The 271,567-nt window shown below is 35.4% G+C and overlaps 1 protein-coding gene across 1 annotated transcript; it reads right to left on the bottom strand.

Moving 5' to 3' along the window:
• Positions 1 to 29,211: 29,211 nt before the first annotated feature.
• Positions 29,212 to 222,873, bottom strand: SEMA3C (semaphorin 3C). The gene is made up of 18 exons (XM_059934052.1): positions 222,538 to 222,873; positions 220,370 to 220,510; positions 121,180 to 121,340; positions 119,876 to 119,938; positions 112,107 to 112,226; positions 105,313 to 105,403; positions 101,345 to 101,464; positions 99,800 to 99,942; positions 98,379 to 98,493; positions 96,298 to 96,367; positions 94,395 to 94,539; positions 85,958 to 86,180; positions 57,869 to 57,957; positions 54,826 to 54,867; positions 51,386 to 51,543; positions 37,830 to 37,897; positions 35,574 to 35,704; positions 29,212 to 32,059 (listed from the first exon to the last, which is right to left on the bottom strand). The coding sequence occupies exons 2-18, from the start codon at positions 220,470 to 220,472 to the stop codon at positions 31,646 to 31,648; spliced, it is 2,256 nt and encodes a 751-aa protein (XP_059790035.1). The 5' UTR covers positions 220,473 to 220,510; positions 222,538 to 222,873; the 3' UTR covers positions 29,212 to 31,645.
• Between the last annotated feature and the right edge of the window lie 48,694 nt (positions 222,874 to 271,567).

Genomic DNA, 271,567 nt, shown 5'->3' with positions numbered 1-271,567 from the left:
CCCAAGTATAAAAGGATGGTTCAACATACGCAGATCAATCAATGTGATACACAACATCAACAAAAGAAAAGACAAAAACCACACGATCATCTCAATAGAGGCAAAAAAATCGTTTGATAAAATTCAACATCTATTCATGATAACAACCCTTATGGAAGTGGGTACAGAGGGAACATACCTCAAAATAGTAAAAGCTATTTATGACAGACAGTCAATATAATACTCAATGGTGAAAAGCTGAAAGCCTTCCCACTAAAATCTGGAACAGTACAAGGATGCCCACTTTTACCACTTCTAGTCAACATAGTATTGGAAGTTCTAGCCACAGTAATAAGACAGGAAAAAGAAATAAAAAGTATCCAAACTGGAAGGGAAGACGTAAAATTGTCATTATATGCAGCTGACATGATTCTACATATAGAAAACCCTAAAGACTCCACACAAAAATTACTATAACTGATAAATGAGTTCAGCAAGGTAGCAGGATACAAGATTAACATACAGAAATCAGTTGTATTTCTTTACACAAACAATGAAATATCAGAAAGGGAATGTAAAAAAGCAATACCTTTTAAAATCACAACTCAAAAAATAAAATACTTAGGAATACAGCTCACGAAGGATGTGGAGGACATATGCTGAGAACTATAAAATATTAATAAAGGAAACTGAAGATGATTCAAAGAAATGGAAAGATATCCCATGCTCTTGGATTGGAAGAATTAATATTGTTAAAATATCCATACTACCCAAAGCAATCCTCAGAATTAATGTGATCCCTATCAAATTACCCATGACGTTTTTCACAGAACTAGAACAAAGAATCCTAAAATTTATATGGAAACATAAAAGATCCAGAATTGCCAAAGCAATCCTGAGGAAAAAGAACAAAACAGGAGGCATAACCCTCCCAAATTCAAATAATATTACAAAGCTACAGTAATCAAAACAGTGTGGTACTGGCATAAAAACAGACATATGGATCAATGGAACAGAACAGAGAGCCCAGAAATAAGCCCACACACCTACAGTCAATTAATCTTTGACAAAGGAGGGGAGAATATGCAATGGGAAAAGACAGTCTCTTCAGCAAGTGGTGTTGGGAAAGGTGGACAACCACATGCACATCAATGAAGTTAGAACACTTCCTCACACCATACACAAAAATAAACTCAAAATGGCTTAAAGACTTAAAGATATGACACCATAAAACTCCTAGAAGAGAACATAGGCAAAACATTCTATGACATAAATCATACCAATGTTTTCTTAGGTCAGTCTCCCAAGGCAATAGAAATAAAAGGAAAAATAAACAAATGGGACCTAATCAAACTTACATGCTTTTACACAAAATGAAAAGACAACCTACAGACTGGGAGAAAATATCTGCAAATGATGTGACTGACAAGGGCTTAATTTCCAAAATATACAACCATCTCATACAATTCAATAAAAAAAAAAAATCCAATCAAAAAATGGGCAGAAGACCTAAATAGACATTTCTCCAAAGAAGACATATAGATGGCCAACAGGCATGAAAAGATGCTCATCACTGCTAATTATTAGAGAAATGCAAATTGAAACTACAATGACGTAGCACCTCACACCAGTCAGAATGGCCATCATTAAAAATTCTACAAATAATAAATGCTGGAAAGGGTGTGGAGAAAAGGGAACACTTTTACACTGTTGGTGGGAATGTAAATTGGTGCAGCCGCTATGGAAAACAGTATGGAGGTTCCTCAAAAAACTAAAAATAGAGTTGCCATATGATCTAGCAATCCCACTCCTGAGCATATACTCAGATAAAACTATAATTCAAAAAGATACATGCACCCCTATGTTCGTAGCAGCACTATTTACAATAGCCAAGACACGGAAACAACCTAAATGTCTGTTGACAGATGAAGGGATAAAGAAAATGTGTTTTATATATACAATGGCGTATTACTCAATCATAAAAAATAACAAAATAATGTCATTTACAGCAACATGTATGGACCTAGAGATTATACTGAAAGAAGTCAGTCAGAAAGAGAAAGACAAATACCATATGATATCCCTTATATGTGGAATCTAAAATACAACACAAATGAACATATCTATGAAACTGAAACAGACTCACAGACATAGAGAACAGACTTGTGGTTGCCCTTGGTGGGGGGAGGGGCAGGGGAGGGAAGTACTGGGAGTTTGGGATTAGTAGATGCAAACTATTATATAGAGAACAGATAAACAACAAGGCCCTACAGTATAGCACAGGGAACTATAATCAATATCCTGTGATAAACCATAATGGAAAAGAATATGAAAAAGAATGTAAATATGTGTATAACTGAATCACTTTGCTGTACAGCAGAAATTAACACAGTATTGTAAATCAAGTATACTTCAATAAAATTTTTTTAAAAAGATAACACTGACTACAATGTGGAGAATAGATTGGAAAGGGATAAGTTGAAGAGCAAGAAAATCAGTAGTAAAGTCTGTTTAATAATCCAAGGGGTAGTGGGCTGATTTTTAAATTGAATGTAAAACTTTCCAGAATGGGAGCATGTCATATCTAAGCTATTCTGGCAGCTGGTCCACACCCTGTTTGGCTCTGTGTACTTCAGCCAATGGGATAATGAGGAAAAGCAGGGAAGCGGGATCAACAGAAAAGGACAACAGGAACAACCACAGTTTAGTCTGTGCTGAACACGCAGCAAGTGGTTGACCTACAACAGTGTCTCTCCATCCTGCTGCTCATCAGAACCACCAGAGAACTTTTAAAATGCTGATGCTAAGGCAGAGATTCTGATTTCATTGACCTGAGTTGGCATCTTAAAAACATCCCCAAGAGGGATCAGTAGGCAGGACTGAGATCCAACGAGAACCAATGAATCTACCCAGAAATTCAGGCCTGTCTATTCCAGCTTTATTAATTTATGTTCCAGAATCTAAGGCGGTTGTTCTCAAACTTTAGTAGGCATCAGAATTCATATGGGGAGCTTGTCGAAACTCTGATGGGCCCCCCTGTCAGAGTTTCTGATTTCGTAGGTTTGTGTGGGACCTGAGAACTTACATTCATAACAAGTACTAAGGCTCTGCTTCTGCTGCTGGTGCAGAAACCAGGCTTCAAGAACCACTAGTCTAAGGCCATCATTTTGGAAATGAGAATTTTACCAAGTGGGCGTGGGAGGGTGGGATGAATTGGGAGATTGGGATTGACACATATACACTAATATGTATAAAATAGATAACTAATAAGAACCTGTTGTATAGCACAGGGAACTCTACTTCACTTCTCTGTACCGTAGAAACTAACACAACATTGTAAAACAACTATACCCTCCCCCCCCAAAATTTTTTTAATTAAAACAATAAATTATTAGAGAATTTAGTCTTACAAAATAAAGTCATATTAGTTTTCATTGTAAAAAATAAAAATAAAAAAATTATTTATTTTTTGCTGGAGGAACTAACTTTTCTTATTCTTTTATTCATTTAAATATGTAGAGTCTTTTTAGTTTCACACCTTGTGTGCTAGAAAAACACCAAAATGGAAACAAAGATGGAGAAACTATGGTAGGATTTTACTACAGACGTGACAAGTAAATAGAGCCTTAAAGAGTTTCCTCAAAATACAATCTGTGCTGATTCTTCTGCTTTTTAAAAATTTTAGAATGAGGCATATACAATGAGAAAATATATAATAATCTGATGGTTCACTATTCTTCATGATTTAGAAAAAGCTTGTCCACCATAATCATGACTGACTTTTGTTTCTATCTAAAATAAGTCTGCAACTTATGACAACCCAGTACCTGGGGCTGGTTGGCTATCTCGTAACTCTGATCATGCTGATTCATTATTATTGATGTGACATCATTGTTCTTTCAATTCTTTAGGAACCTTGGTTAGTTTACAAAAGACGCTTTTTCTTCCAGAAAAATATTACCAAAGAAATTTTGATTTTATAGTCAAGCCTGATGTGTTTCTCAAGTGTACACAAATCATTTCAAAGTTCTTATTAAAAGTAAAATCTAAACAAAAATAATACTACGAATAAAAGTAAAATCTACTTTTACTTTAACTGTATGGTTTAATAACAACAAATGTAACTTAGGTCAGGAATTTAATGGCTTTTTATATAAAATACCTTCCCTTATTTAAAAAAATGACTTCCACAATGTCAAAATTCTTAATAATATTTTTCTGCTTAGCACATTAACATTTCTTATGCCAACTGGTGAGTAAAATCTTATGGATAGCAAGGAATTTTCTTAATGAATAATTTACAATAATTACATGTTTTAAAATGTTTCGCATGTTTTGTACAAACTATACACCGGTATTTTTTTTAATTTTATTTTACACAGCAGGTTCTTATTAGTTATCTATTTTATACATATTAGTGCATATATGTCAATCCCAATCTCCCAATTCATCCCACCACCACCACCCCTGCCACTTTCCCCCCTTGGTGTCCGTACATTTGTTCTCTAAATCTGTGTCGCTATTTCTGCCTTGCAAACTGGTTCATCTGTACCATTTTTCTAGATTCCACATATATGCATTAATATACGATATTTGTTTTTCTCTTTCTTACTTCACTCTGTATGGCAGTCTCTAGGCCTATCCATATCTCTACAAATGACCCAATTTCATTCCTCTTTATGGCTGAGTAATATTCCATTGTATATATGTACCACATCTTCCTTATCCATTCATCTGTCAATGGGCATTTAGGTTGCTTCCGTGACCTGGCTATTGTAAATAGTGCTTCAGTGAACAGTGGGGTGCATGTATTTTTTTAATTATGGTTTTCTCTGGGTATATACTCAGTAGTGGGATTGCTGGGTCATATGGTAGTTCTATTTTTAGTTTTTTAAGGAACCTCCACACTGTTTTCCATAGTGGCTGTATCACTTTACATTCCCACCAACAGTGCAAGAGGGTTCCCTTTTCTCCACACCCTCTCCAGCATTTGTTGTTTGTAGATTTTCTAATGATGCCCATTCTGATTGGTGTGAGGTGATACCTCATTGTAGTTTTGATTTGCATTTCTCTAATAATTAGTGATACTGAGCAGCTTTCCATGTGCCTCTTGGCCATCTGTAAGTCTTCTTTGGAGAAATGTCTATTAAGGTCTTCTGCCCAATTTTGGATTGGGTTGTTTTTTTTTTTTAATATTGAGCTGCATGAGCTGTTTATATATTTTGGAGATTAATCCTTTGTCCGTTGATTCATTTGCAAATATTTTCTCCCATTCTGAGGGTTCTCTTTTCGAAAGTCTTGTTTGTAGTTTCCTTTGCTTTGAAAAAGCTTTTAAGTTTCATTAGGTCCCATTCATTTATTTTTGTTTTTATTTCCATTACTCTAGGAGGTGGATCAAAAAATATCTTGCTGTGATTTATGTCAAAGAGTGTTCTTCCTATGTTTTCCTCTAAGAGTTTTATAGTGTCCGGTCTTACATTTAGGTCTTTAATCCATTTTGAGTTTATTTTTGTGTATGGTGTTAGGGAGTGTTCTAATTGCATTCTTTTACATGTAGCTATCCAGTTTTCCCAGCACCACTTATTGAAGAGACTGTCTTTTCTCCAGTGTATATCCTTGCCTCCTTTGTCATAGATTACTTGACCATAGCTGCATGGGTTTATCTCTGGTCTTTGTATCCTGTTCCATTGATCTGTATTTCTGTTTTTGTGCCAGTACCATATTGTCTTGATTATTGTAGCTTTATAGTATAGTCTGAAGTCAGGGAGTATGATTTCTCCAGCTCCGTTCTTTTCCCTCAAGACTGCTTTGGCTATTTGGGGTCTTTTGTGTCTCTGTACAAATTTTAAGATTCTTTGTTCTAGTTCTGTAAAAAAAATGCCACTGGTAATTTGATAGGGATTGCACTGAATCTGTAGATTGCTTTGGGTAGTATAGTCATTTTCACAAAGTTATTCTTCCAATCCAAGAACATGGTATATCTGTCCATCTGTTTGTGTCATCTTTGATTTCTTTCATCAGTGTCTTATAGTTTTCTGAGTACAGGTCTTTTACCTCCTGAGGTAGGTTTATACCTAGGTATTTTATTCTTTTTGTTGCAATGAGGAATGGGATTGTTTCCTTAATTTCTCTTTCTGATCTTTCGTTGTTAGCGTATAGGAATGCAAGAGATTTCTGCGCATTAATTTTATATCCTACAACTTTACCAAATTCACTGACTAGCTCTAGTAGTTTTCTGGTGGCATCTTTAGGATTCTCTATGTATAGTATCATGTCATCTGCAAACAGTGACGGTTTTTCTTCTTTTCCTATTTGTATTCCTTTTATTTCTTTTTCTTCTCTGATTGCCATGGCTAGGACTTCCAAAACTACGTTGAATAATAGTGGCAAGACTGGACATCCTTGTCTTGTTCCTGAACTTAGAGGAAATGCTTTCAATTTTTCACCATTGAGAATGATGTTTGCTGTGGGTTTGTCATATATGGCCTTTATTATGTTGAGGTAGGTTCCCTCTATGCCCACTTTTTGGAGAGTTTTTATCACAAATGTTGTTGAATTTTGCCAAAAGCTTTTTCTGCATTTATTGAGATGATCATATGGTTTTTATTTTTCAGTTTGTTAATATGTACACCAGTATTATTTTTAACAGTAACAAAATGAAACCTACTCAAAGGCCAAAAACATACTAATCACCGTAGACTTTTATTTCTAAAAATGTACCAGTATCAAATATCACCAAAACTATGGATATAAAAATAAACCCATCAAAATAAAATGAATTGATGCAATTTTGCAATTAAGGAACTGGCTGACTTTTTCTCAATTAGGAAAAAAAAATCTGGCTAAACGGATGGATTCTGAACTGAGCCCTGAAGGAGAATAGACTTGGCTTTACTCTACTTGGCTTTACTGAGCCGCAAGCCATGGGTCTGGACTGTCCTTGTCCTTAACTCAGAACACTTTACCAGAGTGGAATATTCCAGAAATAACTGACTATTAAATTGGCTTTGGGGAGCATTTTAAAAACTGACAGGAAAAGCCAACAAACACTTTCTATTTACTTATCATTTTAGATTAAGTCACCAAACAACAGGAGAACTTTTAATCAATTTTGGATGGTTGCTGGATTTTATCCAAATATTTCCTGATACATCTGTATTCAATAAGATGGTCCCTGCACACACCAAAATTCCATTACAAAAGAAACAACGTGGTTTCTGCTGCAATCTCACTTTTGTCACTTCTATGCCCGTGGGAACTCTTAATTAATCCAGAGCAATTTCAGCATTTCAGGGCAATGGGAAATTATTTTAAGATACATTACAATTGTAGACAAAAAGACCTGAAGCATCTGTAAGCCCATAGATGGATTTACTCTTTATTGTTCAAATCATGCAAAGGCATTTTTAAAAATCATTGTTTGTGTCAGAAATAATTTGTGGAGTAATTCATCACCATTCAAGAAACATTTACTAAATGCCAATGCAAGACATGGTGCTAATGCTTCTCAACACAGGTTTAGTTTCTCTTCAAGCGTATAGATTGCTTATCATCACTTATTCATAGCCTAAAAAGACACATTTAGCTAAAAACAATCATAAAAAGCCTGAATGGTTAAACATGTAGTCCCATAAGCCATTAAAAGAATATTAATATAGACTGTATTTTTACAATAAAGAATACTTGACTAAAATTAGACACTGAGATAAAATGGAATGTTTTGGATATTATTGACTTTTTGGTGTTTTAAGTATTTAATATTTTCATTTGGAAGTAAAATCTAATTCAGTTATCTTGTAAGATTGTCCAAGAGTATGATCATTTTGAGTTTTTGGGTAAAAAAATTTGGAAGAAATGGATCAAGATGTGAAGAAAATATTTACAGCATTTGTCTCTTTCCCCTTTGTTATGCACCAACAGGCGTGATAAAGTTGAAATATTTGCCTCTAGCCAATGCAGTAATTAATGTGGTCAAGCAGGAAGCCCAAGGAAAACCATATAACATTATTTATGGTTCTTGGAAGTGGCTATGGGTACTGGTTGATAAATACACAATTTAGCACTTTAGATCAAGGAAGAGGAATTAGAGGTAATCTATTCTGACACTCTCATCTACCCATGAAGAAACTGAAGCCCAGAGCTAATAGCAGGACTCTTTGTAGGTATCCTTTTCTCATATTTGCTTGTAGTATACATAGCACATCTGGTGATACTTCCTCCTGTGGTCTAGTATAAACTAGGGAAAACTTGCTTAGTGGCTCTCAAATTTTCATGTGCTGGTGTGTTTGTTGGGCAGGCCCCATGCCCTGAGATCAAGTTCAATATGTCTAAATGGAGCCCAGGTATCTGCAATTTTGTGATTGTGATGAGATCACTATGACTGTGATGAAGTCATCCTGAATTAGTACTGAGAAAAACAAAACTGCAGAATGCAAAAGTTTTAAAAAGGGATATTATGCTGAGTGAGCACAGTTTTCCAAACAAGTCACAGCTTTTTCATTAAACTGTAATTGCTTTTCCTTACCTTTGCAACTATAAGGAAAAGGGACTGCTGTTTAAACAAGAAACTGGGGAGACCACAGAGCAATACTTGATCAAATTCTTACACTTGACAATCAGAATCACCTGGGATACTTGTGAGACTACAGATTCATGGGACCTTTTCCTGGAGAGTGTTATTTACAGGGAGATACTAATGGGACCCAGGAATCTGTAGTTTTCAGAATCATTCCTGGTAATTCTGAAAACCGACCCACTTTGAAAACTACACCATGATCTGTTGTATTAAAACAGGCTTCAGCGGTTCTCAACTCTGGTTTATAGAATCAAGCAGGGGACTCAGGAAAACACTTACCTCCAGAGCTTCTGAGTGGGTAGGTCTGGAGTAAGTCCAAGAATTTGCACTGTTTCAAGCTCCCGGGTGACGTTGACACATTGCAAACCGCTGGGCTAGACTGTGCTGTGCGAACTGAGGCAGAAGAGTCACGGGAAAACGGCCAGAGGCTGCGGCAATTTCTCTGCTGAAACCCGTACCTCCGCCTCCCGCTGCCCGAAGAACAAGACAATGGCGTCCGCGGCTTTTTCAAACCTCAAGCAGGTGCTTCTGATTAGTGGAACCTAAACTGGAACCTCCTGGGAGAGAATCTGGCCCAGGTAGCTCCCAGGCGTCTAGCTGTTACACTGGGCGGGGACAGCCCGGGGCGGCCGTGGAGAGGGGTTAGGGGTGGGAAGTAGACCAGGGGAAATCGTGCTAACTCCCAACACGTAAGGTAGCGCAAATGTCACGTAAGTTTTAGTAGTAGTTTGTCCCAAACTACATAACTCAGTTAATCCTTGATCATATTCAAACCATATCGCAAAAATGTCCTCGTCCTTCATGGAAGTTGTGTAGTGAATTCTGTAACGTGCCACCCAGATCCCCCTTCAGGACAGGTACACTTACTTCCTCGCTGCTGGTGAGGGTGCCGGGAGCGCTGCCTGGGCGACAGCCCTCAGCGCTCAGCTCTCTTCGGGAACTGCATCATTTGATGTGAGTCACCTGGCCTAAGCCCCTGCCCCCTTCAGGAACAGCCAGCATCCAGTGACTGGACATCCGGGGTCCCTGCCAAAACTCTGAAGGATCTTGTAGGCTTTAGAGCTCCATGTGGGTTGCAAAGGAATATTTTGATTGCATAACAACCCACCTTCTTTATTATCTGCCCAATCTCGGTTCCTTCTCTTCCCTCACCCTTCAAGGGCACGACCCCCAAATCTTCCTGCAGTCAAATGTCCATCTCAGAGAACCATATAGCAGGTTCTAGCTAACAAGAAGAACAAAATAGAAATTAGATATAAATTGTTAAAAAGGTAAAAACCCTAAAGAAAATGAAAAATTTCAAAAACTCATAAAAATTCCATAAGGGGATCAATAAAAGAGCAATACACAAAAATCTATTAAAATCTCGAAGAGCAATACAATAAAATCTAAGGCCCTTCACATCTCAACTAACAAAAAATTGAAAATGTAATGGAAAAATTCTACAACAGTACGGGTGGAAAACACAAATTCCCTGCAAGTGGATCGCTGGGAGTGGATGTAATAAGAGCCACTCCTACTTCAACAATTTGGTTCCCAAGCCTCCGAATTCTCCCTACTATGCACACAGCTCCATGCAATACTAGTTGATTTAGGCTGTACGTGACACCCTGGAAGGTGGCACCATCCTCTCAGGGTGTCCTCCGCAAGCTGGCACCTCAGCTATGCTTTTAAGAGGCCAGTCCATCTCCATCAGCCTGCTTGGTTCTGAGGGGTGCAGTAACGTGCAAGGCCAGGTTAATGTGAGGCAATGAGGCACGAAGGCTCAGCATTCAGGAGGCACTAATCTCTGGCCAAATCTCGTTCCGTATAAGTTGACGGACAAGGCCCACCAACAAGAGTTCTGCCCATCAGGAGGATTCTTCCTCACTGATGTCTTTCGAGGCCAGCCCTGAAAACTCCTCAGAATACACAAGGGTTTATAGTGAAAAGTAATCAGCTCCCCTCAGTCTCCATTTTACTTCCCCTGAAAGGTAAACATAATTATAGGTAACATATATGTCTCTAGATAATCTATGCACATACAAGCATGTACACATATACTATACACTCATGTCCATTTTATCTACAGATTTTTAAATACTTTTTTCTTAACCTTATGTTTTAAAATTTCTCATATCTTGCAAATGGTGTCATAGATTATATAGAGCCATCATTGTATAGCTATAATTTATTGATGGACATTTAGGTTGTTTTCAATTTTTTGTTATTAAAAATAGCATTGTAATGGATCAGATACAATTTAAATTTTGATAGATAAATTAAAATCTATATATTATGGTATTTCAATTTTTGAGTGAGGGTGAGCATCTTTTCATATTTAAATGACATTTATATTTCCTTCTTTGGTAAATGATTGGTTAATATCATTTGCTTATTTTATGATTAGTTCATAGATTTTTTTCCCTGTTAATTTTAGAGGCTCTTTTAATTATTTTTATAATCATTTGTGTTATAATTTTTTTTAATACTCCATTAGAGTTTATTACAAGGTAATGGCTATAATTCCCTGTGCTATACAGTATATTCTTTTTTTTTTGAATTTTATTTTATTTTTTTAATACAGCAGGTTCGTATTAGTTATCTATTTTATACATATTAGTGTATATATGTCAATCCCAATCTCCTAGTTCATCCCACACACCCCCTTTCCCCCTTGGTATCCATACATTTGTTCTCTATGTCTTTTCCTCTATTTCTGCTTTGCAAATAAGATCATCTTTACCATTTTTCTAGATTCCACATATATGTGTTAATATACAATATTTGTTTTTCTTTTTCTGACTTACTTCATTCTGTATGACAGTCTCTAGGTCCATCCATGTCTCTGCAAATGACACGATTTCATTTCTTTTTATGGCTGAGTAATGTTCCACTGTATATATATATATACCACATCTTCTTTATCCATTCCTCCATTGATGGACATTTAGGTTGCTTCCATGTCCTGGCTATTGTAAATCCATTCACTATAACTTTATGTATGAATGATCGCATTGGATGACCACTCCATACTACATTTGTTTTTCAAATTTTTTTCTAGGATACACACAATGACTTAATATGCAAAAGTTACTGAAACAATTTACTGTCTCTGCTGTTGCAACTAGTTAAAAAGGTACAGGTGATATTTGTTTTCCTGTTCCTCTGTCATCAGTTTTACACTTTCCTCACCATTAGCTAAAATTTCACTCTAGATGGCTTACTGCTTAAGGGTTTGGAGCTTTCATTTGCTTCAATATTGCCTAAGGGTTTACTGCAGTTGACTGTTAGACTCCTCAGTTGGCATGAAAACACCAAGAGATGCTCCAGGGAACCGCAGGGATCTATAAGTACTCCCATCTTCCCACACTTTGTTGCAGCAGGCCCTGCTTATGGTATTCAGGACCACGTCTAGTGATAATGGTAACTCCTTTCTTTGCCTACTTGCCATCCAAAAAGAAAGAAAAAAGAAAAAAACAAACTCACAGAAAAAAAGATCACATCTGTCTGTGGTTATGAGAGGCAGATGTGTGGAGAGGGGGAATTGGATGCGGGTGGTGAAAGGTAACAATTTCTAGTTATAAGTAAGTACTGGAGATGTAATGTACAACATGACTACTATACATACACTGCTGTGTTTTACACATATATGTAAGTTTGGAGTAAATCTTGAGTTCTCATCACAAGGGAAAAAAAACAGTATTTCTCCTTTTTCTGTCTTTCTTTTTTTTGTATCTATACGAGATGATGATGTTAACCAAATTTACTTTGGTAATCATTTCACATTATACGTAGGTCAAACCATTATGCTGTATATACACCTTAAATTTATACAGAGCTATAGATCAATTAAGTCTCAATAAAACTGGGAAATAGTAAATTAATAAAAATATAAACGTTAAACATACTTTTAAATGCAATTATTTAGGAAACAAAGTTAATTTACATAGTTAATTAACATAATATGAAGAGCGTGTAATGAATCGTAAAGAACCAATTTTCCTAAGGCAATTTTGATTTTCAATCAAGCTACACAAATCTCCGCGGGAGCGAGGGAGTACTGTGCCCGGTCACTTGCTTTGGAGTATAAGGGCAGATAAGACGAGAACAAACACCCTGAGAGCAAAATAAAGTGAGAGCAAAATAAAGTATCTCCATAATCTATCCTGCCATAGTTGAACACACACACAGACAGACACACACACACTCCTTTAACAGTTCACTTCTGGCACCTGTGTAGTTATATAGCACAAACTACTATGGTTTGCCACTCATTGACATTCTCATCCCTGTGACCCACATTAGTCATCAGTGATGACTGACACAGGCCCACTCGCTCCCTTGCGTGGTCTTTCAGGCGTTCCCCCTTCATGAGCCATCGCACCTCGTGCCAGTGCGCTCTGCGCCCCTTTCCCCAGGGGCTCGGCTTCATTCTCGCATCTTCGGTCTGCTCCGGGCCACCGTTCCTTCTGTGAGTCAACCTTGCACTTCTCGTGCCACACTTCCCCGCCTCTGTCTTATTGTAAAAGTTTTCTATTGTTCTTTCACAAGGACTTTTCTCTGTCCTGGGTTACTCTCATTTCCTTAATTCATAGACTCCGTTATGTTTAATGATCAGGATTATGACATATTTCTGTAATTCTAGCACAGTATTTCCAACACTCATTTTGTTGTGGTTATTGCACAAATTCTGGACATATAGCACTAAAGATTAGGTTAATGAAATTTTATGATTAAAATGAACTTATTTCTTTTGTACATTTGCACTCCAGCTGTAGTGGTATAGGGGTGCGTGTGTAGTAGAAACAAAGATTTAATGAAAGTTTTGAAACAACTTCTCATTAGTGTAGGGAAGTTAAATCTCTAAAACCTTATAATGCCTCAGTTAAATACCAGGATTATCTGAGGCCACTATGAAATGGAGCATTCAAATTCCAGTCCCATTCAAGATACATAGGTAAATCTGCATTTTAGAAGTGTTTCCTCCCCGCTAAACTAGTTGTAAGCAACCATCTGATTGATTAGACACATTTTGTAAATCAAAGCCATTGATCTAAAAGATCCAGATAGAAAATCACCCTCTTTGAATAATCAGATAGTCTAGCTCTGTATTAGGTCCTGGGAAGAATTCAAAATACTTTGAGGTCTTTGCTTTTGCATATATACTTAAAAAATAAAATTAAATATATAACAAGCAAGCCCCAAATGTCATAAGCAGTACATTTTTCAGACAAATGCTATAGACAATAAACACTCTCAGGTGAAACTTGAGAGAAGTTGGAAATCATGTGAGCAATTATTCAGTAGGCATTTTTTGTTTTGTTTTGTTTGTTTTGCTTCAGAAGGCTATTCTTATTGATACTATAATTAAAACTTAGAGCTAGAATTGGGAGATGCTTTTAAAAAGAGAGATGGCAAAAAAAGGAGTGGGAGAGTAGGAGTAATGTGGGGGAAAGCAAGAAAAAGCAGCAGAAGTGAAAAGGAGAGAGGTGAATATAAAAGCAAGAGAGGGACTTCCATGGTGGCACAGTGGTTAAGAATCCACCTGCCAATGCAGGGGACACGGGTTTGAGCCCTGGTCCAGGAAGATCCCACATGCTGTGGAGCAACTAAGCCCATGCGCCACAACTACTGAGCCTGCACTCTAGAGCCTGCGAGCCACAACTACTGAAGCCTGAGAGCCACAACTTCTGAAGCCCACATGCCTAGAGCCTGTGCTCTGCAACAAGAGAAGCCACCGCAGTGAGAAGCCCGCGCACCACAACGAAGAGTAGCCCCCACTCACTGCAACCAGAGAAAGCCCACGTGCAGCAACAAAGACCCAACGCAGCCAAAATAAATAAATAAAACATAAATTTATAAATTTATAAAAAATATAAATAAAAGCAAGAGAGAGAGAATGTCACCAATAAGTGCCATTCTGCTAAGGTGCACCCATGCCATAGAACCTATGTGCTCTGGGATGGGACAGAATGTGGAGGCTTGGATGGAAAACAAGTTCATGAGAGTGAATTACTTAATTTACCTTAGTCCCATTTTTCTTGTCTGTAAAGCAACAGTTTGACCCCGATGATCACCAAGATTCCTTTTTTGCTTTAAAATACAAAAATGATATGAAAGGTCACGCTCTAAGCCAGGTGGCAGCTGGGCAATTCAAGTACGTGTTTACATTCCAAACATATTCCAAAAGCACCCTGTAGAGTTTGAAAAGGCCCCTGAATTTGTCCATCAAAAATTCTTAAATATGAGCTGCTCTTTGGACTTTGTCAAAGTGTTCCTTTCTTCTTTTGTAAGAGACCTCTGTCTGAAAAAGCCACCTGGGAAATAATCTCCTCAAGTTTTCTCATAGGGTGGAAACACTGTCGCTTGCTGACCGCCTAGAATGAATACAAATCCACCCAGTGGTCACTAACTGCCATCAAAACCCTAAATCACTTTCAGCTTGGAGAAGATATGTGTGTTGGGATGGGTCCCATCCAATTAGTCTGTTTCAGCTGAACTCTAGAGTGAATCAGGGCTTAAGCCAATTCTTAACAAACACACCAGATTTTACCATCTGGAAGGAACCTGATCCAAAACAAATTATATGATCCATATAGTGTGTAGCTCTGGTGTGGTCATCTGATTCCTAAGCAGTGACCATATTCTGGATGAGTATGACGAACTCTTAACCAAACAAATGACAGTTTAGCAAACAATAGCTGCTCAACCCTTTCACTAGTAGACCTATAAAAATTTGCGTAAAATAAATTTTGTTTACAGTAGTATTAGCACTTCAAAAATGGCTTTTTCTTTTTTTTTTTGTCTGCAGAAAATAAGAGAGCTTGCAGCAATCCCAGGGTTCAGCTCTTCTTTAGGAGATAAACCATGCCTTAGAAAAGCAGATAAGATTAATGTCTTTTCTTCTTCTACTCAACTGGCTATTTGATTTTATCTTGAGCTCTGTTTTGAGTCTTTGCTAAGGCAAAGCAGAATCTGTCTTGGATGATTTTGTTAACAATGTGGGTTATACTATGTTTTATGACTAATTAAAATGGACTGAAAACTGCATAATGGTGTCTCAAATCAATGCACCCTCATTTGGACCCCCCAGGGCTTGTCTCAGCAGGTTTCGCCCTAATCCTGTAGCTCTAGGCACTTTCAGGTGGTTATTGATTGAATCCACAGATTCACTTACAGCAAATGACACTATGTGGTCTGTCTCTTAATTACTTAATGCAGTCTCTGTGGGTCATGACAATATGCACATTAAAACAGGTGGTGTAAATTTAGCTGGAATGAGCCTGGTTGAGGCAATTTTTATAAAAGCTGCTCTACCCAAATGGGAGGATCTCAAATTCAGTTAGGCAAAGTGTTTCAGTGAAAATGATGCATTATCCTAAAAGCCATTTGGATGATGTTATCTGTTATGTATAAAGTGACCAAGTGAAAAAATTAAATTGATAAGGAAAGCGTGAATGTCTGTATATTGGGGGTCTGGATGGGCAGGGTAGTATTTTGCCTCGCAGGGAGCTTCTTTTTAAACTAGGATAAATAGGGGAAATGATGATGTCTAATTATTAAGTAGAGTTCCGTGGGTTCTTACTAAGGACTCTCATCTTGTCCTAAACATCTCTGAGGCACATCTACATGCTAGATATGAACCTTGAGTAATCCACAAGGCAGGGAATCACTTTAACTGCATCATCGGTCAGTTTTCTTGTAGTTTTAATACTTTATTATTCTATGAAATTATTCACTTTTTAATTCATTTTTGGTTGGCTGTTTGGTCCAAAAACATTGCAAGGAAGAAGCCAATGATGAAGATTTAGTAAAAACTCCTGAGCTCAGGCAGTCAGTGTGTAGGAAAGATCTTTAAGAGATTTTCTTCAAGATTGTTAAACATCCCATGAGTAATTGAAGGTTAGGTGTATTTTCTTATTTATTCATCATGTTGGGTTACTTGGATGTTGATGTGTTTCCATTAGGTCCTTAGCCTATCAGTCTTGGGTCTTGTATTTTTTGAATGATAGAGATTCAGAGCCCAGAATCAAAATGCTGTGCTATACATCACTCAATATCCTATCCAGTCCTGGTTTTTCATATTAAAAAAAAAAAAAGTGCCACTGAAACTACAGAAACAGATCCAGATTGTTTTATCAAAGGTTAATTATTTCCAGAATATAATTGCTTTCATAGCCTTATTATTCTAGCACTTAGAAAGTGTAATACACTCTATTATCAAAGTTATATTTCATATTGATTCTGTGGTATGCGAGGGAGGGAAAAGAAACGGATGTGTCTACTAGAAGAGTAAGGTTATTACTCTCACTAACCAGGTTTGTGAATAAGAAAGAAGAAAAATATCACAGGAACTAGTTTTTGGTCCAGAAGTTATCCACAATAAAGATACAGCCAGCAAGACTTATCAGACCTTGGCTGTTAAGTCAAAGACAAGTTTTGAAATGTCTAGTCTATTGCTAAACTCCAACAGCTAGGCTTTCTTGTCCACTTATTCATCAACCTCATGCACTCTGAGATCATGAGACTATAGCATTTCTTTAAAAATAAAGGAACTTGGACAATTCTCTTGTGGCATATGCAAACCACAGCTCTTGTGTCAGTTGAACTACACTGTTGAGTGGCTTCATCTTCAATAGCAATGACAGACAAGTTCCTCTTCACTGACCCCACTGCCATCTGTCATCCTGGATTCCACCTACAGTGCATTATCTGAGCTACACTGAACAGGTTTCACCCTGGTCAAGGTCACTGCCCAGCCAATCAGAACTGACGGGGTCACTGCAAATATCCAAATTACTTCCAAATGGAGGTGCTGACAGACACTGTTAATGAGGACTGTTTTGTCAGACTTGTTGATGACCTTTGACAACATCGCTCTTGCAGACTTCCAAGAGTCGTCTAGTTTTTCTCCCTCTGACATTTATGTGGTATCCGATACTTAAATGCACATTTGAGGGTAATCCGAATACAGTGTCCAAAGATAAATTTGCACAAGTGATAAAATTGAGAGCATCGTTATCCATTCATTAGCTAAGAAAATATTTTAGCCACTTATCTCAAGAAAGATCTAAGCCTGCACCTCTGGGTAACTGTTATTGGAGAAGCAGATGTTAGATACGCAAATCTATATAATTGTAAGTATAGCGCAATGATGATAGCAGTGCAAATAATTCTGCTTCTAAAAAATGTCATGTACCTATTTTTCCACTTGTATCCTGTGCTGACCAGTGAGGTGCAGAATATGAGAGAGAATAGATCGTTCAAAACTACAGTTTACATTCTAAAATAATGACATCTGCATATGCTTAGATGTTGTGATAAAACAAGCAGGGATATTATCCAATAGACTCTTTAATCATAACCTTGACCTCAACATTAGATAACATTAGATAACATTTCCAGTTATCCTCTGTGATAAATCAGCCAAATCTCAACATTCTCAAGAAGCCACTTAAAATGAAGAGGATTAGAGTGTGTGTGTGTGTATGTGTATGTGTCTGTGCAGGTAGGAAACTCATATATAGGTAGATCATTGACAAGTCTACAGTTCAATAAAACATCCAGCTTAGAAAAATTTAATATATAATTTTGTTGTTTAATTTAAAATTGTTCTACCCAGCAGCTTTCTATTTATACTCCATATTTTCAGGTATGCATATCTCTGAGTTATACTTAAATGCCACTTTGTTTAATACTTCTTCACAGTCACTTGATTCTTTGTTTTAATTGTCTGTGAACTTAAATTATGTGAAGAGAAATCCTTGTATAACTCTATTCCTTAGCTCCAAATGCAGGCTCCATTGTCTCTCTGTTCTCTGCTTCCTCAACTAGATTTAATCTCTGTTCATAAGCAGACAATTACTACCTGTTGCCTCTCTCAGGATTCTATGGTTCACCTTTCTTCCAACTTAAATCTGGAAGGCTGCTTCACACCTGTGTCACAACTTTAGATGAAATTAGTCTCAGAAATATAGAAATTTCCTTAGAATAGCCATAATTTAGGAAATATTGTCTGTTCTTAAAAATCACAGATGATCACCATAGAGATTTACTCTATCAATCCTCTTATTTTTTCAGTAAAAATTGTACCTGTAAACTCAGTCTTTTTTTGCTTCAAAAATAATCTAATGGAGTCAACTTTATGTTCCCCTCCTTTTGCAATTCAACATATATTTTTAAAAACCATTTACTATAAATATAAAGGACCAAAGACATTTAGAACACTGACTTATGATCCAATGTCTGGGGAACGAATCCAAAATTAACTATGAGACAAAGATAAATGTAATAGAAGACAGTATAAATACAAAGTTCTACAGAAAATGACTGTCAACATTCTTTTTCCTTTGTAATTTTCCTTGAGTGATGCCATCCTTCCTTGTAGCTTCAACTCTGTTTGTGGAGAGCCCCTCAGTGATTCCTGCACCAGCTCTGAAGGCTCTTATACGAATCTCTTCCCGGTTTTGTATCCTGTGATCTCATATTGGTAACCATGGTGGTGGCATTTATGTCATGGAAATGGGTATAATTTCTTTGGTTTTTCTTCTGGAGACCTAGTTAAAATGCTGACCAGAGCATCACTGATCTTAATCCTATCCTAATTCAGGTTAAGACTTGGTGAAAATAATTGTACTTTTCCCCCTTTGTTTTTAAAATAAACATAGAAAAATCACATTAATTTAATGAGCTATGGCTATGAAAAATAAGCAAAGTTAAGTTTTTTGGAGAAATGTTCTCCATATATTACTACAAAAGAGACAAGTAACTGCATGCAAAGATAAATTGTATATTTTCAAGTCTGTGTCAGCTGTCCCAAGGAAGATTGTTTCTAATTGTTTGCAGAGAAATGAAACAATTGTTTCACTGTGAAGGATGGGAGAAAAGGAGAAAGAAATTGTCTTTTCTCTTCCTCCAAAATCTACCTTCATCCTCTCGACCATCAATTACAAAAGTAGACATAGAACCTTACCACTCATAGTGTGATCTGCAGACCAGCAGCATGGACACCTCCTAGGAGCTTATTAGAAATGCCGACCCTCCAGAGCAATCTTATTGAATGAAAAATCTACCTCTTAGCAAGGTACAGGTAATTCATACACATATTAATGCTTGAGAAGCATTGGAATCGAAGAGACAGAAGCATGGGAGAAGTAGGGAAAGGAAGGGGCTTGGATGGAGGGTAAGGGGATGCGGGGTTAGGCCAGAGGCACATCTATTCGGTTGTCAGGCCATAGTACGCTGGCTTCTCTACAAAGGACAGGCACAACAGAGGACAAACATGGGCTTTTTTAACGACATTTTTTTCAGATGACTTTTCTATCCCCTACACCTGTGGTTGCTTGTCCCCCCTCCCGGCACCTGTTAAAAAAGACAGTGATGCTGACAAGATAATTCTCAACTACTGCTGAGAAAATTGGAGAAAGTTGTTGTTGTGACCCTGAGGGCGAAGCTCTTCATTTTTTCACCAGGCAGAAAATGTGGATTAAGGAAAAGCATATTCTTTCACTTTGGCCCTGTTTTATACAGAGGCCACGTGTAGCTGAGCAAAGCCAAATGAGACTGACCCAAAAAATCTGGTCTAGTGAGACAGCACAATTGAACAGCATCCAGGCAATAATATGGAATCCCAGAAACTCAAGCTTTTACTTATTTGATGCCAACAGCCAAAAAGAATCATGTTTTTGTTCTTGTGTGAACTTTTCTGCACTAGATAGCCATATCTCTAGGTCACTTATATATATGGAAAAAGCACTACATTGAGAAATAAATGTAGTTCTTAGTAACAAAATATGTGACCTCTTTATGGCTCTCAGTTTCATCATCTGTAAAATGGTTGTGTATGACAACTCTTGGGACCACCCTTGTCTTCCCACCTGCCTTATACGCTTCACCCCCGAGTATTCTCATCTGGAAGAGCCATTTACTAAGAACATTTGTCCTCTGGCTCTAGCTGTTTCAGTGTGTCCTGACAGCGTGTTCCCCTTGCCTTAGATTTTTTGGATTCTTGAGCCTTACATTTGTTAAATTTGTCAGAAAAATCTTCTCAACTAAATTGTGCACAAGTATTGTGTATAATTCTACATGTGGGTGTTATTTTAACCTAATCTTAATCACTGATTTTTCTTGGGATAAAGTGATGTCCTGAGACACTACAATTGTTGTTGGTACAGTTGGTGGTTACTAGAAATTCTGATATGCTGAAACCATGTTATCTACAGAGACAAATATCTATAAATAGGAAGACAAAGCTGGAAGTCCTCATTTATAGATATTACTCTAATATTTCCTACCAAAATTTGTCACCAACGTTACAGATCACTTGAGTCTCATAGAGCACCTATGAATGACTCATTATAATATAACAGGGCACCAGAGATTAGAATACTCTACTTACTAACTCTCTTATTAATGTTAAATTTCTTAATAGTTGTGTGCCTTGGTTTCATCATCTGTAAGAAGGTAAATAATAGTAGTGTATATTTCCTGGGTTTGCAGATGAGAATTAAACAAGAAAATGCATATAAGCAACACTACCTGGCAATTAGTAAGCGTCCCATTGATGTTAACTATATTGTCATTATAAGTAGCAGTAGTAGTAGTATTTCTCTTATATAAAAACATAAATAAACCACAAGGTGGGTAATATTCTAATCCATTCAACAAGTATTCAATATTTAACTCACATCTAAATATCAAGGGCCTTCTTAGTTTTGACACATACATGCATTACAAACCTAGCCTCAGTGTGCCCACTGAGTTGAGAAATGATAAGCGTTCATTACTCTTCTACCACGTTAACCTTATTGACCCCTAATAGTATCTTCTTACTTCAGATTCCTTTGAGAAGCAGCCAGGGCACCCATCAATCAATTAAAGTAAATGTTTGCCCCTCATTTCTCCCTTCTTAAATATATCCTCAAAAACAAAGAGCAAACCATGTTTATTTCATTATTTACTGCATTCACTTGCACTCACATCTAACTTTAACTTTGCTCTTCCATAACTTCAACTCTCAAAATCAATCAGCAGGTTCCTTTTTGCATACCCATTATGTCTCCCACCTCTGAAGCTCCAGAAATGTCCTTCTTCCTCCACACTAACCAATGTGAATTCTATTCTCCACAGTCCATTTCAAGATCTTTCTGCAGCAAGGAACCTTCCCCGATTACTATAGTAAAGTCTCTGTTCTCTCAACTCTTACTCCTTGGGCGGTATGGGCCGAAAAGTAAACGTGCTTTTCAGTCTCAGCCCAGTAACGTGCTAGCCATGGTGGGAACGTCTGGGCTTGTTTTTCCATCTGTAAAATTCATATAACAATGCCTACCAAATCATTTTTGCTGTGGGAATTAGATGAACTACTGAATACATCGGACTTACAGTTAATAGAACACTCATAGAACGAAGTAGATATTTTAATCATGTTCTCTTGTTGCCCTTGTAATATGAATTATTTGATTGTTGTTTATCATCTTTTACTAACAGATATTTTAAATTTGTCTTAGCTTTCTCTTGTACAATTGAGATGGGGTTATTCATTTCTCACACGGAGGTAGATGGTATATTAATATTTTAAATTGTTGGTTGATGATAAGTTTGAGTATTCTAGTTACCATAATGGATTTTCAAACCAATAACTGTTCACGTTCTGAAATCTGTATTACAGTATACAGTATCAATTCCCTATTCATTAGATATTAGAGTTTAAAAGGATTTACTATATACTATCTAAAAGGGAAGATGCCGTGTGTTTATTAAGCACCTACTATATAGTCAGCAATGTCCTAGATACTAAGAATAAAAAATGATTAAAATGAAAAACACACTGTAGCTGGCAAGAGACAAAAATAAGAGATTAAATGTTAATAAACAGGGCTAATGCTATGACACATGTGGACAAGCCATATGGAACAGCAAGGAGGAATAAACCAACCTGGGAAAGTGGAAGAAAGCCTCACAGAGCTGCAATTTTTTTCCTGAAAAAAAGTGTTCCAAGGAAGTGTGCAAAAAGGTTTTTATGATTTCTCTTGATGAATTAAAAAAAAAAAAAGAAAAAAAAAATTGTGGTAATCTCAGAAAATGTTAAGCACTTCCCCTGCTGTTCTCTGGCTGTAAATATTTTTTTCTTGACCCAGCTAGTGGTTTTGGTGGTGGTAGTGGTAGGGGTGGTACAGGCTAATGCTCTTTATTCAGAAATGAATTGGTCTCTTATTCCTTCTTTCCCTTCCTCAAATTCATCTTCCATAGATATTTTTATCCACAAATGTCCATAATTACTCTGTTCCTGAGAAGACACTTGGATTTCCCTCTGTTTTCAAAGCCTCAATGACAGCTTCTGATGAAGCCTTCTCAAGGGAGTCAGTCCAGAAACCATCTTTCCTAGCAACGCTTAGTTTCCCTTTTTAACATGGCAGAGGAAACAGTCATCTGGGGTGGAGAAGGGTCCATTATGAAGAGCTATAAGAGCTCCAGAATCACTGCTTCAATGCTGACCCCAGTGCCTTAATTAAAGATTTGAGTTCCTATATAAACTGCATTGTAATTTCACCCTTCTGAAAAAGGATATTTTACCACACACTCCATTCTCTAAGTAGTTCTCACTCACTTGACAGCTTGTTTCTAAATGCAGGATGAAACTGCATCACTTGCCCAGTAAATAAAATCAGGATTAATTAACTGGATTATTAAGGCAGCTGGTCTTTACAAATTGTTGGTCTCTTAATCATGTCGCACTACACATTCAGTGAGGTTATTTACTGTGGACTCTCAACCATAAAGGCTGTTTGCATCGTCAGTTATTTACAGCCCCTGGCCATGTGACCCCAGCCTGTCTTAAAAGCATTCACACAACACTGTCATTAATGGCTCTTGGATTTTTATCCATGACTGATTTAGTTCTCAGTATTGAAACCTAAACCACTTCCTCCTCTGGCTATTACTGCATAATAAATCCCTCTTTCTGACAGTTTCTGCATATTCTAGCTCCAGGACCACCCCTAGGGCTCTCTACAAGCCACCTTTGACCTCTTTTGGTGTCCCTTTTTCCCTTCTGGAGCAGGCTACTCCAACAATTTTCCTCAACTTCAGGGGATGAGTACTCTCATATCACCCCTGCCTTTTATTTCAAAAGTACACTCCAGGAGGAACTAATACCAGTTGTTTATACCTCTTTGTGAGTGAAAGTCAATACTTAAATCTACCAGCTACGTGTTCTTTTAAAAATATGTCTTTGGCTCCTAGTTGGTCTTTCTGTTTTCTTTGTTTGCATTCCTTGCTCTCAAAAGTCCTCTGAAATACAGCCAGAGATATTTTGTATGGAATGTAAATCACTAATGTGATGTCGTTGCCTCCATGGCTTTTGTATTCCTTAGAATCAAATCTAAACATCTCCCCGTGGTCATCAGGACCCACGTGACTTTGTTTCTCTGCCTTTGGGATACAGTCTCGTCCTTGCCTTCTCTTCTTTCACTGAGATCAAGCCACTCAGGTTTTCTTTTCTTTTCCTCAAATCTGCCAGAATTATTTTTGCCCCAGAGCGTTTACTAGCTTGTCGCTCTGCCTGAAATGCTCTTTTCCCCTGATCTTTGCAAGATTTTTTCACCTTTCTTTAATTTCCTTCAGAGAACTTATCTCAGCCTAACTTTTTTTTTTTTTTTTCTTTTATCGGGGAATATAGTTGCTTTACAATGTTGTGTTAGTTTCTGTCGTTAGTTACAACGAAGCGAATCAGCTATATTTATACCTATATCCACTCCCTCTTGGACCTCCCCCCTCCCATCCCCCCTTCCCACCCATCTAGGTCACCACAGAGCACGGAGCTGAGCTCCCTGCATTATACAGCAGGTACCCACTAGCTATCTGTTTTACACATAGTAGTGTATATAAGCCAATCCCAATCTCCCAGTTCATCCCACCCCCGCTTCCCCACTCCCTGTGTCCACATGTCCATTCTCTATGTCTGCATCTCTATTCCTGCCCTGCAAATAGGTTCATCTGTACCATTCTTCTAGATTCCACATATATGCATTAATATACAATATTTGTTTTTCTCTTTCTGACTTACTTCACTCTGTATGACAGACTCTAGGTCCATCCAAGCCTCTACAAATGACCCAATATCGTTGCTTTTTATGGCTGAGTAATATTCCATTGTATATATGTACCATATCTTCTTTATCCATTCATCTATCAATGGACATTTAGATTGCATCCATGTCCTGGCTATTGAAAATAGTACTGCAGTGAACATTGGGGTGCATGTGTATTTTTGAATTATGGTTTTCTCAGGGTATATAACCAGTAGTGGGATTGCTGGGTCATATGGTAGTTCTATTTTTAGTTTTTTAAGGAATCTGCATACTGTTCTCCATAGTGGCTGTATCAATTTACATTCCCACCAACAGTGCAAGAGGGTTCCCTTTTCTCCACCATCAGCCTGACCTTTACATAGCTATTTGTGTGTTTGTTTTAACTTTTCCATCCAGGAAGTAAATTTTACAACAGCAAGGATGTTGCTTTGTTACCTGCTATACCCTCAATGCCTAAAATACTGCCAGGCACATAGTAAGTGCTCAATAAATATTTGATGAAAGAATTAATAAATGGTATTTCCAGTAGCAAAGACATAGTGATAAAATAGTTAATACTACCTGATATTCATTTTACATCAGGTAAGTTTTGAGCACTTTACATGAATTATCATGATCTTCATTTTCTCATGAGATTGATATTATCATAGTGATGTGAGACCTGTAAAGTTAGGTAGTAGTAACCTAGAAAATTGAGTCTAGGCATTCTGACTCCATGGCCTGGGCTAGATGTTACCCAGAGTCCTATAAATTATATTATGAAGGCTGCTGTGTATGAAAGTTTTTGTAGTGAAAAGCCTTCTTGGTGAGACTCTAAGTAATGAAGTATAGAAGATGCTTAAAGTTTGGAGCTAGACTCTTTGTATTTCATACTTTGGGGCCTTTAGAAAGTTATTTAACTCAGGGCAAGTATCTAAATGCATTAGACTCTCAGTTTTTCCATTTACAAAACAGACTAATACCTTCAGAAGATCTTACGAAGAAAGCAGATAACTATGTATAGTGTGCACCTTTACATAGGAATGCTCACAGAAAATGCTCAGTAAATGGTTATTTGTAAGAGGGTGATAATTGTGGTAGTTTTCTGGTGCTATAGCTGTTGACTGTTATGAGTTGCCTAGCACATAGTTTACCTTCTTTACCAATATGAATTCAGCCATGATTTACCATGCCTGGAGGGTTGCCAGAAGAGATCTGACGGGAGGCTATAGAATGGGAATACCGAGGACCCTTATGATAAAGGTCAAGTTTGTAACACTGTAGATGACAGCTAACATCCAGGGTGAGTAAGTCTAAGCTCCAGGAGAGCCAGCTTCTCCCAGCAACTCAAGGTTACAAGGTGAATGGAGAAGAAATTCAACTTGGGGAAAGAATGAGTCAAGACCCTACTCTTGAATTGGGAAAATAAAAGTTCAGGGTCAAAAATGAAGACCCACAGGTGCATAACATGATAATGATCATCAGAATGTCTGCTGGCCAGTGGCAGGGGGCTAAGAAAATAGGAGCAACAATAAAGATAACGAATCCTCACTGGAGCTTCTGAATGAAGTGGAGGGGTCTTATAACAGCACGTAACAAGAGCATTAATTAAACTAATAATAATATATAATCATGTGGCAGGAATATTATAAACACTTTATGTATAAATATGATTCTAACGTTCACAACAACCCTGTGAGTTGCTATCATTTTTATCCTCATTTTTCAGATGAGGCACCCAAGGTACAAAGAGGTTAAGTAACTTTCCCAAGGCCACTCAGTAAGCAACTGGCTGCTGGGAGTGTGCATTACAGATGATTATCCTGGAAAATCCATGGATATGGGTCCACTGAGCCACACAACCCATCAAGGCATGATTGGAACTATAGGTACAAGTATTGAGAAGAAGGATGGTTTCCAAACATTTTAAAAAATAAAATTGCAAGAGAACCTAATGTAATTGTCAGTTTTTAACTAAAATAAACTTTAATAATAATTATGTGACATATTCTTCAGAAGATACTTACATATTTGAATAGCAGCACTATAATGAAACTTCTTCTAACTCCAATTATGTAAGTACTTTTCCTCACACTTTCATATCTAAAAACAAAAATTAGAAATAGCATTTTGGTTCAATCTTGTTTCATCCAAGGTAATTTAATTAATGAAAGAAAGAGATGCTACATCCATCTCATATACATCTTCATTTAAGATTTTTTTTTGTTTAGTGATTTTTATGTTATTGAGCTTTTACTATGCGTCAGGTACTATAAGAATTTCACATGTATTAACTCATTTAATTCTCACAACTACTACATGTGAAAGATATTATTATAATTCCAATTTTAGAGAAAGCAACATCTCATCAAGAGGGACATAACATTCCCAGGCTGTATCATTTTTAAGTGGAGAAGTTGGAATGGGAACTTGAAACAGAAACTGAGATTCATTTTGAAATAATAAAAAAATTGAATATAGCTGGTTTGTGGATCTTGATGTGCATGATCTGTGGATACAACACACATACATCTGCATCCATGAAAATATCACTGGGAATCCAGTGAATGTGCCAGGCAGATGTGGCTTGGGTAGTACCTCCTCAGTTTTTTTTGTTTCCCATGGTTGCTTTTCCTATTCACAGCTTACAACTGTGGGTCCTCATCAACTCAAAAGATACTTTGAAGGTCCAAGCTCTCTGTTTGATGAGCCATGATGCAGCAGAGAAGGGAAGTTGATTACTAATCATACCCTCTCCACCCCCGACCCACACAAATCAGTAAAAGGGAAAAAATTAAACAAGATATTGAAAAAAATCCAGAGAAACAATAGGAATGGCTTTGATTTTTATAATAATTCCATCATATATCCATTTGGCCATGCAGAAATCATTATGTTTTTTATCTCATAAAGTGTTTGGATGGCATGTTTATAATTCAGAGGAATAACTCAGAGGAAAAAACACTTAAGGAACATAATTCACCCCACTTTTGTACTTGGGGGTTGAGAGATAACCTTACAAAGGATAAATAGTTTTAATGTGTTTGTTATAATGGCATTCTTTAATAGCACTTTATGTAAGTAACACTCAAGCATGGCAACATAATAGCCCTGAGAAATATACAATTCAACCTGTATGGAAAGTATTATTTTATGAGGTACATAGACAAATACATTAGTCACTAGAGTGAAGATGGCATTTTCTTATCTTGGAGGTAGTTCTTCCAATTCTCAATACCTGTGAACTATGAAAGTAAAGTTGTTATGAAATCATAAAAATTGAAATATATACCAGAGGCCCCTTAGGAAAAACAATGCATTGACAGTGAAGTTCACTGAACAGCACATACACAGAATTCGTTGCAATTGGTTTTGATTTTGCAGAGGGGCTTGTATTCTTGTGCAAAAGGTGATTGGATAAAGTGATGGTGGGATAACTCTTACGAAAAAAAAAAAATTTTTCACAATAGTCTTCCACAACTTTGTCACCATGCATAAAATTCAAAGAAATTCTCAATGCCACTGGTTAAGTAACCATTTTACTTAGTCTGCTTATTTCTTTGTCTAGAGTGAAGTTTTCAATGGACTTGACTGTGCTGCAAAACAAAGCTGCGGTGTCTCTCTTGACTTTACCCAGAGAGTAAATATAGGAAACTGTGATCCTTTCCTTAAAAAAATTTTTCACTTAGGTAGGAGGCACAAAGCATCAGAAATGCATTAAAATGGTAAGAAATGCATTTAAAAAATTTTAAACTAAGGTTAAGTTCAAATAGAAGCAAGGGAGATACTGAGAAATGAAACAATTAGGGAGTAGTGCAGAATCATCAGGTTGGAAGATTTGTTGAGATTACTTTTATTTTTTGTTGTTTCTTTTCCTGTGGCTTCCTTTCCCTCACTTTTATAAAGGCTCATTTATCTTGGTAAGGTGTTATCTGATCCACTGACCGCAGGCTCCCCAGCCTAGACCATTGGCATTTAACTTGTCAAAGGACACAACTTAAATATTCCTTCCTGTTCTAGCAATATGTCACTTTCTAAATAAACAAATATTAAGATATTTATTGATTACTTATTATATGATATGTTCTGCCCTAACACTTTACTGGGATGAACTTGGGCAGAGAACTGAGGCAGAGAGAGATTCGATAACTTTCCCATGATAAGACAGTAGGCTTAGATTCAAATCCTAGCAGTCTGGTTCCAAAGCCCAAGCATTTATAAACTATACTTTTTTTTTTTTCCCACTGTGGACAAAAGTCTGAATAACTGTCCACAGACGTGAGTGGATGTACCATGCCTCTTAAAGAGAAAACAAATATGAATTTGCTTGCTGTTTATAAAATATCATAGAAATACACACAGAAACTGAGAACATTGGATGTTTCTGGGGTAGGACTTGCCTAAAGGAGAGATAGTAGTGCAAGGAGAGATTTCCAAGTATATCTTTCTGGAAGTTTTGAATTTTGAAATCCAGATGCATTACTTTCACAAAAAAAAGGATAAATAAATAAAGCAGGGAAAAAAAGAACAATTACAAGAGTCAGTAGATTCTACCATGCCAACAAGAAATTGTAAGCCCAACATTAAAAAGGAAAATTAAAGACATCCTTGGGGAATTCAACATGTTTTATTTTGCCAGGCACATGATTTCTTCAATGTCCAATTAAATAATACTGTGCTAACTACATTTTCTAACACAGAGTGAACATTCACTGTAATGACAGTTTCATCATGCTAGAATCTATTCACAAACCTACACTGTGAAAAAAAGTGCATTTCTAGGAAATTTTATGTACAAATGGAAAACATATCAAGTCATCGAACTGTCAAACTACACAAAATAAAACCAACCAATCAACCACCAACATTCAGTATATGTTAACAATAATTTTAAGCAAGAAAATTTTCTTTACATTTGGCAGTTTTGTTCAAAAGGGGCTCTATAATTTTAAAAGTAAAGTAATAAAAGTATATACAATTTAATAATGTTCAAAGTAGAAGATATTAAATAGCACAAATAATGTTACAACACTAAACACCCTATTGTCTATCAGTTTGGGTTTACATGAAGCAAGGGGACCTGTATAGTTTACCCTATCCTCTGAGTCTAAAACAATTTTACTTTCAACTCTGTACATAGAATAGATTGGCCATAAATACAGAAGATGGTTTTGGCTTTATGCACATTTCTATTTGTGCATGTAGAGTAGAAATAATGACCTACTTGCAAAACAAACTGCTTTAGAGACTACTTTAGAATCATATACATTTGGAACAATAGCTTTTATTTAATAGCTTTTTTTTGAATAAACATTATTTATGTTGCGTTTGTTAACTGCTATTTTTGCCCCATTGAGGCTTCCTCTTATAATATCATAATTTACCACCATTTAAATAATAAATCTTATTCCTAGATTCTGATCAGTGATTACGTTCATTTTGACGATGATTTTAGTTCTTGACGCTTTATATTGTAGTGCTTAGGAAGGTAATATATCTACCTTGATTACCTTCTTCATGGCTTGTTAACTACAAATAAAACTTTTGTATTAGATTTTGATTGGGTATATGATATAAGTTCTGTTTGCACCTAGAAACATGAAAATGTCTTTAAAAGTAAGTAAAATGAAAGAGCAAAAGTTGTGTTTTTAAAAGAAATATGAGGATATGAAGAAAATTTTCATACTTCTCCCATCTAGTTGTTATTTGGAGTAAAAAAAAAAAATCACTATTAAATTACTCTAATAAAAGGATCCAAACATACAATTAGAAGATAGTTATTTTATTCATCACAAACTTACCACATTTGTATTTATATACCAGTGAACATAATGTACCAACATTCTTTTAAAATAAAGTATGTCTATTTTTGTTCAAATTAGAATTTTTCTCACTTCTCCACAAAATGAGCGTCTCTCCAGCACACATGAAAGAGTATTAAAAAAAAAAAAAAGAATCGGTGACTTAAAAGTCAGTATGATATCTGAGGTTGGTAAACAAAAAAAAGTGAGTTAATCATTGAAATTAATTATTGAAGTTAAAAATTAGTAACATTTTTTAATAAACTTCTGTCAATAAAATTGCATTTTCTACCTTGTTTTTTCTTTTTTTTCCATTTTGATTGTTTCGGCCCTCATATACAAGTTTGATATTTCAAAAGAAATTTCTTCTTATATTTTTTAAAATGCCATACAAACTAGAAAATTAGAATAAACACATTTATCAATTAAACTGTGTAAGATTATATTCTCTGAGTCTAGAATAACTTAAATAACTTCCAAAAAAGAAAGTGCTTTTGTTTGGAAGATGATTACATAACAATATAAACTTAAATGCTTCACTGATATAATTCCAATATTAAAGATATTAATGGTTAGTGGTCCTTTTATCTTCCTGAAACAAGGGAACAGAGATCAATGACAGATATCAACAACTGATAATTTTTGCAATCTTAAAAGTAACTAATACTATATTTCACTGGAAGCACATAAACTCCATGTTATCTTTTTATGAAAATCGCTTGTGTTTTATACAACTTTTAGATTCCCTCTTCCTTGTCTCTTTTCTATTCTACGTTTCTTTTGACAACTACTCTGTCACATGCATTTATATAACTTTTACTATGTAAAAATTGTGAACTTGGCATTTGGTTTTGTATACAAATGATTGACAGAACTCTAAACCCTTAAAGCAAGGATCGAAGATCACAGGTTACGGCCCTAGTTCAATTAAGGGATGTAAGAATTCTAGTTTTATAGTCGCCATATTGGTTTTGAAGAAAAGGTAAATAAAGATATAAATAAAATCTAGGTTAAGTTAAATATTTCTATGCACCATGAGGACCATGACATGTCTAGTGCTAGTCAATATCATACAAGAAAATGCATACTCATTTCAGTTCACGTAACGTTCACCTTTAGGAGTGAGTAACCACCTTTCTCAGGAATTTCCCATGGGTAAAGCACAAGATTCTTTGCTCAGAAGTTGATCACTGAAGACAGATCATTTACTGATGGAAGCATAAGCCTCATTTAAGAAAACATTATGACTCTGGCAGCTGATTCCTCCTATTTCTACTTTTCCGGCTATTGATGAGAGCCTTTAACTTGCCATAGTCCCCTCTCATCTTCTGGGATTCTTCTCCCTGTTGATGTTGCTGCCGAGTATCTTTGCAGTACTGATTAATCATCTGCATTTCTGAGTGGCTGAACGCCCCCATGATGTCCTTCGGGTGGAAGGGTAAAGCCCTCACAGAGCTGGCCCAGGTCCATGGAGACCATTTGTCTGTAACAATAGCCACCATTTCGGAATCTAAAACTTTAAAGTTGATCTTGGCTATGGTCTGCTTGAAGCTGTTTTCTGTTGCGATGCAGTGATACAGTCCTTGGTCAGAATCCTGAACAGAGCGGATCAGGAGTCCTTGTGAAGTGGCTATGATTCGCTCATTCAGCTTGACCTAAAAGAGAGATATCAAAGATCTGAATACCTAACTCTATATCTTCTAAAAAGATATGACCAACAATACAGAGTGTTAACTTCCTTCTTGGTGGACACAGATTTTTGGTAAGTTCCATTGTCTTTTTTTTCTTTTTTTTTGCTCAGGAAATCTAGTCTCAGCAGTACTGAATCTATTAAAGAGAGGGTGAAGTTATCACTCATATTGCCCAAAATAGCTTAAAGTGCGTTCCCTTTGGATAGAAGTAGTTTCTCCACATATAAGCCAGAGTTTTGGATGTTTCTGGAATGTAAATCACAGTCAACATATAAAAATGAAATTCACAGATAGTTTAAAATGTCTATTTTATCCTGTAGTTCTTGCCTTTTATTGTAACAAAAATACTCACTTATTGAGTAATAACATGAAGCCACAATTAAAGGGTTGAATTTTACCTTTTTTTCAATGAATGAATGAATATTCCCTTAACTAAAAATTTTATAAGCAGAGGCAGCGTTTTGAACATTATCAAGGGCTTTTTCCTATTATCTAACACAAAGAATGACTGAAAATAAGCTGGAACTCATTATCTTATAAGTACTCCAAGTGGTTTTACTTTCCAAGGAAAAGTAATAAGAAGCTATGAGGTGAATATTTAATTACTTGACAGGCTTATACTGGAAAAAATATCATTTTCTAGATATAAACTAAATGCTGAAATCCATTTCCTTACAGTTCCCGCTATAGTGTTGTCAATGAACACATAAAAACCTACGTGGTAAGTAGTTCCTTCACATGTATACTCAGGAATGCTCTTTCATTGAGGGAAGAAAGAAATTTGACCCAAAGAAAAATAAGGGAAGGCACAATATAGTATTGAAATACAAAAAATAGAACAGAACTAGAAAAGAGAGATTAGGAAAAAGTAAGGACAGAAATACATAAAGCAAATTTTTTTATGTTCATTTAATTTTTAAAGTTTAAATGTGCCTTGAAAACAGTTTTAAATAATGTAGGAATGCATTCAGAAATAAAAGAAAAGAAAGCCTTTTCCATTTGTGTGAAATTGGGAAAAATTTTGGAGGCCAATTTGATAATATCTATTAGCATGTATATAATATTCAGTGCAGACATTTTATTTCTAGGAATTTATATAGAAGATATACTCTTACAAGTATGCAGATATTCATTTACATGATGTTTTTGATAAGAGGAAAAACAAGAAATAATGTAACCAGTAGATAGCTTTAGAAAACTTCAGGTATGTTCCTACAGTGGAATACTATGCAGCCAAGAAAAATAAGGTAGCTCCACATGTACTGATATGATGTGTGTGTGTGTCTGTGTGTGTGTCTGTGTGTGTGTGTCTGTGTGTATGTATCAGAGAGAGAGAGACAGACAAAGAGAGAGCGGAAAATAGGAAGATTATGGAGACTATTTGGAGGAATATATAATTCTTAGCAGCCTTATACTCTGAGAAGTGGGAATAAGTATTGAAGTGGAGAAGAGGATGGCTTTTAGTTTTCACTTATGCTATTCAATATGAACTATTTGCATTTTTCTCTGCAAGCTTTTTTTTACCATTTGTCTTACTTTTCAAAAATAAAAGTTCAAGATTTACACACTATTAATATGAGAAATATGTGTATGTTTGCCTAAGCTACTAAGGAAGAATTAAAATAAATTTAATTAAATATTAATAGTTTATTCAGCTAAAGTGAGACTGAGTGGAATTGTGATCTGCTTGAATTCTGGACAGAACAGATTTTCGTAATTACATTAGAGTTAATTTTTTCATAGTCTTAAACTATGGCATTCTTCTGTTTTTTGAGATTGGAAGAAAAATCAAGATAGTCATATCTGAGTCTCCACATTCTTGAACCTTCTGAAATAGAACATTAGAAATATCATAAAAGTGATAAAATTCATGATACCATTCCTTTTTAAATTTCATTTGGTAATTCCTGTGACATGTATTCAAGACTGTATATATTCATTTATTTCAATTTTACATAATAGAAATTACATTCACTCATTACATATTATTCCACTGAACTTTCTACTGAATAAAAGAAAAGCATTTTATCTACGTTAGGTAAGCCCCCGTTTGAGTTTTGGATTTCCAATTCACATACACACACTCAGAATTTCTCTGGAAGGATGGTTCATGTCCACATGTCATGTTCTAGCCTAAGAATTCCATTTCTGTATGATAATCATCATAGTATATTATGAATTTTACCCCCGATTATTTTGCAAGGCAATTATTCTTATGCTCCATATCCATTCAAAATAATTTAAAATTAATTAGACTGCAGACAATTCAAGACTAATTTGATGATAGATTTGATAGCAAAGAAAATAGGTCTCAAACAATAATTTTTTTTAATGAAAAAACTAAAAAAAAAAAATTTAATATCATGGAAATCTGGGGCAAGAAGGGGCCCTGAAGTCCATTGAGCTCATCTTTGACAGTTATATCTCATCTTATGCAAGTGGTCATCAGCCTATGGTTTAATATTCCAGTGACAGGGGACACAAAATTTCCTAAACAACTCATAACATCTTTGGATAGGCAGGTCTGAGAATTGGGAAGTATTTTCTCATAAAGAGCCAACATCTGTTTCAGTAATTTTGATGCAATGCCTGTGTTCTACAGCTTGGGATTGTATCCATTCTACATAGCCCTCATTAACCTAATATGTAGTACGGAAACTGCCTACAATAGAACACACACAAATGCAGAAGGCTCTATTTTCTCTTTGCTGCATCAGACTTTATGATGTACTGTTAGTACCATTGCAGTCTAGGCTACTTTGATGGTTTATATATCCATATATATTTTTCTTCTTATCCTCTCATTTGTCAGGACAACGTGACATCAATATCATAGAATTCATTATTTATAATATTTCACTCTATGCTGTTTTACAATGTTTTCCTTTTAAAGCAGCTCTTTACAATCAGTGAAAGGTTAATATAAGTGTCCTTTTATTTGAAAATCGAGGTTTTTTTTACATATCAGTAAATAAAGGCAATGGTCCCATACACAATGATTCCACATATTACCTAACAAACCCCCAGGAGTTATGAATAATAAAGCAATGGAAACAGATTACCACACAGCAGAAAAATGCTCTTTGCCATTTCTTGCTGAGGAAAATTGAACTTTTTTAAAAGCCCCTTTTATCTTGTGAATCACACAAAGGTGCTGTTGTGTGAGAACTTAGCTTCTGGATTTGCACACATCTTGTTTCTTCTACAAATGCTTCCTCACATCAATATCCCCATCTGAGTGCGCAAGCTCTTGTTTTAATCACTGTGTTATCAAGGTGAGCAGGAAGAGAGGATTTCTAATTAATCCGTCAACTCTATGGACAAAGGATTTTAAAGAAGGTGGCACTTGTCATCCCAGAGACATTAAAGGATGTTCATATGTCTTTCCTTTTTCATTTGATCTGAACCTCCCTGAGGGATGGTGATTTAATGCTCTTTCCAAAGCCCTGACTGATTGCTGCTCTGCTGAGTTACTCACCTCTTTCCTCCTGTCCTCGTCTTTCTGTAACAACCACTTGATAGATGCCTGTGGAGACTTGGGGGCACACTCAAGGAAAGTGGTGTTATTTTTTACTCCATACTGAACAATTTCAGCTGCATTTCTATATGCTGAAGAGCAAAAATAAAAGGAGAGAGGATGACAATGGAATTTGGAACATATTCTATTATATGAATGTTTGTTTCTCTATAAAATTGTGAGCAACTATGGCAAACCCCAAAGGCAGTCTTAATCATTTAACAAGCAGACTATTATATATTGTTTGCCTGGTTTGTTTAACCTAAAGGGAAGGAGAGAAAGATATAAGGGAACGAATGTTTATTCAAGAATTACTTTACACGAAGGAATGCACTTAATATCATCTTGAACATTTAATTATTATAACATCTTTGTGAATTAAATTTTCTCAGCTTTTCATAGCTGAACAAATTGAGGCTGTGAGTTATGAGGAAACATATCTTAGTTAAAGAATTAGTAAGTGCCAGGCAATACTGAAGCCAAGTTCATCCCACCCCTAAACTCCATACTCAGTGTGGTATAGATTAAATTCGGAAACATTGGGAAAAGGCAGAAAGCAAGGTGTGGCCACAGTGGGATGTAATGGTTGAGAAAATGATCTTTGAAATCAGATTTTGCCTGAGGTAAAATCTTGACTTCATCACTACTGGCTGTGTAACCTTAGAGAAGTTATTTAATATCTCTGTGCTTCAGTTTTACTTGGTTCTAAAACAGACATTTTCAGACATTCTTTACTGAAAGTCTTAAATTAGGAAGAGTATTTAGTATAATCATGTGGTAGCTTAGACATGGGCAGAATCCTCATTCATAAAGTGGGAATAGGAATAGACCTTACTTAAGAATAATTTCTTGAGCACTGAAATAATCCATAAAAAAGCACTTAGCTCAGGTTTTGACACAAAATCAACACTGGTGTTTGTTCATCATTACCTCTGCTGCAAATACTCTTACCACTATGACTGACACTCAGATTTATAAAATACTCAGCAAACAGAGAAACAGTAACCTGGCTTTATTCCCTCAATTAGATGTATGGAACAATTAAGCAAAATGTGTCTCAATTTTCTTCTTGTAGTTAGTGTAGTTAGTGACAAGAATTTCATTATTTAAATAAAACCAAAAATGCCCAGACTCAAAAAGATTAGCAACAGGAATCTCAGTGTTAACAGTTAACAACAGTACCTCTGTAGCACCTTGGTGAGCCTGGAGGAAGGTCCCTCTGTTGGTGGGGTGGAGGTGGAGGGAGGGGGTCAGTGGGAAAAGTATAATAACATAATATCTCCATGTCAGGATGGGAAGAAAGGAATTAGATTAATTGTAAGATACAAGGCAGGACTGCCAGAAGTAAATGGAATGGTTGTAAACTGTAAAACCAAGGCACTAAAGTACACCCATGTTCAGAGCAGGATAATTCATAATAGCCAACATTTGGAAGCAGTGCAAGTGTTCATTGATGGATGAGTGGGTAAACAAAATGCGATATATATTATACATACAATGGATTATGTTTTCACCTTAAACAGGAAAAAAAATATTCTGACACATGTTACAACATGAATGAACCCTGAAGAAGACATTAGGCTAAGTGAAATAAGCCATTTACAAAAGGACAAATATTGTATGATTTCACCTATATGAGATATCTAGAGTATTCAGATTCATAGAGACAGAAATTAGAACAGTGGTTTCCAGAAGCTGGGGAAGGGGGAATAGGGAGTTAGTGTTTAATGGGCATGGAGTTTAACTTAGGGATGATGAAAAAATTGTGGTGCCGGTTGCACAACACTGTGAATGTACTTAATGCCACAGAACTGTACACTGTAAAATGGTTAAAATAGTAAATTTTGTATGTAATTTAACACAGTAAAAAACAAACAAACAAGATGTTATTTTTTCTTCAGTGGTAAACAAAAAAATAAGTAAATTTTTTTCTTCAGAAAGAAAATAATGTCTAGGAAAATCTATAATTACTATCTTTGTGAAAGACTTACCTACTAACATACCCAAGGTATCTGTGTTCCCAGACTTTTGTTTTACAAAATTCTTAGTATACATACAAATAACATTTAATTTTTAATTACCATATATGAATACCACTAATTTTTATAGTGAATCTTTCTTTAAAATGACATACTTTAATCTATTATGAGGTTTCCCTTACTGAAATATGATATTGAGCACTGCTACTCTTTACCAAGTTTGACCACTTTTAATTACCTTTTAGATTAAATCCTCTGCATTGAGTCAATGGATTTCCATGTCTCACATCTTGTCTTCGGCTCCTCCTATAAAGCACAGAAGTATATACAAGTGACTTAGAATTAACATTGCCAATTATACCACATTTAAAAGACTTCAGTTTAAATTTTGCAATCTTCTGATTGCCTAAGCTTTCATAAAGAAAAAGTGGTCTGATTATCTGCATTTTTTTGTTCAATGCTTCAAATATAGTGTGGGTACTTAACCATGTTTTCAATATGAATTAATTCAAACTCTCCCCATCTACCACTTGTGATAGATGAACCTCCTATTATGCGTACGTCCTGGCTAAATGCTAGATGCCAAGTTAATAGTGTAAATTTTTATTTTAGAGACATTCATAGAAAATTTTCTAAGATGATAACTCCAAAGTATAAACTCACTAGCATCTTCCTCCTTATAATTTTTTCTTAAATAAGTATAATTCTCTCACAAAAGTCAATGTTTTCAAACCATTTCCAGATATACTAAAAAGTTTTCAGAACAAGAGATACAGAGAGCATGGATTTTTAGTATAAAGTTAAGCAAAATTTTTCATTTACTAGAATAAGAATTTTCCTTCACGCTTTTATTTTGAAAAATGTCAAGACTACAGAAAAGTGGATATATGAATACAATGAATGATGGTATACCTAGACTCATAAATCGTGTTTTGCCATATTTATTTTTTCTCTCATATGCAAGTATATGTCATGTATATACTGTGTATGCACATATATGAAAATCTTTAGAAAATAAGTTGCAGACATGGTAATTTTACACCCTTAAATGTATGTGTCTTCTAAGAATAAGTAATTTCCCTACATAAGAACAATATCATTATTATACTAAAGATATCAATATTTATTTAATAATACCATATAATACACATTTTATATTAAAATTTCACTACTTGTCCCCAAAATATCCCTTATGAATTTTTTAAAGTTTATTTAGGATCCAATCAAGGTTCACTCAGGGCATTTACTTGTTACATATCACCAACTTAAGCATTTCAAAAATTTAGTTACATCCTTTGTAAGTTGGTCATTATTTAAATAAAAGTTTAAAGTTACTTGCAAACTATTTAATTTCTTGTCTTAGATTCACTTACATATTAGCTTCAATTGTATTACATAGTGCAACAAATCAAAATAGACCAACTGAAATTCTCTTAGCAATGAATCGTGGGCATGAACATTGTTATAAGAGAGAAGAAAGGGAACGCTCTTCAAATATTGGGAGTACAGGGGTAGATCGGTTGTTTATTATCAATGCTGAAAAGTATATATGGATAAGCGTATAACTTAATTGGGTTAGTTAAGTCTCTCTTAATATTTTTAACCTTAATGATAAATTAAAATATTCAGTAAGAAGAAGGGAAATATTAAAATCACACTGGGATTATAAAATTTGCAAAGCAAAACGAACCTCAAAGTCAATGATAATGAAAACAATTATTTTAAGGTTACAGCAAATAGTTAGTAGTTTAAATAATCAAGGGATTATATACATCTATTTACGAAAATATGAGTACAATTTTTGTGTCATTTAAGTACTGTTTCTCCCAAAAAGCCACATGATGCTTATTCAATTGTATATTTCTTTACAACACACACACACAAACTAGTGGAAGTCACTCTTGTCTCAGAAATTATGATTAATACTGTACTTTAGAATAGCTCCTATGTCAGGTTTTTACTGCATTGTATTTGCTATATTTTGAAGTCACAGCATTATTTACTACCAGCTAACTTGTGAGCGTATATTATATGAGAACCATATGACAGTTCTTATGGCTGAACTGGTCATTTTCAGCCATCTAGACAAGCAATATTACTCACAATGGTTAAATTTATTGTCCTGTGGTCAGCACTATGTTACAGTTTACTCAAGTACATGAACCTCCAAGCTGGGTGATCTGAATTTGCAGTATCACATAGCTTCCAGACATTCAAATACCATTCAAATACCATTGTTATGGCTTGGCTTAAATGATGAAAACAACAAGGCAGCCATCTGAGCTTTCTGTATGTGTAGATTCCCTTTCAGGCATTTGTATAGCATTGTGAAAGCATGAGGGTAGACAGTCATATTATATTGCATGTAGGATTGGGGATTTGGCTCAAGTTGCCAATGTTTCTGCCATTATAGTCTATTCTTTTGGATAAACAATGAAATCATCTACTTCTTGTGTAAAAAGCAGATATTTACTTTAAGGGTGAACCGATTATCTTGTCTTAAAGTTTCCAACTTCATGTCTGAATCCAGAATAAATAACATTTGAGATTAAATTGTAATATTTGATACAGATGCACAAATAAAGGTAGTTGAGGGTGAAGAGGAAAAATGTTTATGTTGTTTACTATGATAAAACTTTTTTAAAAAAAGAGAAACTACTGAGCCAATGATACTTAACAACTCTATTATGTCAAAATATAACCTCCATTGATTTCCAAGTGTAACTGTACTTCTTTGTTTCCATACAAAGGACATGTTTTTGTTTTTCATTCCTATGAATTCCTCTACATGATCCTTGTGTTCCAGTTAGATAGTGCAATCGAAATAAAACCAGGTAAGTTAACACTATTAAAGAAAATGAAAATTACTCCAAATGATCATTTTCATTATTACTATTTAATCTCTAAAGAAAACAAATACTACATATGGGAATTTAGGAAATAATTCATGCAGCAAACATGTTTTGAATTCACTATAACTGTATGCTTAAAAAAGTTTGGGAATAATTTGGAGAATTTAAATAGTATAGATAGTTTTAATGAAACTCCCAGTATGCTAGCCAAAGACAGGTAAGCGTAGGCCAAGGAATACCTTATATATGTGTGTATATGTACACACACACACACACACAAATACACACAAGTCAAAACCACAATGAGATATCACCTCACACCTACTAGAATGGAGATATATATATATATATATATATATATATATATATATATATATATACAGTATTTTTTTTGGATCTCTGTGATAGAATTAAGACACTGCTAGAGGTATCAAGATAGCTCTTTAAATCGTTAGTTTATTTTTCAGCCCATGATACATGTTTTATTTCCTATCTGTACTTAAAAAACTGTGGTATAATTGACATATAACATTATATTAGTTTCAGGTGTACAGTTTCATATTTATATATATTGCAAAATGATCACCACAGTAAGTCTAGTTAACATCTGTCACCTTACGTAGTCAATTAAAAAAGTTTTTTTTTTTTCCTGTGATGAGGACTTTTAAGATCTACTCTCCTAGCAACTTTCAAATATGCGCTACAGTATTATTAAGCAGTCACCATGCTTTACCTTACATACCCACGACTTAATTATTTTGTAACTGGAAGTCTGTACCTCCTGACCCCCTTTTGTCCATTTTTCCCACCACCACCGCCCCTACCTCTGGCAACCACAAATCTGTTCTCTGTATCTATGAGCTTGCTTTTGTTGTTGTTGTTTTTAAAATTCCACATAAAAGTGAGATCATACAGTATTTGTCTTTCTCTGTCTGACTTATTTTCCTTAGCATAATGCCCTCAAGGTCCAACCATGTTGTCACAAATGGCAAGATTCCATCATTTTTTATGGCTGAAGAGTATTCCATTGTGTGTGTGTGTATGTATGTATGTATGTATGTATGTATGTATCTATCTATCTATCTATCTATCTATCATCTATCTATCTATCTACCATATCTTCTTTATTCATTCATCCACTGATGGACACTTGGGTTGTTTTCATGTGTTTGCTATTGAAAATAATGTTGCAATAAGCATGTGGGAGCATATATCTTTTTGAATTAGTGTTTTTGTTTTCTTTGGGTAAGTATCCACAAGTGGAATTGCTGGATTGCATGGTAGTTCTATTTTTAATTTTTTCGGGAACCTATACACTTTGCCATAGTGGGTGCACCAATTTACATTCACATCAACAGTTCACAAGGGTTCCCTTTCTTCCACATCCATGGTAACACTCGTTATTTTTTGACTTTTTGATAATAGCCATTCTAACAGGTATGAGGTGATACCTCATTGTGGTTTTTGATTTGCATTTCTCTAATGATTAGTGATGCTTAGCATCTTTTCATGTGCCCCTTGTTTATCTGTATGTCTCCTTGGAAAATGTCTATTCAGATCTTCTGACCATTTTTTATCAAATTATTTGTATTTTTGCTATTGAGTGGTATGAATTCTTTATACTTTTTTTAAAATAGATCTTTATTGGAGTATAATTGCTTCACAATACTGTGTTAGTTTCTGTTGCACAACAAAGCGAATCACCCATATGCATATACATGTCCCCATATCCCCTTCCTCTTGAGCCTCCCTCCCCTCTTCCCTATCCCACCCCTCTAGGTCATTGCAAAGCACTGAGCCGATCTCCCTGTGCTATGCTGCTGCTTCCCATCAGCCAACTATTTTACATTTGGTAGCGTATGTAGGTCCATGCTACTCTCCCTTCGCCCCAGCTTCGCTCTCCGACCCCATGTCCTCAAGTCCATTTTCTATGTCTACCTCTTTATTCCTGCCCTGCAACTAGGTTGATCAGTACTATTTTTTTTTTTTTTTTTTTAGATTCCATATATATACGTTAACATACGGTATTTGTTTTTCTCTTTCTGACTTGCTTCACTCTACATGACAGACTCTAGGTCCATCCACCTCACTACAAATAATTCAATTCCCTTTCTTTTTATGGCTGAGTAATATTCCATTGTATATATGTGCCACATCTTCTTTATCCATTCATCTATCAATGGACATTTAGGTTGCATCCATGTCCTGGCTATTGTAAATAGTGCTGCAATGAACATTGTGGTACATGTCTCTTTTTGAATTATGGTTTTCTCGGGGTGTATGTCCAGTAGTGGGATTGCTGGGTCATATGGTGGTTCTATTTTTAGTATTTTAAGGAACCCCCATACTGTTCTCCATAGTGGCTGTATCAATTTACATTCCTACCAGCAGTGCAGGAGGATTCCCTTTTCTCCACACCTTCTCCAGCATTTGTTGTTTGTAGATTTTCTGATGATGCCCATTCTAACTGGTGTGAGGTGATACCTCATTGTAGTTTTGATTTGCACTTCTCTAATAATTAGTGATGTTGAGCATCTTTCCATGTGCCTCTTGGCCATCTGTATGTCTTCCTTGGAGAAATGTCTATTTAGGTCTTCTGCCCATTTTTTAACTGGATTGTTTGTTTTTTGATATTGAGCTCCATGAGCTGTTTGTATATTTTGGAGATTAATCCTTTGTCTGTTGTTTCATTTGCAAATATTTTCTCCCATTCTGCGGGTTCTCTTTTTGTCTTGTTTATGGTTTCCTTTGCTGTGCAAAAGCTTTTAAGTTTAATTAAGTCCCATTTGTTTATTTTTGTTTTTATTTCCGTTACTCTAGGAGGTGGGTCAAAAAAGATCTTGCTGTGGTTTATGTCAAAGAGTGTTTTTCCTATGTTTTCCTCTAAGAGTTTCATAGTATCTGGTCTTACATTTAAGTCTTTAATCCATTTTGAGTTTATTTTTGTGTATGGTGTTTGGGAGTGTTCTAATTTCATTCTTTTACGTGTAGCTGTCCAGTTTTCTCAACACCACTTATTGAAGAGGCTGTCTTTTCTCCATTGTATGTTCTTGGGCATTCTATCCTGTACCATTGATCTATATTTCTGTTTTTGTGAGAGTACCATACTGTCTTGATTACTGTAGCTTCGTGGTATAGTTTGAAGTCAGGGAGCCTGATTCCTCCAACTCCTTTTTTCTTTCTCAAGATTGCTTTGGCTATTCAGGGTCTTTTCTGTTTCCATACAAATTGTGAAATTTTTTGCTCTAATTCTGTGAAGAATGCCATTGGTAATTTGACAGGGATTGCATTGAATCTGTAGATTGCTTTGGATACTATGGTCATTTTCATAATATTGATTCTTCCAATCCAAGAACATGGTATATTTCTCCATCTGTTTATGTCATCTTTGATTTCTTTCATCAGTGTTTTACAGTTTTCTGAGTACAAGTCTTTTGCCTCCTTAGGCAGGTTTATTCCTAGGTATTTTATTCTTTTTGTTGCAATGGTACATGGAAGTGTTTCCTTAATTTCTCTTTCTGATTTTTCATTGTTGGTGTATAACATTGCCAGAGATTTCTGTGCATTAATTTTGTATCCTGCAACCTTAGCAGATTCATTGATGAGTTCTAGTAGTTTTCTGGTGGCATCTTTAGGATTTTCTATGTATAGTATCATGTCATCAGCAAACAGTGATAGTTTTACTTCTTCTTTTCCAATTTGTATTCCTTTTATTTCTTTTTCTTCTCTTATTGCTGTGGCTGGGACTTCCAAAACTATGTTGAATAAGAGTGGTGAGAGTGGACATCCTTGTCTAGTTCCTGATCTTAGTGGAAATGCTTTCAGTTTTTCACCATTGAGTATGATGCTTGCTGTGGGTTTGTCATATATGGCCTTTATTATGTTGAGGTGGGTTCCCTCTATGCCCATTTTCTGGAGAGCTTTTATCATAAATGATGTTGAATTTTGTCAAAAGCTTTTTCTGCATCTATTGAGATGATCATATGGTTTTTATTCCTTAATTTGTTAATGTGGTGTATCACATTGATTGATTTGCATATATTGAAGAATCCTTGCATCCCTGGGATAAATCCCAGTTGATCATGGTGTATGATCCATTTAATGTGCTGTTGGATTCTGTGTGCTAGTATTTTGTCCAGGATTTTTGCATCTATGTTCATCAGTGATATTGGTCTATAATTTTCTTTTTTTGTGATATCTTTTTTCTGGTTTTGTATCAGGGTGATGGTGGCTTTGTAGAATGAATTTGGGAGTGTTTCTCCCTCTGCAATTTTTGGAAGAGTTTGAGAAGGATAGGTGTTAGCTCTTCTCTAAATGTTTGATAGAATTCTCCTGTGAAGCCATCTGGTCCTGGACTTTTGTTTGTTGGAAGATTTTTTTTTTTTTTAATTTTTTTTTTTTATTTATTTATGGCTGTGTTGGGTCTTCGTTTCTGTGCGAGGGCTTTCTCTAGTTGTGGCAAGCGGGGGCCACTCTTCATCGCGGTGCGCGGGCCTCTCACTATCGCGGCCTCTCTTGTTGCGGAGCACAGGCTCCAGACGCGCAGGCTCAGTAATTGTGGCTCACGGGCCCAGTTGCTCTGCGGCAATGTGGGATCTTCTCAGACCAGGGCTCGAACCCATGTCCCCTGCATTGGCAGGCAGATTCTCAACCACTGCGCCACCAGGGAAGCCCCTGTTGGAAGATTTTTAATTACAGTTTCAATTTCATTACTTGTAATAGTTTTGTTTATATTTTCTTATTCTTCCTGGTTCAGTCTTGGAAAATTGTACCTTTCCAAGAATTCGTCCATTTCTTTGTGGTTGTCCATTTTATTGGCATATAATTGTTTGTAGTAGTCTCTATAATCCTTTGTATTTCTGCAGTGTCAGTTGTGATTTCTCCCTTTTCATTTCTATTTTTATTGATTTGCATCCTCTCCATTTTTTTCTTGATGAGTCTGGCTAAGGGTTTATCAATTTTGCTTATCTTCTCAAAGAACCAGCTTTTAGTTGTATTGATCTTTGCTATTGTTTTCTTCATTTCTATTTCATTTATTTCTGATCTGATCTTTATGATTTCTTTCCTTTTACTGACTTTAGGTTTTCTTTGTTCTTCTTTCTCTAGTTGTTTTAAGTGTAAGGTTAGATGGTTTATTTGAGATTTTTCTTGTTTCTTGAGGTGAGATTGTATTGCTATAAACTTCCCTCTTAGAACTGCTTTTGCTGTGGCCCATAGGTTTTGGGTTGTCATGTTTTCATTATCATTTGTTTCTATGTATTTTTTAATTTCTTCTTTGATTTCTTCAGTGATCTCTTGGTTATTTAGTAGCACACTGTTTAGCCTCCATGTATTTGTGTTTTTTACATTTTTTTTCCCTGTAATTGACTTCCAATCTCATAGCATTGTGGTCAGAAAAGATGCTTGATATGATTTCAATTTTCTTAAATTTTCCGAGTCTTGATTTGAGACCCCAAGATGTGATCTATCCTGGACAATGTTCTATGTGCACTTGAGAAGAAAGTGTATTCTGTCACTTTTGGGAGCAATGTTCTATAAATATCAGCTAGATCTGTCTGGTCTATTGTGTCATTTAAAGCTTGTATTTCCTTATTTATTTTCTGTTTGGATGATCTGTCCATTGGTGTAAGTGGGGTGTTAAAGTCCCCTACTATTATTGTGTTACTATTGATTTCTCCTTTCATGGTTGTTAAGCATTTGTCTTATGTATTGAGGTGCTCCTATGTTGGGTGCATAAACATTTATAATTGTTATATCTTCTGCTTGGATTGATCCTTTGATCATTATGTAGTGTCCCTCCTTATCTCTTGTAACAGTCTTTATTTTAAAGTCTATTTTATTTGATACGAGTATTGCTACTCCAGCTTTCTTTTGATTTCCATTTTCATGGAATATCTTTTTCCATCTCTTCGCTTTCAGTGTGTATATGTCCCTAGGTCTGAAGTGGGTCTCTTGTAGACAGCATATATATAGGTCATGTGTTTGTATCCTTTCAGCCAGTCTGTGTCTTTTGGTTGGAGCATTTAATCCATTTACATTCAAGGTTATTATCAATACGTATGTTCCTATGACCATTTTCTTAATTTTGGGGGGTTTGTTTTTCTGCATCTTTTTCTTCTCTTGTGTTTCCTGCTTAGAGAAGTTTCTTTAGCATTTGTTGTAAAGCTGGTTTGGTGGTGCTGAATTCTCTTAGCTTTTGCTTTTCTGAAAAGCTTTTCACTTCTCCATTGAATCTGAAGGAGATCCTTGCTGGGTAGAGTAATCTTGGTTGTAGGTTTTTCTCTTTCATCACTTTAAGTATACCCTGCCACTCCCTTCTGACCTGCAGTGTTTCCGCTGAAAAATCAGCTGATAACCTTATGGGGATTCCTTTGTATGTTGTTTTTTGTTTTTTCCTTGCTGCTTTTAATATTTTTTCTTTGAATTTAATTTTTGTTAGTTTGATTAATATGTGTCTTAGTGTGTTTTTCCTAGGGTTTATCCTGTATGGGAGTCTCTGTGCTTCCTGGACTTGGGTGACTACTACCTTTCCCATGTTAGGGAAGTTTTCAACTATAATCTCTTCAAATATTTTCTCAAACCCTTTCTTTTTATTTTCTTCTTCTGGGACCCCTATAATTCGAATGTTGGTGTGTTCAGTGTTGTCCCGGAGGTCTCTGAGATTGTCTTCAATTCTTTTCATTCTTTTTTCTTTATTCTGCTCCTTGGAAGTTATTTCCACCATTTTGTCTTTCAGCTCACTTATTCGTTCTTCTGCCTCAGTTATTCCATTATTGATTCCTTCTAGTGCATTTTTCAATTGAGTTATTGTGTTGTTCGTCTCTGTTTGTTTGTTCTTTAGTTCTTCTAGATCTTTGTTAAACATCACTTGTATTTTCTCAATCCATGCCTCCATTCTATTTCCAAGATTCTGGATCATCTTTACTATAATTACTCTGAAATCTTTTTCAGGTAGATTGCCTATTTCCTCTTCATTTATTTGGTCTTGTAGGTTTTTACCTTGCTCCTTCATTTGTGACATATTTTTTGCCATGTCCTTTTTTTTTTTTTTTATGAGTGGGATTGTGTTCCTGTCTTACTGGTTGTTTGGCCTGAGGCTTTCAACACTGGAGTTTGTAGGCTATTGGGTAGAGCTGGGTCTTGGTGCTGAGACAAGGAACTCTGTGAGACCTCACTCTGATGAATATTCCCTGGGGTCTGAGGTTCTCTGTTAGTCCAGTTGTTCGGACTCAGAGCTCCCACTGCAGGAGCTTTGGCCCAACCCTGGGTTTGTGAACCAAGATCCTGCAAGCCACCTGGGGTGGCAAAAAAAAAAAAAGAATAATAGCAAAGTAAAAAAATAAAATTAGACTAGGAAAATAACAGATATGTGAGGAAGAATATAAAAGTAAAAACATAGATGAATCAACAACTGGAAGGTACATTAGTACCACAATAGTAAAAAAGAGGAGGAGGGAAAAGAAAAGAAAAGGGGGGGGGGACGACATTGGCTGTGGAAGGCAGGGCTTAAGCAAGGGCGAGGTTTGGGCTGGGGATGGGGCCAATGTTCAGAACCCACAGGGCTGGAAAAGGCCCTATGGGCTGTGGGGGGTGGGGCTTAGGCTCAATGGAACAGAAGGGGCCCAGGTGTGCCCCCCACACCTGGTCTCAGAGGGCGGGGGACCTCACCTGGGATCCCAACAGGCTTCCTGGGCATGAGTGGACGGGGAAATGCCCTCCTCTCCTCTCCTGCTCCTCTGGTCTGGGAGGGCCCCTCCCGCCTGCCTCTCCTGATCTCCCTGGCCTCCCTCTTATGCCCCCAAGGACCTACATGCCCTGGAGGGGGCTTTGGAGGGCAGGGGATTAGCCTGAGAGCTCAGCAGGCTTCCTGGGCCCAAGTGGGCGGGGCACTCATCCTCCGCTCCTTTCCTGCTCCTCCCGGAGGGCCCTTTCTGCCTGCCTCTCCTGATCTCCCTGGCCTCAGGGGCGCAGATCCTGTCCGGCTTCCACTTCTCCTCTCCCCTCAGTCCACTTACGTCCTGCTCGTTCACTTTGGGGCTCCTCCCGTCTCCTTGGGCATCAGAGTCCCCCACCAGTGGCCAGCAGGTGCCCTAGTTGTGGGGAGACACTAACTCCGCATCTTCCCACACGGCCATCTTGACTCCGCCTCCTCTTTATACATTTTAGATAATAACCCCTTATAGGATATATGTTTTACAAATATTTTCTCCCATTCAGAAGGTTGCCTTTTCATTTTGTTGATGGATTTCTTCGCTGTGCAGAAGCTTTTTAGTTTGATATAGTCCTACTTGTTTATTCTTGCTTTCGTTATTTTTGCTTTTGGAGTCAGATCCAAAAACTAATCACCAAGACATATCAAGGAGCTTACTACCTACATTTTCTTTCAGGAGTTTTGTGGTTTCACGTCTTATGTTCAAGTCTTCAGTTCATTTTGAGTAAATATTTGGGTGTGGTGTACGACGGTAGTCTTGCTTCATTCTTTTGCATGTGGCTGTCCAGTTTTCTCAATACTATTTACTGAAGAGCCTGTCCATTCCACGTTGTATATTTTTGGATCCTTGGTTGTAAATTAATTGAGCGTATATGCCTGGGTTTGTTTCTGGGCTCTCTCATCTCTTCTATTGATCTATGTGCCAGTTTTTATGCCAATGCCATACTGTTTGGATTACTATAGCTTTGTAGTATAGTCTGAAGTCAGGGAGCATGATTCAACCAGCTCTTTCTGCTTTCTCAAGATTCCTGTGGATATTCAGGGTCTTTTGTGGTTCCATACAAATTTTAGGATTGTGTGTTCTATTTCTGTGAAACATGTCACTGTAATTTTGATAGGGGTTACCTTGAATCTGTAGACTTTGAAATTATCCAGGCCACTTTTCCCTGCTCCAGATTCATATTTCTAACTGCCTACACAACATCTCCACTTGAATATCTCATAGGCAGCATTAACTTAACATTATCTTTCTCCCCACAAACCTGCTCCTCCCACAGTCTTCTCTTTCTCAGGAAATGACATGTACATACTTCCAATGCTCAGTTCTGAAAACTTGCTCATTTTTGAGTCCTCTATTTCTCTAACATCCCTACATGTAATATGTCAGCAGATTCTGTGAAGTGTATCCAGAATCAGACCACTTTTGGCCACCTCCACTTCTATCATCCCTTTGCAAGCCAACATTGTATCTCACTTGGATCATTAGTTAGTAGCCTAACTGTCTTGCAGCTTCTATTTCCTCTTTCCCACGTCCTCTTCCCATCCCAAGACCTCAATCACAGCCAAACCCAACCAGATGATCTTTTTAAACCAAAAGTCAAATAATATCACTCCTGAGCTCAAAAACTCTCAGCAGTTTTCCATTTAACTCTAAATAAAAGTCCTTCAATGATTTACTAAGCCCTATGTCATCTGGCATTCTGATCCCTTGTCTTCCTACCCTTTTTTTCTCATTCCAGTATTGCCCCATTAGTCTTGGTGTTGTTTTTTGGACAATCCTGGCACACTTAAGCTTTAAGGATTTCTGGTCCCTCTCTCTGAAATGCTATTCTCCCAAATAATGGTGGTATCACCTCATGGTATCATTCCTCATCACATTCAAGCCTTTGTTCAAATATACCTTCAGTAAGGCCTCCCCTGACCACCCATTTAACAATGCAGTCCCCTGCTTCCACATGCCCTATCTCCTTTCCCTGCTCTTTTAAAAGTCATAGGCCTTATCATTATTTGATATACTGGAGGGTTTCTTTCTTTATTTGTTAATTGTCTGTTTTCCCCCTCTAGAACTTATTACCCCTCAAGGCAGGGATTTTTGTCCCTTTGTTGCTATTTTTTTTCATGTTATATGCCTAGCTCTAGAATACTGCCTGGCAAATAATTGTCTCATGATATAAATTTATTGAAGTAATAGATAAAAGGATCAGAATAATCTTGATAGGCAGAAGTGCTAGGGTTGTTTTAATCTGTCAAGTCCTTAAAGGCCTATATCTTTAACAGAGAATAAAGGAGCTATAAAAAAAACACCATCACCCCAGTGATTTTACTTGAAATATCACTGGTGCTCAAGGCTGGTCCTATTTGCTCTCTCCTGATGACCTGTGTTTTATAGGTTTTCCTCCTGTCACCCATCATGACCCATATCAAACTTTGACTGAAAATAGCTGTGACCTTGGTTAAACCTGAATTCTGCTTTTTCTTTGTTTTGTAATTTCACTACTGGTGTTTCCTTCCAACTTGGTGCAAGTTGGTTCAGAGTTTCCTGACTAAGTCTTCTCTTGGATAAAAGGCACTATGCCTCAGACTGCCTTAACCTCTTAATCTAACCAGCAATCATGCACTCACCATTCTAAGGGGTAAAGAATGGTCATCAAGGTTTTGAAAGTGTTCATGGTACCCATTCTGGAGCGATGCTCCTGTTGCCTGAAGTAGGACAAGCATTTGATTACAGGGGAATTAAGCGGCCAGGGAAATCCTAGGAAAGTTAGATTTAAGGATATCTGAAGCATATAAAACAAAAAAGATAAAAATTAGGTAATGTGAAAGTTAAATGCTGCTTGAAATATTTGAGGTGGAGATTGTGTTGCAGAGGAACGTTAAAAGGAGAAAGGAATTTTTCCAAAGTACTGCATTCTAATATGTCCGTGAGAATCTCAAGTTATAAAGCAGGGCCATTTTCTGTTTTGTTGTTGCTGTTTTTTTTAATATGTTAATCCCAAACTCCTAATTTATCTCCTCCCAAACCCCACCCCTCTGTCTCCCTTAGTAACCATAAGTTTGTTTTCTATGAATGGCCATTTTCTTTATTCAAAGACTACATATGGTGCTAAACTTAGCTACTACTTTTAGTATCATTTTACAGAGTACTGCAATAGAACTGATTCTAATAATGTGAGCATTGCTTAATTGTCTGATGATGTCAATTTTGATTTTCAGCTGAATAGTAATACTCACCGTTTCCCGGTTGGGTAGAACCTAGAGCAAGCATGGCCATCCCAGGCGCAGTAAGGGTCTCTTGCCAGGCAGCAGTCAGCACAGGCTGTACCGTAGATGTGGCAGCGATGCAGAGACACTTGGGAAAGTCCTTCATTGGAGCTCACATACAACTGTTGCTATTAGAAGAATGATGGTGATTTATTTCAGATGTGGAAGTTAAAAGTGGACTTTCAGCAGGAACACAATATAATATATGCCCACAAACCCTTGGATTCATTTTGAAATAGACTAAAAACAAGAAGCAAAGTACAGAAGGGTATAAAGCCAAAATAAATAGAATTTTCCTACGTTAATATGCCTATAACATTACCACTTTCCTGTTTAAAAAAAAAAGTTCAGAGCACCATGTAGAATGGTAATGTATTTTAGACATTGGGAGTCATTGTTCTCTCAGATTTGAGCTAATGTATTACAGATTTAAATTATGATGTTTGTCTTTTTTCTTTGAATGCTGTCTCTTGGCAAAGCACAAGGCAGCTTTCTTATTCTTCAAGTCTGGCAAACCATCACCTTGTAAATTTGAAAAAGTCGAGTCTAAAATAAAGGACACTTTTATGTTTAGAAAAAATAGATGGTAAGTATTAGATAAAATTTTTTTTTAAATTTCACATGCCTTTGAAAGTGACTGATTACTCAGAGCAATTTTAAAATTATTTAGAAGACTGTAAGTATTTATATTTAGACATGTTTTAAACTTTCTGTATGATCCTGAGATCTTCAGCAGCCTAAGTCATAAATAAAGATTTCATCCTCCTTCATATGTGCAGTGTCAAGAGCTTATTATGACATTTCTCCAACTCTTTTAGCTGTGCATAAAGCAGTTCTCAGGAGTTGAAGGGATGTTTCTAATTCACAGTGCTTATTTTACAAAGGACTGATAATATGTAATTCAAGTTAACATAGAATTTCTAAGCTGGAACTTGAATACATTCACATGTGCACACATATGTGTGTGTATGTGTGTGTGTCTGTATGTATATATGTATATAAATTTAGAAATTATATATAAATTTAAAAATTATATGTAGATTTAAAATTAAATCAGTGAGGGCACCATTGGTCTATCAGGTTCTGGAGGCATATCTCTGAGATTCAGATCCCAGCTACAACAAATTTGCTGGTTAACTTTTCTGAATCTCAGCTTCCTCTTTGGTAAGACTGGGACAATATAGCACTTACTCCATAGATTTTATGTAAGAACTAAATATAAGGGCTAACTCCACATAAAATGCTTAGAATAGTTTCTGGCACCTAAGTGCTTAATGAATATTAAGCAATAGTATTAGTAAACTACCAATGAACAAGTTAGCAATTTATACGTTTTCAATTCTAATTAATCATTTGAATCACATCTCAGCCTAGCACGTCTAATATAAATTAATTATTTTATTCAGATCAGTGAATTTTTCAGAAAATAGGCTGAAAATTACTGATCCCCATTTGAGACATTCAAGCTATAAGAAAACAACTGCATGTTTTGACAATAATCATTTCTCTAGAAATATTTGAAATAAATGTTCATTGAGTACATTAATAAATAATATAGTGAATGCATCAGCTTCATTAAAATATTTCAAGGAAACTTGTTTATTTGAGGAAAGGATATAGGTAATTCCATTCTAGAAATTATCTTTTTTATTCATCTATTTTCTGCTATATGGAATGCAAGGATAAATTAGAGAATAAAGGAGCATAAAATGAAAAGTAAAATTTTTAGTTTGAGCATTAGAAAAGGTACTAAATTCGTGGAATTTAAAAATATATAAAATACCATTGGCAATTTGTAGTTCTTTCACACTGAAAAAATAATGCAATACGTAGTTGTGTAAATGAATTCTCCCCCAAATCAAACAATTACCTTGCCCTGAATCTAATTGCTTTAATTAAACATTTTAAATTATCTACAATATAAGATGTTGAAACAAATTTAATACTCAGTTTTTCCAGTGTATGTTTGTGCTGTACACTGCAATTTAATGGAATACATTGTGTATTACAAGTTCACCAGTTGAATTATGAGCTGAAACCTATAATTGTATACTGTACTACTATGCCACACCAATGGCTTTGTGTCCATTTTGAATCTTGCTCTGATACTTTCTCCTTCCATTAAACTACTGTAAACAAAGGGATTCCATGCTGACTTCAAAGACAATTCTGACTTGGGATCAGCTCCCTAGGACATTGGGGAAAATGACAAATGGCTTCTTGTTACTTGGGAAAATGTTTGTTATGCACCATACAAACATTTTTACAGATGAGATCTTTAGCTCCCTTGTACCCTATTTATTTTTCTTCATAAAATTTAGTCAAGTGAAAAGAGTACAGGACTGACTATGGAATACTTCTTTATCTGTAACAGACCAAATATGGTGAAGAACACTAAAGCTATATCATCAGTTATGCCAACACATAAAACCTTTATTCCATATTCCAAGAAAAATAAGTCTTAGGCTCTTACAAATAGCAGTTACCGAAGACCCACTTTATTTTAGGCAATTTATATAAGTTAACTCATTTGTGAGAAAGCATTACCTTGCAGAGGCAGAAACTTAGGTCAGTGAAGTAAAATAATTTGTTTATAATTTAAGGTCACGTTGGGTTCAAATGCATATCAGTCCCATTCTGAAGCCTACCCCATTTTTGATTATACTGCTCTGCCCCTTAGAACTTTTGTTTTAGAGATAGCAACTTTGACGTCTGGAGAGGTGCATGTTTTGCACATGTAGAGATTAGAATTGGGCTTTTCCTCTCCATGATCATTGTGTATTTGCACGTGAAGGCACAAATTAGAAGATCAAACATTTCTGATAATCATAGTAAAACATTTATTCCCCAGATCCTGAACCCTGATATGGCTTAGATTTGAGACATTCAGATTTTTTAAATGACATGTAAACCCTATAAAATAGCACTTCCTTAGAAATAAGCATAAAAGAATGCACTGCATATTTCAAACATGTGACAGCAACAGGAACTCAAAAGAGGATTGATTACTCATTCCAAGTCCCTGAGACGGTTCGTGATGCTACAGTAGCCCAAACATTATGCTAAATTCTTCCTTCAGAAAGATTATTTTTATTTTGGTTGGCTTCATACACTGTAATATTTGAGAATAGAGGATATACAAATGTTGGAATATCTTACTGCATATATATATATATATATATATATATATATATATATATTCTACTCTGATGAACTTCTGTACAAAACTAAGCCTATTTTGTCTTCCACTAAAGCTAAATTCCATATCAAAATTAAGTATGTGGTATACTATTAACAGTATTAATTATTTTGCTAATAGTGAAATTAAATTTTCGGAAATTATAAAATACATTCTTCCACAATAGCAAAATTTTTACATACAAAGAAAATAAAAATGGGGCTGTTTTTACCTTTTTGGATGAAATTTTCATTGTTGTTATAGGAGCGTGATTCTAAAAAAATTAGAAAAACATTGTTAGTTGCTCAAATAATCCTTAAAACAGATTTTACATTCAAAAACTTTTCTTGTTTCTGTTAAAATTCAAGAAATCATCATTTCTCTTTATATGCACATAGAGTTTCAAAGTTTAGCAATAATTGTCTATAAAGTACATTTCCTCTGTTTGGAATAAGGACAGATTTGTTACACAAATATATGCCTAAACTAAAAAAAGTGGCAATTATAACACATCTATCAATATAGTCATTAGAAAAAAATGAAAATTTGAGAAATTGCAGAGAATTGAAAAAACTGTATCTTGGAATATTGAACACAGCGCATAACTCAGGATTGGATCTGGGTACTTGGGCTGGGGGGCTGTGGAATGGTACCCCTCCTCAACACAGCACTTTGCATAAGACACTATTGTTCACCTGCCAAATGTTGCTATGCCAAGAAGTATTTGCCTGAGCCATACTTATTCTCTTTGTTGAATACAAAGAAATATTGTTAGGTAAGGTCCTCTTTTGATAAATGTGAATTAGTGAAAGAACCTAAGAATTATCTGAAATAGTCATCCTTTCTGAAAGTTCCTCTATTCTTAACTTTACTTCTTGAGCATTATTAGTTCCTTTTAAAGATTAAAAATTAGACTCGTGATAACCTGATAATGATGTGTGAAGTTTTATTTGAATAAGTCTAGTGGCAACATGCTCTCAAAGTCAACTGTGCCCTTAATTTTTTCACTTTCTGGAGTTGTGTGTTCCTACAAACATTTTAAAGAGAAAATGGTGATATCTTTAAATACTCAGTTGCAACAGATCATGACATTCATTCAAAATACACACACATACAAAACAAGTTTTGCAATTTATATCCCCCTAGGCAACTACTAATAGTTGTACCTCCAATTCAAATTAAGTTTAGGGAAGTTGTACATATTTTCAGAAAATATTCTGAACAGAGGATTAAAAGATATGTTATGGTTCTGCGCTCTTTAAAAACAAAGTGCCTGGTTTTTACATTGAGTTTCCTGCAATGTATCAGTGTAACACTTAGCTAAGGAATTTATTTCAATTTAAATGTATTATTTCCTCAAGTCCCCATCACAGTATATCATACACACCCAATTATTTTCACCTCACCTCAGAAAATGTGGCACAAACACCATGCTGAAGAGAGTAACTGTATTTGGTAACTGTGTCTCTCAATTTAGCCATATCAATCACTGGCACACGCATCCGAAAGGAAGCTCAAACTTCTTTAGTCTCTCTTGGGTTGATGTCCCCCAATATGCATTTTGACTGACTCTGTTTTTCCACTGAGAGTTTATTCTTTATGATTTAACACCAGCATAACTCATATAACAGACCATAAGTAGTTAGCACATGATCAGAATAACCACATTTCTAAGACCTTTCCACAGAACATATGTAAAACTCACTTAATTAATGTTTCCTTATTATCAAACTCACTTAATTAATGTTTGTGTCAAACTCAATTAATGTTTCCTTATTATCAAAAAAGATATTTCAGAATTAAAAATGAAGTCCTGCAAAACGGCCTTTTTGCTATTTTCAAGAAAACTACTGAATAATGTACTTTATATTATTTTGGCCATCCAAGTTGTCCCTATTGAATTGAATGAGAAGAAATATATTATATATATATATTATATGTAAAATGCAGTTTTGGTTAATCCAATGAAACAATTTCTTTACAAAGCAAGGCATAGAAAAGGCACTTGAATGCACATAGTTAATATTTTATGAGCACAATTTTAATGCACTAACCACAAGGAACCTTATGCCAAAGTTAGTCTAGCATTAAAAATTGTAACTTTAATAACATATTGGGAAATTGCTAGAATTCCTCAGTTTCTCTATTTGATTTGATTTTTAAAATAGTTCTTCATATTTAAAATGTATTAGTAAAATCTAATATCATTGTATCTTGATCACTTATGTGCTTATAAATCCAATATTTTTAGTGACTGGGGGAATATATATTAAGTTAATACATTCTGAGTCCACTCAACAAAGCAAGGCAACTTACTGGACTAGCAATAGTCTGCTCCCAGGGGCTTTGAAGTGCTATTTTTACTCCAGTATAGGCTGACTCTGGTTTTTTGGTGTCCTTGGCCATTGTTTCTTAATTGGTTTAGTTGGAAATAGAAGTTTGCAGTAGGATTGATTCCATACCAAAGTTTCTTTGAAATTCTCTGGCTGTGCTTTACCCATCTTTCCAAATCAGGTAAGAGGGACCACTTAAACTGCAATAACCTATATTTTAAGGAGAGAAGGGTTTGCAGGACATAATGTACCTGCTCTCCAGGCTCACAGACACATAAAGAATTGGCACTCTGCCCTCAGTAGGCTACATCTTACAGGATTGAATTTTCCTCTATGTGCCTGTTTTTTGTTGTGTTTTCTTTTTCTTTTTTCTTTTTATCCCAAATTCAAGGACAAAGAGAGTAATACAATGCAATCTCAGTTTCAGACAGAACATGGAGTTTTAAGAGACAACATTTGTTTTATTTAACTAGAGTGACATTTGAGTTGAAATCAATAAAATAAGAGAAAACAGAGCAGTTTTTCTTGAAGTTCCTGGCTAAAAAAATATGAGAAAGTTTATCTAACAATCAATAATGTGGAAGAATTTGGGTCTCGGTGGCTTGTGAAGCAAACGATAAAAGCCCTTTCATGGCAAATCTTCTAGACCTTGACCACAAGAACTCATTTTTTAAAAATAATGATGACCAAAATTCTTCAAGTAGTGATGATAGCTAAAAAACTAATTATTTTATGCTAAGATAACTTAAAATATAAAAAATTACTTCAGAAAAATACTTTTTCTTTATTTCTCATTTTATCTGGTGTTTCCTACCCTCAAAAATTTATAACATTCATTTATTTGATCTTTTATCAAATTTTTTTCCCTCCCCAAGTGGTTGTAAGATTAAAGAATTGCATTTATCATGCGTGTGCTGAGGCTTATAGAATAGATGTTCAAACCTTAAAGACTTTCAACTCCTCCAGAATGAGCTCACCGCTGGCAGAGCTGTTAGAAGGAAGAACAACCACCTTCTGCACAGTACCTCGATCTAAATCAGAGAAAGAAACAATGAGATGTAGGAAACAAAGATATTTAGACATAAGGCTACTACTGGCTTAGAATTTAGAATATTGTTTATGTAATTACTTAGTCATCAAAAAAGAGATTATATACATTGAGCTATTATCATTTGCAGTATTCTGATTTCATTATAAATCTCATATGTTTAAATTGAGATTATGTAAAATTCAAAAGGAATTAATAGGAACATCTTATATTTTGCACATATTTGGTACAGTCATAATTATGAGAGAAGAAAGGAATGTCCAAATGTCTTATGAAGTCAAAAGTTCTGTTTCTGAACCAAGTGTGTATTCTTGAAATAGTAATACATAACTTTAAGTTTGGCCCTTAAGAATATTACTCCTCCTAACCAACATTATAAAGTGACACTCTCATATTTTTGTTAAAATTGACACATAATGATTTGATTATTGGAGAAAAAAATTACTATGAATGAGTTTTTATAATAATTTTATAATAAATCACTAGTACTAGAAATTGACATTTGATCTGTAGCGGTGAGAGATTTTAGACTTGGTAAAATGTTTTACTCACAATTCAAAATAATTTTCAAAGCAGAAACATAGCTATGGCTTTATTTCAGATGTGGACACCTATTCATAGAATAATTCTATGATTTTCACAATTATCTTTATCAGTTGGGAATGTTTCTTTGGGTATTTTTAAAATATAGGGAAAATTTCAAAATTAGATGGGTCGAATAAACTTAAGCAAATAAAAAACATACTTGTATTTCTCAATTACAGATTGCCAAAAACAGAGATGCCCAAATAAATGTACTATATACAGAAAACGTTACTTATGTCAAGATTTTTAATTAAGATTGTTTCATATGTAACATAAGCATTTTCTAAACATATAATTATGCCACTCGACCAATCACTTAAATTTGAGGTTTAAAAGAAACTAGTTGAAATTTAGCAATGTGGGGTTAAAGTAAATTTGTGAGTGATCTGAGAAAGTAAAAATATATTTCCTCACCAAAATATTTTTCTATTAAAATAATTAATGAGCTGCTTCATGAATATCAAGTCATCACTCTGTTAAAGTATAAGAATGTAACTGTGAATTTATAATTTGGACAGGTATATTATCATCAACAGATACTAAAACATCTTCTAATTCTGTTGAGAAATGTCACTAAGAAGAGGTAACTTGAACTGAGCTGTACAGGACTTCACAACTAGGAATCATTTAGTGATGAATACCAATACCACAAATCTCAAATCTCACATCTCAAGCTGGGCGACCACACAGGCAAGCATTACTCTAACATATAAGATCCTATTTATTGTTTATAGTTTCTATTTTATGAACCTAACTGGAAGATAAAATAATTCTTAATAAAAAATAAACTCTACTTTAAAATTGTACCAACAAACTAAAAAATTAAGACGTACTAAATAATAATAAAAATCTTTATACAGAAAAATGACAGAGATTTTGCCAGAACAACCCTTGAATCTTGTGAGATTGCAAAGTTCAAGTACCTGATCTTTGAAGTTTCAAACTACGCTCTGTAATTTAAAATTCTCTCCTTAAGCCATACTCAAAAATAAACAAAAATCCTAAAGATTTCCAGGCTCTAGGTGTACTTAAGAAACTTGGAAGTTTCTCTGTTTCACCGTTCAGCTTCCTAAGAATTAGCTCTGTACCAATCTGTACTATTTTCTTGGAAGATAATTAATGCAGGTATAAATTGGAAGTGAAAAAAATTGGGGGATATGGTGCAGAGACACATCACAAGTGAAAATGGATAAATGTGATTGGAGGTGTTCCCCATTTTCTATGAACAATTCATCACAAAGAACAGTGTAAACTTCTACAGGAATAGAATATACCAAAAACCCTAAAATTAAAGCCTTGACATTATAACAGCTAGGGCAGGATTTGTGTGGTATTGTGTGTGTGTGTGTGTGTGTGTGTGTGGTGTGTCTGTGTGAGTGGGTGGGCGAAAGATGAGGATGTAAAACTATCTTTGTTTTAGGTCATGTTATCATAACGATCACACTCTTTTTTTAAGTCACAACAGCGTTTTACGGTTCCCTGCTGAAGCTTGCAAGGATCACTGCCATTCTACATGACAGCAATGACCACTGCTTGAGTAGAGACTGAGCAGAAGCAGTGTATAACCGTAGTCCCAAATAAAGCTGCACGAGAGGAAATCTTGATTTCAGGAGTTCCCAAAGATAAAACTATCAGCTTTGAAAATAATTTTAAGTATTCTCAAATGAGAGAACTGGCTACTTTTTTACCTAATGTTTTAACTAACTATGAGAACATTATTCTACATAAATCATCATTTCTTCTGAAAAAGCCCACAACAAACATATTTTATTCATGCCATTTATAAAATATTACACAAAAAGCAGCTATAAAAATGGGCTAATAAAGAGACAATGCAAAACTTGGTTTTGACTCATTTGCAATGAAAGATAAAACACCACTTTTATTTATTGTTTGCCTTCCTATTTTAGTCATTTTTTGTTTTGTTGGTAATGATGAGTAATTTCCCTTTAAAAAGTAAAAAAAAAAAATTAAAAGGTTAAAAAAATATATTTTTCTACCTAGTAAAACGTCAACTTATCTGAAATTCTTACAGAAATATAAGTAAATTTAAATATTGGTAATGTTTCTACCTCAAAATCAAGTTTAAAAAAAATCATAGAAATGCAAGATCCCCACAGTGAAACAAATATTTATTGGATGCCTACTATGTGCCTGGATCTATGATAAAAACATATTATTTCAAGAACGTAAATATGCATTTTAATTCCTTTACTTTTCCACATTTAGACTTGGTACTTTATAAGGTAGCATATCTGCAGAGTTCTTCATTACACTGGTTCAATTTTCATCAGTGTGTCACAAATGAACATATTTGTTCTCATTCTACATATTAAAGCTTTTTATACATAAATTAGAAGTCTTTCAAATTTGTGGATTCAGTATGAATGGAATAGCTTTAGATCCTTGTGAGAATCATCACTATTAAAAGTTGTTAATTCGGATTTTATGAGACCTTGAACTTTTATAATTTGGGGGGGGGTCTTCTTTAAGTAAAATAATACATAAACACAAAAACAGAGTTGTTTGGACCTTTCCCAAACAATTACAAATGAGGAACTCTAAAGTTTCTGGTAAGTCCACCTCCGACAATTAGCCGAGTTTTCTAAAAAAAAGAAAGTTTCTATAAAACTGGACAATGATACTTTCTTTAAATTGAAGAATCTCTAATTATCCAATGAAATCTCATCTACAATATCTTATCACTACAATTTTATTATCCAAGATCAGTTATTCACAAGTTAGCAAAAGGCTGGAAAATTCTTCTTTAGTTGAATGCAAATAGCTCTACCTCCCTGTTTATTTTATTCATTGGCCTTTCTTCTACAGCTGCCAAGAATATATAGTACTCAATCTCTTTTTCACATCTCTCCAAGTATATCTTTATACCCTCCATACTCTGTTTCTCTGGTCTAAGCATGATCACTCTGTTCAAGTATATCTTATTCAAATTCAAAATCAGATACTTTTACCTGCCTTTCTCTGAACACCTTGCAGTTTGGGATTATCCTACTTAAAATGTGGTGCTCAGAATTATACATGACTGTGCAGTTGTTTTACCACAATGTAGACCTCACTGAGATGGGACTATTTAAAAGCAGGAGTTCTAGTTGATCAACAACTTAGGTGATTGGTCAGGATCTCTAGCACTTGGAACCTCATAAACAGAGATCCCAACTGTAGTGTACACATTTACAAGGCTCCACTCTAGATGTCTTTATATTTCTGCTCCTCTTACAAACTGCCAGACTCCCACAATCTCCAGTTCAGATTCTCAAGAGGCAGATTTAATTTGGTGCAATTTAGTCTTGATGAAGGCACACTGTAAACTGTTGCTTGGTGGATAGATCAGTTGTCAAGTGCCAATGTGTCATTTCAATCAGTTATGGCACCAGGAAGGAGCCAATATATATGATATCACCCATGGCTGCTCCTTAAGTTGGCCCATGTTAATGGGAAAATTTCTCTCAAAATGCAGTCACGGTAGACACCTTCGGTTTCTTTTCAAAACATACTCACAAAACCTCAGTTCCATGTATAGAAAACACTTTTGAGGTATCCTTGGGCTGAATCATTCACTATTAAGTAAATAAAAGGACTTGGGTTGTCTTCCACCCATTTTTACTCATTGGTTCAACAAGAAATTACTGAGTATCTTCAGTATGTCAGGCACTATCACCAGTATGAATGCAAAGATAAATGGGCATGGCACTCAAGAGCTCACAGTCTAGAATTTACAGTTTTATGTTTTTTTTTATGGTTTTTTGAATAGTGTGTCCCCACTAAATGTTAGTCATTGAAAAATATGCATTCCGGAATGTCCATAAAATTCCCAATTACTTATGTCTACATAAAGCCATCTCTGAACCCTTTAGCTTGAAGAGGATAATATAGTTATCGAATGTCTTCCTTCTGGCGGTAGTGAGAATGGCATTTCTTGAATATATGCAGCATAAATTCTTTTTGCTTTTGTTCTGCAGAATTGGGATATAGCTTATGTTTCCTTGGGAAAAGCACCTTGCCTACAATATAGTTACAGTTTGCTTGTGTGTAAATGTAAATAATCATCTTAACTTTTGTAATGGATATCTGTTACTAAGGTCTACCTAGAATCACTTCCCCTTTCTTGGTAATAACACCCTGAGACATCTTTTGGAAACAACACCTCTCTCATTCTCAGTCTACATGGTTAAGGAGTGGAGTATCTCTCTTTCAGCCCCAGGGAGATGCCATGACTTAGGCCTGTGCAATTAGAACATCTCTTTGCCCCTATGATTCATGCAGGAGTGGGCATAGAAACAAGTCAGGGCCTAGCCTTCCTTGGGAATTAGATAGGTGGGAGCCTCTTTCTTTCTGAGATCAGGACTGTTAAAGACTTGTAAATTTGGAGGTGCTGAGGCCATACCTGCTATCACATGCACGGACTCCATTTGAGAATAAACAAAGTGGAAGGCAGAGCTGAAAGTTGGTAAGATAAATTCTGAAAACATCCCATTAGCACAAATTCAGCTATATCTGAGGCTGCCTCCTGCATTTCCCAGTTGAACACACAAAAAAAATTATTATTCTTTAACTAGTTTAAGTAAAGCTTATGGTCACTTTCAGTTGAAAGAGTTCTGACTAATAAATCTAAATGAATAATACTTGGAAATTGCTTAGTATGATGTCTAGTACATAGTATACCCTCAATAAGTGCAAATTATTTTTTATTTGTAGCTCGACCACTTACTAAACTTTTGACATTATTGGAGTCATTATTTTTTCTGAACCCCAATTTTCTTATCTATGAGATATACATAATAGGCATGCCTTGAATACATTAAAGCATTGTGACATGAATCAAGCAAGACACATCTTACAAGTGATTTGCATAATGTAAATTTATATACAATGATAGCATAGTAGACTCACCAACCCATATTAGTGCTCTTAATTTTCTTCTACTTCATTGAATCTTTAAAGAAAATTACCCAGACAAACTTCTTTCCTGTATTATATATTTTATAACATCTAGGTGTTCTTTTTCTTTCTAGTACAACAGATCATAGCAATACTATCCTTAAACCTTACCACTGTCTCCAGATGAGAGAACAGCTTGCATTTATAGCACAGTATAAACAAGTGATCAAACATAACTCATTACGTTCAGGTTATTTGAACAGTGTATGTGTATCTGTGTACTGAGTCTCCCCTAAACTAGTCCTTGGAGGTTTCCCTAGAGACTGCTCTGCCAAGCTGTCTGCTTGCCCCTGGGCTTCTGGCTGCCCGGGGATTTGGGAGAACATTGCCTCCTTAATCAGATTTAGTCAGTCCCTTACCCCTGGTTGTTATTCTGTAAAAATATTCCAGTCAGGGTTGGCTTCATGGATGTTAGACTTGTTCAGTCACACATATTTCTGTGGTCAGAAGGGTTCATATTTAGTTTAATGCTCTGTTGTCACCTCCTTGAAATTCTTAATAATTTTAAACAAGAAGCCATGAATTTTCATTTTGTAGAAGGCCCTGCAAATTACGTAGCCAATCTTATTCTAGGTGTTGGTAATTAAAGCTAACAATTTGTACCAGCTAAGGAGGGACGTCATTCAATTTAGTAAAGACAAACATACAAATTCCAAAGTCATATACTTAACTGTTTCCTCCTTTTTCTCAATCTTCACTATAGTGTCTCTAAATGTCAACCTAAGCAGTCCTATGCATGACTTCAGAGGTTAATTATTGCAGGAAAATCAGTTCTAGTGTTTATTAATTAAAATTAGTATTATCTAAGATAAAATCACTATATTTGTTAAATAACAATACTTTTTTAATTATAGTTTTCTGCACCAATTTGTTTATTAAAATTAAGAAATATATTTTAAAGCCAAAAAAGAACTGCAAAAGCTCTGTTTGGCAAATGAAAGCTTTATAGATAATATAGGGAAGAATGAAATGACTAGATACCTTACATTGTTAGTTTCTATAATTAGACCTTACCAATTGGCTGCTTTAGTTCATGTTAGTTAAAATATGTATTCATAATAGATTTCTTTATCCTGTTAGTTTATCAAACTGCTGCTACATTCTTTTAATAATATTTTTTAAAATTTGAGAATAAAACTGAATCATAAGTTTATAAAATCTTTATTAGTAGTTTACTGAATACACCTTTAAGAGGTGGCAATTCTATTCATGTATGATCCCCTTTACTATATATATATATATATATATATATATATATATATATATATATGTGTGTGTATATATATATATGTATATATATTTCTAAACTAGGTCATTTAGCACAATTTCTCACACTTAGCGGAGCTTTTCACACTCAGTAGGTTATCTAAATGCTGTGATGTTGACACCTGCAGCTTCAGCCCTTGGGCAGTTAGAGCCCTAGTTGGTCATCAAAGGCATCTCAAGTATCTCTATTTGAAGGGAGGTCCTTGGAAAGACAGTATCAACAAATGCTATCTATTCAGCCTCTCCCTGAGTGTGATAATGTTAAAAAGTTTGTAGGGTTATATAAATTTGGATAGTACTAGATTAACCTAAGTTAAATAGGTTTCTTTGCTCTTTACTGCAGAACCTTTCAGAACTGTTAAAATACTTTTCCACATTGTGAGGAAAATACAGTATTCAGTGACTTTCAAGTTTATTTGCTGATACCATTAATTTCATTTGACTCCGAAGCACCTACCACCCATGCTCTTTTAGATACCATGTTCTATTATACAAATAGTTTCTCAAAGTGTGGTGTTCAATCCACCTCACTCAAAAAATTAGGGGGTTTCCAAAAAATTTTGATGTTGATTCCCATGTCAGATCACAGATTTATAATTTTTAAAAGTGCTAATTTTAAATAAGCTTTACAAAATAACTATATATCTGCTCAAACATTTGAAAATCACAAAAGATGAACATGTACTTCTTTCTAAGCTATTTCATTTCTTGGTAGTTGTCTGTATTTGTCAAAGAAGAAGCTACTAAATTCATTTTAAAATATCTATTGATTTTTTATTTTTTTCTGCCTAAGTTCAGCTAAAATAACATATTTTCTATGAATATATAAAATTAATGACTTATTTGGAATGTACTAAAATACTCTGGGAGAGTCCCCAAGCAAAATGATAATAAAAAGTTTCAGGTATTTTGAAAATCATAGTGTATATGATTTGTATGTAAAAGTGTACATGTATGAAAAAAGTATATATATCTAAAAAGTGTATATATATGAAATTACAAAAATACCCACTTAATCTCCAAACATTAAAATACTGTTAAACCTAGAGCTGGTATGGATATAAAGAAATAGGTATTTTCATATACTTTTGGTAGAAATGCATTCTGAAAAATCTTTCTGGAGGGCAATATGGCAGTTGGTCATGATGCAGTAACTGATACTAGAATATCCTTTTTGCAAGAAACAACTGTAAAACTGGATGAGTTATATGAGACAATTCTTTCTAGGTGATGGATAACAGACAGTACAAGACTAAAAGAAGAAAAACTTCACAAGGTGGTCTTCATGATTACCCCACTTTCTGCCTGGGAACAATTTCTCAACAGAGGTGCAGAGAGCAGGTGTCCAAGTAGTGCAGAGTAGTCCCACTGAGATGAGAAGGCAGGTATGAGAATTTAGGGCAGCAGAAGCAAATTAATTCTGTGGCACATGGTATCAGAGAAAGGGAGGTGTCCAGAAAAGGGGTTCTAGAAGGCCATGTGAAAATCCCCTGTGGGTCTATGGCTGATTCCTGGGCTATACATTTGCAGGATGACACTCCCAAGGCTTAACAGATTGCAACTCCTATTGGGAGTAGGGAACAGACAAATTATGAGTGCAGCAGCTCTGGAGAAGAGCAATCCTGGTTTAAATTGGAGTTCTGGCTCTATTAGAGTAGACAGATTGCATTAATACCTTGTTAAAAATCCTGGCATCCAGCTGACACAAGAAGGCTGACCCTATAAGAGTAAGTGCCACATTCTAGAGTTAAGAACTACTTTAGGTCTGCCCTAACACAACTTGTAACCAAGATCTGACAAGAGATACAAGGGAGAGAGTTTGGAGTTTGAGTCCTGCTAAATTAGAGTGCTTGAGCACAAGAATTTTAACAGAGAGTAAAGCAAGTCTAAACAAATTCAAGGTGATCAACTATTAATTGACTGCTTGAACCTAAAGGCAAGGTATTATCTACAATGTCCAGTATCAACAGCAACAAAAATTATTGTATGTGGAGAGAGAGAGAGAGAGAGGGAGAGAAGAGGAATGAATCCATGAGTGGTTAGTCTTCGGGAAGAAAAAGAAGTTAAAATTATCCAAGATGTTGAACTTAGCAAGCAGCAACTTTAAAGCAGCTATTATAGCTATTATAACTATGTTCAAAAAATTAAAAGGGAATCAGAAATGAAAAGAAGTTATGGTCTTAATGAATGAACAGACAAGAAAAATTCAGCAAAGAAATAAAAACTATAAAAAGTCAAATGGATATTTTAGAACTAAACTATAATAACTAAGATAAAATATCACTTTTACAGACAATAGCAGATTGGGGTTGAAAGAAGAAAGTCAGTGAACTTGAAGCCAGATCAATAGAAATTATCCAGTTGTGAGAACATAGAGAAAAAAATTGAAGAAGATAAACAGAGTCTTTTGGGCATGCCTGACATTACTGAATGGTCTAATATATGTGTAATTAGAGTTCTGAAAGGAGAGTAAGGAGAGACTGGGGAAGAAAAAACTATATGAAGAAATAATGGCCGAAAATTTCCCAAATTTAGTGAAAAATAATATGTTGTAGATCTAGGAATTCTGTGAGAGCCTAGCTAAATAGATATAAAAAGAGCCATGCCTAGGCACATTATATTTAAATCGCTGAAAACAAAACTTATAGAAAGAAAACTTTGAAAGCAGCCAGAGGAAAAAGAGACATTATGTCATGAGAGCAAGGAATATAATTATTGCTGACTTTTTATTACAAACAATGGAGGCAGAAGATAACGGAGTGACCTTTTTTTAAATACTGAAAGAAAAAAAGAGTTAACCCAAAATTTAATACCCATTGAAAATATTCTTTAAATAGTAAGATGAAATCAATCATTTTTTAGATAAATAAAAGCTGGGAAATTTTGTTGCCTGCAGACCCCCTTCATTTGAAGAAATGCTAAAGGATGTCTTTTAGTCAATGGAAATAATACAAAATAGAAACAGGTTTATAGGAAGAATAAAGAGAATCAGATATGACCTCTTTCCATTAGGGCTGATTGGTCTGTAGATATGTTTTGGAACTTCTGCAGCCATTTGCAAACATGAGAAAAGTTAACCTAAGAACAAAGCTGATCTCTGCTCCCTGCTAAGGAGGACAGAGCCAAAAACTCCAAAGAAAGAAGCTGGGGTCCTGGTCAAACAACATGTAAAACCATTCTACAATTGTGTTTCTCAGTTTTGTGAACCAATAAATCTGTAACAAAATGTAAGTAATAATATTTATGAGAATCTTACGTGACAGTAAAATAAAATATCCCTCTCTTCTCTCCCAAATATGCCAAGCAGAGCTATTTGTGATATCTTACAGAGTAAAAAAATAATTAGTATATATAGTATAATCCCTCTGTATAAGTAGCGGGTTACACTAAATTTTTAATATGGGTTTATAATCTTTTTTCTGCAACTCTAAATTTCAAAAGTTTTTGTTTTTTTTTTTCTTTAAGTGCTTTGGTGGTTAAAATCTGCCCTGACTTGAACTCTTTTGGTCACAAAATTTGACCTGCACTTACTTAAGGCTATTTATGGTCTTTATTTATTACACTTGGTTTGAAGATTTCTATGTTTCACTGTAGAAATAGTACTGTGCATTTCACTGTGATGCAAGGTTCTATAAGCCATTTTATCTAATATATATGTACACATTACCTTGTCCTATTCACATACTCCTTAATGCTGAAATACATTTGGTTTCAAATTAGGGAATACAAACTAGGATTGCTTTTTTTTTCTTTTTCTTTTTTTGTTCATCCATTTTCTTGATTAAAAAATATTTAGCTCAAGCAATAAAAAAATAATAACTTAAGAGATATAATTAAGTAAAGCTATAGATCGAAATAATGTTCTGGTTATTACTAAAAAGATAAAGTAGAATGTAAGTATTCAGAAGTAAACTAAAGCTATTGTATAATTCAGGACACTGCTATTGAGTCTGCCTAACATCAGTTACATTAGAAGGAATACAACCAATTAGTACTGTTTCACCATATGCTGAACGCTGAGTACACATGTAACTGCGCTCTATGATGGTTCTCTCTTTGCAGTTAGCTCTCAGGAGTAGATAAGCGTTGCTTATTAACAGCCCAGTGAATGGCAGTTCCCACACCACTACTGAAAAAAAATACACCTATTTCCCCAAACCTACAATAGTGTCCTCTATTCTTATCCATTCTGGTTTTATACTTGAAAATGGTGTAAACTTGAGCAAATCTGCCTCCTGTAAGCCTTTTTATTTCTCTATAAAATGTGGATATAGTATTTGCTTTACGTACCCGACAAGGCTGTTCAAGATCAAAGGCAAAAGTCTACGTGAACCTTCTTTGTAAACACTACAGAGAGTATAATTTTTCTCTTAGTGTTCTGAATTGTCATTCCTTATTGTCACTCTTTACCTGTTACATAAATTACTTACTGTTCTTATATACCAGCGCTTTACTTTTATCTATAATTTCCAAACAAAACAAATGCCTCTCATTTATTACAGGCAAATTCATCTATGGTCTGTCATTAAAGGTTTTGTTTCCTTTCTGCTTTTCCTGATACAGTGTACTCAAATTTAAGTAATGCTGTAAAATAATTATGCACATATTATTAATTGCCTGTTTCCTCCCACAAGAATATGAACTTTATAAAAAGAGAGACACTTGTGTATTTTTTTCACTGCTTATTTTTGGTGATTAGAATAGTATCAGGATTTGCAATAGAAATTCAAAAGTATTTATGTATGCACAAATATACTTATATATATGCATATTTATATTCATACATATGTATGATTGATGTCAATGAATATATATCTACTGTATAGATATATGTGTATATGTACCTGTTGAATGCTTACTAATTTCTAGGCAGTACATTCAAGGTTTTATACACATCATCTCATTTAATCTTTAAAATACATCCATAAAGTAGGTATAATTAAGAAAACCAGGCTTAGAGATGTTATATAATTTGCTCCAGGTCATATAACTGGTAGATGATACAGAGCAGAATTTAAACATATGTCTTTTGAAGTTAAAGCATGTTCCCTAACCCTTAGCCTAGAATTTATCCAAGAATAACTTATTACAACTATTCTAACAAGTTATTCTGTTTTTAACAAGGTTTTGGAGAAATCCCAAACAAAATTAGAATTGATCATTATGAGAATATCTCTGGAAATTTTAATTTCCCATTTCACACTGCCATATGTAGGACCTAGGATTTTACAGGTAAGCACACACACGCTTGTATCCATTACTGCTGTAGAAAGTTTTGGAGTTACATATCTAGATAAGCTAATCGAGAAGTAGACTTCTGGGGCAAACTTTTAAGGCCAACAATCTTAGTAAACTGGCAATTTTATAAGGAGTGACTAAATTATAAGCTTTGACTTAGTTGGGGCTTACCAAAAAATCAGAATACAGCAAAATGTGCCATTTTAAAAAGTTGACTTATTTATTCAACTAAGGTTTCTGTCCTCATGAAAAATATCTAATGTATCAAAATGTGTTTAATTAAGTTACAATATAATATGTTCTGGTTCTAGAAGCTAATTTTCCCTGTAATGATTTTGAAAAATATCTAACAGTATTAGACCAAGGGATAATCCATCAACATATGGATTACTGTAGCTATTTCCTGGTGATACAGCTAAAAATAATACTCAAATAGGGTCTCAGGAATCACTAAAATTAATGTTTTAGGATTTTGTAAATTACCAAAAGGTACATATCATGTTTCATTATCCTCCATTGCATTATATCATGAATGTTTTATTTACATCTCAATTTAAAACAAACAGACTTACATGCAGGTGCATGTCCTATATAAAGTTTTACTGATTCTACACAGGATGAAATAACTAAATTTCCAAAGATGCAAAATTGGAGCTAACTCTTTCTACTTAATCCTTTATCATTTGGGGAAAGAATTGCTCATCTGAGATTAATGAATTTTATGGTCATTAATTAATTTATTTTCTGCACCATTTTTACCATAAGATAGGCTGTTCTGCATTAATTTGCAAAAATTAAAGCACATACAGAAGCTGACTTGGAACATTTACCTATGTTTCTGGGTGCTTGGGTAAAGAGGAGCTTTCCCCTCTTCATTTAGTCATCTCTCAATCCACCATGGACTTGCTCATGCTAACGCCTTCTTACTGTTCACAACTCATTCTTTCCACTGGAATGGTTGTTCTCCTCTCAAACTTCACTGGTCTTCAAGAAGACAGGCTAATGAGGAAAGGAACGTATTGCAAGGGCAGTCAGACATAACTGCTACATCTGATGATCTCGACCACGGCTTCTTTCCTGCCTGCTATTCTCTTCTCTCCAGGTCACCATGATATTATTTCCTCTTATTCTCCTGTTACTTTCATGGTCACTTTTTCTCCATTTTCTTAGTAAATACTCTGTATTTTCCTACCGTTTAAATGAGCTCCCCAGAGTTAAATCCTTATCTGTATAGTTCCTAGACTGACCTCAAGAATTGTCATGGATTCAGCTAACACCTACATTGCTAATGACTCCTGTATCTACATCTCTAGCACAGCCCTCTCTGCTGAAGTGTATCTACAACAACACCCTCTTTGACTTATCCATCTGAATGGTCCACAAAATCTTTAACTCAGTGTGAGACAGATCTGGGTTGGAACTTAATTACTGTTTCTAATAGCTTCACGAACATAAGCTCAGTTTACACAGTTGTAAAATGGGGATAATGATTCTACCTCATTGGGATGCTATGAGGTTTTAACGAGATAGTGTATTTTAGGTGGTAAATTCAGCTTCTAATCATAACAGGTCATAGGAAAAGACAGGTGTGCTCTTCAGAAGGAATTCATTACTTCCCAAATCTGCTTGCTGATTCTATATTCCCTTGATCAGTGAATGGTACTTCTTTTCACCCCTTTGCCAGACCATAAATCTACAAAACAATTTAGACACTTTTCTTCATCTGCCTACCCTTCCCTCATCAATTTGTTATCATCAGGTCCTTTCCTCTTCCTAAATACCTCTTGATAATCTCTCTCAATCTCTGACTTCTAATACCTGTTTTAATTTAGGCTCTCATCAGTTCTTGTCTATAAAAAACAAAAGTCTCCTAACTGGCCTTCTTTCCTCAGTCTGTAATGTATCCTCCCCACCAATGCCAAAGAGATCTATTTAACTGTATCTGGGCAGTGACTGACCTATTCTAAGGTGAACCCTACTAAGTCATGCCCTTGTATAACTTCTCCCCTTGAGTGCAAGTGGATGTGTGATTTGCTTCTAGGCCAAAGAATAAAGCTAAATTGATGGTATGTCAATCCCATGATTATGCTCCATTGTATGAGACCCCGTGTTAGCAGAATGAAGGAGCAAACAATCATGTTTTGAATGGCCAATGGCAGGGAACTGCAGGGCCTCATTCTTGCATCAGGAAGGAGCTTAACTTTTCCCAAAACCATGTGAGTTTGGAAGAGAATTTAAACTCCAGAAAGGAATGCAGTCTGGTTTACACTTTGACTGCAGCTTTGTGGGACCCTGAGCAGAGAGACCATGATCCAGGGATTAGGACTTTGGGGGGCTCTTATTCTTCTGACCACATTAGTGAAAGAGAAAAATAAGCATAAAACTAAGTAAAACATTTATGACTCTAAACTAAGTAAAACATTTATGACTTACCTCAGAAAATCCAGTTTCAAATCTTTTTGGTTCAATTCACACTACACTTCATATTCTACAATGAAACCTTTCTTTCCATTTTTGACAATTTGAACTTTTCTCAGTTCCATAAAACTGTTTTAAAAAACTGGCTTCCCACAAAGACCACCCTCACAACTGACACCTGGCTATGCACCTCCTTTGGGCAGTCACATAGAGAGGGCCTGGTCTGGCTGGGTAGTGGGCTGTGAGATTTTCTCCTGGGGACAAAGGCTGCCAAGTCCGCTTCAGGGAAGCTTGGCAGCACATCAAGAACAAGAACAGAGTGTGGTTATTTCTTCTTAAGATGCAGACAGAAGACTTCATAAATTAATGTCTTTAGGCTAGAAAATTTTCTTACATTCATATAAGAGTAAGGGGTTAAATGAAGGCAACATACGGATTAGGTTTGACTGTAGTTGTTTTATATTAGTGATTAAATAGTAAAAGAACTAGTGATAAAGAGCATATCGTTGCCATCTCTCCTGCTGAGAGGCACTATCTCCTTGTGTGATATTCTGAAATCCTCCATATCTATCTACTGAATATGCAAAATCTATTTTAAGTAAATAGAAACCTGCAAATTAGATATATGTGTTTTGGTGAGTGCATAAGACATTTTGGACACAGATATAAGCCCCAGTTCAAAACAAGTTTTATAACGCACAAAGATTTAGTGATATATCAAAAAATAAGATGAAGTACTATTCCATTTCTGTACTCTACTCTCCCCCCAAAGTATTACCTCCTTCACTCCTAAATATATGGTAACTGACATAAAAAGATATCAGAATCACAGGTTAATTGGTTAATTCACATACAAATCCAGTCTGTTCCAAGTCTTTTGTGTCACCTTGTAAGATGTATCTCGTTCACATGTAAGACGTGGTGACAGCATGTGGATGGGCAAAAGTGAGTGATGTCATTCAAACAAAGCAATGCTGATGCTAATGTTGAATGTCAACGCATCAGCAATATCTTCTTGACATATGTGGATGAAACATTTAATGCATAGTAAAATGAGACAATATAAATTAAATTACCTTAACTTCATAAAAGGAAAATACGTAAAGTGGTGATGGTAGAGGAGGTAATTAACTTGAAGAGGGTAAATGCTCAGGATGTGAAATCAGACAGCAAGAGGTGATATTCTGGTTGTATCATACACTCAATATCTATGTGATCTTCACTTATCTGAGCTTCTGTCAAACACGATGGAGGATAAGTGCAACTCATTCACTCATTCATTCAAATAATATCTACTGAGTGACAACTTTGAGTGATGCGCTATTCTAGGTACTGAGGATATACCAATGAATAAATCAGACAAATATCCTTGCTCTCTATGGAGTCTACAGTCTCACAATTCTTCATCGGGTAGCTATAAGGGCTGGAGGTGATTCAATAACATATCTGGCAAAAGATAAGCACTGTAAATAACTTTAATTAGCATCACTATAATAGTAATAAAATATTTCAGAAACTTGAAAAAGTATACTTATTTGTATAATAAGTAACATACTAAATAAGTAAATGGGTAATTCAGGCAAACTAGCAACACTAAAATTTGTATAATAATTATGTGAGATTTTATGCTAGCTTTAAAAGAATGTATCTCTGAAGAGTAGTTAAAGGAAAAGAATTATGCTTAAAAAACTTTTTTTCAGCAATTATCCATATATTTATCTTTAACAAATTGTCTTTTTAAAGTAAAATTTAAATGAGAACATTTGTCTCTGGATTAACAATCACTATATGGGCTCTCTTACATTTTTTTCTCTTCACATATCCCTTTTGCTACTCTTCTACATGATCAAGCAGTCATCACACCATGATTTATCATCTTTCTCCTGTCAATTCAGCCATCACTCCACTCTGTTCTATTAGTATTTCCTGCTGTGAAAAATCCCTGTAGAATCCTTGGTAAACTCTCAGAAGTTTCCAGATTCTGCTTTGGAAAGCAGTGAACCACAATGTTATTAAAAACCAGTGACTTATAAGGGGATTTGTTCCTTACTCCTAAGCAAAGGAGTGACACTCATGCACAGCTTCCAACTAACAGTATAGTCTTTTCTGAAGTCAAATGTACTGTTCCAGCTATCAAATTTTACATCTTGAGTAATTTAGGGAGTTCTTTAAAAATCAAAATGCCTGGCTCTGCAGTTTATTAAGTGTGCCATTCCAAGAGCTGTGACTGCCAGAACTTGTTAGTTACTATGAAGGCAGTTATCCTGTAATGCTGCAAGGCAAACATATTAAGGTTTGAGTCACATATGTGGGCACATACTTCAAAACTCCACACTTTCAAAGGACTTACTGGAGTCCACAGTCCAACTTAGTACTCGTCCAGTTAAACAGACGTTAAGAAGAGCATGAAACACTACACACTATATAAGAATTTTCGCAGAGTAGCACATGTATTGAGCTTACATTAAAAAATCATAATGGCATTAAATCATCCTAAACCTCTAACAAACATTCACAAGAATACTCTCACTCTTTCATCAGAAAGCACATGGCATTCTGATTCATATTTCGTGCTAAAAATGTAAATTTGACAAAACGTGTCTGAAATTGACCTAGACACAAATATTTTCATAACTCCAGAGGCAAAAGGAAAACGGGCAAAAATCTCTTCACTGTGCATTATAGTTGGCTTTGAACAAATAGCCTGGACATAAGCAGTAGGTGGCAAAGTTAAAATAGAAATGTTAATCCTATGAGAACACTTGCCTGCTGTTTTATAGCCCTTCCTAAAATTAAAAAAAAAAAAAAAAAAGAAGAATAAGGAACATAAAAATACCCATCGCCCTAAATACTAAAAACTAAAAAACAAAAAAATGAAAAACCCAAAATGCTACAGAATATCAACAAATAACACCAAATTTTAGAAAGCACTGATTTTAAATTACATTTTTTTCAACCTGTGTTCCTTTTTAGGGGGTGTAGAAGCAGGAATGAATGGGAAAATAATTAAGTAAACTTGGTTTCTAGTTTAAGTTTTAATAGAATAGCAAGACATTTTTTACTCAAGATTAAAAAAGATGTATTTATATGAAGCAACATTACAAATTCTTGTATTATAGCTACATATTAGAAAACAGCTTCTTTCAGAAGTCTTAATTTTTCTAAAATTATATAATTATTAAATAAAAAGGAGTCAACAAATTTTTTCTGTAAAAGGCCAGATAATAAATAATTTAGGCTCTTTGGGCTAAGCAGTCTCGGTGGCAACTACTCAACTCTGCTGTAGTAGCACAAAAGCAGGCACAGACAAAATGTAAATGAATGAACGTGGCTGTGGTCTAATAAAACTTTATTTGTGGGCACTAAAATATAAAAATCTTATGATTTTCACTGCTCATGTAACATTCTTCTTGTTATTTTTTATTCAGTAGTTAAAAACTGCAAAACATTCTTAGCTTACAGACCATACTTGCAGTGGGCAGTGGGCTAGATCTGGCCCATCTTGTAGTTTTCTGATCCCTAGACTAGACATTGATAACGCAAACTAAGAAAGAAAAGATGACAGGACAAAGCTTACTTTTCTTTCTCCCCTCCCTCCCTCCCTCCCTTCCTTCCTTCTATTTATTTACTTATAAATGTACATATGTACATAGTATGTATGTATGTATTTATTTGTTTGTTTATTTTGTCAGCTGACAGCACACAAAAACTAATGAGGCAGTCCTAGAAGGGTGGAAAGCCAGATTACCAGCCTCTCAAGCTCAGCCAGAGTAGTACACTGTAATGGACTAACTGTAACAGTTATTGGGCATTGAGCCCACACAACTACCATGGAGATTCTGTGAACTACAAATCATTCATAATAGTCAAAGTGGATACAGTTACAAGATACGTATTTGCATTCCAATGACCTGTCACATAAGTTTTTCCTATGGCAACTTTTTTGACAACCAATGTCTTCATCAAATTTCCTTGAATTCTCCATGAAGGTACAGAGAAAAGGGAAGCCATGAGAGAAGCTTGCTTCATTGTGGGAATAACTGAAGCATCATTATTTATTTATAACAACTAAAGAGCTATTTGGTACTTGGGGATTTGACAACACCCAAGACATATTATATCCTTCCTAAGACATTTAGATACACAAAGCTAAGAAATCTTGGGAACAGTGACCTGTGTTTCTCCTAAGTTCTATTTCAGAAAAGGCTATTTTATTCACTTTTAGCAGCAAACAAGCACAGAGAACTCTCTTCTGAAGAAATTTCACCAGAAATCCAAGATCTACTTAGGCAGAAAATATTTCATCACGATATACTGTTTTCTAGAGTTTCACGAAAGTTGAAATCACTTTTAAAAATTACAATGTGGTCTGATATAACCATGAGGATAAGGTTCAATGGTTAAGTGAGTTACCATCTATTCAGAAAGGTGCTGTTGGCAGAGGCATTATCATAACATGCACTTTCCCATCAGGATACAGCCTTCAAGAGACTTATGTGGCTTTGTAAGCAATCATTAGTGAAGCTTCCCACTACAATTAAAAACAGATGCCTAAATACTGTTTTTGAAAATAATACAAGTTTTTCTTTTCTTTTTTTTTTTTTAACATCTTTATTGGAGTATAAATGCTTTACAATGGTGTGTTAGTTTCTGCTGTATAACAAAGTGAACCAGCTATACATATACATATGTTCCCATATCTCTTCCCTCTTGCGTCTCCCTCCCTCCCACCCTCCCTATCCCACCCCTCTAGGTGGTCACAAAGCACCGAGCTGATCTCCCTGTGCTATGCAGCTGCTTCCCACTAGCTATCTATTTTACATTTTGTAGTATATATAAGTGCATGCCACCCTCTCACTTCGTCCCAGCTTACCCTTCCCCCTCCTCATGTCCTCAATTCCATTCTCTATGTCTGTGTCTTTATTCCTGTACTGCCCCTAGGTTCTTCATAACCGTTTTTCATTTTTTTTTTTTTTTAGATTCCATATATATGTGTTAGCATATGGTATTTGTTTTTCTCTTTCTGACTTACTTCACACTCTATGACAGACTTTAGGTCCATCCACCTCACTACAAATAACTCAATCTCGTTTCTTGTTACGGCTGAGTAATATTCCATTGTATATATGTGTCACGTCTTCTTTATCCATTCATCTGTCAATGGACACTTACATTGCTTACATTACATTGTTTATTCTTGTTTTTATTTCCGTTACTCTAGGAGGTGGGTCAAAAAAGATCTTGCTGTGGTTTATGTCAAAGAGTGTTTTTCCTATGTTTTCCTCTAAGAGTTTTATAGTATCTGGTCTTACATTTAAGTCTTTAATCCATTTTGAGTTTATTTTTGTGTATGGTGTTAGGCAGTGTTCTAATTTCATTCTTTTACATGTAGCTGTCCAGTTTTCCCAGCACCACTTATTGAAGAAGCTGTCTTTTCTCCATGGTATTTTCTTGCCTCCTTTATCAAAAATAAGGTGACCATATGTGCGTGGGTTTATCTCTGGGCTTTCTGTCCTGTTCCATTGATCTATATTTCTGTTTTTGTGCCAGTACCATACTGTCTTGATTACTGTAGCTTTGCAGTATAGTCTGAAGTCAGGGAGTCTGATTCCTCCAGCTCCGTTTTTCTTTCTCAAGATCGCTTTGGTATTCGGGGTCTTTTGTGTTTCCATACAAATTGTGAAATTTTTTGTTCTAGTTCTGTGAAAAATGCCATTGGTACTTTGATAGGGATTGCATTGAATCTGTAGATTGCTTTGGGTAGTAGAGTCATTTTCACAATGTTGATTCTTCCAATCCAAGAACATGGTATATCTCTCCATCTGTTTGCATCATCTTTAATTTCTTTCATCAGCGTCTTATAGTTTTCTGCATACAGGTCTTTTGTCTCCTTAGGTAGGTTTATTCCTAGGTATTTTATTCTTTTTGTTGCAATGGTAAATGGGAGTGTTTCCTTAATTTCTTTCAGATTGTTCATCATTAGTGTATAGGAATGCAAGAGATTTCTGTGCATTAATTTTGTATCCTGCTACTTTACCAAATTCATTGATTAGCTCTAGTAGTTTTCTGGTAGAGTCTTTAGGATTCTCTATGTATAGTATCATGTCATCTGCAAACAGCAACAGTTTTACTTCTTTTCTGATTTGGATTCTTTTTTTTTCTTTTTCTTCTGATTGCTGTGGCTAAAACTTCCAAAACTATGTTGAATAATAGTGGTGAGAGTGGGCAACCTTGTCTTGTTCCTTATCTTAGTGGAAATGGTTTCAGTTTTTCACCATTGAGGACGATGTTGGCTGTGGGTTTGTCATATATGGCCTTTATTATGTTGAGGTAAGTTCCTTCTATGCCTACTTTCTGGAGGGTTTTTATCATAAATGGGTGTTCAATTTTGTTGAAAGCTTTCTCTGCATCTATTGAGATGACCATATGGTTTGTATCCTTCAATTTGTTAATATGGTATATCACATTGATTGATTTGCATATATTGAAGAATCCTTGCTTTCCTGGGATAAACCCCACTTGATCATGGTGTATGATCCTTTTAATGTACTGCTGAATTCTGTTTGCCATTATTTTGCTGAGGATTTTTGCATCTATGTTCATCAGTGATATTGGCCTGTAGTTTTCTTTCTTTGTGACATCTTTGTCTGGTTTTGGTATCAGGGTGATGGTGGTCTTGTAGAATGAGTTTGCGAGTGTTCCTCCCTCTGCTATATTTTGGTAGAGTTTGGGAAGGATAGGTGTTAGCTCTTCTCTAAATGTTTGATAGAATTCACCTGTGAAGCCATCTGGTCCTGGGTTTTTGTTTGTTGGAAAATTTTTAATCACAGTCTCAATTTCAGTGCTTGTGATTGGTCTGTTTATATTTTCTCTTTCTTCCTGGTTCAGTCTCGGAAGGTAGTACTTTTCTAAGAATTTGTCCATTTCTTCCAGGTTATCCATTTTATTGGCATATAGTTGCTTGTAGTAATCTCTCATGATTCCTTGTATTTCTGCAGTGTCAGTAGTTACTTCACCTTTTTCATTTCTAATTCTATTGATTTGAGTCTTCTCCCTCTTTTTCTTGATGAGTCTAGCTAATGGTTTATCAATTTTGTTTATCTTCTCAAACCAGCTTTTAGTTTTATTGATCTTTGCTATTGTTTCCTTCATTTCTTTTTCACTTATTTCTGATCTGACCTTTATGATTTCTTTCCTTCTGCTAACTTTGGGTTTCTTTTTTCTTCTTCTTTCTCTAATTGCTTTGGGTGTAATATGAGGTTGTTTATTTGAGATTTTTCTTGTTTCTTGAGGTAGGATTGTATTGCTATAAACTTCCCTCTTAGAACTGCTTTTGCTGCATCCCATGGGTTTTGGGTCATCGTGTTTTTATTGTCATTTTTTTCTAGGTATTTTTTGATTTCCTCTTTGATTTCTTCAGTGATCTCTTGGTTATTCAGTAGTGTATTGTTTAGCCTCCATGTGTTTGTATTTTTTACAGATTTATTCCTGTAATTGATGTCTAGTCTCATAGCGTTGTGGTCGGAAAAGATACTTGATATGATTTCAATTTTCTTAAATTTACCAAGGCTTGATTTGTGATTCAGGATATGATCTATCCTGGAGAATGTTCCATGAGCACTTGAGAAGAAAGTGTATTCTGTTGTTTTTGGATGGAATGTCCGATAAATATCAATTAAGTCCACCTTGTTTAATGTATCATGTAACGCTTGTGTTTCCTCATTTATTTTTATTTTGGATGATCTGTCCGTTTGTGAAAGTGGGGTGTTAAAGTCCCCTACTATGATTGTGTTACTGTTGATTTCCCCTTTTATGGCTGTTAGCATTTCCCTTAAGTATTGAGGTGCTCTTATGTTGGGTGCATAAATATTTACAATTGTTATATCTTCTTCTTGGATTGATCCCTTCCAAAGAAGAGTCCTTCTTTGTCTCTTGTAATAGTGTTTATTTTAAAGTCTATTTTGTCTGATATGAGAATTGCTACTCCAGTTTTCTTTTGATTTCCATTTGCATGGAATATCTTTTTCCATCCCCTCACTTTCAGCCTGTACATATCCCTAGGTCTGAAGTGGGTCTCTTGTAGACAGCATATATATGGGTCTTGTTTTTGTATCCATTCAGCCAGTCTATGTCTTTTGGTTGGAGCATTTAATCCATTTACATTTAAGGTAATTATTGATATGTATGTTCCTATTACCATATTCTTAGTTGTTTTGGGTTTGTTATTGTAGGTCTTTTCCTTCTCTTGTGTTTCCTGCCTAGAGAAGTTCCTTTAGCATTTGTTGTAAAGCTGGTTTGGTGGTGCTGAATTCTCTTAGCTTTTGCTTGTCTGTAAAGGTTTTAATTCCTCCATCGAATCTGAATGAGATCTTTGTTGGGTAGAGGAATCTTGGTTGTAGGTTTTTCCCTTTCATTACTTTAAATATGTCCTGCCACTCACTTCTGGTTTGCAGAGTTTCTGCTGAATGATCAGCTGATAACCTTATGGGGATTCCCTTGTATGTTATTTGTTGTTTTTCCCTTGCTGCCTTTAATATTGTTTTCTGTATTTAATTTTTGATAGTTTGATTAATATTTGTCTTGGCGTGTTTCTCCTTGGATTTATCCTGTATGGGACTCTGTGCTTCCTGGACTTGATTAACTATTTCCTTTCCCATATTAGGCAAGTTTTCAACTATAATCTCTTCAAATATTTTCTCAGTCCCTTTCTTTTTCTCTTCCTCTTCTGGGACCCCTATAATTCGAATGTTGGTGCATTTAATGTTGTCCCAGAGGTCTCTGTGACTGTCCTCAATTCTTTTCATTCTTTTTTCTTTATTCTGCTCTGCGGTAGTTATTTCCACTATTTTATCTTCCAGGTCACTTTCTGTTCTTCTGCCTGCATTATTCTACTATTGATTCCTTCTAGAGAATTTTTAATTTCATTTATTGTGTTGTTCATCATTGTTTGTTTGCCCTTTAGTTCTTCTAGGTCCTTGTTAAACGTTTCTTGTACTTTCTCCATTCTATTTCCAAGATCTTGGATCATCTTTACTATCATTACTCTGAATTCTTTTTCAGGTAGACTGCCCATTTCCTCTTCATTTTTTTGGCCTAGTGGGTTTTTATGTTGCTCCTTCATCTGTGTGTTTCTCTGTCTTCTCATTTTGCTTAACTTACTGTGTTTGGGGTCTCCTTTTCACAGGCTGCAGGTTCATAGTTCCCATTGTTTTTGGTGTCTTCCCCCAGTGGCTAAGGTTGGTTCAGTGGGTTGTGTAGTCTTCCTGGTGCCGGGGACTAGTGCCTTTGTTCTGGTGGATGAGGCTGGATCTTGTCTTTCTGGTGGGCAGGACCACGTCCGGTGGTGTGTTTTAGGGTGTCTGTGACCTTATTATGATTTTAGGCAGCCTCTCTGCTAATGTGTGGGGTTGTGTTCCTTTCTTGCTAGTTGTCTGGCATAGGGTGTCCAGCACTGTAGCTTGCTGGTCGTTGAGTGGAGCTGGGTCTTAGCGTTGAGATGGAGATCTCTGGAAGAGCTTCTGCCATTTGATATCACGTGGAGCCGGGAGGTCTCTGGTGGACCAATGTCCTGAACTTGGTTCTCCCATCTCAGAGGCACAGGCCTGACACCCAGCCAGACCACAAAGACACTGTCAGCCACACGGCTCAGAAGAAAAGGGAGAAAAAAAGAAAGAAAGAAAGAAAAAAATAATATAAAATAAAATAAAGTTATTAAAATAAAAAATTAAAAATTATTAAAAAGAAAAGAATTAAAAAGGAAAAAAAAGAAAGAAGAGAGCAATGAAACCAAAAAACAAATCCATCAATGATAACAAGCGCTAAAAACTATACTTAAAAAAAAAAAAGAAAAAAAATTGGACAGAGAGAACCCTAGGACAAATGGTAAAAGCAATGCTATACAGACAAAATCACACTAGGAAGCATACATACACACACTCACAAAAAGAGAAATAGCAAAAAAATACATATATTGTTGCTCCCAAAGTCCACCGCCTCAATTTTGGGGTGACTCGTTGTTTATTCAGGTATTCCACAGTTGCAGGGCTCATCAAGTTGATTATGGAGATTTAATCCTCTGCTCCTGAGGCTGCTGGGAGAGATTTCCCTTTCTCTTCTTTGTTCACGCAGCTCCTGGGGTTCAGCTTTGCATTTGGCCCTGCCTCTGCATGTAGGTCACCTGAGGGCATCTGTTCCCCGCTCAGACAGCACAGGGTTAAAGTAGCAGCTGCTTAGGGGGATCTGGTTCACTCAGGCCGGGGCGAGGGAGGGGTACGGATGCGGGGCAAGCCTGCAGCAGCAGAGGCCGGCGTGACGTTGCGGCAGCCTGAAGCGCGCCATGCGTTCTCCCGGGGAAGTTGTCCCTGGATCACGGGACCCTGGCAGTGGCATGCTGCACAGGCTCCCAGGAGGGGAGGTGTGGATAGTGACCTGTGCTTGCACACAGGCTTCTTGGTGGCTACAGCGGTAGCCTTAGCATTTCATGCCCGTCTCTGGGGTCCGCGCTGATAGCTGCGGCTCACATCCATCTCTGGAGCTCATTTAGGCGGTGCTCTGAACCCCCTCTCCTCACGCACCCCGAAACAATGGTCTCTTGCCTCTTAGGCAGTTCCAGACTTTTTCCCAGACTTCCTCCCGGCCAACTGTGGTGCACTAGCCCCCTTCAGGCTGTGTTTGCGCAGCCAACCCCAGTCCTCTCCCTGGGTTCTGACCTCCAAAGCCCGAGCCTCAGCTCCCAGCCCCCGCCTGCCCCGGTGGGTGAGCAGACAAGCCTCTCGGGCTGGTGAGTGCTGGTCGGCACTGATCCTCCTTGCGGGCATCTCTCCGCTTTGCCCTCCACACCCCTGTTGCTGCCTTCTCCTCCGTGGCTCCGAAGCTCCCCCCACCCACACCCCTGTCTCCGCCAGTGAAGGGGCTTCCTAGTATGTGGAAAATTTTCTTCCTTCACAGCTCCCTCCCAGAGGTGCAGGTCCCATCACTATTCTTTTGTCTCTGTTTTTCCTTTTTTCTTTTGCCCTGCCCAGGTACGTGGGGAGTTTCTTTCCTTTTGGGAAGTTTGAGGTCTTCTACCAGCGTTCAGTAGGTGTTCTGTAGGAGTTGTTCCACATGTAGATGTATTTCTGATGTATTTGTGGGGAGGAAGGTGATCTCCATGTCTTACTCTTCCGCCATCCTGAAGGTCTCCAAAATGATACAAGTTTTTAAATACCAACATAAAAAGTCTATGTAAAGGTGCCAGATACTTATGCGGTAAGAAAAGCCAAAGAATTTGTGCAAAAGTATGTTTCTTACTGCCTTCTATCTAAATAAACACTGCTGAGCAGTTTATAAAGACTAGAAAATTCCATCCATGAAACCTACATATTTTATGTAGACGTTCATGAAAAACAACCTGCATGTGATATCAGAGTCCACCTCTGAGGAACAAAATCACTAACTGGAGAAGATATCTGCACCTCTATGTTCACTGCAGCGTTATTCACAATAGCCAAGATGTGGAAACAACCTAAGTGTCTGTTGACAGATGAATAGAAAAAGAAGTGTGGTTTAAAATATTACTCTGCCATAAAAAGAATGAAATCTTGCCATTTGTGACAACATGGATCGAAATTGATGGCATTATGCTAGGCGAAAAAAAGTCATACAGAGTAAGACAAGTATTGTATGCTCTCACTTATATGTGGAATATAAAGAAACAAAAACAAAAACAAACTGAAAAATCACATTCATTACCAGATGTGGAGAGAGGGAGAATTAAATGAAGGCAATCAAATGGTACAAACTTCCAGTTATAAGACACATAAGTACTAGGGATGTAACGTACACCCCCATAGTTATGGGATGTACTACAGTTACATTGCTGTATGATATCTATGAAAGCTGTTAAGAGAATAAATTCTAAGAGTTCTCATTAGAAGGAAAAAATATTTTTTTCTTTCTTTTTTTGTATCTATATGAGATGATAGATGTTAACTAAACTTATTGCAATAATCATTTCACAATATATATGTCAAACCATTAGGTTGTGTACCTTAATTTTTATACAGTAATGTATGCCAATTATATCTCAATAAAACTGGGAAAGAAAAGAGTCTACATTTAACACAGCCTTCAAAAGGAAAATAAGAAAACAGTCATTTTTTTCTGAGTAATATGAGACATTAGAGAGAGGTGCGACTCTAAATGACCCCTTCACTTCAGGAAAAAAAATTTTTTTTCAAATGTAAACTCCACATTGGATGATCAGAATCAAGACTAAAAGAAACTCTTTGTAGTTATTTATATGGAGGCAACATCTTTGGAGAACACAGTTTTATGCAAGTGAAGATTAGCTTTTGCAATCATTTATGAATTCATTTCATTGTACGTGTAGCAATGGATATAGTTATGATTTTCAGTTCATCTTGACAAATATTTACTGAGGTTACCCGGTACTGTGATATGCCTAGAGAGAAATGACACATCAAGGAGAAATAGAATCTTGAAAGGAATGTGTGGTAATGAATACAAATGTGGGAGACTGGATTAAGCATTGGTTAAAGAGTCTTAGAAGTGAATAAACTGAGTTTGAAGCATGATGTTTGAAATGTTAACGTGTCATACAACTTGTGTTACCTAATAATAAGTTGTAAATGCAAATACTGAGCTCACAAAATGGCAAGGACTAGAGATACACATTTGGGATTGTTTGCACACACTAATTAAAACCAAATGAATGAATGAGATGGCCAAAGAATACATAAAAATAAGGGGACCATGGAAAGAACCTCAGGAAACACCTACACTCATGGGGAGGAGAAAGCCAGGCTACTGAAGGAAACTGAGAGAACTGCTAGAGACAGAGGAAAATTATGTGCCTTGTGGCTGAAGCAACAGGTAGGGTGATTCTAAAACGCCAAATGAGGCAAAGAGGATATGGAGGCATTTCAGTGATTAAAGGATTTTGGATTTTCTTATGGGAACACTGAAGACCTTGGCGAAATCAGCAGTATAGCAGAGGTGGCAGCAGGTGAAAGTACAGGCCTAGTTTCTGGCGTATGGTTTCTAAACCAAGGATTTGCTGGTGTAAGGTTTCTAAACCAAGGATTCAGTGGAGGATGAAATGGAAGAATAAAGTATATAATAATATAATTGATAAAGAAATGTCCTGGAGATGGCAGGAAAGCATAGATGGCTCCGTGTGTTTATGAAGAGGTCACAGAATTTGTTTTAGTTGAGAGAACACTCATGCTTAAAATTTCCCATCCCTTCATTCATCTCATTACCTTATTTCACCACAATATATGCCAGGAACAGTTCTAGGTGCTTTACATATATTAACCCATTTGTTCCTCACAACAATCCTGTAAAGTAATTTATCTTAACTCCATTTTACAGATGTAGAAACGGAAGCATGGAGACATTAAACACCTCAGAGTCAGACACACGTAAACACTGGAGTTTTTCTGATTTCAATATCATGCCCTTAGCAACTACGCTCTTTTACTACACATTAAGCTAGTTTGAGCTCAAATACTTACCTGTTCCGAGAAACAGAACATGGTATCTACCATCGGCAGCATTCACTCGATCCACAGCTATTTTTGTGTACTTGTAGTCAGTGCCTGTACGAACAATCAAAGGCCTTCTGTGGATTGGGTAGATGGAATTGTACATGAGAGGGTGGTTCCGAATAAAAGTGACAACATCATCCGGGAACTCCTTGGTGGTTCGCATATTGGGTGTAAATGCTCCTCCTGGGCACTAAAAAAAATTTTTTAAGGGACTAAGTTAATATAATAGTGGCTTTATTTTAATAATAATCAAAAAACCTCTATTTTTCAAATTACTTAGAAGCTCAAGCTGTTGTAAGTGTATTTGCTACCGATTAAGGAGAAAACTGCATGACTATGCATAGTACTATCTGTAGAAAATGAACATACAAGGTGTATAATTTGGTCATTTAAATAGGCTAAGTCCACTTATCCTGCACTGTTTGTTTTCAGAGGGGAGCTGACACCATTTGGTATATGATATAAATTTTCACCCTTCTCATCCATCACTTTTCTATTTCTTATTCTGTGCCAGGTCCAGTGTTGTTAGAAAAAAAAATCTTGTGGATATAATCTAATGCTGCTACTGGCTAAAATAAATTAGATTATCATTATCAAATTCAATCAGAACTCTAACCTGAGAGAATTTTATTCTATCTGATCCCCTCTCCCAAAAGAGGGCTCTCCGAAGTTGGAGCTTGGATTGGATATGGTAAACTAGACCTTATAATTTCCCTCTGGAAAACACTCCAGTGATTTCCATTACTCTCAGAATAAAATCCCAACAGCTTAGCATGGCTATAAGCCCCTGAATGTCTGGCCTGCATCTGCATCTACCCCTCCCATAGTTCTTGCTCTTCCTGAGCCTCAAGCCAGCTCCCACTCCAGGACCTTGGCACTTGTTCCATGGTTTTCTCTGTTGGCTCATTCAGTTCTCAGTTCAACAGTTACTTCCTTAAAGGTGATGACACATACAAAAATAGCTGCCCATCGCCATCTCCACTCTCTATCTCCTTAGCTTGCTTTATTTTTCTTCACAGCTCTATTTACCTGTATGTAATATATTTGTTGCTTATATCTTTATTGTCTGTTTCTTCCTCTACAATGTAAGCTGTGAATTAGTCTTAACTGGGTATATTTTGTTCATGATTTCACCCTCAGACCTAAAATAAAGCTGAAGAATATTAAATATTCCACAAAGAGTAGCTGAATGAGTGAATTACTCTATTATATCTGGCATCCAATTTCGGTGCAGGGGCTGCATGAACCAGGCGCCTCAGTTCTGGGGAGGAGAGGAGAGATTCAGAGCATCAAGTTTAAAGGGGCAGAGAGAAAGCAGTAATGAGATCTAAAAATGACTGCTGGACAGTTTCAGCATTTCTGGAAAGGAAGCATGACAAGGGCTTCTGAGAAGAGGATTCCATTTACAGAGCATCTGAGGCCAAACTCATGGGTAGGCTGGGAGGTGCTGAAGCTTGGAACTTAAACACACTCACTAATAGGAGCTGAGTGTTAAGTTATATGAGCAACATGTAAGCTTTTAACACATACAAACATTATTTGTCTAACCCTGTTAAACACTGTCAATACCTCTACTTTCAGAAACAAAAATACTTGGTCATTTTTTTTTAAAACAAAAGCACTACTGTTCTAGCTTTCATTTATCCTCTTTAGAGAGGTACAAAGTGAAAGGAAAGCAACAAAGCAAACTTCCGGTTCAATAGCAATGGGTACAGCATCTGTGGTGAATAGCAAGATGTGATGGGGACAGTAATAAAAGGAAAATTATAGCTCATTCGACAGTGGCAATGAACACTTATTTCTAGTTGACTGCTCCTATGCAGGAATATAAGCCTAGCGTGGCCATATTCCAACAGAAGATAGAAATGTGGAATTTTATGTGAAATCTGCCAAAATTTTAATGTTGACTCAATGAAAAAAAAAGAAAAACAGCTTTAGGGACCAAACAAAACATGGCAATTTCTGGGTTAAATCCATGCAACAGCTGACCTACAATGTCACTGCCTCTGGGCCAGTGTTGCCAGGCAGTCCTACGTTTGCAAATAAGTCTCAGCAGATTATGAATGTGCTCTCACTCATTTGAACTGTATCATCCTGAATGCAATTTTTAGACTAACTTTGACCAGTTAACATTACTAGAATTTTTTTCTAGGACAAGTAAATATAGTTCTCTTTTTGTAGAAAGGCATAAGGAGCAATTAAATGACTTCACTGAAGAGAGATAATGAGACAAGTAATAAAACTAAGCTTCTCATTCATTATCCCATTAAGTAGACTTTCATCTGGGGTTCATATGCTTTTCTTTTAGGAAGAAGTATTATATTTATGCATGTTTATAAATTGCCTAAAAGACCAAATGAGGACAAAAAATTCCATGTGAGGGTATTCTAAACCGATGGGTGTGTCCCATACTTCTGAAAAGTGTAGTATTATGGGTTTTTTCTACCCTCATTCCTCACACAAAGTGGAAAACGGGAAATACATTGCTCACTGAATGAAAACATGGAAAGAACAAATGCATGGGCAATTTAAATAGTTCCAGTCCTTCATAAAACACCACTAATGATGGTCTACTAAGCTGAGATATCTCCTTAAATATTTGCAAGTATTCTCATTTGTAAGTTCCAGAAAGATCCAAAGTTAGCATATATTACTAGGCAATTTATACAATTTCCAGTTAGCAATGATTTTCATGAGTGATAAGCTTATTAAATTGTAAGTGTCTAGTTTCTGGGTTTTACTTAATAGTAGTAGAAATTTAGATAAAAATTACGTTCAGTTGCTCAAAACCATAGTTATTAAATAGGTAACCCAAATAAATCAACTCAAATCAATTATTTTATATTCATTCAAATGTTCTCCATTTGGGACTTTTGTTTTATATTCACAGTAAACTTGTTACTTAGAAACAAGTGTCTCCTAGTAAAAGTTTATTTTCAAAACTACAGAAGAATTCTTTTTGACAATAATTAATTTTTCCATTGATTCATGGCATAAAGCTTGCAGATAAGACACAGAATGAGTGACAGTGATGGAGACAAGAACAAAAATTGATTACCCTTTGCAGACTTTCCATCTGGAACTGTGAGTTTGCTCAGTATAAAACTGCCAAGTATAAATAAGATGTGATTAACATATCCCTCACCTTGTGATATATGAAAGCCTGTGTACTGAAACCTCAAGATAATATAACACCCACGTGCTACCATAAAATAAAGCCTTTGTCCATTAATTGGGCTGTTGTCTCATTCTTTTTTTTTTTTTTTTTTTTTAAATATTATTTATTTATTTATTTATATTTTTGGCTGTGTTGGGTCTTCGTTTCTGTGTGAGGGCTTTCTCTAGTTGTGGCAAGCGGGGGGCCACTCTTCATCGCGGTGCGCGGGCCTCTCACCGTCGCGGCCTCTCTTGTTGCGGAGCACAGGCTCCAGACGCGCAGGCTCAGTAGTTGTGGCTCACGGGCCCAGTTGCTCCGCGGCATGTGGGATCCTCCCAGACCAGGGCTCGAACCCGTGTCCCCTGCATTGGCAGGCAGATTCTCAACCACTGCGCCACCAGGGAAGCCCCTGTTGTCTCATTCTTAAGAAGGATAATTTTGCTCTACAAATAGTCATTAAGTAATTTTGGTTAAACTTCTCCTTTAAGTGTTTGCTTTTCTCCAGTTCTAGCTTCTGTTTATCAAGTGGTGATAAGCACTCCTTTTTTGAGTAAAGACATTTTAAGTGTTTTGATTACTAAAGTTCTAAGTGAAATGCAGGAACAATAAGAATGCCATGTTAAGGAAGTATGACAAATTTCCTTCCTATTCTCAGGTATTCTTGAGCATCTGCTCCTAATCCACTCACCCATTTATACTAGTTTTCAGCATTAATATATTCACATATTAATTCATATGTCAATTCTTTGGACAGCTTTTATTCAAAATGCTTTTTGATGTGCCCAGTTGGGGACTTAAGAATAGGGAGCTACCATTGTCTTCTAGACACAAGTGTTCTAGTAAGGAAGATGGACATATTCAAAGTAAAATAACAATTGAGACATATAATTTAAGATAAATATAAAATAAATAACAGAATTTGGTTCATGATCAATAAGAGCCAATATTTTTTAAATGAATTTAGAATAGTAGAGAACTTAAGGCTGCCAGAATTAGTGAAGAGGTTTAGAGATTAAAAAAAATAAAAAGAGTTTGGAATATTTAGGGAACTATAAATCCTGGGGCAATCCTGAATCACAGAGCACAAAGTGAAAGAAAGAGGTAGGAGTTGAGGCTAAAGACAGGTAACAGAAAATAAATGCAAAACTATTCACAGAAGGAGTGACTGGCATGTTCAAAAGGAGCTTGACCTAACACTTGAAGGACAAGTGGTATATGGATAAATAAATGGACATAAATAAATGATATTCTAGAATCCGGGCTAGTTTCTAGCATTGGTCTTTGAAACTTGTGTTCGGAGAGAAATTGATCTTATGTTTAAACCCTTGGTAATCTAGGCCTTTTATTTAAAGCCCAAAGAATTACAAAGTTGAAGACTTGTATTTATGCACCAGCTGGCCCTCATCTTCCCTGTACTTATCCTCCGCGACTTAAAACAGCTCTTTGTTCCAGTCCTACTAGCCCATGCAGAGCTTCTAGGATTCACTTATTAATTTCTGTCTTTGCTTTGTAATGTATGCAGTAACCTTTGCCTGAAACATCCCTCCTTACTTATCCAAATTATCCACATCAACTACCCTTCAGGCCCAGCTCAATCTCATATATTTTTATATGCCTTTTCAAACAGCGCTGTCCCATGACGACCTCTTTTTTCTCTAGACTTCAATAATATTTATTGTCTGCTTTATTCATATGTCTTGAATAATTATGTGAAACAATATGTAATTAACTTTTCATGCCTATATGCCTCATGTGTTCAATTTTATTGTAAACTTTGCTAACTATGTTTTAAAATGTCTATGAGGAATAAAAATGCTTCTAATGTAAGAACAACCAAAAGATGCTTTGAACATGATCCATATAGTTAGTGGTCCCAAGAAAAAGGGAAACTATTTTGCTGGCAATTTTGTCAGGATCATGAATTTTCTGTGTTCTTTTGCTGCACCAGGTTGTAGACCTGTTCAAAGCACGGTGATTGAAGCAGATGGTTCTGGTCCAGGTATAAACAGATGTTAAAACTGAAGACTTTTGTGAGGTTCTGCTTTAACAGTATAGTATAAGCAAACACAATCTTCTACAGAAGCTTAAACATGTTGTATCAGAATAATGTAATATGTTAGCTCAGCCACAGAGAGAATCTGCAGTCCTTGGCTGCCCTTTGCAACATACCAAAGGTGTCTTGTTTCTTCCACAAACTTGTATTACTTATGGAAAAACATTATGACACAATTGGCAGGCTTCTTCCTACTGACTTGGGCTTGCTAGTTGGGAGTCTGTTAACACAGCTATCAATGCTGCTTTAAAAGAAGCACCTACCAGGAACATTAGAATGAGGGTATAGGATTTCTGCCAGTGTCATTTCTCTAAGAATCCAGTCATATATTTATGAGGTTGACCTGGCAACTGGACTACTGTATAGGGAAATAAAGTATGGCGATCATAGTTGATCCTACATTGGGAGGCTTCAGAGGCAACATTCTTAACCCTAGAGAAAAAGAATGCTTTGGGTCAATTGGCTGTAGGCCTTCTGGCTACATGAAGGTGATATTAAACCTTAGAAGCCCAAGAAAGAGACAGTTACTGGCCACTCTGAGTCAGAGAGCTGACTTCATGGTGTTTTGCTCAGTGAAGGGTGGAGGAACTGCATCTTCAGGGAGGTATGTTTTTCCAGGAGCAGTTCCAGAGGTCATTCCTCCACCCAGCCTCTTTTATTCCCTAAGGATTACTCATCTGACAATTTTTTTTTTTTTTTTTTTAATTTAAAGGAGTTGCTCTGGTCTCAGCACCAGATGTAAGAAACCACATTATAGAAATATGTCTCAAGTACTGACTACTCACTCCCTTTTTTCATGGAGTCTCCTCCAGATGTGTGTCACTAAGCCCTGGCTTATGTCACACTGCTTTGGAACAGGAAAATATGTTTATTCTTAGGAGTTAAGAAATAGTGAAAAGTGGGACTGTTTGCAGAATTTTCTAATTTAGCGTTGGTTTATATTGTTTTCCTAAAAATGATTTATCTAGTCTCACATTTTATGTAGGATAATTGCCATTCAACATGAGTGTCCTTCTCAGAGTCCTTTTGAGCTGCCATTGGGTGAAGAGTCTTATGAGGCAGTGCGGGACCAGGGAGTGCTTTTCTTTAGGGGAAAAACCCTGATTTGTAACATCTGCCAATTTCCATGGTGTAGTACTCCCACCATGGCTGATTTCCAGTTGCTACTGTGATGTCCTTAATTGAGATGAGGTGAACACAATCTCTTCTTGCCAGCCAGGTACAAGCTAACTCCAGCACACACTCATTGAGGCTCTGAGGCCTTGAACCCTGATTCAATGAGTGTGGCTCTCTTTTATCTGTATCTGAGAGGTTTCTCTTAAGGTTTTATTTGGAGGAAATGGAATTTTATTCAGTTTACAAATCAATTGCTCCTGTACTAATCCCATATATATTTTGTTCAAAAGAATAACTGATGAAAGCATATATAATCACAACCGCCTCTTAATTTGCTGATTTAAGATGAAGCAATGACTTGGTCAAATTCAAATAGCAAGCAATTCTCAAAAATATGACAAATCTTTGGATATTTTATCAGTGAATCATTTGAAAATACACGAACTACATTCAATGAAATAATGAGAGCCTTCAGTTATGATGGAATTTGAAAGTTACTCAGCTTCCCCTTTGCTTTCCCTTCTCCTATGTAAACCCTGCTTCTTATCCAACACACTCCAACTTGAGGTACCCTAAGATGGATATATCTGTTGACTTCTTTTCCTTGTGTGGTACCAAATAATTAAATGTTTCTTCCATCTTCTGTTGAGCTATAAGCATCAAAGTGAAATCATTTAAAAGGAGAAGGTAATTCTATGGTTAAGACTTTGTTGCCAGCCGTGATTAACTGCAACTTTTTAAAACAATTCTTTCCTGGATAAGTAGCAATTCTGATAATCTTTCCAAAATTAATTAAAAGTTAATTGTTCTAATAAAATACATATCAATGACTAATCTTTGAGCTTCCTAGCCAGGGAACCAAACCTGAGCCCTTTTAATTTTGAATAAACATGTTCTTTACAGGCTTAGCACACTTTTTTCTATTTTTAAAAAATCTGACAGCAGTATACTTTAAAATGATGAGAAAACAAAGGAGCAAATAATGCATCGCAAAGAAACCCTAATAATAACACAAAACTAAAGTGAATCAACAGTAAAAATTACGAGGAATGAATGTCTGAAAGCATGTTGACAAAGGGGATTTCATATTCAAATAAAAAGAAAAAACATTTTAAGTAAATATTATTTCAATAAATATCCTTCAATTTAAAAAAAATCATTCTTTACTTCCCTCCAACCCAATTTATAAATATAACCTTACTTTATGAAATGCAAGGATATAAGAGAATTATATTCCTCTTGGTCAGTTGTGTAACATCTCCTCTCAATCAGTGTGTTGTATGATATTTTACAGAGACAGAAACTAATCAATATTTTAGAATGCAATGCAGCACTATTATGGTCCAAATTAAAAACAAATAGTAAGACTGTGATCATTGTCCTAGAAAAACTCAGTTCCAATCTGCCAGTGCACTGTCTGTAACTTCAGCTGGAAAAGGTAGTTTACAATGTATCCCTTAATACTACAATGTTGCAAGACATGGTTATATTTGTATGCCTCAAAACTTTATAAATATTTTATGTGAATTACATCACTTTCATTGTCATTACTTGCTCACACATACCATTTTATTTCTTTGAGAAATACACACAACGTATAATTTTTAACTAAATATATCCCTAAAATTGAAATATCTCCACATAATTTATCTCTAAACTAATTCTCACATGATTATTCTTTCATTAAAGTAGATGAGATTCCTTAATATAAGGAAGGATTGTGAAAAGCAACTAGCATTCAAATTCTTAGGCTGCCTCCAGAATGTTAACACTTTCCAAGCTATGGTTTTTATGCCAGTAAAATTAGGAAAATATCTCTTCCCTATCTAACATATCCAGCTGTCTTGAAATACAAATGAGATTTTATTATCAATAGCACTTAGAAAAAATTGTACAGAAAGCTGTAACATATATATTTTTAAAATCCCAAATCTAAGAACTTGTGAGCTGAAAAATTATAATGAGTATACCAGTAGGTCTATAGTTGTATTTAATAAACATCAGCATTATATTCATATCTTAGTAACTTATACTTTTTAAAAAAGTAAAATAACAAAGAAAGTTTCCTGGATACTTACAGTTCCAGGGCGAGGATAAGGAATTCTACCCTGGTAGGAAATCAGCTGATGATTGGGCCCTTCTTTGTGGGCAAAAGGCCCATTAAACACAGTCTGTATATCAGATAAATGATACACACACACTGCTGATCCTTTAAAAACTGAGCTAAAAAAGAAAATAGAAAAATATTAATTGTCTTATTTTTAAAATTTAAATACAATTTAAAAAATAAATGGTAAAATTTGTGATAAGTTGATGTAATTCATCATGGAAAAGTTGAATGTTATGGTACACATTGTAAAAAACTAAAAAACTTCTACTGTTTTGAAATAAGCCATTGATATGAAAAGCATCAAAACATTTAGTTCACCCATGCTGGTAGTAGACAATAAGTTATAGAAAAGTACTCAATGTACTTGTCCTAAATATAGAACAAGACAAAGAAATTTCCAACTGGTTTATCTTGCAGAAGATATTAAACAAAAAGTGAATTGATGATTTATTAAAAAATATGATTTGAATTCTAAATCAGTATCAACATAACCTATCATAGTTTACCTCACAGAAATAAATCTCATTAATAAGAGAACACTGTATCTCTTTGTCTTTAGATTATTTCAATGTGAGAGTATTCTTACAATGCTGTCCTAAATAGTAGTTGGAGAAATTGTTGTAAACTTTCCCTGTTACTCTGCTGTAAACAACAGAGTCCAAAAAAGATTCCTTAAATTATGTTTAGTCAATAAATTCTCATCAAGTTTATTTGGATGCATACTGAAAACTATTTCCATTGTCACTAGGCAGACTGACTGAAACCAACATTTTTCTGAATCACATATTTCTCTTAAATTAGATGCCTAATGGGAAACTTAGATGCCCACTTGAGAAAACTTGAGAAAACCAAGATATATTATTAATCATTAGCATTAATAGTCAGAAATGACAAAATTTTTTCTATGTTAAAGTTATTGGTGTTGGGAAACACAGAACTAGGGAGACACAGAAACTAGGGAAATATTTTTTTGAGACAAACATTTTCTTCTTAAGAATTTGGTTCTTTTTGCTTCGTTCAATTCTTTGTGAGTTAAATCAAGACTATTTCCTTTGTTAAAACAGGAGTTAAACTCATCCTGAAAGACATCTTTTTAGATATCTTATAGGGCAAAGTAAATATGATTTATAATCAATATCCCTGTGATATTCTTTTACTGTGAATGGCTCATTACAGTTTACAATTTTACCATGTTTCCCCCACTAGAGAAGAATGGTAAAATCTTTAGATTTTCATTTTGTAGTTGACTGTCTGATGAAAAGGACATTCTGAATTGGCCATATCACAACTGGAGTATTGTGCTGAATTCTGAATAACATTCCTGGTGTAAAATGAGTACACAGGAATACACACAGGAAAGAATGAGAATATGCTGAACTGTCTTGAAATACATGATAATTGGGATTGGGCATTCCAGATAAATTAGAAAACAAAGCTATTTTCAAATATCTAAAATACTGTCACATGGAACATGAAAACTGGTTTAGTGCGTTGATAGTTATCACTTTAGATTGCTATTGAAATAAAAATTATAATAGAAATGCCAAGAGTTTTATTTGCATCATGAGTCTTCAAATTATTTCCTTAAAACAATATAGCTTATGTACATTATCCCTGCATTGTAGTTTATATTTTCTTTTCTTTGAGAAAAATAGCATATAATCATTATAAATACCTCATACAAAACTATTTTGAAACTCTGAGTTCAGCTTAAATATATTTTAGTAATCAGGCAAAAGTAATAAAATGAGAGAGTTACATCCTAAGTGTTAAGTAAAATTAAAGAGTTGAAAAGAACGTTTTTATAATAATTACTATTACTTAATAAAGTTTATTGTTTAACTCATACAATGTAATTGTTTAATAATTACCTTGATGTTGTAAAAATGCCATACACTAGTGTTGTCCTTGGGTTATCAGCTTCCAGCAGAAACACATCCTCTATAAAAGGGAAATATCAATTTTTTAAGATTCCCAAATATTTAAAAAATTTATCCTAAGAAATCATTTCAACTACGAAAAGTATTATTCAGAAAGATATTCCTGCAGCATCATGATAATTTGACAGCAACTAAATGATAAGCACATGGTAAAGTAAATTAAATAAAATGTTATACAAACACTTATGGAAACTATGCTAATGAAATAATATTAAATAGAAAAGACACAATGGTATTTAATATGGACCAGAACCATGTAAACCTTAAAACTATACATCAGAATACAATAAGAAGATTACCAGTGAGTGTTTCTGGTTAACAAAGCTACAGAAATTTTCCCGTTTCTTCTTTTTTCCTGAATTTTCTAAATATCCTTAATGACAATATATTACATTTTTAATTTAAAAAGTATTACAAATCTCAATTTCTTTTTAATCTAGGGTTAGAATTTGGAACATGGAAGAAAACTTTTTCACAATGACTTATAAGACTTTTTGTCCTTTAGTCAAAATTGCTAGTGATATTTTTATTTAATCAATAGTTCCCCTAACAACAAGAATTTTAAAGTATATTGAGGCAAAGGCAAAAGTATAGATCGTAAGGTGCAGTAATACATAACAGAACCTGGAAGTAAATTTCTGATAGGAAATTCCAATTAACAACCAATTGTTATGAATGCAAGAAAGATCTGGATTTAGTGGCCTTTTTGCAAGTAAGATTCTTGCTGACCAATACAAAGAAAGATGTATTTTGTTATTCACAATAAATTTAGAACCTCTTAAGCAATAAATTAATAACCACTAGTCTTTCCATAAAAGGCTGGCACTGTCTATTCTCCCTAAAAACGGGAAAGACTGAAACATTCTAAGTCACTGAAACATAAATATACTTGCAAAGAATTTGGGGGGAAATAATGAGTAACTAGGTTATAACATGAAATCATACTTAGAACTTTTTTCTAGAAAAGCTGAAATAAAAACTTGTGTTTCTATGATCAACATAATGGCTTTCTGAGGAGACCAACTGTCTATTTCAGTTATTGTAGTTGCTAGAACCAGTATTTTTTCCATATTATAATACATTTTTATTGCTTACCTCATCACCTGCCTCAGTATTTGAGACTAACCAGCATTTTATATTTTAATGGATTAAAGCAAAATAAAAGTCATTTCTAAATGGCACTTAGTAAACATGATACTATGATGTGTACCAAGTTATCCTACTGTTCGAAACATATGGACACCAAGGGGGAAAAGCATGGATGGGGGGGTGGTGGTGCTGTGATGAACTGGGAGATTGGGATTGACATGTATACACTAATATGTATAAAATAGGTAACTAATAAGAACCTGCTGTATAAAAAATAAAATTAAATTAAATTAAAAAAAAAAAAAAAGAGAACTGTTCCTTGGTAGAAAGGAATCAGATTGTCAGTCCTTATTTGACCTGGAAAGTATAACCCTCCTCATGTCACACATGCTGAGAATATTTAGTCCCAGGGTCACCAAGAAGAACTAAAACTGGAGCACAAGTCTACTTTCTACTCTGACACTTTTCCATCTAACCTCTATTCTGTCCATTAACTATAGTAAAAATATATAGCTGTATTCTCATACAAACTGATTTTAAACCAGAATATCAGAATTCAAATATATATGAAATACACATTTATTTTAGAAAAGCACAAACATATCATTACTTATATATAAATTATATAAATACCTCTCTCTTCTCTCTCTAAAACAGACACAAACACACACACAAAACACACGGATTCATATATCATGGTGGATTCAATGAACTAAATGTTTCAGCCGTGCACTTAGGGGCAAGACAGATTTAAAAAATACTTCAGGAAATTCATGAACAGTATCCAGATCATTAATTCAAATCAGCACTTATTTATGCTGAAAACATTCATGAAAAATACATCCTCTTGTGAGAGTTTATTAAAATACGTAAACTTTACAAACTCTCTTTCAAGAACATTTTTCAATCTCACATTTACGTACCTAGTTCATCAAAGTGTGTTTCCGGACCATCTTCATCAGTTACCGAGCACACCAGCCTCGCTTTTAAGAAGGTAGTCCACTTGTTGACAAGGCTACGCAGTCCACCAGTGTCATTCTGAAACCATTTCGTAAACACATTTCAGATTGCTTCAATAAATGTTGAAGTGTGTTTAAAATTTACCTTGGGGTAAATTTTACTATTTGGGGATTTGTTATAATCTGAAAGATGGAAATGTTAACCAAATCTGCATATCAATAGTTAAAGAGGGATATTTAAGATCTATGGTATTTTTAAAAAATAGCCTTAGTTATACTGTTATTCTCCTATTATATGATATCAACTGAAAATGTATCAAAATGAATTTAATAAATATATGCCATAACGCTTTCTAAATTTCTGATGAAAATATGAGTAAACTGTTATGGAGACTACATAATTTAATTTGCCTTTTCTTGATAACTCATTTTCTTCAGTACAAACATAAATGATTGTATACAGGGAAGCGTGCAGATTCTACCGTGGTCAGGAGAGTGGGTTTATACTTACGCCAAATAGTCCCCAATAATTCTATTTTCTCTCCTTCATTTCTCTGCATTATCATTTAATCCTTACTATTTCTAATCAGATGCTTTATATACATATTTCTCTGGTCAGGGCAGGGAAAATGGTATTTGGATCATTCACAAATAGTCTCTATTGAATGACATTTTTTCTGTACTCCCTGAAGCCTTTCACATCATCAGCTGGCTTTACTGCCTTGTTCCAAATGACTGAGAAGCACATAAGCTCCAAAATCAGTGGAATATTGTAATGTTTAAAAATAGACTATTTTAAACAGTAAATATTTTAAGAAATACTTTTGCACAGAAGATGCTAATCATAAATGAGTCAGGACAAGCCTGTAATACTCTTATGTGAGAAGACGAGTTTTTTTGAGTTTCTTCGTATACTTACTCTTGATACACAAGAACATTTTGATCAGTTTGTAATTAGAACTGTATTTTACTAAAGCATTTCTTAATTCTCACTATTATAGACAGTTCCTCAATAATTGTCTTTTACTGATGTTTTGCTGTATTTTATTCACAAGAATTGTTCTATTTCTTTCTATAATATACAATTTAGCAATTTCTTTTTAATACTAATGCATTAAATGGAAAAAAGCAAAAAGTAATCAAAACTGTTTGTGTAAAACCATAACCAAAATATTCCTTGGATTAAATTATTTTCCAAAATAGTGTGTTTATCTTGTATGACTGATGTGAATAAACATTAAATCTAAATGTCTCCTTTTAATATTTTATTAATTTGTAACCGTAGATTTAAAAAGTAGGAAGATAAACTATTGGAAAAAGAAGACATGTTTACATAATTTGAATTTCTTAGTCTTTCTTCAAATTAGAACAACTTTAATACTTACAGGACATATTCTAGCAATCATGGAATGAATCTGTTTTGTGCTTCTGCTATTGTCGGTCAGTTTCTCTTTGAAGAAGAAGTACACCTTAGCATCATTTGGATCAGTGCCATCTGGTATAACATGTGCATCCACAAACATAGGTTCTAGAAAAAAATACAAAGACGATATATATACTCATGATGAAAATCCATCTACTCTCCATCCAAGTAGACCACAGGCACATGCCTTCTCCATCTTTGGTATAAAGGAACAATTCAATAATCATAGCCAGAAAGTCTAAAAGCAAGCAATTGTATTCACTGAACATACCGCATTTGGAAAGTCAAGTGCCACAAAGTATAGCTATGATATAAAGCTTAAACTATTTTTCTCTGTCTGAAATACATTCTGGAAGTACACTAATTGCAAAACTTCTTTGTGCCTGATGAGTTTTAAAATATTGAAAAACTTTTCTACCAGTTATTTCCCATGGGATCTGATAGTCGTTTCATAGAAAAAGAAGTTTGTTTTTAAACGTGTGGTTTTCAATCTAGTGCATATAAACTCAAATTCACTGAAGCAGAATGAGGAGTTGGGAGTCCATGATCTGAAAAACACATTTTACTTAAAATACAGCATATGAAATGAAGGGGAAACTTTTCAAGGAAAAAATGCAGTCATTTGACGACATAGAGGGATTCCTTATTTCAAGAACAAAACAATTTTTGGAATACTCTATTTCCAGATGTACTGGAGGAAAAATTTGAAGAAGTAAATGGACAATCACTGCTTTCTTGTGCTGGTCTGTCAGTGAAATAAGATGCTTAACTGTAGTGATTCATGCTTAACTGTGCAATGTTAAGTGAATTGCCAAATCTAAGGTCAGCTTAAATTTTCCCCAGGGTGAAATGACAAAGATCTTAGTGGTTTCTTCTGCCTCTAAACAACAGTAACTGATTGGAATTGTACATTAAAGTCAAATGAGTACTTTTCATGATGTGAATTCCATGTGACCCCCAAAATTGAAAACATTTGAACACTGATAATCATAAAATTATCATACTTATGATTTCCATTAAGTATTAGTCAAACTGTGAAAAAATAATATATACCAGCTTTATAATTTTAGAATCTAAGCATAAAACAAATAGGAGTTCCTAAATATGCCCTATTCGTTATATTTGTCATAAATTTAGGAAAATGTTTAGATTTGGCATTATTAAAATATACAAGTAGACCAAATAAATAAATGACGTTTAATTGTAATATGTAACAATTAAACAACTGGAGAAGATTCTTGTCTATAGGTACATATGATGAATATCACTGTCATTCTTATTTATTCATATATCCTATGATAATTCTATGATTGTTAATAAAGAGTTAGAATATGAAATACGGCTCATTTCATTTACTTATTTAGCCTAAATATTTAAAATCACAGAGTACAGAATTGTTGTTACTCATATTTTAACTTTTTAACCATTTTAATGTAATTTTCATTATGAAATTAAACAAATTAGTTTAAAGTATGATTCTCAGAAAATGGATAAACTGTTATTTTACCACTTAGCCATTTGGAATTGTGTTGATCAGTTCTGACTGCATTCCTCTTGGTTAAACTTCGAAAAATAGCTGCATCTGTCCCCATGAAATCTATATACATTCCAGAGAAAAGCTCCTCATCTATGAAAAAGCAAATGTGAACAAAATTAAAAGCAAATCGTAACTGTTTTTAAGGCTATTTTTAAAATCAAGGAGAATTTGCTTACTAGATCATGACACATATTACAGAATATTTGTAGTTGTTAATTGGTTTCCATTGCCCACTAAATTAAAAAATTGGATAAAGTTTAATTTGGTCTCATTATTGCCTGTATAATGACCAAAACAATCTTTTTGATATAGAGATAAAAATTCCTCTGCCTGTACTTAATTATACTAAATACTTAACTAAACTTAATTATATAGTGTAGTGTGTATCTGAAATGGCAGAAATAATATAGGTATAAAAATAAAGAAATGGCTTAATTATTACTTCTTTAATAAATAAAAAATACTGTAAGAGTCAGAAAACTTGATTTCTAATTTTGGCTGTAGTTAAACTGGGAATTAGGGATAAGTCATTTAGTACCCTGAATCTCAAACTTCTATTGGAATTGGATTATGATCAAAAGTTTACACTACATATTAAAAACTCTATGATTTTACTAAATGGATTGAAAATAATAGTTTTTATTATTATTATTTCATGAGATGGAAGCCACATCAAATTGTCAAAGTACTATTAATGATAAAACAATTTCATCATTAAATGTATATGTTTTGATCTTTATGCTAGAAGGTTTCTCTAAGGTAAACAAATTGCTACTTTTTCAATTGTAATGCATAACATGTTAACATTATGTTAACAATATAATATGATGTTAATAAGCCATATATGTCTTAACATATTAGTACATATAAAATAAAACTTAAAGATAAGAAAAAAGATATTTTAAAATTAAATTAAATTATCATCATTAATGACAAAATAAGATATGTTAATCTGTATGTTCACAACACTGGACATTTTGCTTATTTGTTAAGATCCACATTAATTTTTATTCTAGTAAGGAGAGTAAGCAGTAAATTGGTATATATGACCTTTGAGTACAAAGTTAAGTATCTATTTAAAAAATAATAAAATTGATCAGGTTTGGCCCACTGAACTACCATGCAGCTGTGTTCTTTGACTGATGTTCTAGAATTACTCGCCTGGCTACCTTCAGATTGTGGTCATTTTGGCAGGACTGAAACATTTTAAAGCACTCTAAGCTCACTGTTTAGTAATAAGCAATACCGGTTGGCCTAGGATAGAATGGAGAATGGAATGTTTTTAATATGTGCTCACCAGGTCACAAACTGGACCCCTACCAGTTAGCAAGTGGGTATGTCAGGCATTGTGTCGCCAAGTTCTGCTTCCTGGTAGAGATCTGAAGTCCATGGGAACAGATTATAGGGAGATAACAAAAAGTGCCTGAAAGAATTTTGAGCTATTTAGCTTCTTTACAATTTTGTGAACATTTGTGAAGCATCTACACAAGTATTCTGTAGATACAATGGTTGTTAAATTGAGATAACTTTGTAGTTAATTATTTCACAGCTTTGTTATACCCAATTATACCCAAAAGAGGAGGTTATAAATTCCTGATATTCAATAGATTTATTAGCACAGCTCTGAATTATCGTATCTGTTTACAGGAAGGAAAATAAAAGGACACTCAGAGGATGGTTTATAGTAGACAGGACTGATTCTAACCCTACTGCACACCACCTTATTAGTTATGTCTTAAACATTACAAAAGAGTTAGATGGCTAATTGGCTTCATTTCCTGTCTTAAATTCTCAGCAATTTTAATAGCAAGTTAAGAATAATAAAGTTTCTGCTTTATTTTGTGTAAGAAATATTTAATTAATGTCATTTTGGAAAGAATTTTATTTGAGAGTAGAAATTCTTTTTTTTCAGAATTTCATTGTAGGGTTTATGCAAAGATAAACTTGCTCCTTTTAAACTTTAATCCAAAAATATTTTGCTTTCCAGTTGTACTTCCACTGACTAAAAAATATCTCATGAGGTTTTGAAGAGGTTCTTTAAGAGATGTCATCTGACTTTGTTCTGCTGCAATAATTACGAAAAATAGCAAAAGAACACTAGCACGTTGGGCCAGATTCCACGCTATATTATGTAATTTGAAATTCTTCTAATGCTCAACGTTTCTTGGCACTTTAATAGATAGAAATATTTTAACCAAGTTGTGTTATTTAGTGCACTGCAATTGAACAGAAATGATAAAACATCAAATGGCAAAGTGAGATGACTACACAAATGAAATGCACAATATTAGAGATAATATTACAGGGATAATCAGTACAATAAATAAGATGATAAATATAAGGTTATAAAGCTTCCTGCTCTTTTTAGTTTCAGGTTTCAAGTTAAGCAAACTGTTTAATGATTTTCTTTGAGAGTAAAAATTATAATGTTAATCAAAATATTAAAAAGTAGCATAGGAATATAAGCCTAGAAATTGAAGTCTCAGGTCCTTGAAAAATGAAGAGCAATAACAACTTTAATTTCATAAATGAATCCAATTCTCTAAAGCGCAAAACTATTACATGACTTACTACAGTTTAACAGGAAAATTTATACTGCCTTGTTTTAACCCTTTTTTGTTCTAAATAATATTTGATGAGATAAAACTCCAATATATGTTAACAATAATTTAGAATTTAGAAGTTTATTTTCATAACATTTAACTTGAAATAAGTGAAAACTTTATATTTTTTCTAGTACTATACAAATCTTACAGTTTCTAAAGGTGAATAAAATTTTCTTCCTCATGAAGAAAATACTTTCTGAGACACTGCTTCTATTAAATAATATTTAGAAACTTATTTGAAAATACTCTGCCTCAGACTTAATTGGATATCTTGAAGTTTCAAAGCTTTCTAATTTTTCTGTCCTAATGATATACTTTCATTTCCTCCCTGCCCAATTTGAATGACTATAGGGAAATAATTTACTGGATAATTTCCAAGCTCACATTTCAGCCAGTGCTGGATGTATTTGTCTTAATTTAGTTTCCAGATCTGAGAAAGAAAGATGAGTTGCCTTTTTAAATGAATCAAAGCAAAGGGTTTTGAACAAATTAATTATTTTTCCACCTGTTCTACTGTCAAATGATGCAATTTTACCACTGGCAATATATAGAGAAACAAAAAGGGAAAAGCATTTACTATATAATCGGCATACTGAAATCCAAGATTTGTCCCATAGTCAACTAACGTTAAGTCAGACATATTCTAGAAGTGTCTTAATTAGCCAGAAAAGAATGTCTTTTAAGTGAGGTATAGACAGGCACTGGATGATTGAGACTCAAGGACATTGATTTGTTAATGTGTGTAGCAGCAAGCAACTGGGCCTGCTTCTTAACTGATATATTTTATAAAAAATGAGAAAATAAAAAAGTGATTTTACGAGCACATCTTTTTTAGTACAGCAACTTCTAGACAATCCACAGAGAATGTACTTGGCTAACACATGCACTTTGTTATTGTTTCTCATGAAAGAAATACCAGTTTTAATCATTTGTAAAAGATTACTAAAACATGAGGAAAAGTGAATATAATTAATACTAGAAAAACAACTACAGAAAACACTGAAATTTACTTTATAATATATATTAATATATGTATGCACATACACAATACCTATTAATATATGTATATACATACATACGCTTTTTAAATGGTTGACTTGCTCTACAAATGACAGCAGTCATATTAGATGAAAAAATACATGGTTATCATTTAATCATGAATATTCTTGGAAATGAGAAATTAAAATTTCTCACAACATTCTTTCTATTATTTTACTCAGGTGTTATCATCCATGCAGCTATCCAAAATGGACATATGATATCATGAATTTATTTTCTTTAATTTCCTTTTTAAAAAAATATTTCCCCCTCCCTCTTTTATTTTCCACTTACTGATCATAACAGACACTGTGTTCACATTGGGGTTGAAAGAGCAGCGTCCTTTTCCAGATTCACACTTGGAGTCAATCATGAAAACTTGGTCCTTTATTACAGATAAAATTGGAAATGTAGTAACAATAAATTACTTTATCTTAGTTAACCAGTTGTTCTTTAGTAAAACAAAGCACCATCATAAATAATATGCTTTCTACTTGGTTGCTTATGCCTTCTCAATTTTACTATAGTAAGACTTTCTTGGCCTATAAGAGGAATCCATTTGTAAGTTATAAAGCTGACCTCAGCAGGTCAAGTTCACATCCTACTACACTCCCCATAAAGCTGATCCAACAAGTTCTCAAATCAACATCAATAAAGAACACTTGGAAATCAAGGATCATTGTAAACCTGAACTAGGTATGTTGAACATTGGCCAAAAGAAGAAAACTGATTACAGAGAAACAATGTGTATAAGAATTATGATACTTTCAAAATAATCAAGATTTTTTTTAAACATAAAATTTTATGTTACCACTTATTTTGTTATATAAAGCATTATACTAGATTCAACAAAATAATTCATAATTTAGATAAAAATGCTTCTTTTACTCATTCATTTATTTATTTAACAAAAATTTATTGAGCACCTACTACTTGCCAGACACTGACAAAACATTGGGGGTAGAGTAAACAAAATAGACAAAAATCCTTACCTGTAGGTAATTTATAATCTAATGACAGACAATATAAATAAAGAATATAAAGAGAATAAATACGTAAAATATAAAGTATGTTAGATGGTACTCAGTGCTTAGGAAAAAAATTAAGCAGGGAATGGGACTAGGGAAATCCACGGATGGGGGGCAGTGGGTTCAATTTGAAATATAATGGTCAGTGTAGCCTCACTGAGAGGGAGCATTTTGTTGGTATATTTATCTTTTTTCTTATATAAAGTTAGTAAAAGCTACTACTAAAATTCAAAGAAAAATGATCACATTTGTAGATTGCATTAAATGATGGAGGACCTTAATTATCAAGCTGCTTTTCAAAATTATCCTGAATGAAATGCGGGCTCAACATTTTTGAGCATGGAATAAAAGGATCAAAACATTGCTTTAAGAAGATTGGCCTTACTTGTGCTTTAAGAAGATTGAGAATGGTGGTTGTAAAGACAGACACTGGATTCAAGAAAACAAACTGGTTTTGAACTGCAGTAGTCCAGGAATTAGGTCTCAGTGGTCAGGGTAAGAGTGGTAAAGATGTAAGAGGATTTGTAAAGTGAAAATCAATAGAGCTTGGCAATCAATAACAAATTGGAGGTAACTCAAGAAGATGAAGAAAACAAAGTTAATTCTGAAGTTTTGACTCTTTAAAGAAAATAAAACTAGTTCATTTTTGTTATACTGAGTTTGACGTATTGGCAGGAAATCCCTGAGGTAATGGGAAATTAGACAGCTTAAAAAGAATCACAGTGCTCTAGCCTAGAAAGGTCCTATAACACGACGCTGTTCATGGATTAACTCTAAAGATGAGGAAAATATGACTTGTCCAAGATCACCCATAGCTAAATAGTGACAAAAGCAAAATTAAAATTCAGTCTCCTGACTCCTATGTCTGCTTTCCAAGAGGTCATCATTTATATAATAACTAAACTAAACAATGATAAACTTGCAGGAAAACAATACAGTTTAGTAAACTTGGTTGTGTAGCCAGAGTCATACATAGATTTGACTAAAAAAGTGACAGTTGGCACTGCAGGAATTGAGGAGATTGCTTAGGCACCACCAGATTGCTCGCCACTGACTTCCTTCTCCATTGCATGGCTTCCTTGCACTCACACGGTGATAGTCTAGATCTTGTCATCACCAGGAAGGGATGTGATCCACGTGAATAATGACTAATTCAAGCACCCTGCAACAATTCTTCAAACTCATCGCCTAAGAATCCTTTCTATTTTTTACAATTTATCAGCCTTCTATCTTCTTGACTTTCTTTATTAACCAGTTTAGATTCCATGCTTTTTAATTTTAAGTTTTTTTGCAAAAATATCCATATTAATTTCCTTGAATCTGTGATTTTTTTCATTGCACCCATAGCCTGTAAAGACACATCTATCTACATTCTCCACACCTGCCTCCAAACTTCTAAGCATTTTGCCAAAGGTTATCCAACAAGGTGTATTCAACATAGTATAGATTTGTGATCACCAACTTAAAATGAACCCTCTACACTGCTCAGCAACCTTTCAAAGACACTCTGTCAACTGGTTCTTCCATTGATAACTTCAAACCATTGCCACTATTGTCAAATCTACCAATTTATTCTCAGCTCATATGATTGACAACCATGTTGCTGAGAAAGTGAAGCCCTTAAATGAGGCATCAGTTTCTCACTACCAAATACATAACTATACGCTAATACATCCACTAATACATGAGAGGAAATATTTCTCTTACTCTGAGACCAATCCTTCCACCAGTGTTTCAGATCCTATCTTATCCAGTCTTCTTAGGCAACTTATACTTTCCATTATCCCTACTTGTTCTTTTTTTTTTTTTTTAAATTAATTATTTTATTTATTGATTTTTGCCTGCATTGGGTCTTCATTGCTGCGCACGGGCTTTCTCTAGTTGTGGCGAGCGGGGGCTACTCTTCATTGCGGTGCACGGGTTTCTCATTGCGGTGGCTTCTCTTGTTGCAGAGCACGAGCTCTAGGCACGCAGGCTTCAGTAGTTGTGGCGCATGGGCTCAGTAGTTGTGGCACACAGGCTTAGTTGTTCCTCTGCATGTGGAATTTTCCCGGACCAGGGCTCAAACTTGTATCCCCTGCATTGGCAGGTGGATTCTTAACCACTGTGCCAACAGGGAAGTCCCCTACTTGTTCTTTAATCTCATTAACTGGATCCTTTACAACATTATTTCAACAACCCCTTCAGCTCTTATACATTACTCTCCTTGAGAATCACATTTCTTAAAGAATTACATATACTCATCACCATTTCCTGAGTTCTCACTTTCTTCTCAATCCACTTCAGTTGGGCATCCAACCTCAACTGCTCTATTGAAACCCTTTTTGGGCAAGACCCCTAATGACTATCATGTATGCAATTGAGCGCTTATTTTTTTAGACCTCTTCTTTCTTGGATTCTCAATGGTATTTGAGATTGTTGTCCACTTCTATCTTTTTTAAATGACTTGTTTTTATTCCCAGAACCAACATACTCTTTTTTTTTTTTTTTTTTTTCCTCTCCTCTTGTTGTTTCTTTTTAGTCTTTTTTTGGAGATCCCTTTTCCTCCATCTGGCCATTTAAAGTTAGGAGATCCTCAAGTCTCAGTCATAATCACTCTTTTCATACTATACTCTTTCTGCATGATTAAACCTACACTTTGTTTGGGCTTCAGTTACTCTTATGAAACAATTACTCAAACATTTATATAGACAAATTTATATTCAGCTGCCTACTTGATATTTCTACTTGTATCTTTCAGCAGCATCTCAGAATCAACAGAATCAAACCCAGGCTCATAATTTTAACCTCAGACATGGTTCTCTTCATTGTTTCTCATCTCAGTTCATGGCAACTTTATAATTAAAGAAGCTAACAAACAAACAAACAAAAAATGAACAACAAAAGCATCAATGTAATGTAAAATACAAGGGACAACACAATTCTGTTCATGGCACTTTCTGCTTAAGGTTGTTTCAGTTGCTTCTTCTTGGACACAGGACAAAGACCAGTATCTTAAAGGTAGCTTACAAGTTCTGAAATGATTTTCTTTCTGCCATTACTCTTATTAAATAAATACATATTTGTAGATTGAATCAATAAGAGAAAAAATAGGACCAGAAAGAGAGTACGTGGTGAAAAATCAGGAAAGAAGGCATGGGAAAATGTCCCATGGTTATAGATGTCAGTAACAGCACTGAAAAATAGAGGGCATGACCAACATGTCATAGATTGGTCTAGGAGAAAGGATGCTGATTAGGGGGAGTCCATTTGATCACTGAGAATCTTGGTCATTAGGGAAGAGCTTCAGTTAATGGGTGAAAATGAAATTTACATTAGAAAGGTTTAATGAAAGACATGGAAAATAGGACTATAAAAGCTGAAAATATAGCCTACTAATCCGAGAAGTTTTGTGATAAAGTAAAAGAAGGAGAAAGGAGAAGAGTTGAAAAAACGTCACAGGAAAGAAAACTTATTGTTGAACAAGAAAAAAAGAGTAAATACAGGGGAAAGGGAATGAAGACGTAAAACAGTGAAGGCTAAAGATCAGAGAACTTTCTTGATAAGGAAAATGCACAGCTATTCTTCTGACAAGAGAAAAGCTACAAAAAGATGCATAAACAGAAAAGTTTGGTGATTAATTTTGTTCAAAAAGCACATGGCATAATTTGAATGCCTGTGATATTCTTGGTCAGTCAAAGGCAAGGTTATCTGCTTGATGAGCGGCAGCATCCAGGGCTTAAACAGTATTCAACTATGGGAACTGGTGTTATGGAGGCATCTGATAAAATCAACCAGAGATGAGAGGTAACATTCCAAGAAGGTGCAGCACAATTAACCAATAATTGTTTCTTATTAATGTTTTATTCATTATTTAAAGTCATCATTTACTTGTGTTGCTTTATTTTTTTCCAGAAACAGAAGACAGTGGATAAAAGAGAAGAACTATGATTAGGAATCTATGTAGCAAAGATTGTAGGCTCTCTGGATGGACACCATTGAATTGCTCTAGGAAAGCTCTGAATCAGTCTCACAAAATAACGGAAGGGCCATAGAGTCTCATGAAAGTGCGTGGTGTTCCAAATGTGAAGTAGGGTTATAAAATGTTCTCTGAGAACCAATGAATTGCTATTAGACAGGCAGATAAAAGATGGTAGATAGTGTCTCAGAAATAAACAGGAATACTTAATGAGTGTGCCACCCTAACCTGGTTCACTTTCAAAGTGGTTTCAGATACATGAAAACTGCCATATCTTAGTACTAACATAGGGTGTTAGCAGTAAGTACTACCTCTGATCACTACAAAATACAATGTTAGTGATGAGTAAGGAGAATTCTCTCAAAATATTACTTTCTGCATCATGTGATCTTTCATTCTAAACTAAAGAAAATAAATATATAAGATGTCTGATAAAACTGTGCATTCTATATTTATATTATTATTTATATACTACAGATATATAAAAATGATGTTGTGGTGAAACACTTTGACTTGAGTTGACTATTAAGGAAAACAAAAAGCTTAAAATTTCATAATCTTTTTCACACTTAAATAGGCTCTTAAGATATTATTTAAAGAGATTAATTAATGGAAATGATTCCCCTTTGAAACACATCTTCTGAAGTGAGACTAAAGTAGTTCATATTTAGTAAAGTGATTAAAATTTATTCCATGCTGGTTTTCCAAAGGGGATTATTTTTTGGACCAACTTCCCAATTAAACCCTGAAGTGTATAGTGGGCAATTTGTACATGGGAAAATGATTTTATTTAAAATATGAAAACCGCTATGCAGTTGGCCTGTACAGTGACTGCACAGCGCTCAGTGGAGTGTCTGACAGACTGCAGACGTCTGGGCCACTAGTTTATTTAATCAGCTGATCACAGGCATGTGGTTCTAATGACAAGCTCAATGCAGCCAACTGTACTCTTCCAAGAAGCATAGCTTTAGTTTTCTTTAAGAATTTTAATATTTCATATCACCTTAAACTACTTGTAAATGGCTCAATTTGGGGTCAAATTATAATTACTCATTTATTTTTAAATGGCTTTTTATTCACTGAAAGATAGATGCATATAAATTACATGTCTGAAAAAAATTTAATAATAAAAGACTAGAGGAAATCATTGTTCAATTACGTTAGTACTAAAGTGGATGAATCCTTGTTAAAGAAAAATAAACTTAATTAAGTATATCAGTAGCAATATTTAATCCTTTTTTACAATTCTAATCTCTAAAATTGAATTAAGGTATTATTTAAGAACTGGACTTTCTAGATTTAAGTTGCATAATGAAACAAAAGCAAGTTAATTTGAAAGAATTCAGTTTTAAAATACTTGTATTAAGTAAAGCAACATGTTTCATTAAAAGAATAAGGAAAACTCTTTTGATCTAATGCGTAGTTTCCTTAGTCAATAATTGTGAACTGAGATAAACACAGTCTTAAATATCACAGGTGAAGTTCAACCAGCCTTATATTTGACTATACAATTAGCTATGTATTTAGTCTTTAGTAAATGCTTTTGTTCACAGAACCCCAAATCATTTTAACCAATGTAAAAATAAAGCTATAATAGCCTAGTGTAGACCAATGTTGGTCTAAAATGGAAGTATGATTTATTAATTATATAAAGTTCTTTTCAGCTAAGGCACTTGTCATCCTGCTTTATACATCTCTTACAGGTGTCTACCTCATAAAAATTTACCAAATTTAAAATATAATAAATAAGAAATTACTTAAAATAGATTTGAGAAAGTGAGTTTATACTACAATATTTCTATAATTTGGAGCAAATATTATCAATGCCTTATGCTCTGTGTAATTATGAAATTATACCATTCTCCTTCCTTTATCTTCTGCAGCTTTTTCATTCAGAAACATATATATTTAATTGAAGGCAAAAGGCTACACTTTAAGTAACCTGGCAGACAGGAACCAAATGTAATATATTTTGTGTTTAAAGGGCTTGAAACTTTTTTTATGGCCATTAATGATATTTCCAAGTTTTTACTGTTAAATACAGTTGTAAGAAGTCTTTTGACACTAACATCAAACTCAGAATGACAAATTGTTACACTTACCTCTGATCTCCTCCCTCTGTTCACATAAGTACAGACCGGGCTGAAAGCACCACTCCCACAAACGTACAAATGCGTGCGGTTGAAAGCCTGAATTACACGGACGAAATTCCCGCAGCCATGCTAAAACAATAGGTAAATAAGCGGTTAGTAACCGAATGACTTTTATAGCTATTTCTAAGTATCACTGTGATACTTTGTTATACATTTTTCTTTCTGTCCTTTTTAATTATTGTTAGGAGATAACAAGAGAACATGGTGTATTTTAGGAGGAAGGTAGTTTACCAGATAATGAGTAAAATGATATGTCTCTCGTATTTCAGTATTTATATACTGAAATAAATACATTAAAAAAAATTTTATGTTCTGAAACTTTATGTTTTTTTTTTATGTTCTGAAACTTTATGAGCTTACTCTTTATCTGAGAAAGTTTAGAAATTGAAAGGTACACCAAATTGTTTGCTCAGATTTTCCTCAAAACATTACACATACACACACGCACCCTCACATATTATATAAACATGTTTTGAATGAACTTGTGTTTATAGAAGGTCCATATTATCATTAGTTACAGTGGCAAACACTATTGGCCTTCATAATTGGTGAATAAAGCAAACCTTAAACAAAATGCCAGCATTGTTGCTTTCTATGAAAAATAATGGAATCCTGGATCTCTCTGCTCTTGATACCCTAAAATACTTTCCTCTCCCCCAAAACTCCTTTCTCACCTGTTCCCAATCCAACCATTGGAAAGGCTGTCATTTATTCACTCAATGGAATGCAAAATAATTATGGTAATTATAAGTTGATTATGACTTTGCAGAAATACATAAACATGGTCAGCACCAAATGCAGATCTCTGAAACCGAATTAACCCTTGCATGTTATACACTTGCAGGGTCACTATCCTTTGCTGACTACACATTAATCAAGCCTGAGGTTGAATGTGGTTCCCTTCACAAAGTCATTGATCTAGCAAAGAACATTATTAAAAATAATGTTAGAAATCAGAGACAAAAATTTTTATAAAGAAATATGTCAAAATCTAACAGGGGTTTTCCCATGCGTGGTCATACAGTGTATTTTTTTTTTTTCTCTTCTAGGTACCATGTATTTTACTAAATTTTTATAATACACATTTATTGTTTATATTATTAGAAAAGTAAAAAAAAAAAAACTTTGCTAAAATAGAAACTTAAAGTCAATATTATTTTATATTTTCTCATCATTTTCTCCTTTTATACTCATTGTTACTTGCCACCAAATATATGTTTATTTTCATATGTAGTAACTGTATACACATGTTTCTATTATGGATTTATATTATCAAATCATCAATCACCAACTCTGCTGTTAAATAAATTTATCCTTACAGACCAGACTATACACTTTATTTTTATTTTAAGACATTAAGGATTTTTGTTAAATATATAGTGTCACTGTATCTTGACACCTGTTTATAGAGGTACCTGGAAATTGACTACATAACTGCAGATGAAATGTGTTTCTCTGGAGAAAAAGCATAGATGAAGTACGATGTATATATAGTATGCCTATGTTAAGGGTATCTGTGAGCAATGACGCTTGTGTTTATTTTTTTCACATCCAAGTCCAGTCATTCTGGGATTCTGTATATAACATTTTCCCGTAAAACACGAATTCGATCTAATTCTATTAATAATAGGTTCTGTCTTTACATTTCGAATACAGGTTATACTTGTTTCATGTATATGTTTATATCAACATATTTGTTATATATATGCTTATTATGGCTAATATTTTTGAAAATTTATTATGTGCTAGAGATTAGAATAATCATTTTATATACTTAACCCCTTTTACTTCCCAGGAAGTTTGATTTTTTACATTTATAGATCACATGTATTGAGCAAACTATATGTACTTAGGCACTTTATATTCATTCAGATTTTTCAACTCAACCCCTTTTAGAAAACAAAAGCTTAGATCTTGTTTAGTTAACTCGCCTGAGGTCATGTAGCTAGAAACAGGTAACACAGATTTTCAAACACAGACGTGTTTTACATTGAATCTTGTACTTTTAACCACTTTATAATTTGTCATTGGGTGAGAATTCCATAGTTGTTACAGGGAAGTTTTTATAACAATTATTAATATTTACAGAGCTCTTAATCCTTTGATGTTAGCTGTTTTTAATCCTCACAGCAATGTTCCAGTTAAAGTATTCAGTCCCATTTTAGTGATGAGGAAATTGAGTCCTCAAAAATGTTAAATGAAGTGCTCTAGGTTTAATAAATAACTCTGGGTCTTGAACCATGGCTACCCTCCACCATGAAGACTAATTCCCACACTATCTGGTGATGCTTTACTGTGCTCCTCCAAAGCCTCCCCGAAGAGAAAAACATGAAAGGAAAAATAAATCAATTGCTTTAATTATTGTAAATCATTTTCTAGGTCCCTTCCATCTCCATTGTGCTTAGTTTCTGTCCACATTATTTCTGCCCTAGACCACTGCAGTTGTGTCAAGTCCATCCAGAAAATATTTATTTACTGAACTCATTCTGTGAAAGCACTGTATATGGTGCTAGCAATACTGAAATGAATAGATTCAGTTCCTGTTTTCAGAGAAAGGGGAGCAGAATACATCAGGCTGTAGTAGATGCTATAATAGGGTTATATTTTTCAAAGTGTGCTATAGAAAGAAAGAGGAAATGAGTGATACTGAAGTGGGTGTAATGGTTTGAGAGTGGATGTCACTTGAGCTGGAACTTGCAGAATAAGCTAGAGATTCTGACAGGCAAAAGCGTAAGGAAGGAACATTCCAACAGAAAACAGCATGAACAGAAAAACTGGAGGCATGATAGCGCAGGATTTAGTTGGGGAATAATGCCTAGAGAGGACAGAGGATTATTGTGTGATGAAACCAGAGAGGCAATTAGAACTGGACTATCATCATGCCATAGCATGATGGGCAGCAGAGAGTGAATTTAAGCATACAGATCTCAGAGCCAGATGACCTGGGTTCAAACTCTGGCTTTATCTTTTACTAGCTGTTTGAACTTGAGATATTTACTTAGCCTCTCTGTGCTTCCATCTTTTTATCTGTAAATGGTGATGATAATATTTGTTGTAAGCAGTATACTACTGAAGCACTTGGAACAGTGTCTGGCACATAATAAATATACCCAGTGTTAGGTATTAGATTCTTTCATATATATTTTCAGTTCCAATTGTCAGTACAAACCCTGTGTAATGGACAGGGAATTTGTCCTGCATAGAGATTAGTACAGGTCCTGACCACAGTAGACATCCACAAAAGGTTTGCGGAATGAAACATCAGTGAACTTCAATACCATGGATGCTTTCTTTTTATTGCTCAATTCTCTTTCAAAACTATTTCAAGGTACAATGCTAAATGAAAACTCAAGTTGCTAACATTACGCAGAATGTAATACCATTTTATGTATATACATATACATGTCATATACTAAAATGCTGGAAGAATATATCCCCAATTTTTAAGTTATTATGTTTGGGTAGTGTAATTTATTTTATTTACTTAACAGTGTGTGCTTACTATGTGCTATGTACTGTTCTAAGCTCTCTGCAAATATTAATTCACTAATCCTCTTAATAACCCAATAAGGTAGGTTTTATGAGTAGCCCATTACACAGTTAAGAAAAATGAGACACAGAGAGGTTAAGTCTCCAGGGTCAGAGAGCTAATAAGAGATTGTTGTCTGTTGCTCTCTGCATGCTTTTCTAGGCCTTCAAAAATTTCTGTGTTAACACGTATTAGTTATATAATTTTAAAATAGATGTTTTAAAATAATATATCCTGGAGCTCAGATTAATAGGGCTTTAAAAATATTGACTCTTCATGGTCCATACTATGCAATGGAAAAAAAAATACCTCTTAATTTTTTTCTTCTTGGCCTATACTTCTTGGTCTGGGGAATATATCAAGGTATTTTGATAAATGTATTCCTAAAGAAAATATATTTTCAAATAGTTTAGGATCCTCTGGTCACAGAAACAGGGAAACTGATATTCTACAATTAATAAATCAAGTTTGATGTTGTGTGTATGTAATGCATATAGGTCTAAATATATGTAACCATGCTTAATTTTTCAATGATCTCATACAGTATTTACTTAGCACATTCATTATCCTCTATCTCATTGGATATGTTTGACAGCATGTGTTATTGTTTAAGCTCAATTTATTTAGCATATGAATAAAATATTAATGTTCAGAAATAAATAGAGCATGTAGGAATGTGAATAAATAGGGGCAAAAAGGGAAATTGGGAGGTAAGTTATGCTCTCTTAGCTGAGGCAGACAATAAGCTATATTCCCACCATGATAATTTATTTTCCTGATAAACATTAGTTTATTATATAGTATTATGATACACATTACCTGGGATCAAATTTTAAATTATATTGCATTAAAGAATATACAAATCAATTTTCACTGCAAAGTAAAGGAGCTGTTACAGTGGAGGATTACTGGACTGAATGTCAATACTATGACATAGTATGAGTGTGTTTCATGTTTGGTAATTGCAATCATTGTTGCTTTTGTTGTGGTCATCCATGTACAATGCTTGGTGTCAGTCGATTTATCTCTTGTAAAAATAAAATACAGTGTGTGTGTGAAAAAAAAAAAAAAAAAAAAAAAATTATATTGCATTATTTTCTAATAATTGAGTATTATTTTTATAGCTTTAATTAAAGTTTGATATAAGTAAAAAATCTAAAGGAATAAGAGATGTTTGATTCTATGGGCTTTTTTCAATTGTTATAGAAATATGAAATTTGTCACTAGTTTATGCTTTTCTTAGTAGAAGGTTAATATAATATTTAAAAGTAAAAAAGTTAATTTAACCAAAATATACCTTTAAAAATTGTGCATAATGAATTTATTATAAACTTATTAATCTAAAGGTATTAATAACTCAGTATCCACTGTGTCCTACCCCCAACCTGAGAAAAGTACTTGGAATAGATCCCCATGCTTACTGCTTCCATCTCCATTTTTCCAGATCTTGTTGAAATTTCATGAAGTGCCTAGATACAGATCTGGGCACTGGATCCAATCACTAAAAATGCAGTGAAATAAGTTCTAGAGTGTTTCAGGTGCACGCACAGGGAGGGGCAGCTAGCCCAGTCCTGGGTGGCAAGAAAGGACTCTCCAGAGAGGTGACATCTGCACTGTTATTTGAAAGGATGAGTAGATGATTTCCAGGCTAAAAAGATGGGAAGGTAATTCAACAAGAAGAGAATCACATGTAGCCTGCACCAAAGGCTGAAAGAGAGAAAGGGTACAACTTATTTGAATTTCAGTATTAATGAACTAGAATAAGGGGAAAAGTTAACATAAGACCTAGCATAATTGCCACCAAATCTATTAAACCTTTCCTAAATATCCCAGGTGCAATGAATTTTTTCTTTGTCTTTTGTGTGTATCCTCAGCATTTATCATATTCTCCCCGGAGAAGTGGCATGTTTTATCAACTAAGAGCAAAAAGATCTAGAGCCATATGTGCCTGAGTCGGACAGAGGCCTCCCACTTGCAGGCAGTGCAGCTTTGGGTAAGTTCCTTAGTCTCTCAGTGATTCAGTTTATCTATCTTAAAAATGTGGATGACGACAATAATGTCCATCTTGCAGCATTGTCATGAGGATTAAAATAAAACACTTAGAATAGCACCTGGCCCATTCCATTAAGTGTTGGCTAGTATTACTTGGTAATTATTGTATATATGTCTCATCATCTCCAGTATATTGTAAAGACTCTTAGAGTTAGGAACTCCACCTTATTTACCTCTGGTTCCTTCACTTCAATTAACTGATTTGTACAAATTAAAATATTCAGTTCCTGTATTTTAAAAAATGAAATATTAAGTAATTAGATGATATTTATTCCAAAAGAGCTAAGAGATTCTTAAATATTTGGTTTCACTGAGAAGTGTAATTAAAATGTTGTTCTATAGAACTTCTATTTAGCATCATTTTTCTGCCACTGGTATCCTGATTAAAGGACACTTGTTTGTAAGTACCTCACATGCCTTAAGCGAGATGAATTTGTCAACGTTCTCTTCTCTTGCATAGACAGAACATATATTTGAAAGTTAGTTTGGTTATTATTTCCCAGGACCCAACAGCGTTGGCTGTACTACAACAGAGTCCACTACCAGTTACCTCTGATTGGCCGTGTGGCAGAATATAAAGATATCCATGAATGATATTACAGCATGACAAAACTACGTGAAAACGTAAGCATGTATTGAAGATTTCATCTAATGACGTCTAATTATAAGAAAGCAAATAACAGACCATTTCTACTTTGCCAAAGGGAGAAAGAAATCAAATGACTTGGCTAAGACTCTTCAGAAAATCAACAATAATTTTTGGAAAGAGAATGTGCAAAGGTATCTAAATCCTATATATTCTGCCTGTGGCAGTTTGTATGAATGGGACACAGAAATTTTTTTGAACAAAGAACAATTAAATCCAGTAATTACAACCACAGGATATTATTGTGGCAAAAGGCGAGACATGATCGCATAAACATCAATGGGAAAAATCTCTACATTAAAGGATGAAAGAAAATAGTTTAATTCATGCAAAATTATTGAAATCATAGCTTCAGGGGACCAAAAAAAAAAGTGCCTTTTCCACAACATTATACTTCATTCTGCTATTGGTTCCCTAGAAAACAATTGTAATGTACTCTTTTGAATGTTTCTTTCACATTTTTCTGGATTTTTTTCCTTTTCGGTTGTGGTCCAACAGATCCTGTGGGTAGCAAATATGCTCCTGTGAGCTCCTTTTGCCCATTTAAAATTTTCTCTTATAAGGTGAATTATGAAACTAAAACAATGAAACCCTGAGCTGAGTCACTCCTGGTGAGCACTCTTGCCAAAACACCCGCTGGTGAGACCCAGAGATCTGCACTCCAGAGTCTGCTGTGGTCCTGCCTTAAGCCAGGCTTTTTCAGAACTTTGTTCTGAACTGCTAAGAATCAATAAAATATAAAAGTTTCATTTCCACACTTCTTCTCCCACAAGGAAGAAGTTTGAGACAAGAAGGTGAAATGACATCTAAGCTTCATTATAAACATTAAATGACTTGTGCACATTAAAGAGCTGTTCCATGTATTTTTTATAATATTCAAGAATAATTTAATGTGTCAGTTTCAGCAAGTCATTTGTAGAAATCAATATAGATTTATTCCTTGATTCTTTATATGGAATCTTTATATGGAATACATTTTGTAAAAGTATTGCACACTGAACATTTACTGATATTTGTATCTGCCTTGATTTTTGTTTCTGTGGTTATTTTTAATTAACAAAGATAACAGCCATTACTGGTGATTTATGCTTCTGGAATGTGCTGGCTAACCACTACCCTTTTGACGAGAATCTTTCTTTGGAAAAGCCCACATGGTATCTGGGAGCTACTCCAGACACTTGAATTATCATTATTTCAGCAGCCTGCTGAGAATTCTGCAGGTTGGATCCACTTTGAACAGGGGTTATTACTGAAATCCATCATGAAAAGTGTCAGGGTTCAATAATGAAAGCAACGCAGGAAATTTTTACCCAGTCAGGAATTCCTACGTTACAGTGTTTAAGATTTCCAATCACTTTGCATTTACATTTCTTACCATGTGTCCAGCAGAGGATTCAAAACACCAATACCCTTTGTCTCATTCTTGGATGCACTCAAAGTACATGAATTCAAAGACTAAATATTTAAGTTTTGGATTTTTTAAGCACTCACTGTGGGATCTTTGCCAGCCATTTTGCACTCTTCAACTTTGATTGTAGATGCTGGCCAGAAAACCTGCTCAAAAAGGAAAATAAAGGTTGCATAATCTCACTTGTATATATGACAGCTCAGTGCTCTTCATTTACTTTATGCTAACAGATTTCTTTAATTCTATATTTATATTTCAAATTTCTTCTTTCATTTTATGAACTCGTTAATAAAGATTTTATTACTTTATTCCAACAATTATGTTTTTGTTTGTTCCATGAATTTTTCCTTCAACAATTCTTTCTATAATATGTGCTCATTTACTAATGGTACAATTTTAAAATAAGGAAATTATTGATGTGCACAATATAATGTATATTTCCCTCCCTCTGATTTATAGTACACTTTTCACAACTGCTTATATCACAATGAATTTATGTTTATACTGCTATCTTGGGTTTTTTTTGGTAAACTACACAGCTAGGCTGGTGAATTTACTGCAAACTAGGTACTTCAACAGCTAAAATAACCTGGATAAAGATTCTCTCTCTGACATACTGTGCTAGCATGCTAAGTCATTGCAGCCTTGGGTCAAGTCTGATGGGGATGATTTTTTTTTTTCATTGTCAGCCTGTAGCTCATTGTTAAAATAATAAAGTCAGATGTGTTCTTGCTGTAATAAATTTATAATTAATTTACTTTTATTTCTTTACTTTAATGAAGCTCAATTTATTTCCTTGCTGTGAAATAGAATGATAAATATAGTTAACCCTTGAACAACTCAGAGACTAGGGACACTGACCCTATATTTCAGTTCCACATCCAAAGATTCAACCAACCATGTATCATGCAGTACTGTAGTATTTACAACCAAAAAGAATCTGCATATAAGTGGACCCGTGCAGTTCAAATCCCTGTTGCATAGGCCACATTTCTTCAAAGAACACTGCATTTAATAATTGTGTTCTTTTCAAGGCCTTCTTGGTTTATGTACAGATGACAAGGTACTCTGTCCTTTAATCTAACCATTTTTCATGCTATACTCCATGCTTCTCCTTTTCCCTTTCGATGTATGTATACACAGGAAGTATTTTCTCACTTAGCTTCAAGTTGTAGATGGCTAAAAACTATGAAACTAGACATGGAGAATTGAATTGATTATATTTTCAGTCCTTGAAATAAGTAGTAATTTCCAAGTATTTATTGATACACGACCTGTATTTTCTATTGTTCTAATGATGCACATAATTTTTTCATTGTATTTGAAACTTTTAAAGAAAAAGACACTTAGGAATTTAGCATTGCCCTCATGAAAATGATAAACTTACACTCAAAGGTTCTTGACTTATGTTGTTAATATTCAAGGAAAGAATGTGATCTTTGCTGCCCACATATATCCGGTCCTGATCTTCATCCATTAATAATATCCTGTAGTCTAAAGGGTGGTGAGATAGGCTGAAGTATTCAGAGGTCTTGGTTTCTCGAAGCTCTGAAATAGTGAATAGCACAAGTGAAAATTGAGTATCTTGATTCCATTATTTTAATGAAAATTATCTTATGGAAATATTTACCAGAAAAGTCAAAATACATTTTCCTCCTACAATAAATTAATTTTAAAACAGTTATGTTAGTGGATATTTTTATTTATTGCCTCTACGCTGAATTAAAACATAAATAAATCCACAAATGCAATGTTAAAGTTTATAGTAGTACTACTTGATTACAGAATTATTCACATTTTGCTAGGACCTCAGCTCAGTTGTTTACTGTTTGTCATCAGCTCAAAGCTTGTTAAAATAAATCACCCAAAAAAATACAGCAAGTGAGTAGATTGAACAAAAAACAAAAGCAATGATGGTGTGAATGTCTTCCTAGACTCTCTTAATATTTTATGGTTGGACTCAATATGTTCATCATTTTAGGATTGTTGTTTCCTACCCTGAATATTTACCTTACTTCCTCAACGTAATTCTAACTAGTTTAATATATTTTTCTATAAATTACTTGGAAACAGACCTACTTTTTTTTCCATTACATGTCGTTCAGAAGGCAATGTCATTTAAATGACAATATGCCTATGTATATATAAAAAGAAAAATGTGAGATCCCGGAGAGAAGATGGCGAAAGAGTAAGACGCGGAGATCACCTTCCTTCCCACAGATACAGTAGAAATACATCTACACGTGGAACAGCTCCTACAGAACACCCACTGAACGCTGGCAGAAAACGTCAGACCTCCCAAAAGGCAAGAAACTCCCCCCGTACTTGGGTAGAGCAAAAGAAAAAAGAAATAACAGAGACAAAAGAATAGGGACGGCACCTGCACCAGTGGGAGGGAGCTGTGAAGGAGGAAAGATTTCCACGCACTAGGAGCCCCTTCGCGGGCAGAGACTGCGGGTGGCAGAGGGGGGAAGCTTCGGAGCCACGGAGGAGAGCGCAGCCACAGGGGTGCGGAGGGCAAAGCGGAGAGATTCCCGCACTTCCCGCACTTCCCGCACGGAGGCTCGGCGCTGACCAGCACTCACCAGCCCGAGAGGCTTGTCTGCTCAGCCGCCGGGGCGGGCGGGGCTGGGAGCTGAGGCTCGGGCTTCGGTCGGATCGCAGGGAGAGGACTGGGGTTGGCGGCGTGAACACAGCCTGAAGGGGTTAGTGCACCACAGCTAGCCGGGAGGGAGTCCGGGGAAAAGTCTGCAGCTGCCGAAGAGGCAAGAGACTTTTTCTTCCCTGTTTCCTGGTGCGTGAGGAGAGGGGATTCAGAGCGCCGCCTAAACGAACTTCAGAGACGGGCGCGAGCCGCGGCTAACAGCGCGGATCCCACAGCAACAGGGGCGCAGAGGGAAAAACGGAGAGACTCCCGCACAGAGGCTCGGCGCCGAGCAGCGCTCACCAGCCCGAGAGGCTTGTCTGCTCCCCCGCCGGGGCAGGCGGGGCTGGGAGCTGAGGCTCGGGCTTCGGTCGGATCGCAGGGAGAGGACTGGGGTTGGCGGCGTGAACACAGCCTGAAGGGGTTAGCGCGCCACAGCTGGCTGGGAGGGAGACCGGGAAAAAGTCTGCAGCTGCCGAAGAGGCAAGAGACTTTTTCTTGCCTCTTTGTTTCGCGGCGCGCAAGGAGAGGGGATTCAGAGCGCCGCCTAAACGAACTCCAGAAACTGGCGCGAGCCGCGGCTATCAGCGCGGACCCCAGAGACGGGCGTGAGACGCTGGGGCTGCTGCTGCCGCCTCCAAGAAGCCTGTGTGCAAGCACAGGTCACTCTCCACACCGCCCCTCCCGGGAGCCCGTGCAGCCCGCCACTGCCAGGGTCCCGTGATCCAGGGACAACATCCCCTGGGAGAACGCACTGCGCGCCTCAGGCTGCTGCAACGTCACGCCGGCCTCTGACGCCGCAGGCTCGCCCCACCTCCTCTGTACCCCTCCCTCCCCGCGGCCTGGGTGAGCCAGAGTCCCCGAAGCAGCTGCTCCTTTAACCCCGTCCTGTCTGGGCGGGGAACAGACGCCCTCAGGCGACCTACACGCAGAGGCGGGTCCAAATCCAAAGCTGATCCCCAGGAGCTGTGCGAACAGAGAAGAGGAGGGGAAATCTGTCCCAGCAGCCTCAGAAGAAGCGGATTAAAACTCCACAAACAACTTGATGTGCCTGCATCTGTTGAGTACCTGAATAGACAACGAATCATCCCAAATTCAGGAGGTGGACTTTGGGAGCAGGATATATTAATTTTTCCCCTTTCCCTTTTTTTTTTTGTGAGTGTATATGTATATGCTTCTGGGGGAGATTTTGTCTGTATAGCTTTGCTTTACAATAGCTTTATTTTACTTCACTATATTATAGCTTCTTTCTTTCTTTCCTTTCTTTCTTTCTTTCTTTCTTTCCTTCCTTCCTTCCTTCCTTCCTTCCTCCTTCCTTCCTTCCTTCCTTCCTTTCTATTTTTTCTCCCTTTTACTCTGAGCCGTGTGGACGAAAGGCTCTTGGTGCTTCAGCCAGGCATCAGGGCCCTACCTCGGAGGTGGGAGAGCCAACTTCAGGACACTGGTCCACAAGAGACCTCCCAGCTCCACGTAATACCAAACGGCAAAAATCTCTCAGAGATCTCCATCTCAACATCAAGACCCAGCATCACTCAATGACCAGCAAGCTACAGTGCTGAACACCCTATGCCAAACAACTAGCAAGACAGGAACACAGCCTCATCCATTAGCAGAGAGGCTCCCTAAAATCATAATAAGGCCACAGACACCCCAAAATACACCACCAGACGTGGACGTGCCCACCAGAAAGACAAGATCCAGCCTCATCCACCAGAGCTCAGGCACTAGTTCCCTCCACCAGGAAGCCTACACAACCCACTGAACCAACCTTAGCCACTGGGGACAGATACCAAAAACAATGGGAACTACAAACCTGCAACCTGTGATAAGGAGACCCCAAACACAGTAAGATAAGCAAAATGAGATGACAGAAAAACACACAGCAGATGAAGGAGCAGGGTCAAAACACACTAGACTTAACAAATGAAGAGGAAATAGGTAGTCTACCTGAAAAAGAATTCAGAATAATGATAGTAAGGAGACAAAATGCAAGAAGCATTTAACAAGGACGTAGAAGAACTAAAGAGGAATCAAGCAATGATGAAAAACACAATAAATGAAATTAAAAATACTCTACATGGAATCAATAGCAGAATAACTGAGGCAGAAGAAAGGATAAGTGACCTGGAAGATAAAATGGTGGAAATAACTACTGCAGAGCAGGATAAAGAAAAAAGAATGAAAAGAACTGAGGACAGTCTCAGAGACCTCTGGGACAGCATTAAACGCACCAACATTCGAATTATAGGGGTCCCAGAAGAAGAAGAGAAAAAGAAAGGGACTGAGAAAATATTTGAAGAGATTATAGTTGAAAACTTCCCTAATATGGGAAAGGAAATAGTTAATCAAGTCCTGGAAGCACAGAGAGTCCCATACAGGATAAACCCAAGGAGAAACACGCCAAGACACATATTAATCAAACTGTCAAAAATTAAATATAAGGAAAACATATTAAAGGCAGCAAGGGAAAAAAAACAAATAACACACAAGGGAATCCCCATAAGGTTAACATCTGATCTTTCAGCAGAAACTCTGCAAGCCAGAAGGGAGTGGCAGGATATACTTAAAGTGATGAAGGAGAAGAACCTACAACCAAGATTACTCTACCCAGCAAGGATCTCATTCAAATGTGATGGAGAAATTAAAACCTTTACAGACAAGCAAAAGCTGAGAGAGTTCAGCACTACCAAACCAGCTTTACAACAAATGCTAAAGGAACTTCTCTAGGCAAGAAACACAAGAGAAGGAAAACACCTACAATAACAAACCCAAAACATTTAAGAAAATGGGAATAGGAACATACATATCGATAATTACCTTGAATGTAAATGGATTAAATGCTCCCACCAAAATACACAGGCTGGCTGAATGGATACAAAAACAAGACCCATATATATGCTGTCTACAAGAGACCCACTTCAGACCTAGAGACACATACAGACTGAAAGTGAGGGGATGGGAAAAGATATTCCATGCAAATGGAAATCAAAAGAAAGCTGGAGTAGCAATTCTCATATCAGACAAAATAGACTTTAAAATAAAGACTATTACAAGAGACAAAGAAGGACACTATATAATGATCAAGGGATCGATCCAAGAGGAAGGTATAACAATTGTAAATATTTATGCACCCAACATAGGAGCACCTCAATACATAAGGCAAGTACTAACAGCCATAAAAGGGGAAATCGACAGCAACACAATCATAGTAGGGGACTTTAACACCCCACTTTCACCAATGGACAGATCATCCAAAATGAAAATAAATAAGGAAACACAAGCTTTAAATGATACATTAAACAAGACGGACTTAATTGATATTTATAGGACATTCCACCCAAAAACAACAGAATACACATTTTTCTCAAGTGCTCATGGAACATTCTCCAGGATAGATCATATCTTGGGTCACAAATCAAACCTTGGTAAATTTAAGAAAATTGAAATCGTATCAAGTATCTTTTCCGACCACAACGCTATGAGACTAGATATCAATTACAGGAAAAGATCTGTAAAAAATACAAACACATGGAGGCTACACAATACATTACTTAATAATGAAGTGATTACTGAAGAAATCAAAGGGGAAATCAAAAAATACCTAGAAATAAATGACAATGGAGATACGACGACCCAAAACCTATGGGACGCAGCAAAAGCAGTGCTAAGAGGGAAGTTTATAGCAATACAAGCCTACCTCAAGAAACAGGAAACATCTCGAATAAACAACCTAACCTTGAACCTAAAGCAATTAGAGAAAGAAGAACAAAAAAACCCCAAAGCCAGCAGAAGGAAAGAAATTATAAAGATCAGGTCAGAAATAAATGAAAAAGAAATGAAGGAAACAATAGCAAAAATCAATGAAACTAAAAGCTGGTTCTTTGAGAAGATAAACAAAATTGATAAACCATTAGCCAGACTCATCAAGAGAAAAAGGGAGAAGACTCAGATCAATAGAATTAGAAATGAAAAAGGAGAAATAACCACTGACACTGCAGAAATACAAAAGATCATGAGAGATTACTACAAGCAACTCTATGCCAATAAAATGGACAACCTGGAAGAAATGGACAGATTCTTAGAAATGCACAAACTGCCGAGACTGAACCAGGAAGAAATAGAAAATATGAACAGACCAATCACAAGCACTGAAATTGAAACTGTGATTAAAAACCTTCCAACAAACAAAAGCCCAGGACCAGATGGCTTCACAGGTGAATTCTATCAAACATTTAGAGAAGAGCTAACACCTATCCTTCTCAAACTCTTCCAAAATATTGCAGAGGGAGGAACACTCCCAAACTCATTCTACGAGACCACCATCACCCTGATACCAAAACCAGACAAAGATGTCACAAAGAAAGAAAACTACAGGCCAATATCACTGATGAACATAGATGCAAAAATCCTCAACAAAATACTCGCAAACAGAATCCAACAGCACATTAAAAGGATCATACACCATGATCAAGTGGGGTTTATCCCAGGAATGCAAGGATTCTTCAATATACGCAAATCAATCAATGTGATACACCATATTAACAAATTGAAGGAGAAAAACCATATGATCATCTCAATAGATGCAGAGAAAGCTTTCGACAAAATTCAACACCCATTTATGATAAAAGCCCTGCAGAAAGTAGGCATAGAGGGAACTTTCCTCAACATAATAAAGGCCATATATGACAAACCCACAGCCAACATTGTCCTCAATGGTGAAAAACTGAAACCATTTCCACTAAGATCAGGAACAAGACAAGGTTGCCCACTCTCACCACTATTATTCAACATAGTTTTGGAAGTGTTAGCCACAGCAATCAGAGAAGACAAAGAAATAAAAGGAATCCAAATCGGAAAAGAAGAAGTAAAGCTGTCACTATTTGCAGATGACATGATACTATACATAGAGAATCCTAAAGAGGCTACCAGAAAACTCCTAGAGCTAATCAATGAATTTGGTAAAGTAGCAGGATACAAAATTAATGCACAGAAATCGCTTGCATTTCTATACACTAATGACGAAAAATCTGAAAGTGAAATTAAGAAAACACTCCCGTTTACCATTGCAACAAAAAGAATAAGATATCTAGGAATAAACCTACCTAAGGAGACAAAAGACCTGTATGCAGAAAATTATAAGACACTGATGAAAGAAATTAAAGATGATACAAATAGATGGAGAGATATACCATGTTCCTGGATTGGAAGAATCAACATTGTGAAAATGACTCTACTACCCAAAGCAATCTACAGATTCAATGCAATCCCTATCAAACTACCACTGGCATTTTTCACAGAACTAGAACAAAAAATTTCACAATTTGTATGGAAACACAAAAGACCCCGAATAGCCAAAACAATCTTGAGAACGAAAAATGGAGCTGGGGGAATCAGGCTCCCTGACTTCAGACTATACTACAAAGCTTCAGTAATCAAGACAGTTTGGTACTGGCACAAAAACAGAAATATAGATCAATGGAACAGGATAGAAAGCCCAGAGATAAACCCACACACATATGGTCACCTTATCTTTGATAAAGGAGGCAAGCATATACAGTGGAGAAAAGACAGCCTCTTCAATAAGTGGTGCTGGGAAAATTGGACAGGTACATGTAAAAGTATGAAATTAGAACACTCCCTGACACCATGCACAAAAATAAACTCAAAATGGATTAAAGACCTAAGTGTAAGGCCAGACGCTATCAAACTCTTAGAGGAAAACATAGGCAGAACACTCTATGACATACATCACAGCAAGATTCTTTTTGACCCAGCTCCCAGAGAAATGGAAATAAGAACACAAATAAACAAATGGGACCTAATGAAACTTAAAAGCTTTTGCACAGCAAAGGAAACCATAAACAAGACCAAAAGACAACCCTTAGAATGGGAGAAAATATTTGCAAATGAAGCAACTGACAAAGGATTAATCTCCAAGATTTACAAGCAGCTCATGCAGCTCAATAACAAAAAAACGAACAACCCAATCCAAAAATGGGCAGAAGACCTAAATAGACATTTCTCCAAAGAAGATATACAGATGGCCTACAGACACATGAAAGAATGCTCAACATCATTAGTCATTAGAGAAATGCAAATCAAAACTACAATGAGATATCATCTCACACCGGTCAGAATGGCCATCATCAAAAAATCTAGAAACAATAAATGCTGGAGAGGGTGTGGAGGAAAGGGAACACTCTTGCACTGTTGGTGGGAATGTAAATTGATACAGCCACTATGGAGAACAGTATGGAGGTTCCTTAAAAAACTACAAATAGAACTACCATACGACCCAGCAATCCCACTACTGGGCATATACCCTGAGAAAACCATAGGTCAAAAAGTGTCATGTACCACAATGTTCATTGCAGCTCTATTTACAATAGCCAGGACCTGGAAGCAACCTAAATGTCCATCGACAGATGAATGGATAAAGAAGATGTGGCACATATATACAATGGAATATTACTCAGCCATAAAAAGAAATGAAATGGAGGTATTTGTAATGAGGTGGTTGGAGTTAGAGTCTGTCATACAGAGTGAAGTAAGTCAGAAAGAGAAAAACAAATACAGTATGCTAACACATATATACGGAATCTAAGGAAAAAAAAAAAAAAAAAAAAAAGGCCATGAAGAACCTAGTGGCAAGACGGGAATAAAGACACAGACCTACTAGAGAATGGACTTGAGGATATGGGGAGGGGGTGGGGTGAGATGTGACAGGGTAAGAGAGTGTCATGGACATATATACACTACCAAATGTAAAATAGATAGCTAGTGGGAAGCAGCCGCATAGCACAGGGAGATCAGCTCGGTGCTTTGTGACCACCTAGAGGGGTGGGATGGGGAGGGTGGGAGGGAGGGAGATGCAAGAGGGAAGAGAAATGGGAACATATTGTATATGTATAACTGATTCACTTTGTTATAAAGCAGAAGCTAACACACTATTGTAAGGCAATTATACTTCAATAAAGATGTTTAAAAAAAAAAAAAGAAAAAAAGAAAAATGTGAATTTTCAGATATTCTGAATTTTTAGATTTTTTTATCATCTCAATGGGCAGTGACGCATGTTCACTTAAATTCTTTTACATTAAATATGTGTCTGTATAGCTGAACTCTCAAGACAATGAATGCACCAGGACAATAAAAAAAAAAATCAATAATCATTATAGCAGATTCAATTTTCTTTCCAGTCAAAATGCTCCTTTGCACAATTGAAGACTTTTCCATTCAAGTAGTTCAGGAGTTCTTTTGATCATGATCTTAAGAGAGTGACAAACTCTACAGAAGAGTCTGCTTTCAGGGATACTCTTTCAATGATGAACTATTTCTAAATTTTTAGTCATTGAATCACAAACACATTTCTAGAAATTCTGATAGGGCTGTGGATTGATTTAAACCAAAATTAAAAAGTATAAGAGCCCTTATAGGCAGCCACAAACTATATTCTGTGAGTACCTGGGCCATATCCCATGTGTGAAGATAGAGAAGCAACAAATTTAACCTGTTCTCTGGGCACCGCAGTTCAGAATGTCTGTCATAATATCCTTCAAATGGTTTTATATCTAGTCAATAATTTACAAATACTATGGGAGCGGCATAGTGATTATGAAACCACCTGTGGCACCGAACTCTCTGTGACATTGAACAAATTATTTAACCTCTCTGTGCCTTAATTTCTTCATTTGTAAAAAGCAACAATAATGGTATCTTCTACTGAGAGTCCATATGGAAATCAATAGAATACATGTAAATATTTGAAATGAGCGACAGAGGAAGTATTCAATCAATTATAATAATTATTACTGTTAGTATTATCAATTCTGAATCATTAATTACAGGAAAACATTAAATTAGAAAAAAATAGATGCCTATTTTCCTACTTTTTTCTTTTCTTTCTTTTCTTTTTCTTTTTTTTTTTTTTAAACTTAAGGAGCTAGATTCCTAAAATTACTAACACAGGATCTTAAATCAAAGTCTCTGACATTCTTTCCACTCAGTAACAGCAAAGTGTAAGATTTTTTATGTGGAAGAAACCATTAACAAGTCACTGAAGTATTTAAGAAGAGTCTTAAGAAGTAACTCATGGCAGGGGTGGGGGGGGGGGTTGGGGGGGAGGTTTCCCTGGTGGCACAGTGGTTGAGAATCTGCCTGCCAATGCAGGGGACACGGGTTCGAGCCCTGGTCTGGGAAGATCCCACATGCCGCGGAGCAACTAGGCCCGTGAGCCACAACTACTGAGCCTGCGCGTCTGGAGCTTGTGCTCCACAACAAGAGAGGCCGCGATAGTGAGAGGCCCGCACACCGCGATGAAGAGTGGCCCCCGCTTGCCGCAACTAGAGAAAGCCCTCGCACAGAAACGAACACCCAACACAGTCAAAAATAAATAAATAAATTAATTAATTAAAAAAACTTTAAAAAAAAGAAGTAACTCACGAAAGAAGACAAGACATTTAAAGAGCATTTAAACAAGAAACTGGAAGACAGATCTTTGGAAATAAAAGATTTGAGATGCTGAGCACTGTGCAGCATGCTAACCTAGTTACTGAGCCTCACTAGATATCACAGACAGACAGGTGATGCAGTTGGCAGCCCTGGTGCGACTGGCCTAAAAACTGGAACACCTTCTTTCGCGAGGACAGCAAAAAAGAGTGGAGGGATGTTGTGCAGGAAAAAAGTTAGCCTCTGCTAGACCAGAGGTTATTGCTGAAGTAGGAAAAAAATCCAAGAGCTCAGAACATGAGAGAGAATATAAAATGCAACAAATGCCACTCAAAGGTTGGAGAAGACACATTCCCCTTTGATTTTGCCTAAAATCCAGGGTGTTTAATAAAGCTTGCTTTTCATCCCATGGAGGAGATTCACGGTTGCCTAATTTTCCTGTAAAACATCATTTGTAGGGTGCTGGTTGGGTGCAGAATAGATATTCAACAAATACCTCATGAATAAATAACTCTCCAGTGAAATACACGGATTAAAGAAGTAAAATATGACTGAGTTCGTGGCATCTAGGGCCCAGCCACTGGAGTCTGAATGCTGGCTCTGCCATTTCATTTATATATGTACTTGGCCAGTGCCTTTATCCCTCTAGACTCCAGTGTCTTTATCTTTAAAGTCAGGATAATAATAGTCCTTACATCACAGGGGTATTGTGAGGTTTAAATTGTTAATATACATCAAGAGCTTAAAAGAGTACCTGTCTCACAGTGACATGGGTTACATGGGTTACCTATTATTATGACTTGGGACAAGACTTCAAGCTTCAGCCAGACAAGTAAGAAGAACAATTCTTTACACAGGGAGAAAATATGGAAGACTAAATTGTCTGATTTATATGTATTAATATATTTAATATTTGTTTTTGTCACATGTAGAATCTACTCAAATTATTTGAGCAGGACAGTAAAATAATAAATCATTTTTAAGAATAATAATTTGGTGTGTAGGATAATTTTGGGGCATGTGAGACTGGAAAACTAAGAGATGCTCTTCCAGATATGATGATGATAAAGACCTGATTTGCCAGAAATAGAAAGGAAGAGAGGAGTTGATGTGAGGATCACTTAAAGGATTTGGAATGATTTTTATATGAAGTTGGTCTTTGGGTAAAAGGAAGAGGTAATTATCTTCCAAAGATGTAAACTAAGAACAGGATAAATGAACATGGGCTTTACTAATTTTGAGAGATTCAAAAGGGAAATTTCTTTGGTAAAGAGATTACTTGAGTGTTGATAGATTAAATTCAAGTAAAAGTGGAAATGTCCCACAAGCATATAAAATTAGATAACTAATTTGTCATTAGAAATATCAAATCTGCAGGGAGAGATTTCCAATTCTTCTCATGGATGATATGAAGCTCAGAGAGTAGACAGCTCTGAGGAAGCTCTGAGAAAGAGTAAGTCTAAAGTGAAAAGCAAAACACAGAGATGCACTGATCATTAGATCCAAAAAGAGTATCTTTGTAATTGAAACTCAAAGTGAGTCATGATGTACAGGCAGCAGTGTGATACTGTGGAGAGAGTACAGAATTGGAGTCAGACAGTTCTGAGTTGAAATCCCAGTTTCATCACTTACTAACCTGTTACTTTAAGAAAACTACCTGATTTCTCCCAGGTTTCGATTTTCTCATCTATAAATTGGTTATGTTAATACATAGCTCAAAGGATATTCCACCAGCACACAGTAGAAGATCAGTGTGCTCCTTTTGGCAGGAGAGATTACTGACCCTCTGTCTAACAGATATTTTCTTTTTCTTCCCTGTTGGCAGGGAACCATATGCCAACCATAGTGGATCCCCCAGCAAGTGAGTGACTAAAAATATGACCATGTGACTAGTTCTGGCCAATGAGATTTAGAGGGAAGCTTTTGGCAAGGTTACTAGAAGAGGTTTCTTGGGTCTTAAAAATGGCACAAAAAACAGGTGATTTCTTTTTCTGTTTCTGGACATTGGTAAGTGAGCATATAAAACTTTCAGCAGTTGCTGCTACCAAAAAGATTGCTATCTGAGAATGTCAAGCAGAAATTTAGGAAAAATGCTGAGTTCTATAAGAAATCATTCAATGTCTGCACTAACCCTACAACTGCTCTACTACAGGATTACTTCTGTTATACATGATTTTTTTTAAAAAATCCTTGCTTTTTTTTAGGCACCTTGAATTGAGGTTTGTTGTTTAAACCCTTACTAACTGATAATATCTCTCCAGTGTTCACAGCCCCTAACACCTCCTCACTCTTTCCACCATGGTTTGTTTAGTATGACTATTTAAAAAAAAAAAAAAAATTTTTTTTTTTTTTTTTTTGCCTTCTCTTCCCAATGTATGTTGAAATAAAACCAAGAGTGTGAGCTGAGCTGGGAAAACAGTATCAACTAAATTTTACTTGCAAGTAGCAAACAATGGCAGTTCTCCTCTTTACCTGTTTCGTTAGAAAATAATCAATTTCTTACATTAATTCAAATACCAGAGGGAGCAATAACTGCATTAACTTAAGCCTTTCTGGTCCAAGGATTTTATCTCTTTTTCTGGGCCATAAAGCTATCTTCAAATTTAATTACCTATAGCTCATTGATAGCTGACAGCTGTTAACCAAGGAAGATTTACTTTAGAAGTGCCTCTGTTAGAAGCCTAGAAGCTAAGGCTATTTTTTTTAATGCTATTTAAATTGCTGGTAGTTAGCCATAGTTGAACTCTGGGGCTTGGGAAAAACAAAAAAATCAAAATGAACCTTTTTTTTTTCTTAGAGAATAAAGAGATGAGTTCAAAGCATCCAGGATTTTTATCTATAAAGAGAATGACTGAATAATCCATCATTTTTGGTTTAATGCAGATCCAACTTAAGTCAATGAATGATTCAATAATTTGGCTACAGTTAGAGAAAATGATTTAATGATTTGGCTACAGTGAGAGAAGGAACTCACAATTATTGGTCTCTCATCTAAACAAGTCACAGAATGGCACTGTCCTACATTTCTTTACATCTTAATAATTATGTCATTCTTTTTACAGCACTGGAGGTACAGCTAGTTGAGCTGTTTCTCAGGACATGCTCAACTGACTGAGAAGGAACTTTGAGAGTATGCAGTATTAGAAAATGCAGCGGCCCCACAAAGGGCAGTGTAGGTCTCTAAATCCTTGGGAAAATCTCCTGGGAAACAGTATTAAAAAAAAATACGACATGCTTCTATCCTGAAATCCACATTATTGTAGCGCTCTAGGGTGGAAAATTACTGTAATGCCTTCCATGGCAGTGTTCCCTGAGGGAAAATTTGTAGCATGATATGCTTACCTGAAATTCATGTATTGACATGGGCTTATCTTTGTATGGAAACTATTGTAAGTCTTGGGAAGTTAACCAGGGCTGGGAGAAAAATAAGTTCCCCCTAAATATAAACCCTTGCAATATAAGCTTCTGGGACCACTTGAATATAGTCAACACACTGCTATAGCAATTACAACATAGTTTAATATACAGAACATATTGTCTGTAATTAACACTCTATCCCTAACCATATTAAGAATTAACCTTTGTTCTCTGTTAGTGATCTTAACATTTCTGAGGTGGCTAAGTCAGTCAGAACTTATTCATGTGCTCGAAAATGTGATCTTGGTGGAGGAAGGTGGAGAGTCTAGAGTTCTCTTTTATGAATAATATATATCTGTTAAACTACTGATTAGGGAACACATTCCCTCAGAATACCATATTATCTTTGGCCTTTTATAAGTTTCAAAAACAAACAAAAGATTACTTGATTGAAAATCAGTCCCCAGGGGTCTCTTTATGAGAAGCATATGCAATGGTGGCTTATTAATTATATTTAAAGTTCATGATGTGCTATTAATTAATTAATTAATTAATTTTTTTTGGCATTACTTCAATATTTTATTTTTAGGGACCACAAGATGAGTTAAGAAGTTCTGGTAAATATCAGAGAGGCAGGATCCCTATCACAAAGGCTTTGAGTACCAACATAAGAGGCTTCTACTTTGTTCTAAGGACATTTGTGAGCCTTGGGAAGCTACAAAGCAGGAAAGCAACAAGGTCATCTTCTGCCATCAGACACTATTTATTAAATAGAAAAATTAATGAAGACCAAGTGTCTACCACACCTGAAGACTGTCCCATCCCCAGGGCCCCTGCTGTGAAGGTTATCACAGAGAGAGAAAGCATGGTTTGGAAATCAAGGGATGTTAATGTCATGGGCACTGTCACAGAGCAGCTACTCAGAATAGATGTGTGGAAGGAGTGCAGGAATAACCAAGTGAGTGAGTGTGCCCCAGAGGGTGTGGAGAAAAGGGAACCCTTTTGCACTGTTGGTGCCAATGTAAATTGATACAGCCACTATGGAGAACAGTATGGAGGTTCTTTAAAAACTAAAAATAGAACTACCATATGACCCAGGAATCCCACTACTGGGCCTATACCCTGAGAAAACCATAATTCAAAAGGACACATGTACCCCGATATGCTATTAATTTATATATTCAATGCATATTTATTAAGCCCTTATCAAGGCAGGCTAGACATCTGCTCACAAAACAGGACACTAATATGAACATCCCAGGCCCCTATGACAATTCCAAATCTTGCCTTACATTCTGTTATTTTATTTGGCTAAGCCCATCATGACAGTTTCCTCACCATAAACCTCAGCTCTCCCTCTGGCAGAATGCACACCTACAGATTTTAAAGTAAATCCTTAGCATGTCTTTTACTTTGGAGACATTGCTACTGACAGGATAATTTCCTCTCCTGAATGTCTTATCTCAGAAGAATTTTAACTAGAGTGGGCTTAAATGACCCATCCTCTCCCTGAGGTTCACTATCTTGAAAGTGGGTTAGAAACTGAACTTCACCTATCCCTTTAGGACAAACAGGCAGATAAAAATAAGACCAGTGAAACTTCAGCAGGCTGACACTGCAGTTCCTAATTCCTAAGGCAAAGAGACACCAGAAGGAATGTTGTAAAAGTACACTTGCTCAAAAATAATAGACCCAAATAGCTACCACTTGTGGGTTTAACAGCAGGAGTAACTGTTCTAGGTGCTTAAAAAACCTGTTTAATTTGCATTTAAAACCTCTTTGTTAGGCTTTAATATTATTCCTGTTCCACATTTAAGGAAACTAAAATTCAGTTCATTTGAGCAATCTAACCAAGATCGCATAGGAAAGAATAGAAGAGGCTAGAGCCAGGATTCAAAGCAAGGTGGGTTCCTTAATCTGTGAACTCTATCAGACACCCGTTTGTTTTTCAAGTAAGACTGACAATTTAAACACTTATTTATTGGGTTTTTACTATGTTCTTGACCTGCCCATGAGTCTGTGCAGTGCCAAATATAGTATAAGAAATGCCTCAGTTTCTCAAATTTTTTCTTTGCCAATTTGAGGAGCAGGGGGTGAGATGGGGTGGGGAGAGGAGAACATACTCCAAACAACTTGAGAATAATCAAATTCTCAGTGATGCTGTTCTCATTAAATCATCAGACCAACTCCAAGAAAAGCTACATGAGAGTGAGATCAGAGTCAGATATAGCTTCATGTAAGAGGTAAACGGTTCCACTTTTCTGTTTTTGATGGATGGGTATGATTGGCTAAGTGGAAGCAAACTGCCAAATGGATATAAGAAAGAAAAAGGAAAACAGTTCTATTCAGTGAGTCTGGCCAGGGAAGGACAACAGTGAATACAGAATGTATCTCCCAGGCACTGCATCAGAAGGCAAATTAACCAATATATAAGAGCTTTTAAAGATGATTCTTATCCTGGTTTGCCACAAACAGCCCAGCTTTGGGCTGTTTTACCAGTGTAATTATCAATAGTGCCTGCTTTACACTCTCAAAAGATTCATGGTTTAAATGATTATTCTAATTTTAAGCTTTCTCTTCCTGTCTTGAATGGCTTTCCATTACTTTTAGAACAAAATCCAAAATTCTTAACATGGCCTTTTAGGCCTGCTATAATCTGGCTCAAGATTACCTCACTAGAAAATCTCAATCATCACTATTTGGATATTTTGTTTGTGTTCTCGCCCTTCTGACCTTTTCACATCTTCAAACTTGCCTTCCTCCTTTCTGCCTTAGGGTCTTTGTACATGTTATTCCTCTTGCTGAGAGGACTTTTCCTACCTTTTTCTAACTCCTACTCATAACTCAAGCAGTGATTTCGATGTAATTTAAATTGGACTGCTTCATAAAGGCTTTCTTGATCAGGTCTCTTGATGTCAGGTCTCAGATCTGCTGAGATTTGCTCAATTTCCCTTTGAATTTTCTCTTCTCTTAAAGGCTGCCTGGAAGATCATTTGAAATGGTTTAAAATGCCATGGACTGGGGGGTGGGGGACTATACTGTATGACTTGCTAAGGCCCGCACTGTCTTCTGTATAGTTTTGCATCTGAAACTGCCTTTAAATATGAGACAAAGTTCTCTGTTCATTCACACTCTATCCCATTTTTCTGTTATATTGAGTTTTATGATCTTTTAATTTTAGTGAATTAAAAATTATGAGCATGGATCCACCAGAGGGCAGACAGCAGAAGCAAGAAGAACTACAATTCTGCAACGCGTGGAAGGAAAACCACATTCACAGAAAGACAGACAAAATGAAAAGGCAGAGGAATTTGTACTAGATGAAGGAACAGATAAAACCCCAGAAAAACGACTAAATGAAGTGGAGATAGGCAACCTTCCAGAAAAAGAATTCAGAATAATGATAGTGAAGATGATCCAGGACCTTGGAAAAAGATGGAGGCAAAGATCGAGAAGATGCAAGAAATGTTTAACAAAGACCGAGAAGAATTAAAGAACAAACAGAGATAAACAATACAATAACTGAAATGAAAAATACACTAGAAGGAATCAATAGCTGGGTAACTGAGGCAGAAGAACGGATAACTGACCAGGAAGACAGAATGGTGGAATTCACTGCCACAGGACAGAATAAAGAAAAAAGAATGAAAAGAAATGAAGACAGCCTAAGAGACCTCTGGGACAACATTAAACGGAACGACATTCACATTATAGGGTCCCAGAGGAGAAGAGAGAGAGAAATAACTTGAGAAAATATTTGAAGAGATTATAGTCGAAAACTTCCCTAACATGGGAAAGGAAATAGCCACCCAAGTCCAGGAAGTGCAGAGAGTCCCAGGCAGGATAAACCCAAGGAGAAACACATCGAGACACATAGTAATCAAATTGACAAAAATTAATGACAAAGAAAAATTATTGAACGCAGCAAGGGAAAAATGACAAATAACAAACAAGGGAACTCTAATAAGGTTAACAGCTGATTTCTCAGCAGACACTCTACAAGCCAGAAGGGAGTGGCACGATACATTTAAAGTGATGAAAGGGAAGAACCTACAACTAAGATTACTCTACCCAGCAAGGATCCCATTCAGATTCGATGGAGAAATCAAAAGTTTACAGACAAGCAAAAGCTAAGAGAATTCAGCACCACCAAACCAGCTCTACAACAAATGCTAAAGGAACTTCTCTAAGTGGGAAACACAAGAGGAGAAAAGGACCTACAAAAACAAACCCATATCAATTAAGAAAATGGTAATAGGAACATACATATCGATAATTACCTTAAACGTGAATGGATTAAATCCTCCAACCAAAAGACACAGGCTTGCTGAATGGATACAAAAACAAGACCCATATATATGCTGTCTACAAGAGACCCACTTCAGACCTAGGGACACATACAGACTGCAAGTGAGGGGATGGAAAAAGATATTCCATGCAAATGGAAATCAAAAGAAAGCTGGAGTAGCAATACTCATATCAGATAAAATAGACTTTAAAATAAAGAATCTTACAAGAGACAAGGAAGGACACTACATAATGATCAAGGGATCAATCCAAGAAGAAGATATAACAATTAAAAATATATATGTACCCAACGTAGGAGCACCTCAATACATAAGGCAACTGCTAACAGCTATAAAAGAGGATATCGACAGTAACACAATAATAGTGGGGGATTTTAACACCTCACTTACACCAATGGACAGATCATCCAGCCAGAAAATTAATAAGGAAACACAAGCTTTAAATGACACTTTAGACCAGATAGATTTAATTGATGTTTATAGGACATTCCATCCAAAAACAGCAGATTGCACTTTCTTCTCAAGTGCACATGGAACATTCTCCAGGATAGATCACATCTTGGGTCACAAATCAAGCCTCAGTAAATTTAAGAAAACTGAAATTATATCAAGCAACTCTTCTGATCACAACGCTATGAGATTAGAAATCAATTACAGGGAAAAAAACATAAAAAACACAAACACATGGAGGTTAAACAATACGTTACTAAATAACAAAGAGATCACTGAAGAAATCAAAGAGGAAATCAAAAAATACCTAGAGGGCTTCCCTGGTGGCGCAGTGGTTGAGAGTCTGCCTGCCAATGCAGGGGACGCGGGTTCAGGCCCTGGTCTGGGAGGATCCCACATCCCGCGGAGCGACTGGGCCCGTGAGCCACAACTACTGAGCCTGCGCGTCTGGAGCCTGTGCTCTGCAGCAGGAGAGGCCGCGATAGTGAGAGGCCCGCGCGCACCGCGATGAAGAGTGGCCCCCACTTGCCGCAACTGGGGAAGGCCCTTGCACAGAAACGAAGACCCAACACAGCCAAAAAAAAAAAAAAAAAAAATACCTAGAGACAAATGACAACGAAAACATGACGATCCAAAACCTATGGGATGCAACAAAAGCAGTTTTAAGAGGGAAGTTTATAGCTATACAAGCCTATCTCAAGAAACAAGAGAAATCTCAAATAAACAATCTAACCTTACACCTAAAGGAACTAGAGAAAGAACAAACAAAACCCAAAGTTAAGAAGGAAAGAAATCATAAAGATCAGAGCAGAAATAAATGAAGTAGAACCAAAGAAAACAGTAGCAAAGATCAATAAAACTAAAAGCTGGTTCCCTGAGAAGATAAACAAAATTGATAAACCTTTAGCCAGACTCATCAAGAAAAACAGGGAGAGGACTCAAATCAATAAAATTAGAAATGAAAAAGGAGAAGTTACAACAGACACTGCAGAAATACAAAGCATCCTAAGAGACTACTACAAGCAACTCTATGCCAATAAAATGGACAACCTGGAAGAAATGGACAAATTCTTAGAAAGGTATAATCTTCCAAGACTGATCCAGGAAGAAATAGAAAATAGGAACAGACCAATCACAAGTAATGATTGAAACTGTGATTAAAAATCTTCCAACACACAAATGTCCAGGACCAGATGGCTTCACAGGTGAATTTTATCAAACATTTAGAAAAGAGCTAACACCCATCCTTCTCAAACTCTTCCAAAAAACTGCAGAGGAAGGAACACTCTCAAACTCATTCTATGAGGCCACTGTCACCCTGATACCAAAATCTGACAAAGATACTACAAAAAAAGAAAATTACAGACCAATATCACTGATGAATATAGATGCAAAAATCCTCAACAAAATACTAGCAAACAGAATCCAACAACACATTAAAAAGATCATACACCATGATCAAATGGGATTTATCCCAGGGATGCAAGGATTCTTCAATATACGCAAATCAACCAATGTGATAAACCATATAAACAAACTGAAGAATAAAAACCATATGATCATCTCCATAAATTCAGAAAAAGCTTTTGACAAAATTCAACACCCACTTATGATAAAAACTCTCCAGAGAGTGGGCATAGAGGGAACCTACCTCAGCATAATAAAGGCCATATCACAGCAAACATCATTCTCAATGGTGAAAAACTGAAAGCATTTCCTCTAAGATCAGGAACAAGACAAAGATGTCCACTCCCACCACTATTATTAAACATAGTTTTGGAAGTCGTAGCCACGGCAATCAGAGAAGAAAAAGAGATAAAAGGAATACAAATTGGAAAAGAAGAAGTAAAACTGTCGCTGTTTGCAGATGACATGATACTATACATAGAGAATCCTAAAAATGCCACCAGAAAACTACTAGAGCTAATCAATGAATTTGGTAAAGTTTCAGGATACAAAATTAATGCACAGAAATCTCTTGCATTCCTATACACTAACAACAGAAGATCAGAAAGAGAAATTAAGGAAACAATCCTATTCACCATTGCAACAAAAAGAATAAAATACCTAGGAATAAACCTAAAAAGGAGGTAAAAGACCTGTACTAAGAAAAGTATAAGACACTGATGAAAGAAATCAAAGATGACACAAACAGATGGACAGATATACCATGTTCTTGGACTGGAAGAATCAATATTGTGAAAATGACTATTCTACCCAAAGCAATCTACAGATTCAGTGCAATCCCTATCAAATTACCAGTGGCATTTTTTACAGAACTATAACAAAAAGTCTTAAAATTTGTATGGAGACACAGAAGACTCCAAATAGCCAAAGAAGTCTTGAGGAAAAAAAAACTGAGCTGGAGGAATCAGACTCCCTGACTTCAGACTATACTACAAAGCTTCAGTAATCAAGGCAATATGGTACTGGTACAAAACAGAAATATAGATCAATGGAACAGGATAGTAAGCCCAGAGATAAACCCACGCACCTATGGTCAACTAATCTATGACAAAGGAGGCAAGGATATACACTGGAGAAAAGACAGTCTCTTCAATAAGTGGTGCTGGGAAAATTGGACAGCTACATGTAAAAGAATGAAATTAGAACACTCCCTAACACCATACACAAAAATAAACTCAAAATGGATTAGAGACCTAAATGTAAGACCGGACACTATAAAACTCTTAAAGGAAAACATAGGAAGAACACTCTTTGACATAAATCACAGCAAGATCTTTTTTGACCCACTTCCTAGAGTAATGGAAATAAAAACAAAAATAAACAAACGGGACCTAATGAAACTTAAAAGCTTTTGCAAAGCAAAGGAAACTACAATCAAGACGAAAAGACAGCCCTCAGAATGGGAAAAAATATTTGCAAACGAGTCATCGGACAAAGGATTAATCTCCAAAATACATAAACAGCTCATGCAGCTCAATATTTTAAAAAAAAACAACTCAATCAAAAAATGGGCAGAAGACCTAGACATTTCTCCAAAGAAGACATACAGATGGCCAGGAAGCACATGAAAAGCTGCTGAACATCACTAATTATTAGAGAAATACAAATCAAAACTACAGTGAGGTATCACCTCACAGCAGTTAGAATGGGCACCATCAGAAAATCTACAAACAAGAAATGCTGGAGATGGTGCGGAGAAAAGGGAACTCTCTTGCACTGTTGGTGGGAATGTAAATCGATACAGCCACTATGGAGAACAGTATGGAGGTTCCTTAAAAAATAAAAAATAGAATTACCATATGACCCAGCAATCCCACTACTGGGAAACCATAATTCAAAAAGACACATGCACCCCAATGTTCATTGTAGCACTACTTACAATAGCCTAGTCATGGAAGCAACCTAAAAGCCTACTGACAGACGAATGGATAAAGAAGATGTGGTACATATATACAATGGAATATTACTCAGCCATAAAAAGCAACGAAATTGGGTCATTTGTAGAGACGTGGATGGATCTAGAGACTGTCATACAGAGTGAAGTAAGTCAGAAAGAGAAAAACAAATATCGTGTATTAACGCATATATGTGGAATCTAGAAGAATGGTACAGATGAACTGCTTTGCAGGGCAGAAATAGAGACACAGATGTAGAGAACAAACGTATGGACACCAATGGGGGAAGGTGGTGGCGTGGTTGGTGGTGGTGGGATGAATTGGGAGATTGGGATTGACATATATATGCTAATATGTATAAAATAGATAACTAGTGAGAACCTGCTGTATAACAAATAAATAAAATAAAATTCAAAAAATAAATTATGAGCATGAACCAATAAAGTGTGAAATAAATGCTATCCAATTTTTTAAATTAAGGTCTTCATGATAATAATTTATTACTATTAAAAGGTAAGGTGTATGGGGGGAAAGGCTCAGTTTTGGAATGAGCCAACTGGGGCTGAAGTTGTTGTTTCATCATTTGTTGATACAGGGCTTGGTTTGCCCCCATTCACCCAATCACCCCCCTCTTCTATTTCTTCCCACCTTAAGTCTTACATCTACAAAATAAAAGGAGGAATGAGATTATTTATTAACCAGAATGATCTCCAATGTTCCCTGCAGCAATAAAAATGTCCATGAAAATAATTCCTTTTTAACTGTTTACAAGTATTATCTACTATTGTAAAATATCTGTAAAGCTAATGTAATCCTTCATATTACTATAAAAATGATAAGAAGAAAGGGCCTCTCTAAAAATCTATCTTAGCAATATATAATACACAGTAATATAACTGTGTCTTTTCTGGAAAAGAAGCTAAACCAAAAACCAAGGCTTTTTTTCTCCCTACCTAAAGCATATTCCATTTGTGTTGTGTGATTCAATCAACCAGAGAATTATAAACTCTGACTTTCCTTCCTCTAAGCTTACTTGGGAGACATGAAAGCTGGCTTCAAAGATGTTAGATGCCAGGAATTCCCTGGTGGTCCAGTGGTAGGACTCCGTGCTTCCACTGCAGGGGGCATGGGTTCCATCCCTGGTGAGGGAACTAAGATCCTGCATGCCATGAGGCACAGCCAAAAACCAAACAAAACGAAATCAAAACCAAAAGTAAATCACTCTGCTGGGGCTTCCCTGGTGGCGCAGTGGTTGAGAATCTGCCTGCTGATGCAGGGGACATGGGTTCGAGCCCTGGTCCGGGAAGATCCCACATGCCGCGGAGCAACTAGGCCCGTGAGCCACAACTACTGAGCCTGCGCGTCTGGAGCCTGTGCTCCGCAACAAGAGAGGCCGCGATAGTGAGAGGCCCGCGCACCGCGATGAAGAGTGGCCCCCGCTCGCCACAACTAGAGAAAGCCCTCGCACAGAAACGAAGACCCAACACACCTAAAAATCAATCAATTAATAAATAAATTTATAAAAAAAAAAAAAAAAAAAATCACTCTGCTGTACACCTGAAATTAACACAACATTGTAAACCAATTATACTTCAATAAAATTCAATTACAAAGAGTAAAAATTTTTAAAAAATTCTAAAAAAAAAAAAAGATGTTAGATGTCAATCTTTGGCTCCATGTATGTGGCAAATGGTGGCTGGAGTCTCTCAGAATATGGAGAATATACAACTAGGGGATAGCTAAGATGTCTTGAGAGTCTTTAAATTAGAAGGAAGTAACTTCTGGAAAGTAGAACCAAATCTGAACCTATTGTTAAGCTGTAGAGTATAGCATGGATGAGCTGAGCTGTCATTACCATTGACATTCCTACTGTCAGGAAGACCGCAGCTTCAGAGTGTCCACTTAAGATGTAAACAAGGGAGATAAACTTGTGGAGGAGGAAACACTTCATCTGACACCTCCTTTCTAGAGCTCTTGACACTTCTGGAAAAGCTGCTTTGGGGCAAGTTATTCAAAAACAGTGGGTCCAAGGTGAGGACAGTAGGTAGGGAGACAATACCTCAGACTCAGCTGTTTGCAGTGGGGAGAGGTGAAAAGCTCACATGTTGTATCATGCCAGCAAAATCCCAGGGCAGAGAGAATACAATAGACCCCACTCCCCCAACTCTAATCCCCAGTGTGAACCATTCCCCACACAAACCATCATATGGAAAGATTCTTATAGTAGCATTTAACACTTGTCTATCACAACATTTATACTATTTATTGATTTTCTATGCTTTCAATAAAACTTTCTTTGGATATCCTGTGGCCCTCCAGTGGGAACTTCTAGTTAGCAAACTTGATTAGAGCAAGAGTAGTAGGAGATACCTTGTGCTGAGTGAGGTCTCTTGTCCCATCTCACCCCCATAAAGTTCTCTGACCCTTCATGCCAGTTCCCTATGATATAAAGCTTACATTTAAAAAAAATACAGCAGGCTCTTCACAAAATGAAAATATTCTTTGAGGTATATATTTATTCAATCATTCCATAGATAGTAAATGAGCCAGAGGCCAGTTAAAAGATGAAAATTCTTGGTGTTTCCCTTCAAAATGGATAGTCATCGATGGAGGTACACAAACAATTGCAGTACAAGAACATGACTCAGGAAATTAAGGGGACATTGAGGAAGGAAGATTAAGTCTTTCTGGAAATAACAAGAAAATCTTAAAAAGAAGGAAGCACTTGACCTTATTTCTTCATGCAGCAAATATTAGTTGAGCCACTCTATTAAATTAATACACAGTAATAAATGCACAAAGTATGGTAAAAGACAGGATAAGTGTTTAAAGCAAGGGCAGCTGCTTTACATCAGGGGTCAGAAAAAGCTTCTGTGAGTGTCATATAAGCTGTGACCTGAAGGATAAACATGACTTAATAAAGAGATAAGCATTTTCCAGGGAGAAGAAAGAGCTTGTGTTGAAACACTAAGATGAAAGATTCAAATATGTTTAGAAGTTTTTAGAGTTGATAAGAAAGAGGATTTGGGTGGGCAGAATCAAGGAATCAACCAACATGCAAAAATGCAAACTTCTCGGTTGTCACACAAGTAACCTGTAAAGATGCAAATTCCTTGTATATCAAACCAAAGTGCTTGAATTTTTTCAAAGTTGCTTGGGGCACCAATGAAAAAACCTGAGAAAGCACATTACATGATAACTTGCAAGTTTTACAAAGACCATTCTACTATTAAAGAGTTATCAAGAGTGAGATTATTTTATGACAGAATATTGAGTGAATAAAGTCGAATAAAACATTTTGTATAACTAAACTATAAGATGCCTGCATAGATGCATGGACAGAAGTCTTGGAAAAAATTCAGCTTATTAACATTCTTCTTCATGATGTGTTCAATTAGAAATAAGAAACAGATAATACTGATGGCTCACTTCAACATTCTGTCAGTTTAAAGAATTGTAATTACTCTTTAATCAAGAATCAGGCAGTGCAAACTTTCTCTATACACCTCTATGATTTAAATATATTCTCATACCAGAATCTGGTTGCACTACATATAACAAAGTGTTGAACTAGACAAGGAAAGAAATACCAATTATCACTAACTAGAAAACAGCTATATATTGCCAAAATTTTTCTATCTCTAGATTCTTTCAGAATGATGGAAGACCACCCACAACTTTCAGTAAAACGGAGTATTTGGAAATTAACAATCCAGCTCCTCCCACTAACCAAAATTCTTGAACTCTGCTTTCACTTGATGCATCTTTAAACCCATTTTCATTTGCACACAGGAAAAAAATACAATAAACTGTATACCACAAAATCTCAAATCTAAAGAACCAGACTTTATGAAAAAAGAAATACAGAGATGTTTTCCTAAAGAGACAGCTATTTTATCTAAACATTATTTAATTCAACATGACTCACTGTTTAGCCAAGTTACTGCTTTTGGCTTCAAAACAAAGAAACACATTTGGGAAAATGTAGAGGACAGTGGAGACATGTTCATTTCACTTTAAACACATTCATCAGTCATTCAATGCACAAGTTCCCTTTTCTCTATTTTTCTTGTTTCTCTCTCCCCTAACACTGTCTAAAATACAAGGTCAGTGACTGCAGCGCTCAGCTGCTGGAGAGGAGATTTAAACAGTCCTTGGGAGTGTGCCTCTACACAGTAATAGAGCTACCCTTTGATTCTTTTCAAGAGAAGCACAAAGGATCCAACCATGTTTCCTGCAGCTTTGAAAAGCCCAAGACTCATCGCATATACAATGGCTTTTCAATGTATATGTAAGAGGTTTCTCTTTACTTCATCCTAGATTGGGAAACCATTTGTTTCCAAATTTAACGTGATCCTATTTTGAAAAGGAGTAGATGCAGCCTCACTCAATTTTTCAAACTAGATCAGTGTTGCACGTTTCTGCTTTTGCTCTGGGACATAATGTTTATCATTCCTGCAGGCACTTCAAGGAGAATAGCAGAATATGGACTCAAAGCTTATTTATTTTACAAAATGCTGTTGCTTCCATGAGGTAAGCATTAGCCAAGGCTGTCTCTTCAATTTTCAGGGTACAAGTAAAATCTTTTGGTGGAAATAAGGCACACTTAAACAAGGAAGTGACAAGCTATTAAAAACCAAAAGTTTGACCTAAGTATTAACAGCTCACGGTCGCCTATTTAATGTGGAGGGAAGTTTCATTCTACTGATTTATAGCCATTTTTATCCCTGAATCTCAAAAAGCAAAACACATTTTATTAGGCAAAACGACAGGTGTAGATAGTTGGAATGGTGTTATTTGAGGGACTTCACATTACACAATTCAAGTGACTTAGCAAGACTAAGTCAAACAAGCCACTTTACGCCCTAAAACTAGAAGAGTGGATAAACAGGTTTTAGTTAGGCATTTGCCTTTGGTTTATCTTCATCAAAGAAATACAAGTTGTACTTCCTTAATTTTAAAACTTTGCAAGCTTGATTACTCATAAATAATGAATGTAAAAACAACCAAGATTGTCTTTTAACATCCAAGTGGAAAATTAATTCAAGTTAGTACAATTCAAGTCTCAAAATAGTTATAACCTAAGATATACAGATAATTAAAATAAAACTCTGTTTTTTTCTTTTTTTTTTTAACAATGCATTTTTCTGGAATAAAGACTGGTGTTTGGAGACAGAGACATCTATACTCAAATTTTGGCACTGCATCTAACTACGTGGCTTTAGGTAAGTAACATAAATTATTAGTGCCTGAGTGTCACCACCTGAATGATGGAATAAGAATACCTATCTCAGGGGACAATTGTGCTAACTGAAAGAGAAAATAGGTGTAAAGCACCTGGAGCGTAGTAGCTATCACTCATAGCTCTTAGTTTCTGTGCTAAGATGAGAGTTTCAATTTTAAACAGGGTATTTGTGCACTGTCATAGCTTTGGGGCATTACTCTGCATTTATTTTCTGAGTTAATCCTACTAAATAAAGTTTGTTGAATTAACATCTAATTTGTATTGAAGTGCAATCTGTGCCCCAAGAAAATGTTATAATGTTTCAAAATTCTAGCAAAAATAATTCTCCAATTCCAACACAAAAGTAAATGATTTTTGTAGAATACAATTTTTCTTGATCTTTTTCCAGTCTGCCTTTCTTAAATTACCCCTCGTGCTACCTACTATCTATTGAGAACATACAAAGTACCCAATTTACTAAGAAAAATTTACACTGTTTCACTTAATCCTCACAACAATCCTATAAACTGGTCCTACTGTTTTCTGCATTAAACATATGGAAAAAATTTTGGATGAATCTTGGGTAACTTTCTCAAGTTTTGAATGTAAGTCTGTATGATCCAAAGTCCATGTTCTCTGGCAATTCAAGGAGGCTAGGAATACTCGGCAGGAGAACTTGGTCTCCTTCACTTTTCCCTGAATATAGTAGTGGTTTTCAAATTTTAATACACATAAGAGATATGTGAATTGCTTATTAAAAATAAAAATTCACAGGAATAAAAATAGTTCCTTCCAAAAACACTTATTCAGAGGGTCTTCTCGGATCTTTCTGCTGAACACACTCCAGGGCTGCTGCCAAGGAGATTAACCAGATCTTCCAAAGACTGCTTCCTTCTTCTGATTCTGAACTCAACTGACACCTCACTGGAGGGATATCCCTTCCCACTTTATCTAAACAAGCCCCTCCCATATTACTAGGGACTACCTCTATTTTTATTATCTTCAAGGTCTTAAAATTGTTTCTGGCCTAAAGCCTCAACTTTGTTTTAAATATTATGCTGGTGGTTGTGGAATGAATATCAGTGTGTGACTAGAAGAATGGTTTTGGGAGTCTATGCGTTTATGTGCTAATTTTTGACAATGACTTTAATTTGAAGCCATCTGACAAAGAATTCAAGATCCTCCAAAAGGTGAACTTACTTTTCTTCACAAGACTTTGTGAAGATCAGAGATACTTACACTTTTGCCCACTTCTCCTCTTTCCACAAAGAATTTGGAAAGAGTCTCAAAAATGTGTGAGAAGGAAATAGGCAAGAGGGACTGACGCCCTATGTACAGCTATAATACCTGTGCAGAAAGGCCTTCTCCCCAGTTTTTGGTACAGAAAATCCCTATCTTGTATACAAATATGATCCAAAAATTAATGAGCAAGCTAATTATTTGATGTTCAAGACTAATTTTTCCTTTAAAAAACCCAATGTTATAAGTTGTACTAAGATCCACAGTTCTCCCTGAAAATCTGTCATGTTAGTATTACTACTGAAAATATTGAATCAAATGTTTGTCCAATATTTTCTAAGATTTTTCCATAAATTATTTCTCTTCATTACAGTCCTATAAGGTCTATAGTGGTACACAGTTTAGGCCCTGGGTCCAGAGTGCCAGGGTAAATGCTCTCCTTGACGCTTGCTCCTTGTATTATCGAGCAAAGTTACTTAATTCCTTGAAGCCTCCATTTACATATCTGTAAAGTGGGGATAATGATATCATCTATCTCATGGATTTGCTGTTAGGGTGAATTAAGTTAATAAATTAAAGCAGTAAGAACAGTCATAGTCACATTACATTGCTCATAATATAGTAACTATTATTGTTACTCCTATTTTCAGGGACTAATGGTTAATATTTCTCAGAAAAATCAGACATCTTTTTCAAGGTCACACAATGAAAATGTCAATGGAAGGAAATGGAAATTAGGTCTTTCTGTCACTAGAAGCACTGTCCTTTCCACTTCACCATACCATCTTTCTATACTATCAGGGCACCAACCTTTGAACTCTACACAACCAGCAGTGGACCATGTCTTTTTGAGGAAATGCATGCAATGTGCTAATTTAGTACATCATTGAAATCATTTTCAAGATATATAACACAGCCACCATGAAAATATCCCTCTAAATTCTCCGTTTCTGTTCTGTGAAAACATATCTCTTTGTCAGAGGGTTTCATTGCTTACCTGCTTCAGAAGCAGAACTTTCCAAATGAAATCAGAAGTCAAACTATAAAACAGCTCAGTGAGAAACGGCTCTTTTTGAGTCTCTAGTAGGAACCCCCAAACCCTACCTATCCGACCTCTCCTACTTCACTATTTACAAAGCACAGTCAGTCATACTGCTCAGCTTTTCTCTCCCATTCTATGAGAGATTCCTGTTTCCTCACATAAATTGAAAACTGTTGTGAGGCCAAAACTGGCAGAAAGTTTGAAAATGGGATACAAAAGGTAAATCATTCCTACAGGCTCTAGAAATTGAACTATACCCTCTATGGCATCTTTAATTTTTTTAAAGATATTTCCTGAGTACTTCTTAGCTGGACATGGCTAAACCAACTGCTATTGAGAATACCATAAAAATTAAAAAATAAAACTTTCTAGAAACCTACAGTCTTCAAGAGAAGATATGGTATGTTCAAGGTAATATAATATAAGGCAGTATAAGATAACTGCCTTTAAAGCGAGGCACAGAATGGCACCAGCATCCATCATCCAACCTATAAACCAGGAAATCATTCTTAATTCCTCCCTCACAGCCAATCCAATCAGTTCCTGAGTCTTGCCGATTTACCTCTAAAATGTCTCTCAAATCTGTCATCTTTTCTCCATCCCAATTATCACTCTTTAATTCTAGACACTTATCATGTCTCTGACTAGATAATTGCATGAACCTTCTAACTGTTCCTCCTGCTTTTAGTCTTCTCCTTTGTTCAAATATTTATTGAATGTTGGAGAAACATGGGCACTATGGGGCAGTCTGTGTGCTGGGAGCTAGGGATAAAAGACTTAGATTCCACCCTACAAGTCAAGTGGAATTCTCACATCAGCTTCATGTTTCTACCCGAATTAACTACCATCCAAAAGCTAACCATGACCATGTCTTTTACACTTAGCATTTCTGTCCCACTTTAAATCTATTCAGTGATTTCCTGTTTTCTAAACCAATAGTTACAAGCTTGTTAGAAGCCATGGGGTACTTTTTTTCTCAAAAATTTCATATATGATCATAGTCATAAAATGTGTGAAACTTCAGGGTATCACTGAAACTCTGGAATTCATTCAAGTATCCCTCCATGTTCCATGGGGGTGATGCATAGGAGGTAGGGGTCCACACACTCACGTTATAAATGTCCCACCTAAAGAGAAAATTCCTTGCCTATGAGTGTACTAAGCAAGACACTTCGTGACCTGACCCTTGCTTACCTCCTCAGCCCAGCAGTTGGTATTTCCTCCTTGATCTTTATGGTCCTGCCAGTAGAGCTGCCGGCAATGTCTTAAAAATCATCTTACCTCATGCCTCTCAGCTATGTTCATACTAGTCTCTTTTGTCTTATTTGCCTTGCTAACTTTTCCATGTTTTTTAAGGTTTAGCCAATACTACACTCTCTTTGGAGTCTTAACCAATTCCCACTTTTCCTGTGAGAAATGAAAATAATGACTTATCTTTATTAATAACATACTATTTTACAGGCACTGAGATAGGTGTTTTAATTACATACATTTAATCTTTGCACTGCGAGGTGTATATTTTGTACTTCGTGTCTTATACATAAAGAAATTATGCTTAGAGGAGTTAAGTGTGTTGATGGATTATGGCTAGGGAGTGGTAGAGTCAGGATTAGAATCCAGGAAAGCTTGACTCTGAAGTTCTTTCCATTGTAACACAGTGAGTACACATCTATTCTTATACATATTGGACTCAACCAGATGCATCTGTCCCACAAATGTGGGCACTTTTTACAAATTTTATTATTTATTTTAGAAACCTCAGGAATGCTTTAGAGACATTGGGAGATTGTGCCTGTTCAATAAAAAATTGCTTAAACTTGCCTTCAATTTTCAACTCAATTTGGGGGAGAGGGAGGGAGAAGAGAAGAGAAAGGATTATTTGTCCCAGCAGGTAGTGTTGCCTGACTTCAACTATTTGTCATTCACCATGGAGGGAATTTGAGGCCAGAGTGGTATAGACTAATCCTTTTCAAATGATCAGTGGTGAAGGACAAGTGTTTTGCTTGTTTAATTTTTGTAACATATAATAAAAGTGAATTTCTAGGTACGTGAAAATTAACAACTCAGCCATACAAAATTCAATCCCAAATTTCTTAACGTTAGATTCAGTTGACATTACAGTAAGTCCCCTACATACGAATGAGTTCCATTCTGAGAGCATGTTCATTAAGTCTAATTTGTTTGTAAGTCCGACAAAGTTAGCCTAGGTACCCAACTAACACAGTCGGCTATATAGTACTGTACTGTACTAGGTTTATAATACTTTTCACACAAATAATACATAAAAAACAAACACAAAAAATAAAGAAAACATTTTTAATCTTACAGTATAGTACCTTGAAAAGTACAGTAGTACAGTGCAACAGCTGGCATACAGAGGCTGGCATCGAGTGAACAGGCAAGAAGTGTTACTGACTGGAGGAGGGAGAGGAGGTGGGAGATGGTAGAGCTGAAGGGTCGTCAGCTATAGGAGACGGAGGGCAAGCTGCAATTTCACTCATGCCTGACGTTGATGGCACAAGTTCTGGTTCCTTGCTGGATTCAATTCTATCTACCCTCTTGAAAAAACGATCCAGTGATGTCTGGATAGTAGCTCTTTTTTTCTCATCATAGATGACACGGTAGCACTAGATTGCATTCTGAACGGCTGCTGCAAACTTCGTGTACCATTCTGCATTCGGGTCCTGTGCCTCAAAAACTAACAGTGCCTCCTCAAATAAAGAAAACTCCCTTGCCATTTCCTGTATTGTGAATCTCTTCGGTTCTTCAGTTACTTCTTCTTCCTCTTGTCTCTCTTCGTCCTTTCTCTGGGCCTCCAATTCCATCAGGTCTTCATTAGTAAGCTCCTTGTGTTGCACAGCAAGGAGTTCAATGAAGTCATCCTCTTGCAGATCTAGCTTGAAATAAAGATACTGTACTCTATACAGGACTGTACAGTAGTACACAAAAGCACAACCACTTGTAGAGGATGTAAGCACGTGACAATATACGCCAGACACGTGAACTTACGTGACTGGACATGCAAACGCACATTCGCATCTTTGAAAGTTCAAAACGTGAAGGTTCATATGTAGGGGACTTACTGTACAGTACTCTGTCAAATGGTTGTACTCTCATTTTCTGTATTGACCACGTTGTGGACTGATAACAGTCTGATTTTCTGTATTTACCACGTTGTGGGCACTCTCTGCCATTTATGAAAGACCAAATCTGAATAGTACTGGTACAGAGTAGCTTTTTCCTTTTCCAAAATTAATAAAAACAAATTGACTTGGCATTCTCATTTTGCTTATGATGCATTTCAGACAATGAGTCAATAATGTAATTAGTCAACAAGTCTTCCAATACTGAGTAGTCTCTGCAGTTTACTATGGCAGCAGGCATGAGAGCCAGCGTGTCTACAAACAGCAAGTATATGCTATGCATAAATCAGGCAATTTAAACATTTATTAGATGATAACTTTACCACCTTCATGTCTCCATACCCTGGAAATAGAATATGGCCAAGGTCAGGTCATGGAGCACTGTCAAATATTTCTTCCCTTAATACACTTGGGGAAAAAAAAAAAGATAGCCTTCTTTAGAGAAGTCTAAAACAACTTCTTAGTCCCATCTTTTTTATAGTTTTCAATGTTTTTGTTTTTCAAAGGATTTCTACTCTTTCTATTCCTCTGTTAACTATATTTAGAAAACATAGGCAAAATATTCCAAGTCCAAATATTTCTTCAAACTGAACATTCTTTTTCATCCTCCTTTCTTTATCTTGTTTTAATGAAGTATTTCTTTCTTACATATATTTACTCAGCCTTTGTATTTTATAGAACGTAGTCATTTTCATCCATATTTTCTTTCCATTTTTCAATCTATGATGGATCTATGCATGACAATTTCATTGTAAAATCTAGATGAAGGAATTCTGCCTTTTTCTAACTCTAGAATCCTTCTCTTGAAATTGACCACAGTCTCTTACTTGGGGAGATAAGATCACTCATAAACTCACTTTGGCACCCTTCCCCTTATCATGTTTCACAGCAACACATGTTTCTTAAGGCAAGAGATTTTACTGCCTCTTTCATCCAGCTTTTGAATGTCATACAAAACATCATTTTGCAGCGAAGTTTCTAAATTTAGCTTTAAGTATGTCTACCTAATTCTACCATGAGTGGATAATTGCTTAATCTTCTACAGTTACTGTTCTGCATGAAAAATAATACAAGAATATTTATTTAGCCTTCATTTTGTATCATTTATAAACAGCTTTTCCACCTAGAATTTCAAACCAGAGGGGAAGTAGCATGACTAAGCTTTAGTAAGAGTAAGAATTAAAGAACTTTGATACTTTTGTTGAGTAGATACATAAAAGGAAAAATTACCATTGCTGACATAAGACTTTTCCCTGATTTTAAAGCCTTAATATATCTTTTAAACTGATAGACTATATGTTATTTTTATTAAGGTCTCTACTTCACACATAATAAAAAGATTCTTATGCATAAAAATACATTTTCTTAAAGGAGGTGTGCTACTGAATGTAGTAGATAATAATGTAACATTTCATGATAATTTTTCAAAGAAAAAAGGAAATAAACACTATAGGTGAGGGTACTTTCAATCTCAGTTGGTGAACAAATCCCCTAGAGAATAAAACAGAATACTATCTTTATGGCCTTGGGATAGGTAAAAATTTCTTAAATATAGCAAAAGCAATATAAGTCATAAAGAAAAGAATGATGAATTGGAATACACTAAATTTGGTATTTCCATTTATACAAGAGTATCATTAAGTGTGTGAAAAAGCAAGCCAAATAATAGGGGAAGATTTGTAAACTCATACATATAATATATAACGGGCTGATATCCAAAATGTATAAAGAACTCCTAGAAATCAATAAGAAAAATATAAACTAAAATAAAATAGGCAATGTCTTGTACTCTGCAAGATATCTACATTACCAATAAACATTTGAAACAGTGTTTAAACTCATTAGTGATCCAGAGAATTCAAATTAAAACTACAGTGAGATATCACTATATTGCTACCAGGTTCACTAAAATTTCTGTTTTAATAAAAATAAAAATAAATAATAAAGATGGCCATTTCCATCTTTTCCATCCAAAAGCAATGGCAACAAAAGCAAAAATAAATAAGTGGGACTACATCAATCTAAAAAGCTTCTGCACAGCAAAGGAAACAATCAACAAAGTGAAAAGGCAATAAACTGAATGGGAGAAACTATCTGCAAATTATATATCTGATAAGGAGTTAATATCCAAAATATATAAAGAACTCATACAACTCAATAGCAAAAAATGAAAGAAGAAATAAAAGAAGAAAAAAAGGCAAACAACGATTAAAAAGTGGGCAGAGGAACCGAATACACATTTTCCAAAGAAGACATACAAGCTACAAGCTAACAGGTACCTGAAAATATGCTCAACGTCACTAATTATCAGGGAAATAAACACAAATCAGAACCACAATGAGAGATGACTTCAGACCTGTTAGAAAGGCTATTATCAAAAAGACAAGAAATAACAAGTGTTGGCGAAGATGTGGAGAAAAGAGAACTCTTGAGTATTGTTGGTAAGAATGTACATTGGTCCACTCACTATGGGAAACAGTATGGAGGTTCCTCAAAAAATTAAAAATAGAACTACCATATGATCCACCAATTCCATTTCTGGTTATTTATATGAAGAAAACAAAAACACTAACTCGCAAAGATACGTGCACCCCCAAGTTCACTGCAGCATTGTTTAAAATAGTCAAGATATTGAAACAACCTAAGTGTCCACTGGCAAATAAATGGATAAAGAAAATGCGCCATATATTTTGATATATACAGTAGAATATTATTCAGTCATAAAAAAGGATGAAATCTTGCCATTGGCAATAACAAGGATGAAACTTGAGGGCATTATGCTAAGTGAAATAAGTCAGACAAGGAAAGACAAATACTGTATGATCTCATTTATATGTGGAATATAAAAACAAAGAAAGAGACAAACAAACAAACCCAAGCTCATAGATACAGACAACAGACTGGTGGTTGCCAGAGGTGGATGGTTGGGGTGGGTGGATGAAATGGGTAAAAGGGGTCAAAAGGTACAAACTTCCAGGTATAAAATGAATAAATCATGGGGACGTAATATACAACATGACAACTACCCATAATAATACTGTATTGCATATTTGAAAGGTGTTAAGAGACAAGATCTTAAAAGTTCTCATCACAAGAAAAAATTCTGTAACTATGTGTGGTGACAAATGCTAGCTAGACTTATTGTGGTGACCATTTATCAACATGCAAATATTAAATCATTATGTCATACACCTGAAACTAATATAATGTACATCAAATATACCTCAACACAAAAATAATAAAATAAAGTATGGTCAGGACTTCCCTGGTGGTCCAGTGGTTAAGAATCGGTCTTGCAATGCAGGGGACACCGGTTCGATCCCTGGTCAGGGAAGTAGAATCCCACGTGCCACGGGGCAACTAAGCCTGCGTGTTGCAACTACTGAGCCCACGTGCCACAACTAGAGAGCCCATGTGCCACAACTAGAGAGCCCACATGCCACAACTACTGAGCCCGCATGCTCTGGAGCCCACGTACCACAAGTAGAGAGAAGCCCACGCACCACAACGAAGAGCTCACGTGCTGCAATGAAAGATCCCGTGTGCCGCAACAAAAGATCCTGCGTGCTGCAACTAAGACCCGATGCAGCCAAAAAATAAATAAATAAATATTTTTTTTGCAAGTATGGTCATTTTCAAGTTTATCAAGGATATAGAACAACTTTGTATACTGCTAAAAGAGTATAAATTTATATAACCATTTAGAAAATAATTTGGCTTTAACTGTTCAGTTTGAAAATATGCATACAATACGACCCAGCAATTCAATTCTTAGGTATGTACAAAAGAAGGATATGAAAATGTTCACAGCAGCTTTATTCATGATAACCTCAAACTGGAAATGACACAAATGTCTATGAACAGGAGAATGCATAAACACATTATGGTATTTTCCTACAATGGGTATTGCTCAGGAATACACTACTTCTACTCATAGCAATGTCACTGAATCTCTCAAACAAAATATTAAGCAAAATAAGTCAGACAAACGAAGAAGTATACTATACAACTCCATTTACGTAAAGTTCAAAATCAGGCTAAATTCATCTATGGTGTTAGAAATCAGGACAGTAGATACATTCAAGGAGAAGCTGAAAACAAGAAGGACCCTGTGGGGCTTCCAGGCACGAAAGACTTCCTGTCTCCCCATTTTCATATAGGTAAGACTCCAGCCTCCATGACCATCCCTGAGTTCCAAAGGGCAGATTCGAACAGTTGCTAATCAAGGGAGGAGCAGTCAAGAAACCACCTGAGGCCAGATTAAAGGGACCAGAGAAGCTCATCAGATTAGGAGACTGTCCACCTGAGATGACATTAAGAGTGCAGCCCCTGCACACACCCTAATCTTGTCAGCAACCCCGCCCTTGAACTACTGCTATAAAACTCCTCAAATCCTCCCAAGTTGGGACACATAGTTTTTGAGGGCAGGAGCCCTCTGTGTCCTCCTTTGCCTGGCAAAGCAATAAAGCTATTCTTTTCTACTTCACCCAAAACTCTTGTCTCTGAGATTTGATTCGGCACCGGCGAAGAGAGGCCGAGCTTTCGGGATCAAAGGGAGAGGATAGTTATTGAGATGGACAAAAAGAAACCACACATATTTTTCAACCTGGGTGGTAGTTACACAAGTATGTGCCAACTCATGTGGTAATTTATTTATAATGATGATTTTTGGAATTTTTCTGTATCTATGATTTGTTGAAAATCGTAGTTTTGAAAAGAAAAGGTATTTAAATCTGTACATAGTCTCTGAATCATGGTGTGTTAGTTTCCTCATTATCATAACAAATTACGACAAGCTTTGTGGCTTAAGAAAACAAATTTATTCTCTCACAGCTTTGGAAGCCAGAAGTCCAAAATCAGTATTACTGGGCTGAAATCGAGGTGTTGGCAGAACCACGTTCCCTCTGGATACTGTAGGCGAGGATCTCTTCTTTGCCTCTTCTACTTTCTGGGGCTACTGACATTCCTTGGCTAGAAACCACCTCATTCCAATCTCTCCCTCTGTGGTCACATTGCCTTCTCCTCTTCTGTGTCAAATCTCTCTTATAAGCAAATTTGTGATTGTATTTAGGGCTCACCTGGATAATCCAGGATAATCTCCAGCTCTCAAGACCTTAAATTTATTCATGTGTGTGAAGTCAAATTTGCCATATAAGGTAAGGTTCACAGGTTTCAGGGATTAGGATGTGGACATCTTTCAGGGAGCCATTATTCAGCCTACCATACCTAGTGCCATTGACAGTAATCACTATGAGTTCAGAGGGGAGAAAAATAACCAAGTACTAGAATCAGCTGAAATCCCTCATGGAACAGAAGGGGGAAAACTGTATTTTTATGGATAATGGTATTGGAACATGTAGACAAAAACAGGCCATCACAGTCCAAAATGGCCACAAAAGATGCCAAGTGATAAAGAAAAACAAAGTTTAATATAGTCCACTGTTGGTAAAAGAAATCAACATGTGCCTAAAATGTGGTACATTTTCATGAAAAGAGAGAATATTAATTTTAGCTGTATTTGTACATCAGAAATTATACCAGTGAAAATGGTAATTTTCATATGATAAAAATTTGATTGAAAGGTGAATATCATCAACAATTTTTGTTTTGGTTTGTCTTCCACACTTCTGAAACCCTTTGCCTTTAAATGCCTGTGCTTGTTACTGTTATGCAGAGTTACTCAGGTTGCTAATGCAAACACACTGACAGAGTGTTGCTAGAGATCAAGCATTTCATCATCGCCCTGGCACTACAACAAGACTCAGACACATTTTGCTAGAAGCAAAAGAACGCTTTCACTATAGTCCCCAGTTGGGTCTCTGAAAGCAATCCCTGTGGAAAATCAAGATACTCTCAAGTGTCTGTTCCTCACATTATTGTTACGTGTGCAGTTTAATCCCTGACCTTATTGATGTCACTGGTTTGAAATGCATGCCTGTCCCTTTGGAACAGTAGCTGGGGTCACTTGCTATTCACAAATTTCTTCAAAAGAAGAGGAGATTCTTTTCTGACATCCTTACAAAGAAAATAAAATAATTTCATTGGCATAATCTCCATAATGAAAACTAAGGTTATTACACAATTAAAAATTATTTTGCTCTATTGCAGGGCAGAAATAGAGACACAGATGTAGAGAACAAATGTATGGACACCAAGGGGGGAAAGTAGAAGGGGGGGGATGGTGGTGGTGTGATGAACTGGGAGATTTGGATTGACATGTATACACCGATATGTATAAAACAGATAACTAATAAGAATCTGCTGTATAAAAAATAAAATAAAATTCAAAAAAAAATTATTTTGCTCCAACTAATACAGTTCGATTATAAATAGGCATTAAAATGATCCTGAAAAATAGGTTATGTACCTTAAAGTGAGGTTACTGATAAAAATATTCTTTTAATTCTGGAAAATTATATGCTCCTCCCAAAATTCTGTCAAAGACAATGACAGAAAGTCTTTCCAAAGTTTCCCATCTGTCCTTTGCTTGAGGTGACCTTCACAGCAGACTCCACATGCACTTGCACAAGCTTACGAACTTACATGGAGAGGGGAGACTTACTTTCCTTTACCCGATTATGTTTTGGAACAATTTTATTATGCCCTCCACTCTGGGGGAGGGGGGACTATTAAAGGAACAGCAGAGGTACCTCCCATTAGAAAGGTCATAGGCTTAAGTTAGAGCCAAGTTCTGGGGATCCACAGCCGGGGCAAAAATGAACCTCTTAGCTGCTGGATCCTGGGTGAGACCAAGGTTCTTGGGTAAGGCTGAGGCAACAAAGCTGGGAAAGGTTACTTGGGGTTTTTCAACATTTTAATAACAGCACAGGTATATTGATGTTTATCAGGCAAATATCAGGCCATTGTATTAATGGGTGGCCATCTGTGCTCTGTTATATCTTTAGGGAGAGGATGTTTATCCAACAACTAAACCCAGTTATATTATGGCTAATGTATAACCTATTGTTTGCCTAAAATGATGTCTGCTTGAAAGACTAACATCCATACCTGTTTTTCTACCAATAGCATTATTTTTCATTTTTGCATTTTATTACTCCCTTGGTTTGAAAATTTTGGAATGTAGACCTACTGATATAACAACTTTGTTTCTATATTTATATATAAGACAAGACACAACCAGATTCTTTGAAAATAGACTTTTGGGAGTATTTAGGATGCCCATGCTATTCCACTGTCCATTATGTTATTGCACAGGGCATGTGGAACTACTAGATTTCCCTTGTCAATTCCGTTTCTTTATATTGGAATTATATTGGAATTATAATAGACAAGAAATATAATAATCTTACAAGAAATACAACAATCTTACATTTATAGGTAACATTTCTCTAAGCCCTTTACATAACTGTGAATCTTCACAATAGCCATTTAAGAAAAGAAACTATAATTTATCAACTAAAATGGGACATTTTTGAGTGTGAAAGGCGGAGCTAGTTATAATTACTTCAGGACAACTGTCATAAATGGGAACTGTCCCTGGCAAACTATGATGGATGGTTACCATACATATTATTTTTAGCCTTACACAGAGGAGGATATTGGGCACAGATATTTCAATGATGTGCCCACATTCACAGCATTTACTAAGTGGCAGAATCAGGCCTGGCTCCCTGGGCAGCCTGGTTCCAGAGACCTTGATCTTAATCACACCCTGGAGGACTGTAGTAGAATCAACATGATGCAAACTCTAAGGAACTGACAGGGATAAAAGGAGATTATAATGTTAACAGTTTACCTCCTTAGAAATATTCAGTTGTAACACCAGTTTGAGCTGAGGAGATAAACTTTTTTGTTTGTGTTTAGATTTCACTTCACCTTGAAGCTTTTTTTAAAAAGAGCTTTCTTTTTCTCAGTTTCTCATATTATGTTTTAACCAGACTTGGCATGTTATTTAGCAGTCTGATTATCATGTATTTCTATAAAAGATAAGCCTTTATGAATTTATTTCTTGCTTCTTTAAAAAGGGTTTGCGTGGGGGGATATTTGGATTAAATGTATTCAGATAACCAGTTTTAAAATAGTCTTTAATAAATCAGAAAAAGAATTTTTAATTAACTATTGTTACTAATTTTTTTAGAGTTTTAAAATTATAATTATTATTTCTTAAAAGGCTCTCCATGAAGGCAGGTAAAAATTTACCATTCTTCCGATTTCATAAAGGTGTCAGGATAACAATGGATTTAATAGATGATCTAAACTTAAAAAATGATCGCTTCGAGGCTGCATTTTAGAATAGTTGTTGTTTTTTGTCCATTCTCTCCTCTGTTTAGCAGATAAGGCATGTCAAACAAACAAACAAAAAACAAGAGTATAAATTCACCCTGAACTAACAAAATGATAACCTGGAAGGAACAAGGGTGAGCAAAAGCGGGGAGAGGCTGGCACTGCTGTGCTGCACCGCATTCCAAATAATGGTGCCACCCCGATCAGAGATTTTCGAAGGACACACAATCCTGCAATGGTTGGGAAAAGTAGGTCAGAAGAGGAATTTATGCTGATAAAAACTGTGTACTTTAATCTTAGAGTTTAAGGATTAACAAACAAAGGAGCATTGTAGATATAAATTCTTTTCTGAAAAAGAATGTTATAAACATCTTATTATCTTACTGACAGTTCTGTGACTGAGTAAAACTCATCCACTTACATGTCTCTACTGCTGAAGGAGCTAGAATAGAAAAGAAACAGATCTGATCCTTTACCTGGGCCTATGGCCCTTAGTGAGAGACCAAGGAGACTTCCGCCCCACCCACACCATGTCACCTAGTATGGAAGAAATTCAAGGTATTAATCAACCTAAATGGTCACTCCATTTGCCTCCCCTATGTTTCGAGATGAAAATTAAAGCCTCTGGGGTTTAGCTTGAAGCAAAAATCAACATTAGCTCCATCCTCCCCTTCCTCTCCTCTTCCTCCCTCTTATTTCATTCTAACAGCCACATGCCACTGGATGGGATAAGGAGAAGCAGTCACTGAGGCCCTAACCTCACAAATTTCATCATCAATGTATGTTAAAAAAAGAAAGTCTCTCTTCACCTTCACCTAAGCCTTTCATTAAATTGATTCTTGAATTTAATCCATTTTAATTTCTTTTTGCCTGCTTATGTATATATATATGTTCCTTAAATTCAAGTCAAATTCCTGACTTCCAAGAAGAGGACATAAATACTTCAAATGATGCAGGCTTTGGCGTCAGTGACATAGGGTCTTTTACTGAAGGGAATTTGAATTTTCAAGGATGTGCCCATGTGCCATATATTCTTAAACCCAACAAATTACTCAACAAAACAATAATTTCATAAATGTTCAGCAGTTAAAAGAAAGGAAAGGAAAAGGCAAGAAAAGACCAAAAAAGAAAAACGAAACAAAACAATGTCATAATTGCATGACTGATTGCTAAATTAGCCACGACATCTCAGTATTACTTATCACTAGATGAAGTGTTTGGTTAAGGTATATTAAATTTTTTTAAATTAGTAGTCATAACCTGATATGAATGGATTTTTCTCCATCCAAGAATACATCATAAAAAATTAAAATCATATACTTATGAGCATTTAAATCTGTCAGAAACTTATTTTCTAGAGAGGATGGCCAGCTCTTCCCTTTCTCTAGACTCCTGACCACTTGACAATAATATTGAAGGAAATATTTTGATCAGACCAGTTAGCTTAGAGTCAGCATGAAGAATATTTTAAAGGAACTAAGGATTCTTTGCTAACTAAACAAACTAAAAATTTCTATCAGCTCAAACATTTTTACCAGCTAAACATTTACCAGTGTTTTAGTTGTATGACATGTTTGTTAATATCTTGTTATTAATTGTGATGTTTCTAAATATGACCAAGGATATTCTATGTTCACAAAGTTGGAAACTGAATCAAACAGCCTGATGATTTTTTCTTCTTCCCTTAAACCTTCCACAATGTTCAGATATTGGACACTGATATGGGGAGTTTTGTTGTGTTATCTAAGATATTGCTTTAATTTCACCTTATTTTTTTTAAGCATCTAAAGGACTCAACCACACTTACGGCACTGACAAATTGAAAATAGTCTTAGGCATTTTTGACCCTAGATTATGTAGGCTTCTAATCTATCTGTATATGAGGAAGGCTTTCAGGAGAGTCATATAAGAATATGTATCCTGGACCCTACTATAAACCACTGGCTGACAATTCCTTTGGATGGGGCTCAAAAATGTATACTTTAAATAAATCTTCCTGAGAATCCTGAAGTTCAAGCAGGTTTGAGACCTACTAATCTATATTATGAAAGAACAAAGATATTTGCCTTTAGGGCTTCCATCTGGTTTAACTGATGACTTGACACTAAACCCCAAAGGAAAATTTTTAGTTATGCAGAAGTCCAGATATATTCCAAACTGAAAAACCTCTGTGAATACTGTACAGCAAACTAAGGTACTGCACTTAAGAGACTTTGAGATTAGAGATTTATGTTGTAAACTCATAAAACTACAAAACTCTGGAGGAGGAATTTCAGTCCCTATTTTTACAGACAAGGAAATCATCAAATAAAGTAAATCCTACATCAAGTACTGGTGTTTACAAATCACACATGCTCAGATGAAGTACATAAAATGAATAAAAATTTTTTTAAATGCTTAAGATAAATTGAAATAAGAAGCTTGAGCTACATCAGGCTGAGCCATGAACCTGCCAGGTGTAGATCAGAGCCCAACCTTTTTACATCCTTTCACACAGCCCTGCAAAGTTTAATTAGACCAGATACATTTTAGTCGAGACTGGATCTAGCTTTACATAGAGCCACTGTGAATTAGAGGTAACTCTCCATTGGTCTTTTCCATTTCTTTTAGGAGTCTTAGCTTAGGGAGGAAACAAACCTTTTCAATCCAATTTGAATTTGAATATAACTGAACCTTAGACATGTAGAACTGAATGGTATCTAAAGAGGACAAAGTTCAGGCTCCTTACTTAGAGTTGCATTATTTGTCTCCTTCACTGCAACACTCAGACTGTATAGGAGCTTATGATTTTTCAGGCTTTTTTTCCTCTCTTTCACCTTTCATCATTTGAAACTTTTGCCTAAAACTCCCTCCTGAGACAGGTACTCATCTCACTTTAGTTCTTAGACCAAAAATCCAAGAAAAAATAGAGGTGAAAACTCAAGATAATTTCCCAGTTTTTTTGTATGTAAAAAGAAGTACATTTATTTCATCTATATAGATGAGGTATTATAATGGTTTACCCTAATTATATGCTTAGACATACATATTTAGATAACTTTTTTTTCCTTAATGTTTATGGGTCTAGAAATCACTTCCTTTGCTTTTTATAACAGGTGTACTGCTAAGTTTTGGTATGCTTGTCTTAGAGTTATGGTTGTTTTGGGAAAGTACCCAACACACTCTCCACAAGGGATAACTGATCTTCTACTCTATCATTTCCAAGTTCATCCTAAATATTCACATCAAGCCTCAGGTTGGTCTAGTGAGCTCACAAATGCTTAGAAGCGCCTCTCTAAGCCAGGGTAGCAACTAGTCCTCTCAATCATGGCTATACAACTGCATGAACTGAACTCCATGTTGAAAACAAAGATATGACTTTTGGCGGGTGTGTTTTCTATGTTAACAATTGTTCAGGGGCACACATTTTGAAAATCCTTCCATTGCCACAGTTTGCTGACAGCCTCCATTTGGGTGTCTTTCATTGGATGGTAAGCTCCTCTCTGGGACGAGGCATGAGGCCTTATTTGGTGATGATAGCTCAGCTCCCAGCTCAGGGGCTGGCACAGAAAATGTTTCTGAACTGAACTGAAATTTAGAAATCTCTAACACCTTTCACATATGTTTTGGTTTAGGAGTCCCTTTCTAAGTCTGCCAGACATAATTTATTTTTTAAATAATCAGTTTTCAAGAATGTCTCATCTATTGGGCTCTAAACTTATATTTAAACTTGGGAAAAATATTTTAATGAAGAGGGAAGAAAATATAAAAGGTTATTTATATAAATCCCCCTTAGGTTTTACTCAAATAAGTCTTAATTCCACTGAAATAATCCTTGTGGTTAAATGTATGCCCAGCAAATGCATATAGACTGGCATTTTTATCCCACTCACTTTTCAGCAATACTACTATTTCCTAGGAGAAGTTAACTATTGCCTAGTTTTTACTGAATAAAGTAAACTATGACTAAGGTCCAGCAGCTTAAGTTTATAATCATAAAAATAAACTTTTAAAAAAGATTACGAATCTTCCACGATGGCCAATTATTTTCTGGCTTCTTTGTTAAGATTTTGGAAATATATGAATCCTGTTATTGCTTCCCTAAGATACTTCATCATCTCTATTATAGCCACTCTCAGAGTGGAGCACCATCACATTTCTGCTAACATGAGTCTCTGGACGTACAATGGTCCAACCGCGTCCCTTGAAACACTGCTACAACATGACAGAGAAAACTGATTTAACATGGTAAAACCTATACATAGCTTGAGTTCTGTCCAACAACCTGAGGGCTACAGAGGCATTATTCTGTTTCTATTTGATAATATTAAAATAATCTCAATCAGGGAACAAGATCTAAGTTTAATTGGCAGAAACCCAGAGTGGAGGTTTGAGATCCCAGACTTGCAGAGGTCAAGGGCCCACAGCCATTATTCTTCCAGCAGTGGCAGAGGCAGAACTGGCAAGTCCATTCAATCAAAGGGGATAGTGAGTAGAAGGCCACCCACACAAACCTTTGTTTTCTTGCTTGCTTCTTTTCATAGAATACCGTGAAGACAGGTGCTGTGGGGCTTGAAAAATTCTGTCTGGGGAGACCTACTGCTTGGTGAGTGCTTTTTCTTCTGTAGATACCTCCAAAGCACAGTTTTGTTCTTTAATTGATGTTTGTTTATTTAATGTCAGCAATGTTGACATAGCTTTATGTGTGACTTTAAATCAAAGGCACACAGGATGAAATAATATGGATTTTCACTTAATTAACAAAGACCTTTATCCAGTTGACCAAACACAAGAAAATGAGAACATAGCAATATGAGCATTCCTTTGCCATTTTATGTCCTGACAACAGCACTACAGAACAGATTTTGAGTGTAGGGCACATGAAAAAAAGTTACTTTCTCCTATATTCAGTAAAACTTTGATTTTTAAATCTATTCATCCATCCATTATTCCTAAACCACAGGAGTGTCTATCCTTAAAAGGAAAAAATATATATCATAAAGTATGTTCAAAAGGCATTGCTTCCAGATCAGTTAGTTCTGAAAATTTATAAATACATTAGAAATAATTCAGTCATTTGTAATATTATAATATGCAGTTAAATTTGTTCTGAGTAGCATGATGTCACAGTCACATATTTACTTGCAGTGGTTTTCAATATTATGGGCCTGCTTTGACTATCCAATAAAATACCCAAATTTTATAAGTTACTTCATTTTATGGCCACATCATATTTTATAAGAATTATTTGGGCAATATATCAAGTGAAATATATACCAAGCCAGAATTCAGCTTTGTTCATGCAAATTGAATAGCTATAAATTTAAATGGTTAAAGCCTTTAGAAAGATGATCTTAAAGTTTTAAAAATGTAAATATCATTGATATAGCAACATTAATTATTTCAAAGGATATTCCTGAGTGTGTATTATTTGTCAGCCACTAGGCTCTGAGAATACAACGTTGAATTAAACACCGTATTTCTCTCTGTATGGAGTTTTTATTCAATGTTCAATGCTGCAAGGATTAGTATGTAGTTACTAAAGTAAACTCCAATTATCCAGTGATTAGAGAAAATATCAAGAACGATTGAGTATAATGTAGGAGATTAAAAAATAATAAAGAAAAACAAACAAAAACCCCACAAACACCTTAAAGCCTCCAAAATACAGTTGACCCTTGAACAACATGGGTTTGAATTGTGTGGGTCCACTTACACTTGGATGTTTTTCAATAGTAAATTCTACAGTACTACACAATCCACCACTGGTTTAATCTGTGAACATGGAGGAACTGCATATACAGAAGGCTGACTGTAAGGTATATGTGGGTTTTCAACTGCGTGGAGGGTCAGCGCCCTTAACCCCTGTGTAGGTCAAGGGTCAGCTGTATATATACTTAGACAATAATACTTAATTAACTTCTCTAGCCATATCATCCATGATACCTCTAAACTTATCTTCCACTCTGGCCTACTGATCTACTTAATATGCCACAAACATATTCCAATCATTCTATCTCCATGTCCTGGATTTTATTGTCTTTTCTACCTGTAATGTTCTTTCTCCAAATTCATCTTTCTATCTTTAAGGATGCAAACCAAATATCCAGACTTTCCTGACCCCTCTATTTTCAATGTCCGTATCACTTAATTTATAGTGCTTTTACTTTGCTTGATCTGTAAGAAGATAATTCCTTACATTATAGCTCCTAACTATAAATGCATTAAGAGGAGGCACTATATTTCGCTTCTCTTTTTGTCCCCTGTAGTGCCTAATTCAGTGTTTTGCATATAGTAAGTATTGAATAAGTATCTCTTTAATAACATTTATCTAACAATTGGAAATATCAGGTTAATGATTCCAAAGTGCTTTCTGATATTTCCTCCGCTAATGCCCATAAAACTCACAGATTCAATTTACATATAAGGAAACTGATTCTTAGGTAAGTTAAGTAATTTGTCAAGATTATATAATCGGTGATTATATAAACTAGTGATGGTGATACTCAGGCCTGAGATTAAAAGAAAGACTGTCTTCTGAGGGGTTCAGTGTTTTTTCTATAATATTATGGTCAATATTCAAATTAAAAGAAATGTATTTGAACAATGAAAACCACACTGTAAAAAGTTTCCTTCTAACACAATTATTTTTACTTCCACTTATTTTTCACAGTTCTTTAAGAAGTGGTCATGTCACCTGGTTAAAACCTAGTTTATCAGTGAATTCCATGATGATGGCTGTGCATAATTATAATCAGCACTCCTGCAAGGTGCCAGGGCAGCTGGAGAAGGTGCTTGTTTTGACTGAAAACTGGGCATTCTGAAGAAACAAATAGTAACTTAGTGTTGAAGGAGCTCATCCTTATAGCTTCTTATAACTCTAGTAATTTAAAATAATCACTTGACACATGAAGCATTTAAAATATATGGAACATTATTTGCATTTAGAGACACTGCATTTTTAACATAAGATTTCTATGGTAGAATAAATAAATAAGAATATAAAATTTCCACAGAAGTAAGTTCTTAGGACTACATAGCTTAAAAGCTGACGTATTTGCTTAACTAGATATGCTTAGAAAGAATGCAGAGAGTAATGTGAGACTGAAGTTGTGGAAACAATGAAGCTTGTGAACCAACAAAAATGAGTACAGATAAGCAGAAAAAAGTGAGAGAATTCCAGGGAAGGGGTCCCCTTGGAATGCCTATTTGAGAAATCCCTATTTGGAAAGCATTTATTTGTTAATATATGAGATAAACAACAAATTACCAATTTAACATGTTACTATGGGAATTCATAATATTTTCTGATTAATGGTTGTAGGGAAATATTTTGAAATAATCAAAATATATCATTTCAAGCAAAGAGAAAATGTATTTATGTTGGTGTATACATACGGCAATTATTTTTATATTGGGACAAATGTCCTAATAAAAATGCCAATATTTCAAAGTATTACAGTTTGGAAATCACTAACATATAATAATATTTTGAAGTTAATTCTGTTCTTACTTTTGTCTACAGTGTTGAGTTGATTGACCTCCCCTTGTTTCCCTGTCTTGTTGTCCCAAGTGCTTTGTGAATTGTTAGTACAGGCAGGAGGCATGTGATAGATCTGAAACCAGGGAAGAAAATAGGGTGCAGAGTGGCATTATAATGCTGAGAGCACATTTATCATTTCTTTATATATCCACATGTATAAATACACACACAGACACCACACTAGTTAACCTTCTCCCTGAAGAAGACATCATGAGAGGGAAGTACTCCATACATTTAGAGACTACGTATATAATGCAAATGAGTCAAACAGGCCAGGAGATACTATAAACTGATGGTCAATAGGAACTGAGTCTTGGTCTCAGTTTTAGGATAACAGTAAAGCATGATGAGGACAGTAGAAATAAGAAAGTGCATGCCCTTATAAAGGGGGTAGCCATTTCTTAGCTACCGTAGTCTCTGTACTGACAGATTTTCCAATTTTTCAAGAGAAACAGACAATTTAGTTTTTATTATGAAATTTCGCAGTTTACAAAATTAGATAACTAATCCACAGGGTTTTTTTTTAATTTTTATTTTATATTGGAGCATAGATGATTAACAATGTTGTGTTAATTTCAGGTATATAGCAAAGTGATTCAGTTATACATATACATCTGTCTATTCTTTTTCAAATTCTTTTCCAATTTAGGTTATTACAGAGTATTGAATCAGCATTCCCTGTGCTATACAGTAGGTCCTTGTTGGTTATCTATTTTATTTAATTGATTAATTTATTTATTCATGGAAAGGCATTTTTTTATTTTAATTTTTTTAAACTTTTTATTTTATATTGGGTATAGTTGATTAACAATGTTGTGTTAGTTTCAGGCGTACAGCAAAGTGATTCAGTTATACATATACACGTATCTATTCTTTTTCAAATTCTTTTCCCATTTAGGTTATTACAGAATACTGAGCCAGCGTTCCCTGTGCTATACAGTAGGTCCTTGTTGGTTATCTATTTTATTTTATTTATTTATTTTTCATGGAAAGGCATTTTACTTTAAATATAGTGGTGTGTACATGTCGATCCCAAACTCCCAGTCTATCTCTCCCCCCCCTTTCTTCCCCCCGCCGCCGTAACCATAAGTTCATTCGCTAAGTCTGTGAGTCTGTTTTGTAAATAAGTTTATTTGTATCATTTTTTTAAAAGAAATCTTTGTACACATACGCAGGTACATCTTTATTTATTTATTTAGTTAGTTAGTTAGTTAGTTATGGCTGCATTGGGTCTTTGTTGCTGCATGCAGGCTTTCTCTAGTTGCGGTGAGCAGGGGCTACTTTTCATTGCGGTGCGCCGGCTTCTCATTGCGGTGGCTTCTCTTGTTGCAGAGCGCAGGCTCTAGGCGCGCAGGCTTCAGTAGTTGTGGCACACGGGCTCAGTAGTTGTGGCACACGGGCTCAGTGGTTGTGGTGCACGGGCTTAGTTGCTCCGTGGCATGTGGGATCTTCCCGGACCAGGGCTTGAACCCGTGTCCCCTGCATTGGCAGGTGGATTCTGAACCACTGCGCCACCAGGGAAGTCCCTGTATCCTTTTTTTTTTTTTTTAATTCCGCAGTTTTTAAACACTGTGTAGATCAAGGTCTACATGTCTGTGAGTCATCTGACCTGCAGGTAGCAATCTGTGACTTCTAGAATACAGGATGTTGCACTTCTGTCTTCCAGTTAAGGCAAACAAACAGCAGCACCAGGAACAGCAATTTCTTCTTTCCTCTCTAGATCCCTCCCTTATAATTTAAAATACGATACTGATTATTAATATAGATATTCATTAGTCATGTATTTGTAACCAGCTGATGACCATACACTTTCCTCTCTCAGGAAGCAAAGATTATTCATGAAATTTATATGATGATGTCAAAATTTGTTGTTTGGAGTAGGAGGAGGAGAGTTTATTACAGTTGGCTGGAGAAATTCCACAAATAGCCGATTGCAGGAATCCACAGCTGATGTCTGTGTGATTCTATAGCTGCTATTGTGGCTATACCAGGTGTCATAAAAGGAACTGGAACAAACAACCAACAACATTTTAGAAAACAATGTATCTGTAAATTGGGAATTACCCATATTAAATGCATAATAAGCTTGCGTCATCAAAGCAAAAGCTATAACACTAAAATACACATTTAAAATTAGGAAAGACTATTTACTACTCCTAAAACCTAAGTTAAATGTATATTTAAGAGTATAAAATGCCTTGTGTATTTCAAATGGATAAATTATGAGTAACTAAAATTTTAACTACAATGAGGATAGTGGAGATTTTTCAAAAGGGTATTTTTATGTAAAATCCTGGTATTATTACAACTCAGTGCAATTTTTAGTAACTTGGATGAATGAACTAGAATGCTCCCCTCCCCCAGACCTGGCACTCCTGTAAGTAATCACATATGAATTTAATGTTATAATTAACTGTAATTAGCTAGAAAATGTTAATGAAAGTGTGTTTTTTAGCAGCAAAGAAAATCAGCATCTCATTACAAGATAAGCAGAGATTGTTCGATGTATAAACCTACTTGTTCATAGATCAGTTCTTAAATGTTAAAAGCACAAATTTTCTGTGTTACTTTTAACATTTATAGCCTCATAAAAACTCTCACAGAAGAAGTAAAAATATGCAGTATGGGATGTTTTTCTACATAGCCTCACTCCCATTTCTACATTCTTCTCCTTCGCCTTTCCAGACCCACACCAGAGCCCTTCCATCAGAGTTGGATTCATATTTATTGATGTTCTTCATGCCAGGCACTGTGGAAGGAGGGAAGTGAATTATAGGAGCTGTGAGCACCTCAAATATGTTTCGGATTAATATGTTTTCCTTCTGTTGGTATTTAGAATCAGAGAATTTATTGCTAGATGTATTATTTTCTTCCCCAAACCAGCTTCTCCTTTCCTGAAAGCACTATTTACTTAAAGGCATCTTTCAAGTTTCTGGGATTCAGACTCCAGTATCATCCTTGACCCTTATTCCTTCATTTCTCAAACCAAAAAAGAGCCTCATGTCTATGGTTTCACGTCTGGGATCTCCTCATCTTGAACTGCAACTTCAAGTCCCTCTTTTTTCCAGTTACTTTCTCAGACTTTACTGTCTCTTCTCACCAATTCTTCCTTTGCCTTGTTACCAAAGCTTATTTTCTTATAGAACAGATGATAACAGATGATCGAAACCTCTCATATTTATAAATTTTCAAAGACTCTCTCTTTCTTGCAGAGTAAAAGCCCAGCCTATAACTTGCAAAGTTCAATGTTCTCCACGGTGTTTCTGAACTCTTTTTTTCCCATATTAATTTTCCACTACATCACCTCTTACTGTATGCTAAGCACTGTGCATTCCTCCATATAGAAACAGGCTCAATCAGAGCCTTTCCCTACCTGGAATTACCTTATCCCACTTGAGTAGCATGACAACACCCTTCTAATATGTCCAAAGCCCATCTGAGAAGCTCCTTTCTCTTCCATGTCTTTTCTGATGACAGTAGTCAAAATTCTCATCTTCCTCTTCCATGATTTCACAGCACCTTGTAGATGCCTCCATTAAAGTGCTCGGCAGAGTGTGCATTACATTAGTTCTATCCCCATTAGACTGTAAACTACCCGAGACCACTATTTATTTTTTTTTAGGAAGTCATTCTTTATTCCTTTCACTCAGCACATCCATTTGTTGAATACATTTTCTCCCTTTTAATTGAACTAAAGTCAGACTTTTCTTATTTTTAGATTAGTAGATCAAAGCTTAGACATGCTAAATTACTTAATCAGGGTTTCTTGGCCATTTAGTTGTTAAGTTAGTTCTCCTTGACACCCAGCCTCCTATGCTACCCACAGTGCCATAACAGTAAACACTAACACTGCCAGAGGGAATACCTTGTGTCAGGGACCATTCCAATTATCTTTACATGTGTTATTTAATTCTCACAACTACTCTATTGGAATCTCTATTTTACAAATGCATAAACTGAAGCATAGAAATGTTTAATTAGTTGCCCGAGGTCATGCAGCTAATATAACATGGAGGCGGAATTAAACACAGCAGCTTGGTACCAGAGCCCAAATTCTTAACGTTCTCTATGGGATTTGTATTTTAAAAGAGTACAGCAGAAAGAGTCACTTCAAAGAATGTCTCTCTAATGGTAGAGTTTAGACACTTGTGCTCCCTGCATGGGAGGGAGAAAGACCTCCCCTGGAGCCCTTCAAATCACACCACAGATACCACACCTCCTCGCTTTATGTTAACAGCTTGCCTTGGAGGAATATGTGCATTTTTGCCCGAGTGAGTTCAGACTTTAATACGGACCATGTTTAATTTATGTTCCTCTATAAAAGTCAACATGAGTTTCTGGCTGTAAATTTGTCATGCCTTACTAATGAACTAAATTGTGTTTTCTGTCAGTGTTCCATTTAAATCGATGTGACCTCATTCATTAGGACATAATGCATGTATAGCTGTAAGAAATGTACAAGGGTTTCAAAAATTTCTCCCCACTCAAAAAGCCAAGGGGAGAGTGGGCTGAAGAGTTGATAAAGATGTGTGGGAAAAGGAAGAAAAATTTAAAGATGATTTTATTTCATTTAACTTTTACTATAAAATCATTTCTCAAATATGCCACTTATATCCTGTTACTTCCTCGTTTGCAGACCTTTAATTTTCTGCATTAACTGCACGATCAGTTTAACAGTCCTGCCTTGTATGCAAAACTTCTTAACAGAGCTAGCTCAAACCTATCCTTCTAAACAAAACTCCCATTTAGACATCTTAGGTTCATTTACTAATTCATTTGTTCTACATATGTTTGCTGGGTGTCCATTATGTTTCAGGCACTGTTCTATGTGCTGAAGAGTGCTAAAATGGTGAATATAACAAAGTCCCAGCCCACATGGTGCTTATAGTTTAGTAAAAGAAACAAGTAGATAAGAGAAGTAATTTTAGTGTTTGATATATATCTATAAAGGAACAATTCTCAAAAATTTTGGCCTCAAGACCACTTTGCATACTTAAAAGTTATTATATACCTCAAAGAACTTGTTTTGTGTCTATGTTCAGTGATATTTACCACAATAGAAATTAAAATTGAAAAAAGTTTAAATATGTATTAATATATTAAGAATAACCATAAAACCCATTACATATTAATGTAAGTAATATGATTTTATGAAAATAACTATATTTTCACAGCAAAAGATTAATGAGAAGAGTAGCATATTTTTCAGATCTAATGTCTGGTTTAATAGAAGTGACCAGAAATTTCATATCTGCTTCTGCATTCAGTCTGTTGCAATAACACCTGTCATATGGCTTCTAGAAAACTCCACTATACAGTCATGAAGGAACAAAAGTGAAAAAAGAAAGCTACATCTTACTACTACAATGAAACTAATTTTGACCTTGTGGGCCCTCTTGAAATGATCATGGGGGTCTTCAGGGATCCCCAGACCACACTTTGAGAACCACTAGTATAAGGGAAGGAAACAAAGGGCAAGGGGTGGGGTAGCACTTTTAGATAGGAGTCAGGAAATACCACTCTGAGGAAGTGAAAGCCTCGCTGAGGTTTGAAGAATGAGAAGCCCCCCAAACAACTGTAGACAGAGAAAACAAGAAACATGAAGGACCCAGAGTATGGAAGAGCTCAAAAAATTTGAGAACCTGAAAGGAAGCCACTGCGGTGATAATATGGTGAGCAGGGGAAAGGATAGTATGAACTGTGGTTGCCAAGCAAGGCAGAGCCAGACTGAGCAGGGCAGAGGTCAGAAGCTAGTGGCCTGTGGTTCTGATCTAGACATCTGTCTTGCAGATGTATTTTGTCTGCACAGTGGTTTTTTTTTTTTCTTCCACTATTCTTATTGAGCCAAATATTTTTAAAAGGGGATTTCACTTAAAAATCTGGATTTCTGGATGCTCTTAAGCAGACCAGAACACCAGGCAAAAGGAGAGTTACTGCTACATGGGGCAGCTAGAGCTGAGTAGCACCTAATACCGCATTTCAAGGAGCCATAGTCTCCACCACTCCTCATGGCTTCTTCAAAGCTGAAGCCCTCTCCAGTGCTATCCATTCTGGCCTGATTCACTCATTAAACTCATTTTCCTTGTCCCACACATACATTGTATGTGTGAGACCTCTAAGCAGGGACTCCTTTTGCAGCATTTGCTTCTTGATTCTAAGTGAAATGGAAAATCTTTGAACTGTGGTATGCAGGGAGAAACACGCTCTCATTTATGTTTTTAAAAGACAACCAGTTATTGTGTGGAAAGTAATTATAGGGGCAAGAGTAGAAGCTCCTCTGAAATGTTCACCAGGCTCCACCCCCCTCCACCCACCTCCAGCATCGTGAACTTGGTCTTCGCTCCTGCCTTTCCCAACAATAATGCCCTTCCTCCCACTTACACCTTACCTTACCTTTTCTTCCTCTAAGATCTACCTCAAAGTGGAGATGTAGTGGGAGGTATCCTCAGACCACAATCGCCCCCTGAGGCTCTTATGCTATTCCTTGTTTACACAAAGAATTTATAATCCATGGTTTTAGAGCTTTTCACAGTAAGAGTAATTTCATCATAGACTGTAAATTCTTTGAGAGTCTGAACTTATCTCTCTACTGCTTCTACTACCTAGAACTGACTGCTCCTACAAACCCCAACAAGAAAAAATCACAACTAGCAATTACAGTTCCTTAGGTGCTTTCCTCATGTTGTCTAGGCTGTCACCATCTCTTGCTTAGTGGTTGATTGATCATGATAGGCAAACATTTGAGAAATGACCAGAATTTTATCTATACTACGTACAACTGCTTTTACCACAGAGGTATCACCTTGTTCTACGTATTATTTAAAATACTATGGGCAAGTTATTTATATTCTCTCTCAAGTTTCTTCACCTGTAAAGTGAAGTTATAATAAACAGCACTTCCCTCATGGGCTGCTGTGAAGATTAAATGAGGTAACAGTGCTCAGTTCTTCTTAACTACCATCAGCAGCATGGCCTTTAGATGCTTGTTCTCACGTACAAGAGAAATGTTTGTGCTATTCGTAAATCAGAAAAAAAATTTGTGACATTTTTACAAAGTTCTCCCCACTAAAACGCACTTGAAAGCATACCTGTTTTGTGACGTTAATTTTTTAGTAATAAAAAACGTTTTCAGCATCCTCAGTATATATATTACTTAAAGGCACCTTTCTGGAGAGAAATTTATGAGTAATCAATTCATATATTAATAAGTTCTCTAATGACCTATTTTTTAGTATCTTTGGAATTTTAGATTTTCTTACATTATGTATTCAGTACCAAGCCCCATAATCTTTGTAGGTACTACTACACTACACAGGTAGGTTGAGCATTTTAAAGAAACATACAAGGCAGAATACAGAGAAGTAAAATGATTAAGAACAGGGGCTTTGGAACTAGATGGCTTGGTTTGGGCCCTCGATCTATCACTGGTTTTGTGTCATAACTTCTCTGTGCCTCATTCACCACCTATAAATTGGAGCTAATGCTAAGATCTAACTTACAGGGTAGTTTTAAAGATTAAATAAGTTTTGGTGGTAATTTACAATGTATGTCCCCAAATATAACAAAGCATTATCAAGTTATTTAGCAAACAGAATTTAAATATAATTGATACTGCTTCTTAATCATTAAAAATATTTTTCAAAATTATTTTGATCGTTGAATAGCTCCTTCTGCAATATAAATAAAAGCCACACTGATAATATTTAAATTAGGTCACACTGAAAATTGAAAGAAATTTTCAATTTCCTTGTCAATTTGATTTGTCGCATGAAAAATACTTATTCTCAAGCAGCGTGAAAACACTTGTCAGTAAAATGAAAACGCTACTGGTCTCAAAAAGCTCCCATTTCTTTGCTCTTTCTATCACTGTATTGCTTCCAGCAGTTCCTGGGGAATTGCTTTCAGGGTCACGCCAAACTGGACCCAAGAGATTGCAATAATTACATCCCAGTGGTGTTGACATTCAGCTTTGTCCCACAAGCTGCTGAGGACAGGCAGGGCGCCATCTGTTATGTTAGATGACCACTAGCTAGCTGTGAGTTGTGGAGATTACTTTTCTGACATGCTACAGTTTACTTCTGAGCCAACCTTGTAAAGTCTGAAGCAATTATAGTTATCTTGGAAAAAGATAATGGCAAGATTATGAGCATATATTGATCATATATAGTTACAAAATTTAAGCATAATAGCACAGGAAACATACGTAAGTCACTCTTAATTATAAATTTTCTCTACAGTGGCTACCATATATTTTTAACAAGTGTGCTAGTTTATTATACATTCCCAGTTATAACATTTGTTAGTCACGCCCTACTGATTTTTTCTTCAAATTTGAAATGTTTTGCCTCATTCTCCTCCAACTCCTAAGCTCTTTGTAACCTGAGGTTCTTTAACTTTGGCAGAAACACTTTCCTTTATATTAAATGTTTATTTTTAAAATTCCTTTAAAGATTAATCTAAAATGTGATTTTAACTGCCATATACTCTACTACCTAATCTTATCTCAGTGTTTTCATGCCATGTGGTGACACTGGCCACTGATGTTTCAAACAGTATTTTTACTACATTTCTTTTTAAATATACTTATTAGTTGACATATGGAACTAAAATAAAAAATACATTCACACTGTTTTCCTCTTTTTTTGAAATTAAATTCCATCTTACACAGTTTTAGTGATTATATAATTTAAATATATTTTCCCATCTAGTCTTTTGTTCTGCATTGATAAGAAAACTGATTTAACAAAGTATTTTGTATTTAAAAAAAATTTCCCCAAATTAACTCTTTCACAGATTTTGAAATGTAAAGTATAGTTTATGATGTATGAGATTGGATGTAGTGCAGTTGGACGCAATATGAGTCAAAGGAGGTAACATTTCTCTCAGTAGATCTTACATAATGAATTCCCACTAAGGGTGGAATTATTTCTTTCAACCTAAATCAAACTTTTGATTAGTGTTTTTTGTAATGACAAGTTTAAAATTTATATTCTTCATTTAAATTTAATAACTTTTTATGATTACAGCCTCTTCCATTAATGTGAATTTTATTTTCACAATGGCATTTATTGTAGCTGTTTCAAGTTTTATAGAATAAAAAATAAACATAATTTCACAAGAAGTTACATTGGGACACCGAGGTAATTTAGGAAGTTTTATGTTATAAACTATAAAAGTCAAAGTAATTGATCATATAGGAGCAGTGAAAAAGGAATCAAGAGTGGTGCTTACAGGGAAAATATTCTGTATGATACTATAGTGATGGATACATGTCATTGTATATTTATCCAAACCCATGGAATGTATAACACCAAGACTGAAGCCTAATGCAAACTATGGACTTTGGGTGATAATACTGTGTCAATGTAGGTTCATCAATTGTAATAAATGTATCACTCTGTTGGGGGATGTTGATATTGGGGAAGGCTGTGCATGTGGAAGAGTAGGAAGTATACAGGAAATCTCCATACCTGACTCTCAATTTTGCTGTGAATCTAAAACTTCTCCAAAAAAAATGGTGCTCAGGTTCTTAGCTTGGACAGTGGGGTATTTAGGGCTGCCAATCACTAAATACAGGACAAGGAAGAGAAAGAAGTTGGTAGGTGTTTAGAGTTAGACATCTTGAATTTGAGGGTGTCTATGGGATATGGATTTTCACACTGGTGTCTAGGTCATGGTTCTATATAAGAACATTGGATTCACAGGAGACCTCAACTGGAGATACATCTGGGAAAGATCATAGCATGAAGATGGTGATGGAAGTTTTGCCAGGGGTTGAGATTGTCCAGAGTGTGGAATGTCGTCCTAGGGACACTGGTATTTATGGGGTGTGTGCAAAAGGAGGAATTTGAAAAGATTAGAAATAAGTTGCCTCAGAGGTAGACTTGAAAAAAATGACAGAATATTGTCATTGAAGCTAAAGAAAAGAATATTTTCAGGGAGAAAATTGGTCCATTGCCTCAAATGTTATAAATAGATCAAATCAGATAAAGAATGAAAATAATACTAACGTAGCAGTGAAGAGGTAGGTGACTCTTCAGTGAGATAATGGAAAAATCCCAACTGTAGAGGCCTGAAGACTAAAGGGGAGGAGATGATGTGCAAACAGCAAACACAGAAATGCATGTAAAGAGCTTGGTATTGAAAAGGAGAAAACAGGCAGGTGCTGCTAGAAAACGGGGCCTAGAAAGCAATTGTTTAATGATGGGGGACATCTGAGCATGTATTAATGGAAATGGTCATTTAAACAAGATTTGTTGGAGATACAAGGGACAATAAGTAACAGAACAAAGTCCCTTCACAGACAAAGGATACAGAATTCCAGAGCACAGGGAATCAAATAGCATTAGAAAGAGTAACACTTGATTCTTTTCAGTCAAGAGGGCAAGAGGCAGAGATATAGAGACAGCAAGATTGCAGGCACCTGATTGTGTCCTCAAGATGCAGAAGGAAGGGGAGGCAAAGGAGCACAGATTCCAAACACATATAACACTTTGTGAAACCCCATTTCAGGCCATGCATTCAACTATTCATGGAATTTTAGGGATCCATAAATTTATGGAATTATTCATGAATATTTATTTATATATATAAATATAATTGGACCTAGAAAAGAATTTTCTTTCTATCTATCCATCCATCCATCCATCCATCCATCCATCCATCTAGTTTTGTGTGCGTGTGTGTGTGTGTGCGTGTGTGCACGTCTGTGCTAAAGCCACACCAGCATGGAGTAAGAATATAAGAATAACAGGAGACAAACCATGAAGAGGTTAGCTGATATTTAAAATGAATTTGGACACATTACCAAACCTAATTCAAGTGACCTTGAGCCCAGAGGCTTAAAAGGCTTCTCTATCCGGTTTTCATAAAATCCAGTTCTCGTCTTTGAAGGACACTCATCACGGTACTGCTGTAAAGAGATCTGCATCAACCCCCCTTCAACTCATTTTGACTTTATCCCTACTATTCTCTCACTCACTCTGCTTCAGTCACACTGGGTTTCTTCTTAGAATATTCCAGGAATGCTCCCTTACCCCTTTGGGTCTTTACTCTGGCTCTTTTCCTCTGTCTGGAATGCTCTTCCCACAGATATTCCCTTGGTTATCCCTCATCTTCTTCAAGTCTCTGCAAATCTCACAGTCTAAAAGAGACCTACCCTGACTACCATTTTAACACTTAAAGCTGCCCTCCCCCATCTCTGCAAAACACCATTAACCTATTCTACTTTTTCTTTTCCATAGTACCTACCACTGTCTAAGATACTAATTTATTTATTTGTCATGTTTTGTGTTTTTTATCTGTCCCCTTCCACAAGAACATAAGGTCCACTACAGAAGGGGTATCTGTTCTGTTCACTTATACGTTCTGAGTGTCTGTAAGAATATCCCACACATAATAGTGCTAAATAATACACACTTGTTAATTAAATGAATGGATTTGTCCTGGAGATTTACTATGTTTAAAAATCATGGTGGTTGCTTATCTTAGAAATACATGTTACATAATTTATAGAAATCTCTCAAAAGATCTGTGCCTTTTAGGATATTGAAATGTTCACTCTTACCTCCATTCAAAATAATCTTATCCAAATGTAGATCATACTACAGCAAGAAATAAATCAGCATGTCTTTTAGGGAAGTCCCTTGCATTGTAAATATTCAATAATAATCATTCTTATGGAAATATAACTTTGATGAAAAACAACGAAAGTTAATTTGATTGCTAGGATGTACAGTGGTGTTTCTGAAAGAATGATCTTCTACCAAGAATTTTTAAGCCTAATTGTTATTTTTATTGCCTGGGGAAGGACACACACACACAGTCTCAAGTTTATCAATCATTTTACCCAAGAACTCATCAAGACCAACATTATTATTCTTCCAAAGGAAACGCAAATGTTATTCTATCAATAGTTTCTTAGCTAATCTTGTATCATTTTTATATTCAAAAACAACCTATAAGATGTGGTTTCTGATGAAGTTTTTAACACTAACGTAGCAGCACTAGCTTCCAAGAAAACAGATTGATAACTTCCTCTGAGTGCACTCTTGAGTTTTACACACTGCTTGCAAGAAATAATGGACAAGTTATGGCATCACTGGAGGAGTTTTTCTTGTGTAATTGATTAGGAAACAGAATGCTACAATTGCTACATTCTCCCAGGGATTATCTTTTGTAGTATGGAAAAATCAAACCTCTCCTACATGTGGTGCTTATCTTAGTAATCATGGAAACAATTATCTGCATCTACAATCGGGTTCGCAGCAGCAGCAGCAGCAACAGCAGAAGCAGCAGCAATGAGTTGAAATAAAGTTAAAGAACTGGATTCATAGTGTTCTTTGTGGAGATAACCAATGAGTAGGGCTAAAAACCTCTAATTAGCCGGTACATTACCATAAAGACAGTGTGAGGAGAAAATGTCAAGCCACATAAAATTTGTAGTGACAAAGAAAGCCTGCTGAAAATCATAAAAGCCTGAAAAAGCTCGTCCATAAATGAATACAAATATTGTTTATTGGGGGAAAATAATGAAATAAACTACTCATGTGATTCTGTTGATTTAATATAATAATAAGTATTTTGGAATGCATTATATTTAAGTAAAATATAAATTTAGCTGTAAGGGGAAAAATGACAGCGTACAGAAACCTTTGGGCACGCAGGAAGTGACTCTATTCTTTTAAATGTCCTGATCATTTTTTAAATTTACTGTGATCATATGAAAAAGAACCACAATAGAAGTTGACGTTAGTCATTATAACTGATCATATAGATTACTACACCTAGTTCCCCAAATACTATGATTCAATACTGCATGGCTTAGACCACTAAAATGTACCCCCCACCCATCGCAAATAATCTCAATATATGAAATGAGATGTGTTAGTCATGTCTATGAGCACAGTCCTCATTTCCTGGGAAGTGTTTTCATGGCCTGAAATGCAATACACCTTCTGGTATTTTTATTTTCTCAGAGGCTAGACTGTAGCAAGAACTTTGAATCACTGTATAGCATTGAGTAAAACCTCAAAATACATTCTGGAATTTTTAGGAAATGCATTTTTTCCTGGTACTTGACACTGTCAACTATGCCTCATATATTTACATATTTGCTGAAATGCAATCATATGAAGAAAAGCCATTTAACAGAGCTCCTGACTCATAGTAAGTATTCATCGAATATTTGGTGATTTGTTAAGCATTAATGTCAATGAAACATTTCATCTCCAACCAGCACACTAGAAGCCAGATTAGTACTGGCTTCCCCCTTGAGGAGTCACTATTACCTCATGTCTCACTTCAGACAATTTATTTTTCTTGTATGCATGGCTGGGTTCAAGAGTTCTTTCCTTGTTTTAATTGGATATATTCTTTGTACCATTTTTTTAGTATAAGTCCTATAATACAGTAAAGACATCCAATAGAACTCTTTGAGAGTTCTCTGGAAAACTTTTATACACAAATGTTTAATTTGGACAGTTTCCACATAAAAATGTATCTACACATACAAAAATTTAAAAAAGAAAAAGATCCTGAAGAGGAGGCTCCTATCAGTAAGTGAAATTCACCTAAACCCATTTGTGAAAAAGAAGGAATGATGGTAAACACCTGAAAGAGAAGAATGAGGATTCCATGCCCTGACATTCCATGACACCAGACACTCAGAAGATAAGAAGTTCTCTTCCATCAAGTGATGACTTCTTTCATGTTTTATTATTATAATACTTTTTTTCTTGAGTATTTGCTAATATGCCACAACCTACCCTTTGTACTTTTTATATTTAGCAATCAATAAAAAATATACAAATTAATGAATGGTAATTCGAACATTTAGCCTCTTTCTAAAATTAAAACGGGCCTGGAAAAGTAGATTCTACCTAAGTACATCACAGCCTACACAGAATTTAGATTCTGTTCCAAATCTCAGAGGGCAGGAGCACACACCTTAACAGCACCCCTTGTTTGGACTCTGCCTGATCTGGGATAGTTTCAAACTGAATCAGAGGCAACTCACTTGGAATATCAAATAAAAGTAATTCTAATCCAATGGTATAACCTTCTAAGGGCAAAAGTTGGTTTTACCCTCATTACGTGACCTTTGAGAACAAAACAGCTTACTTCCCCAATTCGGTTTCTGCATCCTCAGACATAAGGTCACCACTCTCTCTTTGGAATGACATTTTGTGTTTTTGTCCTATGACTCATGCATGCTTCTTGCTGCTCCTCCCACCCTGGACACAAATAAAGGCTCACAATTTTCCCTAAGACAAGCTTCACAGGCAGCTTTGCACTGGTTCACTGCTCTGTAGTCCTTCACAGTATCAAAGCACATCTTTAAATCATGAGGAAAAGATCCACGATGTCAACAAAATTACCTCATGCCATCATAACCCATAATTTGCAAGAATCATCACTCATCTTTCATTTTCACTTGTAGTCATTATTTCCTATAAAAGAAATGTTTCTAGAGTCCACACTAAGTGTGAGGCACTATATACACTAATCTCTAGGGTTAAAGTCAGTGTCACGGCTACTTTGTGAACAAAAATGTCATTTCAGTATAAAACATTTGCTATGTTAACTTAGCAGTCTTCATTTGAATTTTATTAGTTTTAAATTTAAGTTTTAATTCATGGGTAAGCTTATTTTCCTTTTATAGTCAAAAAAGCTGTAAGCAAAAGAAATGTATCCCTAATTTTATATACTGGCATATATAAGTAAAATTTCATATATTCAATAAACTTGTTCCTTTTAAAAGGTATGAAATATTTTAGATATAAGGATCCATTTGAATTTCTACATTTTATAGGTAAGAAAATTGAGAGTGGTCCAAGATCATAAGGCTGTTAGTGAAAGAATCAAGGTAAAGTTCTTTTGATTTCACTATAGATGACTTTTAACTACATAACTAGCCTCTATTTAATTGCTACAAAAATTCAAGGCCCCATGAACTAACTTTTCAAACATGAGAGACACTGAAGACTCTCTGATTTTAAAAAAATACAACTATGCTACAATATGGTAAAGAAATGAATAAAACCTGTGTTTTTACAGACTTTTATGGGCAATTCTATAGTGAAGATGAGCAGCAAATATTTTCCAGCAGTCTAAACAGAAAGGCCAGGCAGAGAAAAACTCCAGCCTTGGAGGGAAAGTGTTGATGGGAGAACATAAGCAGTACATTGTCATACAAATAGTGGCATTGTTTTTCATAGAAGCTGGTGCAAGGTAACCAAGATGTAAACTCTAGCCACATGTTCAGCAGAAATATTGAAATAACTGTGTTTCTTTGTAGAAGAATTTCTTTATGTGTTTATTACTCTTTTGATGTACACTATAAATTTCTACTTAAAGGTCACAAGATTGTGTTGAAACATCACAATTCAGGTTGTAATAATACGTTGACGGTACAGAAAAGCTGTGTAACGAACTAGAGAATAATAAATATTAAGGTCAGTGTATGGATTAAAAAACACAGCTTTAGTGCCTTTAAAAAAAGCCTTGTAAGGAAATCTTTGGTTCCCATGAGCTAGTATAAGTAAAATATTTTACTGTTGAGTTGAAGTCATTTTTTTAATGAAATCATTTCAGTTGCAAACTTTCATAAGATTACAGTATCGTGATAACATTTTTCTTTAGAATGAGACAAAGAAGATGATTCTTATGATTAACCTGTTTAACGTTTTACAGCTCGGGATTTTCCCCTATATGTTGCTTCTGAAGCAGACTATCACCTGATCTCTTAAGTATAAATAGAATTTCTTTTTATGTTTTCAGATATCTAGAACATAGCTTTTTTCCCTATTTGATCCCTAGATCAATTGTGTAAAGAATAATTTTTGCCTTCTTAAAAAACCTGTACATTGGTGAATTCATATAAAATTACAATAGTTTAAAGTAAAAAATTAACAGCTCTTTGATAATGAGTTTTAAATACATGAGTCAATTCAAAGCGATTGTTACATCCATGTAAATTTGTTATGTTTAAAATCTGTTTTCAATACTATATCCCAACACAGGTACCTATGAACTCTGGCCCACACTCCTGCCTGCCCCTCTCCCCGCCAAAAAAATACTTCATTTATATATTTGCATGCCTTGCTGCCCCAGTGATTCTGCCTATGCAGTCCTTTAATTTAACTGTCTCGTTATTGCCTAGTGAGCCATTAGTTTATACAAACCTGCTGTGCTAAGTATCTATTACAACAAACCTGCTGGTGACATATTGATTTTTTAGTTTCAGTTGTTCCCCTTTGAGACTTTAGAGCAGCTGTGTTTTTTGTAAGATTCCACTGAGTCCAGAGCATACTCACATTATCCATTCAAACTAATTCAAATTGAGGGACAGTTAATGAATGTCCTGTTGAAGATGCTATCTAACAGTAAATACCAATGAGCAAATTAATTAATTATAGCTTTGCACATATCTATTTTCTTTTTTTTTTTTACTTTTGTGAGTTTATTTCTAACATCTGGTAAAGTGTTTCTAAGTTGGCATTTGTGCAATAAACATACTGTATATGCAGTATGTATTGATATGTCCATGTATCTAAGAAAAAAGGCTCAGCTGAGTGTGTACTTAGTTAGAAATTAAATTTCTTAAGGATTACTTGCATTCTCAGGATTTCCCTTAGCAAGTATTGCTTGGTGGGCAGAATTCTAGGAGTTAGTTAAATGTAAAATCTTAAAATTTATTAAACCAGCCTTGTGCTAAAAAATCACCAGAAATCAGTCTAGTCCTTAATGCTGAAAATATAGTTGAATTTATATAAGTATTTAAAAATCTCAGTAAGTCAATATTTCCTTATAACAAGACCAATAAGAAAAGAATTAGAGTATTTCTAAGTAACAAATACTGACGGATTTTCCTCTCTTTCCAACATTGACCACTAAGATCTTTAAATGTGTACGTGTATGTGTAAAATCAATAACAGGTTATGTTAATTAAACTATGGCATGCATTGTCCTTCTCTCAGTGCTTAGTTTATACTCAGAGTTACTAGATAGTTAAATTAAAATATTGCATGAAAAGATTTCTATTTTAATGTAGCTATGTAATTTTATAGAGCAGATCCAATTTAAAGCATGATACATCAAGTACATTTACATTTTCTCACCTGAAATATTTATTTAAATAGTTATTTAAATGTATTTAAATATGTAAAGTATTTAAAACAAAGTTTTAAATGGACAGAGATATCAAATATCTAAACAGCTGAGCTTACCACTTTTTAGTTAGTATCCAAAACATTTATTTCAATCTGGTATAACAGAAATAGACAGGTTGAAGAATAAATGTTAATAAATAGAAAAGAGTGACCCATTGAAATTTTATAACTGAGTCTTTGAATGCCTCTCACTAAGGTTCTATCTCCAGGAAATATACTGAATTTAGAAAAAGTAGAAAGATTAAATCAATGGTTCAACTCCATAAACCAAGATTAAATGGATGAATAGAATCACCAAATCAAAGCATTGGTAGTATGTCTAACAAATTACAGTATTGAAAGATACAGTAGCCTTGAAGCAAAGGTTAAAGACAATTACCTTCGGTCTGTCAAACCAGTTATCGAGATGCTGGTTACAGGTTTCACATTTCTTAGAGTTAATTATATAATAACACAGATTTGAAAGCACTGCCTACCCTGAGTATAAAGAGTAATTGAGATTGGATAACTACCTGCAATTGCATACCATGGAAAATAATCTGAAGACTCCAAATATATTCATCTCTCTAAAGAAATATTCAAATATTTAACATAGTCTACTATAGAAGTTTTATAAATATTGATATTTTATGTTATCTTAGACATCCAAAGACTATAATTTTAATTTTAGTTTATCAATTGTAAACCATCTATATAAAGAATGTAGTTTGGAAGACAGAAATATAGACTAATACTATTTCTCTAAAGAAGTTTTAAAGATTAATGAATTTATAATTATAAAATAAACAAAACATTTTTAGAAAGATGTGTACTGGCATTTTTTCCCCTTAAACCACTTAAAGTCAGAGATGATTCCTGAGATGGCCTCTAGGAAACTTAAAGTGAAATAACTTTGTAATTATATGAGATACTGCCATGAACACTAAGTTTACAACACTAATTTAGTGAAGAGACATCTGAAAGGACGGAGGTATACAGTGAATATCTATTTACATTGTTATTAACAAAGAATGAAGAAGGTCTGGTACCATTCTTAGGTGTCTGAATTTTTGTCTACACCACTACTTCTGTTCCATGTCTCAAATGTATAAGGATCCTTGAACTGATTTTGATTATGCTTAGACATAATAAACATTTTAAATATTTATAACCACAATTATTAAAGAAAGTTATTAAATCTAATTAAGGAGATAACGTATGCTGTATTTTGTCTCATAGTTTAGTGCAAAAGCATATTTTGATTTGATCTTAAACTTGAAATATGTTTTGAATTTTATATTACAAAAATAAATGTTTTTTTTCCATTTAATCTCTCAATAGCCCTGTTTGAGAAAGGGTAGCTATTACTATTTTAATTTTGATGTGAGAAAAGGAAAGATTGTGAAGTTTAAAGGAATAAGACATAGTAAAATTAAAACTAGAATCTAGGTCTCATCCTAATCCTGTATACTTTGTGTTATATATAATCATCTTTTTATGTTATAAATAAATCTGCAAATAATTATTATTCATGATTTCCTTTTAGTATAGAACGTGTCATTTTCCTCTTTCTTGTATTACCACACATCCCTGTAATAGACTTGACACCTGTTATATTGGTTCAAAATTATAATTTAGTTTAACCTGCAAAATATATTCTTCTTAAAGAAGTATGGCTACAAATTCATTATGCATTATTAGTTAAAATATATATTACTTTAGATAACATGAATACAAATCAAAGTAATTGTATACATTTCCAAATAGAGCACAGTGTTTTAAAGGCTGAGCTATAGTTATCTTAAGCATAAATATGACGATAGATATGAGGACACATCATATATTGTTAAAAAAAAAAAAAGGATTTATTTGTAGCACCCTTCCTAAATAATACCCAACAATATAAATATTTTTTCCATTTATGACAATTTTTAATAACACAATGACAAATAACTAATTCAGTGAAGTCAACTGTATGGAGTTGACAGTGGGTGAACAATCATTCAAATTATACCTCTGGCAACTTTAAGCAAAATTAGAAGCCATATTATTCATTTTTTAAATGTTTCCTTATATGTAGTCTATTGTCCTCATAATTGGAAAAAGTAATTAAAATGTGCAGAAGAGAATCAGATTAGATGTGTGTTAGAGGAAACCATTTGCTTTTAGAAGTTTGACATATTGAAGGCACTTACATTGTGGCTAAAAAGTCTGTTGTCTTTGACAATCTGGGCACTTGTCCAATTTAATCTATCACATTTTCAATACATAAATTTTTAACGCTTGTTGCTGTTACTTTCGGATAAAATTTTACCATGGCTCAAGCAAGGGCAAGCAAAAACAAAAGCTTATTTTTATTTCTGATCTCCTCAGTTGTTGATATGGGCAAATGCTTCCTGAAGGAAGCTGAGGACCCTCCAAGGTTCCAAAAGTATCCCTCCCTTTACTTGCAGCACCCTTTCAACATAGACCATAAAGCTCAATAAAAATTAACGACAAGTTTAAGAGTGTATAAAGAAAAATGAAAGTAAGTTCAGAAAGCTTAAAATCTTGAAATGGCACTTGGTAAAATAAACTTTGGAAACCACTTCTAAACAACCAAATCTAAAGTCTCAAAAATGACCAAAGTTGTTTTTCACTTGAGGTTTGGCTGAGTTATTTTATTATATATACTTTCTACTTTTTAAATCTGTTGCTTTCAGGCTGAAATATACATGTTCAGTAGTGACTGAACTTTCCCCAACTAGTTTGGCACACAATGAACTACACAGTTCATGGAGTTCCAAAAATACGAAAGAAGAACCAAGAGCTCAGTGTCAGAGAAATATCTCTATAGAGAAAGTTTAGATTCTGACAAGATTTTAGGAATACTATCATAGGCCATATGATATTACTAGCATATTATCACTTTCTCCAAAATCCAAAACAACAGTCAAATGTCCTGTGCATCAAATGTATGCATTATCTAGGTATAATGCTATTATTTTATGATCATTGCAGTACTGGATTTCAGTGGGTTTCTTTGGGAGGCATATGCACAGGCAATCTGTATATTACCAAGGTGCCCTGCATGACTTACAAGACTTAGTGAATCTTGCTTCAGACCCCATATTTCTGGGCTTGATACAATTAAGAGTCTCCCAGGGAGCTCAGCTCGGTGCTCTGTGAAGACCTAGATGGGTGGGATGCGGGGGTAGGGAGGTCCAAGAGGGAGGGGATATATGTATACATATAGCTGATTCACTTCACTGTACAGCAGAAACTAACACAACATTGTAAAGCAATTATACTCCAATAAATAAAAAAAAAGTCTCCCAGGAATTCCACATCTCTTGTGCTTTTTCTCTGCTTCGCCTATTGGTTCAGAAAAGTCAGCACACTTCTGCACCATGTGAGATAGGGCTTGGAAATTTCCACTTTTTGCTGGTTTCCACTGAAATTTTGGACACATTCAGCATTTTGTGATGCTTAGCAAATTTACAAATAGTCTATGAGTGAGATAGGAGGGGTCTCATCAGTCACTGAAACCCCTCTGCCATATTTCCTGTGCACCCCTTCTTGAGTCCAAACTCCTGATGGGTGTCCCTCTTCACCATGCACAACCTGTTGCAGAGTGAGTCTCCCCCCCGCCTTTTCCACCTCCCCTTGATACCTCTACTGTTTCTGTAGTAGTAGTAGCCTATAGGACCAGCTTATCTTCTCCAGCCTTGCTTATAAATGGACGTCATCCATTGCATTACACACATACAAAATCTTCAAATAATTTGGGATACACAGAGAGGAATGGGAATGAGGCAAAGAGAACAAAAAAACAAAGAAAAACAAGAAGGCATAAATATGTTCGCTTTTCACGCTTTTTCCCTTGTTTTAAATAAAATACATAAGCGAGATGAATTGATAAAACTATTTATATTCAAAGAAGAAAATATCAAATTTCCTTAAAGAACAAACAAAAATATGCAAACTATTTTCTTGAGTCCTGGGAAAAAATGTCCTATCTTTTTTGCTGAATATAATAGTCAAAATCAAACTAGAAATTACAAATCTACAAGGACTAGTAATTTCACCCTCTTATCTAAAAAACGTTCTCCAGATAATTGAACTATTATACTTTCCCTAAATGATTATTTTTCCCATGCTAACTAGAAAATGGTATTACTATAACATTTATTCTTGAATGTAAAAAGCATTAGAAATTGTGGAATTCAGGCAAGAATGATCAACTAGGAAAATTTATTTATTTTTTCCTCTCGTCCTTCTAAAAGTAACTACTATATGCTTAGGATAATAACCTTAACAAAAGTCTGAGGTAGTCAATGTTTTTAAAAACCATATATTCCTCTCATTTATTTTTCTATTGGTTATAGGCTGTTTCATTTAGAAATACAGCTTTGCAATCACTCTTAGCATAATGGTACTACCTTAGGATCACATATAAAATCATTGGCTTGTGTAGGTAATATCTTTACAGGAGACAATAAACTATTGCTATACAAATTGACTAAGGTCACTTTGACATTTAATTTATCTTGCAGTTCTCTGTAATCTTTCATAGTTAAAAGTTGAATACATAGCAATGTTTTTATAGGAGACAGTACAGATTATTGAAGTGTATTTATAGAGATCATTCTTCACTTTAACAGTTAATGTGAGTCTTTTTTGATTATTATAATACCAAGGTAATTTATATTCTGCAGTTATATAGATTCTTTCCTTGGGGGTATATGCACAATATTTCAAAGACAGTCATGATATTTTCTTCTTTTCAGATGATTCTCTACTTCTTATTATAGACCTAACTGTGATTAAGTTCAGTGTGTACATTGTCTAAAAAGGAGACAGAAGTAGGTCCTAGACATTGTAGGAAACTGATACACTAAAAAACTTTGAAACCAAAGGGAAAAAAAGAGCAAGATAGTGTCCTACACCTAATAGACACTATAGAGACATCAATATTTTTTGAGTTGAGAAGTATAAACCACTAAATCATTTTCACAAATATAGGCTACTGAAAATTATGTTATCTAACATGCATTTTTTTTAAAAAAGGCGTTTCTAATGATTCAGGTGTAAGTACTTTGCTCTCTGTCTCCTCAGGTTCCTAACAAAACTCCCACTCTGAATAACTAACTCCACTGTTAAAGTTTGGAATATGTGGCTATATTATGATCTTTTTTTCTCCATTTATTATTGCTGTAACAAGAAAAGATTAAATTTCTTGTGATTTTATTCTTAAGGAATATTTCAACATTGACTATTGATTATTTTTCCATTGTTCAGAAAAGGATGGAAGCTAGGAATGGTGCTGCATTGGATAGCCTGAAGTTGTACTTCAACCTTATGAAACCTTTTGTCCCTAAACTCTTTCATCAGATAATTAATGAGGAAGAGGCAAAAAATGTCATACCTAGAGTTTTTACTTATTTTTAAATCATAATAATCCCCTTTCACTAGTCTATTTATATTGGTTTCCTTTTCTAGCCCTCCGTTTCTCCTACTGTTGTACCTTGAATGCCACCCAACTGCCTTGCCATGGCAACTTGCCTCACTATTTGGACCACATGTTAGACAGGTTAGTTTCTCCAGTTCCATTTCATCCTAATCCCTATAGTCAACATTGTTCAAATCCATCACATGGTAAAGACTTGATCTTAGACTCAAACAGATCAGGTTGAGAAATCGATTTCTACACCATTGCTCTATCAGATGCACTTTCTACCATCTTTCTTGCTTGTATATTTTTAAACTATATTCTTTCTTCAGGTAAAGCTCAGATTGTACCACTCCTCTTTCATTTTTTCCTTATCTCTTTAGCCTTCAACACTAATTAACAGTGTCATCTATTGCATAGTTATTATTCTCTTCATCTCCTTAATAGGACTGTAAATTCCTGGAAAGCAAGAAATCTATCATTTACTGATATTCCACTCAAAAGAGGAGATAATGCCTTAAATGTGGTAGGTTCTCAGTCAGAATATTTTAAATTAGAAAATATCTTGAAAGGCTGAGGGAGGTGTCAGATTTATGTGTACCATTGTGAACTGTGTTAGCTGTCATCCTGTATTGATGTAGACTCTAGCTCTGAGATTACATGAATAATTCAGGGAGTTATATTAAGGATATTTCCAAAGTATATCAAATAATTCCTGAAAACTAAAGAAAGACCACCCTATCAAACAATTAACTTAAGTTGCCCCTCAGCCATTATGAAACAGCCAAGCACTTTTAAAACGTAAACAAACCCTTAAAAGTTACAAGAATTTTAATGCTGTACCATCACTGAAAGGTAACTGAAGACATTTCTCTATTTTGAATACTATTGCTATGATTCACTTGAGTTTTAACCTTTGTCACACATGAATGCTGAGAAAACTAATCCTACCTCCCAAAGATAACCCACTTTTGCCATTGTTATGAAATAAATACCCAATTTATAGTACAACAACGAGATAATTCTTCCCTTGGTAGATAGTACAAATACTTCAGACTAGTTTCTGAATATTGTGAATTATCATTTTAATTATGGCAGTTGAATAAGAGAGTGTATTAGAATATACTATTTTTTTCTTATTTAATGTGGTGGCCTCTATTGGTAAAGAATATTAAAAAAACGCAGTGACTTTGATTTGGATACATGTACGTTAAACTCCTTGTGCCTCCCTGATAAAGTGGAATATAAGCTGTATTTCATGTGTTATTCAGTTATTTCACTTTATCATTGCAGTAGGATGTTTGTTAGAATTAAACTTACATGATTTGTTTTTTCAGATTCTTTTTCCCACAATGATTATGGGAATTTTTCAGAAATGTAGAGGTCATGGATGCATGTTTCTACCAACAGATGCTATTTTTTTAAACAAAATTCATATATTTCCCTAAAGAGCATGTTTCCAAAGTAGACAGATTTGGACCTTCTCTGATACTGGCTAATTAGCACTTAATGGGTTTTTGGAGGCAGATAACTATAAATGCTTTCATTTCTTCTTTTTTTCAGATCTAACTGCAAACAATAGGTGTTTTTCAAAAAATCAAATAATTTTCATTTGCTTGTAGTCCAAAAACTCTCCCAATTTATTGGTGTCAGTTTACCTTTCACAGTTATGTATTAAAGCCTGATTGGCTCCACTCTATCCTCTCCCTTATCATCCTTCACACTGCATTTCCAATTTCTCCATATACCCCTTTAGCAGATAGGTAGAGAAGAGAGTGATGATGATGTGGGAATGCTATGTACAAGTAACAAGTATACCCAAGTTCTAGTTATTCTGCCTAGTGGCCGAGACATTTAATCTCTTTGGGCCTCAGCTGTAATATAAAAGGGTCAGATTAAGTGATATCTAATTTTTCTTTCAGCAATAGAATTCTGATTCTAAATACAGTAAAGTGATGCATATTCTTTTTGGTCACTACGATGCCACTTGGCATTTTTACTACGATTAAACTGTTAGAAATAAGTCTGTAACATAAGATATGTCTCAATGACTAATGGCACCCAACCCAAGCACTATGATCTGATTTCTTCCTTACTGATTTATCCAAACACACAAACACACACACACTCCATAAATCCTCATTCTCTTTGAAAGTGCCATTTATTTTAGTTAAAACCTTTCTTAAACTAGTCTTTACTAATGGTGCTTAATCTCCATGTGGCTTAAAGTAACAAACCAAGGAGTCTGTGTGTGGTGAGCATGTGGTCACGAACAAGAGGAAATCTGAATTTAAAGGGCACAAAGCAATGGAAAATGGAAGCCAGCAGACTAACTCTGTTTTTCCAGCTGTTTCACTAGTAAAAAAATTCTAATAAAACAGATAGTATTTCTTTATAGCCTCCTTAGTTTTCCCTATGTAAGCTGACAATGCAGGGCAGTGTTCCCTGCATCCAATGTTCAGATACAGCAATCTTTTAATTTTAAAAATGTATTTCTTGACCATGCTCAACAAAGTGGCAAACTTTCATAAAGGTGTTAAATACAAATATGCAGAAATTCTAATCACTGATAAATAAAACAAATCCAAATTCTTAATATGCACATCAAACTACACATTAGCACAGAATGATTAGAAAATTGCAGAGATTAAGTTTAAACATGAAAGGGTCTCAGTAATACATGCAATCTATTAATTATCTAAGTCTAGAAAAATGAGGGACACTAAAAAACACAGAGGAAAATGCCTAAAAAAATCTCCTGTTAAACATCCAAACAGTTACCTCATTTTCTAAAATATCTCTGTGACCTGGAAAAATGAAGGGATGATTTAATTTAGGCTATCTAAAGCAAAGTTTATCCTACAAAAATCAATTATTTCAATTGCTCTCATTTTAAAAATTTCCTTACACAATTCACCCTTACATTGACTGATCTTTAGGCATATGATGTTGGTATATAAATAAAGTTTGTAGGCACTTCTTAATTAATGCTTTTCATAATATTTTCTAAAATGTTATGAAATAAAAAGAGAAAATACAGAGAATACAGTAATATGAATGTAAGATTTGTGTTTAGCTTTTCCATGTTGATTCTACTCAATATTCCCACACTATTTTTAGCATAATCACAATATTATAATTCACTTTACAATATGATTTTTATTACAGCTTTTTTTTTTTTGGCCGTGCCACATGGCTTATGGGATTTTAGTTCCCCACCCAGGGATTGAACACGGGCCCTCGGCAGTGAGAGCATGGAGTCCTAACCACTAGACCGCCAGGGAATTCCCACAATGTGATATTTAAATTGCTTTAATTTTTAATTCACTTAAATAGTAGATTTTTGTCTTTAAAATAGCCCTACAACTATAAACATTGGATTTATTTATTAATTTATAATAACAATGCATTTGCAGAGAACTTGAAAATGCTCCCAACTTCAATAAAATCAGGATCTTAATGTGATTATTCTGGGTACCTATAGGTATCATCATTTTCATTAAATCAAGGTAATAGTAAAAATTCTTGTCGTTGCCCTTTAGTTACTCCAACTATGGGAGTTCTTCATTTCACTATCTCCAGATGCTGTCATTTAACTAGGCTTCAATCATATACCTACTATCAAGAACAGGTATATCTGAGTTTACCTTTTGTAAAAGGATCTATGTAGAAAAAAAAAATAATAGAAAGGGAAAGCAACAAAGTTATCTTAGCAGCCACCTGGACCAGCCCAACAGTAAACTGGACCTCAACTGGAGTAAACTAGTAGCTCTAATAGTTGAATGGATCTCTTATGACCCTCAATCAACCCTAGCGGTTGTTCCTTCAGAAGTGGCCATCACTTCTGTGTTGTCTACTCTAGTCTTGCCATCCTGCAAAACAGCTAGCCTACATCTTGGCTCCTTTTCCTTTTGTGCCAGCTTTTATTTTGTATTCAGCTTCTTCCTGAATTAACCTCTCAATAAAGGAGATCTGATAAGACTGTGTGTGGCAGGGTGGCAAGGCTTGGTGAGTACCACCTTTGGAGGGAGATGGGGCTGAGAGAGGCACAGAGTCACACAGACCCCTTAGGGCAGCATGGGGCTATGCAACCATCCAGCAGCTTGCATGGCCCAACTAATCCACCAGCCTACATTTTCTGAAAGTTAGTAATTCTATTCTCTTCTTCTCCCTCTAACTTCCCTTTTAGTAGTTACTAGAAAAATGAAGATCTAAAATAAACTAGGGCTAGATAAAATTATTCATTTTTGTTTCCTGGGTTGTGCAGCAGTGTATGGGGTTGTAGGGCATTGAATGGAGACATTAAATTTAGGAATTTCCACCAAAACATAAAACATAAAACAACAAACAGTCCATTAAAAATCAACATCCTTTTTTTTACTTCCTTGAGGAATAAGCAGATATCCAGAGGGAAGTAATGTCTCCTTTTGGGGGTTGGAGACTATAGAAGATGTTTAGTGGTAAAATGATTGCTTAGGTAAGCTTTAAACCACAGTCTTCAGACTTGCTTACATGCCTAGGTCAATTCTGGCCTCCCTTCATGAACACCAGAGAAGAAAACTGAAGGAAAAATGAGAGGAGGTGTGCATGGCAGAACACACAGGTAGAAAAGAGTGCTCAGCGGTGAAGAAGAGGGAGAAATGGAAATCAGAAAAATCAAAGAGCAGAAAGATAACTAGCTGAAGAAAAATACTGAAAAACTGTGTGAAGCTATTAATTGATTGCAAGATTTGCTACTGAGGAAAACAGAGTTGAATGAAAATTCAAGCTAAGAAGGTTGTTGCATTTATAGTTTAAAGATTAAAGCTACTGTGCTACTTTAACTATAAACTTTTAAATTAAGACTTTTTTTAGTTTGTTATTCAGTACCTTTATTCATTGACAGTATAGTCAGATAGTGCAGAAATTATGTTGGAATGAATACATAATGAAACTTTCTAAACTCTTCATGAACTTGGAAATTGTATTTTTTTTTTGTTTGTAGTTACAGCTTAACATGACTTGCTAAAACTCCTGCCAACTGTCATAAAGAATAACAAGAGAGTATTTAGATGCAGTTTATGTTGACCATTTCCAGAAGATTTACTTTTTCTATATAATTTCCCAGATTAAAAGATGAAAAATATATAAACCCAAATACTAAATGTGAAATACTTCTTATTAAAGATGAGTAACATTGAGCTCCATGTATAAGAATAGAAGCAAAGATAAAGATGTGTCGTAATAATTAATAATAAAACAAGAATTATTGTACTCATTAGGATACATATGCTCCAGGCAGTGTTTTTTGTCTATCAGTATTTAGCAAAATATGGGTAGAACCAAATCACACCAATCTTGCAGCTCACAGGACTTGGGAATCAGACTTCCGTAATAACTTGGTATTGAGTATCAGGAAACTTATGTAGGATATTTCTTTCCTTAAATAAATCTGCATGAAGCTAGGATAGCTGACACTAGATTTTCATTGAAATGACTAAGTAAAAAGTTTCGTCAATAACTTGACAAATAAGAGAATAATAGCCCATATTTTCACATCATTAACCACAGCCTACCCATAACTTCTCTGAGATCAAAAAACTAGAACTGCTGATCAGAGAGTGGCTCAATAAATTCTTTCCCAAAGTCTGTCAACATAGCCTAGACTATTTTATAGGTGATTTATGCCTTCATGCAAAGCACAACACATGTACATATACATATATATTTATGAAAAAGAAATGCTGTTGTTGATTCCCTTTGAAAGAAACCATTAGATTAGTGGGCTCCTATTATTTAAGCATTCTTACATGCCCTATATTCTCAACTTGTCTTTTTCATAACAAACTAATATTTTCATAAGCAGAGACAAAAGTTAATGTATTATATTATTTTCAGTGTGGGTATCATGAAAATGATATATGTATTTTTAGGAAGATATGATATGTCTTGTTTTATGATTTTATTTCCTTTTTTCCCTAACTATATGTTCCTTGAAAGAAAGAATTCTATTTTTCTTTTCTTTTATGCCCCAATACCACCAAGGAGACAGGATCCTTACAAGATCTATTGCTTTATCTAGAAATTATTTTTTATCCATCATCGTGTCCCACTCTAGACTCAAGAGTAGAAAAGTCCATGTTGGTGAGGTTCAGACAGGCAACATGAGTGAATAAAGGAAACCAGACTAGAAGGGAAAGTCCTACTCAGCCCCTGTCAGTGCTTCCTAGCTCCTCTGACTTTTCAAGAAAAAAAGAGAAATATACATTATAAACTAAAATCTCCTGATTCTTTTTTTTTTTTTTTTTTTTTATGGCTGTGTTGGGTCTTCGTTTCTGTGCGAGGGCTTTCTCTAGTTGCGGCAAGTGGGGGCCACTCTTCATTGCGGTGCGCGGGCCTCTCATTATCGCGGCCTCCCTTGTTGCGGAGCACAGGCTCCAGACGCGCAGGCTCAGTAATTGTGGCTCACGGGCCTAGTTGCTCCGTGGCATGTGGGATCTTCCCAGACCAGGGCTCGAACCCGTGTCCCCTGCATTGGCAGGCAGATTCTCAACCACTGCGCCACCAGGGAAGCCCTCTCCTGATTCTTAAATGTTAGCATCTTACTCATTTTTAAATATTATGTGAGCCAAGAACATCCTTTTCTAGGCCAGTGTCCCACAAGTTTTCCACATCTAGAATAATGATTCTTAATATAACTAGACAATACATTTCTTAAGGTGATGGAATATATCCTAGTCATCTTTTAATTCTCTCACTTTATACAAAATAATTATAATAATATCTAGCATTTAGTATACTTTTACTGTTGTCATGTCTTGCTAAGTGTTTTATATACGTTACCTTGTTTAATATTCACAATGACATTATCAGGTGGGAACTAATTTATCCTTATTTTATAGCCTAGTAAACAAAGTTTAAAGAAGTTGATGGAACTGCCATGAGCTGCATGTCTCATAAGTGGTAGAGCAATGTTTGAAACTCAGGCAATTTGCTCCTGGGCCTGACCTAGATTTGAGCATTTGCGTTAGCTAGTAGAGATTGTGCAAAACAAAATAATTTCCATTTTGGTTTAAACAAGGCAAAGATAACAGGAAGGCCCATTCACTACTGTCCTATAAATTGTTCATTAAATATAAGTAAAGTCCCTCTATATAACAAATGAATTTATAAAATATAGTTCTTTCATGACTAGTTTATCACCTTTCCCCTCTTTACTACTGAGATAACACAGAGACAAGAATGAAGTATGGAAAATGTGTAATATGTGTTTTAGTGTGTGTTCCCTAGAACAGAAGATGTTGCATACATTGCTTGAGTGGCTCAAAAATAAATTGGGAAATATTGTACTATCACAACTCATTTTGTAACATTGCAGTGAACAGTTCTGGAGTAACTGGGTGGGGGAAATGAGTCATAGTTTTGCCTGCTGAAGAAGGTGGTAGAAAGAATTACCACACTTTATTTTGGTGGATGAACTCCAGAAATGAATTAAGAACCTCAATGTTACAAGATAGTCAAGCAAATTTTCCAATTGTCAAGTTAGAATTAAATGATAATTTGGGTTTTAACAACAATATTCCAAAACAAATAAATGATAAGTGAAATACTCCAGGAAAAATAAAAACTACCTTTGACTACCTGACTCCACAATTTACTAATGTAGCTATTTTAGTATTTTACAGCAGTAATTTCCACTAAGCAAAGAGATTTTTTTTATACCCTTCAGAGAAGTACAGTTGTGTAACTTGCATTTTGACACACACGGAGTTGTATTCTTACAGTCTGCTAAGCCAGATATTGGTATTTTACCCTGGAAATATTTTAAGCATTTACCTCTTACTTGTGAGTTCCTCATTTACTTTGCCAGACCAAGTCCTAAATAATAGGAGCACACTAAATCTAATTCTTTCAAAGGCAAGATACATATCTTTCCATTAAAGATCAATCAATAAAGTTATAGGTGGAAGCATGGAAAGAATGATAACTTAGCTTGATGTGACTAGAATCCTAAAAACCCACACTGTCCTAGAATATCATTTGCTGTTTCATTTAATAAGATAGCTGCCTGTTTGTTTTCTTTCCTAAACTGCATCCAATAAGCAAAACATATTTTTCTGAACTTGCCCATTTGAGGTATATTGTGCATTTTAAGGTGTTAAATTTACATCTTCCACAAAAAGAGAGTTTTTTCCCTATTTCTCCTTTAATGAAAGACATCATTTTGGTAAACAAACATATACTATAAAGCTCCTGACAATGGCCAAGAAAACGTTTTAATTCATGTTGTTTTAATAAGAACAGGTAAACATGACATGTCCTTCACAGCGAATACTGACATTTTCAAAGGCCCAAAGTTCTCAGTTTGTGTTCTGTTTACTATTGACCTGCCCATAATATTGCTTAGTTTTTTTCTACCTAGTAACCCCTACACATAGTTTTTTTTCTCCAGAAAGTCTTCAACTGTGAGTATTGCAGATATTTATCATAAACTAATGAAAGCTTTCCATGGCTTTCCTGCCTTCATGGCAATAGTAGGATCACAGTACAAAGGATAGAGATCTAAACCAAGATAATTTGCCAAGAGGAAGGTTAAAAGCATATTAAGAAAGGCCTCTCTGAATTATTGGCAACTTATGATCCTGGAACACAGAGCTGGACAGGGTTTGATTCTCCATTTTTGTGTTTTCTGACCTACTTCTGCTCTCTTCCAGTTCTCTAAAGCTGCTAATGCAGACATAATTCATTGATTCTTTTACTTTCAAGAATTTATTAAGCATCTACTATGTATCATACATCATTAAAGAGACTGGAAAAAGAATGGTATACAAAAAAGGATCAGAATCTGTTCCCATTGTCATAGGCGAAATATTTTTTCCTGAGTGAGAAGAAACCTTCCCTATCTTCCACTCCCACTCTCCCTCCCTACCACTACCACTATAGACGGCCTCTTTGTCTTAGAGAGTCTGCTATCCCACATTTAGACACAAACACATACAAATGAAATTGTCTGTGAGAGAGTACATACTGCACAGATCTTTACCGAATTTTCTTAGCACCAGGCTCTGTTAGACCTGACGACATAACCTAAATCAAGACTAGCTTAGGTTGTCAAGAATCTCACTGAGATGTCACTACATTTCAAAATATAAAGGAAATAGAAAATAGAACATAATTCTCTAGGTCATAACTTTTACATGACTTTCATATTTCACAAAGAAATAAGTGAAGGGTATTTGTTCACTCAATGGGTAGTGAACACTCAAGCTGCATTATGGCTACACTAATGATGATTTTTCTGGCATTGAAAATCTCCACTGTTGAGTAAAGTGGCTATATTTCAATGTTTAGCAAAGACTCTATCTTGGAAACCATTAGAGCAATAGACTGAATAGAATTATATTTCATTGTTAAAAGAACCTTGGAGATTTCATGTTCTCTAACAGAAACTGAACTTTAGGGATTTGGAGGCAGTGGTATCTAAACATGACTGCAGATTGAAATCACCTGGAGTAGTTTAAAAACAATAGTGGCTATACCTCATCCCTAGAGATACTGACTTAATTGGTCTGGGCGTGGCCTTGGAAGCAGAATTTTAAAGCTCCCAGGTGACTCTAATGTGTAGCCAACATGGAGAATCAGTGTTATAAAGTCTTGGGTTTAACATGGTCAGTCGTTCCAAACATTTAAAGTTATAGATTTTTCCCTGGTCTAATTTCTTCTGTCTTGTAGTCTTATGATGAGATGCAAACTGCTGATGGGAATGAAAGCCCAGAGAAAGGAGCTTCTGACCTCTGGTATGGAATTCATTTTCGTGTATAAAAGAAGATATTTCTGAAGACCTAGTTATTTTGAACTTCTGATGTTTAAGACAGGCTGCTTCATGTCTTTGTTCTATGCCTCACACATGGCCAACATTGTGTATTTGTGTGTGTGTGTGTGTGTGTGTGTGAGAGAGAGAGTGAGAGAGAGAGAGAGAGAGAGAGAGAGAGAAATCAAATAAGAGAACAAGAGAGATTTGGAAACTGAGAAATGGAGAAGACTCTAAAAACAGTCCCCTGCTCCTACCACCACTATAGACAGTTTAGGATTTTAAATGCTCTGGGCATTTGGAGACAGTTTGGCAAACTGGTGCCAAACTGTTTGTCAGTATATCACTCATAATGATTCTACATTGTACAGGACTGCTAGAGATTTAGAGGTGAATAACAAGACAAAACAAACCCTAGCAAAAGAGCTTTGCCCCAGAGGCTTGGAGAACCTTGGTTAAGTGCAATAACCTCTTTCTTGGCATTCCAGTTGAATGCCCCTCTCAGTCCAGTTTATAACCATGATAATACTGTAATCCCTGCTTGCAGAATGATTAATGCCCACAATGGGTTTAAAGCCAATTTTCAAAACCAACTTAAGATAATGTTTTTATTTCAAAACTGGCTTCTTCTATAAGTTGTTTGTGTCCCTTTTATGGCACACATTAGGCTGTGCCTGGTGTAGTATTTATGTAGTTGGCTTACCCTGCTGATTAGAACGGGTGGTTACTGAGGACAGGATTCATGCCATACTTCTCTTTGTACCTATAGATGTAGTAACCACATTGTACAAAGTAGGTTCTCTAAAATATTCGTGGAATTCAGTGCAGTTCTTTGGGTCTTTTTAAAAAATGGAACAATGTATTTAATGGAATCTCTCCAAAGTAGGGTGGATGAGAGGGGAGTAAAGGGATAAGAGACAGATGGATACAACATTTTTTATAAAAGCCTGAAAGCTTTTTCTTATATTGACCCATAATTTGCCAACAATCAATTCTAACCAGATTTTCCAGCTTCCACTTTAAGGTGAACATAATGTGTGCTGTTGGAACTTAATACAGATACTTACATACCTTGAAAAATATCTATGCTTTATTATTAATGGGCCTCAGCAAATTTATCTTTGGTTATTAAAATTCTATTTTTTTAACCCAGAAGCAATTTTAGAAAAGGTTTTAAAATTTTGCCTTAGTATCAAATATTTATTGTAAAATTTGGAAACCAAATATGGTTATTGCTTTAAAGGTAATTCCATCTAAGTGCTTATGGCACTACATTTCATTTCCAAAGCATATATAAACGATGCATCTTAACTCTAGGCCATCTTTAACTCAATTCCTGCTACATGTTCCATCAGCACCTAGGCTCTGAGGCTTTCACCATTTTGTGAATGAGTCCAGGCTAAGCTTAATAATCTTTTTCTTAATTCAATTGAAAAAGAAGAAAAACCAAAGAAAGAAAGTGAGGAAAACAAATGCAAGGTGGTAAGCTGCTAGATAAATACATTTTACACTTTAAATTCCTAATGTAATATCTGAAATGTCTATACATAACTATAAGTATAGAAAAGTGTCAAATACATATCAAAAAAGTAGAAATATGAGATGAAGTAAATCAATGCAGATCATTATAAAATATCTATAAAGACAAAGTGTTGAAAATAAGCACATTATAAAAGGGACATAGATATTATACACATAATAAAAAGATCATCATTTCCTTTCACCTGAAATCAGAATATTTTATTATTCTATAGCAAATAGGTATGTGCTCCTTTGTCCTTCAACAAAATAGAGCCCATTGAATATTCTTCTCCTCCTGTAATAGAAAATTTCTTACACCGCTGTAGTCAATACAATTAAATGAATAACCAAAGTATATGACTAGCATAAAAATCTATGCTAGATATCAGAATAAAAAACATAACTTTGTAGAACATATGCATTATCAGATCTCCCTGGAAAAAATATGCATAATTAGATTTTCACACAAAGGTTTTAAAACTCCAGTCATATCAGCAGGTTTTGAGTACTAATGGAAAGTGGAATTGATGCAATTATGTTGAACAGTGGCAGGAAGCATGGCTTTTAAGAGAATCAGCTTAAACAAAAAAATCCCAGTTGCATGTGCATTAAAGCTGTCAAGACTCTAAGCTAAAGATCTGCCCTCTGTGCCAACTAAACCCCTACCCGACTCCGGAAAGTACTGTAACTTTCTGAAGTCTTGCCAAGCCCTTTGCTTGAAAATAACATCTTAATTGGTTTCTTCTAATAAAATTCAAAATGCTCTTCTGGTGATGATAATACGCTCATTGTTTTATTCCAGCTTAACGTTCTGGTCTCCTGAAATGTTCTGAGTATTACTGTTCAGGGAAAAGAAAAAAAAAATCCATGAGTTTGAGTTTATGGAGCGACAATCTGGCTGGATAGACCAATAAAAGTTGGAAACTTTTGATGCCAGAAAGACTGCTTCTGAAAGGAATGGTTCTATTTAAACCTAGATTTGTAGATAATAGCAATGAGCTTCCAATCTCTTCCCATTGTCTGCATCATTATTACATAATAACATTTAGGTGTGAATACAGAACTAGGTTGATGATGTTTAGAGAACACTTAAGGTTCTTATTGGCAACTGACACAATTAATTATCCAAAGAATCTTTCAAATCAAGAGATAATTTAAGTCATGAGGTTTTGTTTTTGCTTGAATTATGACAACTAGCGTATATTTAAGAGGATGGAAAAGTTATAAAAAGAGCTTCAAAATATTCACCACATCATATTATCAAAACTTCTGCATGCCTGGTCATCATCTTAAGTTTCTTTATTAAAATATTTTCAATCCAGTCTATTGAATGATTTGCATACATATAGACGTAACTCTAATTCCATAATGAAATTCAATGAAAATGCTTTTTTATACAAGCCAATTTTATTATCACTTTACTACTACTCACTTCTTCATTAAAAAAGTAGTCCCTGTGTTAAGAATTACAGTTCTGTAGAACTGTAATAGTCTCTACCATTTAAAAGAAACTGTGGCCACATACACCACTTCTACCTGACCCAAATAAGCAAGGAAAGGAATACTAGGATGTTCTACTCCTCTTAGTCTCAGTTTCTAATTTTGTTAGTGCTGTCTTAAAAGCTTCAGACCCTTGTATTCATCATAAAATTTCAGCAATGAATGAAGTCCCAGCTTGGTGCACTTCACACAGTTTGTATAAAGTTATGTCTATTTACAAAAGAAAAAAGGGATTTTCTAATCTAAATTTTGCAAAGATTTTTAGAAAGGAGAAGCTCATAATGAAAGATTATGTTTCATACGCTATAATTGGGACTCTGCTAAGTCTTTGGTAATAGATGCTAACTATAATCACACTAGCCACTTGGGTTGGAGACTTTACGGTTATAAAAGAAGCAAATGTTGTAAACAAATTTAGGTATTTATTTTACAGTGCCTTTACATACTATTTTTTTCCATTCGCTCCCTTTAAGTTCCTGTTTTCTGTGCTAAGGATGGATTACCTCCTTCTGGCAGCAAGTCATTTTGTTCTCACTATTACTAGCCATAAATAATGGGAGGGAGGCAAAGCTCAAATACACAAGCCACCAGTTTCTTGTCCTGGTCCTCAGCTCACTTGCACTAGCTATTACTGTATAACTAAGTGTTACAGTAACATTTAGAGTACTAAAGTGTTTGCCAAGCTAATTATCCAATTATTAAATGATAAATTTGTGCTAATTATAACTTTAAAGTAAGAAAACATATGAGTAACACATTGAAAATGATAACAGGAATTCAACTTTTTTCTTCATGACTTCTCAGTTTTTGTTATATGCACTTACAAGAGAACATATACTTAGAAAACACCAAAACAGTAATGAAATATAATTGATCTTTACCCATAGAGTATGTGTATACATGTATGTGTGTGTAAAGATTATGCATTTATCTTTACTCAGATATATACCCCCTCTCCATAATTCATTTATCTTTAGAAAGTGAAAATCTATACCAAGGAAAGAGGAAGTTTTTCATGAAAGAATTTAACAACTGTTTCTTTAGTGCTATTACTCCTAAAGAGACTCAAGGTTTTCTTTTCGCAGGATCAGCAGTCTGACCCTCTTCTTAGATAAATAGCAATTATCTTCTGTAAAATTATATTGCTTTGACTCCTTTGGCCTATCAATTCCATATAGGCTAGAGAATTGACATTAGCTATTACATTATATATAAGCTTAAATATAAGCAATCTTATATCCAAAGTCTGGTATCTGCTAATTTTTTATAAGAAAATAGTTTCAGTATAGTAGTAATTTAGGAATTAATTAGGTAGAATATTTTACACTTTTATTATCAAGAATCTTAAATGCTAGAAAATGTTAAAGTTGAGAAAGGCAAGAATATTAGGCACTTTCACTGGCATCACTTCAAACCAGATCTTAAGGTTATTTTAATGATTGTTTCCTTCTAAGATAATACAGAGAAAACTCTGTTCTAAAGATTGACAAAGGGGAAAATGGAATCCTAATGTACACAGCACAGCAAGTGAAACTCTTGACTACAAAAGCAGTGACTTGGGGAAGGCAAGGCAAGGAAAGTATGTTCATTAACTTACATGAATTAGAAACAAAAATATGAACTTCTGGTATTTACGTATTGCCTCAATCTTTTCAAAGAAAATTTACAGGCATTTCTAATATGTTGTTCAATATATTTGAAGCCTGACATATAATAATCCATAAATTATTGCTAAAAATCAGTAGTTAATTAAAAATTTAAGGTATGTTAAAGCTACAGTGTTGTGCATATTTTGGGGAAGCAAATAGCATGTGACATATTTGCTAATATTGAAATTAATGGCCTGGCATTTCTGCAGATTTTGTAATAAACATTTGCAGAATGTCTCTTATTCTCTACATAATTAATTTTCTTTTTCCTATACCATTTCCCTCTTCCAGTCTTGTCTCTGTTACCATCAAGCTGTAGATCCTTAGCCAAGACATTTAGCTCCTTGGGGCCTCCATGCCCACCTATTGCCTAAGCATTCTGTAATAAATGAGATAACATGTGGAAATTCTCCAAAAAGTAAAAAGCACTCTGCAGAAGTAAAATATTACTACTGAGTGCTCAAAGGCAGTTAATTCTTACTGAATAAGGAGGGAGTGTAGAAATGACTGTTTCTGAGCATGCTTCTTGGAAATGTAGAATGTACTTGCCATCTTTTACAGCTCAGCACATTGTTTCATGGCTAGTGCTGCCCTAAAATAGCACATGGCTCAGCACTCAGCTCTGCCTTTTATATGCCCTTCTTGCCAACTCATACTCTGCCTTAGAAAACGTCTAACCTTTCTGTTCCTTGCTTTTAACTGTTTTCATTAACAGCAGAGGTTCTCAGTAACACATAAATGGAAATGCAGAAGGCAAAAGAGTCCTGGAGTTTGCCCAAAGCCTGCAGCTCTCTTTATGAATACTTTTATTTTTTGACAGTAATGGAACTAAAATAAAAATGACTGGATTTTTTTAAACCTCATTATATAAGAAATATTTGGAAATTGAAAAAACTGAGTGTGTCTCAGTGCTATAGTTAGTTGACGCTGCAATGGTATCCATAAAAAAGAACACCTGAATTTTTTTTTTTCTTTAAAAGAAAGTATAGGCTATATTGAACTTATGGAGACACACCCTGATAAATCTGTATAGTGAGGTAAGGAGAGTGAATAATAAGTTTTTCTATAGTTATCCTTTGTCTGAGCTCAGATTTGCTCTCACAGCCACAAAAGGAGACCTCACCTGCAGCAACAAAATAAACTTGTTCCAGAGGGTGATTCCCTCATCCTTACCTTGATGAAACTGAAATTGAAGAGGGAATTAGGAATGGTGTACAGAATGAGTTTTATTTCCTTTATTTTCAGGAAGGCTTGCTGTTCCAAGAGAAGAGCAAAAATATACTGTGACACCCTTAACATGATAAAGTGAGTTATAGTGTGACTTCCTCAGAAAATGTTTTTTTATTTAAATTGTGATTTTTGTGGACCTTAAAACTAATTCTAGCAGCATCTACAGAAATGGTTCTGGCTCTGGACTCTGACTGCTTGTGTTTTATCGTGTCCCTTTCCATTCCTGTGACCTCAGGTAAGTTACTTTCTCTGTACCTCCATTTTATGAGGATGAAAATAGTGCCTAATTCACAGTGTTGTTAGAGAATAAAATGAGATAATGTGAAGTATTTAGAATAGTGCCTGGCACAAAGGCAACATTAATGTTAGTGATTATTATTATAATGAATACAAATAAATTATCAAAATATTTTAGAAACACAGAAGACAAAATGGTAGCACACATCTATGAAGGATGGAAAAATGCATATATTTAGTTCTAGGTATATTTTTCTAAATCAAAACTGCAAAGAAAGTCTATGTAACGTATCCTATTATCCACACTTGTGAAAAACATATCCACATATTTGATCAACATGTAAAATGGATTTAAAATAATCTATCAAGCATCACGTGAGCCACCTTCATTTGACAGTTCAATCATAAATATTCACATGTATCTATGGATAATCGTGGAATATGACACATTTTTTCATGGAATTGCTATAGTTGGTTGACTAAATTAACAGAGCACATAAGCTCACTCTTCTGATTTCAGATTACTGAAGCATCCCTCTTTGTTCCCAACTGCAGGAACCCTGTACCTCTAGGAATGGCTTAACATCACAACATCATCTTTTGGCAACAGAATTAAGCTTATTAGATTCTGAGAAAACTCACCTAGAACAAGAATTACTTTTTTATGACAGGAAAATATGTTTCCAACTTTTTTTCTAAAAATCATTTAAAAAGAGATCCACGGCATACATTGTAATACATTTCTATCCTAATATTTCCCAAGAGACATTCTTTGCTATACTTAAAACTTCTCTCCTCCAATTCAAGGCTATGAAACAGATTTTGTCTTATTTTGACTACCAGAGTCCCATGTCAATATATACCTTAGGGCAAAATAGACGTATGAATTTTTTGGCAATTTCTTCTCATTTTCTATTCCCACAGTATTTTACAACTGTTTTAACTTGCTCTTTACATCACAAATTTAGTGCTACTCTAAAGACTCTTTATGCTTTAGGTAACATCCAACTCACACTTGCATTCATCAACCCCTTCCTGAGTTCAGTGACTCTCTCACAGGGGAAGAATGCAAAGAGCTTCTTATTCACACAGCACCCCTTGTTGAGTTAGGTTTATTAAAACTTGCAGGTGTTATTTAAGATGTTTAATTGACATTTAACTGAGACCACTGGAAGGGAAATTAAAGGAAATTGTAGTAACACAAGTTTTCCCAAGAACTAAGTATTTCAGAAGATTCAATACAACCAGAGTGAGCATTCTCCAAGATTAATGGAATAATCAAGGATTTATTTTTATCTCTTGGGCAACCAGTAGACAAACTGTTCTCACAAATGTGCCTTGCGATGTTAATGCTACCAGAGTTCATAAAGAGGCAATTTATTGTTTTGAGTTTATTGTCCAATAACAATTTATCAGCTTTTGGATTCAGCCTACTAGTTCACAGGGGTCCTTTCATTTATTGTTTAATTAACTAAGCTTTTTGTCAAATGAGGCAGATATTAAAAGATAAAAGATGTTTTTTAAAATTCCATCATCTTTCATTTGTATACTATCAATGACCTGGAGACTTTGACAACTTTATTAATTAAAATTCAGCACTGAAAGAAGGCAAAAAGAATCACAAAGTAAATAACTGAAAGAGCTTATAATCTTATGCAACCCTAGTCTCTACACTAAATACACTTGTTTCCCAATACAACTCACACTGACATTTTTATGTTTTTAAACCACTGTCATGCATATGTAAATGTAAATGTAAAACTCAACTTTGGGCTGGAAAATTGGCCAATATTAGCTAGGTATCCAAACAGTAAAAATCTTTATGGAGTTTTAATATTTTAATTGTTTTTTCTTTTGAGTTTTAGGTAGTCACAGGCTTACATGGGGTGAGGAACAGTTTAGTAGTACAAAGTCTTTACTGAACATAGCAAGGAATTACTAGCAGTCACAAATAATTGACTTTTCTGCCATGCATTTAACTATCAATGAATTTATTTTTGAGCATTCATAGCTTTATAAAGCAATTTAAAATATTTCCATGGTTATCTTGATAACTCATAAGAGTTTTTTTAGAAACTCTAAAAAGAAAACTTGAAGTGGAGCCAGACAGCTGCCTATTCAGTAAAATGATATACAGGCTTTTCGAAGCTTGTGTTTTATTGAGTGTACCTTAGTCTTATCCTACTTCTTTATTTCAGAATATTATCTTTCTAGATCTAAAAACATAAACAAAAATGATAATCCAGTATTTATCAGGATTACTTAAAAAAATAAGGTCTGATAACTTAGAGGTTTGTACTAACAAAACCAAAACATCCACATGACTGAATTAGTGCTTCTTTGCCAAAAAATCCACCTCTGGCACAGCAACCCATAATTAGGAGGGATCTCACAAATATGGAGCTTCTCCTTGAGGAGTGAATGGTTTGTGCCCCATATCAAGCACCCCAACCCTTGGGATTTGCAAAGGAGACATGAGGCCCCATAATATCTGGTTTTGAAAACAAAGGGGCTTATGTCCAGGAGACCCAAAAGGCTGCTGGGAAGTGAGATTCTGCTATTAAAGGGCTTTTACATACACACAACTCGCGTTGGGACTCAGCACAAAAGTAGCAGTTTGAAAGCCTCCTAGTCTATATGTGAAGGCAATTCATTTGCTAATCTTAAAGCATCTGCTGGAGGGGTAGTGGCCTTTTAGGACTCTCTCTGGGGATGGAGGTGTTGGTGGGTGACATTTTTTGTGTTCTCCCCTCTACCTGGCTAGTGCTACCAGGCACATACAGTCACAGCACTTTCCTGCGGCTCCGCTAAATCTCTGGCATTCATGACCTGCCCTGTGTTCTCCTGCTGCCTTCTAAAGCTGGAAGTTGCATTACTGTACTCTCCTGCTCCATCTCTAAAGTTAACATCTGCAGATGCATCATGACCCTGAGTTCTCCTGCTGCCTCGCTAAAGCCAGCAGGTGTGCACAGTCCACACAGGAGATGCACCCTGATCACCTGCCTCTAGTGGCCAGGGGAGCTTTCGTTTCTGGGCCCTACAGGACTGAATCAGAGAGTCAGTTCTTGGAAGGCTACCACGCCCAGGGCATTGAACAGACAGCAAAATGAAACACAACCCCAGTCTTTCTGTGAAAAAAGGCCTATTTTCTTGAGCTTCAGCCTGAGGGGGAGACTTAAGGTTTGCCACACATCTAGAAGCTATGGAAGTGCTCTCAGGGAATGTAGGCCAGGGAATGCCATCATTGTATTCTCCTCCCTTGGCCTCACTACAGCTCACTGGTGCCTCCCAGAAAGGAGTTTATACACTCGTCTGGAGCCCTGAGTTTTGCAACTGTCATCCAGGGGACACCTCCACATCACCTGATCTGGAAGACAGCAGGGCTTACATTTGTGGTCCCACAGAGCTGTATATATTTGCATACTTTAAAAGCTGCTACCTGAGGGTATTCGTTCCAATCAGCCTGAAACTAGGTGCTCTCTGAGATCCCTCCCTATGGAACACTGATGGGGCTTGGTACACCCTCAACATCTGTGACATACCAAAAATAAATCAGGCTGCTTAGACAATCACAAAGGTTTGAGAGACAAGCAAGAGTCACTGCAAGGTTGAACAACAAGGTTCATCTCCTACATAAGACCACTCCTTTGAGACTGAGAGAGGTAGCTATTTCATCTAATACACAGAAACAAATACAGAGAGTTAAGCAAAATGAGGAAACAAGAATATGTTCCAAATAAAGAACAAAATAAAACCTCAGAAAAAATCTGAATTAAATGAAGACAAGTAATTTATCTGATAAACAGTTCAAAGTACTAGTCATAAAGATTTTCATTGAATTTGGAAGAAGACTGGATGAACACAGTGAGAACTTGAACAAATATAGAAAAGATAAGAAAGTACCAAACAGAAGTCTCAGAATTGAAGAATACAAAAACGAAACTGAAAAATACAGTAGAGGGGTTCAACAGCAGACTAGATGAAACAGAAGAAAGAATTGGTAATCTGGAAGACAGGGCAGTGGAAATTCACACAAACAGGGCAGCAGAAGAAAAAAAGAATTTTAAAAAGTTAAGATAGTTTACAGGACCTATAGGACAACATAAAGAGAAACAGCATTTACCTTATAGGGGTCCCAGAAGGAGAAGAGAGAGAAAAAAGACAGAAGATTTATTTGAAGAAATAATGACTGGAAACTTCCCTAACCTGGGAAAGGAAACAGAATCCAGATCCAGGAGTTCCAGAGAGTTCCAAATAAGAAGAACCCAAAGAGATCCACACCAAGACACATCATAATTACATTGTCACAATTTAAAAATTGAGAAAGAATATTAAAAACAGCAAGAGAAAAAAAACAACTTGTTACATATAAGGGAACCCCCATTAGACTATCAGCAGAATTTTCAGCAGAAACTTGGCAGGACAGAGGGAATAGCATGATATATCCAAGGTGCTGAAAGGAAAAACTTCCAACCAAAAATACTCTACCCCACAAGGTTATCATCCTGAATTGACGGAGAGATAAAGTTTTCCAGGCAAGAAAAAGCTAAAGGAGTTCATAACCAGTAAACTGGCCTTATGAAAAGTTAAAGGGACTTTTTTAAGTTGAAAGAAATGGTACCAATTAGTAACAAGAAAACATATGAAAATAAAAATCTCACTGGTAAAGGTAACTATACAGTAAAGGTAGTGGATTAATCACTTATGAAGCTAGTGTGAAGGTTAAAAGGCAAAAGTAGTAAAAATAACTATAACTATAATTAGTTAAGGGATACATAAACTAAAAAGATGTAAAATGTGAAATCAAAAACATAAAAGGTGGTGGGGGGAGTAAAAGTATACAGTTCTAGAATGCATTCAAATTTAAAACTTGTTTTCAACTTAGAGTAGACTGTTATGTATATAAGCTGTTATATGTGAACCTCATGGTAACCACAAAGCAAAAACCTATAGTAGATACACAAAAGATGAGAAAAAAATCTAAGCATAACACTAAAGAAAGTCATCAAAACACAAGGGAAGAGAGTAAGAGAAGATGAAAGGAGCAGAGAAGAACTACAAAACAGCCAAAAAAACAATTAGCAAATTTGTACATATCTATTAAACATTACTTTAAATGTAAAGGGAATAAATACTACAATCAAAAGACAGAGTGGTTGAATGCATTAAAAAACAAGTCTCATCTACATGCTTCTTACAAGAGACTCACTTCAGACGTAAGGACATACATAGACTAAATGTTAAGGGATGAAAAAAGATGTTTTATGCAAACAAAACAAAAAGAAAGATGGGGTAGCTATACTTATATCAGACAAAATAGACTTTAAAATGAATAATGTAAAAAAAAAAAAAAAACAAAGATGGTCATTACATAATGATAAAGGGGTTAAACCAACAAGAAGACAGAACATTTGTAAATATTTGTGCACCCAAAATAAGAGTACCTCAATATATAAAGCAAATATTAACAGACCTAAAGGGAGAAAATGACAACAGTATAATAATAGCAGGGGACTTTAGTACCCCACTAAGATCAATGGATAGATCATCCAGACAGAAAATTAACAGAACATCAGTCTTAAATAACACATTAGACCAGAAAAACTTAACAGGTATACAGAACATTCCATCCAAAAGCAGCAGAATACACATTCTTCTCAAGTTCACATGGAATATTTTCCAGGATAGATCATATGTTAGGCCATGAAACAAGTCTCAATGAATTTAAGAAGACTGAAGTCAATTCAAGCATCTTTTCTGATTATAATAGTATAAAACTAGAAATCAATTACAAGAAAAAAAATGAAAAAAACCCACAAATATGTGGAGATTAAACAACATGCTACTGAACAACCAATGGGTCAATGAAGAAATCAAAAAATATCTTGGGACACATGAAAATGGAAATACAAGAAATGAAACACACCAAAATCTATGGGATAGAGCAAAAGCAGTTGTAAGAGGGAATCACAGTGATACAGGTCTACCTCAAGAAACAAGAAAATATCAAATAAACCATCTAACTTTACATTTAAATGGACTAGAAAAAGAAGAACAAATGAAGCCCAAATTAGTAGAAGGGAGGAAATAATAAAGATCAGAGTGGAAATAAATTAAACAGAGACTAAAAGACAACAGAAAAGATTAATGAAACTAAGATCTGGTTCTTTGAAAAGATAAACAAAATTGGCAAATCTTTAGATGCACCAAGAGAAAAAGAGAGGGGGTTCAAATAAATAAAATCAGAAATGAAAAAGGAGACTTTATAGAAATACAAGGAATCATAAAAGACTACTATGAACAATTAAACACCAACAAATTTGACAACCCAGAAGAAGTGGATAAGTTTCTAGAAGCATATGATCTTCCAAGATTCAATGATGAGGAAATAGAAAATCTGAATAGACCAATTACTAATAAAGAGATTGAATCAGTAATCAAAAATGTCCCAACAAACAAAAGTCTAGGACCAGATGGCTTCTCTGGTGAATTCTACCAAACATTAAAAGAAGATTTAATATCTATCCTTCTTAAAACTCTTCCAAAAAATTGAAGAGGAGGGAATGCTTCCAAACTCATTTTATGAGGCCAGCATTACCCTGATACCAAAGCCAGTAAAGGAAACCAAACACACACACACAAATTACAGGCCAATATTCCAGATGAACATAGGTGCAAAGATCCTCAACAAAATATTAGCAAACAGAATTCAACAATACACTAAAAAGAGCATATACCATGATCAAGTGGGATGTATTCTAGAGATGTAAGGATGGTTCAACATCTGCAAATCAATCAACATAATATACCATATTAACAAAATGAAGGAGAAAAATCACATTATTGTCTCAAATAAATGCAGAAAAAGCATTTGACACAATTCAACTTTCATTCACAATAAAAACTCAACAAAGGGGGTATAGAGGGAACATGCTTCAACATAATAAGGACCCTATATGACAAACCCACAGGTAACCTCATATTCAATGGTGAAAAGCTGAAAGCTTTTCCTCTAAGATTAGGAACAAGACAAGGATGCCCACTCTTGCCACTTCTATTCAACATAATATTGGAAGTCCTAGCCGGTGCAATTAGGAAAGAAAAAGAAATACAAGACATCCAAATTGGAAAGGAAGAAGTAATACTGTCACTATTTGTGGACAGCATGATTATATATATAGGAATTTGTAAGACTTCACCAAAAAACTGTTAAAACTAATAAACTCAGTAAATTTGCAGGGTACAAAATCAATATTCAAAATTTGGATGCATTTCTATACACTAACAATGAACTATTAGAAAGAGAAATTAAGAAAACAATCCCCCCATTATAATTGCATCAGAAAGAATAAAATACCTTATTTCTATTAATCAAAACCATTTTTGATATTCCAGATAGGAATCATGGATTAGGGCAAAGGATAAAGGGCCAAATGAATGCCGGTGAGTTTGTACATTATATAAACCTTACCTAGTATCTTTCTCTTATATCACATTGGCTAAACTTGAGTCGCATAGCCACTCATACTTGTAAAGAAATTTGGAGGACCAAGACAGCCAGGGAGCATCCCCACTTCTATCATCAATGAAAACACAGACTGTGGCTTTGGAAGACTCCATACACACTACCTCACTGGATCACTACATAAACTCAGTGAAGTATGTATTCAGCACCTACATTGGTGCTATGAATTTTTGAGTGTTAGAATATTACTGTTCCCCATTATTTTCTGTTCTTACAAAAACCAGCATCAGGAAGAATGCCTTAAATATTAAACTTTTAGTTGTGCATGGCCCAAGACCAAAGACAGAAGCAGGAGAGACTAATTTACCACAGGAACTATGGAGGAGCTTCTCTTTGTTTTGCTTTGAAAAGCAGATATGAGAGGAGCTGAGTAAGACATGATGACTAAATGCAATGTGCTATCCTGGATTGGATCCTGGAACAGAAAAAGGACATTAGGTGAAAACTAAGGAAATCTAAAAAAATGGACTTTATTTAATACTAATATATCAATATTGGTCTATTAATTGTAACCAATGTACCATATTAATATAAGATGTTAGCAAGAGAGGAAACTGGGTGTAGGGTATATGGAAGCTCCCTGTACTACCTTCTTAATTTTTCTCTAAATCTAAAACTCTTCTAACAGTAAAGTTTATCTAAAAGGAAAAAAAGAGTAAATACCTAGGAATAAATTTAACCAAAGAGGTGAAAGACCTGTACACTGAAAACTATATACTGAAAGAAACATGGAAATGAAAAGACATTCTGTGCTTATGCATTGGAAGAATTAATACAGTTAAAATGTCCATATTACCCAAAGCAATATACAGATTCAATGCAGTCCCTATCAAAATTCCAATGACGTCTTTCACAGAAATTGAACAAACAATTCCAAAATTTGTATGGAACCACAAAAGACCCTGAATAACCAAGCAATCTTGAGAAAGATGAATAAGGCTGGGATATCATGTGCCCTGATTTCAAACTATATTACAAAGCTGTAGTAATCAAAAGTGTATGGTATTGGCATAAAAACAGACACATAGGTAAATGTAACAGAACACAGAGTCCAGAAATAAACTCAAGCATACATGGTCAATCATTTACAACAAAGAAGCTAAGAATATACAATGGGGAAAGGACAGCCTCCTCAATAAACGGTGTTGGAAAAACTGGACAGCCCAATGCAAAAAAAAAAAAAAAAGAATCCAGACTATTATTTTATAGCATACACAAAAATTTACTCCAAATGGATTAAAGATTTAAAAGTAAGACCAGAAACAAAAAACTCTTAGAAGAAAACACAGGAAATAAGTTCCTTGACATCAGTCTTGGCGATGATTTTTTGGGTCTAACTCCAAAAGCAAAGGCAACAAAAGCAAAAATCAACAAATGGAACTATATCAAAGTAAAAAGCTGATGCACAGCAAAGGAACCCACCAACAAAATAAAAAGGCAACCTTCTGAATGGGAGAATATATTTGCAAAACATATTATATATCCAATAAGGGGTATTACCCACAATATATAAAGGCCTCATACAACTCAATAGCAAAATTACAAATAATTTGACTAAAAATTGGGCAGAAGATATGAATAAACATTTTCCAAAGAGTCATATAAATGGCCAAGGGGCACATGAAAAGATACTCCACATCACTCATCTTCAGGGAAATGCAAATCAAAACCACAATGAGATAGCTCACCTTAGATCACACCTGTCAGAATGGCTACCAACAGAAAGACAAGAAATAAGTGTTGGCGAGAATGTGAAGAAAAGGGAACCCTTGTGCACTGTTGGTGGGAATGTAAATTGATGCAGCAACTATAGAAAACATTGGGGAGGTTCCTCAAAAAACTGAAAATAGAATTACCATATGATTCAGTAATTCCACTTCTAGGTATTTATCCAAAGAGAATGAAAACCCTAACTCAAAAGATATATGAACACCCAAGTTCACTGCAGCATTATTTAAAGTAGCCAAGATATGGAAACAACCTAAGTTGCCGTCAATGGATGAATGGATAAAGAAGATATGGTATGCATATACAATGGAATATTATTCACCCACAAAAAAGAATGAAATCTTGCTATTTGCAGCAACATGGATGGTCCTTGAGGGCATTATGCTAAGTGAAATAAGTCAGACAAAGACAATAACTGTATGATCTAATTTATATATGGCATCTTAAAAAAAAAAAATCCAAGTCTTAGATGCAGAGCACAGATTGGTTGTTCCAGAGGCAGGGGGTGGGGGGTGGGCAAAATTAGTGAAGGGGTCAAAAGATATAAACTTCTGGGTATAAAATAAATACGTTATGGGGATATAATATATAGCATGGTGACTACAATTAATAATATTGTATTTGAAAGTTGCTAAGAAAGCAAACCTTAAAGTTCTCATCACAAGAAAAATAATTTTTGGAACTTTCTACAATGACATATGGTAACAACCTGTTGTAGTAACCATTTTGCAGTGCATACAAATATCGCATCATTATGTTGTACACCTAAAACTAATACAATGTTATACATCAATTATATCTCAGTAAAAATGTAAACAAAAGAGAAAAGAATCTATCTCATTTTTAAATAGAAACAATATTTAACACATTTAAAGCAGTCATCAGATTTCATATCTATTCAAATACAGACAATATTTCCATTTTTCTGAAGCTCAGCACCTTTTCTTAAAATTACATGCAACTGATATCTTCTGTCAAATTATGGAGTATTTATTCCTGATTTTGTAAAAGATTACGTGCTAAAATTTCTTCTTGATAAAGCAGAATCTTTTCAACAATGATTTCCCTTGTATATTAGCAAGCAAAACAAGTTTTGTCTATTTATATACATAGCCTTGCCTTTCCTTATGACCCTTATTGATCTTAAAGATTTTCTGGAAAAAAAATAGGACAATAATGTTATGAAATGTGAATTTGTCAAACAATTGGAATTTTTTTCAAGAAAAATTCAACTCAAACAAAAATAATTTGCATGAACTTTTTATTCATTTGAAAAGGTATATGGCATAAAATAAGAATTATAAAAATTATGAAATGCAATATCTAAGAGGAGTCACAGTTCTTTTAACATGCAAGATTTATCTAGCACAAATGTAACTAATTAATAGCACCTGAAGTACATTCTCCCGTAGTAGTGATGACCATCTGGTTGACCTTGCACTAAATGAATAGGGAAGGCAAATGTGTAAATCATTGTTTCCCAAATGTTATCACCACCACAAGAAGGGATGGAATTTGGATGGGAGAAGAGATCTCTTATTTCACACACCTTTAAATTGACTGTGATTCTTAATTGGACAGTAAGACAAGACTGGGAGGATTCTTCTAATGTGTCACTCAGAAATTTTTAAATATGAAATAAATGACAGTATATATCTGTATATATTTAAATTAACATATATTCATGTATATGTCAACCCTGTACAAAGTTCTATATTTTGATGTTAAGACTAAACCATTTTGGAAGAAATTTAGTAACCTATTCAGTGTGATACTCAGAGAAGTCATAATAAGATCAAAGAGACACTTTAAGTGATAAGAAATTTGGAACAAGATCTCAAGCAGGTACACTGTCAAATCTCTTAAGAAAATTACTACGAATTAATGATTAAAATATATACATTTTAACAATTGGTTTTGCTCAAGGTACTTTTCCAATGATACTTTGTCTATTATACAGTTCATTTTTGGAGTTTTTTTGGTATTAATTTAGCAATCGTGGCATTTCATTATGCTTGTTGATATATCTCTTTAAAACAGTATTCTAATTAAGTGAATTCTATCTCTCTAATTATTTCCTAGTAAGACTCTTGGGAAGAATAAAATAGGAATTATAAGACTTTCAGATCATTAGCTTATCTAATCATGCTGTATTCTGCATATGTTATAAATTAAAGTATTATTCTGTAAGAATCTGTTTTGAGTTTAAGAGCATTTAAAATTTTAGATATGCAGAATTTTAAAAAGCCCATCATAATTTCTAGTCACTTTGTAAATAGCAGTCATTGTCCTACATGGTATTGAAGTTTGGTTTTAAAAGATTGTATTACTTAATTTCCTCTGTAAAAGGTAAATTGTAATCATCTTTTCAAACACAGACTTGATGAATTATCTCTAGTGACACACTTGTTTTTAATATTTACATATTTTGGCTTAAGTTTCAGTTAAAAGAAGTTCGATTAGTTTCAATGTAATAGAGAGAGCAGGTTTAGATACCTCATCTATGAGACCACTCCATCTTCCTGTATGCTGAGAGAAATACAGAAAACTGGGGAGAAATTGTACTGTTCCTTAATGCCTTTCTTTTTATTTGATTAGGTAATACATAGTTCTCAACTTGGGAGAAGAGGTGTTAGCAGACTGCAAGATTTGTTAGTAATTAAAAAAAAAAAAAAAGATACTTCAAAGGTCTTTTTTTCCTTTCTTCCCAACTTAACTGGATAGCCATGGGTTTTTGAGGGGAATGCCTAACTCAGAAGCTAAGGAAACAATTAGAAGCTCACACACTCTAAGTTCTAAATAAGGTCCCATCAGTGCTTACGATGACCTTGGGGAAAGCACTTGGTGATTTAAGAAAGAAAGAAAAAAAGATAGCCATTTGAGTGATAAGTGTCAGTCATACTGCTGTTTGACATTCAAGATAGAGTTTCAAAGACATCCTGCTATATAAGGCTTGAGAGTATACTATTTCTCAAATGAATGAAAATATGCCCAGTGACACTGAGGTTTACGCAGAGACAGAGCTGAAAGAAGTAATAAAAATATAAATGACCCTGACTGGCAGGATGATCTTCCTGATCCATTTCTTATTCCATCTGTCCAATTAGTATGGGTTACATGACTGACCAAAATCATCCATCTACAAGTCATTTGAACTATATACATTAAAGCTCATGCACACATTTGGCAAACCATACCCTCAGAGGACCTTAAGCCTTTCATGTTTGTGAAAATTTGAAATCACACTCGTTTCCCTAAGGTTCTGAAGAGAACATTTGCATACAACAGCAATCAAAAGCCTATTTCCAACTATTCTTTTAGGTCCTTTTCAATTAATTAGGAGACTTTGCCAACCTCAGGAACTCCTCATGGAAACAGAAGAAACACCAGTAGAACAATGTATGGAGAGACCAGTTTTGAGGCTAAGGCCCAAAATGTATTAGAAAAAATTTCAATAATTAAACCTGCATAGCTCTTTCTGCTGATGAGGATTAGCACTTAAGGGGTGTTCCTCAACAAAGCCAAATGACTACTAAGATCAAAGACCTTAGGCTTTGAGTTCTTCACCATCTCCTCATACATGTGCATGCCAACACAGAAGAAACTTCAGAAAGGGCAGAATATACTTCAAGCATTTTCATAAACAAATGCAATAGAGGCTTTTGTCTATTAATCAATAATTTAAAATAGCTATCATCCAAAAAGCTGCCCACTAGATATTTTTAAAGCTAATCAATACTCAATAATATTTTACTGTCTTTAGTAATTTTTGAATCTGGATAAGAAAAAAAGACTTCAAATAACATTTTCCTCAGAGTGTTTATCAACTTTCTTACCATCAAATGTTAAGTAAACTCTTGCTTGGGGCTGAGATGATCCTTTTACACAGGTAGAACAAACAAATACTCCAACCAAGAACCAAATTGCCTGGAATGCCATTTCTTCAGATTTGCAAGTTAATATCCAAGGGAAAATACCTTTAAAATAAAGATAACAAGTTTGTTATATTTCACTTCACATTTTAGGAGCACACCCCCCCTCCCCCCCCACACACAAAACCAGCAATCTAGACAGAGCACTCTATTCACAAAAGACACAGCTGAACTTTTACAGTCATGCAAACAGTAGGAGGTGCTGTGACTGTTTCTTAGATGTGAAAATTTGGATTTGATTGCATTTGTGTCTGGCAGTCTTTGTTAAAAGTGAAATTATTTCATCTTCCAGCAAAATAATGCTAATATAAAACAAGGCAGCCAGGAAAAAGTTACTGATTCCCAAAGGAAAAGCCGATATTTAAACTTGTTCTTCTCTTTAAAAAACACATTACATTGAAAAGACTTGAGAATGGTGCAAATAAGTATTAGTGGATGAAAACTTCTCTTTCTACCATAAATATAGTAGCAGTAGGAAAATCCCACATGAACATTCACTTCCACACACTCATTAGCTCTTTTGGAGTAACCATCTCTGAAATGATATTTCTACACAGAGATCTACTAGTGCTCAATCCTTGATCACTGGAATTAGTTATCTGCCGGTTTATACAGATGACCATACAGCTGTTAAATGATGTAGATGAGGTAACCATGGATTTGTGCCAAATTCAAACCAATGACTTAGTGGTGAGCAATCGAGTGAACCATATATACCTCAATGCATATTTAAAATAAATCGACTAGAAAGTGGGCTGTCAAAATGTCAAAAGATAAATCAGAGAGACAGGTATTACTGTTTGAAACTATAGCTATAAAATTAATACATGCTATTAACTAATGTCTGAATAACAAAGATCAGGTAATGTGTAACTTCATATCTGTAGGAGCTCTAGTGGCCACAATATGCAAAATAAACTCAGGACCATAAAAGAAACCCCATCATTTTGAATCTACCACAATTATACAATAAGATGACATGACAGAGTTTAATCTAGAAATTTATTTTTACAGGTTACAACAATACTGATCTTCAATATTATGTGGCTTTTAAAATTAAAATTTTACCACTAATTTTATTCAATAAAGAAATGCCACTAAAATTTGAAAAGTAACAGAAGCAATAGAAAAGCTTTAGTAATACAGAAGCAAAGTAACAATTAAACCGAACATGCCATTGTAAACAAAAATTATAAGTTGATTTCCTAGGTGGTACATATGTTATAAGAGGCAGAAACAAAATTGTATGCTTCTTTTACCACACAGATGGAGGAAACCCTAGAGATGTTTGTGTTGGTAATTTTCAAAAGAAACACTTTCTTCCTGCTTCCACAACCTCTTCACCTTGTCATCCCTAAATTAACTTAGAAGAAAATTGATTTTATAGGGTGACTTTCCCTTAGTAATTTGCTCCCTGGTTTTGTTGACTTTATGTATAAAGTCCCCCCCCCCCCCACAAAGCTATAAATATGCCTAAACTTTGTCTCTTTATTAAGCAGGCTGATAATAATCACGCATTTCTACATATTGCTATTAACAATATCTTATCTGATATGCCTCCACTAGAGCTACATATGCCACAAATTGCAAAGAATAATATTGGAGATGAAATGACAGGTCAAGTGGAGTGAGTATACAGAGCAATGTGATTTCAAGCCAACCTAGAGTTGAGAAGGGACTGAAAGCCAAGTGTCTCATACACGCCTCCGCCCCTCATATTTTATGACTTCTTCCCTTTAACTCAAACACTTAAGACATGCTGCTTGTTGTTTTCACTTGTACTGATTGAACACTAATAACACGTAAGAAAAGGACTCTTCTATAAAATCCTCTCGAGTAATTTTGCCTTAGAAGGCAGGGAAATACTCAGCTTTAAACTCTCCGCAGGTGTCACAACCTAAAGAAACAATTCCAGCCGGGCTCTCAGCAAGGGAAACACTTCCATGACAAACTGCAAGCGCTCTTAAGAAAATATCCAGACCTGAGCACATCGATATGTGAAAAGTCTATACACAGACCCAAAAGTTATATTTTTCTAAATTTGTAATGCTGAAACAACGAATCCAGCTTACCGAGGTGGGACGAGATCAGCACGGAAAAGTCGTCAATTTGCTACAGGTTTGGATCCGCGTGTTTGTAGTCCTTTTCCCCAAAGACCGTAATTTCTAGGGCGTCCCAGCGGTGAAATTCTTTCTTCCCGGTCCTCTGAGTTTCTTTGTAAAGGAATCCTCGGCGTTGCAGTGGCGCGGCACCCGGAGCCCTGCTCTGCGTCGCTCAATCAAGCACTACGGAGTGAATGGAAAGTGGCCGGCGCTTGGGGCGAGCGCTCGGGTGTCCGATTACAGCGACGCGGCGCGCGGCTCTGGCTGCCCCGGCGCGCCGCCCAGCCGGCTCGCTTCACCCGCCCAGCACGCTCGGCCGCATCTCCACCCGCCGCGAGGCCCCACCCAGAGCGCGCCCGCGAGAGGGTGGCAGGGAGCCGCCAGGGCGGGGCCGACCCCAGGACGAGCCGCCCTAGAGATACAGGAATGCGCCGCAGCAGTCTGGGGGACGAACTGAACACCTCTGCTGCTTTCGCGCTCTGCAGTGGAGTGAACAACTTACAGGGTGTGCCCCAAGGTTTTTGTTTGTTACCGGCTGCTCTTGGAAGGCATTCAAGATTAAGCTTGGCCTTAAATATCAAAGTGCAAAGCAGCTTTTGCAAGAGAAGGATCACTAAATCCTTTTAAGGCAAAGAGATGCGTTGTTAAAAGGGCATGAGTCTCGTCCTTTTCCCGTAGAAAATTTTCTAAAACCGGGCGAGATGAACCAACAGCCTCATCGCATTAGTTTATCCTTTTAATGGGTATTGTTTCCTATTGTGTTTCCTTAATGTCCGAAAGGCAGTAACTCTGTTGACCTCACCACGTTGACTCATAATACAATACTCTACCTCTACCCTCCCAGATATTCCCAAAACATAATTACAAGAAATTATTTCACAGTTTTGTAGAGGAAGGCTGTTCTCAACTATGCCAACAGATAGAGGTTTACAAATCTAGACCTCAGGGGGTATATTTCCAGCACTACTTTCAGGTAAACTTGTTAAACTCTGGAATGACTTTGATGTTTAAGTGAAAATTATTTCTCCGGATCACAATGAACTAGATATTTGAACTTAGGGAGAAATGAGCTTCGACCTCCATAAAATGAGCAGGTACTTGCTTAAAAATCACTGTGGGCTATAGCCCAGCAGATGTCACTATACAGAGGGAACATGGAGTGTAATTTCTCCACCTTGTTCCTCATAATTTTCTTTATGAAGTAAAGCAGATCACTAAATTCTTATAAACTATCATAGAAAACACTTCTGAGAGTGCAAAATCTTTGATGGAGTGGGACAGCTGAACTAAATCTCAGGTAGGAGGAAGTGAAGAAGTGATTAAGACGTATCTTTCATGTATCTAAGCACCACATGTTATGTCGACATAAGCCATGTCCCTAACTCTTTCTGTATAGCTGAGATATGAAGGGATCATGTCAAATAAGAATGCAAATTTAAGTGTTCAAAAATTATATTCCAGGGCCAATATTATCTTCAACACAACTATGTTTATGAAAGAAATTTCCAATTCAGTGGATGTGTTCTTTTAAAAAAATCTAATACAGTTAAATCATTTTTTGTGATAATTAGTGCAATAAAAATGTGAGTAGCTCCTTGACATAAGTTTGTAATAATGAATTTAACCCACAAAACATCTGACAGTATCAAAAAACCAGATGCAAACATGAGTAAGCACTATGCATGGTTTTCTCTGAAATACTTCTGAAACTGATTAAGACCCAAGTTATACTGACCACTATTATCTTCCTACTGATGCCTGAGTCAGCATTTGTAAATTAGGAAGACAGGGAATAAGTCATTAAGAAAGAAGAATGCTGTGAGCTTTAACAAATTATGTAATTCTTAATTTCAAAATGTGGAGTCATTAGACACTGATTAATCTGTAAATCCATGTAAAGTAGAATATATTTACATATTTATTTTTCAGTTTCAGGGAATTGAGCTGAAGAAATGCAAGGTAAAATGCATGTCAAATGGTGTTTTTACAGGGGAGTTTACTACCAAACTCAATTTACAAAAACCCAAAGCATTAGCTCAATTTCCCATGTATACTCAAAAGGCTTTAAGAAAGTGTGACAAAGAGCTTAGATTTAACCACAGTCTACGAAACTTGTGCTGTGATTCCCTCTGTCTTTCTTGAATAAACTTCTTTTCTATGCATTTAATTGAATTGTATTTGCCTAGTACTGAGACACTGAATGCTATTTGCTTAGTACTCAGACATTTACCATTGGCCACACCTCAAAATGAGTCATGAAAATATTGATAGGCATTAGCCAAGGCAGATTCAAGCACAAGGGTGCAATTACTTCTCATGTTTGATTGAAATTTGGGCCATATAGTGAAATTTTAAGAGTGGCACTAAGTGCCCATAGCAAGATTTATCTCTGCTCCCCTTTCTCCAAACTGCTTAGGAGCCTAAAACACCTTGACAGGACTTATATAAGAAACATTGCTGGCCAGTGCTACTTTTCTCCCATGCAGTCTTTGACTCTGTCCTTACAGGTGGGAAACAACGTGAGCTAATTGTGTAAGCTAACTTGGGAAAGGTGGACACTACATGGATGTACAAGAGTAATGACACAATTAAATTTCGAGGCTACTAATTACAAATTTTGCCCTCATCAAAATGTCTTGGGAAAAGAAATCCAAGTTAAAATACTAGAATCACTCTCATTGAGATGTTATAGAAATGTTATAGAACCTTGTACACTGAAGTTTCTCTATTGAAGTATAGTGACCTTATTTTTTAATATTTTATATTTTTGGTGGTCCTAAAGATACTATTTAACTTAAACTCTTGGACTGATTTTGAGTAATGTACTCATCTTTATTTATTTATTTTTAATGAGTTGTGCAGCTATGAATTCTCTTATTTCAAATTTAAAGAAAATAGATTATTTTCAGATTTTCTCCATCATACAGATGAACTATATAAATAAACTTTACCTCAAGAATCTCAGTCCTTCAGAGATTGAAAGTTGTCCTCTTATTAATTATAACTAGTATTTGTCACAGGAGAAGATAGTTCATGTATATTCTAGTCATTTTGCATATTATATGAACAGCATTCTTAAGTGAAGTTACTATTTTACATATGAGAACATTGAAGGTTTGCCCATAGTCACATGGATAGTAAATATTGGACTAGAAAGAGACACTGGGCATGACTGACTCATCATTTCATTTTTTTCAATATGAACTTGAGCAATGGTTACACTTGTTTCTTCTCTTTAATTCTCCTCTCCTCTTTACCTCTCCTCTCTCCTATCTTCCTCCTTTTCTCAAATTCCAGATGACAGCCTTTTAAACCTCCTGAACAATATCTTTAGAAAGTTTGTACTTTAAATGGTTATTTACATTGTTCACATCAGCCTTACTTCTCCTTGGGTTACCTTAGTTGGTCTGAGAGCAAGCCGGTCAAACAGGTCTGGTCTAGAAATCTGTGTGTGTAATTGCCATCTGCATGGATGATAGGCTTTAGTATTTCCTCTATTTAAATCATTCCTTATTTTTCAATAAGATGAGTGTATCTCTACTTTCATTCTTAACCCATTGCTAATCTATATCCCTGACCCTTGATCTCTTTCTCTTTTGATATGTACTAGACCCTAGGCTTCTCAAATTGTACAGTCCCTGGCACTGAACAAAATAAACTGGTGACAGTGGTTTGCACTGGAGAGGGAAACTGGCCAGAAAGAGAATTTTCGTTGTTTTCCCCTTTTTACCTTTGTAATTTTAAACCAGATGAATGTATAAGCTTTTACAAAATTTGAAATTTAATTCTTCAACATTACTTTAAATACCTTTAAACTTCTCAAACACAATAAAGTGCTGTATTTCCCAACTCAACCAAAATAAGAGCATGTGGCCTCTAGTGTCTATGTATTATCGTATTTCAAATGTAAAATTAGAATAGTAAGGAATTTCAGTAGTAGGAGCCTGTTAGTGATTTTATTTTATTTTTTTATGTGCACATGACAAAGTTGTAAAAGAGTGTTGTGATCACTCACACTTTCATCACAGGGGTAAAATGTGAACTCTGTTTTGTCCTTATTGGAATATTTCATGGGAAACCTCATGAGGGGAGTAGTATCTGTCTTTGAGATTAACTATCAATATAAACAATTGCAGTTGCAAAGTAAGTGATAGTTACTTAATAAATAATGTTTGTTAGTTGAATATATGCACACTCACCCATAGTCAGACTTCTTTTAAGAAAGGCAAACCGCTTTGATGGATCTATTGTATCTAAATCTCTCTTTCTCTTTACCTGACAGTATAAAACCCTTTCCCATATCTATTCTCACAGGAGAGCTAAGAGAGGCCCATGGAAGTGCCTCTGATTGTCATATGTATGTAAGGAGGCTCAAAAGTAATAATCAGCTGGAGCAATGAATTCAGGACTGTTAGTTATGGCTAATTGACTCCCATCTACAGTCCTTCAGCCTGGTCAAAGGCCTTTTCCATGTCATCTTCAGATTTTACTATTTTTCTATTATTCATGGACTTTAAGTGGTTGATTAGAAAGTAGAATAGTAAATTGTATAAACAACTTTCACATCCTAGCAGAGGCATTCTCGTAATGAAAATCATATGACCAAGTCATCTATACCAGTGATTTCTAGGAGATGGAGAAGACTGTGAAGTAAATTTAAGAAGCATCAGCTACTTATTATACTTATTTAATTTTAGTCATGATACTTAATGCTTTGAAATTTCAAGTGACATCCAATAACTTTAAAGAAGGACATACAATTTTCATTTTTTAACAAATGCAACACAAGATATGCAGCTCTTGGGGTACATTTCAGTGAAATATTTTTCCTTTGATGGATTGTGTCTGTTGCAATGGGCTCACTGAATTTTAGACGAGAAGTGTACCAGAAGGGGAGTATGATTTAAAAGAGAATATGTTATTTAATAGATATTTTACAAAGAGTATTTCTTTTAATATCCATAACAGTCCTAAAAGGAAGGTATAAGTATTGACATTATGCAAACAGGAAAGCCAGTGCAAAAATTTGAGTCACCTTCCCCTACCTGGGCCCTATCCCTAGGCAATGAATTCAGATCTGCCTGTGCCCGAGTCCACACACTTCCCACTTTCCACTGCCGTTGGTACATTAGTCCAGTCCAGTAAGTAGGAAAAGGCAGTGGAGACCTTTACCTTTCCTCCTAGGCTATTTAGGTCCTGAAGAAGGTTTTCTGTTTTTGTTGGATACTAAACACTTTATCTCACAGATCTGAGTTATAAATGTAGATGTCTTATTATCACCATGAAATTATAGACAGTTTCAGAGCAAAATCAATATTTCTCCTTCGTATCTTTAGAATAGCTAGAACTGAGATGATTAATGAACAGCCTTGAAATATAGATGGAGAAGGATTTCAGGGAATATGGGTGGAAGAGAAGAGGGAATCAATAATAAATTGGCTAGGTAAAAGACCACACAATTATAAAACAAAAATTCATGCATATTCTTTTTATCATCCATCCAAGCACATTTATAGTTGTATAAATTGATTCTCTTCCCTTATGTCTATTTTGTTACTTATGCAAATCAGTAAATGCCAGTCCAGAAACAAATTTGCACAGTGGATTCAGCCTAAGTAACATGAGGTTCATTGATATCAGGGAAGGTCAAATCTGATTATTACAAGTCACAGGTTACCTGTTATGCCAAATGTCACCAGGGTTACTGAACAGTCTTTTGCTCATTCACTGAGGATAGTGTTCCAGCCTATCTTCACGGCTCAGACATTCCCTTTGACTGACTGAAAGGTCCAGGGTCCAGGTTAAACCCTCATCCCCTCTCATCCATTCCTTCCCCTGGCACCTTAAACTTCTATGTATCAAATGCCTTGCCTTACAATTCTTCGACCACACCATACCTCCTTACACTTCTGTGGTTTTGCACACCATTTCCTCTGTTTTCCCCCATCTCACCCACCTTTTAAATTCTTTCTCATTCATTGAGACTCACCTCAAATAAATCCTCTCTGTTGAATGTTCCTCTTCTACAACCCTAGGCAAAATTAGTCAAGTCCTGGATGTTATATATAAAGTGGTAACAATATTAATTTTGATGTCAAATAGATTTTGATTTACATTTTTGATACCTAACTTACTATTTTGAGTATTGTTTGATTTCCAGTTCTCTTTTTGTTATTTGTAAAATGAGAATTATAACAACTACTGTTAGGTTGATGGTTAATTAGATACTAAAATGTATGATGATACCTCTCTCTATTGTATTCCCATAAATTTGTTTATCCCTCTGCTGTATACTTAGTGTTACAATCATGCGAAAATGTTCTCCATTAACTCCCATTGCCACAGGAAAGGACATAGGACTCTAGACATTTTGTAGCCAAAAGCAAAGCCAAGTCTTGGCACACAGTGACTGCTGGATAAATGGTTACTCAAATAACTAAACCGAACTTTTGAAATGATAGTGTTGCATTTCAATACGTGCAGTTTCTTACCAGCTTGTTAAGTAACCACTTTCCAAGGTTCATAACTTTACTCCCAAAGTAATTATGTTTGTATTTTCCCCTTCAGGCCACATTTGAATTTTAATTTGCATTTGTAAAAGCTGTGAACTGTAAAAACATTTGAACTGGCTTGATTCTTGATAATCAACTGTTATAGGAACAGGTGGTGTGAATTAATTCAAATTTTTAAATTTAAGCTTTAAAATTAAAATTCAGAAAACATGTTCTGAGCTCTCTGTTTAAAAATTTAAAACAAGGTTCTGTGAAACTCTTATCACATTAAACAAAAAATAAGAGCATGATTAAAAAGAAACCAGTAGCAGCAATTCTTGGCATAGAAAGGGAAAAATTATCTATTTCCACTAATTGAATATAATTTTGTTTCTTCTCATGTTTCACTCTAGAGGTGTTTCATTCTAGCTTTCTTCTACCAAGGTCTTAATTTGAAGCAACAAGAACATAATCTTTTAAGAATTAAATTTAAAATATTCTATAGATTTCTACCCAATTTTTTTTTTTACTTTTAAGATATATATCATTTAACATAATATCATATATTAAAAATCTGGGGTTATCTAATGCATTAATAATAGCATGATTTTTAAAAACTTGCTTTACCAAAGGGTTCTTCAATTTATCCAAAAGATTTCTTTAGTTAGCGAATTCCCTGAATGCATTCATGTTAAAAAATGTATATATCAATTTTCAGGAAATATCTATGGTTTAAATGAAGAGTTACAAAAAATATCACCAATAATACCAATTCAGTTGTAAAATGCTATGATGGGTAGACTAATGCAAAAGTTTTTAAATTATAAGCGTATTACTTCAGGAACATATGGTATATTATTTGTATTTATCTACAGCAAATCCATATCAACTAGGAAAAAAAGCATTTATACTTCATGATAATAGAAAATATGAAAATTTTACAAAAGTAAACCTTATTAAGAGACGTTGAGCTCCAGCCATAGAATTAAGTGCTAGTGTTGGGTATTTTTCTACTGATCCCTTAGAAAGTATAAATGTGCACCTGTAACCCCAGAAAATTCATTACATGGGTAATATTTTATCTAGAGAACTTTTCTTTTCAAAATGAACCATTTCTCTTCTTGGATTTAAAAAGCCCACCTCCCCTGTCCCCATACATATCCATATATTTTGAAGAAGTGTCATATTAAAAGTTTCTAGGAATTTTCTGACCCTGGGTCTACAAAGTTTAAGAACAAACACTAAAAGATACTATAATTCTATTACAACATAGATATACTGAAGGCATGACCTCAATTTTGAAAGTACGAATTAGAATTAAGCAACCAGTTATTGATGTTGTCATTTGTCTAGGTATGTATATATAGACCCACTGGAAAGGTTTCTAAAAGGCAACAATTTTTGATTGGAAATTTTTGATAGAAAATATTTCATTATTTGACTTCCATTGAATTTAAGTCTCTTGAGGGCACATAAGCTCCTTGGTCACAATATATTGTTTCTCTATGGGATTTATGTTCTTTATATACTTTACCTTTGTATATACATACATACCCTGGGGTATGATTTGGTTATATGACACATAATACAAAATGTGCATGTTTGATTCTTTTAGGCTTTCACTTTGATTTAAGGCACTTTAACCCCCAAATCTTCTGTTGTTTTTATTCTTTTTTACATTTCCTCCCTTATCAGACTTTTTTTTTTTTTTACTTTAGGATTATTATTTGAATGTAGCCAAAATACGATGAGAGTATCTGCAAATTAAAACACAAGAATTTACTTTTAGTGGAGAATGTAGCCTTTGGCAATATTTTAAACACTGACTGCTTAAACAATGCATGGGCTAATAGTGAAGTTTTGCATGTGTTATGATTTAATCTTCTCAGATTTTGAAGGGCAAACAAATGTCCTTTACTTTTAAAGTTTAACATTTTCCTCATATTTAGACTTGGAAAAAATAATCTGTTCACTGCTCAGTTTCACCATTTTTAAGTTAAGATCCAAAATCACAGATTGGCATAAATTTAAGTATAAATCTACTTTTCTCAGACATCGCAGCCTGGTAACTAATCAAGTCACATAGATGATCCATATTTAACTGAACTTGTCAAATTATACAATAGTTTAACCCAAATAAGGTCCTTTACTAGAATAATAGCTTTTCTCAAAATGTTTCTTAAATCCTCTTACAAATAGACAGCTACCCTGCTACTTACTGTCTCTTTTCTCTTCTAATGGTTGCCTCACCCTCACTTTTTAGTCAAAACCCCCATGCCTGCTGCTGAAATATGGATTATCTTTAAGGAAACAAAGTTTTGCTGTGTACAATACCAAAAAGGGTTGGAGGTGGAGGGAAATGCTTTATTTCCCATTTTCGATACTTTCTAACAGAGAGCTATATTAGTTCAGTTTGCATCCTACTGTCCTAAGGAATTTTGCAAGGAATAGCTCTGTTAGCATTTATAGCTTGTATATTCAGCATATCTTACCTTCCACCTCTCACCTAAGATTTAAAAACAAGGAAAGCCAAGCAAGGAAATAAATCTGAATGAAACACAGGCAAGACAGAAGGTAGTACTCAGAATCTACATCCCCCTCCACCTCTTTTAAGTCGTCACTATCTAGCCCTGCTACCACCTACGGGATGTCCTTTTTCTATGCAGGTGATGGCCACATTGTCTTGACTACAGTTTCAATGGCTTTCTGAATTATGCCAGTATCACTCGGGAGGAATCGTGGTTTGAACCGTGTCCCTCAAAAAGGTATGTTGAAGTCTTAACCCCCGTACTTGTGAATGAGACCTTATTTGGAAATAGGGTCCTTGCAGAGAGAATCAAGCTAGAAGGGGATCATTGGAGTGGGCCCTTAATCCAATATGACTGGTGTCTTTAAAAGAAGAATGTCATATGAATACGGTGACAGAGATTGGAGTTGTGCTACCACAAACCTGGAACTACCTGGGGCTACCAGAAGCTGGAAGGGACAAGGAAGGATTCTCCTATAGAGAATTCAGAGGAAGCATGGCACTACCAGCACCTTAATTTTGAACTCCTAACCTCAGAACTGTGAGAGAATAAATTTCTGTCGTTTTAAGCCACCCAGTTTGTGGCACTTTGTTACAGCAGCCCTAGGAACCTAACGTTAATTAGTTTTCTGCTCCTGCTCCCTGCACTGTGCTTCTTTCCCCTGAATCATACTACTTGTTATAAATTAACATTCAGCAAGGACTTGGACAAGTTCTCTTCTCCCTGAGCTTCAGATTCCTGACTTGTACAATATTATCAATGATGTTTCCCTCCCATAACTGTGTAGCTTAAGCAAAATAAAAAAACATGAAATATCTAACATGTATAAGAGTCATTATTTCCCTGCTTCACTATTTTCAAACATTTTCTAATTATATGTAATGTAAAATCCTCAATTTCATATTTATTAATGAAAGTCTAAGATGTTTCATGTCTTAAAATATTTAACAAAAAATGAAGAAATATTTACCAAATATTTGCCAAAAATAGCATTGAGATTGCATTAGAGTCAGAGACATTATCATGAACTCATGTTGAGTTTAATATATAAATATGTATGGAAGCAGAAACAGTTACAGATATGTATGCGTGATGGCTAATTTTATGGGTCAATTTGGCTGGGCCACTGTGCTCAGATATTTCATCAAACATTATTCTGGATGTTTCTGTGAGAATGATTTTGGATGAGATTAATGTTTAAATCAGTGGACTTTGAGTCAAGTGGATTGCTCTCCATGATGTGGGTGGGTCTCATCCAATCAGTTGAAAGCCTAAATAGAATAAAAAGACTGTCATCCCTCAAGCAAGAAGGAATTCTGCAGCAAATGACTATTGGATGTGAACTGCAACATTAGCTCTTCTCTGAGCCTCCTACCTGCTGGGCCATCCTGTAGATTTTGTATTCGTCAGCTCACATAACCACATGAACCAGTTCTTTAAAATAAATCTCTTTCTATGGTGCACACATCCTACTGGTTCTATTTTTCTGGAGAACCATGATACAGTATGTACACAGGGGTTAGTATGTATATGTATACTACTTAGCTATATATATTGAGAAACAATGACATACAGTAACAACAAGCACATCTAATACCTTGATTTTGGTTTAAAACACTATTCTCCAATAAAAAGGTACCAGGGCTCCTTGGAGAAATAGCTGATTCTAGAACCAGGGCAGAAAAAAATAAAAGACAAACCCTGATCATCTTGTAGCTCCAAAAAGTAAGGAAATGTTAAAAAATGAAAGGATGGGGATACTTCAAAGAGACATGACTAACTTAAAAGGGTTCCCAATGGCCAAAGCTGGAACAATTTGAGCAACAAAATAAAAAACATTGTACTGGGTTATAACCTAAAGTATAAAATAAGTATACATGAGTTCATACTGATATAAATAAATGACTGAATAAATAAATAATTGAGGAAGAAGAAACAAGTGTTTCTTCCCAGAGGAATTCAAAATAATATGTGTAGATACTCCACGCTACAAGAGGTAAACAGTAATTCTTGTCCCTATCCTCAGTTAAGGGTGGACTAGACTTAATGATTTATTTCCAAAGAATAGAGCATCAAAAGGGGAAATAGTGACTGTAGAGTGGAGAATCATGGAAAACACTACTTTAACCAAGTAATTAAGATTAACACCATGAATGATGTAATCTAGATAGCATGTACTTCTGATATGATATGAAGAGAAGGGCACTTCACTTCTTTTGTATTCTTTCCAAAATCTATAACCACAGTCTAATCATCATTAAACAACAGACAAACCAAGATTAGAAGACATTATGCAGAATACCTGGCCAGTATTCCTCAAGATTGTCAAGGTCATAAAAACAAAGAGAGGACTTCCCTGGTGGCTCAGTGGTTAAGAATCTGCCTGCCAATGCAGGGGACACAGGTTCGAGCCCTGTAAGATCCCACATGCTGCAGAGCAACTAAGCCCATGCACCACAACTACTGAGCCCGTGGGCCTAGAGTCCCTGCTCCGGAACAAGAGAAGCCACCTCAATGAGAAGCCCGCGTACCGAAACGAAGAGTAGCCCCTGCTCGCCACAACTAGAGAAGGCCCGCGCGCAGCAACAAAGACCCAATGCAGCCATAAATAAATAAATAAATAAATTTATTTAAAAAACAAAAACAAACAAACAAAAAAAAGAGAGACAGAGAAACTGCCAAAAACCAGAGAAGCCTGGGGAGGCCTGACAACTAAATGCAATGTGCTACCTTGGATTGGATCTGGAATATAAAGAGGACATTAATGAAAAACTTGGTGGAATCCAAATAAAGTCTACAGTTCAGTTAACAGTAATATATCAATGTCAGTTTCTTAGTTCTGATAAATGTACCATGGTAATCTAAAATGTTAATGGGGGAAACCAAGCAAGGGTATGTGAACTCTGTACTCTCTTTGCCAGTTTTCTGTAAATCTAAAATTATTACAAAATAGAAAGTTTATTTTTTAAAAAGTAGCACCAATTTTAAAAGTAAATAGTAGAGATGGACTTATAATTCTCTGGCCAATTCCTCTCTTCCTCTATTCCTGTTCTCCACTTTTAAACATATATAAAGGTCTATGCTAATATTTCTTACATAATTTTAGAGACGATCTTTTGTGTTCATGTAATGATAGGTGGAAGCAGAAACTTGTATAATATCTAATTTACTTTCAATCTTCTATCCCTGTAAAAGTGAGATTGCTATCACTTTTTGTTACTTTTAAAATTTTAGTTCTGTTATAAATTATATTCTTACACTTTTATTCCTTTTCCCATCAACAATAGCCAATATCTCCTGAATCCTCATTTTGTAAGATTTGCATGTTATTATCACCCACAGCCTCTCCTCCAGCTCTTCTCTAACTTCCTCTCTCTAGTCACTTGAGCATTTTCTTATATATTGTCAAGGTTGGTTATACCATATTCTGTTCCATAACAATAAGTAACCCTTCTGGTCTCTATCTACAGCTTAGTTTTAAAACTGAAAGGCAATATGAGGTATTTTTTATTCATGTTCACCTAAATAGTATTTATCATGGAACTGTGTCATACTGTGATAACATTTTCTTTTCTATATAGTTTTATTCATACTTTCATTCCATCATTTATATCTTTCCTGTAGTTTAAGGTGCCTTTCTTTTTTTGTAGCTTTTATCACATTTTTTCTTCTTTAAAATTCTCAAAATAACAAACCTATGAAATCTTTTTTTTCCTCATGAAATAATTCCCTTCTCTAATCTTCTATTCTCCTTCTCCAATGTGGGCTGATTACTGTATAAAACATTCTGGTCCATATCTATATGACTCTTGAGGATTGAATTATTTATTTTCTAAATTCCATATGTCCATTTCCATTTTTTGGTGTTAGTTTGCTCATTTACTCCTTTTTACTAGAACTCACACTTAAGGAACTGCCTAAAAAAGGGTATGTGGAAAGTAATCTTTTGATAGCTTAATTGTGTTGCAGTGACTTTATTCTGTCCACCATTCTCTCCATATGGTCCAGGATGAAGATTGATCGACTTTGAAGGCATGTACCACTTTCTTCCAGGATTCAATTTTGTTGTTAAGAAGTCTGATGCTAGTTTGAGTATTATTTCTCTATCGTTTAAGCAGTTTGGCCTTATAGGAACTCCTTTTTGTCCCTGCCATACTGAGCTTTTACAATACTTTTCTAAATGTGTATCTTTTTCATATACTCTGCTAAGCACTCAATTAGCCCATTTAATCTGTAGATTTATACTGACATCTTTCAGAAGTGTCTATTAATTTATTTTTAATCCTTTTCCTTGTATTTTCTCTCTTCATGCTTTCTAGAGATTTTTACTAGTTTGACGTTCAGTCCCCAGGATTGATCTTCTATGTCTTTTATCTTTTTTATCTTCTTGAGAAATTTCTTTGACTTTATCTTTTAAACTTCTTAATTAATTATTTTAGGGGCAATAAATTGTTAATTGCTAAGAGATCTTTTTTGTTCTCTGATTACTTCTTTGTCATAGAATCTTATTCTTATATCATGGAAGCAATATATTCTTTACAAAAATCTAAGGCCCCTATTAAATTTTTTTTTTTTGATGATTCTTTTTTTTTTTTTTTAAACATCTTTATTGAAGTATAATTGCCTTACAATGGTGTGTTAGCTTCTGCTTTATAACAAAGTGAATCAGTTATACACATACAATATGTTCCCATATCTCTTCCCTCTTGCATCTCCCTCCCTCCCACCCTCCCCATCCCACCCCTCTAGGTGGTCACAAAGCACAGAGCTGATCTCCCTGTGCTATGTGGCTGCTTCCCACTAGCTATCTATTTTACATTTGGTAGTGTATATATGTCCATGACACTCTCTTACCCTGTCACATCTCACCCCTCCCCCTCCCCATATCCTCAAGTCGATTCTCTAGTAGGTCTGTGTCTTTATTCCCGTCTTGCCACTAGGTTCTTCCTGGCCTTTTTTTTTTTTTTTTTTCCTTAGATTCCGTATATATGTGTTAGCATACTGTATTTGTTTTTCTCTTTCTGACTTACTTCACTCTGTATGACAGACTCTAACTCCAACCACCTCATTACAAATACCTCCATTTCATTTCTTTTTATGGCTGAGTAATATTCCATTGTATATATGTGCCACATCTTCTTTATCCATTCATCTGTTGATGTACATTTAGGTTGCTTCCATGTCCTGGCTATTGTAAATAGAGCTGCAATGAACATTTTGGTACATGACTCTTTTTGAACTATGGTTTTCTCAGGGTATATGCCCAGTAGTGGGATTGCTGGGTCGTATGGTAGTTCTATTTGTAGTTTTTTAAGGAACCTCCAGACTGTTCTCCATAGTGGCTGTATCAATTTACATTCCCACCAACAGTGCAAGAGTGTTCCCTTTCCTCCACACCCTCTCCAGCATTTATTGTTTCTAGATTTTTTGATGATGGCCATTCTGATCGGTGTGAGATGATATCTCATTGTAGTTTTGATTTGCATTTCTCTAATGATTAATGATGTTGAGCATTCTTTCATGTGTCTGTTGGCAATCTGTATATCTTCTTTGGAGAAATGTCTATTTAGGTCTTCTGCCCATTTTTGGATTGGGCCCTATTAAATTTTTGAATGTTTTATTCTCTTTTGTAAATTATCCATTTCCTTAGGGTCATTTATTCATCTGTTCACTTTGGCTTTTTTACATTTCATACTTTTCTAAACTTTCCTGTCAACTCTAGTTATCCATTTATGTGGATTCATGACTATGAGTTTTTCTGATGTGTGAGGTATTTGCTGATTTCCAGACTGTTTAGAATAAGGTCAGAATGTTGAATTGCTACATATTTGGATCCTTAAACCAGAATATAGATGGTCTTATTAAAGGGCGGCAACTTCCGCACATGTTAACAACCTTTAAAAGGTTAATTTTTGATCTCAGAGTTAAAAAGCTGGCTGTCAAGTGTTCTATATTTAGTTGTGAGAAACGGAGTACATTAACTATTCCATCTACCTACTGTAAATTAATCTTCACCTTTTATGGTAACTGAGACTTCTGGTTCTGAACTGTCCTGTAAGTTTGTAGCATATATTGACTCTCTCCTCACCCCTGTTGCTTTTTCCTCATATTCTCTAGGCCACAGATTTTTCTATCCTTTTGCAGTAGTACCACTTTACCATCTGCTTTCTGTCGTCTAGAAATGTGTCAAAAGCTCATGGATAACCCCATTCTGCTCGCTTTGTTGTTGCAAATCACTTTAATGTAAAGTTAAATGGGGAATGGTATAAATACAAATGTTCCATCTACCATTTTGAACAAAGCTTCCCCTCTCCCAATCTTCTTTCTATTTGGAATTACTGTTCCTCCATCTCATCTCAACATTGGTAAAAATTCTGTTTTGCACTGGGAAGATTTACTGACTATGGAAAACAGAATGCCAATAAAATTGCTTTCAGTAGGCCTTGCTTATTAGATGTTGGCTGTTCTAAGAGTTTACTACATAAAAGAAACTAGACAATTATAAAAATGAGGTACATTATATGTGATATAGAGAAGACTATCTTCTCTCTTAACTCTTGGCCCCAGCTCCTCACCTACTGAATTAAAAAAAATGTATCTCTGAGCTCTCTGCTAAATTTGATATATTTCAATTTTTATACATAAACCCTCTGTTAGAAATATTTTTCATAATTTTAAATAACAACTCAATACTATAACCAAACAATATTTTTCAACACTTTCAAGGCATTCACAGAAATGGTTTTGATACGTGAAAGGAAATCATATCTTGGAATTTGTCCACATAAGTCTTCCTATCTAAGTCCACATGTGAACTTAAATGGGGCTTCATTATACACTATGCCTTCTAATTTAATAACTTAATATATAATTAATAAATAAATAAGAATATATGTACTAAACACATTCATGTAAGATTTTTCATGCATTCTCTAGTCTTGAAGACTATGTAGGTCTCTACATCTCCTTATAAGGATATTTTTCTTTATCACTAGACAGTATAAGTATCTTCTCATGTGGAGTAGGGCCATGACTTCAATGACATTTTAATGGATTTTAAGTGGATCTTGATCCTGACCTTATCTTATTTGTATGTGACTTTCTGTAAACCATTAGACCTATGTCCTTTATTCAGTTAAATTATGTGAAGCAAAGCTGGTACATGTAATTCACTTCTTTTGTTCTGTGAAAAACAATATTTGTAAATGACTTTTACTCATATGGTGAATTAGTGATAAAATTAGATAGTTATTTTCAATTATGGCATAAAAGACTATTGGGGAGCGAATTTTGGATCAGTGCATTTGAGCTGAACATTCCATTTGACGTCATTTCCAATGTCAGGAATGGCCTCTGTCTAATGTATGGCCATTTCAGTGAGGGCTATGCCACCTTGTCTTTCTCAGCTTGGGGTATTTAAAGAGTTTCTTTATGTGACTGCCTGGTATCTTTGAACTATTTATTGTAAAAACCTGGCCATCTTTATATTTTTATGTAAAGTTAAAACAGAGTGTTTATAATTATTGTATTTTGGTTGTGATAATTAATATAAGTTTATACAAAATTATCAATAGACACTTTTCTTAATCCAGAAGATTTCTTTAATTTTTCCTCTGGGGAGAAATCATGTATTATCATCTTAAAACCAGTTTTACACTTGATTGAACTAAAATTTGGTCTAAGCACCTTTTATTCCTAAATTGTCTGTAATATTTAGAATCCTAGAATTAGAAGGAATCTTTGAGATCATGTTGTCTAATCCATTCTTTATGCTTATGGAAACTGAAGCTTGAGGTGACTGGTGAATTGTTAATATACTAAAACTAGTATTCAGCAAAGCCTCAGGTCAGATAGAACCATTATGTGTTGGTTACCAGTCCACAGCCCTTTCCATTGCCACTTTGTGTCCACCACACTCCCATACCTCAGTAAATCAGATATTCATTCCTCATTGGCCCAAAGAACTGACATAAATGAGTAAGTATGTCAAAAGCTCTTTGTCATTTATCATTGTACAGGAATTCACAGAGTCCTGGTATCATAGAATAAGAAAGATCTTAGAGGTCATCCAACATTATATTACATTACATTATACTACTTTATATTACATTCTATTCTATTCTATTCTATTATAGTGTGTGTTATATGTAATATTACATAGGCTTAATATATTATTTTTGTATTAATTTTATATCCTATGTATACATTTAAATCTTGATTTTTTATTCAATTAAAACTACTTATTCAGTACGTACTATGTAAAAGATATAATGCTTAGCACTTTGCATATATTATCTAATTTAATTTTCACAATCACCTTGAGAAGTTTCATTATCGCCAATTACAGACAGACAAGCAATGTTGAAGAGACAGTCTTTGAGAGAGTGAACATCTCACTTCATATCTCACAGAGCAGGAAATCAAAGTCAAGTCTACCTTTCTCCATGGTCTGTATTGTTAACTACACTTTTCTTTGGCACTTCACACTATGTTCTGCAAAACTGTCAATCTTGTTCTCACTTTAGGGTATTCAATGTAATGGGTCCCTCTGCCTGGGAATGCTTTCTCCTGCATCCTTGCATCGTTCCCAACTTCCAGTCATTGAGATATCAGTTCAAATGTCAGCTCTTCAGAAAATTGTTTCTTATTCATTTGTTTATGTTTATTTATCATATTTTAGTTATTCATTTTTAGGGTTAGGGTTAAGGTTGTGGTTAGGGTTATTTACTTTATATTCTTATTTATTTTGATTAAATTTTCCATAACTTCTTTTTATCTATATTTCTTTCTTCCTTTCTTCCTTCCTTTGTTCCTTTAGTTCTTTCTCTCTCTCTCTTTCTTTCTTTCTTTCTTCCTTCTATTGTCCTTTTTAGACATTCGCTGAAATGTAAATTCATGAAAGCAATACATTTGTCTCCTTTACAACTATAACTTAGTCCAATGCCTGGCATGGAGTAGCTCTCAAAGATTATGACTTGAATGAATAAATGAACTTATATGATTTACAGACTCTTAGCATTTTTTGTTATTATAATCTCATCATAAGAGTTAATGATATTTTTAACAAAATAATTTATTTTCAGATACAGTATATAACCTAGGAGATGCATTATAATTTACTTATTCTCTACTTTTAATTTTTTAGATTTTTAGTTTGCTATATATATATATATTTTTTTTTTTTTTTTTTGCTCTAGATTAAAGTTTTTCAACCTTGGCACTATTGACACTTTGGCCTAAATATTTCTTTGTTGGGTATAAAGGTGGGATGCTGCCTCTTGCACTTTAGAATGTATAGCTGCATCCTTGGTCTTTACTCATTAGTAACTAGTAGCTTCTCCATCCGCAAGTTGTGAATACAACAATGTATCCAGATATGGCCAAATCACCCCCAGTTGGAAACCATATCTCTAAATTATGCTGCAATAAATACCTTTAGTTATAAAGCTTCTTTCCATATGTAAAAGTATTTCTAAGGGTCAACATCTCAGATATGTTTTGTAGATGGAAAAGTAGAGGCTTAGAGAGTAAAACATCTTGCCAAAGGTTACAGTTATGAAGTGGCAAAGTTGGAACTTCATCCCCAGTCAGCATGAGTTCAGGACTTTGTGTTTAACCACCATGTTTCAGGACTCCTAAATGAAGGCCCCATGAAGTCTGATCCCAGACTACAGTATCTTGCATTTCAATACTTTCCTTCACCGTACTTCTACTCCTTTTTCCCAGATTATCTTGCTCTTCCATCCTGGTTTCTGGTAATCTATTTTCCTATTTTGTTCCTGGAGATTCCTATTCTCCCTGTCTCTTCCCTTTCACTCACCTCTCCCTTTGTTTTGGTCAGGTTCCAAAGAAGCAGACCCTGAGCCAAGGACGTATGCATAAGTGATTTATGAAGGAAATGACCACAAGCGTTACTGGTTAATGACCACAAGGGATAAGGAGTTGGAGGAATCAGGAGAGAGAAGGGAAGGAAGCCAAGTAACAGTGCAGATGCAATCTCAGGCATAAGTCCTGCAGAAGGTAACTTACGCCTGGTTCTGCAGGGAGCTCTGGAGTTATATATTATGCCTTAGAGGTGCCCCATCTGGAGGCAAGAGAGCTGGTTTTCATAATATCTGTCAGTCTTTTGTCATTGTTAAGGGGTAGAAGATAGGTTGTTGAATACATACCAAAGCATTTATACCCCACCACTTCCACATAGAAAAAGTGAAAAGGATCCAAATGGGTCTGTGAAGAGCCCCCACACTGTCCACTACATACTTCTCAGGTATTGAGTCAGCTCTATCCTAAAATTGTTTTCTGTTGCTGTGACCATTCTACTAGGTCCTGGCTAATAAACCAGGAACACTTAATGCTAGCTGTGAGCAATGGTTCTGAGACCATGAGTTCTAGTATAGCCTCCTTGGGAATCTTTGGTCTTTATCACAAAAGAAAAAAAAAATTAAGTTTGTTCATGTATGTGGAAATTCATTGACACTTTGATAAGAGATCCCTGGACCAAATGTGGCCTCTTGGGGACTCCCATTTCAAGGCTTTGTCTTAGGTAGAACTGGAATTTTTGGCCTGAGGAAAATGGCAATTACCTTACTTAGGGACAGCTGGTACCTTCATGGGGAGCTAAATTTAACTTTACAGATAGAAATTAGTCATCTTGTGATTCATAAATATGAACTAATTGTTATAAGGAGTATACCAGGGGCAGGCAGGAAGGCCATAGCAAAGACAATTACAGTCTTATTTCAGTGCCATAAAGAAATTGTCACATGAGCCTTGACACAAATTCTTACTAACTGAGGATCATGCAACTATTGCCCAATAGAGTTAAACAGAATGATTGTACTTGGTCTTAACTGCCCAGTTTCTGTCATAAAAATTAGGCACTGAATAACACCATGATACATAATGGAGTGAGAAAATGTTGAATTTCTTCATATCAGAGACTGTGAAAACAATCCTAAAATAAATATCAAGCTATCAAAACCCCAATGCAAAATACATATCAATTTGCATATCATATCACTTGCAAGAAAAATTTATACAATTGATATCCTATAAGTGTCATTTATGACATACTTCTTTCATACTCTCTGCTCTGTTGTTTGGTCACCTTCCTTGTCTCCCTTCTCTTTCCTCTCCTTTACTTCCCTCACCAATTTAGTATTTATTTCCTAAGAAACAAGTTTACATAAACCTTAGTTAACTCTTTGCCAACAGAGATTTCTCACTTTTCAACTGCAAAGATCAAGGTATTTTTCTAATGAATCCATTCCAAAGAGGAATTCTAATGTCCACTGATTAAATGATAATTGTTTTCAATGTGTTTCAAATATATTGATGATATTTGAGAAAGTTATTGTAAGCAGAAGACTTCTTAATATTGTAGTGCTGACAAAAAAGTAAGTTTGTAAAATCAGATTGTGATTTAAGAGCCCTGATTCTGAATAAAAGGCTCAATTTTCTCTTCTGTATCCAGGAAACACTGGTTGATCCATGGCTCTTGCCAGCTCTCTCATAGCTGCTTCAGACAGCCTATTGCAGAAATTCTGGCTGAGTCATGTCTCTGTCTCTCATGTCTCAGCTACTCAGTAATGAGCCATCTCTAGGGACATTCCTGAGACGTGCCAGAGATGTATTTCTAGTCTCCACCTATTTCTCTGTTATGCCCCAGGCCATGCCCACATTGGTGGAATTTCCAGTGCAATGCCCACTCCGGAGGATAAAGGGAAAGTTTGCAGAATTGCTACTGAATATTACTCAATAAATCAAGAAGCAATGAATGGAATGGAATGCAAAATTCTTGGCTGTTAGCCCTAGATGGAACCACTTCCTTCTTATAAGCAAATAGTGGTTAACAGGTTGGCTTGGAGGGCTGTGGGAGTAGGATAGTTTCTAAGTAGTTAATTTTACTCTGAAGATATGGAAAATACCTTTTTCAAAGGGAGGAACTAAGCTATTTCTTTTTTTTTTTCCCCCCTCAGAGTAATAAGTATTTACCCAGGTAATATAGTCAGTGAACAAATGTTTGCTGATTTTAATTGTTAAACAAAATGATTCAAAAGAGTTACTAAATGAACATTTGCTGATTTAATAAATAACATTATGATTCACATATGAAATGTGTTAGGTTCTGCAAATACTACATTCTCTCCTTTCAACCAGTATTCTACTTTTGTCCCAGGAGAGCCTCCAAAAGAAAATTGCTACTGCCCATCTAGAAAGATAGCCATCTGAGAATAAAAAGTATAAAACATAATTAAAAAGATGTTGGAGACAGTGAATTGTAGAGAAAATGCAGAAATCGCTCTTCTTTTCATCCCTATTTTGTTAATAGTCATATCTGCACCAAAACCAAAGTATAGGAATGGACAAATTTTCTTTCAGACTCAAGAAATCTGCTTCATATCACTGTTTCCTGATTATCTTTTTCAAGATGCCCTACTGCTGTTAACTTTTAAAATATTTCTTCAATTTAAGCACTCCCTTTGGTCTCCCGACTCCATCTCCCCGCAAATGTTCCAGTGTTATTAGAACTCCTCCCTCCTGAACCTCTCCCTCTAGCCAGTGTGTTCATGTTCATGTACTCATGCACCACACCCGTTTCCCACATATGGCAGATATCACTGTTGGATCAACAATATTTCCTGCAGAGATCTCATTCTGAGACCTCTATCTGGGTAACTGTGATTTACAGATAAAATCTACTTGATGCAGTAACTGTAGTCATTCATCCTTTTAAGTCCATGCTTCAAAATACGACCAAGTTTTTGTGTTTTTTTTTAAATAAATGTGAGTATTCCACTTCCCTGTTTAAATCCTGCACGGCACACAATTTCCCAGAATATAAAATATAAACTCTTTGGCATGGTAAAAGGGCTTTCCAAGGTGACCTTAACCAGCCTTTTCCTCTGCCTGTCACATACAGGTTCCAAGCTCAGAGTGCTCTAAATCACTCTTTGTTATCAACATGTGGTCCCTTTCAAGTCTCTAATGCCTTCGCATTTGCTCTTCCCTTTAGCTGGCATAACTTCCTCTCTCGTATTACCACTTCTTCTCAGTTTTAGGATTTGGTTTAAATGCTATCGTATCTGTGAAGTCGTCCCTCAATCTCCCAGACAGAGATAATTATTCACTCACTCTGCTCTTCAGAAGCTAACAAAAACACTGAGTGTCTAAAGTGTGTTAGGTTGCTGTACTAAGGATAAGACATTGTTGCTGTCCTTTGAAAGATCATGGGCTACTGGAGCTATGAAGGTATTTCAATTATAACTTTTGTTTTTGCTCTATGTTTTTATTATTTTTGGATAGTCCTCCCTGAACTCTGAGCTCTTTGAAGAACTGTTTGTCAACACTGATTGTGAAGTTTAGGCAGAAGTCGCTGGAAGCCATAAGCACATTGGTGTCAAGAGAGAGGCAGAATGTACGTGTAAGGAAGAGGATTACAGGACCTTTCCATAACTCAATGAGTATTGGTCAGTGCACTAATTAAAGATAAACATTTCCTGTTACACCAGCTTTCCAAATAGGCATCAGTTTTTAAAATTATTGAAATGTAGTAACAACTGAAGATCTGCCTGGGAATAAGCTGGCTATTGATTATCTTTAGAACAGAGTTAGACTAGGACTGAGAAGCATTAGGTGATTAGGAAAGTGGATTATGGATGTAATTTTAGAAGAAAGCCAAGCCATTAGAGTTACTCCCTTAATAAAGCAAATTTCCTTAGAAGGGGTAACACATTAAGCAGCATCTTAGTATGCATTTGTTTATTATCTTTTCAAAAAATGTATATTGATGATCTTCCTCTGTGTAAAAGATTGTGCTGGATAGAGTTGGCACAACAGATATAATCTTTTATTCTGAGGGCAAAAAAAAGACAATAAAGAACTAATGTGCAATAACATAAATTACAAATAATCAGTTAACTATTTCACTGTAATTTTTTGTTTGCTTTTTAATTTAATTTTTATTTTATATTGGAGTATAGTTGATTTACCATGTTGTGTTAGTTTCAGGTGTACAGCAAAGTGATTCAGTTATACATATACATATACCCATACACACTACTACATATAAAATAGATAATCAACAAGGATCTACTTTATAGCACAGAGAACTCTACTCAATATTCTGTAATAAACTATATGAGAAAAGAATATCGTAATTTTGAGACACGGGTGAAGAAAGCATAGAACGGAATAATAAAATTTAACCTTTTGGTCAGGCAACTTTTCTATGAGGAACTGATATCTAAGCCATGATATGAAGAATGGCAGGACTTAGGTGAAGAAGGGATGACAGAGTGTTCCAGGCTTAGCAAATAGCCTGTGCAATTGCCCCATGGTTTAATAGTATAGAATGCATTCAAGGATATGAAGAAGGCAGATACAGTTTGGAAGCAGAAACCTAGGGTCAACATGTATTAAGATGAGTGTAGAGATGTAGAGAGTAATCAGATTTTGGTAGGTCATATTCAGAATTTTGAATTTTATTATAAAAGCAATGGGTAGACATTTTCTCTTCTCTTTAAGAGGAAGGGATTTGTTTAGAACGTTGATCTTAACAGATTTTCTGGCTAAGGAATCATAGCTTGGAGATAGATATTGCTGATGTGAGGAAGTCTAGTAAAAACGCTTGAAATATATTTGATACAGAATTGACAGGACTTGATGTTACATTGGACATAAAGTTTAAAGGAGATGGAAGTATCAAAGATGATTATCTGCTTTCTGGCTTAAGCAATTAGGTGGAAGTCCACGTTACTTTTTGCCAGTGGAACATAGGAGGGGGTCTGCTGGCCATGAGGTGATCTTGTGTTTACTTCTGGATATACTGGATGTGAGGTAGCTATAGTACATCTGGGTGGAGCTGGCAGTAGGCAAATGGTTATATTAGTGTGGAGTCAGATGACAGTTATAGGATTCAGATTTCTATTTTAGACTCTTCCACATATATTGGATAAATGAAGCCATTAGAGAAGATAATAAAGCCCAGGTAAAAATTATGGAGTGGTAAAGAAAGAAGGCCTAAGAAAGAGCCCTGAGGAACTTCAGCTTTTAAAAGTTTAATAAAGAAGGAGGTGTTAGCTATTAGACTGAAAGTATATGTGAAGTATTTTACCAACTATTAGCAAGCCAGCAATTTAAGAAGACAGAGCACTTTTACAAAGAAAATGCAAAAGACTTAATGGTTTTTTATTATGATTTTTTTTCTGAAGGAAGAGAAATTATTTTTCTAGCAAATTAGTCATGTGACTACTAGCATTATGTTATTAGAAAAGTCATATGACTATGACTATTAAAATTAAAAAGTTAAAAAAGTTAGCCTTGGAAAGAAATGAAGTATTTCATCCCACAGATAAAATCTGTAGGCTAAAAGTCAAACTTCTATGCTATATGTCACCATTCTCCATTGTCTAGAAAATTTAACTAATTTTGTTTTTACCAAATATTGACTTCATAAATCATCTCATTTGCCTAAACATAAGAGTTGGCTTTTAATTTTACCTCCGTATAATGAAATGGCATCTTTTTCTGAGAACATAGTAATGTGGTGGTCTTAGAAGTCCCTGCTAGAACAGTAAACTGATGTTGATAAGTATGTTTAAGACTAATTTCATTTTGTACAAAAATAACATATGATGAAGCATATGCCAGAATACTGTTTTTATCTTTTGAGGATTAAATTTCCCTTTGTAAAAAACAAGTCAAATGGCCTGGAGGCAACGTCACTATTGCCTATTAGTGCCATAGAGAAAGAGATTTGACCTAGAAAGTAAACTTTGCATTTACAAATCTCTCTAAAGCAAAACCAAATATTCTGGATTTTTGGAAGGCACTTGAAATAACTCTTGAAACAGGAGACAATTCAAGAAGAGGGCAGACAAGTACAAATGAATCTTTCCAAGAGTTAAGAGGGTTTCTGAAACATTCAAGCAACGAGAAAGAATAACATTTGCTCTCAGAATCATGGCAACATTATTGTTAAACCTTTCATATAGTAGTAAGTGGTTTGAATATTTGAGAACTAGACAGTTCCAGAAAACCAATTCTCTTCTAGAAGAATTAACATTTGAGGTATACTTAGAAGAAAGAGGATTTCTATAGGCAGAGAATGACAGGAAGGCTGTACTGTCTGAGAGAAGATATGAAGGGTATGTGAAAGTGAAAATGTGTTGGAGGAAACAGCTAGTTTATGTTGTGTGCAGAGCATTGGGTGCCTAAAAGGAAGTAGTAAGAGGTTAGGGTGAAATGGAAGGACACTAGACAGCCACTGTTTGGTCTGCCTTGTATCCTTCCCTCATTCTGAGAAAAGCCACCTCCTCTCTCAATCATCTGACTCTCATCTAACTCAAAAATACATGATTCTATTTGGGGCTCCCAATTATGATATATTTATTGCCTGGCTCCCAATTCCATTGTTATCACTAAAATGGATAGGTGGCCCTTGCCAGGTTGATTGGAATTTTATTTTTAAGATGAAACGAAGGGCAGTTATGTCTTCATCTTTTCCGCAGTTTGGTCATTGTGGTTAGGCAGAATAATGACCCTACAAAGATGTCCATGGTCTAATTCACGGACCCTGGAAATATCTTCAGTTACATGGCAAAGGGGAATTAAGGTTGCAGATGGAGTAAAGGTTGCTAATATGCTGAATTTAAAATAGGGAGATTATCCTGGAGTATCCAATTGAGCTCAGTGTAATCACCAAGTCCTTAAATGTGGAAAAGGAAGGCAGAAGAGGAGGTTAGAGTAATAAATACCAGTTTATCTGGGAACCTTGAGAAACTACATGGCTTTCAAGTAATTTAGAATTTCAGTTTCTCATTCCCCCTTACATCTTGTGCTTCCTTGGGCAGATTTTCTTCCTTTGGTGTTCTTGTTAATACAGGGTTAAGGTACCATATTTCCTTGGTCCTCTGACATAAGCTTTATATCTTAAAATACTTATTAATTTGGGATGCATAGTACAGTGGACCCCTGAACAACATGGTTTTGAACTGTACCGGTCCACTTCTACACGGATTTTTTTTTTTTTTCACTAAATGCATACTACAGTACTACAGGTTCTAAAGTTGGTTAAATCTGAGGATGTGGAACTTCAGATAGGAAGGGCCGATTGTAAAGTTAATACTCATTTTCCACTTCAGGAGGGTGGGGGGCCCCTACCCCCCACATTGTTCAAGGGTCAAATGTGTAATCAATATCACATTTAAAATAATACATGTCATGCTCCTATTTTTCTTTGAATGCTGTTATCAAATCAATAGTGTCTACAATTGATAATATCTTAGAATTGAGGAAATGTGCTAATTAATGTCTGTTTTTCATGAGGATTAAATGAGTTAGTAATGTAAAGCACTCAGAATAGTACTTAGAACATAAGTTTCACTTAACAAATGTCAGTCATTTTTGTCAATAAACATCATCATGATTATGCTAGGTAGAATAGTGAAATCGTTAGGAGCACAGTTTTTGAAGCCTGAGCTCAAATCTCACCTTGCCATTTGTTGCCTGTGGGGGCTGACAAGTTATATAATTTCTCTGAGCTTTGGTTTCTTCTTATTAAAAATTGATAACTAGTGGGAAGCAGCCGCATAGCACAGGGAGATCAGCTCTGTGCTTTGTCACCACCTAGAGGGGTGGGATGGGGAGGGTGGGAGGGAGGGAGATGCAAGAGGGAGGAGAAATGGGAACATATTGTATATGTATAACTGATTCACTTTGTTATAAAGCAGAAGCTAACACAGCATTGTAAGGCAATTATACTTCAATAAAGATGTTTAAAAAAAATGGAAATATAAGATTTACATTAAAACAGCAATGAGATTAAATAAGAGCATCTACTTTATGAGCCTATCATAGTGCCTGGAGCAAAGCAAAGTCTTAGCTGAGGAAACAGCAATCTGTTCCCAATTAGCCGCCAATCATTAGAGCATTCAGCATTCTGAACATTGGGCTGTATTCACAGGACTAGCATTTATCAGCAGGTTTTTTCAGGAAATGGAGAGATAAGAAAGAGCAGAATGTATCTGATGTTTCTGGTCTTGGCTTGCATCCTTATTCCTCTGTCCAGTATCATTGCTTTTGGATTTAAACTTGATGTCATCTCTGGGCCTAAAATGACAGATGATCACAGCCTTGCTGCTGCTGTTGTTTATGGAAAGGGATAGAAAACTGTCATGGGATATCCTAATAGTGACCTTGAATACAAGTTTTGGCAGATTCATGCAGTGACTCTTTGGCTTCTCTCTGTGTAGAGGTCTCTTAGTTTGGTGTGTGATTCCATATGTTTCCACTGTTGGCATATAATTGGCAGGAGGATGGGTGGGTGGTAAACGTGGCATGCTGAGTAGACTGGTACTGGCCTTGTAGAACTGACTGTTAAATTTTCAGTTTTGTAAATCCAGTTGTCCAAAACAGTTATTATTAAAAATTAAATTACATAAACTTACAATTAAATAATACTGAAAGCAAGGTAATAAGCATCCAAGCCCATCATTTCCTGATTATTTTACTACCTAATAGTACTATTTATGCTTTTGTGGCTATTTAAATCTATTGTCTTTGTATGGTGAAATGCCATTTAACGGTGTGCTACTGCACGTCACTCTTCAACACTGCTCATTGACAGCACTTTGGTAGTCTTAAATCAGCCATAATGTAAGTATACACTACAGAAGAGGGTCTTCTTTCCCAAGCTGTTTCTTAAACATTTACCAGGATACCACTTGAATTAGCATAGAGTTGGGCACATTAGAGTGAAATGTTGTTAAGCAATCATCATGTGCAAGGGTTCTTTCTAGATTTCCTTGAATGCATTTGACATCAAAGTAATGGTAATTTAAAAATTCTGTGCTTGTGTTTCTTTCTTTCTCTATTTTTTTTAAGACAAACTTGTGAGTTCAGGGTAGAGACAGGTTATGCTCCATAGGACATGAATGTTAAATATATATAGGAATTTCGATAGCCAGTGGTAAACTGGCTTGAAATTGTCTATGATGTGAGACTATTTGCACTAGAAGTCAGAGTGGTTTTGTTGTTGATTTTAAGAGGTGGTTTACCAATACCATAACTAAAATCCTTATTTTTGCCTAGAGTTCCAACAAAATGTTACCCGGTTTATCAACATGTTTAGCAATTAGGGTCATTCTTATTCAATCTTTGCACAATTTTAGTCACAGTCTATGAATGACATGAGGATAAACTCCATAAAACATTCAGAAAATACATTAAAATTGAACCTAAAAAAACCACACTACTATATATAAAATAGCTAACCAACAAGGACCTACTGTATAGCACAGGGAACTACACTCAATATTTTGTAATAACCTATAAGGGAAAAGAATCTGAAAAAATATGTATAATTGAATCAGTTTGCTGTACACCTGGAACTAACACAACATTGTAAATCAACTATACTTCAATAAAAAATTAATTAATTAAAAAAATGAACCTGATAAAAAACAGTGAAATCATTTAGTGACATCATACATGTATACAGTACAATTTTATATATGTTTTCTGTTTTTAAAATCTTATTCTCTGAATTCCTCTAGCATTTATTCCATTTGAATTCTGTCCCCTATTATGCACCTGAAAACATACTGGAATTCCTTTTGTCTTGTTAATGGTTTCAGTCAATAGATAACTTTCTTTAGTAGGAGTAAAAAGATACAGTAAAAAGCTTTTTGCTCAGTTTTCTAGATACTATTACTAAATCTACATTTTATGGAGTTTGAAATAGAATTATTTACAGTCCAATACATATGATGAAGATCAAATAAGAAAATAATTATAAAAGCAAGTGATCATAAGTTGGTTGCGAGACATTTTTTCTTGGTTGTGTTTGGCTTGGGTGATTAATGATTTATTAATTTGGGGGAATCTAAATATTCACTCATGGTTAGCCTGGAGGTGAAAACTAACTTATCCTCCTTTAATTACTACTTCATTTATAACACTGAAAATGCTAAAATAAGTTATCATAGAAATATTAAGTCCAATTAGTTTTAACTTATCTGATAATAAACTATTTAATAAAAAAATGTCATTTACCAAAAAGCATGTTTGCAGGGATTTTTTTAGAGGCCTCTGTGGAGAATCTCTCTTAGAACAGCTTTAAGAGAAGAGAGAAACAGTTTGATAATACAGAAGATCATCAGAACTCTAGTATTGTATCTTTTAAAATCTCTAGTATAACCGGTGCTGTCTTTCCTATTTTGAGTATGGTGCATCATTGCCAAGAATTGCCAGAGCATGCCTGAATCTTCTGAAACTTTATCCTCAAATTCCAGAGGGTCTATCGCATCATGGAACCCTCTTTGATTTTGCCTACTTAAGGCTCCAAATATAGTTATATTCATTCTTATTCAATTGTTGCTTTTCATATATTTCCAAGAAATGCTGTATCTCACCTAAAACACTTCAACTCATCAATAACTATTATGCATATTTAAATTAAAGTGAGTTGATTGTGTGTGTGTGTTTACGAATTGCCATGCCCAACATTGGCACAACCCAGGAATGTAGCTCAAATTTCACTCCCTCCATGAAGCCTCTCTTCACCTCTTAAACATAAATAATTCTTCCCTCGTAAACATCTAAAATATTTTGTTACCAACACTCATGTGGCACTTATCATATACAGTTAAATAGAATATACTTTTAAGAATAGTTTTACTTTCATACCTTCTTAGTATAGTGATATCAATCACAGGGTCAGAAATTAGACTAACTGGTTTCAGTTCTCAGCTCTGCTTCTTAACTTGATGTATGACCTTCAGCAGGTTTCTAGGGCAAATTATCTGACCTCTCTGTACCACAGTTCCATCATATGTAAAACAATACTAAGTAATATTTATAATTTACTTAAAACTTTATTTTAGAGTGTTCTGAAAATTAATGAAATATATTAAAGCTCTTAGACTAGTTCTTGGGACATAAAACATGCTCAATTATTTATGAGTAGATAACAACAATAGTAGCTATTTAAAATTGGTCACCTTTGTGTTGTACGTTCTTGTTAATGTTTATATATATTACATTTCATTTAGTCATCCCAATAAACTTATGAGAAAGCTGAAGCTTGTAGAGATTAAATTACTTGCCCAAAGGCACATCCTTAGTTAGTCAGGGAGTTGCAATTCTGACTCAGTTGGTCTCATGGTGAAACATCTGCTCTTTAGCAGCATACAGTTCCCCTTTCCAACCAGCACCAAATGACATGGGTCTCTTCTGTATAAATCTATAGATTCATATATGGCATGGGAGAAGGCTTATATAGACAACTCAAATATCACAACTACTAACACACATACCAGTGGTGCTCAAACTTTGCTGAACTTTAGAATCACCAGGGATTGGAAGTTTTTTTCTTTTTCCTTTTTTTTTTTTTTAAATCCCAGTGCCCAGGGTACTCCTAAACCGCTTAAATATGAGTCTCTGAGGGTGGGGTAAAGGCATCAATACATTTAAAACACCCTAGATGATTCCAATATGTAACCAAGGTAAAGAACCAGTGGTTTAGAACAGTGATTATAATTGGAATCAATCCGAATTTAGAGAAATGAATACTCAAGTCTTCCAGAAGGGTCAGGGAGGGCTTCACAGAAGAGGTCATTCTTGACTTGATACTTGAAGGAGGAAAAGTTTTGCCAAGGAATCATGGGGAAAAGAAGGAGTAGGGAAGGGGAATAAATATGAATGAACAGAATGTGCAAATATACAGCAGAGGAGAAAAAGTTCATGGTAAACTGGGGCAATTGCCAGAATTCTGCACTCCTGGCTGTATTGTACTATCCCTCGAACGACCTTTTTTGTGTGATAATGTTTGCAATTCTTCATCCATCATCTTCATCTTTTATTCTAAAAACATGACTTTCTTTGTTTCTTCCCCACCCTCTCTCTGACAATGTGTATTTTGACTGTCCAAACCAATTCCACTTGATCACTTTCTTACATTTTGTTTATCTTTTATCTGTAACCAGTTCTAATTAAAATGTTTACTGTAACATATTGAATTTTTGTAGCCTACTTACTTTAAAATATTGGATAATAGATTTGTTCTATTAGATTATGCACACTTCAATGTAGGGTCATTTATTTTCTTCAGTGATATATCTGTATATAGTATGTACACAGTAAATCATTTATATTTAAAACAGTGTTTGTTTACTGTGTAATTTGTTGCAAATAACCTGATTTTTTTAAGTTTTGAAAAATTTAATTATTGTTGCCTATATATCTTTTCTATATTTCATATTTCTATAAGTATTAAGTATCATTTTATTGAAAAGTACAAAAGAAATTTTAATGCCTTAAATGATATGTGTGAGTAAATATATATATATATATATATATATATATATATATATATATATATGTATGTATATGAAACATGTCTATGAGGTAAAGTGCTAAGTTAAAAAATATCTGGCATTTTGAAAATGCATTAAAATTTAAGTCTATGACAAGAAGATATTCTGTTCCAATAATTCATGTATGTACCTCAAGCTGCCTTATTAATGAAAAATCAGAGATTTAAAAAAAAATGGTTACAGATGGGATAACAAGTTGGGTGTAAGAGAAATGTTTGTAAAGCCTATTGTTTTGCCTCAAACTTATGTGCAAATGACTTCCAGGAATAATTGGTCAGAATGTGATTTGAGTCAGAACTTAAAACTCCAAAGAAGACAATAATAAAAAACAAACTAAAATGCTATGAAAGTCTAAGGGCAAAAGAGTTGTTTACTACAAATTCAAAGTAGAAAATATAAATATAAAGCATTAATATATTTTCTTTTCAATGGGAATTAGTAGCAAAATGTAACATATGGCTTGTAATCACATTGTTGACAGTTTTTGGAAACTACTCACTGTTTTCCAATATGAAACCAAAAAACAGATATCATACTGTCTTCGAAATGTAGTAAGCCAACATGTGCCTGAACTACTAATGAAATCCTTCAGTGTTAACTGCCCCTGTGAGAGAAACATAATGTAAAAGTGGAATTGATAGATTAAAAAGTTAATTGACCAATGTGAACCTGGATCTTCATAATCATATGGTTGCCAGTCTCACATATTCAGAAGAAAGAGCTGTTGACCTGACATTTCAGAAAACAGGAGAAATTTTATAGGCCCTTAGGAAATGCATGTGAAGTTTTGGAATCATCCTTTGGATGAAACCATTGGAGCATTTGTGAAGTAACTGCTCTGAAACAGTATTCCCTGGGACCATAGCTAATAGTTGCCAAATCCATCGTCACCCGGATATCCTGTTCTACAGAAAAAGACAAGTAAAGCAATCCATCGTGATTTTACCTCCATAACATGGTTCCATTTACAGGTCAAAGACTAAAAAATCAGGATATGACAAATACAGTTTTTTTAAAAAAAGTTCCCATCATTGGAAAACATAATTTGTTAGGACTTCCAAAATCAAGTCACTTTCATGAACAGTCCTCTAGAACTCTACAACTTTGTAATCACATTAAAAGATGAGTTGATTATTTTAAAAGGTGACATCATATACCTGCAAAAGCAAAGATCTGGGGATCAGGGGTGTGTGTGTGTGTGTGTCTGTTTATGTTTTCCCTCACAATTTTTGTGAGGGAAACCATTATATTTTTCTGAGTCTCTTTTAGCTTTTCTGCAAACTGGCCACTAGACTAGATCAGTGGTTTTCCACTTTTTTTGGGTTGTTGTTTATATGCAGTGAAAGGTTCATTTCATATAAATTCAAACATGAAGCATGAGACATTAGAATATGTCAGTTTGGAGATGTAGGAGTATAAAATCGTTTTAGCTCCTTGAAAATCATGTAATGTTATTTCTGAAATTGCTCAAAAATAAGTTTGAGAAAAATAGGGTTCAACTAATGATGGTAAAAAAGGACACGTGGTATGTACTGAGGCATTTTAGTAGTCCTACAAACATGAAATTAGAATTTTATTACTTATGACATAGTTTTAACCTTTTAAAAAACTTATAAAAGATGACTTTTATTTACCAATTACTAAGTGCCCAGTGCTCTTATAAGCATTCTACAGATAATGATTAATTTTGACCTCATATCAACCTGAATTACAGATGAGGAAACCAAGGCACAGAGAGGTTAGGTTCCTTGCCTATGACCACACAAAGATTAGGTGTGGAACTGGAATTTGAACCCAGGCAGTTTGGCTCCATAATCCGTGTTTCTTACACTTTAGTGGATTATAAAATAAATCGATATCCACTGTAAACAATCAAGTTACTAAGTTATTCTGACCAGTTAACTCATTATATAGACCATGGAATAATGCAGCTTCTGCTCTCACTGTGCATCTTCCTCAACTTTCTGTAAATGTAGAATTTTATATCCTTTATTAAAAGCACCCAGTCTTGAGTATACCCATCTTCTAATGTAATACTCTGAAAGCAAGTAGATTACTCAAACACTTGCACATATGTTAATAGTTTCCAGGTTATCTTTTTTTATCTTTCAACAAAAACCCTCTTTTCAAGGTAACTCATAGGTGGACCTCAATTCACATGTAAAATTTTTACTTATTCAATGAATGTCAATGAGAAAACTTTAGTTGTCTTAGAGATATTAAAAACTGAAATCAAGGGCTAGAAAACACAGCTGTAGATAATATTCATTATTGCTCTATTTTGCTTTGATTGTACCATATATGGACCATCTCGACTGACATAGATGAGTAGTTGCAAAGATGACTTTTTTCCAGGGTTTACCTTTGCAATTTCAGGATAATCTTCTATTAAGGCTTGGTGGATGAGTGGTAGGAAATGTTGAAGTTGAAGCACTGTTATCATAAATATAAAATCAGAAAAGAAGACCTCAAAATTGACTAGTGGTAATACTCTGTAATATAATGTTATTCACTTGTTATTTAGCCATTTGCACTTTTATCCAGACATGTGAAACTACTGGGTCTTGCTAACAGGGCTTGATTCAGATACATGTCCCTGAGTAACAGACCCACTTGTACTGATGTGCATTACTGGATAGGCTCAGGACTGAATTTTGTATTAAAAAAATCAAGAAACATAGTGCTGAACTGCACTTTCTTAATTGATAACAACATTTACAAGAAGTTCAAGTATACGCACGAAGATGGCTGGAGACAGTGTAAGATCTGCATAAAATGGGTTAACCCTGAAGAATAAGTTAATGTGCTAGCCGTTCTACAGGGTTGCCATTTAACATAAAATACATTTGCTGTGGATGTTGTCTCTCATTACAGCTTTAAGAGTTACAATACATTTTTCAAAATTTAAATTCTAGTTAATTAGTTGTAGAGGTCCCCCAAATACCACAAGAGAACTTAAGTTTAAGTTTTGAAAACCGTTCAACTAAACAACATTGTACAGCACTTACATGATGTACAATTATGTAATTCTAAAAAATTCAAAAATATTATTGGCTACTAAATTTGTTTCTGGATTGGTTTATTATTGGCAGATATTTTGCCAGATGTACTTTGCTTATTTTCTGTAAGACTTTTCTTTGTAAAGGGAACATGTAGAAAAATAAGTACCATATTTAAGTTTTGTTGCTTTCATGCTATATTATTGAATTTTTATCTAGTAAAATTTGAAACAATATGGACTTACATAACCAATTTCTATGAGGATCAAAACTCATTCTGAGTCCAAAGTGCTTACACCAATGCAAAAATGTCCTTTTTTTCATTCTTAAAAAAATGTTTGTGTTCTTGTGTATATGTGAGCACCAAGAATATCAGTGGAGCTTTGCACAGTCAAAAACTAAGAGCCTTGAGAAGGTATGAAAATCAGTAGACTGGCCAAGACTAATAGCATCTTATTTTTGGATGTGTTTATAAAGAAAGTTTTTCAATAGGTCTTTGAACATGTGTCATTTTGATCCTTTTCTTTTCCATTAAATATGTATAAATTATCAACTTGACAATTACTCCTTCAGAATGTCTTATATATCTGCTCCCTATGTTCATTCCCATTGTAATCCACATAGTCCTGGCTATCTGTCTGCATTATTGCAAAAATATGGTCTCTGTGCTTGCAAAATTTCTGCCTGTTTTCTCTAAATTAATCACTATGAAAATGATTTTATGTTGTCAACTCCTTTAACAAAAATAATATAGAAATTCCACATTCCTCCTATGATAAATTCCAAATGGCTCAGCATGAAATTCATAACACACACACACACACACACACACACACACATACACAGAGCTTTCCAATCTAATCTATTAACATTCTTAGTGTAAACTTCCTGCTGCATATATTCCAGTCTCAATGTTTCACCTATCTTCTTCTCTTATTTAAAAATTCTTGTTTTGCTTAAGATTTAGAAAGATGTATTCTTCCCCATTTCATTAGAATTTTAGTATTCTTAATAGTAATGAGGGATTCTCATTTCATTGTGTTAATATAATTTTATTTTCTATTTATTTACTCTGATTTTATTTCTTCTTTTGAGGATGTGTTAATTTCACCTGAGATGTAGCTCTTGCTTCATTGATTTTGCTTCCCTGTGAGATTATTATTTTTGCAAACTTCCTGTACTTTTATTTCACGATATAGGAAATACAGTTGCCATACACAACAGTAACAGGACACTAGCCAAATGATGTGATAGAAACTGAAGCTGGTCATGTTGGTTTAAACTTATCTGAAATGACTAGCCTTGTAAATATCAGACCCAAGTGCAATTTACTCACACATGCCATATGATTTCTTAGTGATGGTCAATTACTCACTTCCCTGTAATTCATTTGTTCAACAAACATGTACTGTGTACTGTTCTAGGTGCTAATGATATAACGGTGAACAAAGAAGAGACAGCTTCCTACCTCTCCCAGAGTTTATAGTCTGGCAGAAACGCAATAATCCAGGATAGACTAGTGAATATGTCTGGGGATAAAAAGGCATTGTAAGAGCTTACAATAGGGCATTGACCTAAGGAGGGATCTCAGGGAAATTTCCCTGACGGAATGCTCTTGCACTGAACTCAGAGTGTGAGCAGACATTAATTTGTTAAAGAAGGGAGGGAGAAGTATTCTAGCAGAGGGTACAGCATTGTGAAAGAACTTGCAGTAGAAGGAAGCAGGACTGGTTCTGGGCCTGGAAGAAGAGCAGAATGGTTTAAGAAGAGAAAGTAAAGGGGAAACTGCTGGAATTTGAGGCTGGAGAAAGAGATGGAGGCCAGAGCCAGCCTGGTGCTAATCTCTTGTAATGAGATTTCTTATCACCTTAAGAGCATAGGGAAGCCAAAGAGGGACTTTAAACCGGGGGAATGATATATGCAGGAAAATACTCAATACTAACTGGTGACCAAGAATATAGGATTTGTAGATTTTAAGCATTCACAATAAGAGTAAACACTTGGGAATTGTTAAAAAGCACATTAAATGCTATGTTATTTTGTTTATATTAAACACTTAAGTTACAATGCAAAAGCACATTGTTTGTGCTGACATTTGGAGACTGTATGTATACCTAATAAAATGGCAACCCAGAGTCCTTTTATAAATAATACATTAATTAAAATCTAGGAATGGCTCAATGTTTTTAAATTAAAACACTTGAACTGAGGAAGTGACCAAAATGTTTATGTGTTTATTTGATGTATCCATGGATTCTTAAGCAATTTTATTCCTATATTTTTCTTCTGGCTTAGGCTAGAAATGACTTGAAATTGTTACCTCCTGACAGCTGCTAACATATTTGAAATTAATGAATTCTAGGCTTAGCTCCTAGAGCAGATGTCCATGTAGTAAAGCTAACGTCCTAATTGCCACCAATTGGTTTCTTCTTTGGCTAAGTCAGTAAAAAGGCCAGGATCAAGTTGTCTAATCCCATCAGTAAGAAATGCAAAAGAACACTTAGGTCAGTTTTCCTCTTTCCTTGAGACTACAACAAACCTGCTTCCTACCCTTTATCCTTAAGTGTTTTGCCTAGTACAATTTAAATGTATTAAATGATACGAATTCTTTGCTTCCCACATAAAACCTCTAAATATTCTGCTCTCCCCACCCACAGCTTTTCTGCTTTTTGCTTCCTTAGTAAACATATTAAAGAATTCCTGCTTTTTCTCTGTATTCCCAGGATTCAGATTGTAAACGGAGATGTTCACTTAAATCATGAAGAAGAAATGAGCTGGAAAAATGAATAGCCTCCTTACCTCAGTGGGTGGTCCTTGTGTATGGAAATAAAATTTACCAGAAGGGAGGGGTTATAGTAACTGTGAGCCATCCACAATACAATAACATAGACCTAATGTCTATTTGATATTACAATCAAATATTGGCCAAGAAAGAAAATCACTATAAATTCTAAACAAATGAAATACATTAAAGGTTGGAGAGGAAAATGGGAATCTGTGATCTGGAATATTCTATTTGTTTTATTTTTGAGGCTGAGTAGAATGCACATGAGTGTAACAAATGTTTACTTTCAATAACCACACCTTAAAATGTGTTAGAGGGTAGGTAGTGTTGAAAGAAGTTATCAAATGTGCTACAGACTGAATATTTGTGTCTCCTCCCCACCCCAATTCATATGTTAAGTTCTAACCCCCAGTGTGATGGTGGTATTTGGAGGTCGGGGCTTTGGGTGGTTATTAGGTCATGAGATCAGAGCATTCATGAATGGGATTAGTACCCTTATAAAACAGACCCCAGAGAGCTCCCTTCTCCCTTCCCATTCCACCATGTGAACACACAGGGGGAAGATAGTTGTCTATGAATCAGGAAGTGTACTCTTACAGACATCAAATGTTCTGGTGCCTTGACGTTGGACTTCCCAGACTCTAGAACTGTTAGAAATAAATTTGTGTTGTTTGTAAGCCACCCAGTCTATGATATTTTGTTATAGCAGCCCAAATGGATTAAGACAACATGTATTTGAAATTATCAGAAAAAAAGCATTTCTATTAGTAAGAATGGATTCTTTTTACATTATGAGAAAATACCTTTTAAAGGTGTTCTTTTCATGTTCTTATAATATGACATTATAAGATTTCTTGTTTCACAATGTAGGGAATTGAAATTCAGTAGTGTAGTAAATAAGAAGCAAATCTAGAATTAGATTCAGGGATCTTATCTTTCAAAGACTATTTATTTCCCCCTGATCTATGGTTAAGTTTTTCCTTTTATGGTAGGTTTTTATCATATATGAAAGCCAAAATGAAACGCTTTTGAGCTATGACAAAGAAATTTTGAAGTAATGGGGATAGAAGTAAGGAGGGGGAAACCTTGTGTTGATGAGCAAAACATTTAACAGTTTGCTGTTTCACACATGGAGGAACAATCTTGAGGTCATCTCACACCTGTTTTACCAGATTCTGATATATCTGGCTTACATAAACTCCTTTATTTTCCTTTTTGTGTAAAGGGTTTTACTGCTAATTAGCTATGGGGAAACAGAATCTCAAAAGCAGAAATAATGTGGAAAATTTACAAAACTCATGAGTTTGATCCCTGATCTTTATCTTCTAACTTCTTTATAGAGTTTAATACTAATTCTAAACAGACATTGTGAATCTTCCATAAAAAGGAGAGAGGAGATATTTAAGAACCGATACTTTCCCTATAGAAATTGCTCACAGATCTTGAGGCTTCCCCAGTGTTCACTTGTTGGAAGAACATTAATAGAAAAAGTCAGATGACTTTATAACCATGCCATAATATAGAAAGTATATAGAATAATATATAAATATTAGTATATAGAATAATAATTATTCTATACGCGATAGAATAATACTATGTCATAAGAACATGAAAAGAACACATTTAAAAATAAAGTATATAGAATAATAATTATTTCCATAATATAGAAAGTCTATATAATTCCTATTTTGATTTAGGCGTTATCAGTATGACTACCAAAATTTGTCCTCCACAGAGTGTCTGGCAAATGACCTGGGGAGGCCAACCTTTCAGTTAATCAATGGAAATCTAAGGGTAACCAGAAAATATATCAAAGATAGTGTAAAAGATTAGATCATTCTTTGTGATAAAAATCTTTAGTAAAATGTATTGCTTGACTTGCATTACTGGGAGCGTCATGACTTTCATTCAGTTATCCAACCCTCACACAGCTCATGAAGATTTCATATTATTTTTTCCCCTGTGTTTTCTATATGCACACATAGACTTTGAAAAATTCCTTGGTCCAGAATAATTTTTAGTAAAATTAAAAACAATAGTTATATCTACGTGAAAAATGAATGAAGATTTGGTTCTTTATTCACAAAGGGTTGCCATTAGTCTTGTGACAATTGGTTAAATAACTACTATAAGGCAAATCAATATGCTAAGTATTAGGGAAGGGACTGTGTTTTCTAAGGATTTGCTGAACACTTAATTCCAAAACCAATGCTCATAAAGTATCTAACTCCTACTGGGCATGCTAACAGGGAAAACTCATATCTTTTTATAATCACATATATTTTAATATTGTATAAATCTGAATCCAATCAGGAGATTAAACCACATAGTAATCTGAGCAAGAAAAGTTTACTATAAAGACTTATTAACTATAACAGGGGATTGAAGAAACAAAGTTTTGGTTAGTAAGAATTAAAGAGAACTCTAATGGATTTGGAAATGAAACATATTAGGAATAGCCAGTACCCTAAGGCTGAGATAAGGTGTCCAAAGAAGAGTCTCCCTTCCCCCACCCCAGGCCTGAGTTCCAGACTTTGTTGGAGAGAAAATAATCTTGTCTCACTCGAAGACTAAGGAGTTGTTATGGTGGATCTTGCAGGAATTTGTCCTTTAGAAGTTGCCAGAAATAACTATCTTGGTATCTGGGGAAAGCTACTCATGGGAAGATGTCTCACCAAAGGCACTCTATTATGAAACCACCCATGGGGCATGCCAGGGGAAGCTGCTGGTCCCTGAGTGCTGCTTATAACTGTTCTATAGAAGCCTAGTGCTGGAGAAGCTACCTGTTTCAAAATGTAGGTGTTACTACCCAGGTATGATGAGCCCAACAGATCAGGAGATTATTGCCATGGAAAAGAGAGTTTGTTATACTCACACATCCCAAGAGGAGGGAACATGCCATGGGGGAACACAGGGGGAAGCACCAGTGTCAGTTAAGAGGCAAAAAGAGTGAGGGAAAAGCATAGGCAAGAGACTTTAATTGGGATCTCCATGTGAAGGAAAAGGCAAGGCAGGGTAAGCAGGCTCATGATTGGCTAGTTTGAATAATTTGAGTAGGCTCTGGGACAAAGGAGCTATCCCTAGTCGTCAGGTACCTGATCCTGGGAAGGTCAGGGCAGGGGGATAGTGGCCCAGAGTGTGAGAGCCTGATAAAGAAGATGGTTGGGGATATGGGCTCTGGATTGGTTAGTATGTATATGAAAGAAGCTCTTGAAGGTAAATTGTTTGCTAGCTACAGAAATTAGCTAACCTTGGGAGAGGCAACCTCTTAAGGGTCAGTAAGGCCCCAGTACATCAAAGCATCAGTATAGAAGATAAAAGGCATGGTTAATACATAACCCCCACTGCAGAAGCTGGGCACTAGGAATGCTACGTGCACTGTTAGAATTGGATGCTGGAGAAGCTGCCTTCACTGTAGTAACCAGGCACTGGTGAAGCTGTCACTGTCTAAATCTTCTAGGAGAGCACACTAGAAAATTCCCACCTGCAATATTTTTCCAGCTCCCTCCACAAAACTTAACATCAAGCCAGAAGATAAAAGTAAAATCTTTAAAGGGCCCATCTACGTTTTTGCAGAGCAGGTAATGAAATTTGGATTTGGAGCTAATAGGCAATATACATCTATGTTCAACTGTTGATTTTGAGATTTTAATGTCTCTATTCAAGCTAATTCAACACACTGTTTTAGAACCTCATTCAGTGAATCAAAATGAAGTTAGAGTGGCCCTTTGGATCTATCCCAAGTTTGGTTGAGATAGTTGGTCCTTTATATCCCTACATTGATCTGTCTTGGATATAGTTGCCCAAGTAGGGTCAAAACTGAGGCAGTGTCTGGCATACAATAGGTGTTTGAGAAATCTGTTTTGAATTTATGCTGCTATTGTTATTATTAACACTATCATTTATTATATAATTCAATGAAACTCTTGCTGTGCCCTCAGGTGAAAATTTCTCCCACTTTGAGAACCAGGATTTCTGAACCTGTAATGCGCAAAATTGCAAGAACAGGTAGCACAGACTCCCAAGTGGGTCACTGGAAGTGATGGTAAGTGGAGCTATTTCTGCTACTATAATTTTGTTCCTGGACTATTATTTCTATTAGGAGTAGAGTGTCACATAAAGATCTTTAATTTAAATTGTATACTCTTCTACTGCATCCTAGAGGATAGTGCCCCATTATCATACATTATCACAATGTGTCATCTTCAAACTACCACTTCACCAACGACTTTAACAGGCTGTTCCACTGCTCTGTTAGCATAGATTTTAGATGGCGTGGTATGTGAAATGATATTTGCCCATGGTCCAACTCTGGAATTTTCTTTGCTCTAAAATGTGACCCTTGTTCTGATGTCATATTCCTGTGGGGTCTCATGCAAGTGACTCCTACAGGAAAGAAAGACAAAAATGTACCAGAATACCTGTCTATTCCTATCAGAGTGAATTTCTTGTTGTCCCTTCCAGTGTAGAAGAGGTCCAATGTAGTCAATTTGACACTGTCCAGGACAATCCTTAAGAGATTGTGCTATATAAGCAATTCAACATTTGTCTCTGTTTCTAGAAGACTGATTTCTGGGGCCCATGCATAAACTCTATCTCTACCTCCATGGCTGCTTTACTCAGGTGCCCGTAGTGCCAGCACTAGAGTGGTTAATGACAAAGACTTGACTAATTACAACTAGGCAAATAATTTTGTCTGCTGAGTTGTTTAGTGCCTCTTCTCTGGTAGATGTTCTCTGATGGATATGAATGTGTGATACACATATCTTCATACTTCATTGCCACTTTTACAGGTACACTCACATGTCTCTATTCCAGAACTGCTTTGTCCTTCTAGGACCCAGATCAGCCAGGCAAGCCAATGTCCCTGCCCATGATTTCAAGTATATTCTAATCCAGAGTCATTCCTTGTTTCACACAAAGTGGAAGACCATGTGAACTGCCCAAAGTTCTGTCCATTGGGAGGATCCTAAACTGCCTTAGATGCTTTAAATCCATTTGAATATACTAGTTCATAAGCAATCGGAAATAAAGCTACTTAAACTTCAGACTGGATCACTTGGAGAGCTTTCTCTTGCTCTGAGCCTCATGATTTTAGCATTTCAGCTTTATTTAGAGTGGGCCCCCAGTGGGGTCTGCTTTCAATCAACTAAGTAAGTGAATAATTTAAATCACTCCCAATTCTGTATGTTAGCACACTGAATTGTATTTCTGCTAAGGACACCCATATCAATAAATCTGGTCCAAATTAAAATTAGAATCTTCTGTATTTATTCTGGCTCCCTCAGAATTAATTTCTACCCACATTCTTCCAGCATTTGTTAGCATAGTGCAAACTTGAGACCAGGATATTTGTAGAAGTAAACATAAAGTTATGGCCCATGCTAAGGCAGCTTGCAATTCTAGAATTCCCATAGCACAGTAGTTCCCAAACAGGGACAATTTTACCCCCACTCTTTTCCCCTGGATTGTCAACGTCCAGAGACATTTTTGGTTGTCACAGCTAGAGAGGTGTTACTGGTATCTACTGGGAAGAGGTCAGAGATGCTGTTAAACATCCTACAAAGAACACAACAGCCTCCACACACACACACACACACACACACACACACACACACAGACATACACACACACACACACACACACACACACAATTATCTGGCCAAAATATCAATAGTGCTAAGGTTGAGAAACCTACTGAACTCAGAGAAGTGGTCATTTTGAGAGAAAACCCACTGTGGGAGGGGCTGGGGGATATAACTTTACCAAAAGATGGTTTCAGTGATGGCTCTGTAAGCCAGGGATAACAGAAAGAGAAGTTATTATAGAACTAGGCTCACTGGTGGCAATGAAAATAGTAGAACCCACCTAATGGTTATTAGCCAGTCCCTGAATATATAATTAGAATAATAATAATTTGTAGTTGGCAAAAATCCAGTTTGGGTCCTTGGTCTGGGGGTTAAGAGCTATTATTGTTCTGTATTTCTATAGTCATCTACTTCCCTTTACAAATCACTTTGCTCTCATGCAAAATCTAGATGATTACTAAAGGACAAAGATGTTCCTAGTTAGATGACCAATATTCAGCAACCATTATAGGAACATAAATAACCAAAATTTCCTACTAAGAATTTCAAAAATATTCCCTCCAGTTAGCAGAAATCATCAGCAGTTATGCAGCTACACCATTTCCCCCTGCTCATAATAACATGGGTTTCTCATTCAGATGGATCCAGAAAAATGAGTTTATTTTGTTTTAGGTACAAATCTGTCAAAATAACACAACAAAACAACAAGAATAGAAGCAACAATAACAAAAATAAACTCAGCTCTGCTTATTCATCTACATACCAAACATGCAGTGTTATTCTTTTGCTTTTTCTCCTTAGGTCCAGACTGAAAACACAAGCATATAACCCCAATTTAAATCACTTACCACCTAGAGAGTTACAGGTTCAGAATTTTATACCTAAAAGTGGTCTTAAAGTTTCATCTTAAAGATAGAGAAATTGTGTCCCAGGAAGCTGAAATTACTTCCCCAAGGTCGAACAGTGTTTTAGTAGGCAGTAACCTAGATTTCTGTATTCCTATTTAATGCTAAATAACAGAATGATAGTACTAGGGATGGTCAGAATAACCTAATTAAAAATCATGCTATGTAATTCTATTTTTTGTTGTTGTTATTGTTTCTTGAATTTTTGAATTTTATTTTTTTATACAGCAGGTTCTTATTAGTTATCTATTTTATACACATCAGTGTATACATGTCAATCCCAATCTCCCAATTCATCACACCACAACCCCCACCCCCTGCCGCTTTCCCCCTTTGGTGTCCATATGTTTGTTCTCTACATCTGTGTCTCAACATCTGCCCTGCAAACTGGTTCATCTGTACCATTTTTCTAGGTTCCACATATATGCGTTAATATACGATATTTGTTTTTCACTTTCTGACTTACTTCACTCTGTGTGACAGTCTCTAGATCCATCCACGTCTCTACAAATGACCCAATTTCGTTCCTCTTTATGGCTGAGTAATATTCCATTGTATATATGTACCACATCTTCTTTATCCATTCGTCTGTCGATGGGCATTTAGGTTGCTTCCATGACCTGGCTATTGTAAATAGTGCTGCAATGAACATTGGGGTGCATGTGTCTTTCTGAATTATGGTTTTCTCTGGGTATATGCCCAGTAGTGGGATTGCTGGGTCATATGGTAATTCTATTTTTAGTTTTTTAAGGAACCTCCATATTGTTCTCCATAGTGGCTGTATCAATTTACATTCCCACCAACAGTGCAAGAGGGTTCCCTTTTCTCCACATCCTCTCCAGCATTTGTTGTTTGTAGATTTTCTGATGATGCCCATTCTAACTGGTGTGAGGTGATACCTCACTGTAGTTTTGATTTGCATTTCTCTAATAATTAGTGATGCTGAGCAGATTTTCATGTGCTGTAATTCTATTTTAAATGAACTTTATTCACTTGGGCCTAAACATATTACTAGACAAAAATTAAGACATTAGTATTAAATATATGCTATATTTATTAGATTAAGCAATTTATTTAATATTCCCAAAAGACTTCTTTTTTTTCTCATGTAATTTTTAATTTTCAGCAGAAGACCATAAGAATCCAGGAATTGAGAAAGTGCATATCTGGGCTTTATTTGCATCATTGTTGATAACATACATGCTCTTGACAATTGCTTTGTTCTTTGTGTTTCTGTTTCCACACTAATAACTCTGCCTTTGTTCTCCACCACATCACAGGGGGGTGCAGATGAATAAAAGCTCAGAAGACTGGTTGTTGGGAAGGCAAAATGGTAAGAGATAAAGATTTTAAATAGAATTTTCCTGGTGTATAATTTAAGAGTAACAGCATTAGGCTAAATAGCGACTATGTTTGAGTGAGATACTTGGTGGAGAAGAGAGGTAAAGGGAGAGTAGGGATTAATAAAATATGTAGGATAATTTCTCTCTCCTAAAGGCTTATGGTATAAACCTCTTTTTCCTATTTATAAAGTAAAAAGAATTACTTTTTTATGTAGCCATTGGTCCTAAGTTCATCAATTCTCATCTAATTCAGGAAAAATAAAGGATTATTCTCTGAGGCTAATGGTACAAAGGAAAACAATATGTGAATACTAAAAATGTAATTTCATGGATGCTGTCCAAAACCAGACTTCATACTATAAGTTTGAATCCTAAAATATAAATAAAATAAATATTCCTATTTTTACCATAAACATTTTTCTAATACCATCTAAAATACTGCAGACTGGGACTTCAAATGGGATGAAGAACTTGAGCAAAGCCTATTATTTCACTTAATGAGAGGTTGTATGTCGAAAGCTTCCTCTATTCTGGCTACTGTAGTTCTCCCTTATCTAAATTTCTTCTAAATTTGGTTCTAAATTTCTTCCTGTGTTTATTGTTCCATTTTCTGAACTAATGATAACAGTATTCATTCAACAAATATTTACTGAAATACCTTCAAGCCACAAAACTAACTGTTAAATATCAGAGGGGAATTGTCCCTGCTCTAAAGGATCTTACGATATTAAGTAGTAAAATTAACCTAGATGCATAATTTTGTTCAGCAACCCAATCCATGCAATCAGGTGGCTGAATAAAAACTCAAAACTATTTATTATATTTTGAATTTTCATATAACCAATTACTTTATCTAAAAAAGATATTCTGCTCAAAATATTAAAAAGCAGAGTGACAAAGGATCATTGATAAAATTACATATTTTTATTTCCTCATATAATATATATCCTGAATGTTTATCTGTTTTTTAAAAGTGTTAATCCCATTCCTCAAATAAATTAAAAACTCTTCTTTCATATTTGTATTGAAAGATTTATTAGGTTAGAAAGTTCTGTGTGAATTTGTATTTATCCTATTGTGAGTTATTTAATTTTATTTTGGTACAAGAAGATACTTTGTGAGATTTAAATCTTCTTATATTTATTGAAACATTTTATGTTGAATATATTGTCTATTTTAAGAAACATTTCATGTGCACTTAAAAGAATATTCTACAATTCAGGGGTATGATCAAAATGGTTGATAGTACTGTTAACTTTATTTATTTATTTATTTCAGCAATCATTTACACAGAGATGAATGCTAAAATCTCCAAATACAATTTTGAATTTGTTAATCTCTACATTTAGTTCTGTCAAATTTTGCTTTATCTTTGTAAAGAATGAAATTTTACCATTTTACATTCAATCTCTCTATCTTTATTTTTAAAGTACATCTTTTATAGATAGAATGTAGTTGAGTCCTTTTTTTAAAATCATGGGTCTTACATTTTTATCCTTCTAAAAAATCTCTGCCTATTAATAGAAACATTTAGTCCATTTTAATTTAGTGATTGATATGTTTTGGTTTAGATCTACCTTAATTTACTATTTAATTTCTATTTGTCCCACCTGTTATTTTGGGTTAATCAAGTTTTTTGGGGGTATTTTTTTTTTTTTTTGTATTACATGTTAATATCTTAAATGGCTTTGAAACTGTCGGTAATCATTAGTCAAATCCATTTCATCTGCCTTCACTAATCAAGGTCATCTACAAAAGACTTGCATGTCCTCCAAACAGTATGTAGCCTAAACAATATGATATTTTCCCAAGTTATTTTCTAGAAACTTGGAATCAGCTGCATCTAGTACAAGCTGAGCTGTTTAAGATTGGGCAGGACCACTGACCCTCCAACTAGGCATGTGGGAGTGTCTGCTCAGTGACCTTTTAACACCAGAGGGCTGAAAATTCCATCCTCAGTTTGTGTTAAGCACCTCCATTTTTGAATGTGCAGAGGCCTATAGCTTAGTTACACCAGTGAAGAACGACAATTACCACACCTTTTTGTAACCACTGCTCCCCATGTCTCAGACCGCCCTGCTTCTTTATTCTTTATCTTATAAATACCCCAAGCCCCTTGCCTTTGTGGAGGCAGATCTGAGACTTGTTTTCGCATCTCCTTGCTTGGATGCCTTGTGAATAAACCTTCTCTTTGTGGCAAACCTCAGCATCTCAGCATTTTGGCTTGCTTGTGTGTTGGGCTAAAGGAACCTGGTTGGGTAACAAATTTGGTAAGCCAGCCAGGAGGTAAGTCCAGATGGAACTTTTGCCCATGGATCGTCGGCCCCTTGCCAGTATTTAGAGCCTGTGGATGAGTCCAAGCAACTGCCTGGTCTGTTGGTTCCAGGGACTGTCCCCCAGATTTCCCTGGTGAGGTGCAGGCCAAACTTCAGTGCTTAGTTTTGTTTTGCAGCAAAGAAATGATTTGGGGGTTTTGGGTTTTGAAGACATCATTTGGGTGATTAACCTTGTTAAAGATATGCAGCTGTGCCTAAATTGTTTGGCAATCCTCTCCAGATAATGAGTTAGAGGCCCACCTGGCAGGATTTTTGGCAGACAGTATAAAAGGTTACAGCTGCTAAGTACCCCATACCTGGGTTAGAGGCCTGGGGTTCTGCTTTTTGGTCTTGTTTTTTGGATCTTGTTTGTCTATGTCCATCTATGTCTGATTGTCTTAATTGTTAAGAACTGGCTATTGGGGATTGAGCTTCTTGGTGACTATAGCAAGGACACTTAGAAAGATTTTATTGCTGTGACCACCTGGAAACAAAACTCCTTCAAAATGGAAAGTGTTAATTCAATCTCTCCTTGCAGCCCTCTAGACTGAATTCTCTAAAATTGAGTGACTTTCAGTTATGAATCCATGGAAAAGAAAAATATGGTATTTTTTGAAACACTGTATGGCCACAATATCCTTTAGACTTCATAGCAAAATGGCCTGAAAATGGATCCTTAAATCACCATACAATTTTGCAACCAAAATTATTTTGTAAATGAGAAGAAAAATGGGATGAAATACCTTATGTACAGTCTTTTATGTTATCATATCAGAATAAATCTGTTCAAAGAAAATGTAAGATTATTGTCCAATAGGAAGGGAAGGCAAAGAAACCTGTTTTGCCTGAATTTAATGAAAAGGAGGACGACTTGCTGTTAATTCAGGTGGACATTCTGAGTGCTCTTCCTCCACCATTGCATGATGGCACTGCTGTTCCTTTGTTGCCACTGCCTGAGCCACAGCCTCAGGCTCACCTGCAAACATCCCCCACCCCCAGTCTCTGAGGGTCGAGAAATACTAATGGTCTCCCTCTCCCCCTCTCAAACTTTAAATAGCTTATTTAAGTGGTTAATCCATAGTCCTTACTGTATATTTGCCCTTACTGGCGGGATTGTTCCTTTCCTAAAAATTCTTACTTCTTGTTGTAGTCTGTACTTTTCCACTTAGTGAAGAACCTTTAACACTTCTTTTAGGGTCCATTAAGTCTTGGTGAACTCTTTTAGTTTTTGCTTGTCTGAGAAATTCTTTATCTTTCCTTCAATTCTGAATGATAACCTTGGTAGGTAGATTATCCTAGGTGTAATTTTTTCCCTTTTAGCACTTTAAATATATCATGCCACTCCCTTCTGGTCTGCAAAGATTCTGCAGAAATATCAGCTTATAACCTTATGGGGGTTCCCTTGCATGTGACTCTTTGTTTTTCTCTTGCTGTCTTTAGAATTCTCTCTTTATATTTAACTTTTGCCATTTTAATTGTGATATTTCTTGGTGTGTGTCTCTTTGGGTTCATCTTGTTTGGGACTCTGCTTCCTGTACCTGGATATCTGTTTCCTTCTTCAGGCTTAGGAAGTTTTCAGCCACAATTTCAATAATACATTTCCACCCCTTTGTATTTTCTCCTTGGGACCCCTATAATGCAAATGTTAGCATGACTGATGTTGTCTTAGA

This window comes from Balaenoptera ricei, chromosome 9 (genome assembly GCF_028023285.1).
Source record: "Balaenoptera ricei isolate mBalRic1 chromosome 9, mBalRic1.hap2, whole genome shotgun sequence".
Lineage (NCBI taxonomy): Eukaryota > Metazoa > Chordata > Mammalia > Artiodactyla > Balaenopteridae > Balaenoptera > Balaenoptera ricei.
This window is presented reverse-complemented; position numbering and strand designations above follow the sequence as displayed.

Excerpts from the sequence above, each read along its gene's own strand:
- SEMA3C (XM_059934052.1), bottom strand. The coding sequence starts at position 220,472 with ATGGCATTCCAGGCAATTTGGTTCTTGGTTGGAGTATTTGTTTGTTCT. Across the intron at positions 119,939-121,179 it reads TAAGTCAAGAACCTTTGAGT|GTTTTCTGGCCAGCATCTAC; the intron begins GTAAGTTTATCA and ends CTTTTTGAGCAG. Across the intron at positions 54,868-57,868 it reads AGGAGTTGAAAGTCTTTAAG|AATCACGCTCCTATAACAAC; the intron begins GTTTGAACATCT and ends TAATTTTTTTAG.